The sequence below is a fragment of the Muntiacus reevesi genome, chromosome 12 (genome assembly GCF_963930625.1).
Source record: "Muntiacus reevesi chromosome 12, mMunRee1.1, whole genome shotgun sequence".
NCBI lineage: Eukaryota > Metazoa > Chordata > Mammalia > Artiodactyla > Cervidae > Muntiacus > Muntiacus reevesi.
In genome coordinates, this window is record NC_089260.1 from 79,149,131 (window position 1) to 79,437,488 (window position 288,358).

The 288,358-nt window shown below is 39.6% G+C and overlaps 2 protein-coding genes, 3 long non-coding RNA genes, 1 other non-coding gene and 2 pseudogenes across 6 annotated transcripts; 7 read left to right on the forward strand and 1 right to left on the reverse strand.

Moving 5' to 3' along the window:
* The first annotated feature begins 29,973 nt into the window (after positions 1-29,973).
* On the forward strand, positions 29,974-66,593 carry LOC136145024 (uncharacterized). Its single transcript, XR_010658673.1, has 3 exons — positions 29,974-30,082; positions 38,125-38,230; positions 66,460-66,593. It is a non-coding gene; the product is annotated as an uncharacterized lncRNA (long non-coding RNA).
* A 4,164-nt stretch (positions 66,594-70,757) lies between these two features.
* LOC136145209 (uncharacterized) lies at positions 70,758-113,309 on the forward strand. Its single transcript, XR_010658717.1, has 3 exons — positions 70,758-70,893; positions 76,918-77,019; positions 113,182-113,309. It is a non-coding gene; the product is annotated as an uncharacterized lncRNA (long non-coding RNA).
* An 8,520-nt stretch (positions 113,310-121,829) lies between these two features.
* Positions 121,830-169,258, forward strand: LOC136144771 (exocyst complex component 1-like). Its single transcript, XM_065902622.1, is given in 18 exon segments — positions 121,830-121,913; positions 122,388-122,512; positions 125,510-125,529; positions 125,778-125,965; positions 127,770-127,997; positions 128,207-128,339; positions 128,922-129,032; positions 133,750-133,901; positions 140,416-140,521; positions 146,581-146,744; positions 153,958-154,065; positions 156,119-156,195; positions 156,713-156,941; positions 160,466-160,649; positions 162,849-162,964; positions 162,966-163,049; positions 165,460-165,654; positions 168,115-169,258. Coding segments are annotated over 18 exon segments (2,457 nt in total). The 3' UTR covers positions 168,268-169,258.
* TRNAG-CCC (transfer RNA glycine (anticodon CCC)) lies at positions 160,836-160,908 on the forward strand. Its single transcript has one exon. It is a non-coding gene; the product is annotated as a tRNA-Gly (tRNA).
* A 30,465-nt stretch (positions 169,259-199,723) lies between the features above and the next one.
* LOC136144773 (centrosomal protein of 135 kDa-like) lies at positions 199,724-236,756 on the forward strand (annotated as a pseudogene).
* Positions 236,757-247,614: 10,858 nt separating this feature from the next.
* On the forward strand, positions 247,615-252,198 carry LOC136145077 (uncharacterized). Its single transcript, XR_010658677.1, has 3 exons — positions 247,615-248,456; positions 249,288-249,413; positions 251,604-252,198. It is a non-coding gene; the product is annotated as an uncharacterized lncRNA (long non-coding RNA).
* A 3,468-nt stretch (positions 252,199-255,666) lies between these two features.
* Positions 255,667-277,714, forward strand: LOC136144774 (cyclin-Y-like protein 1). Its single transcript, XM_065902623.1, has 8 exons — positions 255,667-255,672; positions 260,707-260,807; positions 263,936-263,971; positions 266,112-266,163; positions 267,003-267,122; positions 270,975-271,141; positions 274,359-274,521; positions 275,646-277,714. The coding sequence occupies exons 1-8, from the start codon at positions 255,667-255,669 to the stop codon at positions 275,751-275,753; spliced, it is 753 nt and encodes a 250-aa protein (XP_065758695.1). The 3' UTR covers positions 275,754-277,714.
* A 9,283-nt stretch (positions 277,715-286,997) lies between these two features.
* Positions 286,998-288,358, reverse strand: part of LOC136145236 (frizzled-5-like) — a 3,098-nt pseudogene continuing 1,737 nt past the window's right edge.

Consider the following 288,358-nt stretch of genomic DNA (forward strand, 5'->3'; position numbering starts at 1 on the left):
AGAAACACAGGCCCTCGTCTATCAGATCTAGTCCGTTAAATCTATTTCTCACTTCCACTGTATAATCATTAGGGATTTGATTTAGGTCATACTTGAATGGTCTAGTCGTTTTCTGTACTTTATTCAATTTCAGCCTGAATTTGGCAATAAGGAGTTCATCATCTGAGCCACAGTCAGCTCCCGGTCTTGTTCTTGCTGACTGTATAGAGCTTCTCTATCTTTGGCTGCAAAGAATATAATCAGTCTGATTTCAATGTTGACCACCTGGTGATGTCCATTTGTAAAGTCTTCTCTTATGTTTTTGGAAGAGGGTGTTTTCTATGACCAGTGCATTCTCTTGGCAGAACTCTATTAGCCTTTGCCCTGCTTCATTCTGTACTCCAAGGCCAAGTTTGTCTGTTATTCCAGGTGTTTCTTGACTTGCTGCTTTTGCATTCCAGTCCCCTATAATGAAAAGGACATCCTTCTGGGTGTTAGTCCTGGAAGGTCTTGTAGGTCTTCATAGAAGCGTTCAAGTTTCTTCTGTTCTTCTGCTGAAGAAACTCTTCAAGTTCAGTTTCTTCAGCATTACGGTTTGGGGCATAGACTTGGATTACCGTGATATTGAATGGTTTGCCTTGGAAACCAACAGAGGTCATTCTGTTGTTTTTGAGATTGCATCCAAGTACTGCATTTCAGACTCTTTTGTTGACTATGATGGCTACTACATTTCTTCTAAGGGATCCTTGCTCACAGTAGCAGTTATAATGATCATCTGAGTGACATTCACCCATTCCAGTCCATTTTAATTTGCTGATTCCTCAAATGTCGACGTTCACTCTTGCCATCTCCTGCTTGGCCACTTCCAATTTTTCTTGATTCATGGACCTAACATTCCAGGTTCCTATGCAATATTGCTCTTACAGCACCAGACCTTTCTTTCATCACCAGTCACATCCACAACTGGCTATTGTTTTTGCTTTGGCTCTGTCTCTTCATTCTGTCTGGAGTTATTTCTCCACTGATCTCCAGTAGCATATCGGACACCTACCGAATGGGGAGTTCGTCTTTCAGCGCCATATTTTTTGCCTTTTCATTCTGTTCATGGGGTTCTCAAGACAAGAATACTGAAGTGGTTTGCCATTCTCTTCTCCAGTGGACCACATTCTGTCAGACCTCTTCACCATGACTCGTCCATCTTGGGTGATCCTACTTGGCACGGTCTATAGTTTCATTAAGTTAGACAAGAGTGTGGTCCACGTGGTTAGAGGAACCATGTGATTAGACCTGGTTCATGTGGTTAGATGCACCAGTCTTACTGGGGTAGGCTTATAATCCATGTTTATAATTCTAAATAAGGTGAAGGATACTGGTTGTTGTTTTTTTTTCCTCACAACTTTGGTTATACCTATCATATAATTGTTACTATTCCTAGGTGAAGGAGGCCATAATTTTTCCTCATGATGTTGATCATACCTATCATTTTTCCTCATGACATTGATTATACCTATCATTCCTCATGACATTGATTATACCTGTTATAGACTTCTTATATCTATGCCTACCTAAATTAATTGTTACCATTTGTTTAATACCTGTTTCTCTTACTTGTTAAAGATATGGTCATGTCCATTTCATCTTTACATTTTCTAAAACATTTCCAGACATTATATTAATGTCTATCAATGGGGAAATCAATACATATTTCTTGACTATTACATTGATATATCTTGTTTGTCAAACATTTTAGGCAAAATTCATAGTACCAAGAGTAAATTTTTCTTCCTTAAAATTATTTTACAAAGATCATTTACTTATGTAGATCAAATTCACATTTCCCAACCGTGTACCCTGCCTACATAATCTTAACATGCTATTAAAATGTGTACTATCCACGAGATTTTTCTAGTGTTCCTTGGTCCTTTTAAGATGGTGCTCTTGATGTGCAGGGGAAAGTATGTAAGTGACTCATTTGAAATGGAGCCCTTTTCAATGAGCCAGGATTCATTGGATATATCTTATAAAAGCTCCACCCTTACTGGGGTCTAACAGCTTTTGTAAGCCTGTTTCTGATGCTCCTGCTTAAACATTTTCAGCATTCAAAATGCTTTAAACTGTCATCATTTTTTTTACACATTGATACTTATTTTACTGTGCGACTTTTAACTTCTTGGCTTTTACCTCCCTTCTATCAACTTTGTTTGAACTGTCCACTGACATGGCATAGAGGGACTCCTCATAGAATTGAACTTAACCCTGACCTAACCTCACTCCAAAAGTTGTTTCAAGTGACATCATCCACCTTTAATTAAGTCCCTTCATTCTTCTCCCATGAATTGGCTCCTGTGACACTGCAGGCAGGCATGGTTAGCATCCCTCCATTCTGCCTGGGCATTGGATTGGCCGCATGCGATGTTAGCTTTAGTTCAGACGCCTTTTAAACTTCATTTTGCAACATGGGGAGTCGCTTTAATTTTTTTACACCCCTTAATGTATGTTCCCAGTGTAGTTCAGTGAGAATGATTTCTTGATTTCTCCCCCTTTTTCAAAAAGAGAGTGCAGGGAGGGGGGATCGGGATGGGGAATACGTGTAACTATATGGCTGATTCATGTCAATGTATGACAAAACCCACTGAAATGTTATAAAGTGATTGGCCTCCAACTAATAAAATAATATTAAAAAAAAAAAAAAAAGAGAGAGTGCAATTCCACCTTAAATGTAAAACATGTTAAAGTATAATAAGTATAATAAATATAGAAATGTTCACAAGTGGGGCTTGATCAAGACAGGGAATTTTTCTTTTCCTGTGGTTTTTCCACAATTATAAGAACAATGTTGTTTTATGAGCTCAAATTCTTGAGAACATAAAGACCGAGGATGAAGTAGTAATTGCCAACTAGGAAGTGCCGGATTAAAAGCATCTGAGAGGTTCCAAAGTGCCTCAGTGTATAAAATAACAATGAACTCTGGGATTAGAGGAAAAGAGGAAGCTGCTGAAATTATGTTCCTTTAATTCTGCCTTCGAAACAGCTAACATGTTGAATCAGTAATATTATGTTTCTTTTTCAGTCTTTAGAGGAATATGACATTTTTTTCCCTAATACCCTTCAGATGGTATACCAGAGAGGTTCATCCAACAGAAATGATCGATGAGCTTTTAATCTGAAAAAAAAAAAAAAAAAAAAAAAACCAACAAAAAAAGTCATGATCCTTGGTGGTGAAGAAATTCATCAAAAGCTCCACAGTTCTGTAAAAGTACAAGTCTTTCTACAAAGAGTGAAGCCAGAAGGGAGCCCCGCAGAGGGTGGGAAAATCATATTGATAAGTGTGTTCATGTTTATTTCTTCCTTACTGAACTTCTAGACCAATTTTGGAAGGTCCTAGATCTATTTTAGCTAAGGAATTCCTTTTGAATGTCAGGGCAAGCCTAAAGTTGGGCTTCTGGCAATTCTGCCAACAGTGACCACTAGTTCCTTGTACTAAAGTTTATATCAGAGCTATAATTTAAAATAACTGCTATTTCACCCATAGCCTATTCTTATGACAATCAATAATGTCTCCAAGATTATCAGATGTCCTCTGGGGAACAAAATTGCCTCATGAAAATGTGTAATGTCAACCTTTTTTCTTGCCGATATCCTTATGTCTGTTTACCCATTGTCCATCTGTCACAGACACACTGAGACACACCAATCCTGAACACTCAACATTTTATCTTCTTTATTCCCATTGCTGGGTTTCTGAGTGATGCTTAAAAAAACAATCACACAATGGTTTCAAAATTTATCGCTGCCTAGCCAAGTGTCCTTGTATCTTTACTCTTCACTCTTCAATTCTCTATAGCATCTGCTGAAGTAGTTACCCACTCTTATTATGATTCCATTTTGTCCCTCATCACCCACCTTCTAATTCATGGAGAAAATCAAAGCATCTGAAGATAAGTCTCTCAAATTTCTGTCCTGGAACCTAAGAACATATCTGCCTGACATTTCCTCTTTTTATATTATTAAAGAAGGACTCTTCTGCCTGTCCATTGATAGCTTCTGCCTATGCCATCTCCAGCCCTTCTCAGGACCCTTACTCTATGAATTATATAGTTAACAACATTTATGAAGTTTCAAACATGTCAGCATAACACAGTTTCTTTTTCCAGTTATTTATTTACTCTTTCCTGTCTCTTAATAACTTTCCAAAATTAAATTTGTATCACCCCATCAGTGCCATCCAATCATTCCGCAAAGAGCTTGAACACATTTTGTGTTCCTACGAACATCTCTAGCCAATATCTTCTTATCTATTATACTTCGTAGCAATATTTTGCCTCTGTTAAATTGCTTAAAAGAATATTTGACAGTCCTGCTCATCTTAAAATTTTCTACTTTTTGTAACACTACAGATTCCTTTGATTTTATTCTAGTCCTATGGATATTCTCTCTTGGGATCCTTGCAATGGTCTTCTTCTCATACAAGTTCATGTTCCTCGGGGCTCTCTTCACAGTGCCTCAGCTCATTACTTACATCTTTTGTATTATTTTAGCTGCCTTCTCATATTTAATCCCACAGGTCTACCTTGATTCACGCAGTTTTGAATGAGTACTATAGGTTGTCTTGCTCAGACTAACATTTATGTTAGTTCCTAGAATTTGATTACTTGTTGTAACCCCCCCCCTTTTTATTGTATTCTGCCATCTTTTTACCTCAGTTTTTTCTTTCTCTTTCTTTGCCAACAAGTAAATATTTTCATGTTTCTGCAAGGTTAGGGCCCTCTAAGCAAGGAATTAATGGAACAAGAGTTAATAAGCAAGCCATGGAAGTTAAAGATGTGTGACAATATGTAGTTTTGATCACCACCTCCTATATAGTCTTATAAACCTGTCCATACATACTTCTTTCAGGCATTCTAGTGAGAAATCTAGAAAGCTTTTGTTGTTCATCAATGAGTTGTGTCCGATGCTTTGTGACCTCTCAGACAGTAACAAGTCAGCCTTCCCTGTTCTTCACCATCTCCCAGAACTTGCTCAAACTCAGGTCCATTGAGTCAATGATGTCATCCAGCCCTCTCATCCTCTGTTGTCACCTGCTCCTCCTGCCTTCAGCTTTCCCAGCATCAGGGTCTTTTCCAGTGAGTCAGCTCTTCACATCAGGTGGCCAAAGTACTATAGCTTCAGCTTCAGTACCAGACCTTCCAATGAATATTCAGGACTGATTTCCTTTAGGACTGATTGGTTGGATATCTTTGCTGTCCAAATGACTCTCAAGAGTCTTCTCGAACACCAAAGTTCAAAAGCATCACATCTTTGACACTCAGCCTTCTTTATTGTCCAACTCTCACATCCAAACATGACTACTGGAAAAATCACAGCTTTGACGAGACAGACTTTCGTCCGCAAAGTAGTGCTTCTGCTTTTTAATAGACCATCTAGGTTGGTCATGGCTTTTCTTCCAAGGAGCAAGCGTCTTTTAATTTCATGGCTGCAGTACCATCTGCAGTGATTTTGGGGCCCAAGAAAAGAAAGTCTGTCACTGTTTCCATTGTTTACCCATCTACTTGCATGAAGTGCTAGGACTGGATGCTATGATCTTCATTTTTTTGAATGTTGAGGTTTTTTTTTTTTAAATCCATTTATTTTGAATGTTGAGTTTTAAGCCAGTTTTTTTCACTTTCCTCTTTCACCTTCGTCAAGAGGCTCTTTAGCTCCTCTTTGCTTTCTGCCATAATGGTAGTGTCATCAGCATATCTGAGGTTATTGATATTTCTCCTGGCAATCTTGATTCCAGCTTGTACTTCATCCAACCGCCTGACATTTCACATGATGTACTGTGCATATAAGTTAAATAACCAGAGTGACAATCTACAGTCTTGATGTACTCGTTTCTAAATTTGCAACCAGTCCATTGTTCCATGTCTGGTTGTATCTTGCTTCTTGACCTACATACAGATTTCTCAGGAGGCAGGTAAGGTGGTTTGGTATTCCTGTCTCTTAAAACATGGTCCAGGTTGTTGTGATCCACAACTGAAAGCATGTGCATAGTCAATAAAGCAGAAGTAGATGGTTATCTGGAATTCTCTTGCTTTGTCTATGATTCAGTGGATGTTGGCATTTTGATGTCTGGTTCCTCTGCCTTTTCTAAATACAGCTAAAATATCTGGAAGTTTTGGATTCATGTATTGTTGAAGCCTAGCTTGGAGAATTTTGAACATCATTTTGCTGGCATGTGAATTAAGTGCAATTGTGTGGTAGTTTGAACATCTTGGGGATTGCTTTCTTTGGGATGGAATGAAAATTGACCTTTTCCAGTCCTGTGGCCACTGCTGAGTTTTCCAAATTTGCTGGCATATTGAGTTGAGCACTTGAACAGCCTCATCTTTTAGGATTTGAAATAGATCAGCTGGAATTCCATCACCTCCAGTAGCCTGGTTTGTAGTGATTCTTCCTCAGGCCCACTTGACTTCACACTCCAGGATGTCTGGCTCTAGGTGAGTGATCACACCATTGTGATTATCTGGGTCATTAAGATCTCTTTTGTGTAGTTCTTCTGTATATTCTTGCCATCTACTCTTAATATCTTCTGCTTCTGTTAGATCCATACCGTTTCTGTCCTTTATTGTTCTCCTCTTTGCATGAAATATTCCCTTGGTATCTTTAATTTTCATGAAGAGATCCATAGTCTTTCCCATTCAATTGTTTTCCTCTATTTCTTTGCACTGAACACTGAGGAAGGCTTTCTTATCTCTCCTCGCTGTTCTGAGGAAATCTGCATTCACCTGGGGATATCTTTCATTTTCTCCTTTGCCTTTCACTTCTCTTCTTTTCTCAGCTATTTGTAAGGCCACCCCAGACAACCATTTTGTCTTTTTGCATTTCTTTTCTTGGATATAGTTCCACCTCCTATATAGTCTTACGAACTTCTGTTCATAGTTCTTCAGGCACTCTCTCTCTCAGATCTAATCCCTTAAATTTATTTGTCACTTTTACTGTATAATTATAAGGGATTTGATTTAGGTCATACCTGAATGCTCTAGTGGTTTTCCTACTTTCTTCAATTTCAGTCTGAATTTGGCAATAAGGAGTTCATGGTCTGAGCCATAGTCAGCTCCTGGTCTTATTTTTGCTGACTGTATAGAGCTTCTCCATCTTTGGATGGAAAGAATATAATCAATTGGATTTCGGTATTGACCATCTGGTGACCTCCACATATAGATTCATCTCTTGTGTGGTTGGAAGAGGGTGTTTGTTATGACCAGTACATTCTCTTGACAAAACTTTGTTAGCCTGGTTCATTTTGTACTCTAAGCCAAACTTGCCTGTTACTCCAGGTATCTCTTGACTTCCTACTTTTGTATTTCAGTTCCCTGTGATGAAAAGGATATTTTTTTTTTTTTTTTTTTTGGTGTTAGTTCTAGAAAGTCTTGTAGGTCTTCATAGAACTGTTCAACTTCAGCTTCTTTGGCATGAGTGGTTGGGGCACAGACTTGGATTACTGTGATATTGAATGGTTTGCATTGGAAACAAACAAAGGTCATTCTGTCATTTTTTAGATCACCTCCAAGTCCTGCATTTTGGACTCTTTTGTTGACTGTGAGGGCTACTCCATTTCTACTAAGGGAGTCTTGCCCACAGTACTAGATACAATGGTCATCTGAGTTAATTTCACCCATTCCGGCCCATTTTCGTTTACTGAATCCTAAAATTTCAATGTTCACTCTTGCCATCTCCTGTTTGACCACTTCCAATTTACCTGAATGTGTGGACCTAACATTCCAGGTTTCTATTGCAATATTGTTCTTTACAGCATCAGAATTTACTTTCACCACCAGACACATCCACACCTGGCTGTTTCCACTTTGGCTCATCCTCTTTATTCCTGCTGGGGCTATTACTCCGCTCTTCTCCAGTAGCATATTGAGTGCCGAGCAAAATGGGGAGTTCATCTTTCAGTGTCATAGTTTTGGCTTTTCATATTGCTCATGGGGTTCTCAATGCAACAATCCTCAAGTGGCTTTCCGTTCCTTCAGTGGACCACGTTTTGTCAGAATTCTTCACCATGACCCGTCCATCTTGGGTGCCCTACACTGCATGGCTAATAGTTTCATTGATTTAGACAAGACTGTGATTCATGTAATCAGTTTGGTAAGTTTTCTGTGATTGTGCTTTCCATAAAGAGAACTTTACCTCCCCAAACTATATATTTACATTCCAAAAGGGAAGGAAACCTGGAACCTTGGGTGTATACCAGGATATATAAACCTGGAGACACTTGACTTACAGTTCGTCTAGAGACCACTACTTACTTCCCACAAGGGAACTTCCCTTTCTCTACCCTGGGAGAATTTGTTTGCATAAGGGAGAATCATTTCTCTTCTCAGGAAGGAAGGATGTTAACTGGACAGCATGTGTATTGAATCCCTGATTCTTAATTTCATGGCTTCTCTCCTGTTATGTGACACCCAAACACACCAGCTTGTCCATATAGCATCACCCCAGAAGAAGGTAGAAATTGTTGTGTAGTGAACTGACACAAGTATTACTGTCAGTAATAACAATCTGTCTTGATCCAGAAACCTCATGTTTGAATTGATGGTAACATAAACAAATATAGACATTAAAAACTTAATCGTCTTTTCCTTCTTTTTCATGAAAATCATGCCATTTTATTTGCTACAGGGATAGTGAATAATTTTATTATCATTTCTTTTGTTTTTTTCTGGTATCGTTCTTCAAACACATAGAAAAGGGACATTTGAATCAGGGCAAACTTGAGTGCTCATGGGTTCCAGCTATATGTCAGGTTCCCCCTGGTTACTCTGAGAGCTGAAAAGAATAAATTTCTGCCACTTGTAGTCTGCGTGCCACATCTAGATGAGTGCCAGCACACTGGCTGTAATCTTGGCTATAGAAACTCATCTCGAATCGTATTTATTTTCCCTTGTCGTATGGAAATTTCATAGCTCACGTCTTTGTTGTTATTGTCATTTTTCTTTGTGACACCAGATTCTTGAAGCAATCCATCCAGACCAAATGCTTTCCCATGGACACAGTTATGTGTGTTCTCAGTCTGCTGTCTCCTGCCACAACTACAGTGCAGCCCTTGTTGATACATCCCTCAAAATGTATTGCACCAGTAGTGGCCACCGCTTTCCCCTTGAGTTTCTTCCTTTCTCCCTTCAGTCATTTCTACTTTGTTTCTTGTGTGTGTGTCCATGTCCATCTGTCTCTCTTTTTTGGGCAGAAAGTCAGAGCATCAAAGATCAGAGGAGAAGCATTAAACTTTAAGACAGGCATAGACAGCATTCTTCCCCCCTCAAGAAACTGACCATCACATGAAAGGATGACTTTCCTGTATTTTAGGAGAAATAGACTGAATGGTTCTAAACGAGGAAGAGAAAGTGAAGAGGAACATGGTAATTTTCCTGCTTTGATTAGTTTTTAAGCATTAGTAGACAAAAAACACAGAGAAGGGATGGGGATGTAGCTCTTCAAACATTCTTTTATTCCAGTAAAATTATTCTATGAGTAGTTCCCTTATTTATTCTCTTCAAAACTACTTGACTGGAAGAATTCATATGGACCACCATCCCACCAATGTGGAGCTCCAGGTTCTTAACATCTCAGTGTTTCAAATAATCTAAATGTGGGATATATTTTGGCATGTTGTTTTTCCAACTACTTTGAAGCATAAATATTTCTAGTTGACATTCTACTATGCCTAAAATTAAATGTAAACTGATTTTATGCTCTGTAGGAAGGGTCTTGGAGGGTCTTAAAGAATTTTAATTTGTCACAATTTGTTTTGAAAGAATCCAAAATTGTACTTGAGTTATATCCCAATTTTCCAAGTATTGAATGAAGTATTTTAAAATCAAAATGCAGTCTTATTATTTTAAAATGTGTCCTCATCAAATTAAGAATAGATAATTTAATGATTCTGCTTACTGTTGTAACTCTATGGCTGATTCATATCAATGTATGACAAAACCCACTGAAATGTTCTGAAGTAATTAGCCTCCAACTAATAAAAAAAAAAAAACATTTAATTTTTTTGAATTACTTCAATATTAGAATTGGGGAGGACAATCTGTTAACAAAGAAAAAGAAGTTGTAATTATTTTATAGTGAGCATTTTTTCAGGTATATTTATTAAATTACTACTCTGAGAAAGGCAGTATGCTAGCTCTTCTGGTATATCAAAATGAATATATAAGTCAAAAGGGAAATATGGGCTTCTCAGATGACTGAGTGGTAAAAAATCTGCCTGCCAATGCAGGAGATTCAGGAGATGCAGATTCGATGCTTGGGTCAGGAATATCCCCTGGAGAAAGGAATGATTATTCCCCTGAGTATTCTTGTCTGGAAAATCCCGTTGACAGAGGAGACTGGTGAGATACAGTCCATGGGGTCACAAAGAGTTGGACTAGACTGAGCACACATGTATGCAAAAGAGAAATATAATCTCAAATTATTTGTTGAAAAACTACTTTGTGTGTGTTGTTACTTAATCTTAAGTTTATTTGAAGAAACTAAATATACACAAAGAATTCATATCCATTTAAATTCACATAGGGGATTCCATGGCAGGATTTTGGCTGCTTTAAAATCAGGTCATGGTGGAGAATTCTGACAAAATGTGGCCCACTGGAGAAGAGAATAGCAAACCACTTCAGTATTCTTGCCTTGAGAACCCCATGAACAGTATGAAAAGGCAAAAAGATAGGACACTGAAAGATGAACTCCCCAAGTTGGTAGACGCCCAGTATGCTACTAGAGATCAGTGGAGAAATAACTCCAGAAGAATGAAGAGATGGAGCCACAACAAAAACAACACCCAGTTGCGAATGTGACTCATGATGGAAGTCAAGTCCGATGCTGTGAAGGGTAATGCTGCATAGGAACCTGGAATGTTAGGTCCACGAATCAAGGCAAATTGGAAGTGGTCAAACAGGAGATGGCAAGAGTGAACACTGACATTTTAGGAATCAGTGAACTAAAACAGACTGGAATGGGGTAATTTAACTCAGATGACAATTATACCTACTACTGTGGGCAAGAATCCCTTAGAAGAAATGGAGTAGCCATCACAGTCAACAAGAAAGTCCAAAATGCAGGACTTGGATGTAATCTCAAAAACAACAAAATGATTTTGTTCCTTTCCAAGGCAAACCATTCAGTATCATGGTAATCCAAGTCTACGCCCCAACCAGTAATGCTGAAGAAGCTGAAGTTAAACAATTCTATGAAAACCTACAAGACTTTCAGGAACTAATACCCAAAAAAGATGTCCTTTTAATTATAGGGGACTGGAGTGCAAAAGTAGGAAGTCAAGAGATATCTAGAGTAACAGACAAGTTCGGCTTGGGTGTACAAAATGAAGCAGGCTAGTGGAGTTTTGTCAAGCGAACACACTGGTCATAACAAACACCCTCTTCCAACAAGACAAGAGGAGAGTCTACACATGGACATCACCAGGTGGTCAAAACTGAAATCAGATTGATTACATTCTTTGCAGCCAGAGATGGAGAAGCTCTCGTTAGCAAAAACAAGACCCGCAGCTTACTGTGGCTCAGATCATGAACTACTTAATTCCAAATTCAGACTTAAATTAAAGAAAGTAGGGAAAACCTCTAGAACATTCAGGTATGACCTAAATCAAATCCCTTAAAATTATACATTGGAAGTGAGAAATAGATGCAAGGAATTAGATCTGATAGACAAGAGTACCTGAAGAACTATGGATGGAGGTTCTTGACATTGTACAGGAGGCAGGGATCAAGAACTTCCCCAAGGAAAAGAAATGCAAAAAGGCAAAATGGTTGTCTGAGGAGGCCTTACAAATAGCTGTGAAAAGAAGAGATGCAAAAGGCAAAGGAGAAAAGGAAAAATATCCCCATTTGAATGCAGAGTTCCAAAGAATAGCAAGGAGAGGTAAGAAAGCCTTCTTCAGTGATCAGTGCAAAGAAATAGAGGAAAACAATTGAATGGGAAAGACTATAGATCTCTTCAAGAAAATGAGAGCTACCAAGGGAATGTTTTGTGCAGAGATGGACACAAGAAAGGACAAAAATTCCATGGACCTACAGACACAGAAGATATTAATAAGAGGTGGCAACAATACACAGAAGAGCTATACAAAAACATCTTCATGACCCAGATAATCAGAATGGTGTGATCACTCACCTAGGGCCAGACATCCCGGGGTGTGATGTGAAGTGGGCCTTAGGAAGCATCATTATGAACAAAGCTAGTGGAGGTGATGGAATTCCAGTTGAGCTATTTCAAATCCTAAAAGATGATGCTGTGAAAGTGTTGCACTCAGTATGCCAGCAAGTTTGGAAAACTCAGCAGTGGCCACAGGACTGGAAAAGGTTAGTTTTCATTCCAATCCCACAAAATGCTGACAACCACACAATTGCACTCAGCTCATATGCTAGCAAAGAAATTCTCAAAATTCTCCAAGCCAGGCTTTAACACTACATGAACCTTGAACTTCCAGATGTTCCATCTGGATTTATAAAAGGAACAGGAACCAGGGACCAAATTGCCAACATCCGCTGAATCATCGAAAAAACAAGAGTTCCAGAAAAACATCTATTTCTGCTTTACTGACTGCACCAAAGCCTTTGACTATTTGGATCACAACAAACTGTGGAAAACTCTTAAAGAGATGGGAATACCAGACCACCTGACCTGCCTCCTGAGACGTCTCTATGCAGCTCAGGAAGCAACAGTTAGACCTGGACATGGAAAAAAAGACTGGCTCCAAATTGGTAAAGGAGTACATCGAGGCTATATATAGTCACTCTATTTATTGAACTTATATGCAGAGTACATCATGAGAAACACTGGGCTGGATGAAGCACAAGCTGGAATCAAGATTGCTGGGAGAAATATCAATAACCTCAGATATGCAGACGACACCACACTTATTGCAGAAATTGAAGAAGAACTAAAGAGCCTCTTGATGAAAGTGTAGAGGAGAGTGAAAATGTTGGTGTAAAACTCAACATTCAGAAAACTAAGATCATGGCATCTGGTCCCATCACTTCATGGCAAATAGTTGGGGAAACAATGGAAACAGTGAGAGACTTTATTTTGGGGGGCTCCAAATTCACTGCAGATGGTGATTGCAGCCATGAAATTAAATGATGCTTACTCCTTGGAAGAAAAGCTATGACCAACCTAATAAGCATATTAAAAAGCAGAGACATTACTTTGCCAACAAAGGTTCGTCTATCCAAAGCTATGGTTTTTCCCATCAGTTCAGTTTAGTTTAATCAGTCGGTTATGTCTGACCTACTCTTTGTGACCCCATGAACTTCAGCGCGCCAGGCCTCCCTGTCCATCACCAACTCCCGGAGTCCACTCAAACCCATGTCCATCGAGTCAGTGATGTCATCCAACCATCTCATCCTCTGTCGTTCCCTTCTCCTGCTCTCAATCTTTCCCAGCATCAGGGTCTTTTCCAATGAGTCAGCTCTTCGCAGACATGTATGGATGTGAAAGTTGAACTATAAAGAAAGCTGAGCACTGAAGAATTGCTGCTTTTGAACTATGGTGTTGGATAAGACTCTTGAGAGTCCCTTGGACTGCAAGGAGATCCAACCAGTCCATCCTGAAGGTAATCAGCCCTGAATAGTCATTGGAAAGACTGATGCTGAAGCTGAAACTCCAATACTTTGGCCACCTGATGCGAAGAACTGACTCATTGGAAAAGACCCTGATGCTGGGAAAGATTGAAGGCGGGAGGAGAGGAGGATGACAGAAGGTGAGATGGTTGGATGGCATCACTGATTCAATGGACATGAGTTTGAGGGAACTCAGGTGGTTGGTGGTGGACAGGGAGGTCTGGTTGCTGCAGTCCGTTGGTTCGCCAAGAGTCAGACATGACTGAGCGACTGCACTGAACTGAACTGACAATTCCTAATGAGGTAATTGTTATGGGAGTAGGAGACCACAGGGACCACAGGCGCCAGTGAAGCCTTTGTATGGAGGAAATAAAATGAATTAGACTTGAATAGGCTGAAAGGGCGGAGACAATCCAAAGAGGGCTGAGACTGATGTGAGAACAGAATTTTAAAAGCTCATTTGGAAACTTGCTGTGAGTAGAGGAATGAAAGTGGGAAATGGGGGACAGATTGACCATGAATGAATGAAAGAGTCTTGCTGGAGTGACTAATGGATAGAGTTTGCTTCCTGATATTGACTGTTTTTAGAAAGGATGAGCCAAAATTCCAAAGAAAGAAAAATGTGGGCTTGATGCATCTATCTTTTAGGGATCATGGCTGCTGGAAATAATTAATTAAAAGTAAATTTTTATTCAAGCAATTTTGCATTTCAGCTTTTCTTCTATTTTCTACTTTAATATGATGCTAATAAATCCCACCTTCATTTAATTCTTTCTGTAGCATCTCCCTCTTTCGTGTATTCTTTTAATATTGATTCCGTGAGCCACTCCTAATACCAGTTGAAAGATTTGAAAAGGAATAATTGGCTAAAGGCAGAATTAATGAAAGAGTATATTAAATAATCCCAGAAAGTAGTGATTACAGAGGTTGGAATATCTGGACAGCTTGAAATCCACAAAGATGATTTCAACATTTCAATTTTTACTGTGTGCCAGTTTAAAAAGTCTTCTATAGGTATTTACCTCTAATTTTCGTTAAACATTAAACCTTTTTTTTGTTCTAGATATTCCTTCCTAATCCTTTTTTATATTTCATTCCATTTTCTCCTCAATGCTTTAGTTTCTACTCCATACCTTTTCTAAATTTTCTAAATTGGAAATATTTAGTATTAGCCACTTCTGTAATTTCCTCCTGTTTCCCCTTTGACTTCCTTGTGTATGAAGTTTTTAATTAAGTTTCTTTTTCTCTCATCATTTTCTTTTGTTTGCAATTTTTAAATGTCTGTTCCTGGTTATTTTTTCTGAGACAGTAAATTAAGTGAAAGTCTTTCTCTTAAAGGGAAGGCTCTTTATAATCTAAAATACACAAATACATTAGAAAATTATTAATACTGTATACATTCTCTTGATACTAAGAGCATGAGTATTATAGTGAGAAAAATTATACACAGTCATATATTATACTATTATTCTAGCAGATGTATATAGTTTTCATTAGACTGTTCCACCCATATCTTAAGCATTTGGTTCCATGATCCTCAACTGGGGGCAAGACTTGTTGCAAACAAATATCCGCTTTTTAATAAATTAATGCTAAGCCCTCTTTGCTCTTTGGGAATGTAGTTTTGTTCAGAAAGGAAATTGACCTTGTTTATTGCTTTCTTTCTTTTGCTGCCCCGAGTGGATTTTCATGCTTGTGAAAATGAGATACTGGCAGGGACCAGATTAAAAGGAGGAGGATATTGGGCCCATTTCCTCCTCTGACTCTGCCAAACCAACTGCACTCTTATAAGTAACCGTCCTGCTCTTCCAGGCTTGAACCTCTCCTGTGCAGAAAATTAAGACAGCATCTGAGGAGGTCTAGGACAAGGACAACCGTCCACCAGGGACCAAGCTAAGATTGGCAGACCAATTTTCACTTGTGAACAATGCCAGAATTCAACCCATACGTCTCCCATGGTGAAGCACTGTAGCATGTCATTAACCCACTGAGCCACTTAGCAGCTTCTCTCTGCTTGCTGTCTTGTGAATTAACATCTCAGCTGCCACCACACAAGACCCCGGGTTGATTTCTTTTAGGAGTGTGGCTGAATGAATAGCAGTTCTCTGTAACAAGTGATCAGGGCATAGCACTTTCAAATTTTCAACTGAAAGCAATAGCAATTTGCCATTCAGTCCTATCTTGTCATCATCATTAGGTTGGGAAATCGCAATCCTAAGGCTCCTTGCAATGTGCTGTCAACCTGATATCTTGTAATTTTAATATGTCTCTGGTTAATAATTAATTACTTTAACTCAGTAGGTGGGATCTGAATTTGGCTTCGAAAAAGAAATCCCTCTGAGCTGAAATATTCTTTGAGACTCCAACATCTTATGAAGTTCCCCCTCAATCAGCCTCCTTGCCTTCTTATTTAAATGATCTGCCATATAATAAAATCTGCATCAAAAGCTCCAAGCTTAAAATATACAACAAAAAGCTGCTTCTGGGTGAAGAGTTTGGATCTAAATCAAAACGTTTCTGTGTGCTGGCCATTATCACATGCAGTTAACTGCTGGGAAATACTGATGTTCAAAAGATATGGGGGGAAAAGGCATCTGCTTTCTCACGCTGGTGTATATTTGTCGTCTTGATAAAAACGCAAGGCAGCATATGCAGAACTTGTGCGGAAACGCCATTCACAGGTCATTCCTTTGTATTTGAATAATTTCTTTCCAGGTGCTGGAATGAATAGCAGACTCGGGGAGGGTTTGAGCACCTCCCTGTCTTAAGTTCTTCCATGACCATATTTTAGTGTCTCATTCATTTTTTGATCAAAGTAAACCACTTTGTCAGGTCTTCAGAATGAAGGTACTGTCCCTTGACTTTCCTGGATCATAAGTTATAATGTAGAAAGGTTTCTCACATTTTTGTCTGATGAATTACTGAAAATATAGCCAAGGTAAGAACTTACTAACTCTTTCTCTCAGCCCAGATATTTGGTCTACTACATTTAACAAGTGGAAGGATATGTGGGTAAATTAAATGATGCCTACCATAAATCAAGCCTGTGATAAATCTGAGTGATATTTCCACTTGCAGGTTCCAACTGTGCTCTGCATTCCCATAATATTAGGTGCACTGGCTGCTTGCTCTCATATATACCTGCCCAATGTTGAAATTCAGGAACTCTGAGCATTATTTTATTTCTATCAAGAAAAGCTTAAGACTTTTCAAAAGTTATTCTGGAACGATACAAAATCCTTAAAAAGTCTACAGCATATTGAAAACAGAAAAAAAGTCTATATGTAAATGTCTATGTGATATTATACCCAGAGATGGTCCCAAGGCTTAATCTCATATTCAGTTACAATTAAGTACTAGTGATGTGCTTGAGGATCCACGTTGAGGCGGACAGGCTATGACCAGCCTCTGAAAGTGCAAGTTCATTGGTAAACCAATGGTGTTTGTTATTTAGTAGAAGGTGGAACTATAGCTCATACCCCACAGCCTTCACTCGGACCCTAGGAAACTGCTTGTGATAGACCTGTGGTGAAGTGCATATGTTAACCAGCTGGCAAAAAGAGAATTTCAAAGTCTCAATACATATTTTTTTTCTTAAATTCGTCAATACCTCCCCTCAACCAAGTCTTCTCAAATCTCAAAGACCCTTCAGAGGTAGCCAAATTGTTCTTTTTCTGCAAGAGGCACTTTTATGACTACGTATATTCTTTTTTTTTTTATTTTAATAAAGATATATTAAACATTAAAATATCTACATTAAACATTACATTAAAGTATCTTATGAACTCTGGTAAGAAACATGATTCATCATCATCCTAAAAATGCTGACATAAATATGACAGTAGTGATGATAAAAAAGATTAAGATGAAATTTCTTCTATAGAATTCCTTTACATATTTGATCTGTTGAGAAAAGATTAGAGATCAATTAGAATTACTCTGAGATTTAATTTATGACAATTTAACATTTTAATATCTTTGAACTTTAATTTTGTGAACAAAGTTTTAATTATACTGTTTGATCAATTTGCATTTATTGAACATCTACTATATAGCAAGTACTATACCAGGCTCCCACAAAAAGCTTAAAAGAAATGACCCCTGAAATCTTAACTCACATTAAAACATCCCACAAAGTAATTGACAAAGGCATAATATGGGGGGAAAAGTTTTCTACAATGGAATATTACTCAGCCATAAAAATAATGAAATAATGCCATTTTCAGTAACATGGACGGACTAGAATTTGTCACACGAAGTGAGGTAAGCCAGACAGACAAAGACAAAAAGTCATGTGATATTGCTTATATGTGGGGTCTAAAAAGAAGTGATACAAATGAACTAACTTACAAAACGGAAGTAGAACCACAGGCATAGACAACAAACTTTTGGTTACCACAGGAGAAAGTCGGGGGATAACTTAGGAGTTTGGGATTAACATATACACACTACTATTTAAAAAAAAATACTGCTAAGCATCTTTTGCAGCACAAATACTGCCAAGATAATAACAAGAGGATATAACACAAGAAAATTAAATGCCTTTTTAAGTGGAAAAATTCAGAGAACTCACAGTAGCATATAAACTCTACACAGGGCTATTATGTTTTCTCCTGCAACGTATAATTTTTACAATGTGTACAAACCCACAAGTGATAGTTTAAGGCAGAGAAGCTGCTTCCAAAATGAGAATAGTAAACTGAACTGAGATTTACTACTTTGGTAGTCATAATGCTGAGGTTAATGCTGCCTGGGATGAAAGGAGTGTGCTCAGTGAACCTTCCAGGATACCCAGGATGCAACGCGGCTTTTTACAAGAATGTGCACAGTGCCTCTGATGCTAGGAAAAGACAGACTCACACCACGTGCTTTACCTATTGGCGCTGACACATTTACTGTTTTCCCAAGCACTCCATATTTATAAATACAAATGGTTTACAAGAAGACTCTCAATTAAATAAAACATTTCCTATCTGGAAGAGTAAATACTACAAACAATCTGAAGCCTTAACTCAAATGGGGACAAGCAGAGGTTACTTGCTGCAGTAGCAGCTAGAATTCTGGGGAGAGGCTCCAGAGCAAAACAGGAATACATGAAGAAGGCAGGAAATAATAGGAAGGCAAAGAAAGGGATGTGGAGAGGTACTGAAATTCCATGGATGAGGCTGTACTGTTAGCTCTTCCTACTTCCCTGTTCTCTGACAAAGCCCTGCATGTGATGCAAGGCCCAGCAGAGATTTGGTGCTGCCAGGCTGCTCCAGCCACTGTGGCCTCATCTTTTCTCTGCCATCACTGTGGCCCTCACCCAGATTCCTTTCTTTGTCAAACTTGTATCCAATCACCCAAGCCCTGTGAGTCTATGACCTCTTGGTCAAACTGTCTGTTACCCAGGACACAAATAGATTGAGGGTGTCAGATAACATGGTAATTTGGTGAGGGAGGAGACAGTTGGAGCACAGTAATGCCCCTTTCCCCCACCATATGCATCCTTTAAAGTATCAATAAATGTCCTTTATCCATCTATGTTTCTCTGTATCTCCAAGTCACCAGAGGGCAATTGAGTGTGATTCCTATCTTTTAAAAAATTCATTTCCTTTGATCTGTTCATTCTCTCTGGGAAGCTAATGGCTAGAACATTTGAGTCAATTCTCTTTGTCTTGGGGGAAGAGGAGTAACACAAAGCTGGGTGATGATAAAGTGGGCTGTATTGCTCGATGGGCATCACAAAGAATGTCGTGTGCGCTGAAGTTAGAGCTGTGACACTGCATGAAGCAATGGACATCCTGCAACCACATCTTAAATTCAAAACCATTTCTTCTGGAACTGATTAGTACCCAACTAATACATACACATAATAATACTCCCACATGCTTGATGCCTGCTGACTCTCTGAAAAACCTTGTTCACCCGTGTCTCAGCTGCCACCCTCCCCCACCCCTGGAAACTCTCGGGATCACTATGAACACACTGAAGGAGAAGCAGTGGCCTTTCACGAAGCTAGGACACGACCGTGAGAGTAATGGAATGATGCAGGGTTCACCCCAGACACCCAAACCACCACAGCCACTTTATCACACACCCAGACACAAAGATTTGGGTGAATGCTCTCAGTAAAAATTATGAGCTCATACGGTGGAGGTGGGGAGGGGAGGGAAGTTTACCTGTTCAAAAAATATTTTCTGAGAGGTTATTATGGGTCAGGCACTCTATTTTGAGTAAAGCAGCTATTTTACATAGAAATAAACCAATCTTCTTAAGAGGTTCAAGAACTGTTGTGCACGTTGGTTGGCGATTCCTGAAAGCTTTTGTAACATCACATCTTTCTCCTGCTTGTACCCACTTTATCTCTTTCCTTGAATCGGGGAGAGAGAAAGGAGTCAGAGAGGCAGAGACAGACATACAGAAAGGGAATCACCTTTGCATTCAGGGATTTGCTAACGTTTTCAGGTGAGGGCACAAGAACTCAGGAGGTGCACCGCTTCTCCAGCTCTTGTTATCTTCTTGCAAGTTCTGTACATTGGACTGGGCACGTGGATCTAACACGCAAGTCAGTACCCTTGTAACTTTCTATCATGTATGTTTAAAGAAACAAGAGGTCTGAGTAGGAAAACGGCAGGACCGGGCGAGTGCGGCTTGCGGTGGGACCTGAACTTGGGATTTCAGCCCGAAACCTCTGGCCAGGGCTTGCGCGGTTTCAAGACTCGGGACCGGACACCCGCCCCTTGCGCCGCCCACTGCACGCCTCCACTCGGGCCCAGCTCCCGCTCAGCTCCCTGCACACCCAGCCCTGCCTCCGGGGTCCACCTGGAGGCGCCGGAGCTGGGGCTTGATCTCCGGAATCAACCGCTCAGCCTGGGCGGTCCAGATCCCCTGGGCTGCGGCTCCTCCTGGAACCGTAGCTGCTCCCACTAACCTTTGGAAGAGAGAAAAAACTGTTCCAGACCTTTCTGTGTACCTCAAGTGTGGGAGGAAAGGACGTGAGCTTGTGTTAGAAGGTGTAGACATTGGGCTCCTCAAGGAGAGAGACTGATCCGGGAACTCTGAGCCCTGCAGCCCCCACTAGACCCCGGCCGCCGGCAGCCGTCCTTGGGGAAGTGGCCGCCAGGAGGGTCGGTGCGTCGGACCGGTAACATGGCCGAGGCAGCACTGGACGCCGAGCTCGCTATAGGTGCTCTTTCCCAGGATCTGATAGATGATTCATTTTTATACGTAATGTTTTACCCCACTCTATAGCTCCGACTGGTTAATGTTCAACCCCGGGGCTTCGAGGGGCAGCTTGGAGGGAGGCAGCCAGGGAAGACCCATTCAAGGAATTGGCCGCTTGGGAGGAAGGTGAAGAAGCCCCAGAGAGGGTGAGGGGGATGCGGTGTGGCGGGGTCGGGGGGCTCTCCTCCGGCCAGGGCCTCGCTAAGCCGCCTCCCAGAGGGCAGACAAGCAGGCGGATCCGCGGTCAGAGCCCAGCGCGCGTCCCTGGAAGCGCAGCCGGGAGGCCGCGCCCTGGCCGGCCCGACCGCCCACGACGCCGCCGCCCAGGCCCTGAGCGGCGCGTGCAGGGGCGGCGGGCGCTTCGGCCCAGCGGGACTCTGAGGGCAAAGCTGCGGCTCCCGGGCCGCCTGGGTCCGACGCTCGCCCCGGGCGGCAGGCAGGCTAGGCACGCCGCGGGAGGCGGGGTGGGGGTGGGGGGCGGCGGCAGCTGCGGATTAGATTCCGGTTTTGTTGTCGGGAGGGAGCCGAGAAGAGTCCCCGGAGGTGCGTAGGTTGCCCTCTGGGCCGCCGCTTCTCCGGGTGCCTCTGAAAATACCGTCAGGGTCGTGCGAGGCGGCACGTCTGGCCACCGCCCTTCTCCCACGTCGCCGGCCAAAAAAGTGGAACATCAAGATAAAGCAGCTGTTGTGGTCAATAGCAAGTGGTGCCGGAGCCACAGTTCGGGCGGCAGGGAGGCCCAGGGTGATGCCGCCCCCCGGCGCGCGTTCGGGTGGAGCGGCGGCTCCGCGGGTCCCCCGCAGGGCTGGGCCGCGTGGCCCTGCAGAATCCAGGGGTCCAGAAGGCCCGGGCCAGCTGTCCAGGCTGGCACTCCGGGCGCGGGGCGCTTGAGGCAAGCAGGCTCCGGGCTGGGGAGGGGAGCTTCGCGCCGGGAGCTGCAGCCCTGAATTTGCAGACCGGAGTTTTTCGCCCCTGTCGGAGAATCTGACAACCAAGATCCTGCCTCATCAGATAAGAGTGGCTCCTGTGATTTCACGGGTTTTAGGGTGGGGTGGAGGCATTGAGGTTAGGAGAGCCCTGTGAATGAACATCCCCCGGAGGCCCAGCGCCCGCCTAAGAAGGGTTTTATTTTACTTTCTTTTGTTGGATATTATCTTATTTCCTAACAAAGTGACCTGTCCTCTGTCGCCCTGGGCTCTGGCAGTTGGCAAATCCCTTTCTGTGGCGCTGGGGACAGCCGGCAGGGTCTCCACCTCTGCCGTGCCCACATGCAGGGGTGTATCAGTCAGACTCACGGTCCATCCAACACGGGCGGCCGCGTGAAGTGACATTGGAGAAGGCTGTGCCAGTTCATCCGGGAGGACCGAGAAAGACGCCATCAAGTTGCATCTGGGTGCAGTAACCCCACCCAGATATCCGCCCAGAGAAGCAGGGTTGAGTGGGCTGGGTTGTTGATACTAACCAGAACGGAGAAAGGGCCCCCAAACCAGGTTACCATTAGTCGTGGTTCCAAGTCACGTTCCATATGCTGTTCCACCGACTTTTCAGGGACAGCACAAATGACTCCAGGTCTCATCTCCCCAAAGGAACGAAGATAAAGCTTCCTGCCCAGGACTGCCTGCAGGGGGGACTGCGGTAATAAATGTTGACCTGCAGCAAAAATCGATTGAGTGGGACCGAGGTGGTGGCAGTAACGATGGTTGGGGGAGTGGGGGGAGACCCGCGTGGAAGCGGGAGGGGCGAGGGAACCGACTCCGGCAGCTTGGGAACTAGACTTTTCTCACTTGAAGGGAAAAGGAGGTGCAGAAAGGGGCTGAAAGGCGAGCCAGGGTGGGTTGGGAAAGCGAGGTGAGGAGGGTCATTCTCCCTTCTGGGAGTCCTGGGAAAGGCCGACTACGTATATTCTTAAACTGTAATCAGACTGAAGTATTTGGGTTGTTTAATTTTTCTGTGTAAGGTTTAATGTTTGAGGCTATTAATTCATAGCTAGATTTCCAGACAATAAAATATACTATCAATAGGGCAGTGGTGTGTCTCCACTAGGGGCTCAAAATCAAAGCTCAAAGACTTCAGCTAAAAATATGGTTAGGGTGGAGAGGGAGGTGGGAGGGGGGATCGGGATGGGGAATACATGTAACTCCATGGCTGATTCATGTCAATGTATGACAAAACCCACTGCAATGTTGTGAAGTAATTAGCCTCCAACTAATAAAAAAAAAAAAAAAAAAAAAAAGATACTCCTCATACATCATAAAAAAAAAAAAAGATGGTTGGGGGATGAGAGAAGTGATGAACTGGAGCTACCTTATATCAGTCTTTGAAAGCAGATTGTTAAATTCTCAGTACTCTCGTGAGCAAGTTGTTGCACAAAGCCATTACTAAAATTGTATAAACTTACAGTTAAATAATCTTAAAAGCAAAAGAAATGCATTCTTAAAATTCATCAATTCCTGATTTAACTACAATTTGCTATTATCTGTGCTGCGAAGTTACTTATAGGATTTATAACTATATAGTAAAAATAGAAACAGCAATGTGTGAATTTGCAGGTCTTTCCTGCTCTGACTTCAGTGATTATCACATTGGTGTCTTGTAGTTTGCATGATGTAGGCATTTACATCACAATAGTTGTCAAATGCTAAAATAAGAGCATGATCTATGAGGTTAGCTGCCTAGATCATGGAGCAACAAACTTTTCTGTAAAAGGCCAGATAGTATATATTAACAGCATGTAGAACTTTAAATATATACTTTATAGTTTATATGCAACTAGAGAATAATGACTGACCTTTAGGTTGATAATTATTGAAACACTTTTCTATGTGTATGTGTTTAAATATTCTATAATCAAACAGAAATAAAAGGAATGCAGACTCTAATGCTATAGTACAGTTAGGCTTCTTAAAATTCTCTCATCTTGAGAAAGGATTTTCTTTAACTAGAGGCAACTTTTTAAATAATGTTCAAACCAATTTGTTAGGCAGCCATAAAATATATGTCTAGTTCGTTAATTCTACTTTCTTCCAAAAATTTTTATACCTTATCCTCTTTCCTCCTTTCCCATGCTTACTCTCGGGTTAAAACATTTAGAGCAATCAGAACAGATTTTCATTGGCATCTGTCCTCATATTCCCCACCTACTCTTCCTTCCATGTTTCTAAATACAGTTCCTCAACTTGTAGCCTAGATAATCAAACTCCTTATGTCTACTCAGAGACATTTTCCCATCAGTTTTCTCCTTTCTTTCTTATATTATCGTCTTCCCTCTCTTCTTGATTACTCTTGTGCTATTATTTCTCTCATCTTAAACAAGAACTTCTCTTTTTTATATTTTTTAAATCGAAATATAGTTAATTTACAATATTGTGCTAGTTTTAGGTATAGCAAAGTGATTCAATTCTGTATATCCTTCAGATTATTTTGCATTACAGGTCATTACAAGATACTGAATATAGTATCCCCTACTAAGCAAAGTAAGTCAGGACAAAGACAAATATTATATGATAGCACTTTTATGTGGAATCTAAAAAGATAATGCAAATGAATCCGTGTATGAAACAGAAACAGATTCACAGACGTAGAAAACAAATTTATGGTTTGTTTTATGTTTATCAAAGGGGAAAGGGATGGGGGAGTGATCAACCAGGAGTTTGAGAATAACAGATAACAGACTACTGTGCATAAACAAGAACTTCTCTTAACCACACTTCCCCTGCCAGCTGCCATCACATTTCTTTGCTCCCCTTTATACTAAGACTCTTAAAAAGAGATGACTGTATGGGTTTCTCCAACTTCTATTAATATTTTACCAGTCTCCACTACTCCACCAAAAAAAAATGATATTATGGAGCTTACACATAACCTTCATTACAGCTAGATGAGTGGCTGGTTTGGGGTTCTCATGCCATTTAGTCTCACTGTATGACTTGACAGTGTTGATCACACCATCTTCCATGATTAGATGGTCTCATTTAGCTTATAAGTCACCACACAGCTTGCTTTCTCCTGCCACCTCACTCATTATTCTTTTCCCCGTCTCCTTTGCTGGCTTCTCCTTATCTCTTTGATTCTCATTGCTGTGGTCCTGAGTTCAAAATTTGATGTTCTGATTCTTTACTTACATTCACTCCCTTTAAGATCTCATCCAAATACTGGCTTAAATATCACCTACATGCTGACAGTATCCAAATTTATGTCTTTAATAGTCACCCAAATAAGAAAATGATTTAAAAAATAAATCTACATTTCATTGAAAATTTTATTATGTCTTTTCCCAGCAAAATTAAGTTTCTCAGGTAAGAATTTAGTCATTCATTAAAGATTTGGGTGTATTTTCTGTGTACCTAGTGGCTGGAAGTCAGAGAAGGGAGATCAGGAAAAATTTAAATTATTGGGGAAGACATGATTACAGAAAAATTATATGTCTTAGGTATTTGACAAGCAACAGTCTATGTAGGAGAGCCTTACGGTGCCCTTAAAAATAGGAGTGTTAGAGCCTGAATTAGAGAAACAAGGACAAAATGAATCTCTAAAGTCATTTCATCTGTCATCTCTCAATTCCTCTGGAGAAACTTCTGATTGCAATAGTTTTCAATGACTCAAGGGTTAGAAGTTCAAATACTTTTCTTGTAATGTTATGTCACAGTTATAAGTGACATAATCATTCATTTAATTTTAAAGCTCTCTTCAAAGTCTTTACATTACATTTTGCTAGAGAGTCTTATTTATCCCATAGTCAACTACTGCAAAAAAATAAAATAATAATAAGATCTCACTGGGAAACATTTTTTCAATCTTAAATAGGTTAGGACTAAATCTGAATACAGGAGTTATTTGATAGTCTAAATGAAGAGTGGAGTTGATTGTTTCAAGGTACTATCTATAATTGAAAATGGAGGCTGATACTAATACTGAAACAATTTTAATAAAAGTTCTTCTACTTGTAAATTCTTCAGTGGGATATTTTCCCCTTACCATACATTTGTTATCTCTTTGGGATACTGGTCAGACAAGTTCTAAACAGGATACCCACATTTAACCACATATCATTAGATCTTATACACTGTAAGAGATTTGTTGGATACCAAGCCACTTAGCAAGCGTGTGGTTAGCCAAGCTGAATCACTGAAGATACTGTTGGTAAGCACCAGGCCATTGTGGTCTGGGGACGGTTATTTAGGCTTTGGCTCTCCATTCCTAATCTCTTGGAGAAGTGTTTACCTTCTCTGTTTACACTTCTAGTTCTACACCAAGTTGTGGCTTGCATTTTAGATTTTAGTGTCTTCTGGAAATCGGTTGGTTTATCTTTTTCAAGGTTTGCCTTGAGAGTCTGTGTTTCATTGCCAATAGATAGGTTTCTTAAACTATAGTCTAAAGGGGAGAAAAAATTTCTAAAAACATTAACCATAATAAATAGGTTTTATAAAAGTTTTAAATTCCACTATAGTTAATCAGTTTGAACAAGACATTTAAGCTCTAAATAGCATTTTAAAGTAAACAGAGCTTCATACAAAGTGACAGTTAGAATTATATTTTCCGCTTCTGAGTGTGAGAAAATTAATGTACCAAAATAGTGCCTACTGTTTAAAGATGTCTTGCTCCAGACATATTTAACAACTGAGATTCGCAGTGGGTAGACCACTGAAGTGTCTCGTCATTAAATTATGCACTGTACATTAGAAACAGATGTACTCCTGGAAGTCTTGCATGACAACATTGTTTTGCAATTTCCCGATTAAGACATTGCTAAAAGTGAAAATGGAACCGAACTAACAGGTCAGCTATCTTACTTTAATCATGGAGGAGAGCGGTTGGCTTTGAGAAGGCCTGGTGCCTTTCCTTGGCAGTTTGATATAAACTCTAAATGCTATTTCTTTACCTTGTTTTCCTCTAAAAGCTAAGGAATTAATGAAATTACTTATTTTAAATATTGCTTGACCTTAAAGTATTTAGATTTTAATAGGCCAATGTCACAACTACTTAATATATTGAGTCACAAAACAAATCTTACAAATCAAGTGGAAAAAAAAAACTGGGAAAAATGTTATAGTCATTCTTTCTAATCCATGGAAAAATAGCTATGTATCTCTCTGGAAATAAATTGTATTGAACAATATATAAAAGAAAGTGAAATTTCACTGAAGCATAGTTATGTGGATGGACTTGGACAAAGTCAAAAGATAAGAATGGAGGGTCGTACTTCTCTGGTGGGTCAGTGGTAAAGAATCCACATGCCAATTCAGGAAACACAGGTTCAGGGTCTGGTCTGGGAAGATCCCACCTGCCAGAGATCAGTTAAGTCCATGAGCCACAACCACTGAGCCTTTGCCCGAGGGCCCTGATGCTGCAACTACTGCATCCTGAGTGTCCAGGGCCCATGTTCTGCAACAAGAGGAGCTACCACAATGAGAACCCTGAACACCGCAATGAGAGAAAAGCCCGTCCAGCAGCGAAGACCCAGCACAGCCATATGTAAATCAATAGTAAGGTGTTCCCAAAATTTAAAAAAAAGAAGGGTTATTATCTGGCACTAAGAGGTAAAACTGAAAATCACTGACTGGTTCTAGTCTAGGAAGTATTTTTGAAAAGAATAGATGTTAACTATAAAAATCTATCAATTTATATTCCAATGTGTGATATATTTTCCATGGAAATTAATTTAGGAAAAAACTTCAAATTCAGGTCATATATGTGGAAATTCTTTCTTTTAAACTTAACCGTCCTCGAAAGTGTTAGTAATTACAACTTATAAAAGAGTCAGAGTTTGCTGGACAAATAAATTGAGATCAGTTTTGGAAATTTTATTTTATGAAATGTTATACAATGGAGGCTTCTGTTTGAAGTGTCGTAAAATTAACAAACCAAATATTTGACAGAACTGGGGGAATAAAGGCTTCAAATTGTCTTTATCTGTGGTTGCCATTCTCGAATATGAAACAAGAACAGTAATTTTTCCCTATTTTTTTAAACTGTAGGCCACATATTTTTGACCACCATCTATTTATTCGCATATGTATTTCTTCACTAAAAACGTTTTGTTTCAAAAAGTAAATCTACAGTTGTTCTATATCCACAGTTAATTTTCTTGTGTCCAGATACACACATTTTTATTCCAACAAGATAAACATTCCAATGAGATAAACATTTTCACTAAAAGGTTGCGACACTTCAAAGTGGCCACAGATGACTGATTCTTTCTTAGTTACTGCCTCATTGTAAATCTTTGAGCAAGAAAGAATTTCTTTGTACATTTCTCATTCCTTACAAATACAGGTTAGAATAGTGTGACTCTAGGGAAAATAGCCCCAATTCATATTTTTCTAACCTTAATTTTTAAATAATGTCCAATGAAAAAATTACCCATTCAGTTAGTTTTTAGTAAGTTTGTAGTTGTCTCAATTTGTTTGGATGACTGCAATTTCATTAGTTAAAGATACTGTTATATATGTAGTGAGGTTTTACGGGGATGGGAAAAATGCATAATGTTATGAAAGACAGACACATGTTCAAAATGTTGCCATTTGTTTTACATGAATTAGAAAATGATGACACGGCTCTGTTTTGAAATCATCAGTCTTCATGAATTATTTTATAAATAATATAGTTGAAATAAAACCTCAAACTTATTTTTTGACCACATTTCCCCCTGTGATCTTTAAATCCAGGCATATATTTAGGAAAGTTAAATCCTTAAGTTTTAAAGTTATGTATACTTCATGCACCAAAAAGAAATTCGAAGGCTTTTTTTCCCCTCTTTTTTGGCTCCCTAAATCTTTTGAGTAGTTTATGTTTCTTTGTTATAGAGAGGGCTGTAAGTCCTTTTTTTTTTCCTGGTAGAAACTGGGAATTGTGCTTTGCTAAATGTAAACAATATCAAAAACTAAAGTATCTTCTGGATTTGGATTGGATCCCTAAGTCAATGCGATTCAGTAGCTTCTTATATTGGCAAACTATGCTCCCATCTACCAAAGATGAAAAATGGGTCAACAAGTAGCTTAAGGATTTTTGCCAGATATTTACATATGAATCAAAGGTGATGTCTCCTTAAATTGTACTTAATATAGGAAACAGTCTGTTTGATTTCAAACTTAAGTGGTATTTGATGTAGTCATTGCCTGTTCATGATTAAAATCTTACAGAAAGCCCACCAATGATGAGCAATCTAACATTTGCAGTCTCAGTTGTCAACTGTGCCAATTTCATGAAAATCATATTATCATAGTTGGATCCAGGCTAACCACAGAGAGCTCTTTCTCTATCCATAATTACATAATTAGATTATTTTTATCTTAAAGCTTACTTTAAGTAACATTTTCTCTATGGTATATTATTAAAGAATCATGCCTTCTTGAAGTCTCTTTGTAAGCCAAGAAACCCACACGTTACACATTATAGGGGGGAAAAAATAGCTTTCATGAGATTTCTGCCCAGCTTTGAATCAAGGTTCAGGAACTGTATTACAGTCTGCCAGTGACATTTTGGGAATGAAGAGAATACAGTTGCAGAGCAAACTTTACTAAAATAATTGATGAGACAAGATATTGGATGTTAAAAAAATGCTATTACTCTTAGTGCCAAACCTATCTTTCTCAAGAGTTAGACTTGGACATTTGAGATAAGATTTTAAAACTATGTTCTCTATGTAGAAACTGCATCTGCTATCGTAGGCTGAGGGGAGGAGGCAGTCTTGATCTGCAATAAGTCTATTTTGTTTTAATGTTTGGTTATTAATATATACAATATCGTTCATCCTCATTCTCAGTTTTATATAAGCCAAAGAGAGTGTAAATTCATCAATACTACACAAACCAGGCATACAGAGTTTGGTAACTGACTGTGAATTCTGGTAAATTGCTTATATTTCTCTAGAAATGGTGGTTTGCAGATCTCATGCTTGATACGCTAGAAATGTGTGACAAAGATATTACTCAAGATAAGGACACAAAGCCTAGGGAAATAGAAATATGTGAGATGATAACCCCACTCAACCAAATAGACAATGTTAGTTAAGTAGTGAATGTTTTTATTTCATTTATTTTATTTTCTATAGATTTATAAATGAAAAAAAGATGAGCTTAAGAAAGAAGGCTGCTCTGAATCAAATATGGAAGAATGTCCATTTCAAGTCTTAGCTGAATCTGAGTCTGAAATTGCTTATCAACTTTTTTTTTAATTACAGAATGCTGCCTTATGCAGATGTGCAGTGAATCCTTGAACAGGAGAGTTATTTGTCCTCCCAGTCTTCCCTGTATCAAAACCCATTGACAACACAACTAAAAGTAAGTTATTAAACTTGTCCTTAATTCTGCCTATAGTGATACAGCTCTTTGAGATTTCTCACAAAGCTTTTCTCCAGGTTGGGATTCTACTCTGAGGAATTATAAACTGGAGTAAATTTCAGTTTCCTATATCTAAAGTTTAAGATCACTGTCGCATCTTTGTTGTATCCTGTGATGCACTGCATCACTGATACATCATTGGATATCTTCCCAACTGTATTAGAAACTTATGGTTTCCTTCTACCTTTAGTAAATTTTCTTTCACTGGCTTTGTTATTTTTCCATGATGGGGAAATTTGAGCATGGATATTTGAGTACACTATAAAGCATCCAGGGCAAACTGGATTTGGTTATGTCACAACCCACTCCAATGTTTTTGCCTGCAGAATTCTATGGACACAGGAGCCTGCCAGGCTACAGTCCATGGGAACGCAAAGAGTGGGACATGACTGAGCAACTAACACTTTCATTTTTCAACCCAAGAAGGTCTGTGGGTTCATGATGCAAATTCGCCTATCTCCATTCTAACAATATAGACCTATGTATCGATCATTAAAAAATAGTTCTCATCACTGAACTAAAATTATTAAAGACAATATGTATCCATTTTTAGATAGTTTACTACGCATTAGGGGGAAGTGTTGATTTAATGACACTTCTCCTCAGTTGTCTTGTATATTGTTGTTGTTGTCATTTAATCTCTCAGTTGTGTCCAACTCTTAGCGACCCAATGGACGTTAGCCCACCAGGCTCCTCTATACATGAGATTTCCCAGACAAGAATACTGGAGTGGGTTGCCATTTCCTTCTCCATGGAACCTTCCTGACCCAGGGATCAAATCTCCATCGCCTGCATTGGCAGGTGGATTCTTTACCACTGAGCCACGAGGAAGCCCTGTTTTGTATATGATAACTGAAAAGGCAGAAAGACAGGACACTGAAAGATGAACTCCCCAGGTTGGTAGGTGCCCAGTATGCTACTGCTGATCGGTGGAGCTATATCTCCAAAAAGAATGAAGGGATGCAGCCAAAGCAAAAACAACACCCAGTTGTGGATGGGACTGGTGATGAAAGAAAGGTCTGAGGCTGTAAGAGCAATATTGTATAGGAACCTGGAATGTTAGGTCCATGAATCAAGGCAAGTTGGAAGTGGTGAAACAGGAGATGGCAAGAGTGAACATCAATACTTCAGGAATCAGTGAGCTAAAATGGACTGGAATGGGTGAATTTAACTCAGGTGACCATTAAATCTACTCCTGTGGGCCAGAATCCCTTAGAAGAGTGATAATCTCTAAGAGCAGAGGCACATGATGTGGTTGTACCAACATTACAGCTTAATGATTGGAAGGACAGCACAGGGATGGGGATCCCAAGTGGAGCCAGGTAATCAGGGTAAAGGAAGCAGAGATAAAAGCTCTGGAAGGCTGAAGTGGAATGAACAGTGAATGTGGGGCAGAATATGAGAGTGGAGGGGGCTGCATAATGAGAAAGTTCTGGAAAATTGCAGAAGGGTCACCTTGAGTCTTTGGTTAAGTACTGATCTACACAAACATTAGGGGAAACTCTGAAATTAGAGAAAGAACCTGGGAAAGGCCAGGAGTGACAAGTTTTTTGAGTTCACATAAGATGGAAGTAATTTCTGTTCTTGAAGTCAAAGTGGAAAGACCTCATGATACATCAGGTCTTAGCAGTGAAAGCAAGTGAAAGTAAGTTAGCCTTAAAATTCTCTGTGTGTGCCTGCTTCATCGCTTCAGTCGTGTCCAACTCTTTGCAACCCTATGGACTGTAGCCTACCAGTCCATGGGATTCTGCAGACAAGAATACTGGAGTGGGTTGCCATGCCCTCCTCCAGGGGATGATCTTCCCAACCCAGGGATCAATCTTAGGTCTCCCCCATTGCAAGCAGTTCTTTACTGCCTGAGCTACCAGGGAAGCCACTTTCCTTTTTAACCTTTTTTAACATGTTTAAAAAGTTAAAAAGAAAGTTTTGAAAAATTAATATGACCCACATGTAACCTAACTGTCTGCCTGGTGAAAATACAGTGCTCTTTAAAGGTATATATATAAAAAAAAAAAGTCCTTTATTGTACAATATGAAATACACAGTGTCCAGCATCTAGTCAAAAATTACTAGGCAATCAAAGGAACAGAAAAATACAGATTTTAATCAGGAGAAATATAATTTGATAGAAATAAATGCAGAAATAGCACATAAAGGAATTAACAAATGAAGAGTTTAGAAAGCTGGGACAACTTCCAGTTTATGGTCTACAGTATAGAAATCTTAGACATTTCACTTCATTTTCAGAAAAAGAAAAAGATGAACAAAGTAAAAATCAGCAATCATTTTTAGATATATGATATACATCAGAGAATTGAAGGTCACAGGGCAAACTACTGCCCCAACTGGAGACAGATTCATATACTGCAAGTCAAAGTGTTTTCTTCACTAGGAGCAAAAGTCTAAGAGCAGAAGTCTGTTAGAAATACTTAAACAGCAACTGCTGAATTGTTGGAAGTTCTGTTTGGATAAGCTTGAATGTTAAGAGACTCCAGGCAGGCCAGTCATACAAGTTGTCTCATGCTTATGAGAGTTTTACCCCCAATAGTCCCACTAGCTTTTGAGGATGAACATTAGAGAGAGATGTCCTCATGATTCCCACAGTGTGAGAAGAATGCAGCATTCTGAAATATTCCAAAAGCATCCTATTATCCTTAACAAAGAATACCCTCTAAAGTTACTATTTTACCAAAATCTGACTGACTTGTATTTTAATAAAGCCTATCTGACTTAGGAGAAGGGAAATATCAAACTCCAGCCCCATTTTACCTTTGATGTGGGGAAAGGGAAATAACCAACTTCAGAAACACCTCTTCATTTCTGTGTCACCCAAGGTGAGAAAACTAGAAAAATAGCAAATTAAATCCAAAGTAAGAACAAACGAATAATAAAAAATTAGGGTAGAAATCAGTGAAATTTAAAACAGAAATCAATAAAGGTGGCAAAACCAAAAGCTAGCTCTTGGAAAGTATCAACGAAGTTGATGAACCTCTAGTCAAATTAACTAAGAAAAATAGTGACCAGTGGTTGCCAGGGATTAGGGTGCTGGGAGTGAGGGATGAGCAGGTGGCACAAAGGCCTGGGAAGCTATCTGTATGTTACACTGTAATGGTGGAGACCTGACATTATGCACTTGTCAAAACCCATAGAAATATACACACAAAGAATGAAGGCTACTGAATGAAGGCTACTGTAATCTGTACACTTTAGCTAATGATAATGTGTATGTATAGGCTTATCAATTGCAAAAAATTTGCCACACTACTCTGAGATACTAAACATGGGGAAAACTGTCTAGTTTAGGGGAAATTGAGTATACATTGGAATTTTTGTACTTTCTGCTCACTTTTTTCTAGAAACTTACTGACTCTATATAGTGTGCTAATTTAAAAGGTAGCTGAGATAAACATTAGAACTTCTCTATAAAGGATATAAAAGAAAACCTGAACATGATGAGATCTTAGACACAATAATCATAATGAAGTTGTAAACAAAATTCAGATAGATTTTCTAGAGATTAAAAGTACAACATATACTTAAAAAAATACACTGAATGTTATTATAAGTATATAAGTCACAGGCAACCTCATTACATTTAAAGGCATGCTAATGAAAAGTATGTTAAAAAGTCATAGAAAAAGATGAAAATAAATTTCACTATTAGAGGGATATTATCAAGTATTATAACACATTAGTAACTGGAGTCCTAGAAGAAGAAAAAATAATGAGGCAGGAAAGAAATGTGATGAAATAGTCATGAAAAGTTTATAAATTTGATGACTGACAGACACATAAATTCAATAATTTAAATAATAACAAAAGCACAATGGTGGTAATGAAACCAACACTAAGGTTTATAATAAAATCACTGAAAACCAGAGACACTAAGAAAATCTTAAAAGAAGGTAGAGAAAAAAGACACATGACAAAGAGAAAAATATACATCAAAATGAAAGCAGACTTCAGAAACTATAAAACCAGAAGACAGTGGCATAAGATCTTTAAGATGCTAAATGAAAAATATTTCTTGACCTAGAATTATTGCATGTATCACAATATTCTTCAAACTTACAGGCAAAAATATGTTTCAGACCAAAAAAAAACTTGTGAGAATTAAGAAGATTCATACTAAAAGTAATACTTAAGGAAAATATTCAAACAGAAGTTAATTGGTACCAAACGTATATTTGAATCTGCAAAAAGAGTGAGAGTGCTGGAAATGGTAAATATTTGAATGCTGTTCAGTTGCTAAGTCATGTCTGACTCTGCAACCCCATGGTCTGCAGCCTGGCAGGCTCCTCTGTCGATGGAGATTCTCCAGGCAAGAATACTGGAGAGGGTTACCATTTCCTTCTCCAAAATATTTAAATAAACATTCAAATATTTAAAGAAGATATATGTTCTCACTTTAAAAAATTTCTGTAGCAGATCATTTCCTTGTCATTATTAACAAATATACTTGACATTTATTATTAAGAAGTAATAATGCATGGTTTCGTTTATAGAATTAGCAGAAATAAAACATATGACAACAATACAACCAAAGAGGAAAAGTGAATATGGAGTTACACTCTTATAAGATTTTTATACTGTATTTGAAGTGATAATAACATAATCTTAATTTAGACTGTGATAAGTTAAAGATGAATATGGTAAACTCTAAAGCGATTACTAATAAGAAAAAGGAACAAGGTGAGCTAACTAAGAGTAAAGATACAATAGAATCATATAATTAATCTCATAACATCATTAATATAAAAATGCAGAAATATTTGATAAGAGAAAGATGAGATGGAACAAATAGAAAATAGCTTTAACTTCAGTCTTATTGATAGCCACACTGAATATATTGTGTCATCCAATGCCAAAGTCACATTTAGGTATTAGGGACATATATGTTTAGGCCAAATTGAAATGTGGTATGAGTATAAAACATGCATTGGCTATCAAAAACTTAGTATGAGTTAATCTAATGTAAAATACTCAGTAATATATTTTTACATTGATTGTTTAAATGAGAATATTTTTGGATATATTTGAATAAATAAAGCAAAGTATTGAAAGAGTATTTTAACCCTTTTTGGTGTGTCTACTAAATTTTTTAAAAATTACATAAATGTGACTAATATTTGTGGCTCACATTTTATTTTCATTGGATAGCACTGGCCCAAATACCCCAATTAAAAGTCAATATTGTCAGATTGGATGAAAACCAAAACCTATATATACATGTTGTCTACAGGAAACCCACTTTAAGTATTAAAATATAAATGTTAAAGAATGGAAAAAGTTATAATATGAAAACACCACTTAGATGAAAGCTGGAGTGCTCATATTGTATCAAACCAAGTTGACCTCAGAACAAGGAAAAATGCCAGGACCAAGAGAGACGTTATATGTTAATAAAGAGGCCAATTTATCAAGAAGCTATAATAATTCTAAATTCAGTAAGAGAAGTTTGAAATATGTGAATAAAAAATAACAGCAGACTGACATCTTAAGAAATGCTAAATCAAGCTAAAATGATTCATTCAGGCTGAAGAAATGATACCAAATTCAAATTGGATCCTCAGAAAGAAATGGTAAAAATAAGGGTAAATGGAAAACTGTATTTCTCTTTATATACTTTTACAGTAAAAAATGGAGTTCATTGAATTTATCATCTGTTTAGGCTCATTTATATATGTAGTTGTACTGTGTCTACAATTTACATGAAGTGGTCCAATTTTAACTCTATGTTGGTTAGGAAAAAACTAAATATGTGCACTGTAATCCATCAAGTTAAGAAAAAAAGAAAGGGAAAAAACTATAGTTATTAAGATAGTAGGTGAAATAAAATTTTTTACGTATTCAAAAGTCAGAAACAAATGAGAAAAGGGGGAACAGAGTAACAAAAAAAGGGGGATAAATGAAAAAACTGCATGGCAGATCTAAATTGAATCATATCAATAATTATATTAAACACTAAGAAACTAAACACCCAAATTAAAAACTGTCCAAATGGATAAAAGACCCAACAATAAGTCATATAACAGATACAGTTTAAGTAATAATACATAGAAAAGTGCTGCAATTCTAAGATAAGCACAGCCCTGTTAATAAGAGATTTACTTAGTAAATGGCTAATGAGGAGAAATATATTTAGCACGCCAAGAGTAAGAAAAGAAGGCTGTAGTGGCAGTGTTAATAATAGATAAAACTGACCTTAACACAAATTGTATTCCTAAAAATAGAGATTTCACAATGATAACTCATTTCATTAGGAAGACAAAATTATCATAACTATGTGCTTAAGAATAAAGTTTAAAAATATGAAGCAAAAATGAACAGGATTAAAGAAACAGATAATTGGAAAAATAAAGATTTTGATAGAGACTTTCTCCTCTTTAAGAAATTGATAGAGAAACTAGACTTTAAGCAATCAAAATCAATTCACCTTCAAAGAAGATAAAGTATCAAATAATTCAATATATATACATGGAGATATGTATATAAAAGCGAAAATAAAAATTTAATCCTTAAAAAGTTTTGGCTCTCTACATTTTATGCTTCATATCAGAAGATAAAACAATGTCTTTTATATAAAACAATGAGAACTAGGTTTACTTTCTTTTATTCTGATGTCTTTGTAAAAAGTTATTTTCTATTTTGATTAACCTTGAAAACAAACATTCAGCTATCAGGGCAAACAATGGCAAATATATGACATTTTATTAAGCCCTGTTCTAAACTAAGTCAACACCACCTTTGCTTCACCTTCTTACTTAGAAGTTAATGGCAAAAAAGTCAATGGCTAAAACTGACAGTAGTTTTTGAAAATGAAAATTATCAGAAAGCATCTCAAATTCAAAATCTTTCGGGGATGGGAAATATAATTTTGCTTTATGTCTCATAGTCTATGAGAATGTTTGCTTTTTACTGTTAAGTCTAGGATGTATCTAGTGGTTGCAATGCACCATAACCTTTTTATATGGAAAACGTGCTTCTTATACAGTGGTCAATATGGTATGACATTTGAGTAGGCACAAAGTGAAAAAAAGATTTTTCTGAAAAACATCATCAGCCCCTCACAAGACCAAAGATTGGCATAGTGGTGGAAGCAACCTGTGTTGTTCATTAGGTCTGACACCAATTTTGTATTAATTTGATTTCTTTTTCTCTTAGCCATGTGAGTGATATGCATGTGCCCCCTCCCTCACCTGATAGCTCAGTTGGCAAAGAATCTGCCTGCAATGCAGGAGACCTGGGTTCAATCCCTGGGTTGGGAAGATAAGATCCCCTGGGGAAGGGAAAGGCTACCCACTCCAGCAGTCCATGGTGGGCCACAGAGAATCGAACAGGGCTGAGCGACTTTCACTTTCTCCCTTACAACAATTTCCCCCTCCTTTTACAACTGGCACTTTTGGTTGGTGATATGTGTAGAGTTTTCCTGTTGCTGGTCCCAAATCTGGCATTATTTCTGACAGTCATTTTCTTTGGATAAAATCCAAATATTTTAGAAGATTGAAGTAAATTAATTGTGTTATCTATTTCAATAAAAGAGCCACCACAGCCAAGCCAACATAAACAGGCTATAACAGTGATGGCCAATTTAAAGGTTCATTAACAAATACCAGTAGTAGCACTATAATTTCTAACCTTTTATCACTCAAATATGAAACTACAGGCATTGAAGACACCAGAGAGGAAACTATGTCACACCACAGACTGTCGATCAGTTTTTTACTTATCATTATAAACTTCCAAAATGTAAGTTAAGTTCTAGCTGTCTTGCTAATTTTCAGATTTAATTGTGCCCCCAAAATGATGACAGTGTTTTAGTTGTTCTTTTTTGTGCTTCCTTTCCCATTTGTCTCCTCTGGCAAACACTTACTTTCTGATCATTTACCCTCCTTAACAAATCTCCTTGTTTAATTGTTTAAAATGATCTATATAGTTTTAAGTGAGTTTGGAGCCTCAATGTTTACTTCACTTGTTCACAGTGTGATGGCAGAAAGATGTAGAGGAAACAAAAATGACAGTGGTACCCTAGAATTGAGGTATGGTTTCTGCTCTCTCTTCTGGGCAGAAAAGAAGTCACAGTCACAGGTAAGTTGAACTCCACCTTACAAAAACACCTGGTTGTAACTTGTGTACAAGAAAAAGCTAAAAGTTAAAGTGACAAATTGGGAAAAGCTATTCACAAAACCCTGTAGATTAATAATATTTATTATTCATCTGCTATAAATTTGTGAATGTTTTGCCTAGTTTTAATAACATTAATCATTTCTCTGCAAAAGACTTTTAACCTTTCAAGTGGCAATTTTAAAACTCTTAAGAAATGAAAATTGATTAAAATTTATAAAAAATTATACAGGAAGAAATCTAAACATAAAGATAGGAATGACTTTTCACTCTTATCTGTGCCTTCATTTGTAATAATAGTACAATAAAAGAGCACACAGTTTTCACTCATCCTCTTAGTAATGAAAATTGAGGAATAGTGTTGGGTACTGTTGAGGGTGGAATGAGACAGGAAAAGTAAGTGCGGATGGTGCTCAGGGCCGATGGGACATTTATGCACTCTCTCTTTTGACATTCAGCTGCAGGGAACTAGACATTGTAAAATTCAGTGAGATAGTCACGTTTATGAACTAATTGTTTGAAGTACAAATAAGTATAATATTTTTGATATGTATTTGGTATGTGCTGTGATAATTTTAAAAGTGAATCAACTCTGATATTCTAGTGTGAGGAAACAATCACATGTTTAGACAAAAACTTAACTACTAAGTTGATTCATAACATAATACCATATAGTAATGGAAAGTCAGATATAATCTAGATAGCCAAAAGCATGGCTTAAAAGAACCTGACAATCTTTATGATGACATGTCATGCAAACAGTGAAAGAGAATATCAGGCAATATTTATTAACACGAGAAAACATCTATATTGTGTTGGTTGTTAAAATCAGAGGCAAAATTGTTTATAATATAAGCACGATCTTGTCAAAAGATATGTATAATGTCATTACATACATATTCATGTAATTATATAAAATTATATAAAAATTTAGTTTTATATATTCATATTTAAGGTCAAAAGGAAATGATGGTCTCTATCACCACTTATATTCGTCCACTCAAACTGTTAAAACACCATAGACTGGGTGGATTAAACAACAGAAATATATTTCTCACAGTTCTGGAGGCTGGAAGTCTGAGCTGAGGGTACTGGAAGGGTAGGTGTCTGGTGAGAAGTCTCTCTGGACTGCAGATGGCTACTTTCTCACTGTGTCTTCACATGGAGGAAAGAGAGAGCTCTTCTTATAAGGACACTAATTCCACCATGAGGGTCTTACCCCATCCCCCATGATCTCATCCTAACCTAATTCCCTGCCTATGTCCATACATTCAGATATCATCACCATGGGATTTAGGACTTTAATGTATAAATTTAGGGGATACACATACAGTGTAACTGAACACTTCACAGATGACTTATAATTTCTTCTTAAACAAAGCAATTAATCATATTCCATAGATTCTAAATAGGTTAATTTTTATATTAAACAGTATTAAAAACAGTTGAAACATTAAAATTCTAAATGGCAGGATGATGAATCTGGTTTCATTGTATGCTTCTGAGCATTTCACAAAGCTTCCCTTGATCACTTCTCTCATATTCAGTAACTTTTTGAGATCAGAATGACAATCATTAGGCATCCTATTTCTTAGTTATGCACATTAGTATTTCAAATAAGAGTCATAATTTAATCAGGGTGCATAGTTGCTACTAGGGCAAAATTGGGAAAGGAATAGTTTTAGATTCCTAATGTTTTACACACTATAGCAGTCCTGCTATGTTTCCAGTAAAATACCTTGGAACATAGTCCATGACAAAAACAGATCAGGCTTTTCCTTCAAACATTAATTACTCAAGTACGAAAGTGCCAGTGAGGAAATAGTGCCAACTACAGGGATCACATGGGGGCAAGAATGAGCCTGCCAGGAACCACTTCTTAAAACTTTACAGCCCAGTTCTATTTTTCCTAATGTATGGCAAACAAAACCATGAAGAAAAAGAGTAAGGAAGAAAGAGGAGGAGAGGAAGGACGCAAAGAAGGAAGAAGATGAGAAAGGAAGACAGGGAAGGGAAGAAGGAAAGACAGCAGGAAGGAGAGAAAAGAGGAAACAAGTGATACGAGGTTTGGCCCGCAATCCAAAAGTTAATCCTGTTAGGGGAAGAACTATATAAGCCAAATTTCACTGGTTGAAATTTTCACTTAATTCGTTACAAAATTGTATGAGAAGATGCTTTGGACTTACTTAGCTTTCTGGTTTGTTTTTGTTGGCTTAATAAACATACTTTGGAAAGAGAATGTACATTTGGAGCCCTAATATACCTCTACCCTCCCCAGGATACTCTACCCACTCCTGCCTCTAAGGAGGCAGAAGCCTTTGGTGCTGAAGCGCTGGCAGCACACTCGGGCCAGACAGTATCCTTAAAGACCACAGCCTGCTGGAAAGCAGAGTTGCTGCAAAAAGCAAGCTCCTAGTAGCTATCTCAAAACACTTTTCTTCTTTTTCTCCCTATTTTGGTCACCCTGGGAAACACTTTAAAAAAAAAATCAACTCTATTGAAATGTAATTTACATAAAATAAATATTACTCTTTTAAGTGTATAGCTTGGTGAATTTTGACAGATGTAATTATCCAGGTAGCTCCTGGAACAAACAAGATGTTATTTCCTTCACTCCAAAACTTTCCCTTATACCCCTTCCCAGTTATCTTTCCTATCTCCAACACCATTCTGTTACTCTGAATTAGATTTGTCTCTTAGGAACTTTCATATAAATAGACTGGACTGTTTTGTGCTTAGCGTTTTGTAGTTAGAAAGTTTTTGAGATTCATTCATACTGTTGGACATATCACTAGTTTATTCCTCTATATTGTAGTAGATATAGTTTTACCGCTCTTTCCTGTATAGTCGATACATTTTCTATTTTTTGTCTAGTCTTACTGCTCAAGGCCTTTAGTCAAATAAGTGATAAGAACATCCTTGCCTTATCTCCAATTTCAGGGGGAAATCATTAATTCTTTCAGCACTAAATGCTTGGCACAGGGTTTCTAGACATGCTCTTTATTAGGCTGAGGAACTTACTTTCTATTTTTAGCTAGATAATTTTAACATATTGAGTGTTTAAGTGTTTTAATTTTTTCTTACATCTGTTGAACTGATCATATAATTTTTCTGTTCAAATAATGAATAAGGTGAACAAAATTGATTTTTATGAGCTATTATTCAACCTTGCAATTCTATTAGAAACTCCAGTTGCTCATTTTACATATTCTCAAGCTCAATTTGTTATTATGTTTTAAGGGAGTTTTGATCTATGTTTATAAAGAATATTAGTCTGCAGTTTGATTGCTTATAAATGTCTTTGTCTTGGTTTAACAGAGTAATACTGGCCCTGTAACATCAGTTAGGAAGTGTTTCTTTCACTTCTATTTTCCAAAACATTTTGTTTGGGATTATTGCTCTACTTCCTTAAAGTTGAGCAGAACTCATCAGAGAAATTATGTAGTCTAGAATTTTATTTGTAGGGAACTTTTAAAGTAAAATTCAAATATTCTTAGTAGTTAAAAACTAGGGTTTTACAAAGAATTTGGCATGTCATCTAGTCTGCCAAATGTACTTGCCTAAAGATTTCATAACATCCCTATTATCAGATTAATGTCTGTAGGTTCTGTAGTTATATTCTTTCTGTTTCATTCCTGATAGCTAAAATCTGTGACTTTTCCATTTTCTTCTTGATAAATCTAGCCAGACATTTTTCAGATTCATTTTTTTCCTTCAAATTACCGATTTATGTTTCTGTTAATTTTCTCTATGATCTGAGCCACCAAGGATGCTCTTATCTTTTAAAATGTTCTTCCTTATACTTAATTTGGGTTTACTTTATGCTTCATTTTTTAGCTTCTTAAGGTAGAACCTTAATCTATTATCTTAAGATAATAGATTCTATATGTTCAATATAAGAATATTAAATCTATACATTTTCCCGTAAGAAATATTTTAGCTGCACCACACAATTTTTATTATATTTTCATTTTCTAAAACTATTTTCCAATTTCCCTTGTGCTTTTCTTTTTCCTTTGACTCATGGGTTATTCTGCAACACTTTGCATCCTGCCAAATGATAGAGTATTCTTCTATATATCCTACTAATGTCCTTTTTCTGGTCCATAATATAAATTAGGTTCTCTCATTTCATTTAGTTGTCATGTCACCATGTCTTCTGACAGTTCCTTAGTCTTATTCAGACATTTGAAAAATGAAAAAAAAAAAAAAAAAAAGAGTACCAAAATTGGGCAGGTCATTTATTTTTGTAGAATATCTCTCAACTTTAATTCTTCTGGCGTTTTCTCACAATTACATTAAAATTAAATATTTTTTTGGTAAAAAAACACCACAGAATGGATGTTATGACCTGCTCAGCGCATCATATAAGAAACTCCATGTCTTTGATGTATCTTGTGACGAGTAGCATTCAATGTGATCACGTGGCTAAGGCGGCACCTCCACTGTAAGTGTGCCATTTCATAATGACGCGTATTGTGGGAGATGCTTCACACTGTGCAGACAGCTTCTCAATGTGCCTGTGTCACACTGATTTTAATATTTCTCAAAGGTTCTGCCTTGTGATGATTATTACTGAAAATGAATGATTTTCTGTTTTCTTTACTCCTTCTATATTCAGTGATGAAAATTTTACTGTAAGAAAGAGCTGGCCCTTGTGATTCTTCCCCTTTTTTGTTGACATATTCAATTATTTATATTAGTATGGACTCGTGGATATCTTATCTTCTTCTCGAGGTTATAAATCTAACTATCTTTATTATTTTACAGCTCAAAATTTCCCAGATTTGGCTATGAGAGCTCCTTCGGGTTGGGTTTTGTGTCTTCTTCAAAAATCTCCATCATCATTCTGGGAGCACTTTCTTACTTTCTGGCATCAAAATATCCCCGACTCATCTTACATTTTCCTTGCCCGATCCTGATGCCAAATGTTTCTCCAAGGATCTTGACTCCTCTAATTAGGAACAATATTCTCATTGTTACTTCAGTGGTATTGCTTCTAGGCCCTTTTGCTGGAGGAGGTAGGAAATATATATATATATATCAACTCATACACTCATATACATCTATGTTTCTACATTTATCTACTTGTCTGAGTACTAAAAACATACCATATGCTTTTCCCCCTAGTCTAACACTACAGCATTCATGCTGGCCTTCCCTTTTCCCTCATTTGTATCAATAACTATTTTCTGAGAGTAGACGCCCAGGCTTTCATTATCCACCATATATTTACTTTTTGCTCAATCCTAGCACACACACAAAGTAATTTCATATCTACAAACTCATAACCTTGTGAAAAGCACATTTACAAACTGGAGTCTAATATTGTTCACACAGTTCTTTTTTGTCTTTAGCCTTACAGATACAGTCAATTTGTGTGTGTGTTTAAGACTTCTTTGGCTGGTTTTTTCTGCCCCAGTCTAATCAATGTGATTATATTTATCATTTTGTAATAGAGTCAAGTTTGTTACCTTTTGAATTTTATTTTGTATATACCGTATTCTGACAGGTTTTAATCGCTTGAGACTATGGGAAACATTATCACCATTCTAAGAGTCATAGCTCAAAATATACTCAACAAAGTGTCATTTCTTCCTCTTCTGTCATGTTTCATTTCCAGCTGGGCTCTGAGGGTGAACTGTCTCAAAGGTTTCAAAATTACATTTCCTGCGTATTAATATCTTTTGCACAGAAGATCATGCATACATATTTCTTAAATCCTATTTTTTCTTATTGTATACTAAGGAGAGTCTTTTGCACTTTGTTTTTTATTGCTTGCTAGTTTATTATGTTCAATATCAAAATAGTTAAATATTGGTATAAGAGCTCCAATAACATCCTTTTTCCTGAGTTCCCAGAGAAAACCCTTCTCGTTTCTGAATTTGTTTCAGTTGTCTGATTTACTCCTGATTGTGGCTCATGTTGTCTTGCTTCTTGCCATGCTCAGTACTTTTATGTTGGAGTCATGTCTGCACTGTTGTTTTCCTTGAAAGAGTCTGTCCTTTCATCTGGCAGCAGTTTAAGCTACTAGCAGATCTGCTTGATCTCTTTAAGGCCTCTTGTTAAGCTTTGTTATGGTTGGCCTAGAGTAGGCTTCACTCCAGATAGAGTTTAGCTCTAGTAGTAATGCATGACCCAGTGGATTATCACCAGGGACCCTCAGTGGCCTGATCAAATGTCTTTCTACTTTCTCTGATCTCTGGGATTGTTCAGCTTACAAGTTACGGACTATCCTTTGTTCAGCCTCACGAACTTGAACTCTATACATAGACTGATTAGTTCTCAGCAAAAATGCAAGAGTACCCCGAGCACGTTTCTGAAGCTTTTTCCCCTTGTACTTCTTTGTCTGCAACTTTGCTGTGCAATCTCAGCATGCTCCTCCATGGTTTCTGTATCCTCAACTCAGCAAGACCTGGAGGATTTGCTTGGACTCCCTCTTCCAGTGCCCATGATTCAATAACGCAGCCAAGCAGAACATGGGTCCTCATGTGCTAATCTTGTTTCCTTTCTCTCAAGGTTCCCTGTTTCTTCTGTCCATTGTACAATGACTGAAAACAATCGATGCCTATATCTTGTTCAGCTAAGTTTTTACCTCACTAAAGCAACTTTGGTTTCTGTTTTTACATCAGGCTTGAAGGCTGAAGTTTGCCCTTTCTGAGTCAGTGATAATCAGATTATAAGCAGCACCCACTAGCCAGCATGCCACCTTTGTGCATCGTGGGATTAGTTGTCCATTCTTTAAGATGCTTAGTCACCATTCACTAATTGTGACAATAAATAGTATGCCAGTCTCTGAGGACTGTGATATGAACAGTGCTTCTGTGGCCGTGAGATGTATAACCTAAACCTGCACAAGTAATGAATTTTGACTCTGAAAGGATTCTAGAAAGAGAGAAGAATTACTGATACCACATCCTGAGAATGTATTATGGAATTCTACTTGCAGAATAAAATGGGCACTGTGATCTTATGTTTTTGTTAGAGGCTATGATGACTTGAAAGAATTCTTAAAACAGATTAGAAATATTTTGACTACTAAAAGAAATAGGTATATAGGTCAAGAAATAAGACAAGCTAATAAGTATAAACTTTGAGAGGAACGTTGTGAAAAACCAGTCAAATGGTTGGATGCTGGAAACTAAACTGCAGGGTGTGATGCAATGAAGACATTAGGGATTCCCAGGATGTATATAATTATACACACACACACAAACACACACACACACATTATAGGTGTATATATGTGTGTGTGTGTGTGTGTATACACCTGTATACACACAAAGATTATGTATATTATGTGTGTGCCTACAGAATCACACATAATAGTTAGTCCTTGAGTCATTTTTATTTATGAGAAATGAGTTTAAGTAAGCAACAGAAAGACTGCCTTAACTGGGAACAAAAGGCAAAAATTAGATCTGAAACTGTGGACAACCTGTCTCTCTTGATGCTCACTTGTTGACAAGTGAACTATGGGATTGAGACCTTTTTTAAAACCACTAGCAGATTAAATAATTCTCTGTCCTTAGCATCTTCTTGATTTACTGCCTAGGCATTTATATTATGGAAGTTCTCTAACTTCATCCACTAGTTTATTGACCCATCTAATAGCCATTATGATATATAGTGCCATGACAAATAAGACAAATAAAATGTGACCTTTGTCTTTGAGCATTTTATAATATTGCAGGAGGGATAGACAAAAGAAAAGTCATTTCAATGGAAGTGATAGCTTTCCAAAATGAACCGCATATGGAAGATGAAATTTTAAGGCGTATTAGTTGTGTAGAAGCATCCTCCCAAATCATTATAATCTACAGACCTCTCTCACTGCATATATGTCTCCATGCGACTACATGTATATATTTATATGCTCATTTAGAGCACAGTGTTTGTGAATCCTTGTAAATAATTAACATAAGGTGTATTAAAGTTTTTGCTTCAAATCATATATTCTCTAGCATCAAAGGTAGATATTTATTGCTCTGACAAATATAATTTCAGTAATTAATGTGTTTCATGTAACACTGTCATATCCATCAGGCTGTATTTGGTGAGAATAATGCAGTTGCAATTGCATGAGAGCTTATATCATCTACTGCTATCTTTTGGGCTTCCCTGGTGGTTCAGAAAGTAAAGAATCTACCTGCAGTGTGGGAGATCCAGATTGGATCTCTGGGTCAGAAAGATCCCAAAGAAAGGAATGGCTACCCACTTGCTAGTAGTAAAGAAACTGCCTGCCAATGCAGATGTTTAAGAGACACAGGTTCGATCCGTGTGTCAGGTAGATCCCCTGAAGAAGGGAATGGCAATCCACTCCAGTATTCTTGCCTAGAGAATCCCATGGACAGAGGAGCCTGGTGGGCTACAGTATGGGGGATCACAAAGAGTCAGACATGACTGAAGCAGCTTACCAAGCATGCATACTACTGGTTTTTGCCATGGAACTCAGTGAGCTTGCTACATTTCCAGTGAAATTTAGCAGACAGGTTGCTAAGCTGAATGAGGAGCATTAACATCTAGTGCATTTGTATGGAAATACAAAAAACCTCGAATAGCCAAAGTAATCTTGAGAAAGAAGAATGGAACTGGAGGAATCAACCTGCCTGACTTCAGACTCTACTACAAAGCCACAGTCATCAAGACAGTATGGTACTGGCACAAAGACAGAAATATAGATCAATGGAACAGAATAGAAAGCCCAGAGATAAATCCACGATCCTATGGACACCTTATCTTTGACAAAGAAGGCAAGGATATACAATGGAAAAAAGACAACCTCTTTAACAAGTGGTGCTGGGAAAACTGGTCAACCACTTGTAAAAGAATGAAACTAAAACACTTTCTAACACCATACACAAAAATAAACTCAAAATGGATTAAAGATCTAAATATAAGACCAGAAACTATAAAACTCCTAGAGGAGAACATAGGCAAAACCCTCTCCAACATAAATCTCAGCAAGATCCTCTATGACCCACCTCCCCGAATATTGGAAATAAAAGCAAAACTAAACAAATGGCACCTAATGAAACTTAAAACCTTCTGCACTACAAAGGAAACTATAAGTAAGGTGAAAAGACAGCCCTCAGATTGGGAGAAAATAATAGCAAATGAAGAAACAGATAAAGGATTAATCTCAAAAATATACAAGCAACTCCTGAAGCTCAATTCCAGAAAAATAAATGACCCAATCATAAAATGGGCCAAAGAACTAAACAGACATTTTTCCAAAGAAGACATACAGATGGCTAACAAACACATGAAAAGATGCTCAACATCACTCATTATTAGAGAAATGCAAATCAAAACCACAATGAGGTACCATTAGACGCCAGTCAGGATGGCTGCTATCCAAAAGTCTACAAGCAATAAATGCTGGAGAGGGTGTGGAGAAAAGGGAACCCTCTTACACTGTTGGTGGGAATGCAAACTAGTACAGCCACTATGGAAAACAGTGTGGGGATTTCTTAAAAAACTGGAAATAGAACTGTCATATGACCCAGCAATCCCACTTCTGGGCTTACACACTGAAGAAACCAGATCTGAAAGAGACACGTGCACCCCAATGTTCATCACAGCACTGTTTATAATAGCCAGGACATGGAAGCAACTTAGATGCCCATCAGCAGATGAATGGATAAGGAAGCTGTGGTACATATACACCATGGAATATTACTCAGCCATTAAAAAGAATTCATTTGAATCAGTTCTAATGAGATGGATGAAACTGGAGCCCATTATACAGAGTGAAGTAAGCCAGGAAGATAAAGAACATTACAGTATACTAACACATATATACGGAATTTAGAAAGATGGTAACGATGGCCCTATATGCAAAACAGAAAAAGAGACACAGAAGTACAAAACAGACTTTTGAACTCTGTGGGAGAAGGTGAGGGTGGGATGTTTTGAAAGAACAGCATGTATATTATCTATGGTGAAACAGATCACCAGCCCAGGTGGGATGCATGAGTCAAGTGCTCGGGCCTGGTGCACTGGGAGGACCCAGAGGAGTCGGGTGGAGAGGGAGGTGGGAGGGGGGATCGGGATGGGGAATACGTGTAACTCTATGGCTGATTCGTGTCAACGTATGACAAAACCCACTGAAATGTTGTGAAGTAATTAGCCTCCAACTAATAAAAAAAATAGATTAAAAAAAAAAAGATCCAGTGCAATACCTGATCCTAAGGATTTCCAAATGGATCACACCCATGGTCCCAGTGAGCAGCCAAACTGATGTCCTACTAGAAAAGATGAGACAGTACTTAACACTGAGAAATAGAAAGATAGATCTTGTGGCATATAATCAGTGGGGAAATCTTAGAGCTGTGTTAAAATATAATTTACTAAAAGGATAGTTTGCCCATTGTATTAGCTCTATTGTTGCTGGAACAAATTACTACAATCTTAGTGTCTTAAAACAACCACTGTATTACCTTACAGTTCTAAAGTTCAGACATCTGAAATAGTCTTGTGTGGTTAAAACCAAAGTCTCTACAGGCCTTTCTGAAGACTCTAGGGAAGTGTTTAGTTCCTTGCCTTTTCCAGTTTTCAGAGGCTTCCTCGGCTCAAGGTCTCTTTCTAATTTCAAAGTCAGCAATCTCATCATTCTGACCTTGGCTTTGGTTGTCATATTTTCTTCTCCTCCTGTTCTCTTCCCCTTATGCCTGTTTCACTTATAAGGACCTTTGGAATTACACCAGAGGCCACCTGGATAATCTTCCCATCTCAGTGACATCTGCAAAGTTTCTCCTGCCATGAAGGTATCATAGTCTCAGGGCCAGGACTTAGTCCATATACTTCTTTAGGGGGCCATGATTATGCCTACCACACCCAGACTGTCATTTTTTTTTTTTTTTAATTTCACCATGTTATTAATTTTGGTAGGTTATATTAGTTAGCTGATAATATTAAAAAAGTAATTCTGAGTTGCTGACTTAAATCAGGCATAGGAAACAATTTGATATTCAAGGTAAATTTAACTAAGTGTAGAAAATCTCTTTGAGATGATACAATACCTTTTCGTGTTGAATCTGTTACTAGAAATGCCTGGAAGCAAGGAGGCCTTGCATATTTAAAATATTTGATTTATATTTCTGTAAAAGAAGATGTCCAGTGTCTGCAAACCAGCTTGCTCTCTCTGTACTCCTGGTGCTTGTCTATCCGTTGGTTATTGCTGAGCATGGATACCACAGAGTACTTGGTCAAAACCTCCTTGTTGCTCTATTAGAGAACTTAATTGATTCTGCGTTATACTGGTGGCTGAGCAGAGAATCAAGTTTTCTGAGGACACATATTTTGGCTCTGAGAGTAGATTTTGGGGAAAAACAAGCAAACAAAAAGCCTAAGCTACATCCTATCTACTAAATACCTCCCAGGCATCAGAAAATGTACTTGTCAGTAGCCATTATACCTAACTGCAAGGGGGAATACTTAAGGCAAATAGTCTAGGGACCTGGTTTTTGTTGCGAATATTTTTTGCAAAATTCCTATTTACCCTGGACCCTCCCTTACCTCTTACAAGCAGTCCCTCAGAGCTGAGAGGCTGTCTTCTGGGTTTACATCCTCAGAAATTCCTTCAAATAAAACATAATTCTAAAACAAACAAACAAAGAAACAAAACAGTCTGTGTGTTTTTTCCTTTGATGAAGCATTCCTGCCAGGGCAGTGTCCTCTTCTGACTTTGAACAGAAACCGAGTCCCTTGAATCTCTGTTACCAGGGGTCTTATTTCTCTTCCTCTGCATCCCTCAGCACTGACTTGGAAGTTAGAGAAGGAAATGTGTGTTGTGTGCTGTGCAGAGATCCTCACATCGTTGGATGGGATGAGACTTAGTGGTAGTGGGTGTTAGCTATATTGGGCACATGTTACTGACAACTGACTCTTATTTCCTGTTAATTATTATCTTATGGTGTCGTCTCATTAAGTAGCAGGATGATCGGATTTTGAATAAAGGAGATAACCATGCTTTAATTTTCGTTTTCGGGGGGGAATCCTAAAATTTGATTATATTATTATAAAATTTTATTATATTAAATAATTTACATGGATACATTTATTTAAATCTTCACCAGTTATTGAAAATCTGCTTACTCCAGGAGTCCCTGTGCTTATTAATATGTGATTAATATATGATTCAACCATTTAATAAATACTGCTTATTTATATTTTTATAGGGTCTAGAAGAGGCATCTTGTGAATGAAGAGAATAAAAATACATTTTGAAAATGATAAATACCCTAGATAATTTTTAAATTTTGTCTTCTGCTTCATATCAGCAGAGATAATAAAGTAGTTTGGTAGCAGTGAGTTAAGTGGTTATATATTTACTCCTTGGAAGGAAAGTTATAACCAACCTAGACAGCATATTAAAAAGCAGAGACATTACTTTGTCAACAAAGGTCCGTCTAGTCAAGGCTATGGTTTTCCCAGTAGTCATATATGGATGTGAGAGTTGGACTACAAAGAAAGCTGAGTACAGAAGAATTGATGTTTTTGAACTATGGTGTTGGAGAAGACTCTTGAGAGTCCCTTGGACTGCAAGGAGATCCAACCAGTCCATCCTGAAGGAGATCAGTTCTGGGTGTTCATTGCAAGGACTGATGTTGAAGCTGAAACTCCAATACTTTGGCCACCTGATGCGAAGAACTGACTCATTGGAAAAGACCCTGGTCCTGGGAAAGATTGAGGGCAGGAGGAGAAGGGGACGACAGAGGATGAGATGGTTGGATGGCATCACTGACTCAATGGACATGAGTTTGGGTAATCTCCGGGAGATGGTGATGGACAGGGCGGCCTGGTGTGCTGTGGTTCATGGGGTCACACAGAGTCAGACACAACTGAGAGACTGAAATGAAAGATAACTTCATGTAAAAAATTGGAAATTTCTGAAAATTAATTATCTTGTTAACTTTATTGTTGGTTTCAAAGGTAGCTTTAAAGATGTTAAGAATATAATGAAATGTTCAAGTGTCCTGTCTGTATGATGTGCACCCATCAGATGTTGAATTTGATGAGCATCTCCCAAGAAATATCTCCAATGAGTGGAGCCCAGATTATAATCCCTGGAACCTCTGATTATGTTTACATGCATGGAAACGGGATTTTGCAGATTCAGTTAGGTCAAGGACATTTAGATGAGGAGATTATCATAGATTATCCAGGGAGAGTCAGTATACTCACAAGTGTCCTTACAAATGGAAGGAATCAGAAGAGAGTCAGAGGGAAGGATGACTGTGGAGGAAAGCTTGAAGTGATGTGGTGTAGTCAGTCAATCAGTTCAGTCGCTCAGTCGTGTCCGACTCTGCGACCGCATGAATCGCAGCACACCGAGCCTCCCTGTCCATCATCAACTCCTGGAGTTTACACAAACTCATGTCCATCGAGTCGATGACTCCATCCAGCCATTTCATCTTCTGTCGTCCCCTTCTCCCCCTGCCCCCAATCCCTCCCAGCATCAGGGTCTTTGCCAGTGAGTCAACTCTTCGCATGAGGTGGCCAAAGTATTGGACTTTCAGCTTCAGCATCAATCCTTCCAATGAGCACCCAGGACTGCTCTCCTTTAGGATGGACTGGTTGGATTTCCTTGCAGTCCAAGGGACTCTCAAGAGTCTTCTCCAACACCACAGCTCAAAAGCAGCAATTCTTCTGCTCTCAGCTTTCTTATAGTCCAACTCTCACCTCCATACATGACTACTGGAAAAAACATAGCCTTGACTAGACGGACCTTTGTTGGCAAAGTAATATCTCTGCTTTTTAATATGCTGTCTAGGTTGGTCATAACTTTCCTTCCAAGGAGTAAGTGTCTTTCAATTTCATGGCTGCAATCACCATCTGCAGTGAATTTGGAGCCCCCCAAAATAAAGTCTGTCACTGTTTCCACTGTTTCCCCATCTATTTCCCACGAAGTGCTGCGACCAGATGCCATGATCTCAGTTTTCTGAATGTTGAGCTTTAAGCCAACTTTTTCACTCTCCTCTTTCACTTTCATCAAGAGGCTCTTTAGTTCTTCACTTTCTGCCATAATGGTGGTGTTATCTGCATATCTGACGTTATTGGTATTTCTCCCGGCAACGTTGATTCCAGCTTGTGCTTCTTCCAGCCCAGCGTTTCTCATAATGTACTCTGCATATAAGTTAAATAAGCAGGGTGACAATATACAGCCTTGAGATACTCCTTTTCCTATTTGGAACCAGTCTGTTGTTCCATGTCCAGTTCTAACTGTTGCTTCCTGACATGCATATAGGTTTCTCAAGAGGCAGGTCAGGTGGTCTGGTATTTCCATCTCTTTCAGAATTTTCCACAGTTTATTGTGATCCACACAGTCAAAGGCTTTGGCATAGTCAATAAAGCAGAAATAGATGTTTTTCTGGAACTCTCTTGCTTTTTCAGTGATCCAGCAGATGTTGGCAATTTGATCTCTGGTTCCTCTGCCTTTTCTAAAATCAGCTTGAACATCTGGAAGTTCACGGTTCATGTACTGCTGAAGCCTGGCTTGGAGAATTTTGAGCATAATGATGTGGTTTAAGAAGGGCTCAATTTTCTTTTGCTCATTTAAAGATGTAGAAAGGGGCCATGTGCCAAGGAATGTGGGCAGTCTCTAAAATCTGGAAAAGGCAAGGGAATGGATTACCCTCTATAGAGTCCAGAAAAAAAATGTAGTCTTTTGGACACTTCTGTTTAATCTCATAAGGGACTTTTGACTCCTGACCTTAAGAATTATAAGATATTAATTTTGCATTAGGCCACTAAGTTTGTAGGGATTTGTTATAGCAGCAATAGAAAACTATGCACATGAACCAGAGAATATTAGAATTATTACTATTGGTTTACATGCTACAAGCAGGTAAAATCATCTGTAGTTTAAAGTGAATTACAGAACTTTCAGATTGTTCCAAGAGAGAAAAAATGAAGAACTCTAAAAATTATTAGCTTTAATTAAAAAAAAAAAAGATATTCATGCAAGCCAAGTTTTGAAGCCAACTTAAATTTAGAAAGTTATGATTTTTTAAAAAATATTGAATAGTTGATTTATTATGTTATGTTAATTTCTCTTCTATATAGGAAAGTGGCTCAATTATCCAATATATTCTTTTTCATATTTTTTCCATTATAGCTTATTACAGGGTATTGGATATAGTTCCATGTGCTATATAGTAGGACACTGTTTATCCATCCTATATATACTAGCTTGCACCCACTAATTCCAATTAACTCTCAGTCTTTGGGAGTTTGACCCTCCCTTGGCCAACAGTTTGTTCTCTATATCTGTGTGTCTTTTCCATTTTGTAGGTAAGTTCATTTGTGTCGTAGTTCAGATTCCACATCTAAGTGTTGTCATATGTATTTGTCTTTCTCTTTCTGACTTATTTTACTTAGTGTGATGATCTCTGGGCTCATCCATGTTGCTACAAATGGCATTATTTCATTTTGGATGGCTAAGTAAATACTCCATTGTATGTATTTGCCATACTTTCTTTATCCATTCATCTGTTGATAGACATTTAGGTTCTTTCCATGATTTGGCTATTGTAAACAGTGCCGCTATGGACATAGGGGAACATGGATCTTTTCAAATTACTGTTTTGTCTGGGTAAATGCCCAGAAGTGGGATTGCTGGATCATATGGTAATTTTATTTTTACTACTATTTTTATTTTTACTACTTTCTACAGTGTCTGCACCAATGTACATTCCCATCAACAGTATAGGAGGGCTCCCTTTTCTCCACTCTTTCTCGAGGGGTCTTCCTTGGTGGCTCAGATGGTAAAGAATCTGCCTGCAATGCGCGAGACCAGGGTTCAATCCCTGGGTCAGAAAGATCTCCTTGAGAAGGAAATGGCAACCCACTCCAGTATTTTGCCTTGAGAATTCCATGGACAGAGGAGCCTGGGGAGTTACAGTCCATGGGGTCACAAAGAGTTGGACAGGACTGAAGAACTCCTTATTGCCCAATTCAGACTTAAATTGAAGAAAGTAGGGAAAACCACTAGACCATTCAGGTAGGACCTAAATCAAATCCCTTACAATTATACAGTGGAAGTGAGAAATATATTTAAGGGGCTAGATCTGATAGACAGAGTGCCTGATGAACTATGGACAGAGGTTCATGACATTATACAGGAGACAGAGATCAAGACCATCACCAAGAAAAAGAAATGCAAAAAAGCAAAATGGGTGTCTGAGGAAGCCTTGCAAATAGCTGTGAAAAGAAGAGAAGTGAAAAGCGAAGGAGAAAAGGAAAGATATCCCCATGTGAATGCAGAGTTCCAAGAAAAGCAAGGAGAGATAAGAAAGCGTTCTTCAGTGATCAGTGCAAAGAAATAGAGGAAAACAAGAGAATGGGAAAGACTAGAGATCTCTTCAAGAAAATTAGAGATACCAAGGGAAATTTTCATGCAAAGATGGGTACAGTAAAGGACAGAAATGGTATATGTCTAACAGAAGCAGAAGATATTAAGAAGAGGTTGCAAGAATACACAGAAAAACTATACGAAAAAGATCTTCATGATGGAGATAATCATGATGGTGTGATCACTCACCTAGAGCCAGACATCCTGGAATGAGAAGTCAAGTGGGCCTTAGGAAGCATCTCTAAGAAAAAAGCTAGTGGATGTGATGGAATTCCAGTTGAGCTATTTCAAATCCTGAAAGATGATGCTGTGAAAGTGCTGCACTCGATATGCCAGCAGATTTGGAAAACTCAGCAGTGGCCACAGGACTGGAAATGTCAGTTTTCATTCCAATCCCTAAAAAAGGCAATCCCAAAGAATGCTCAGACTACCACACAATTGCACTCATCTCAAATGCTAGTAAAGTAATGTTTAAAATTCTCCAAGCCAGGCTTCAGCAATACATGAACTGTGAACTTCCAGATATTCAAGCTGGTTTTAGAAAAGGCAGAGGAACCAGAGATCAAATTGCCAATATCCACTGGCAAGAGAGTTCCAGAAAAACACCTATTTCTGATTTATTGACTATGCCAAACATTTGACTGTGTAGATCACAATAAACTGGAAAATTCTGAAGGAGTTGGGCATACCAGACCACCTGACCTGCCTCTTGAGAAACCTGTATGCAGGTCAAGAAGCAACAGCTAGAACTGGACATGGAACAACAGACTGGTTCCAAATAGGAAAAAGAGTACGTCAAGGCTGTATATTGTCACTCTGCTCATTCAGCTTATATGCAGAGTACATCATGAGAAACTTTAGGCTGGATGATGCACAAGCTGGAATCAAGATTGCCGGGAGAAATATCAATAACGTCAGATATGCAGATAACACCACCCTTATGGCAGAAAGTGAAGAAGAACTAAAGAGCCTCTTGATGAAAGTGAAAGAGGAGAGTGAAAAAGTTGGCTTAAAGCTCAACATTCAGAAAATGAAGATCATGGCATCTGGTTTCATCACTTCATGGGAAATAGATGGGGAAACAGTGGAAACAGTGTCAGACTTTATTTTTGGGGCTTCAAAATCACTGCAGATAGTGACTGCAGCCATGAAATTAAAAGACGCTTACTCCTTGGAAAGAAAGTTATGACCAAACTAGAAAGCATTTAAAAAGCAGAGACATTACATTGCCAACAAAGGTCTGTCTCGTCAAGGCTATGGTTTTTCCAGTAGTCATGTATGGATGTGAGAGTTGGACTATAAAGAAAGCTGAGAGCAGAAGAATTGCTGCTTTTGAGCTGTGGTGTTAGAGAAAGCTCTTGAGAGTCCCTTGGACTGAAAGGAGATCCAATAGGTCCATCCTAAAGGAAATCAGTCCTGAGTCTTCATTGGAAGGACTGATGTTGAAGCTGAAACTCCAGTACTTTGGCCACCTGATGTGAAGAGCTGACTCATTTGAAGACCCCGAAGTTGGGAAAGATGGAGGGCAGGAGGTGAAGGGCACGACAGAGTATGAGCTGGCTGAATGGCATCATCGACTCAATGGACTTGAGTTTGGGTGGACCTTGGGAGTTGGTGATGGACAGGGAGGCCTGGCGTGCTGCGGTTCGTGGGGTCACAGAGTCGGTCAGACATAACCGAGTGATTAAACTGAACTGAACTGTTGGGAAAAACCATACATTTGACTAGACGAACCTTTGTTGGCAAAGTAATGTCTCTGCTTTTTAATATGCTTATTAGGTTGGTCATAGCTTTTCTTCCAAGGAGTAAGCATCTTTTAATTTCATGGCTGCAGTCACCATCTGCAGTGAATTTGGAGCCCCCCAAAATAAAGTCTCTCACTGTTTCCATTGTTTCCCCAACTATTTGCCATGAAGTGATGGGACCAGATGCCATGATCTTAGTTTTCTGAATGTTGAGTTTTACACCAACATTTTCACTCTCCTCTTACACTTTCATCAAGAGGCTCTTTAGTTCTTCTTCAATTTCTGCAATAAGTGTGGTGTCGTCTGTATATCTGAGGTTATTGATATTCCTCCCAGCAATCTTGATTCCAGCTTGTGCTTCATCCAGCTCAGTGTTTCTCATGATGTACTCTGCATATAAGTTCAATAAATAGAGTGACTATATACAGCCTCGATGTACTCCTTTCCCAATTTGGAGCCAGTCTTTTGTTCCATGTCCAGGTCTAACTGTTGCTCCCTGAGCTGCATAGAGACATCTCAGGAGGCAGGTCAGGTGGTCTGGTATTCCCATCTCTTTAAGAGTTTTCCACAGTTTGTTGTGATCCAAATAGTCAAAGGCTTTGGTGCAGTCAGTAAAGCAGAAATAGATGTTTTTCTGGAACTCTTGTTTTTTCAATGATTCAGCAGATATTGGCAATTTGATCCCTGGTTCCTGTTCCTTTTATAAATCCAGATGGAACATCTGGAAGTTCAAGGTTCATGTAGTGTTAAAGCCTGGCTTGGAGAATTTTGAACATTTCTTTGCTAGCATAGGAGCTGAGTGCAGTTGTGTGGTTGTCAGCATTTTGTGGGATTGGAATGAAAACTAACCTTTTCCAGTCCTGTGGCCACTGCTGAGTTTTCCAAATTTGTTGGCATACTGAGTGCAGCACTTTCACAGCATCATCTTTTAGGATTTGAAATAGCTCAACTGGAATTCCATCACCTCCACTAGCTTTGTTCATAATGATGCTTCCTAAGGCCCACTTCACATCACACCCAGGATGTCTGGCCCTAGGTGAGTGATCACACCATTCTGATTATCTGGGTCATGGAGCTGTTTTTGTATAGCCCTTCTGGCTATTGTTGACACCTCTTATTAATATCTTCTGTGTCTGCAGGTCCATGGAATTTTTGTCCTTTATTTTGTCCATCTTTGCACAAAACACTCCCTTGGTAGCTCTCATTTTCTTGAAGAGACCTATAGTCTTTCCCATTCAATTGTTTTCCTCTATTTCTTTGCACTGATCACTGAAGAAGGCTTTCTTATCTCTCCTTGCTATTCTTTGGAACTCTGCATTCAAATGGGGATATCTTTTCTTTTCTCCTTTGCCTTTTGCATCTCTTCTTTTCACAGCTATTTGTAAGGCCTCCTCAGACAACCATTTTGCTTTTTGCATTTCTTTTCCTTGGGGAAGTACTTGATCCCTGCCTCCTGTACAATGTCAAGAACCTCCATCCATAGTTCTTCAGGTACTCTTGTCTATCAGATCTAATTCCTTGCATCTATTTCTCACTTCCAATGTATAATTTTAAGGGATTTGATTTAGGTCATACCTGAATGTTCTAGAGGTTTTCCCTACTTTCTTTAATTTAAGTCTGAATTTGGAAATAAGTAGTTCATGATCTGAGCCACAGTAAGCTCCGGGTCTTGTTTTTGCTAACAAGAGCTTCTCCATCTCTGGCTGCAAAGAATGTAATCAATCTGATTTCAGTTTTGACCACCTGGTGATGTCCATGTGTAGACTCTCCTCTTGTCTTGTTGGAAGAGGGTGTTTGTTATGACCAGTGTGTTCGCTTGACAAAACTCCACTAGCCTGCTTCATTTTGTACACCCAAGCCGAACTTGTCTGTTACTCTAGATATCTCTTGACTTCCTACTTTTGCACTCCAGTCCCCTATAATTAAAAGGACATCTTTTTTGGGTATTAGTTCCTGAAAGTCTTGTAGGTTTTCATAGAATTGTTTAACTTCAGCTTCTTCAGCATTACTGGTCAGGGCGTAGACTTGGATTACCATGATACTGAATGGTTTGCCTTGGAAAGGAACAAAATCATTTTGTTGTTTTTGAGATTACATCCAAGTCCTGCATTTTGGACTTTCTTGTTGACTTTGATGGCTACTCCGTTTCTTCTAAGGGATTCTTGCCCACAGTAGTAGGTAGAATTGTCATCTGAGTTAAATTACCCCATTCCAGTCTGTTTTAGTTCACTGATTCCTAAAATGTCAGTGTTCACTCTTGCCATCTCCTGTTTGACCACTTCCAATTTGCCTTGATTCGTGGACCTAACATTCCAGGTTCCTATGCACTATTACCCTTCACAGCATCGGACTTGACTTCCATCATGAGTCACATTCGCAACTGGGTGTTGTTTTTGCTGTGGCTCCATCTCTTCATTCTTCTGGAGTTACTTCTCCACTGATCTCCAGTAGCATACTGGGCGTCTACCAACTTGGGGAGTTCATCTTTCAGTGTCCTATCTTTTTGCCTTTTCATACTGTTCATGGGGTTCTCAAGGCAAGAATACTGAAGTGGTTTGCTATTCTCTTCTCCAGTGGACCACGTTTTGTCAGAATTCTCCACCATGACCTGATTTTAAAGCAGCCAAAATCCTGCCATGGAATCCCCTATGTGACTTTAAATGGATATGAATTGTTTGTGTATATTTAGTTTCTTCAAATAAACTTAAGATTAAGTAACACACACACAAAGTATTTTTTCAATAAACATTTTGAGATTATATTTCTCTTTTGCATACATGTGTGCCTAGTGTAGTCCGACTCTTTGTGACCCCGTGGACTGTATCTCACCAGTCTCCACTGTCTACGGAATTATCCAGATAAGAATACTCAAGGGAATAGTCATTCCCTTCTCCAGGGGATATTCCTGACCCAAGCATCGAACCTGCATCTCCTGAATCTCCTGCATTGGCAGGCAGATTTTTTACCACTGAGTCATCTGAGAAGCCCATATTTCTCTTTTGACTTAGATATTCACTTTGATATACCAGAAGAGCTAGCATACTGCCTTTCTCAGAGTAGTAATTTAATAAATATACCTGAAAAAATGCTCACTATAAAATAATTACAACTTCTTTTTCTTTGTTAACAGATTGTCCTCCCCAATTCTAATATTTGAGACATTCAAAAAAATTAAATGTTTTTTTGTATTAGTTGGAGGCTAATTACTTCACAACATTTCAGTGGGTTTTGTCATACATTGATATGAATCAGCCATAGAGTTACATGTATTCCCCATCAACACTAAGCAGAATCATTAAATTCTCTATTATTAATTTGATGATGACATTTAAAAATAATAAGACTGCATTTTGATTTTAAAACACTTCATTCAATACATGGAATATTAGGATATAACTCAAGTGCAATTTTGGATTCATTCAAAACAAATTGTGACAAATTAAAATTCTTTAAGACCCTCCAAGACCCTTCCTACAGAGCATAAAATCAGTTTACATTTAATTTTAGGCATAGTAGAATGTCAACTAGAAATATTTATGCTTCAAAGTAGTTGGAAAGACAACATGCCAAAATATATCCCACATTTAGATTATTTGAAACACTGAGATGTTAAGAACCTGGAGGTCCACATTGGTGGGACGGTGGTCCATGTGAATTCTTCCAGTCAAGTAGTTTTGAAGAGAATAAATAAGGGAACTACTCATTGAATAATTTTAATGGGATAAAAGAATGTTTGAAGAGCTACATCCCCATCCCTTCTCTGTGTTTTTTGTCTACTAATGCTTAAAAACTAATCAAAGCAGGAAAGTTACCATGTTCCTCTTCACTTTCTCTTCCTCGTTTAGAACCATTCAGTCTATTTCTCCTAAAATACAGGAAAGTCATCCTTTCATGTGATGGTCAGTTTCTTGAGGGGGGAAGAATGCTGTCTATGCCTGTCTTAAAGTTTAATGCTTCTCCTCTGATCTTTGATGCTCTGACTTTCTGCACAAGAAAGAGAGACAGATGGACATGGACACACACACAAGAAACAAAGTAGAAATGACTGAAGGGAGAAAGGAAGAAACTCAAGGGGAAAGCGGTGGCCACTACTGGTGCAATACATTTTGAGGGATGTATCAACAAGGGCTGCACTGTAGTTGTGGCAGGAGACAACAGACTGAGAACACACATAACTGTGTCCATGGGAAAGCATTTGGTCTGGATGGATTGCTTCAAGAATCTGGTGTCACAAAGAAAAATGACAATAACAACAAAGACGTGAGCTATGAAATTTCCATAAGACAAGGGAAAATAAATACGATTCGAGATGAGTTTCTATAGCCAAGATTACAGCCAGTGTGCTGGCACTCATCTAGATGTGGCACGCAGACTACAAGTGGCAGAAATTTATTCTTTTCAGCTCTCAGAGTAACCAGGGGGAACCTGACATATAGCTGGAACCCATGAGCACTCAAGTTTGCCCTGATTCAAATGTCCCTTTTCTATGTGTTTGAAGAACGATACCAGAAAAAAACAAAAGAAATGATAATAAAATTATTCACTATCCCTGTAGTAAATAAAATGGCATGATTTTCATGAAAAAGAAGGAAAAGACGATTAAGTTTTTAATGTCTATATTTGTTTATGTTACCATCAATTCAAACATGAGGTTTCTGGATCAAGACAGATTGTTATTACTGACAGTAATACTTGTATCAGTTCACTACACAACAGTTTCTACCTTCTTCTGGGGTGATGCTATATGGACAAGCTGGCATGTTTGGGTGTCATATAACAGGAGAAAAGTCATTGAATTAAGAATCAGGGATTCAATACACATGCTGTCCAGTTAACATCCTTCCTTCCTGAGAAGAGAAATGATTCTCCCTTATGCAAACAAATTCTCCTAGGGTAGAGAAAGGGAAGTTCCCTTGTGGGAAGTAAGTAGTGGTCTCTAGATGAACTGTAAGTCAAGTGTCTCCAGGTTTATATATCCTGGTATACACCCAAGGTTCCAGGTTTCCTTCCCTTTTGGAATGTAAATATATAGTTTGGGGAGGTAAAGTTCTCTTTATGGAAAGCACAATCACAGAAAACTAACCAAACTGATTACATGAATCACAGCCTTGTCTAAATCAATGAAACTATTAGCCATGCCGTGTAGGGCACCCAAGATGGACGGGTCATGGTGAAGAGTTCTGACAAAACGTGGTCCACTGAAGGAACGGAAAGCCACTGAAGATTGTAGCGTTGAGAACCGCATGAACAACATGAAAAGCCAAAACTATGACACTGAAAGATGAACTCCCCATTTTGCTCGGCGCCCAATATGCTACTGGAGAAGAGCGGAGTAATAGCCCCAGAAGGAATAAAGAGGATGAGCCAAAGTGGAAACAGCCAGGTGTGGATGTGTCTGGTGGTGAAAGTAAATTCTGATGCTGTAAAGAACAATATTGCAACAGAAACCTGGAATGTTAGGTCCACACATCCAGGTAAATTGGAAGTGGTCAAACAGGAGATGGCAAGAGAGAACAGTGAAATTTTAGGATTCAGTAAACGAAAATGGCCTGGAATGGGTGAAATTAACTCAGATGACCATTGTATCTAGTACTGTGGGCAAGACTCCCTTAGTAGAAACGGAGTAGCCCTCACAGTCAACAAAAGAGTCCAAAATGCAGGTCTTGGAGGTGATCTAAAAAATGACAGAATGACCCCTCTTTGTTTCCAATGCAAACCATTCAATATCACAGTAATCCAAGTCTGTGCCCCAACCACTAATGCCAAAGAAGCTGAAGTTGAACAGTTCTATGAAGACCTACAAGACTTTCTAGAACTAACACCAAAAAAAAAAAAAAAAAAAAAGATATCCTTTTCATCACAGGGAACTGAAATACAAAAGTGGGAAGTCAAGAGATACCTGGAGTAACAGGCAAGTTTGGCTTAGAGTACAAAATGAACCAGGCTAACAAAGTTTTGTCAAGAGAATGTACTGGTCATAACAAACACCCTCTTCCAACCACACAAGAGATGAATCTATATGTGGAGGTCACCAGATGGTCAATACCGAAATCCAATTGATTATATTCTTTCCATCCAAAGATAGAGAAGCTCTATACAGTCAGCAAAAATAAGACCAGGAGCTGACTGTGGCTCAGACCATGAACTCCTTATTGCCAAATTCAGACTGAAATTGAAGAAAGTAGGAAAACCACTAGAGCATTCAGGTATGACCTAAGTCAAATCCCTTACGATTATACAGTAGAAGCGACAAATAAATTTAAGGGATTAGATCTGAGAGAGAGAGAGTGCCTGAAGAACTATGAACAGAAGTTTGTAAGACTATATAGGAGATGGAACCATACCCAAGAAAACAAATGCAAAAAGACAAAATGGTTGTCTGGGGTGGCCTTACAAATAGCTGAGAAAAGAAGAGAAGTGAAAGGCAAAGGAGAAAAGGAAAGATATCCCCAGGTGAATGCAGATTTCCACAGAGTAGCAAGGAGAAATAAGAAAGCCTTCCTCAGTGTTCAGTGCAAAGAAATAGAGGAAAACAATTGAATGGGAAAGACTATGGATCTCTTCATGAAAATTAGAGATACCAAGGGAATATTTCATGCAAAGAGGAGAACAAAAAAGGATAGAAATGGTATGGATCTAACAGAAGCAGAAGATATTAAGAGTAGATGGCAAGAATATACAGAAGAACTACACAAAAGAGATCTTAATGACCCAGATAATCACAATTGTGTGATCACTCACCTAGAGCCAGACATCCTGGAGTGTGAAGTCAAGTGGGCCTGAGGAAGAATCACTACAAACCAGGCTACTGGAGGTGATTGAATTCCAGCTGATCTATTTCAAATCCTAAAAGATGAGGCTGTTCAAGTGCTCAACTCAATATGCCAGCAAATTTGGAAAACTCAGCAGTGGCCACAGGACTGGAAAATGTCAATTTTCATTCCATCCCAAAGAAAAGCAATCCCCAAGGTGTTCAAACTACCACACAATTGCACTTATTTTACATGCCAGCAAGATAATGTTCAAAATTCTCCAAGCTAGGCTTCAACAATACATGAATCCAAAACTTCCAGATATTTTAGCTGTATTTAGAAAAGGCAGAGGAACCAGACATCAAAATGCCAACATCCACTTAATCTTAGACAAAGCAAGAGAATTCCAGATAACCATCTACTTCTGCTTCAGTGACTATGCAAATCCTTTCAGTTGTGGATCACAACAAACTGGAAAATGTTTTAAGAGATAGGAATACCAAACCACCTTACCTGCCTCCTGAGAAATCTGTATGCAGGTCAAGAAGCAAGATACAACCAGACATGGAACAATGGACTGGTTCCAAATTTAGAAAGGAGTACATCAAGACTGTATATTGTCATCCTGCTTATTTAACTTATATGCACAGTACATCATGTGAAATGTCAGGCGGCTGGATGAAGTACAAGCTGGAATCAAGATTGCCAGGAGAAATATCAATAACCTCAGATATGCTGATGACACTACCATTATGGCAGAAAGCAAAGAGGAGCTAAAGAGCCTCTTGACGAAGGTGAAAGAGGAAAGTGAAAAAACTGGCTTAAAACTCAACATTTAAAATAAATGGATTAAAAAAAAAAAAACCTCAACATTCAAAAAAATGAAGATCATAACATCCAGTCCTATCACTTCATGGCAAGTAGATGGGGAAACAATGGAAACAGTGACAGACTTTCTTTTCTTGGGCCCCAAAATCACTGCAGATGGTACTGCAGCCATGAAATTAAAAGACGCTTGCTCCTTGGAAGAAAAGCCATGACCAACCTAGATGGTCTATTAAAATGCAGAAACATTACTTTGCCAACGAAAGTCTGTCTCGTCAAAGCTGTGATTTTTCCAGTAGTCATGTTTGGATGTGAGAGTTGGACAATAAAGAAGGCTGAGTGTCAAAGATGTGATGCTTTTGAACTTTGGTGTTCGAGAAGACTCTTGAGAGTCATTTGGACAGCAAGGATATCCAACCAATCAGTCCTAAAGGAAATCAGTCCTGAATATTCATTGGAAGATCTGATACTGTAGCTGAAGCTACAGTACTTTGGCCACCTGATGTGAAGAGCTGACTCACTGGAAAAGACCCTGATGCTGGGAAAGCTGAAGGCAGGAGGAGCAGGTGACAACAGAGGATGAGACGGTTGGATGACATCACTGACTCAATGGACATGAGTTTGAGCAAGTTCTGGGAGATGGTGAAGGACAGGGAAGGCTGACTTGTTACTGTCTGAGAGGTCACAAAGCATCGGACACAACTCATTGATGAACAACAAAAGCTTTCTAGATTTCTCACTAGAATGCCTGAAAGAACTATGGACAGGTTTATAAGACTATATAGGAGGTGGTAGTCAAAACTATGTATTTTCACACATCTTTAACTTCCATGGCTTGTTTATTAACTTTTGTTCCATTTATTCCTTGCGTAGAGGGCCCTAACCTTGCAGAAAGATGAAAATATTTACTTGTTGGCAAAGAAAGAGAAAGAAAAAGCTGAGGTAAAAAGATGGCAGAATACAATAAAAAGGGTGGGGGAGGGTTACAACAAGTAATCAAATTCTAGGAACTAACAAAAATGTTAGTCTGAGCTAGACAACCTACAGAACTCATTCAAAACTGCGTGAATCAAGGTAGACCTGTGGGATTAAAAATGAGAAGGCAGCTAAAATAATACAAAAGATGAAAGTAATGAGCTGAGGCACTGTGAAGACAGTCCTGAGGAACATGAACTTGTACGAGACGAAGACCATTGCAAGGATCCCAAGAGAGAATATCCATAGGACTAGAATCTAATCAAAGGAATCTGTAGTGTTACAAAAAGGAGAAAACTTTAAGATGAGCAGGAATGTCAAATATTATTTTAAGCAATTTAACAGAGGAAAAATATTGTTACGAAGTATAATAAATAAGAAGATATTGGCTAAAGATGTTCGTAGGAACACAAAATGTGTTCAGACTCTGTGAGGAATGATTGGATGGCACTGAAGGGGTGATACAAATTTAATTTTTGAAAGTATATAAGCTATTAAGAGACAGGAAAGAGTAAATAAATAACTGGAAAAAGAAACTGTGTTATGCTGACATGTTTGAAACTTCATAAATGTTGTTAACTATATAATTCATAGAGTAAGGGTCCTGAGAAGGGCTGGAGATGGCATAGACAGAAGCTATCAATGGACAGGCAGAAGAGTCCTTCTTTAATAATATAAAAAGAGGAAATGTCAGGCAGATATGTTCTTAGGTTCCAGGACAGAAATTTGAGAGACTTATCTTCTGATGCTTTGATTTTCTCCGTGAATTAGAAGGTGGGTGATGAGGGACGAAATGGAATCATAATAAGAGTGGGTAACTATTTCAACAGATGCTATAGAGAATTGAAGAGTGAAGAGTAAAGAAACAAGGACACTTGGCTAGGCAGCGATAAATGTTGAAACCATTGTGTGATTGTTTTTTTAAGCATCACTCAGAAATCCAGCAATGGGAATAAAGAAGATAAAATGTTGAGTGTTCAGGATTGGTGTGTCTCAGGGTGTCTGTGACAGATGGACAAACAGACATAAGGATAAACAGACATATGGATAAACAGACATAAGGATATCGGCAAGAAAAAAGGTTGACATTACACATTTTCATGAGGCAATTTTGTTCCCCAAAGGACATCTGATAATCTTGGAGACATTATTGATTGTCATAAGAATAGGCTATGGGTGAAATAGCAGTTATTTTAAATTATAGCTCTGATATAAACTTTAGTACAAAGAACTAGTGGTCACTGTTGGCAGAATTGCCAGAAGCCCAACTTTAGGCTTGCCCTGACATTCAAAAGGAATTCCTTAGCTAAAGTAGATCTAGGACCTTCCAAAATTGGTCTAGAAGTTCAGTAAGGAAGAAATAAACATGAACACACTTATCAATATGATTTTCCCACCCTCTGCGGGGCTCCCTTCTGGCTTCACTCTTTGTAGAAAGACTTGTACTTTTACAGAACTGTGGAGCTTTTGATGAATTTCTTCACCACCAAGGATCATGACTTTTTTTGTTGGTTTTTTTTTTTTTTTTTTTTTTTTCAGATTAAAAGCTCATCGATCATTTCTGTTGGATGAACCTCTCTGGTATACCATCTGAAGGGTATTAGGGAAAAAAATGTCATATTCCTCTAAAGACTGAAAAAGAAACATAATATTACTGATTCAACATGATAGCTGTTTCGAAGGCAGAATTAAAGGAACATAATTTCAGCAGCTTCCTCTTTTCCTCTAATCCCAGAGTTCATTGTTATTTTATACACTGAGGCACTTTGGAACCTCTCAGATGCTTTTAATCTGGCACTTCCTAGTTGGCAATTACTACTTCATCCTCGGTCTTTATGTTCTCAAGAATTTGAGCTCATAAAACAACATTGTTCTTATAATTGTGGAAAAACCACAGGAAAAGAAAAATTCCCTGTCTTGATCAAGCCCCACTTGTGAACATTTTTATATTTATTATACTTATTATACTTTAACATGTTTTACATTTAAGGTGGAATTGCACTCTCTTTTTTTTTTTTTTTTTTTTTTTAATATTATTTTATTAGTTGGAGGCCAATCACTTTATAACATTTCAGTGGGTTTTGTCATACATTGACATGAATCAGCCATATAGTTACACGTATTCCCCATCCCGATCCCCCCTCCCTGCACTCTCTTTTTGAAAAAGGGGGAGAAATCAAGAAATCATTCTCACTGAACTACACTGGGAACATACATTAAGGGGTGTAAAAAAATTAAAGCGACTCCCCATGTTGCAAAATGAAGTTTAAAAGGCGTCTGAACTAAAGCTAACATCGCATGCGGCCAATCCAATGCCCAGGCAGAATGGAGGGATGCTAACCATGCCTGCCTGCAGTGTCACAGGAGCCAATTCATGGGAGAAGAATGAAGGGACTTAATTAAAGGTGGATGATGTCACTTGAAACAACTTTTGGAGTGAGGTTAGGTCAGGGTTAAGTTCAATTCTATGAGGAGTCCCTCTATGCCATGTCAGTGGACAGTTCAAACAAAGTTGATAGAAGGGAGGTAAAAGCCAAGAAGTTAAAAGTCGCACAGTAAAATAAGTATCAATGTGTAAAAAAAATGATGACAGTTTAAAGCATTTTGAATGCTGAAAATGTTTAAGCAGGAGCATCAGAAACAGGCTTACAAAAGCTGTTAGACCCCAGTAAGGGTGGAGCTTTTATAAGATATATCCAATGAATCCTGGCTCATTGAAAAGGGCTCCATTTCAAATGAGTCACTTACATACTTTCCCCTGCACATCAAGAGCACCATCTTAAAAGGACCAAGGAACACTAGAAAAATCTCGTGGATAGTACACATTTTAATAGCATGTTAAGATTATGTAGGCAGGGTACACGGTTGAGAAATGTGAATTTGATCTACATAAGTAAATGATCTTTGTAAAATAATTTTAAGGAAGAAAAATTTACTCTTGGTACTATGAATTTTGCCTAAAATGTTTGACAAACAAGATATATCAATGTAATAGTCAAGAAATATGTATTGATTTCCCCATTGATAGACATTAATATAATGTCTGGAAATGTTTTAGAAAATGTAAAGATGAAATGGACATGACCATATCTTTAACAAGTAAGAGAAACAGGTATTAAACAAATGGTAACAATTAATTTAGGTAGGCATAGATATAAGAAGTCTATAACAGGTATAATCAATGTCATGAGGAATGATAGGTATAATCAATGTCATGAGGAAAAATGATAGGTATGATCAACATCATGAGGAAAAATTATGGCCTCCTTCACCTAGGAATAGTAACAATTATATGATAGGTATAACCAAAGTTGTGAGGAAAAAAAAACAACAACCAGTATCCTTCACCTTATTTAGAATTATAAACATGGATTATAAGCCTACCCCAGTAAGACTGGTGCATCTAACCACATGAACCAGGTCTAATCACATGGTTCCTCTAACCACGTGGACCACACTCTTGTCTAACTTAATGAAACTATAGACCGTGCCAAGTAGGATCACCCAAGATGGACGAGTCATGGTGAAGAGGTCTGACAGAATGTGGTCCACTGGAGAAGAGAATGGCAAACCACTTCAGTATTCTTGTCTTGAGAACCCCATGAACAGAATGAAAAGGCAAAAAATATGGCGCTGAAAGACGAACTCCCCATTCGGTAGGTGTCCGATATGCTACTGGAGATCAGTGGAGAAATAACTCCAGACAGAATGAAGAGACAGAGCCAAAGCAAAAACAATAGCCAGTTGTGGATGTGACTGGTGATGAAAGAAAGGTCTGGTGCTGTAAGAGCAATATTGCATAGGAACCTGGAATGTTAGGTCCATGAATCAAGAAAAATTGGAAGTGGCCAAGCAGGAGATGGCAAGAGTGAACGTCGACATTTGAGGAATCAGCAAATTAAAATGGACTGGAATGGGTGAATGTCACTCAGATGATCATTATAACTGCTACTGTGAGCAAGGATCCCTTAGAAGAAATGTAGTAGCCATCATAGTCAACAAAAGAGTCTGAAATGCAGTACTTGGATGCAATCTCAAAAACAACAGAATGACCTCTGTTGGTTTCCAAGGCAAACCATTCAATATCACGGTAATCCAAGTCTATGCCCCAAACCGTAATGCTGAAGAAACTGAACTTGAAGAGTTTCTTCAGCAGAAGAACAGAAGAAACTTGAACGCTTCTATGAAGACCTACAAGACCTTCCAGGACTAACACCCAGAAGGATGTCCTTTTCATTATAGGGGACTGGAATGCAAAAGCAGCAAGTCAAGAAACACCTGGAATAACAGACAAACTTGGCCTTGGAGTACAGAATGAAGCAGGGCAAAGGCTAATAGAGTTCTGCCAAGAGAATGCACTGGTCATAGAAAACACCCTCTTCCAAAAACATAAGAGAAGACTTTACAAATGGACATCACCAGGTGGTCAACATTGAAATCAGACTGATTATATTCTTTGCAGCCAAAGATAGAGAAGCTCTATACAGTCAGCAAGAACAAGACCGGGAGCTGACTGTGGCTCAGATGATGAACTCCTTATTGCCAAATTCAGGCTGAAATTGAATAAAGTACAGAAAACGACTAGACCATTCAAGTATGACCTAAATCAAATCCCTAATGATTATACAGTGGAAGTGAGAAATAGATTTAACGGACTAGATCTGATAGACGAGGGCCTGTGTTTCTCCACTTCCCCCTCCAGCCTGTGACCCTGGTGCTTCTTTTCATCACAGCCCCCACTGAATGCTCAGGGCACAGCTGGTAAGTGAATAGATCAGAGGCTCCATTCCTCCACTGAGAAGCTCGGATGCTAGTAGGAGGAGGTATAGGCCAGGTCAGGGGCAGGGGAATGTGTAGGAGTGCAAGGGCCACTCTCCTCGCCCCCGCACTGGACACATGACCCCTTTGATGGGAACCTCTCATACTGCACACCCAGCAGGGAAAGCACAGCACAGACCCTACCTCTGAGAGACTTCAGGACACCAGCATTCCGTGGGCCCCAGGAGGGAATGTGAGAGGATCCACAGGAAGCAGGGGCTTTGAGAGGGACCTTGAAGAGGACCCTCAGCCTCCTCTTGTCCACTTCAGCCGGGGGGTGTCTCATTCGCTTCTCAGGACTCCTCACCACAGCCAGTGCAGATGTCCTGACCTTGATTCCATACGAGGTCCAACAAGGTGGTCTTTGCCTCAGTCCAAGGAGAAATGACGCATGTTTCTGTCACCGTTGCCACCCCAAGGTCCACCCCTCCCCTGACCCCACTGCCTATGCTCCCTTCCTCTGACGTATGTCAGTGTGTACTTGTGTGCACACGCAGAGAATCTGCTCCACATTGCCAAAATATCCTGGGGTCTCAGGACCTCTAGTTCCCACGGCAAACTACGTGGCAGGGAGACAGCGCTAGCCTAGGAGATCCTAACTCTCCCTTCATCTCAAGACTCTGCCCCTGCCGAGGCTGATTAGTAGTAACACACACACACACACACACACACACACACACACACACTAAATAAAACTTCACAGGCTAAAACGTATTGACTGAAAATTTATAGAAGCAATAGATAAGTTTGGTACCTATTATCTGACTCAGGTGACCAAGTAGAAATTATTATTCTTAAATCTTACAAAGACAGAATCTATAGTCATGAAATGATGATTAGGATAAGAAAACTTGACATTTATTTTTTTAAACAACTGATATCAAGTCCAACACTCTAAGGAAATGTAAAGTCAGGATTTTCCAGCCAGGAGTCCTGGGGCTGACAAACGCCCCTCCCCGCCCCCACTGGGCCTGGAGCGAGTGCGCAGGCGCGAGAGGCTGCAGGTGCGAGTGCGCAGGCGCGAGCGGCCACAGGCGAGTGGGCGGAGGCACAGGGACGCCAGAGCTCCCGGACCGCTCCTGAGGGGAGGGAAGGTGGAGACTGGGTCGGTCCCCACTGCGAAAGGCCCCTGACCGGGGAGCAGGACAGACACGAGTAAGTGCAGCTCCATCCGCAGCCCCTCACCGCGCGCCCCCGCCTGCCCAACGGCCAGCCGCCCCGACTCCTCCAGCCTCGGGGAGCGCGAGCCTCGCTGGGTCCTCGGGTCCGGGGTCGCCGCCACCGGCCGCAGGGTGAGGACCCCGGGCCGGGGCCCAAGACGGTCGTGGAACTGTGGGCGCCCCGCGCGCTCGCAGCCCTCCCTGCTCGGCGCCCCTCGACCGCGGGGGGCGGCCTCTGGGTCTGTGGGCGCCGCCTGGACCCGGTCGCCGCGGGCTCGCGGGTTCGGGAAGGGGAGGTGCCTCCGAGGAGCCCGAAGTCGGGGCCGCGGGGTGCGCGTCGGGCGCGTTGGGTCCGCGGGTGTGAAGAGGTCTCTGCTCCCGGATGCGCGCCGGTGATGGGGGCGCCCAGCTCGGGATCCTGTTCGCTGGCCGCCAACAGCGGGTGTTCAGATGGGACTCCGTGCTCTTTGCTAAAGCCTTCTGGAGGATAGGCTACAAAAGGTTATTAACGTTCACTTTCAGCGTTTTCAGGCTTTATTGACGTCACTGACTCTAAGAGCGCGTCTTGGAGGGCAGTTTGTGACATACTAACATCTAAGCAAAGTTTGAAATAAAACTATTCCCGCCTTTGTATGTTTTGGGGTATGGTGAAGAGTTTTTCTTGATTCCGTTAGGCTTTTCAAGCCTAACGACTTTTGGCGACTTTTGGCGGAGCTGCACTGCTCTTAAATGGTGACAGTATTGTCGCTAAGTCATGTCCCAACTCTTGGGACACCGTGGACTGACTGTAGCCCTTCAGGCTCCTCTGTCCGTGGAATTCTCCAGGCAGGAATACTTGAGTGCGTTGCCATTTGCTTCTCCAGGAGATCTTCCCAACCCAGGAATCGAAGCCGAGTCTCTGGCATTGTAGGCAGATTCTTTAGCAACTGAGCTACTAGGGAAGCTCCTAAGTTAAATGAGCATTTAAAAAATACTTCTTTGAGCAGTTACCATAGACGCTCAAATATTTGAGAATTTTAGTTATAGTAATGGGCGTGGTTTCTTTGGTTTTTTGTTTGGTTTTGGGTCTTTGGTTATTTTTTGTTGTTGGTTGGCTGGTTTTGGGATTTTTGGATTTCTTTGGGTCGGGGTAGAGTTTGCATCAGGAGGAGATGGTATCCAAATCAGGAGAAATGTTTATTTCATGGTGTTCTGGTATGCAGTGTTGCAGTTTAAAGTATCTAATCCTGGTTAAATCTCAGATTGGCTCCAGCAAATGGATATTTTTATTGAGAATAGTTTGGGTTTTGTTCTGTGGGTTTTTTATGTGCTTTTCTTTTTTAGTACAATCTGCTTATTTAGCATGCTTCAAATCATAATAGATTGTAGTTAACACTGGTGGTTGATGCAAGGAACAATGCTTTGTAACACAGAGATGGGTTGTCTTTTTCTACAGAAATTTGTTCTTGAGTCAGTAAATTTCCACGTAAAACTCTCAGGAGTGACTTTTGCTATAGCACTTTGGTCTCTGTAATGAGGAATAAAGCATATCATTTCACTGTTGAAGATAATGGCATATACTATAAAGATAGGCATCGGGTACATAAAAGGAATTCGAGCCTTGAGTTTGGTGAATTAGTGTCCTCAATGAAACGGCTTGTCTCTTCGAAGAGAAGGAGAGCGATAACCACATGGTGATGACCAGGGTTCTTTCCCTACCTTGAACACCAAGAGGAACGGGAGGAGACAGAGTGATTTTCAGAAGAACTGACGTTCATTTATCAACCACGTACCCTCGTTCCTTGCTGTTTCTTAATTCCCAGAGAAATTAAAAAACGTGGTTCCTAACCAGGATATTTGAATGGGAAAGGTCCTTTCAGTTCCCAGGCAGGTAACTGAATCCGTTGTATAAGCGTTCATCTGCCTGTACCTTGGAAGTAACACTGAGAAAATCGTCTTCTCTAATGGATGAAGTGGGCAGAATAGGAGGGTGGTGGAGCTTTTTGGGGCAAGTTTTCCAAAAGTTGGAGCAAAAGTAAATCAGTCTCTTCAAAGGAACAGACTCATTAGATACCAGCATTTGGGCCTTAAGGTCTTTTGCAACATCATGTAGCTTGTTAGTAAAAATACTCCAGACCAGAGAAAAATCCACGTGGTCAAATGCTTATTGGATGAAAAGTAATGAAAGAAAAAGAACATGCTGAAGATTTTTAATATCTGGTATTTGACCCAGATCAGTTGACTGAGTACAAATAAAGGTCAGTCAAGAAATCTTCCAGAGAGAGAATTTAGTCATTCAGCTGTGATGTGGACAAGAAACCTGCTATTTATTTGTTAAAAATTAATCCCAACTAAAATACTTTGTTAATTAGCAATAAATATGGATAAACTGCAAGTAGTTTACTATGCTGTGTTTTCAAAGCAGGATCAAGGAATTAAAAGTTACTGAAGTTTTCTCTGGAAAGTACTTTCTCAACATTATTTTTCAAATATTGTAATTCTGATTGCAGTGTGTATGAATCTCAGAGTAAAATCTGTTGAGGAATTGATATTCTCTGAGGTCAAATGACTGATTCAGAAGAGCAGGGTTAAATTGGAGGATAAAAGTGTCAATAACACAAATTGATATCTGTCATTTTAAATGTACTAGATTGAGGGCCATTTAAGTGGATCGTATAATTAGCATAATTGTGCGTATAATGGTTTATGCTAAATTACCACACAACTCCCCAAATTTCAGCAGCACAGCACTATGGTTCCCACATCACAGCCCTGGGTGGGTATTCACTTTGGGGAGACTGCACTCCTTCAGATGGTCATTCAGGAACCCAGACTCCTCCCATCCTATACCGTCTCCCTTCCCTTAGACCTCATCCCCATCTGCATCCATCAGCAGAAGGGGTCAAGAATATGGAGAAATGCATATGGAAGTTTCTGATGAGCCAGCTCTGGAAGGATCCAGGTCAGTTTCTCTGCTGCTGTTTTGGCCACAGTCCATTTCTGTGGCCACAAGAGAGACTGGGGATTCTTCCAACTGTTCTCCCCAGGAAGGGAGAACAATTAAAGTTGTCAGCAACTTTATGAATGTCAGTCATTCATTTCGATTTAATTCGTTTTCAAATCTTTATTGGCTGTTTGCCATACACCAAGCGCTGTGCAGAGTGTGACCTGAGAATTGGTTGAGCAGCATCTTGATCTTGGAGGAGTTGTGAATCCTCAGGAGAGAAGACAGAGTATGAAGTGCCTGCCATCCTAGGAGAAAGGGATTAAGAGAACCTGCTTTGAAAGTTCAGGGAATGATTCTAGATTTGAAAGCTGCCTGGAAATGATTGATTTGGATTCCACTTTCAGAGATGAACAAGATATGATTGTGAAAGAAGCTGGCATCAGGAGCCGTAGAAACAGGTCCTGCGATACAGGGTATCATAAAGAATATCATGTCGTCATTGTTCAGTTGCTAAGTTGTGTCGGTCTCTTTGCGACTCCATGGAACTAAGAACAGATATATCATTTTACAGCTAAAGCAGCTGAAGCCTAGAGTAGGAAGGTGACCATCCAGGTCAGGTAAAGGGGTTGAAGATCAGGTTTCAAGCTGAGAAAGAGTCCACGGGGACTCAGTCTGAGCAGTTCCAACACTGAAAGGAGACCACTAATGTTCTGGGAAGGCTGGCATCTGGCCTCAGTGTGGGATTTGAGACAGAGAGTGGGCCCAGGGGGAACTGAGCCTCCGCAGTGGGCAGAGGAGGCCACCCCATCTCCGAAAAGTGCCACTGACCTCAGAGTGGGTGGAATGAGCAGTGAATTCTAGTCCACCTGAGAAAGCAGTCCAATCTGAATAACTCTGAGTTTAGGTTTATCTTACAAACTTCTTAAGAAAGAACTTGGACAAGGCCAAGTCAAGTGCAGCCTCTTGAATTCCACACCCAGTATTCATTGGTGGAAGTGCTTAAACCCTCCAAGTGATTCCAGTATTTTAATTTTACTCTGTATTTAATTCCAACAGTCCTATGATTACTTAATGAGCAAATAACTGGAATCAAAAAGAGTGTGAATGTATTTTTAATGTGAGGACAGGTGAAGTGAAGCAGTCTGGAAGAGGGAACCAATAAAAAGGGATCTTGGTAAATAAATAAAGACATCGTTTAGAAATGGAGAGGTATTTGGAAGGAAATTAGTGCCTGACACCATACTCTGCTCTTTGCATGTTTAGGAGCTAGTTTCTGATGTTATTTTCACCACAGATCTCCCTGTGGTGAATTGTATTTGACCTCCACACTGTTTATCTCCTGGACACATTGTGAAATTTTGAGAAGAAGCAGGTATTAGAATTTGTCTTGAGAGCAGCTATAAACATTTCCTGGAACCCCTCTAGGGTAGAAGAAAAAGGAAAGGAAAATGGAAACAAGGGATAAAGACAGCTAATAATGTTGGAGATACCACTGGGATTTGTGGTCTCTTTTTTTTTTTTTTTTTTTTTTTTTTTTTTTTTAATATTATTTTATTAGTTGGAGGCCAATCACTTTACAACATTTCAGTGGGTTTTGTCATACATTGACATGAATCAGCCATATAGTTACATGTATTCCCCATCCCGATCCCCCCTCCCACCTCCCTCCCCACCCGACTCCTCAGGGTCCTCCCAGTGCACCAGGCCCGAGCACCTGACTCATGTATCCCACCTGGGCTGGTGGTCCGTTTCACCATAGATAATATACATGCTGTTCTTTCAAAACATCCCACCCTCACGTTCTCCCCCAGAGTTCAAAAGTCTGTTCTGTACTTCTGTGTCTCTTTTTCTGTTTTGCATATAGGGTTATCGCCACCATCTATCTAAATTCCGTATATATGTGTTAGTATACTGTAATGTTCTTTATCTTTCTGACTTACTTCACTCTGTATAATGGGCTCCAGTTTCATCCATCTCATTAGAACTGATTCAAATGAATTCTTTTTAACGGCTGAGTAATATTCCATGGTGTATATGTACCACAGCTTCCTTATCCATTCATCTGCTGATGGGCATCTAGGTTGCTTCCATGTCCTGGCTATTATAAACAGTGCTGCGATGAACATTGGGGTGCACGTGTCTCTTTCAGATCTGGTTTCCTCAGTGTGTATGCCCAGAAGTGGTATTGCTGGGTCATATGGCAGTTCTATTTCCAGTTTTTTAAGAAATCTCCACACTGTTTTCCATAGTGGCTGTACTAGTTTGCATTCCCACCAACAGTGTAAGAGGGTTCCCTTTTCTCCACACCCTCTCCAGCATTTATTGCTTGTAGACTTTTGGATAGCAGCCATCCTGACTGGCGTGTAATGGTACCTCATTGTGGTTTTGATTTGCATTTCTCTGATGATGAGTGATGTTGAGCATCTTTTCATGTGTTTGTTAGCCATCTGTATGTCTTCTTTGGAGAAATGTCTGTTGTGGTCTCTTTTTGAAATGGCTTCCCTGGTGGTTGAGACAGGAAAGAATCCACCTGCAATGCAGAAGTCCTGGGTTCGATCCCTGGGTTGGAAAGATCCCCTGGAGAAGGGAACGACTACCCATTCCAATATTCTGGCCTGGAGAATTCCATGGACAGAGGAGCCTGGTGGGCTACAGTCCATGGGGTCACAAAGAGTCGGACACAACGGAGCACTTTCAATTCACTTTTTGAAACTAAATAGAAGAAGTCAGAACGTGACTGTTTCTTGATCATGGTTTGTTTTCATTTTTGTCTTTTTTTTCTTACTCCTTCATCAGTTATTCCAGTTGATAGAACATTATGTCATCTTCAGTTTCAGTGTGAGTGCTTGTCTTGCTTCCATTTGTATTATTCATGCAAACGTTGATTGAACTGATGACCCCAAGTCATCAAGGAAACATTAAATACACTGATGAATACATTTCTTAATTTTAGAAAAAATTAATGAGTGAAGGTTAAAATACTCTTCTTAAATTTGTCATTTAAAAAATTCTCATATGCATACCTCATTGCCCAATACTGCCAGAAAAATGAAGAATTCCTATGTGTTAATGAGCCTGTATATTTTTTTACAGGTATGACTATTACCGAGTGTAAGAGCCCAGTTTGCTGGCCATGTCCTGTCTCCAGGAAAGTTGTAGCTGCTGTTGTTTCAGGTAGTCCCTTGGGTACCAGAGGTGAGTTTATGAAGCTATACGACCTTTTACACTTATTTAAAAAAATTGAAGTGTCGTTGATTTACAGTGTTGTATGTCAGCTGTACAGGTAAGTAATTCAGTTGTGTGTGTGTGTGTGTGTGTGTGTGTATTCTTTTCCATTACCGTTTATTACAAGGTATTGAGTAAGTTCTCTGTGCGATACAGTGGGTTCTTATTGTTTATTTTATATATAATATGCCTTGCGTGATTCACGCTGGTCAGACAACATGATTATGTTCACTTCTGATATAATCTTTTTAGGTACAGCCTTAAAGTCTTTGATAAGATATTTTAAAATAATTTTAGCATGTGTGTGTTCTAATTCCAGTGGTAGTTATTAGAGATATGATTTTGCATGAAGTATTTCTCTTTTTGTTCTTGACCAATTAAAAAAATTGTTTTTATTTTCTGATTGGTTTGCTAGATATTTGTGACTACATTAAAAATGTTAACTTTTGTCTCATCTTAAAATACGATCTGAATTAGCAATGAATATTGTGCTATACATAAGGGCTGTGACATAAATCTAGTTTCTAACTTCATAAACACATAATCTAGAAGGGAACACAGACACATATGTAACAACTGCATTTGTTTACTGAGTGAAATAGTGAGATGGATAAAGTTCTAGTAAGCCTTGAACAGCCAAATCAGCTTCAGAAATAGATGTGCAGTTATTTTAAAATGTTTTAAACATTTTCCAGCTACATGCAGAAAATAGTGTGAAAAAGGTATGGTTTTTACTATAAACAATTTAGCATTTTGACATTCTGAGCATCCTCATCATGAAATTAAGTCCAGAAGGAGTTTTTCCCATGTCTCTTGAAATGGTCCTTGTTCGTCCACAACATTTCCCATAATAACAGAGGTGCTTCCAAGGGCAGGAAACGTCAACATTATTAAAGTTTCACAAAGCAAAGTCAATTTTAAGAATATGATGTCCCCAAACTGACAGAGGTCTTGAAAAATAATTTCAAGGGAGGCATAAATTATTTTCTGCTTGTCAAAGGGCAAAAATATTTAGGTTGAGCTAATGAATGGTTGAGTTTTAGAGTGGAGAATATCCTTAAAATATTACATAGATTTATACTGTCAGTAGATGCTACCTACATGAGGTTATTTGTATTTAAACAAATTTTAAAATTAAAACTGCAGTTTCTCAGTTGGATTTGCCATATTTTAAAGATGTTTATTAGCTACATGTGGCTAGTGAATACTGCACTGGATAGTACAGATACAAAACATTTTCATTATCATAAAAAATTCTATTGAGCAATACTAAATATATACCCAGATATTCATAGAGGAGGCAACCAAGTCTCAAGGAAGTAATAAAACTTCCAGAGGTCACACAGCTGTGTTTTTAAAGAAACGCAGAATGATGCAAAGCAAGTAATAACAGAGGCATTAAAGAAACCCAGGAGGTTTCTGGAACAGATAAAGTAGAGTTTAACAGTGCAGGCTTAGTTGTTAGCAGGGTTGAAGCTCATGATCATTAGGACGACCTACCTGATTGAATGTGGACAGATAAAATTTTATGCAGTGAATTAAAAGCAGAAAAATATTTCAATTTCAATCAAAAGCTGCCAGCTCCATATTTTTAGCCTGTGCTGTGCTTCCAGATTATGTTTATCACTTTAGTATACAGGGCACCACTCAAACCAAACCCGAAGTTTGGTTTGCCTGGCCCCAAGAAATGAAACAATCTTGAGGGGTTATGGCTATATTTGAAAAGGTTGATTTTTCAATGCATCATGCAGACTGGCCCTGTTTTAAAAGGGACTCCTGCCACCACATAGTCGAAATGTGAACTCTTTTCTCACTTGGCAAAAGTCAAAGATAGGCCCTGCATTTTTATTATTTCATTAAAATCCAAATATTATTTTTCCATTTTCTACCTTGTTTTCATCACAGTGTGATCAACTGTAGTCAAGAAAGGAAAGGTTAGATTTATCAATCGAAGTGTGATAAAGGCCCTCTAAATAATTGAACCCTCAGGAGAAACAATCCTCATGTATTCTTTTTCTGTTGCTTCAATATCTTCATAAAAAGTCATTTCAGTATGTTTGGTCCTGTAGCAGAGATTCTGTGAAGTGCTTATCTTCCTCGGAGGTCCAGAAAGCCTGTGAGTGTGTGGATAAAGGTGGGTCTTAGAGAGAGAGAGGGAGGATGGAGAGAGACTTGATGCTGAGAGAGGACAGTGTTCTAAAACCTCCTTGGGTTGAATGTAGGGGAGCAGAAATACCCATGAGTAATCTAGAGTAAAAGTTAAATAATCAAGGAGATGAATACTCTGAAGGAATATGGTAACTTCCCTCCTAGAAATAAAAGTTACCCTTATTAATTCTCTTCCTTTTGCCCCAGAAAAGCATTAGTTAGGTCTAGAGAGGGGTATTATTGCCAGAAATGGAAAAGGCAGTTTGAAGAGACTAGCCTGGAGCAGAGAGAGCAAGAAAGCTGAGCCAGTAGATGGAAAGCAGACTTCATGGAAGTCTCCAGCTCAAGTTCTGGGAACACCAAGTTCAAGTCCAAAAGGGCCCACATGGGAACTGAGGAAGACTGGCAGAGAGGGCAAAGTTACACTGAAGGTACAGTATTTATTATGGGATTGAACTCCTGAAAGGCCTTCCAGTAGCTTCCGATCTGTTCAAGAATCCTTCATGTCCTGCTGCTTCCCAGTGAGTGGCTCACAGCTTCAAGACCTCTTCTCCAGGCTAAAGAACTATTTGTAATATACCCTGCCTGTATTTTTTTTTTTTTTTTTTTTTTTTTTTTTTTAAAGGTTATTTGCTTTACTTTAATGTCAATGGATTGGAAATATCAATCACATCTAGAAATATCTTTCCAGCAACATCTATACAGGAGTCTGAGCAAGTTATTGGGCACTGTGGCCTGGCCAAAGTGACACATAAACTATCACCATCCCTATACAGTGCAATACAGGGTTGAAAGTGTTTTTCTGCTCCAGGTGGCGGCGGCTGCTGCTGCTGCTGCTGCTAAGTCGCTTCAGTCATGTCCGACTCTGTGCGACCCTATAGACAGCAGCCCACCAGGCTCCCCCATCCCTGGGATAATCAAGGCAAGAACACTGGAGTGGGTTGCCATTTCCTTCTCCACCCTGCCTGTATTTTTTACTTTGGCAACCCAGACAAGGAAAGTTGAACAATTTTCAGATTCTAGAGCTTTTGCCCCAGCCCTGGAAATGCTGCAGACAGCCAATCTCAGCTAAAGGGAGCCACTTAGCCCAGGGTCACATCACCCCTTCGTACAATGCCCTTCATCCAATGACAGGTGTAAGAATATAAAAGTTAAGACATCCTCCTGAATTGGGACATCCCCCTGAAGGGGTCATCTCATTTTAAGAACTCTCCCCCAAAGGGTCACCTGAGGTTTCCTGAGGCTGCAACACAACTTTACTTCTACCTTTGCCCAATCTGATGTCCTTTTCTTCCATACGTTGTTGATGCCAAGAGTTGTCCCTAATTAATCTCTTAGACACTAATCACTGTCTCAGGGTTAGCTCTGAACATGGTGGCATTTGTTTATGATTTGGAGTGCATACCTAGACTTTAAAGTGCAGCAGTGCCCAATTGCACAAATATGTCTTTCTATTTCTCTCTCTCATCTCTGTTTTCATTTTCTCGCTGCTAGATTAGTCAGGGGACTCCCAAGTTCTTCATTGTGTCATCCTGGTACCAAGATTCTCCTGGAAATTATAAAGTTATTCACCTTCTACATCAAGTACTTCTTATTTTTTCCCTAGAAACATAAATCATCCTTAAAAGGAATTAGAGTGTCAAATCTTAAATATATTTTAGTTTCTCCACCACTTTATACATTAAATGCTTTTTCCTGGAGACTGCTTCTGACATTGGCGTTCACTGTGCTCTCAAACTGCCTAATTTGGAAGCTACTCCTGTTTCCAAATGCTGCCTTCTGCTGGTCTCCTGAAGTTCTGAAGTCTGCCCTGCCTCCACTATTAGGTATAGTTCAGTAGTTGTCTACCTCAAGGTAATAGGGTATCTTTTGGAAGCTTTATTCTTTTTCCATTTACACAACACACACACACGTATATGATTACATATATTATATAATTCTAATACTTAAGCGTCTATGTGACCACAGCTTTATCTGCAGCCCACAGGTTTTGCTACAGTATATTTTCATTCAGTTCAGTTCAGATGCTCAGTCATATCTGACTCTTTGCGACCCCATGAACTGCAGCATGCAAGGCCTCCCTGTCCATCACCAAGTCCCAGAGTCCACCCCAACCCATATCTGTTGTGTTGGTGATGCCATCCAACTGTCTCATCCTCCATCGTCCCCTTCTCCTCCTGCCCTCAATCTTTCCCAGCATCAGGGTCTTTTCAAATGAGTCAATTCTTCACATCAGGTGGCCAAAGTATTGGAGTTTCAGCTTCAACATCAGTCCTTCCAATGAACACCCAGGACTGGTGTCGTTTAGGATGGACTGGTTGGAGCTCCTTGCAGTCCAAGGGACTCTCAAGAGTCCTCTCCAACACCACAGTTCAAAAGCATCAATTCTTTGGTGCTCAACTTTATAGTCCAACTCTCACTTCCATACATGACCACTGGAAAAACCATAACCTTGACTAGACGGACCTTTGTGGCCAAAGTAATGTCTCTACTTTTTAATACGCTGCCTGGGTTGGCCATAACTTTCCTTCCAAGGAGTAAGTGTCTTTTAATTTCATGGCTGCAGTCACCACCTGCAGTGATTTTGGAGCCCAGAAAAATAAAGTCAGCCACTGTTTCCACTGTTTCCCCATCTATTTGCCATGAAGTGATGGGACCAGATGCCATGATCTTCGTTTTCTGAATGTTGAGCTTTAAGCCAACTTTTTCACTCTCCTCTTTCACTTTTATCCAGAGGCTCTTTAGTTCTTCTTCACTTTCTGCCATAAGGGTGGTGTCATCTGCATATCTGAGGTTATTGATATTTCTCCAGGCCGTCTTGATTCCAGCTTGTGCTTTCTCCAGCCCAGCGTTTCTCATGATGTACACCGCATGTAAGTTAAATGAGCAGGGTGACAATAGACAACCTTGACGTACTCCTTTTCCTAATTCTGGAACCAGTCTGTTGTTCCATGTTCAATTCTAACTGTTGCTTCCTGACCTGCATACAGGTTTCTCAAGAGGCAGGTCAGGTAGTCTGGTATTCCTATCTCCTTCAGAATTTTCCACAGTTTATTGTGATCCACACAGTCAAAGGCTTTGGCATAGTCAATAAAGCAGAAATAGATGCTTTTCTGGACCTCTCTTGCTTTTTCGATGATCCAGCGGATGTTGGCAATTTGATCTCTGGCTCCTCTGCCTTTTCTCAAACCAGCTTGAGCATCTGGAAGTTCACGGATCAGGTATTGCTGAAGCCTGGTTTGGAGAACTTTGAGCAATACTTTACTAGTGTGTGAGATGAGTGCAATTGTGCGGTAGTTTGAGCATTCTTTGGGATTGGAATGAAAACTGACCTTTTCCAGTCCTGTGGCCACTGCTGAGTTTTCCAAATTTGCTGACATATTGAGTGCAGCACTTTTACAGCATCATCTTTCAGGATTTGAAATAGCTCAACTTGAATTCCATCACCTCCACTAGCCTTGTTCGTAGTGATGCTTACTAAGGCCCACCTGATTTCATATTCCAGGATGTCTGGCTCTAGGTCAGTGTTTCATTATCATTCAATTAATAAAATTCTAATTCCTATTATGACTTTATCTTTGACATCCATATTTATCAGAAGTATGTTTTGGTTTTTTTTTTTTTAATTTAATTTGTTTATTCAGCTGCACCTGGTCTTAGTTGTGGCTTTCAGGATCTTCAGTCTTCATTGTAGCATGCAAGGTCGTTTAGTTGTGGCATGAAAACTCTTTGTTTGTGGGAACCAGTTCCCTGACTCGAGATGGGATTCAGGGTCCCTGCATTGGGAGTATGGAGTCTTAGTCACTGGACCACCATGGAAATCCAGAAGTGTGTTTTTAATGTCCAAATATTTGATAAAATATTGGTTATACATTTTTAAATTTCTTGATTATTCTGAGTCTTGTTTTATACCCAGCATTCAGTCAACTTAAAAATGTGCCATGTACACCTCAAAATTTGTATGTAAATGTGCATTTCATTCTTGTTAATGCAGTGTTTTATGCAAATGTAGGCCAAAGATTTTTTCAATTTATTTATTTTAATTGGATATAGTTACATTAAGGATATTGTGATGGTTTTTGCCATAGGTCAACATGAAATGGCCACAGGTATACATGTGTCCCCCCCAATTCTGAACCTCCTCTCCCATTTCCCACCCCACTGTATTCCTCTGGGTTTTCTCAGAGCACCGACTTTAGGTGCCCTGGTTCATGCATCAAATTTGCACAGGTCATCTATTTTACATATGGTAATGTACATGTTTCAATGCTCTTCTCTCAAATCATCCCACTCTCATCTTTTCCCCCTGAGTCCAAAAGTCTGTTCTTTACATCTGTGTCATCTTTGCTGCCATGCATGTAGGATTGTTGGTACCATCTTTCTAAGTTCTCTCTATATGCGTTAATATAGAGTATTTGTCTTTCTATTTCTGGCTTACTTCACTCTGTATAATAGGCTCCAGGTTCATCCACCTCATTAGAACTGACTCAGATGCATTCCTTTTTATAGCTGAGTAATATTTCATTGTGTGCATATAGCACAACTTTCCTATCCATTCATCTGCTGGTGGACATCTAGGTTGCTTCCTTGTCTAGCTTTGTAAATAGTGCTGCAGTGAATGTTGGGGTACATATGTCTCTTTCAATTCTGGTTTCCTTGGGGTGTATAGGCCAAAGACTTTAACAATGGTATTCAGATCTTCTGTAGTTTACTGATTTGTTGTTGTTCTGAATTATTGATCTAGGTAATTTAGATTTTATTTCTAGTTAGTTTTCAGAATTTCCCTTCATATATTGCCTCGAAGTTTAGTTTTATGACATGTTCCTTGTAAAGTAATGGTTGGTGTTATTATCCTGTCTTATCTCCAGTGATACTTTTTGCTTTCAAATCTCCCATTATTTTTTTTTTCAGTTTTGCTTATTGTTTTTATGACATAAGTTTTGCATCCTTTAACTTGCAGTCTGACTATGGTGTCTTGTAAGGGGCATAGAATTAAGATTTTTGTTTGTTTCAAAAAATCTCTGCCCTTTAATGTGACTATTTACAGTTAACGTATCTTATTATAGACCTTTTACTCCTTGTTTTCTGCTTGTCCTTCCTTTTTATGCTCCTCTGGCTCTTCCTTTTAAATTCATCAAACTCCATTTTCCCTTTATTAGCTCACAATGCTTATATAGGTAGCAGTTACACATGCACCGTGACTTATTAGCTCTTTTACTGCTTCTCAAGCAGTGCTGAGACCTTAAATTTATTTTATTACTTTTTCCTCTTCCTCTTGTTTTAATGCATTCTAATTTTTATATATTTCATTATTACTCTTATGTGCAGTTAGATTTTATTCAGATTTATTCACTTACGCTTCCTTTCTGTTCTATTTAATTCCTTTGTCAAGTCCTTATTTTCCTCTATGATAATTTTCCTTCTGCCTGCGGGTCTCCCTTTCAGTTGGTTCTGATGAGAACATATTCTCTAAATTTTGTTTGTTTGCAGATTTCCTTATTTCGTCTTCCAAACAACATTTTCTCTGCCTCTAGAATTCTCAGTGAGCAGTTATTTTCTTTAGCACTTTCCATTATTTTCTAGTATTAATCATTTTTGCTGAGAAGTAAGCAGTAATCTTAATCTCATGCATTGTTGAAAGGTCAACTGTTGTTTTTCCTCTGGTTACTTCTAAGGTGTTCTGTTTTTCTTTGCTATTTGTAAATTGTACTCTGGTGGTGTTAGATATGGTTTCTTTATATTTACTCTTGTTGCGTTTTTTAGTGCTTGTTGAATTTATGGCTTGATATATTCTTTTTAGTTTTTGAGAACTCTCAGCTATTATTTCTAAATATTGTTCTCGCCCGAATCTCTCTCTTCTTTTCCCTTTGGACTCCAATGTAAACATATGATGAAAATGTTTACTGTGGCCCATATGTTTCAAATGCTCTTTTCTGTACTTTTTTATCCTTTTTGTTTTCCACGTTTAGTCTTCCTATTTTTACTGCTACTCTGTCTTCCAGTTCATTTATCTTTCTTCACCTGTGTTCGGCCCACTACTGAGTTTAATTTTGAATTCTGTCAGTTCAACTTTAATCAGTTTCTAGTTGTCTAGTTAAATTCTCTACCTTGTCATCTATTTTCCTGAACTTGGTAATATTTATCAAAATATATTTGAACTTTAATATCTAGGTCATCCATGATTCTGATTCTGTTTTTTATTCTAATTCTCCTTTTCTTGGGAGTCTTGGTGGTTCTTTGATGAACACCAGACTTGGGATATGACAAGTTGTAGAGAATCATAATGACATTCCAGTTGACCTTTGAATAACCTGGATTTAGATTGCACAGATCCACTTATATATGGATTTTTTCCCAACAACTGCAGCACTGCATGATCCGTGGTTGGTTGAATCCTCAGATGCAGAACCATAGATAGGAAGGGCCGCCTATCAAGTGACATGTGAATTTTTGACTGCATAGGGAGTCGGTGTCTCTAAGTCTTGTATTGTTGAACGGTCAACTGTCCTTTTTTCAAGAGAGAATTTCCTATTCCCAGGTAAGGAGCAGAAGGAAAGATCAGCTTATTGATCTTCAGTCATTGCACAAGCTTCATACTCATTTTCCTTCTTTATAGATGTTTCCATCAAGGTAGCTGTTTCATCAGCCTTCCTAACACACATTCACGTGGACACAGATACATATAGAAACCTCCAGTGTCCTAATTCATATCATTAGCCTTCCACCGGGCCACTATTCTTTGGTGGGTTCTGAACCTCAGTTTTATCTCCTCAGCATTACAAGACTCCTGAGTCTTTGCTTTGACTTCAGTTAGCTTTTGTTTGACTTCTTAACATCTTGCCTTGTCTACCTACGTGGAAAATGTGATAACGTCAAGGGACCACTGTTGCTGAATTGAGCTCGAGTCTCTGAATCTTTCCCATCTCTGGGATTTTGATCCTTAAAATTCTAGCTGCCTTGTTATTTCTAAAAGTCCAACCCTGCTCTCTCCTCAGTCCTCCAATATTGTCCTAAGATCTACTGGCTTTTCTGCCTCTTAGGAGCCATATTTGGTTTCTCATGCTTTTGATTTTCATCAATAGTTTCTAAATGACTGGATTAGATAAAGCATGTGCAGAATACTGTTCTTACTTCTATGAGTTTCTTTTCTATTTTATTTTTCTATGTCATGGCTACCTCATTAGCTTTATAATGCTCACAGTCAAATGTTGCTTATGATTTATCTGACCTTTCTAGTATGGTTTCCTAAGGTAAACTGATATAGTTGGAAGCAGAAGTCCTTACCTACTATTGAAAAATTCTGTTTTAGCTTTCTATGAATTCTTTGATTTATTTTATTTTGTCCCATCTTCCATCACTTTTTCCTACCAGAAATTCCGATTCTCACAGTTAATTTTAAAATTAAAAATTATAATTAAGCTAATATGTTAATAGTCAAGGGATTAATTTTGCTTTGAAGAAGAACACAGATTGATGAATGGAATATGGAGAATTTCTTAAGACCTTTGTCATTTCTAAGCATGGGAATCAGCCATCTGCACCATGATAAATTAGTCAGATATGTAAGGAAGCACTCATTATAAAATCAGCATTACTCAGTAACAATGTCAAAAGTTGCTTCACTTTCCTACTCATGTTACCAATTCCCAAATGTTCAATAGGAGCTTAGAATCATGAGATAGGCCATTTTCCATGTCCTATCTTAGTAACTATAATTGTTGGGAAAACAAAACTATAAATAAGGATTTGCTATGAATATATTCAAACCTTTTGTTCCTAAACATCTTCTAGAAGAAGACTGAAAAGTTTGACATAGAAACACCTCTTGATAAGTAAGAAACAGTAAAATTTCTCATAATAGTTCTTTTCTGATCCCATTATGTGATTCTCAGGTTCACACAAAATTAGTTTTATATGAACTTCACAAATCTTATTTTTACTATTAAATCAGTGGCCCCACTCTTTTGAAACATGGGGCAAAATAGTTGAAATTGGAACAATTTTCCAAAACCCAGGGCATATGACATATGTACCTATAGAACGCAATATTTCTGTCTGGTTCTGCGGTAGAATTTTTCATACCTGCCAGTCTAAGTTGACTATTGTTTTTACAGTGCGTTAGTAGAAATCAAATGGTAAATTCAGTCAAACAGTCATTTCATACATCAAAAAGAAAAATCAGTCAACACAACTGTCTGACTGAAATAAAGGAAGAAAACAATTCAAGGCAAACAGTTGTCCTAGGAGACTTGTATAAATGCAGTAGTGGTGTCATGTGCAGAATTAACCTTTCCCCACCTTTAACTGGAGAACATTCTGCCAGCCAATTCAGTCAGCTCAGATAAGCCTGAATTTTAATATTCCAGTCTCATCACTCTCAGTTGATGGTGACTGCGCTTCCTTCTCCTTCCCCTGTCACTCAGTGGAGAACGTCAGAGCAGGAGGACAGTGATATCGGCATACTGTAATGGCCTGCCCTGGACTCTACAGCTTCAAAGTTCTTAAGCTGACTCAGTGATCTTACAGAGTCTGGTGCAGAAGGAATATGTGAATTAAATTACAGACCGTTGACTGCCTTCTAGCACTAACATCCCTTATTTCTGGTTCTAATATATCACTAAATACTCAAGAAGAAATTTTTGAGTGTTTAGCAGAAATATGGCTCCAAAGCAGACACATTGAAAAGAAACATTGTCATCTATGATTGGTTTTAAAGTTGCCTTGTCTTTTACTCATAAACAGATTTAGTGTGAATTCAGTTTTGCTAAACCGTTAGAGAATCTTTTGGAGGGACGTGCCAACTCTTTTGAGTTTTTTTGCACTCTGACTTTTAAAGCAAGGTTATTTTTCAAAAAGTTTAAGGGTTACTTGAATACTATAAAGATTATTTGTATTTTTGAGTTGCCAGTTCTCTAGAACAAATTTGTGTGCTTGAAGTTCTTAACTGTAGTACCTAGATGGCACGTGGAAAGCAAGCAAAAGAGATGACTTTTCTGCTTTGAGAGACCTCTGCCTATCTTTGTAAGTAACAGGACTCATTCCTCATGAAACAATGTTCAGAAAGGAAGGAAAGGTAGTTTTCTTAGTTGAAGCTTATGATACTGAAGAGGACTCTAAGAATAGCTTCATAAAGAGGATCTGCGTAAAACAGAAGTAACCCTAGGAAACATGTATTTTCTGATGGACTCTTATCTTTGTGATGGTGAAAAGAGGATATGGCAAGGAAGTGACACTAATACTGGCGTGTTACATCAAGCTGTCTCCTGGGATGCAGGGGTAAGCACGTGGGACAATAAAAGCACTTGAGAAAGAGTCAGCTGTCAGCCATCCATCACCTAGTTTGTGAGCATACTTGTGCCTCTCCTCCTCCTTTCCTTTTGACCATTTTACTTTTCTCAGCATATTTAAAAGAAGGCAAGGTGAAAAGAGTGGGTTAACTGTCAGATCAGTCTCATTTTCTGTTTTATAGTACCTCTCACAGTTTGAGAACAGATAGAGAGCTTTGGAATAATGGGAAAAAAAGAGTCTCTTGGATCAGTAATAGACTCTCATGATATTTGGCCAATCTTGTGCTCATTTAGGACGCTAAATAGCAGGTGAATGTACCAACTTCTAATTCAGTAACTAATTAAGTGCTCCTTTAGATAATATACCTGGGTAAGGGGAAAAAAAACCTATTTTTCTTTACCTTGTCATAACATTAATGGATGTTGGGGGGAGTCTGTGTTTATCTGTCTATCCATCTAGATATAGATACATATTTTGGATTTGCTAGATTTATTATTCCTGTACCTGTTTCCCCTCAGATGTATTCCCTCTCCCTTTCCTGCTCTGCTGACCCCTAGAAGCTACATACTGTTCACATGATTAGATTTAATGAGAATCCTTGATATGTAGTTGAGGAGCAGGAGGAAGGGAGAAACCAGAGTCTTTTTCTCTATCTTGATCTTGCTGGCATCTCTGGCAGGAATGTCTTCAACTCTTTGACTCCAGGTCCTAAAAAGCCTGTCAGCCAGGTGACCATAGATGCTGTCTTGACTCTTGGTGATATCACCTGTTTCCTTTGACCTCCAGCCTAAGAGAATAGTAGTCTTCTGTTGGTGATAATCTGTGGATTGCACACATCCCTTATTTGGTCTCATGGCTCTTCCATGACTGGTATAACCAATTCTCTGTACTTAATTCCCTTTATTCTTGCTTGGAAAATGGTTTTCTTTCCTTGGCTAGCCCCTGGGATACAATGGATAGGGCAGTTTTTCTCATGACTAACTCACTAATCAGTGAGGATCAACCAATTCCCAGTAACATTAATATCCTAATTTTACTAACTCATTAGCTGCATTTGACTAACTGTAATATCTGAGCCATCCTTAGAGTATCTTTAAGGTAGCATGATTTGGGGGGTCTTGAGAAAGGTTGTAGGACCTTTCTACCAACTTCATAAATTCTCCTTCCAATGTCACATGGATAATCATTTCTTAGTCTCACAAAATCTGAGAGATAGAGGGGGAATTATAACTCTGCAACATAGTTTCTGGAATCAGATGCAAACATTTAAAACATTAATCACACCTGTTTTTTCTAAGACAATATGAATATTTCAAATATTTGGCCTATATGAAACTTAGTAATAAATGCAGTTTATAATCAATGTCCCTATGAGATATGCCTACTGCCACATTTAATTTTTACTAACAAGGCATTTCCCCATGCAATAACAAACATGAATCATTACACAATCCTAGGGGTACAAGTAATATCAGATTTTTCATATAAATACCATTTATTTTGGATCCAGACACAAACCACCTAGTTGGGCAAATGTACAGTGTCATCTAATAGTGGGAAACCCTTCCATTATTTTGTAGACGAGATCGGAGGCTTTTTCTATACCAGAAAAAGTGAAGAGAGACTTGGTCCTCATTTGCAAAGGTCATGCCTGCCAATACTTTTTGATCAGACCAGGAATGATCCCTTTGAAGGTGGAGGGGATTCCAGAATATCATGATTTAGAATCCACTCCATAGACACAGCACGTTTAGAAATCCTTCCATACATGGGTGCCATGTTCAATTTGTAACCACTGTCCTCTGCTTCATCCTCAGTGAGCTCACAATAGCTAGGGTCAGATCATCCTTGTTAGACCTTGGCACTCACTCTGTCAGCCAAGTGATATGCCAGCTTCGTAATGGACTCACTGTGAAACTGAAGCCACAGTGTAGTGTTTGCCAATTTCTGTAGTGGGACTGCTCCCATGGTGGTCAGTTTCATGTTACCAACATGATGTCAGTGAAGGCAGAGTTGGGAACAGATTTTTTTTATTATTTCCACCATACAAATTTAAGACATGTAAATAACCTCAAGAAAGAGCACAGATTATAATAAAATGCAGTATAATAATTAGGAAGTGATGAGTTTTGAATATCCGTTAGTATTGTTGTTAATAAAATTAGTTTCACAGTAAGTTTATATCATTTAAATTTTAATGATGACTGTATTTGACAACACAAAATTCCTGAAAAAGATAAGCAAGAGAATATGAGCTCTCTGTAGTACACTACCATTTGTCTTTCTCTCCTTAGATTCTCTTGGAGCCTGCCAGGCTCCTCCCGCCATGGAATTCTCCAGGCAGTAGCACTGGAGTGGGTTGCCGTTCCCTTCTCCAGGGGGTCTTCCGGACCCAGGGATGGAGCGCAGTCTCTTGCACTGCAGGCAGATGCTTTACCCTCTGAGCTACCAGGGAAGACCTGGAGTGTCCCCAGTCTCCACACAGAAAGAGCCGTTGTAAGAACTGACAGCATCGTGGTCCATGGTCCTGGGTCTGATTTCTTTAAAGAGGTGTGAAGAGGATCCTGTCTACTATGCACCTTGTCACATGGAGAGTTAAGAACTAGAACTGTGGGGCTGACTGTGCTTCTGGAGAGAAGGGAGTTAGGGTTGGAGACTGTAGGGAAGCTCATTTTTATATGTTTTTGTGAGTACAGAGCAGTAAAACACAAAATGAAAATGGATTTATCAGTAGACTATTTCACTACGTAAAATTTTGACTCAGTCACCCTACTATGAACAATGTTCCTGCTGCCCCCACTGTTTTAGGATGTCACAGAGGGCTCCCTTAGAGTGCTCCCTGACTAATGTAGATGCCAGGCACCGTAGGGGGCTCCCCAGCTGGCACTAGTGGTAAAGAACCCGCCTGTCAGAGCAGGAGACATAAGATGGACAGGTTTGATCCCTGGGTCAGGAAGATCCCCTAAGGAGGAAATGGCAACCCACAAGAATGATAGTATCAAGAGTTAAGGGTGTAAGGAAGTGACTTAAGAGTCAAGAGTTGAACCCTTATGAATGAGATGAGTTTTCTTATAAAAGAGGCCCCACAGAGATCCCTTGTTTTTCCTGCTATGTGAGGATGCAATAAGAAGTCTACAACCCAGAAAAAGTCAGCAGCCAACCATGTTATTACTCTGATCTTTTGATGTACAACTTTCAGAACTCTGAGAAAGTTCTGTTATTTATAAATTGTCCAATTTATAGTATTTTGTTACAGCAGCCCAAGTGGATTAAGACACCAAGTATTTGCTAAGAGTGTTTTTGGATGAGATTAAAATTTAAATCGGCATATCGAGTAAACCAGATGCCCCCCCCAATGTGAGTGGGCCTCATTTAATCATCTGAATGCCTAAATAGAACAGAAAAGCTGACCTTCCCCTGTGAAGAGGGAATTCTGCCAACTTGTGTCCTTTGAACTGGGACACTGAATTTGCTCCTGCCTTTAGACTCGAACTAAAACATTAGCTCTTCCTGATCTCAAGCCTGCTAGTTTTTAGAATGGAACATCATCATTGGCTTTCCTGATTCTCAGAATTGTGGACTTAGGCTTGAGTCTTCAGCTCTGACTTACCACCCTGCAAATACTGAGACTTCTGCATCTCTCTAATCATGGGAGCTAATTCCCTGTAATGAATGTGTTTGTGTATAAATATATACATATATTGTTATAAACACACATATATACATATTTATGCCCTATTGGTCCCATTTCTCTCGAGAACTCTAATGCATTGCCTGATATTCTTAATTTTGACTCTGTTGACCTCAGCACTCTATTATGGAACATGGTATAATTTTTATTTAGCAGTAATTACCTTATTGAATACATTTTTGAAGTAGGAGGAAAGATATTTTCTTTTTTGCAGCAATACAGATTTTTCTTTTTTGCTATAGATGTAGATCCCAATGATTATTTCAATTAGCTGATTTAGTATTGATGAAAATGATGGAGAATATTTTTAAACCAAATTCCAATTACACAATCATAAACCTTCACACTTAATTAATCATAGTTTACATGTTTGGAAAATCGAATCACTCTTAAGGAGCCTAAGTAGTTATTTATGTATACTATAGAAAATTACAGAGGCAGGAAATTTGTTGATACTCCTTTTAAGGTTCTTTTGAATTTCCAAAATATTTTATAAGGTTTAGGTTACTTTGAAGTAGGATTCGCATTTATAAAGAAGTAATCAAAGTTGAAAGAAGGAGCACAAAACTAAAAGTCAAGTCTCTTAGAAACTAACCTTGACTCTGACAATGATTAGCTTTTAACTAGTTCACAGCAGTGGATCTCACTTTCATTATGTATGAGTACTGGTAATAATCAGATAATATGTATGCTCTTAGTATTATTTCATCTATAGGCAACAGTGTGAGATAAGTTTCTTTGTTGACTCATCTAAACTCATCTTACTGACTTGGGTTTTTCTCATCCTACTTCTATGACCACAGAATGACTCCCTCCTCTGGCCAGACTGCACTAGGGAAAAACAAATCTGATATTCATCTGTCATGAGTTTAAATAATTTAAAAGGGATTCAAGTGTGATTGACTCTGTGTTGCTGCATTTGTTTTGCATTTTAACAAGACCGACATTTTTAGCTAAATGAATGAAACTCAAAAGTGGAATTTCAGATGACAGTATAGTTTGGGACAGAAGTTTTCTTAGCCATTTGAGGAGCTTTCAGGGTGATTGTTTATTTGGCTTACCTATAATATTGAGAGAAGAATGTACAAGTAGGATTGGCCAAGAGATAGAGGAACTGCTGCCAACCATACTTCATTAATTTTTAATCAAGTATTATGTACTAGGCATTGTGCCGGTTCATAGGTATGTAGGGTTAGCGAAGATGGTGCATAGAACTTATTAACTACTTGTGCTTACTTGTGACCATGAAATCTACAAACTTAGAGAAATATTGAAGACCCCAGGCCCACAATGCCCTACATCGCGTAACAGTCATCTATTCTTACTTGATAGAGTTTGAAACACTGTTAAAAGCTGGAGGAAAGATTAGAACAATTCTTCATATCTTACTTCAGCCCTGAAATAACCTCCACATTTTCTCCTGTATCTATCTTTCTTTCTTTTTTTTTATTTTTGTCCTGTTTTGCTTTAAGGAAGAAAGGGCACTTAAAACAGTAAACAGGGTGATTGAGATAGAGACAAGTAAAAAAATAGTATCAATGCATTTTGATAATTGATCCCTCAAATTGTACAAATAGTATGAGATAATTGTATAATTAAATTGTAAAATTGTATAAACGTGTATGAGATTAAGTTTAATTGAAAAGAGTGTTACTGAAAATGATTAAATACCAGTTAGCAATATTTATCTGCTACTGTTCAAAGTCACAAGCTGGACACTAATAGTAATGTTCAAATTTATAATCAACAGTAAGTAATAAATAGACTAGCAAAAATTCTTTTATAGGACTTCTATAGCCTCTTAAATTAATTCACCAAAACTCAAATACTGTCCTTGATAGCATTGGAGATGAAAGCTTTACTTTTTAATGGGAAATCTGCATCTCATTGTAAAAATGGAACACTTCATTCCTGGTCTATACATATTTTCAGAAACAGTAGTTTTTGGATTGCCAAATACTTCACATAAAGACAGTCTTGAAAATTCATTTCAGGCATAAGACACCTATATATATAGAAAGAGGACTATTAAAATGAAATAACCACTTCCTGGGACCAAAAGGTTATAATGATGAAAACTCTTCAAAGTGATACCTTTTGCCTTATGTTTTGCAATCCTAAGCCTGCAAGTACAAAAAATGATTGAAGAGTGAGAAATAGATACAGTTTATGATGATTATTGATATAATTGCAGTTCCTGGTACTACTTGGGTCAACTATCAAGGAGCAGGGAGAATTTCGGCAGTAAAACAGTCTTATCAGATTTATCAAATTTTTTCTTAAACTTGATCATTAGTGTCTCCTACATGCAACCATTATTACATTTTTCCTTTTGACATTTTCCTGCTTTGCTAAGAAAGAAAATATATATTAGACTGGTAATATAGAGCCTCAAGTTTTGGTTCCAAGTTTGTGATTTGGAATAAGTCCTGTATCTTATATAAGCCTTCTATTGTAAAAGTAAAACTTCCATTTCCAAAGTTTTAGAGAACAATATTTACAGTGGGTTTAAGTTTATGAAGATTTTTTAAAAGTCCTATATAAGAATTCCCTCTAGTTTTGATTATATTGACATTTGATTATAAATTTAGAAGGTGGATCATGACCCCAGTTACCAGTGCTGGGTACTTTCTACAACACCAAGATATCTCTCACCTTGAAGATCAAAAAAGTAAAGTGTGTTCAATTTAGATTGATCTGATCTGACACCTTGGTGTTGAGACTCAGGCTAACTAACATTTGTTAATGAATGTAAGCTGTCTCTCAGAAATGTGAGTAGATCCATTGGTATTTAGATTGAGTTTAAAGTCAACCAGTTGGAATATATATTTCACAAAGTTACATGCGTTTGTAGATCAAATGATCCTGGGATTTCTATGACTTTGTTGTGAAATGCCTAACTGATAGAGCCTCAGAAATTACCTGTAGTTTGTGTAGGAGAACATAAGGACAATGTGGCAGATGTGGCTAATGGACTGATAATGAAAAGTCATACTTTCCTGAGCTTGTTTGCAGAGAGATGGGGCCCTGTGGCTGCTTCCCCCTAAAATGAATGTAAATGAGAGCAACACACACATCTTCAGGGCCAAAGCAGTTAAGGACAGATGCACCTTTCCTAAGGTCTCTTTTCTCCAAATACACAGTGAGAGGATCCCAAAGACTGAGCCGAGGACAGGATTTCTGAAGGCCGTTAAATGAGGAAACCCCACCTGGCCATTCAAGTGTCAGAAATAACATCTGTTGTGTGAAGGCACTAAACTGTGGAGAGTTGCTGGCCGTACTGAATTATTACCAGACCTTCCTAATACAGAATTTGATTTTTTTTCTTTTCTTTCTTTTTTTTTTTTTTTTTTTTTTGCTAGTGATAGCACTAACTCAAAGATATTTAAGGGTTGAGGAAGAATGATACCATCAGTTTGTTTGCAGTCTCTCAGTTTATATGGTTTACATTTATGTTTTTGTCCTGTTTATGCTGTTTGTCCCTACTGGGGAGTTGAGGGGCACAAATCCATAAAAACTTTACTGGAGAAACCGAGGGTTTAGGGGACTTCCCTTAGAACACATTGCCAGTGAGTGTCACAGTGCAGTGGAGATTTGTAACTCAGGCAAATGGATCCAAAGCCCACACTTTTCCAAAGTTCTTCAGCCTGAAAAAGCCTACAAGTTAGTTAATCCAAGAGATCCATGGTGGTACAGATGCAGTCTTAAGGTCCAACTATGTCCTTCCTTTGCAAGTTTTATTGAGGTGTATTCTATGTAGAGGAAAGTACAAATATCATGAATGTTTCATTTCAAAGACTGTGACAAATAAAGCACAACTGTGCACCCATCATGCAGATGAAGGCGGAGCCCTCCATACCCCCTGCACTAGTTCCTTTCAGCAGCTCCTCGCCTCCTTTAACCTAGAGACTAGTTTGACTGCATTGCATTTTATATAAATTTGGTAATATAGTGTGTATTCTTTGGTGTCTGGCTCTTTTTTTTTTTTTTTTTTTTTTTTTGTGGCTGATTAGCGTATTTAAGAAAGCCTCACTGTTGGGTGAAGTGAAGATGATTCTTTTTCATTGCTTGTGTTTTCTTCTTGTTTGTGTAAATCACAATCTGTTAATCCATCCTTCTACTCACGGGCACTTGGGTAGTCTTCACTTTGGGTTTATTGGAAATAATCATACTCAGTGAGTCCCACATTTTCCCAAGGGAGCACACAAGTGACAGGACCAGAGGGCGCAGTGTCTCCTGCTTGCCGCCTCCCCTGCGTCCCAGCCCTTCACGTTTCGCTGGTCGGACTCTTAAAGGAAAGGGAACCAGAGGACCCTTGGCATCCACCTTCTATCTGATTTTACACTGTGTGTTTTGGTATTTTTACTCCTTGGATACTCTGTATAGGTTTACCTTTTTGAGTATGCTGAATGTAGGAAGTCTAATTTTAATTTATTCTTTATATACAATATTAAAACAATTAATAAACATTTCAAAGTTGAAAATATCAATTTAGTATACAGAAAAGATCATTGGACTTTGAATTCTGGAAAAGTAGATTTAATTTCTATCTCAGGGACTTTGTTTCAAAAAAACCATCTTCAAGACTAAAATTTGCAATCTGCGTGATGGAGCTATATTCCTGCTGCAGAAACTTTTAATTGTGCAGATGTTACATTTGTGAATGCCTTTGGTAATCCTAAGGGCAGTACACAAATATTGGTCATTATTAGGGATAAACTTGCAAAGAAAGTGGGTGCTAAGTCTGAGTGTTCATAATAGCTGAAACAAATCTAAGGTCGAATTTGTTGAGATTTTCTTCATTTAATTTTCTTTTCTGTGTGTGTGTGTGTGTGTGTGTGTGTGTGTGTGTATGAATGTACTTTTAGGTCTACTTTTATTTAGTTAGACAAGAGAGTGAAAGAAAAAGAGAGAAGGGAACGCTATCCAGGAAAAATGAAGCTTAAAATTCTTGCCAAGAACTAGACAGGCTCCCCACAGAGTGAGGTGTTACGGTTATGGACATCCGTTGCCCCCTCTCTTGGGACTCATAAACTGGCTAGATGTCCTCCAATTTCTACCCCAGACATAAAACGGCTCGGGTGCATTGTCAGCAGTGATTACACCCTCCCCAAGGGACCTGAACTTTCAAGCACCCACTCCTAATCTCCCTGCTACAACAGAAGTCCCCTGCAATCAAAGACAAATTTGTAGGTCAATGAGTTGAAAATTGGTTGTCTTTAACTTTCTGATTTTTAAATACATTTTGTACAAATTGGTTCCAAGGAAAAATAGGATGGGATGGTGAAAAATAAGAGCTGCCACCTTGCATTAATATTCACAATATTGTCTACTTACTTTTGGTTTCTGGACTTGGCTCCTGTCTCTGTCAGTAATAAAAAGATAATAAAATGGGTAAATGGAAACCAGAGAATTTGCAAGCTGTATGATAAGTGTGGTTTTTCATGTTTAAAAAAAAATGTTCATCTGGGAACAAACTAACTTAAAGATTTTAAAAGCCAATTTCAGCTTAGCGGCTGGGGTTTGTTTGAAATCTTAACCACTGACTGAGGTGTGACACTTACATTTGATACAGTAAATCTTGTCGACTGTTATTTTAAAGGACTGAAATGTGCTTTTATTGCAAAATCGTCTCAGATAAAAAATACATTTTTACAATCTCACTCTGTCATAAACTTTCATGTCAGGTTTTGGCTCCGCAATGCATGCGGGGGAAGCATTATACAGAAATAAGAAGGAGACATGTATAATATTTTATTTTCCATTTTAAGAGAGGAACAGAGATGGTCTTATACCATTCTTGTTATCAAAATACTAAATATTACATACTTGATCGGAAATGATCTGTAAGCATATCTCAAGTCATAAGACTCTTGCTTATTGTTGCAGAATCGTTTTCTTAGTTTGATATACTATAATGTCATATATATAAGAAGTTCTGTGAAATGTGTTTATACTTTCTCTCATTATCATATTTCCTGAAATAATTATTAAAAACTCCAGGCCAAAATTCTACAGGAGAGGGGAGCTTGATTTATATGATTCTCACACTAACATTTCAAAAAATTGAGTTTCTCAAAAAAAGTTTTCAATGAATTGTGTTGTAATTAATTAAACTGTAGATTTCTCACTATTATAAGTCCTATGATTTCAAGTTTAAAAGTACTTGAAAAGATTCCATTTATATGAATAAAACGTCTACTCAAGTCTGTGTTTGAGAATGGAAGGATACAAATTTGAAATGACATTGATTAGCACAACCATTGGCATATTTGTCAATAGATATCAATGATAGAAAACAAACTGGCAAGCAGTTTTTGTCTCAGGGCCATTTCTTTTTAGAATATATTATTTGTTTATTGACCTTAGAAATCTGGGCACACATTAAAGCTTTTAAACATAAAATAATGATGGTGGGAAAATTAATTACAAGGCATTGCTCACATGTTTCAAAACACCAAAATGCTATAATTCTCAAAGAGAAGTCCTCTGCCCTTAGCCTTAGGATTTTAGGGCTTCAGTGTATTTATATATAGGCATACCTCAGAGATTCTGTAGGTTCAGTTCCAGACCACTGCAGTAAAGCAAATATGATAAAGTGAGTCACATGAATTTTTTTGGTCTCTTGAGTGCACAAAAAAGTTATGCTTACACTATACTGTAGTCTAGTGTGCAACAGCATTATGTCTAAAAAAGTACATACCTCAGTTGAAAATACTTTATTGCTAAAAAATGCTAACCATCATTTGACAACGCAGTCTTGCCACAAACCTTCAATATGTGAAAACCACAATGTATGTGAAGCTTGATAAACTAAGCACAGTCAAATGAGGTATGCTTGTATGTGTATATTCACAAATAAAGAGGGTTGTTCATATTGTTCCTTCCCTTACACTGGCACTAGAAAATGCTCTTAGGGTAATTCAAACAGGATAACGAATGTTAAAGTGCTTTGCAAGCTAAAAAAAAAAAAAAAAAGCTTTGACTCCTGTGCCACCCCCCTGAGTTTGGTATACTCTTCACATCTGTTGACTTTTAGAATGACTTTTGTGATTATTTTTGCTTGACATGAGAGTCTCAAGTGAGCTGTGATTTCCACTTGATATGTGGGTGTTGAGCGCTTCCTTGGTGGCCCAGCAGTGAAGAACCCACTGATAATGCAGGAGACACGGCAGGAGCTGAAGGTTCAGTCCCTGGGTCGGGAAGATCTCCTGAAGAAGGAAATGACAGCACAATCCAGTGTACTTGCCTGAAAAATCCCATGGGCAGAGGAACCTGGTGGTATCTCTAAACAGTTCAACATGACTTAGCGACTAAATAGCAACAACAGCAGCAGAGGCCAACTCGTTCATAAGATTTCTGACACCAGATGTCTGGGATTTTTCCCACGCTGAATCTCCAACACCAGCTTGATATCCTTTATTCAGTTCTGACACTAACCAGCGGTAGCATAGAGGCTGCTGGTTAAGGGTTGTGAGACTGCCCCTCCCCCAACCCCTAACTTCAGATACTAATCACTAGTATAATCCTCGGGTTGCCTAAAATTTCTGACCAACTTGGCTGCAAATTGGAGGTTCCCACAGTACCCTCCCTGGATTCAGTAATTTGATCGAGCAGCTCATAGAGCTCAGGAAAACAGTTCACTGATTTTATATTTTATAAAGGTTACAAATGAAAAGCTGGATGAAGACATACGTAGGATGAGGTCTGGAAAGGTCTTGAGTGCAAGAGTCTACCTTTTATAATTGAAATGCGCTGTCCTCCACGCACGTAGGTGTGTTCACTAACGGGGAAATACTCTGAACCCAGTACTTTTAGGGTTTTTATGGAGGATTCCTAATGTTAGCATGATCACAAACTGCACTTCCAACCTTTTCCCCTCCTGGAGAATAGGAGATGGGACCAAAAGTCCCAAAGTTCTGCTCCCAGCTTGCTCTTTCTGGTGACCATCCTCCATCCAAGAGAACAGAAAGATATTCCTATCACCTAGGAAATCACAGAGGACTTAGGAGCTCTGTGTCAGATGGTCCCATCACTCAGTAAATTAACGAAAGTCTCAAGAGCTTTGTGTCAGGAACTTGGGTCAAAGAGTAATGATAGTATCTCTCTCTACAAGTCCAAGAGATCTGTGTCAGACACTGGGGCCCTGACCAATATATATGCATATATATAATGTTTGTTTCTTATTTTACAGAGGGTCTACACTGCTGAAGAATGAGACAGCTAGGCTTTTAATCTAGGCTTCCATGATAAACTCAGGGCACTGAGTTTTCTATCACATTAATAATTCTAAGGAGATACTAGCATCATTAAAATGTTATTTAATTATACTTTTTATTAAGACGTGTTAATGTGGTTACCGAGTGCTGCTGGATTGTTAATAAATAATCTTTCCAACAAGAATTTTATGATCATGATATACTAAATAGAAAAGCTCTTTAGATTTATCCATGTTATGATTTTGAAAAGTAGTCAAGTTAGGTATTTCTGATGTCAGAAACCCAGTAAGAGTAAGCTGCTGAATTCAAGTTAGTAAAGATATTGAGACATTTCTTATCTGTATGAACAGCAAGAATCTGAAAGCATAATTCCAGCAAATACACTCTTTGAGAATCAGCCCATATGTCACTAGAAGTCTTAATATTTAAGGTGAACTAGAAAATAAGACCAGAAAGATTTCATTTACTTCCAATCTAATTCAACAAACACTTATTGAACTCTTATTAAAGGAAGGTTCTGTTTCAGAGACTGTGCATATATAGATGAATAAAACGAAAACAAACAGAAAAAGCCGACTCTTGCCGACCTCATCCGCAGCGTTTATGGTGGTTGAGCTTGCGCTACGTAAAGCCTGTTTCCTCTGGTCTGCCCTACTTAGACCAGGACAGAGACTCTGGGCATCTGCATTTTCCCAGTGAAGATTAAGACCTCTGCAGGAAGAATCGACAATGATTTGCGGACCTGCTCAATCATTTCCTGCTGATTGCTATTGAAATTCCTTGGAGACTGACACTGGCTTATACATAGCTATCGCTATAGTCCCTACACACTTGTTGCTCAAAGTATGGCCTGTGGGCTAACAGTGTTTGAGTCTACTTGAAAAGTATAGATGACAACTTTTCTCTGTTTGGTAGAATTCACCTGTAAAAGCTATCTAGTCTTGGCATTTTGTTTTGGGTGCAGTTTTTAAATTATCTGTTCTGTTTCATTACTGGCAATTGGCCTGTTCCTATTTTGTATTTCTTCCTGACTCAGACTTGGGAAAATGTGCATTTCTAAGAATTAGTTCAGCACAGAGGGCCTTGAGACAACTCAAACTCTTTATTTAGTACTGAATTATGATTGGGTAAGTGTGTATGTTTCATGCTTAAGTGATTTTTATCCCACTTGTGTGTTCTTTTGGAGTTTAGATACCTAAATGTATTAATGCAGACCAGGTTATGTCCTGTACATTCTAGGTAAGCATTGTGATGTGTGTTTACTGAAAATGCCCAGTGCAGTCAGTGAGTTAGAATGCTGTCTCCTGCAGTAGCTGGTCTCTGTTAGGGTTCCATAACCAGTCCCAGCTGCAGCTTCTCTCAGAGTCACTCTGTCTGACGCTTCTGGAGACGCCGTGTGGAAACAGAGCTTCGGGCGCTGAGCTGTGTCTCCTGTGCGTCGTGGGCTCAGTTTTGTCCAGCTCTCTGTGGCCCCGTGGAGCGCTGAGTTTCACATGGTCTCAGTCCTTCCTCCTCAGATCGAGTGTGTTGTTTTATTTAAGATCGATGAAACATATCTCATTCCTGTCATCTATTATTTCCATTATCTAAGATACTTGAAATTTCACTTTTGTATTTCCTCCCGCAAGTGGTTAATTCTATATTTATGTATGCATTAACTTCTGAAAGATTTGCCTTCTTACAACTAGAATACAAGTCCCATGTATTTAGAGAACATTCGCTTTGTTAACCATTATGCACCAGTTCCAAAAACTTGACTCAACCTATAGTAGTTATTAAAACATATTTATTAAAAAAAAATTTTTTTAAACATATTTATTGAATAAATAAGTACATTCCCATACTGTCAAATACCTTTAAACCTCTTTTAGGAGTAGATTACTTATCATATTATGAATGATTTAGTTCAAAGCCCTTCTACATGTTCCTCTGTTTTTCTCTTTAAAATGCTGTCTTTATAAAATGTGGCAAATTTTACTGCTTCTCTAGGCTGATATGATCCTCTGAGTTTCATTTTTCCATTTTAGATAATTTCTACACTAATTAGAAAGCAATGAAAAACATACTATTATTTTTAGTCTCTAAAGCATGAGACTGTAGTGCATTTGTTCTTCCACTATAGTTATTTTTAAAATAAAAGGCAGTGTTTCAGTTTCATAGGTTTCTCTTAACTGCCTGGTGAATGCAGTCATTCTTTTGGGAGGTACTTTCTGACATATACTTGGAGAGTAGAGTATAAGAGCCTGTCTTTAAAAACTCACTGTCCAATAGAATATAAAAATCTTAAGGGGTGTGCCAACAAACAGCCCCTAAAGATCAACAGAAAATCCTGAATCCAGTAAAGCTAAATTTATTTGACATATTGCAATAAGGGAAAATACACTATAGCTGTCACACTCTTGGTAACATCTCTGAAGGGGAAAACCGGGGAGGTGGGGAATAGTTGCATGGTTTTAGAATTTTAGAGAGTAATTTTCAGGTGAATCTTGCAAGAGAGGGAACCAGCTGGGACCGGGCAGAGTTTATGCTGTAACTGCTTTGGGTTGGCACGTACAGGGAAGTGAGGGTTTTGAAGTGCGGTGTGACAAGTAAGTCTCGTCTCCACAAGTCAACTGCTCTTATTTGCTCAGCCTTCTCTTCTAGGAGGGAGTATTCCCTGGAGCAAAAACCTAATTTTACTTTGCTTATTCTCAGTATTGTTTAACATAGTCAGAGGAAGTTTGCTCAGTCTCTGTATTGTTTAACACAGGAAGAGAAAATTATTTTGGCATCAGGTTTCAGTGCTTCGTTTTTGTGATTTATCAGCTTTGGCTGAAGAAGACTATTATCATCTGATCACATGATAAATTATATATGTATCACTGTTTGAGCTATCCAGCTCTTTGGGAAAGACCCTGATGCTGAGAAGGACTGAGTACCGGAGGAGTAGGAGACCAGAGAGGATGAGACAGTTGAACGGCGTCACCAGTTCAAGGAGTCTGAGCAGACTCTGGGCGATAGTGAAGAGCAGGGAAGCATTCTGCGGTCCTTCAGGGCACAAAGAGTAGGACATGATTGAACGACTAAACACCAGCAGCCCTGTTTGATGTTATGGCTGTATATAAAGTTTCTGATAATAATCACTGCAGCTGTTTAAGATTTTCTTCTCTATTGGGGGGCAGGTAATTTATTATATACATATTGTTTGATGGAATTGCAGCCATGAAACAATATTTAAGACTGAAGATTAAACAATTGAGCACTACAACACAGACACATACTAATATGAATTATTATCATCAGAACTGTGGTTCACTTCTAAGCCAGAAATAGTCCTCATTCTTGAGAATAGATCAAATCCCACACCCACATTATCTCAAATTATGTATGGGTATTTCTTGTGTTTGTCCAGTTTTGGCATCAGGGTAAATTGAAATAATAGAATGAGTTGAGAAGTATTCTGTCCTCTTCTGTTTTTTAGAAGACTGTGTAAGGAATTGGTCGTGTTTTCATTAACTGTTTGACCATAAAATTCTTTGGAATTCAGCCTCAAAGCAATCTGTACACTGCATTTTTAAAAAATTGTTCATCAACTCACAAATCTACAAGTTATCTGAAAAGTTTATCTGTAAAACTCTACCTTTCCGTAGCTTCATCACATACTATGGATATTACCTTAGCACTTTATGGAGCAGTGTCACATACAAAACAAATCCCCTCTTCTTTTTCCTGAACGTAAAGTATTGTTGATTTGTTACATTGAACTCATAGTGAGCAGCACTATAAGTCATGCTTGAATGAAGCTTATCTAACACACATTTTTTCCTAAGAAGCACATCACAGCCGTCTTGTGCTTGTAGACAGCACTTCACTACACTTGAGGCCATTTAAAATAGCAAAATCACAAAAAAAAGCACGAGAACATGAAAAACTTGACACTAAGTATACGTCAGAAAAGAAACTTGTTCCGTGTGAGAGCTGAAATGACAGGGCAGTGTGTTGCCTGATTTGACCTCAGTTAGAACATGTTTTGGGTGACTCAGATGATTCATTACTTTTTATATAAGTTTGTAAATGACTGTGAACTTGCGCTGAGTGTCCGTTTGGGGGGTTACAAACACATTTTGCAAGTCGTCAAATTTGCAAATGCAGAATCCATGAAGAATGGATCCGTACGTTAGTATGCTCAATAGTGTCCTACATTTCTCCAAGGCTCTCTTCATTGTTCCTCATTCTTATTTTTTTTCTGCTCTCAGATTCTGTGATCTCTATCAGCCTGTCTTCGTGTTTACTGGTTTATTCTTCTCCTAACTCCCATTTCCTGTTGACCCCTGAAGCAGAATTTTTGTTTGGTTATTGGGCTTTTTGAACTCCAGAATTTCCTTTTGGTTCAACTTATCATTTCTATTTTTCATTGATCTTTTCTAATAGATGAGACATTATCATCATATCTTCCTTTAATTCTGTAAGTGTGACTTTCTTTAGTTCTTTGAAGGTATTTGTAATAGCTACTTTAGAGTTTCTCTCCTCAAAGTACATTTGGGCTCTCTAAAATGCAGTTTCCTTTGCCTGTTCTTTTAAATCCTGAAACTATGCTTTCTTGTTTATTTGCCTTTCTCATAGTTGGTACTTTTTTAGTTCCAAACTGGATATTTGATAATACATTGTAGCAGTTCTGATACTAACTCCCTATTTCTAGGGCTATCATTGTTAACTAGTCTACTTGTTTGTTGGCATTTATTTTCTAGTTAGTTGCTTGTTTTAGCTGAGTGAAATTAGTTTTTCCCCAAATGTGCAACCCTTAATGTTGAGCTTAGAGAGTGCAGGCTTGAGTATGACTCCTCCTACCCCACTGGGTTAAAATGGTTTTATCTCTGTCCTCTTTGATTATCTCTTTCAGTGAACTCCCTTTGAGGATACTGCTTTAGTTGCAGATGGCATATCTGCATTGGTATCAGATGCCACAGTTAGCCTATGCTAATTTCTAGCTGATTGCTCTATTGTTTTGACAACACCCTGGTAAATAAATTACTCTGAAGTCTGATCTGATTCTGCTTGAACAGAAACAATCTGATTCCAGTGCTTCTACAACTTCTGTAGGAGTTGTCTTTGAGGTCACATTTTAAGGCTTCCGCCACCCCCAGGAGGACCCTGCTACTTCTTTCCTCAGTTATTTCTACTAACCTTCTAGCTGTTCTGCCTTTTCTCGTATTGCTGTTACAGAGCTATAAGCCCCAACTAATTTACTTATCACCAAAATCACCACTGGTGATTCCAGTGTCCTTAGGCTTGAACTTCTCCACACTCCATTCAATATAAGATGAGTCCTCTTAAGGAGAAGTATGGAGTGCTCTGTGCTTTTAGGCTTCCTCTTCTTCCCGGGCAGAATGTACCTGCTACTGCTTCAGAGTTTAAGGTGAGGACAGCACCCTGTTTCTCTTGCAGAGACACCCATGTTCTATGAGCAGAGTTCTAGGCAAAGATACTGTATGGTCATCTTGGCTTTCTCCTCCTAACATGGAACCTCAGCTATACTCGTGTACTAAGACGAGGATGCTTAAGGTCTAGTATTCTCAGCCTGTCATGGCTGCTGTGGAACTTTTGTCCTACAACAAGGCCCAGGTAGAGGAAGAGAGCCTCTACCTTCTCAGTCATTTTTGCCTGAAATAGAGCTTTAGCCACATGAAGCTGGGAGAGGAAGGGATGAGAAATAGGTGGTCTGCTCCTCTTGGCAGATACCATAACCCTAGGCTTGGACTGTCATGAAAGACTTACTCCATCTTCTTAACTTCCCAAGCCTAGATTAGACCTCCTGTCACTATACCTGGGAAAGGAAGGGGGCAAGGCATGGTTCAGATGGCACTGACTCTGTTCTTCTAAAAGTTAGCAGATTTTCTTGAATAAGTATTTCTCCATTTGTTATATGACCTTAGGATGGCTTCCAGACATATTTAAATTGTTTTCCATACTTTGATCATTTGTTTTTTATTGGGAAGAGGATCCACAGAGTTCCTCACATCACTATTCTAGAAGTGCTTCTGACTTGACTTTTCTGGGATGTGTCACTGTTTATAACATCTTTGCATGAAAAGTTCCCTTGATATCTCTAATTTTCTTGAAGAGATCTCTAGTCTTTCCCATTCTATTGTTTTCCTCTATTTATTTGCATTGATCACTGAGGAAGGTTTTCTTATCTCTCCTTGCTATTCTTTGGAATTCTGTATTCAAATGGGGATATCTTTCCTTTTCTCCTTTGTCTTTCACTTCTTTTCATAGCTGTTTGTAAGGCCTTCCTAGACAGCCATTTTGCCTTTTGCGTTTTTCTCTTGTTGATGTTCTTGATCACTGCCTTCCCTGCAATGTCACAGACCTCTATCCATAGTTCTACAGCCACTATCAGATCGAATCCCTTGAATCTATTTGTCACTTCCACTATATAATTCTAAGGGATTTTATTTAGGTCACACCTGGATGGTCTAGTGGTTTTTCCTACTTTGTCCAATTTCAGTCTGAACTTGGCAATAAGGAGTTCATGATCTGTGCCAGAGTCAGCTGCTGGTCTTGTTTTTGCTGACTGTATAGAGCTTCTCCATCTTTGGCTGTGAAGAATATAATCAGTCTGATTTTGGTATTGACCATCTGGTGAAGTCCATGGGTAGAGGGTTCTCTTGTGTTGTTTGAAGAGGGTGTTTGCTCTGACCAGTGTGTTCTCTTGGCAAAGCTCTGTTAGCCTTTGCCCTGTTTCATTCTGTACTCCAAGGCCAAATTAGCCCAGAGACTTTGAAAGATGGGGCCTGACTGTTCTCTAATTGTGATATACATCTATCATCACCGTGGTGGTTTGTGAACTTGATAACAGCTGTGAAGTTTGGCACTTCCTCACAGTTAATACATGCCGGTATCTGAAATTTGTTTGTTCTGTTGTGGGATAGGCATTATTTAATTAAATAACTGTAATGTATGGATGTGAGAGTTGGACTGTAAAGAAAGTTGAGTGCAGAAGAACTGATGCTTTTGAACTGTGGTGTTGGAGAAGACTCTTGAGAGTCCCTTGGACTGCAAGGAGATCCAACCAGTCCATCCTAAAGGAGATCAGTCCTGGGTGTCCTTTGGAAGGACTGATGTTGAAGCTGAAACGCCAATACTTTGGCCACCTCATGCGAAGAGCTGACTCATTTGAAAAGACCCTGATGCTGGGAAAGACTGAGGGCAGGAGGAGAAGGGGACGACAGAGGATGAGATGGTTGGATGGCATCACCAACTCGATGGACATGGGTTGGGGTGGACTCTGGGAGTTGGTGATGGACAGGGAGGCCTGGCGTGCTGCAGTCCATGGGATTGCAAAGAATCGGACATGACTGAGCGACTGAACTGAACTGAACTGAACTGAAATTCATGCATGAGCAAACTGTTCAGAGTGAGAACTGCCTGTATAGCATATGTTGAGTAATGTCCCATGGTAAGAAACAAATACCTAGAGGCCTGTAGGATGAGAATTTGTATCTTGTTATGAGGAAGTCTTTCTCTAAGCGGAGTGTGAAATTGAGATATAAAGAAAAAAGAGAGTTGCTTTGACTTCAGAAAAATGAAAGAATTCTGCATAGCAAAAGGCAACCCAAATAGAGTTAAAGATAACTGGCAAACTTGGAAACATAAACATTTGATGATGTCTTTGGCCAGCAATTCCCTTTTTTCACCGTAGAATGAGGGGGAAATCTCAGTGAGCCAAACCTCATGAATCAATAGATAAGAGGTTAGACTAAATTTCTCATATGGTGTGGATTTAATTTTATGGAATGCAAAGTATCTTCCTGTAGGAAACACGGAGTATTAGCAGTCTTATCCAAATCCTTAGCAGTGCACGCAGGTAAACCTTGCGTAACTGTGTGATGGGTGAGTCTCTTTTCTGTTCTATAAGAGAGAGAGAACAATGAGCAGAATGTGTGTTTCTCCAGGGCCGAATTCTAGTATTGTCTCTGGACCACTGAGCTTTTCAAAAAATCGAAACGCACAGTCTCTCGCCAATCACTCTGAAACAATCAAGAGGGAAAGAAATGGAAAGGTTGATGAACTTGCCAGTCACCGTTGTGGTCCTGACTCCTGAAAATAGTGATGATGGGGAGGATGAGATGTCACATATCTGAAACTTACAGGGCATGAAGATTCAGATGTCCAGGGTGTAGATTCACATGGAGTAGGGAAGAATGCCTCTCATAACCTACCTCAGCTGAATTACTTATTGGGAATTGTTGATTAAGAAATGAGAGGATACAGGCAGGAGCAACTCCTGAAATAGTGCCTAAATAACTCAAATATTCCTAAGGAATCCTGCGGGCAACTGTGTCAGAGAGGAACTGACAAATGGAATATAATAAGCACAGAGATCATGCCCTTGTCAGCTAGCATACGGAGAGCATTACTGATCCTCAGCAAATTGCCGGGAGCCAACACACGAGACCCTACCCCTAAAGAGGCCATAGGGGAGAAAACCTGACGGGCAAGGCGAATCAGGTTTTCAGGGGTTTTGGAAAGCTGCCCCCGGCTCTCACCTTAAAGATGATATCTGTCTTTCTGATGCCTGCCTCAATGGACTACTCCCTAATTTCTCTGACACAGGCAGGAGGGCCTTCCCCGATCTCTTCCCAAATAAGAATCAATTTAGAATTTTAATCAATAAGTTTCCCAGGTGGTGGTATTTTATGAGATTATTTAGGGTGAAAGGAGTGTTTTAATTTAAACTCCTTTGCTGGTATTTTAGTTTGTTTGGCAAATGCGTTTAGGTCCTTGGTACTAATATGCATGATTGCTTATAATATCCTAATCATAAAACAGCATAAAGAACCTGATCACCTAAAGTCTTTAGTAGGCACAGAGCCCTTCGGGGGTGAGGAAGCCCTATGAGAGAACATAAAAATATTATTCTAAAAGTGGTTATAGTTAAAGATTTAGAAAAATAAGAGTTTAAATTTGTTAATTTTAACCAGGAATGCTAAACAGGGGCTGCCTCACTGGAGCTGCAGAGTCTTTGTGTGGTAAACCTTTTAGATAAATTTAACTGATAACTTCTGCAAAAGGATTGACCTTTGTGTTCATTAAAGAATAGATTACGGAAAACAGCTTTGCATTCACCTAGGTCATAAAATGTCAATAGGCCCCAAGGCCAGAAGATAATGTACAAGACCCTCATAAACAAAGAAGTATGCAGAAAACACCCTGGTTTCGTGAAGGACAAGCTGACGTAATGTTAAACTATCTTCCCCTTAGAAATGTACAAACTTAGGGTATAAAAGCTATGGTAAAAAATAAAGCATTGCCAGACTCTTCCAGACTCTCTGCACCCGCGTCTGGTCATTCTCTCTCTCTCTCTCTCTCTCTCTCTCTCTCTCTCCCTCGCAGACTTGGCCCTATCAATGCTAGTCTCACGTCTCTCTCTCTCTCTCTCTCTCTCTCTCTCTCTCTCTCTCTCTCTCTCTCTCTTTCTCTCTCTCTCTCTCTCTCTCTCTCGCCGACGCCGTTCATCCTGAGGGTATCCCCTGGATCCTGCCGAGGCTGGACCCCGGCAGCAAATCATTACTGATCCTCAGAAAAATGTAATGTGACTGGGCCTAAAACCTGGTTGGAATTTTCCATAGATGTGAGATATTGGAGATGTGTTTGCAGCTGCACTTGCCAAATCTCCTTTTCAAAGCACAGTAGGTCATGGCCAGAGGAGCAAGGGCAGCTCTGCTCGCTCTCAGGCAGAAAAGGATTTTAGAAATGTCAGGTTCTCTCCCACAAAGGAAGGGGTTAGCAGATTATGAATTGGTGATTAGTACAATCACCAATTGTACTAATTGTACTAATTGTCTGTCATCCCTCAACTAATTTCCATCTTGAAGCTGGGATATAAAGACTCAGGTGCTGGGTGGTGAGTCACAATCTCTGAATAGGTGCTTAGTCAGGACGGATGGGCTGAATCCGGGTCTCGGCATCTGGTACCCAGCTCTTTTTCCAGCAGGATGCCTTTAGACATGACCCTGACACCTTTGCATCCATAGCTTTTTGTTGTTGTTTGGTTGTTTGAGTATATAAAATGGTGATAACACTACTTGGTGGCATATTCAATTAAAAAAAAAAATAGCAACCTTTGATTACTCAGTGGAAATCAAACAGGAACTGCTTTCTCTTAGTAACCCTGCTTAACAATTTTCTGGACTCTTCTGCGCTGGGCCAGATTCAGAAATACACAAGTGAAAGATGAGACAGTACATCATGTTTTATTCAATTGGGTCTTGATACCTGTGTGTGACTCTTAACCAAGTAGTATGCAGTAGTTAAGGACACAGATTGAAATTGTTTAGAGTGTGTCCTAAACTCTGACTGCCAGGATTTAAACCTCAACTCTGGAGATTGTAAAACCTGGGAAAAATTGCTCTCCTAAACTTCATTTCCTGCAACCGAGAAACATAACTGTATCTTCCTTGTTGTGTACTGAATAATACCCTTGTCCCTAAATATCCATATTCTAATGCCCAGAACCTGTGAATGTCACATTAAATGACAGAAGGGATTTTGCCAATGGGATTAAATTAAGGTTATTGATAGGAAGATTCTCCTGGGTTACCTGGATGGGTACTCAGTCATCACTGGTGTCCTCACGAGAGAGAGGTAGAGGGAGATTTGACTCCAAAGAGAAAGTGATGATGAAGCTAGGTTTGGATTGATGCAGCCAGAAACCAAGGAATGCTGACAAGAAAACAGATTCTGTCTTAGAGCCTCTAGAGGGGGCATGAATGGTCCTACCAACTCCTGATTTCAGTCCAGTGAAACTGGTTTTGGACCTCTGTCTTCCAGAACCGTAAGAAAATGTGTTTCATTTTAAGCCACCAAGTTTGTAGTAATATTACAGCAACCGTACCGAACAAATGTGCACCTCTTAGGAACTATTACCCCAGTTAAGATGTGTGCCTGGAAGCACACTTAGTGGAATAGCGGCATGCAGCAGGTTTGCCATCATAAGCCATTCTTAAAAACCTGAATCCTTGGCTTTGCGGGATCATCAGATCCAGTACAGTGGTTGCCGTTTTTCTCCTTGTTCATCCTGGTAACATGTCTGGACAGCTAGTAGAGAGAGCTCTGTCCTTCTCCACAGGTCCTCTCACCTCTATTAATTAGAAGGAAAGTAAAAGTTGCTCGGTCATGTCCAACTCTTTGGAGACCCCATAGCCCCCCAGGCTCCTCTGTCCATGGGGAGCCTCCAGGCAAGAGTACTGGAGTGGGTTGCCATACCTTGCTCCAGGGGATCTTCCCAACCAAGGGATCGAACCCAGGTCTCCTGCATTGCAGGCGGATTATTTGCCAACTGAGCCACGAGGGAAGCCCAAGAGTACTGGAGTGGGCAGTTTCCCTTCTTCAGGGGATCTTCCTGACCCGGGAATCGAACTGGGGTCTCCTGCATTGCAGGCAGACTGTTTCCCAACTGAGCTACCCAGGAAGTCCTAACGAGAGGGAAGAGGTTACTTAAGTAATTTGTTACTTAAGCCACCATCTTCTTTTCCTCTCCTTTATGACTCTTCATCCAACTGGTCTTTATAAATTTTAAAGAAAACAAAGTCATTTCTCAATGGATTCAGATACTACCCCAAATTAATATTCCCCAAAAGTTCTTATTCTTATTTCCAGACCTCATCACCAGAAATTCCTGAGCCTAAACCCTGCCTAGCTTCTAGGATCAGTCATTTTCTCATTTCTCCCTTTTCCTTTTAGTTGAGTCTTGTCATTTTTGTCCCTTCCCTAAACATAACTTGTAATAAGGTGACATAGCAAAGTGATGAAAGTATAGATGGTTTGTTTTAATCCTGGGTTTTTGCCATCTACTTACTGTGCGACATTGGACAGGCTCTTTAACCTCTCTGGGCCTCAGTTTCAAAAAAATAAGTCAGTATTATAAATAATACCTACCTAAGATTGTAATTGTGAGGATTAAATGGGCTTAAGCACTTGCTAAGCACTTAAAATAGTACTTGTTGTAGTGTAAGCACTGTAATTGTGCTTGCTAATAATCATAAGTGCAATTCCCAGCACATAACTTACTCAACTTTCTGTCATCACTTTGAGGTATGTATTTGATGAAATCAGTAAAATCATTCTGTTTCAAGGGGAACAGAAAAGTATTTTTGAGCAATTGTCCATGTGGCTATTTCACCACATTTAGTGTTTTCAGATTTCTGTACAACAGCCTGGGCTAGTCCAGCAGCAAATTAAAAATGGACAGAGCTTATGTTTTGCACCCTTTATCTCACTGTCCCCCCGCCTCCCCCACACACATCCCCATCTCTTTGGACATAAGCTTTCATTTTTCCTCCATGTTCTGAAAACCTACTTCTAAGAAAGTGTCTCGGTTCATCCGTGTCGCCACAAAGTAGCATTGGCATATAGACACTATCACGTGTGAAATAGCTACTAGTGGGAAGCTGCCGGATAACCCGGAGAGCCCAGCCTGGTACTCTGTGATGGCCTGGAGGGGAGTGAGGGGAGGGCTGAGGTAGGCTCAAGAGGAAGGGGAGATACAGATATAGATAATTATATGTTTATATTATATATAATGTATATATTATATATGTATATATAATTATGACTGATTTGCTTTGTTGTATGGCATAAACCAACACAACATTGTAAAACAAGTATCTGCCAGTTTAAAAACCAAAGGTGTGTGATCTCCAACTTAGCGTGAATTTAAGACAAAAGTGCCACTTGTCTCAGAGAGAGAACTTTTCAAGCCTGGTTCTGTTTCTCAAGGTTGTTTTGTTTTTCTGTCTCTCCTAGCCTTTCCACCTTGGGCAAATACGGGAGGTCCACATTGTGGCTCCAACACTTAGCACCCGCGGCGTTCTCCAGGCCCGAGAGGAGCGTCTGAGGGCGACACCCCTGTCCCGGGGCTGCTGAGGGACCGCGCCCGGCTCCGTCTCACGTGAGGCGTCAGCTGCTGCTGAGGCAGCCCCTCGCCTCTCGTCACCCTGGGTGACGGTAGCGCCCGGTCCAGGGAGGGCCTGGGTGGGCTCAGCATAGGCAAGGGTGTTTCTGGATCTCTGAGAAGAAAATATCGGCGACAAGAAAGACATGCATTCATGAGTCTGGGATTCTCAAATCTTCCACAAGCCGCCTGCTAATTCTTGAGAGGTATATGTGGGGAAAATGCCCTGCTTGATAATAACGAGAGTTTTAGCCTGAAGTTCCACACAAAATTTCTAATCTTAAGAAATGTAAGAGGCCCTAGGTGAGATCTCACTCGTGGCCTAGACCAGTATTGGGCACAGTATGGAATAAGGACTACCTGGCTCATAATGACCTGAAGTACTGGTTGAAATCCAGATTGTTAACTCTCCCACAAGGCAAGGAAATTAGGAGTGATGGGGCCAGAATTATGCCGTTTTCATGATCAGTAACTAGTGGTTATTTCCAGTCTAACCTGAAAGCAATTTGGTCTCTTTTCTTTCAGGGTCTTATGCTTCCTTTGGTCTTAGAGCTTCAAACTGAGGAGGGGGAGGGGCAAGGGTTCTGAAAGAGGAGGGGATCCAGGCAAGGAAACAGTGTTGCCTTTGAACATTTTAAAAATAGTTTATTCTGGGGAAATGGTTCAAGAGAACAAAAGAAGGTGGGTCAGATTTTAGGAGAAGTGATGACATTTTGTGAGAAAATAGCAGTTGAAGGAAAAAGCAAACTGAAATACAGCATGAGTTTAAACAGTTGATGATAGAGACAGAAGTAGGAGCATCATGCCTACAGAGAGGGAAATACAGTTCTACCATTCTGTTGTCCCCAGGACCGAGCAGAACTTAGTTAATTTAACTTACTGGTTTTCAACCCATAGCATCAACCTGTAAATAAAACACAGGACACTTTGTTGTGTTTGCATAACAAATTATAAATATTATCATCACAGGTAAAGCAAACATGCTATTGCCCAAAGGTGAGCTGTACAAGGGGAAAGACAGAACTGGGGGCAGAAGCAGTCTCAGGCATAAAGAAAATGATGAGATTAGAGTGAAAGTGAGTACTGTAGCTATGTCCTATAGCTAATATTTCTTGAGAGCTTCCGTGTGTTGGACATTGAAGGCTGCAGATGTGTTATTATTTGCATCATCACGAGCAACTCCACGCAGTGGTGGTTATCATCCAGTTCCTCATCATACAGGTGAGGAAACAGAGGCCCAGGAAGGTTGAGTAAATTGCTCAGGATTGCAGAGCTAATATACTGAAGAACAAAGCTTCCAAGCCAAGTGGTCCATCTCCAGAACCAAGGCTTTTAGCCACTAGGCTACTACTTCTCCCTTCAATAAAAGCCAGCAAAAATTGCATGGCATTACAGAAGAGAGGCAGCAGAAGTGATGAAATGAATATGATGTATTGGAGGGAAGAGGGATGAGAAGTAGTGGGGGTAGGAGTTTATCTTCCTGCCTCATGCTAGGGTGCTAAAATGGATCTACAATGGATACAGCAGATAAACATAATGTCTAGAATTATGGGGGCAACATTCCTGTGGCCAAAAACTGTCTCTGGAGAGGGGAACTGGGGTTAGAAAAGTTGAATTTCTGTATTTGAGATGCTATCATGTCCACATAGTATTTTCATAACAATATTTCCATTTATTTAGATGTAGCTTCAACTGTGTAAATGCATTAAAACATGAAATTCAAAATCATCTTTATATCTCATACATTTGCTAAGTGCTTGCCTTATCAGAATTGTTGTTTTCAGCTTTGAAGGATTTTTGTTTTTTAATGAAAAGCATTATAAATTTTAAAAGTTAAAAATTGTCCCTGGTGATGTTGTCCTGCATGGCCGAGAGAAGGTGTGGAACTATTAGAAGCAAACTGTATTTCAGCCCTGCTTCTGGTAGGGAAGGAGAGTGTCTGAAGTCAGGCAACAGGAGCTTTGATCCTCTGGAGTCGGGAGGAACAACTTGGAGTAAATGAATCAGGCGGCAGGGTGCCGGGAGGAGGCTGTCGGCCTCTCTGTGATGGTGTTCTTTGTTTTGCAGGACTAATCTCAGAAATGTTGCATTAGGCTCAGTGCTGTGCATTTTTAGGCTGCAGTATTTTTCCATCTGTATACTTCATGAAAGCAAGCACTTTTATGCTCCCTTTAAAATGGGAATCTCCTATTTGAATTGCCTGGTGAGGACATTTGAAGTAATTCATTAAGCATACATACGCATGCTCTATCTCCATCTATGTAGCTATCAGTTATCCTTTCCCTACTCACCTGCCTGTATTAGTCTGCTCAGGCTGCTATAACAGAATAGCATAGACTAAGTGGCTTAAACAAGAGACATTTCACACTTCTGGGAAGTCTTAAGAGCAAGGCAGAAACACTTCCAGGTGAGTCCTCCATTTTTGGCTTGTAGATGGCCATCTCCTTGCTGTGTCCTCCTCACATGGTGGAGAGAGAAAGCTTTCGTGTTTTTTCTGTTTCTTAAAAGAGCTAATCCTATCATGACAGCTCTACCCTCATGGCCTCTTCTAAACCTAGTTACCTCCTAAAAACTCCATCTCCTAATTCCATCACACATAAGGGGATAGGGCTTCAATATATGAATCTGTGGAGGGGGACAAAAAAATTGTCTTAACTCTCTATATCTGTCTGTCTATCTGTCTTTATGTGTAGAATAATAACAGTGGCTTATAATTCATTTCCCTGTGTTATTTTATCCTTCCAAAACTCGTGTGAGGTAAATTGGCCATAGGAAAATCACTGATTTCACTGAAACGTTTGAAGGTTGAATTAACTTTGTGATCACACAATCAATAAATGATGATGCCACAATTCAATCCACATCTTCTCCATCCTCCTTTCCTCTTCTCTTCTCCCTTCCCACTTTCTGACTTTCTTCCAGCCGCATTATTTACTAGCTTTTCCCTTAGGGCATTGGTGTCCTTCTTCTGGGCCTTGGAGAGGTTATTCCCATTATCTGGAATGCTTTTTCCTCAGGTATCTGACTCAGTTCCCTCCCGCTACACTGTTCAAACTCCACCTTCCCAGTAAGACTTATCCTGTTCTACTGTTTAACTGGAACACCTTGTTTCTCTGCCCATACACTGCTCAATCTCTGTTGCGTTTGTTACTAGGCTTCCCTGGAGGCTCAGTCAGTAAAGAATCCACCTGTAATGCAGGAGACCTGGCCCGATCTCTGGGTCAGGAAGACCCCCTGGAGAAGGAAATGGCAACCCACTCCAGTATCCTTGCCTGGAAAATCCTGTGGACAGAGGAGCCTACAGGTGGGCTACAGTCCCTGGGGTTGCAAAGAGTCTGACACAACTTAGCAACTAAACCACGCCACCAGCTTGTCAGATAATTTACACTGATTTCTGTTCTCCCCTCTGACTACAGGATAGGCTACAGAGAGTCAGGAGTTTTGCCTTTATTGAACCTCCTGGAGGCCCAGCAAAACTCTAGGGTCTGCAAGAACTGGACACAGTTATACCTCTTATGTTTGGTATTTTAGCAGCGTATCTCAGAGCCAAGCCAGTTATTGAAGAGAATCTTTTCTGATACTTTAAGCAGTATGATCAACTTGAAGTAAACTTAAATTTTCAACAATTACAGAGCAGGCATGGACTCTTCCTTTGTTTCTCCAGACACATGAACCTGGATACAAAGTCCATCCTCTCTGGGTGAAGTGGGAACATACAAAGATGACTGGCCTAAGTTTCAATTGGATCAGAAGATGCACAAAAGAGACATTTAAACGTTTTCAAAAACGAAAACCATGAAGTGTGTTTCCTCTTCACACATCAGGGATTGTCTGGCCTCTGGTGTGGTTCGAGTGGTGCAGGGGCAGAGAGAGAGACATAGAGAAGTAAGGATGAGCTGCCCTGTCTCTGCCTCCTCTGGACCTTAGTTCTTCCTGGACTGTCACTCCTTACACTCAAAGCAGATTTCAGAAGTCAGCACACATGGTCATAATGTATGCCTAGCTCCACAACCCAGCCACTGGGACCCAGAAAATTTTGCAACCTTAAGTCTGCCTCAACACATCATGACTCATATATATCAATGGGTAAAGACACACAAACAGTAGTAGATTAACAGGAATAAGTTTTTACTTATATATAAATTACCTATATACATATTTGTCCATAAAGCTGGGAAAGATAAGTGTCCATTGAGGCAAATGGGTAGGGGGAGAGGAAGCAGCTAAAGACAGCTGTAGAACTTGCCAGTTCCAAGTGTAGGGAAATTATCCAGAAGTTTGGGTCGGCCAAGTTTACAGTCAAACCAGGGATGGCATAGTGGATGATACATGCAGATTACTTTCCATCCTCCACATGGAACTTCTCAATTCTGGTATGTAGTTCTGAACTGGGCTCAGATGCTTCTCAGCCTGCACGACACACACACACCCACCTTCCTCACCCATGCACATACAACACACACCTACCCGTGCATATCGCTGAGCGTGTGGTCCTTTGGCTCATTGCTGCTAAAGGCAACATCGTGCTCCTCCAAAGTCAGAGGGGTGCCCTGAGTTGGGGTCCCAGGAGTTCTGAGTGCAGACGTTCCTCTCTAAATATATATGGTGCTATCCCCCATCGTACTACGTGGGTTTGGGCTGGGGAGGCCTGGGTGCTTTGTGTGAATGGGACAGCAGAAGTGTACCCAGTCACAGCGGGTGAGGTGCTGGCCCCCGTCACCCGCTCTGTGCTTTGCATATATGAGTTCCGAGCCCAGTGGCAGGTGCTGACACTGGGGCCTCCCATCCGAGATGAGATGTGGCTCCTTCCATGTGTTCACCCATGGTGTATTGGCCAGGTGGGTCCCAGTTGTACTGATGGGAAGTGTGGATACCAGGTCCTCCATTCCTGGGAATGATGACGTTCCCTCCTATACCACCACCACTTGGATCTTGGACAGGTGGACCCGTTGTGTTTGGAAGTCAGGTGGAACTTCTAGTGGGTTTCAAGCCAGGGGTGGGTCTCACAGTTGCAAATCCAATGGATGCAGTGTTGTTCTAGTGAAAAGTTGAAATTGACTTGTCCCTTGACACAAATTTCTTCTTCATGGTGATGGGATTTGTAACTGTAGATTGTCTACACTCATGTGGGTCCTGGGTGCAGTGATGGGAAGTGGTAACACCCCGACCTCTAACCATAAGGATGGTGGTTTCCCCTGCCGTGACTCTACCACCTGGACTTGGCTGAAGGAGACCCCAGGCGTTTGGATTCAAGTTGGAACCAGATACGTGCCCGGATGCTGGGATGGGGGCTTGCTGTTCCTACTGCAGCAGCCAGCTGCAATGAGATGAGCCCAAGGTGATCTGGCCACAGTAGGAACACAGGTGGTGCTGGGTGTCCCACACAGTTCTGTGCAAAAGTGAGGTGGGCCAGATGCTTCTGAATAAGTGAGGCCTAGGGCATTCACACCAACCCAAAACTCCCACCAGCCATAGAGGCTGCAGCCCCATCAACAGTGGGCCTCATGTGGTACTAGCAAGACAGCAAGCTACTGTCTCCAGGACTGGGCACTGTGGTATCCATTCCAAAACCAGAAGTAGCAGATACATCCCTGGGGAAAATACCTGAGCTGTAGACAGAGGGCGGCTGCATGTTGATGGTGGTGGTGGAAGACGGGATCTGGTAAACCCGAATCCATTATCCTTCCTCTGGGTGGCTGGACTGCAGAAGAGGTTAGCTTTTCATCTTGTGCTAGGGCTAATGGGTTTCCCAGTGGAATAGACTTGTTAGGCTTCTTCCTATTGTTGGCCCCAGATGTGGGTTCAATGGTGAGTTCTGGGTTTCAAGCTTCACTTGAAACATGGGTACCTCTGTTGACCACGTCCACAGGTAAATAAGTCGAGGCTCGGGTCCAGGCATCGCTGCCACTGGGTGCTGTGTTCTCAGAACCAGGAAGAGCCATGTGGTATGAGTAGTGGTTGTCCTTGGAGTCAGAGGTAGACTAGAAAGTAAAGTCTGAGGAGGAGGTGCATCCATAGCTTTGATGTCAAAGACTGGTTTGACATCTGTAGAGATGCTGACTGCTGAAGCATAGATAACTGCCGAAGCCATAGGTGGGGGGCTGGGGGAGGCAGGAGCCGAAGCCATAGATGGGGGTTTGGGGAAAACAGGAGCTGAAGCAATAGATGGGGGGCTGGGGGAGGCAGGACCTAAAGCCATAATTTGGGGACTGAGGGAAAGAGCCAAAGCCCTAGAGAGGGGGCCAGGGAAGACAGGACCAAAAGCTGTAGATGGGGGGCTAGGGGAGAGAGTGGGCAGAACCCTAGATGGAGGGATGGGGAAGACACTGGCTGGAGTCCTACACAGTGGGGCCGGGGAAGACAGGACCCAAGGCCGTAGATGGGGTTCCAAGGGAGACATTAACCAGAGTCCCAGGTGGGGGCCCGGGAAAGGCGGCAGCCGGAGCCCCAGATGAGGGCCCGGGAAAGGTAGCAGCCTGACCCCCAGGTGGGGGCCCGGGAAAGGCGGCAGCCTGATAACCATGTGGGGGCCCAGGGAAGGCGGCAGCCGGAGCCCCAGATTGGGGCCCGGGAAAGGCGGCAGCCTGACCTCCGGGTGGGGGCCCGCGGAAGACGACAGCCTGACCCCCAGGTGGGGGCCCGGGGAAGATGGCAGCCGGAGCCCCAGATGGGGGCTTGGGAGAAACAGAGGCTCTCTGCTGCCCATCAGTGGCTGCAGATGTAGGGTGAGGGTTGGTTTGGGAGTGAAAGGCATAGTTAAAGATTGAAGCAGGGCAGGAGACCGTCGGCACAAATGGCGCTGGTGGTGTCTGGTCTCCCTGCAGTGCGTGTCTGCTCCACCCCAGTACCTGGGGGAGACTGAAAGGTTACAGCATGAGCCGGGGGAGTAGTGTCCATGTCAGTGACGTCCTGATCTGAAGGAGACAGGAAGGTTACACTTGGAGATGCTGTGACTGTGGTGGTAAAAGGGACTCCAGTAGAAGTTGTAGCAGGGGGAGCGATGGGGCGGTCTGGAAGAGGGGTGAGTAAGTATGAGGGAGGGGGAGAATCTATACACATGGGTGTTGGGGATTCATTTTTGTCGGAGGGTGGCTGGAAGGGGAGGGTTGGGGTGCTCAGGGGTGTGGAGAGGTCAGAAATAGAAGGTGGTGTTGCTCTGACTGCACACGCAGTGCCCGCATCCTCCTTGAGGGTAGTTCCCACAGTGGGATTGGAAACTGGAGGCAGAGCATCTGCAGGACTAGCAGAATGAGAGTCCACGGGGGCTGTGTGTCTTGCCACCCGATCCACATAAGGTGTCAGGCAAGGTGGAAGGCCAGCCAGATTGGGGAATCTGGAGGACAGGTCGGCCAAGTTGGTGGTGGTAGGAGGGACCTGCAACGTGTGACTGACCGGAGGCAGGGAGCCTGTGGTCCCTGGGGCAGGCGGGGCGGCGCTGCGGCATCGCATGGCCTTCCTTGCATCCCTCAGGATTCTGTTCCTCTGACGGTCCCTGTTTTGTTTCAGGGTGCCCCGGGTTTTGGCGCGAGTCATGGCTGGAAGCTTCGGAGGCGGGGGAAGGTCACTGCGACCCCAGAGCAGCGGCAGCGGGGGCGGCAGTGGCAGAAAAAGCGGCGGGGGCGCCCACTGCCGGCGGCTCCTAGGGGAGAAGAGCTTCTCCGCGGGGTGTCTGAAGGTGGCTCACGCTGCAGCGCCTTCCCGGACATCGGTGACTCTGGGCAGCCGGGTTGGTGGTCTTCACCCAGCACCACTTCTCCTGGCCTCTCGGGCAGCAGGCTGCAGCGCGGACTTGGGGCAGAGAGCACTGTGGCCAGGGGGCCAGGCTGCGAGGGAGGCCGGCCGTCTCCAGCAGTGCCGTCTGAGCAGATGGCGGGGCTTTGGGAGGAAGGCTTCGTCCGAGACACCTGGGCTTTCTCACTGAAGTTGCCTCCTGGGTGCCCCGGAAGGAGGTTTGGAGGCTCGGGAGGGCAGTGGAGGGGCGGGAGGAGCCCGCCGGTCTCCTGGGGCCTAGGTGTCATTGTCATAGCCCCGCTGCGGTCCGGACTCATCTTTCCGTTGTCCTCTCCTTCGGCCTCTGTGTGACCTTCCTCCTCTGTCACGCCTTCCCTTTGATCTTCCTGGACCATAGCCTTACTCTCCTTTGCGCGAGGAAGTGGGCGGTGACTGGTTGGTACCGGCTTCCCAGCCTTGGCTACCTGAACAGGTAGCTCAGGGAGTGAACGCAGGAGAGTAATTTTGCGCCCCGGTGGAGGAATTCTGACGGTTCTCGAAGGTCCGAACATCATGGAATTACGAGTGGACAGGATGGGCTGCTGCTTCGGCCGCTCCCTCAAGTTCGCCAGGGGTAGCCCGCCCACACGGGAGTACCCAGCCTGCTGGATTGGGTACCACCTTTTCGGCATGCTGTAAAACCCGGACGATGAGGGCACTGGATCCTGGTTGAGCAGCCTGCGACCAGGTTGTAAAGCAGGAGCTGGGGCGGCGGGGTGACCCCGGCCAGATGTGGTGGCACCCCGAGGGCGCAAAACCAGCGAGCGCCGGCCCAGCGGGCGCCGGCGGCGGAGCACAGAAAGAAGTTTACACAGTAAATTGCCCGTATTGTGCGCCAAATAACCCGAGAATAGAATGTGAAACTGCGAGAGCGTCTCCCTAGCTTCTTACTCCTCTCGCGGTTAAACACGCCCTGGAGAGAGGAGGACTCAGCCTGGCAATTGTGACTCGTCCATGGTATACGTGTCACAGAGAAACTGCAAATTCCGGGGCAAAGGGCGGGCCCCAGTGCACGACCCCTCCCGGGCTCTCTAGCCGCTGAGACCTCCCACTGTGGGTGGCAGGTGTTTGGCACCAGATGGGCCACCGTGCAGAGACTCTTCAGGACCGTGGGGGCCTCCTTCTCCAGAGCTCATCCCATCTAGCTCCTCATCATGCAGCCCCCTTGGTGCCTGCGTGTGTATCTGCCGGCCCTTCCCTGCCTGGGTCTCAGAGACCTGTGCAAAGCTGACTGCAGGAGCCACCCACCCTCCCGGGGGTGGTCCAGCACCTGTGGGGACCTCTCCAGCTTCTCTGCGAGGCCAGGAGCCAGGAGCAGCTTCTCCGCCGCGGCTCCTCTGCCATCATCACCAGCCGGAATGCAGAGCCCTCACCTGGCCAGGTGCTGCACCCCACCACGTCCTTTTCTGGCGGGTAAGCCTCTTTCTTCACTTCTTTTTAGAAATTTGGTACAACAGTTAAATCTTAGACTGTTCTTCAGGGTGTGCAGATGGTAATGGCTTAGCCAGGATGTGACCCAAACCTGCTCTGGGCTGTGGTGCCTCCCCGCCATACATGCTTCACGTGTTACTGTTCTTTTCTTGTCCTCCTTATGGCACTTAGCCCTAAGTGTCATACCTATAATGAGTCTATATCCTACCCTGTAGGTTTTCTTTTGCTCAATTCATGAATTGATCACCTGCTGCGTTGGGTTCTGATCTCAGAAGAGGCAGGTTAAGGACCACCAGTTGTCAGCATAGCACCAGCGGAGGTTTTCCCTTTGGTATAGTTTGAAGGATCCAGATATGTAAAGATGATAGTCTAGATAAATCATGGGCTTTCCCGAAAGAAATTTACCAGTGCATTATTCTGTATGGATTAGAAGCCTGTTTCTGTGGCCTTCCTGGAGTGTGTTCAGTAAGGCAGCTCATTCATGTTGAGAAAGCAAACACATCACTTATTGCAGGTTCATAGTGGAGCTCTGTGTCAGCTTCAGTCAGTCAGTACAGTTTGGTCACTGTGAGCATGTCAGCTGGGTCCACTCTTTACTACCATATATAATTCTAAAGATTCTTATGCCCAGGAGAGAAGTCACACTCTTGGGTGTCTAGGACAAGGGAGACATGTTATTATTCACAAGGTAGAAGCTTCAAAAGAATAGGATAGGACTGAAAACTCCTAGTCTAACATGGCTTTATCGAGTTTGAATCTTGTTTCTTTGGCTTACTTCATTGGAGTGTTTTCTTTCTCCTGGGCTGACATTGTGTGTTACACAGCAGGCATGTGACATGTAGAGGTTTCAGAACCCAGAATTGTATTGATCAGTGAAACTTTATTTATATATTTTAGTTTAAAATCTATTTAAAATAACACTGGACATAATTCATATATTATAAATTAGTTTGCCCTCTGCTCTTGAGATTCTTTTTATAGTATGTCAGAGTAAATTTGGACTTCCATCCCCAAGAAGATTTGAGATTGGAGGACACAAAAGGTTTTTCTCAGACCTAAATTATGTCTGAAAAAAGCGAGAAATATCATAAGCCCTATCTGACCTCTCTAGGAGCAGAAATGATTTACAGCTGTGGCATTTAACCATAATTCCTTGATCTCATTTGAGAAGAGTTCAGTAAGGAACAATCTCTTCATTTTTGTTTCTTCCTTATTTTCTTGTCTTGCTTACCAACAATCCATTGTAATCCATGGATTGATATGGCAGCAGGCTGAGTGGTCTCTGGAGCTCATACAAGTAACTTTTTTCCCTAAAATAACTTTAATTTCCTTGTTTTTCAGCTCCTCTTCTTTCCTTGCCCTTTGCTATAACCAGAACTCACCGAAAGCTAACTGGCTTTGTGCAGACCCTCCTTAGGACAGTCTTTCCTTAGTTATTTTATTCATCACTCTGTTTCATTTTTTGCCTTCTCGAAATATGTTGAAATCTTTCTGTAGTTGATGACTTCCACAACCTCTTGGCTTTTACTGGCTTATTAATTTTGGTATTTCTACACTTTTATTTAAGTATGGTTTCAGAAGGAACAGAAAGTAAATGTGTCCTAGTCTGCCATCTTGAGCTGAAAATCCCTGTCAGTTTTAGCATCCAGCATTCCCATGGGGTGGGGCGGGGACCTTGGCATTAATAGGTGTAACACTCAAGATTTCAGCTTTTCTTGGGCAGTCACTAAGGACATAGTATGTGGTAATTTCTAATGGGAAAATAATAACTATTTCATGGAATTTATTTGAGGATTACATTAGATAATGAACATACAAATGCTTTCTAAAGTTTCAAAGTCCATAAAAATGTTTCTTGTTATTGATTTGGTGCTACTTCAGTTTTACTTGACAGTGATTTATGACCTTGCTTATGTGAGAAGATGCCTTCTGAAACAATTATGATCATTTAAAATATTTGTTTATTTTAAATGTTTACTTGTGTAAGGAGCTGTGCAGAATGAACTGGGCATCCCCTGCCCCCTAGTGGCTAAAAAGCTGCACACAAAACACTTTTAACATTTCCAGAGTGACTTGGAAAGGGCTGAGAGCTGGGAGACGCCGCTCTAGGGGACTTGCGTTTGTGTACTGCAGTCTGTAATTGCCTGTGCCGAAAGTTTTAGCCCCTCTTTTTTTTCTGGCATGTTATCTAAAGCTGGCTAATTAGCATTCTTAAGAGTAAATCATTTGTTACTTTGAATTAGGTGTGTTTTGTTCAAGGACAAGTTAACATATGTCAAGTCATGCTGAATGTAGATTCTCATTTTCATACAAAATAATGAATATCTAAAACACTTGGAATTTATGTCTTAAAGCGTGTCCTGTGAATTGTTGAAAATCAGTAACTTTGTTTCGAGGTTTATTTAAGGGTAAAATTATTTTTTTCATTTTATCTCTCGATCTCAAGATTTATGTAAAATCCCATATGCTGAGTCTGTTCTTTCCAGAAAGTGAACTGAAACATTTATCTAGAAAGCATCTCAGTTCTGACCTCCTGGTCTTTTGTTTTGAAGCAGGAAGACAGCTGAAATTTTTGTAGTTTTACACAGCCATGATGTTGTTCTTACTATACAGATATTGAGAAAGTTTCTATTAGCTGATCCTTAGAAATTTTATAAACACATGTGAAAAATTTTTACAGAGAGAAATGGAAAGTTCAGTTAATATTTTCATTGCCCAAAATAAATTATGAATTGTAGATGCATTTTTAAAATTTCAATTGAAAGTTATTTGGAGGAAAACACAAAACATAACAAAGATAGAAAGAACAAAAATAACAGAAGAAGGTGTTACCTGGAAAAAAAAGGAAAGCAAATTGTTCCTCATGTGTCCTGAATTATAAGCATTATTGTATTAGAGCAACAGTTATCTCAGGTAGAGAAAAAAAAAAGGTTAGGCTTGTACACGTGTTTCGTTTCCGGTTTTATATTTGTTTTATAGTTTAATTATGTTTTGGGAAAGTGTGACTAAGGCCTGTTTTAACACAAGTCAATAAATTAGACTGCATGCTTTTGTTATAATAGACATGTTAACATACGCGGTTCTTCATAAAAATAAGTTTTTTTTTCATATATTTTGAATCATTTTTTTCCTATTTTTCAGCCTCTAAATGTGACCTGTGCTTATAACTGACCTTACCTGTAAGTACAATGCTGTTGTCCTTCCTAGTTTTTTACTACTTTATTTTTAATTTTTACCCTCTTTTAAGAATCTGTTCCAAGTGGAGAAAATCAGAGTGTGACAGGAGGTGAGGAAGAGGCAGTGGATGAATGCCAAGAGTTAAATGCAAGAGAAGAGCGGGATATTGAGATAATGATGGAAGGCTGTGAATATGCAATTTCTAGCGCCGAGGCCTTTGCAGAAAGGTTGTCCAGAGAGCTGCAGGTGTTAGATGGGGTCAGCCTTTCTTGTAACGTGTGGCTAGTGATGTGTGGTAAGCTGAGGAGACTGGTGATGTTCATATTCTGCTGCCGCTGCCTTTGAGCCTAGACGGTGGGATCGTTGCTGTCTTTCCCTAGAAGCGCATCACCAGCTGCCTCCCTCTGTCTTTCACTGTTCTTGGTCCAGAGACAGAACCATTCCTATTAGGCCAGTGAAGGCAGTTGGCTGAGGTTCTGGATTTGGGGAGGTTCTTGATATGAAGTGATGGAAGTAGAAAGTAGCCAACCTGAAACCACCCTGGGGGTTGATTCCCCCAGCCTCTGGAACACTTCAGAATAGTTCAAGGCTAGAGAATATAATTTTTGTGGTTTGGGGGGAAAAAAATAGGTACAAGTTAGAAGGAGAGAGAGTGAGCTGAAAGAAGCGAATCCTTTACCCAAAGAGAACAAAATAGTGTAGTGAAAACAGGAGAGCCAGGGCAAAAGGATGTTTGACGACTCCTCTGAACTGCTGTGGAATAGATGCTGTTTATTTGTATGCACATATCTGAGCTTGTACCTACATGTACATCTTTAGGAAGTAAAAAGCTACAAGTAGCACCTGTCTTATGAGAAAAATCTAAAATGAGAGTGTTTTGTGAGGGGGGTGTCGTTTTGTTAGGCAAAGTATGAATTTAAGAAAAACTCTGAGAATAAGGAATGTTTTTAAGACTTAAAAGAGTGTTGGCATTTTATACATGAAAGGTACAGAAGTTGTAAGGTTGAACTGAGGTCCAGAGATTACACCAATAGCCCAAGCTTACAAATTTGTAGAACTCTCTGGAAGTAAAGCCTAGAAGAGACTTCAAGATGTTGAAGTGAAAATTGTCCTGGATCAGTTCAAGTCACAGCTCTGCTGCTTAAGATTCAGTGGGTCAGAGCTCTGCTGCTTTACAGTTGGGCTGCATCTCCATGGGAGTTATTATGAATAGTATATAAAATAACATGTGAAATTTTAGCATCACCCATACAATGATACTATTTTATTTCTTTATCCAAATTTTTTCCTCATATCATGTTATCTGCCTTCTTAATGTGGCTTTGTGGTTTGTATTTTCTAGTTAATGTTGCATCTGTGTTTCAAGTCATCATATTACTTTGCAGTTTAATTTTGGGTTTGAAAGCTTCCATATTTCAGGGAATTGAGAATCAATAGAGTCTTTAGAAAATATTAATAAGGGGTCGGTGGTTTGTTGCTACTTTGTCTGGGGAAAAAAAAAAGTAGTTGCAAATGAAAGAGAAAAGAAAGAATATTGTAGAAGGAGCTATCTTATGGCAATAGACTCTTCCACATCCTATTAGTACAAATCATGCTACAGTTATAAATTAGTTCCATGTATCTGTTAAAGACTGGCATGCTACTGCTACCCTCTTAACTAAGGCATTAGCATAGGTGATTATTATGCTTTTGTTTAGGATTTTACATAAATGTTGCAGATTATAGAAAATGTCTATAGTTGATAGAGCTGGAAGCAGCGTCAGAGATGGTATAACCTAACGGCACTAATGAGAGTCCACCATTGCTGATGATACATCATGGCGCATGCCCTAAATATGCGGTATTGAGATCTGGTCCCTAACCTCCACATAAGGGGACGTGTGCTTCCCTGAAATACTGTGTGAAAAAGTGGAGTGTAAACACAAAGCAGCCAATTAAAGTAGACGTGTAGATGTGTGTGTCAGCCTTTGTTGCCGCTGCTGCTGAGTCACGCTGCTGTCAAAGATTTATGGATATTTCATTTGAAGAATATGAAGTATTACTTCTCTTTTTAACTGTGTAGGCCAACATCCAGTCTATCATGGCCTCTGAAAAGCAAGTCAACATCCTAATGAAGTTACTGGATGAGGCTCTCAAGGAGGTGGATCAGATTGAATTGAAACTGAGCAGTTATGAGGAAATGCTCCAAAGTGTAAAAGAACAGATGGATCAGATCTCCGAAAGCAACCACCTCATTCATCTCAGTAACACTAATAACGTAAAACTCCTGTCTGAGATAGAGTTTCTTGTGGTAAGCATGGTTATAAACTACTAACAACAATTAAAAAAAAACAAACTATTGATCTCTAAAGCCCATTTGCAAGTATTTTCTAGTTTCCTTAGGAGAGCAAGATTTAAAAATACTGAAGTTTCAAACACCCAGTAATAGGATTGCGTAGCATCTTACCTGTAAACTTCCTAAGAGTACACAGACAAATGGTGTGTTTATTTACTTTCCAGAGCCACATGGACCTGGCCAAAGGTCATATAAAGGCACTTCAGGAAGGAGATCTTTCTTCTTCCAGGGGCATTGAGGCCTGCACCAATGCTGCAGATGCCCTGCTGCAGTGCGTGAATGTAGCTCTTCGACCAGGTATGACCATAAAATCTGCCCAAGAACCTGGGACTAAGCTTCTGACTTAGTGTAAAGCTTTTGACAAGAAGTCCATGAGGCAGGTGGTTTAGGGTTAGATTATTAGCTATTGAAACAAGTTTCACTTACTCTCAAACATAATTTATATTGGCACGAAGAACTTGTTCATTTCAGTACCTTCTGATTGACCATCAGTGACTCTGCGTTAACACCAGCATTTTTCTTCAGCGCTGTTCACAGGACCTAGCACAAAGTAGATGTCGTAAGGCTTTGCTAGACCAGCGGTTCCTAAACTTGAGCTTGCATCGGGATCACGGCTAGGGGCCAGCGCAGAAGCAGTAGGTCTGCTCTGAGGCCTTAGAATCCATGTTTCTGACCGTTCCCAGGTGAGGCTGAGGCAAGACCGCAGCGTGAGGATCGCTGAGTTACACTGTTTTTCCCCCTTACCTTTCTTTTATAAACACACGCATAAACCAGCAAAAGGTTGAGTTCTTCAGAACTGAAATACGGCTTCTGTTATAAATGCACTCGTTAGACATCCGGGAGCTCTTTAACCCGTTGAATAAGCTGTCACGATTTCAGGCCATGACGTGCTTCTGGCAGTTCAGCAGCAGCAGCAGCAGCGTTTCAGTGATTTGCGAGAGAATTTTGCCCGGAGACTGGCCAGTCACCTCAACAATGTTTTTGTTCGACAGCTAATTTTATCTTATTATAGTACTGACATGTTCCTGTAGCTTGAAATGAAATGGTCACAGAAAAAAAATTTTAATGTATTTAATTGGGAGCACAATATGTTCCTTTCTATATTTATTTGATTTTAATATTTTTAGATATGTATGTATTTGCTCATAGATGTTTTGGGGGCCTCAGTGGTCTCCTATGAAGACAGTTCCTTTTAGCCAAAATTCCCTAAGTTTTAAATAATTGTGCTTGCATGTTACATATACCCCATTTAGACAATCTTGTTTCTAAAAATAAGTCCAAACTTGTTACGTTTTTAATGTTTGGCCTGTTTTATTTTTCAGTATTTTCAAGTGAGAACAGGGACTTGATTCCATGTTTTCAGTATTTCATTGGCTCCATATACTTATAAATATGAGAAAAATGACTAACTCAATTGTAAATTCTAGTTGATTTAATCTTATAGAAAACCTTTATCTCTATTTCTATGTGGAAAGGGTGTTATAATTAAGGTTGTGGCAATGATATAAATGTTGCTGTTAAGTATACCTTAGAGGGATTTGACTAGAAGGTGCTTTTTTTAATAAATAATAGATTAGACTTAATATTTCTTGAATAAATTAGGTGTCATAAATTAGATTTTGTGTATTTATGATCTCTTTAATAGGGATTTGGGGCCAAAAAAAAGTTGAGTGAAATTTTGTTCATCAAGAAATGCTGACTGATATTCCAGGTTCTTATTTTGTTTTCACTTTGTAGTATTCTGAAACAATTGTATTTACTCTATTTAATTTCTGATTAGTTTACTCAGGCCCTCCTTCAACTCTATAACAGGTCCTACTTTCTTTCCGTGCCTGTGAGTACATCAACTTTGGCTCCAGCTTCTCCGATTCTTTTTTTTCCCCTGTAAGGTTTACTAAGCTTAATAGCAGCAGAATCTTTATAGTTATAATTTACTGATTTGAGCTACCTGTTAACCATATTTGTGGCAGTTTTTTTAATGTCCCATAACAGAAAGTTTATTTAGATCCAAAGGCATTTAATCTCATTCTGCTTGCTTTTCTTTCTGTCATTCTTTCATTCACTCACTCACTCCTTTATTTGGAAGTCATTTGCCAAGTGATTAAAGATGCATTCCAGACATTTCATTGGAATAGATGAGAGGCTGATTCTTTGCTCTAGTTGCTCACGATCTAGAGAAGGGCGACAAACAGACTGAGGGAGGGTGTATGTTATGGTGGTACCATGGGAGTAAAGGAAGACCAGCTAACTAACCGCGCAAGGGGGAAACAGGGGAAGACTCTCTTAACATTCCACTTGACTTGAAAAGCTTCAGGAAATAAGTAAACCTAGGAATCACATAGGAAATACTAATGCACATTTTTCTTACACTATTATTTCAATAATATCTATTTTTACACAATTCCCTAGTTTTTTTAAATTATCCTGTTGACAGGCTATGGTCCACATTTGTAAATGGTATGGAAAATACCAGTCAGTAAATGATAATCCTTTCTCCACCCTTAATTGTTTGTTATAACATGCTATTATTTGTGATTTTTGCTTCCTTGCCTTATAAACTAATGGCTTTGTTTAAAATGAATGCATCCCAGTTCTGAAAATCTAATATGCATTGTTACATGTGAGTAATGCATGTTAAAAACCAGAATGTTGCAACAACCTGGAATGTGCTGAAGAAGATGAAAGACAGTGTCCCAAGTGCAGAAAAGAGATTTTCTGTGTGTTAAATTGAATACTTCGTGTCACCTAGCAAAGAGTTGGGAAACAAGGGGATTTCTGTTCCTGGTTGTGGGACACACGGGGAAGATTCGATTACCGCACTGGGTTACATGTCTTTGTTCACCATCAAATTTTGATTGTGTGTCTGATTTGTGTGTTACATTGTATGACAGGACTCACTGTCCTCCATATGTAAGAGTAAGAAATGGCTGCTACCCTCAAGATGCTTGTGAGGATGTGGTAAAGGTAATGTACTTAAAACTCTACAGCAGTGTATAGGGGCTACCTTAGGGACACCACAATGAAGTGAATGTGTCAGTAAAGCAAGTCACACAAATTTTTTGGTTTCCCAGTGCATAAAAAAGCTATGTTTACACAGTATTTTAGCCTATTGTGTGCAATAGCATTATGTCTAACAGAAGAATGTACACATTTATTTTAAAAATACTTCATTGCTAAAAATTGCTAAGCACCCTCTGAGCCTACCATCTGAGTCATCATCTTTTTGCTGGTGGAGGGTCTTTCCTCAATGTTGAAGGTGCTGGAGGACCAAGGCAGTGATTGCTGAAGATTGGGGTAGCTATGGCAATTTTTAAAAATAAGACAAGAGTGAAGTTTGCTGTAATGATCAACTTTTCCTTTCTCAGACAATTTCTCTGTGGCATGCAATGCTGTTTGATAGCATTTTACCCACAGTAGAACTTCTTCCAAAATTGGAGTCAGTCTTCTCAAATCCTGCCACTTGTTTTATCAACTTAGTTTATGTATTAATTATAGTCTAAATCCTTTGTTGTCATTTCAGTAGCCTTCACAGCATCTTCATCAGGAGTAGATTCTCTTTCAAGAGACCAGTTTCTTTGTTCATCCGTAAGAAGCAACTTCTCATCCATTAAATATCTGTTAAATGAGATTATAACAGTTCAGTCACATCTTTAGACTCCACTTCTAATTCTAGTTCTGCTTTCTACCACATCTATAGTTACTTCCTGTACTGAAGTCATACCCCTCAAAGTCATTCATGAGGGTTGGAATCAGCTTCTTCCAAAACTCCTGTTAATGTTGATATTTTGACCTCTTCTCATGAATCATGGTGTTCTTAAAGGCATCTAGAATGGCCAGTCCTTTTCAAAAGGTTTTCAGTCATCATTACTAATTTATTTATCTCTAATAAGAAACTTTAAACAATGTCTTAATTTTTAAAGTATATAAAGAGTAAAATTCTTAGCACGATTGAATTCTAGATATGATAGTTATCTATATTATTGATTGAATTAAGCAATTTAAGTATTTTTTCTCCTTCCTATATATTTTGAAACCAGTTTCTCTTAAAATCTTTCTGTTAACACTAACAATATTTAATATATCCTAATAGTCTGAAGGTAATAATGTTTTTATATCAGTGAATTTTCACATGATGATGATCTGGAAATGCTACTTACAGTAGAAAGTTTTGAATAGTAATATATGTAGAAGAGCTTTGTAAACCGTAAAATTCTCTATAAATGTTGGTTCTTCCATTTTGCAGGAGAGATGAAGGTTTTTAATTGAAGAGTTTTCCTGACATTAAATTAAATAGTACAACTTAACATGCAGTGACCTGAGTAAACAGCTATAGAAGAACATAAACCATGATTTTGAGTCTTGAATTATTGAAAAAATTAATGAGGAAGGATAATGGAAATATATCTAATGTTATTATTAATAAGGGTAAAATATTTGGAAAACATTTATCAGCAATAACAAGTTTGTCAAATACTCCTTCCTTTTAGTTAGTGTAACTTAATTAAGGCACAATTTGGAGACATTAGGAGACTTAAAACTAATCTCTCTCTGTGTACAGTATCTAATATCTGTGAGTCAGTGGAATCTCAGTCATCCTTCTGATGTGGTAAACATTTCTGAAATGTAATGTTTGTAATGACCTTCAGCAGTTTTTGAGTCTGGTTAGAATGGTTTTGTTTGGCATGTTTTTAAAAGAAAACAGAAGTGAGACTCACATGGCTGAGGTTCAGATTCTAGCCTTCCACCTGTGTGGCCTGTGTGGATCACTTAGCCCTTTGAATTTCAGTTTGTTCCGTTGGGTCAGCTGATCTACTGGATCCATATACTCTAGAACAAAAGTCAGGATGCATCGTCTGCCTCAGGCTGATTGAAAACGTGCTCATTTATATAAGTCATGTCAAGGATTAAAAACAAAATTATATAGTTGCTTCTGTAGAAAATTAATGGAAAAATTAAAATTACATTATTATTAGGGGTTATCCTGGAAAGGGCTTCCCAGGTGGCTCAGTGGTAAAGAATCCGCCTGCAGTGCAGAAGACATAGGTTCAGTCCCTGGGTGGGGAAGATCCCCTGGAGGAGGAAATGGCAACCTACACCAGTACGCTTGCTGGGAACTCCCATGGACAGAGGAGCCCGGCAGGCTACAGACAATCTATTGGGTTGGCCAAGAATAGGATATGATCCAGCAACTGAGCACTGAGCGCTGTCCTGGAAAGCCCAGGAAGCAGTCATCTGCAGTCCTTCCTAGTTCTGACATTCTGTGTCCTGTGCATTTTCACCTGCTGTTTAAATATCGTAGACTCTAATGGAGATATCATAGATGGAGACAATTTGTTTTGAATGACTTCCCCTGTTCGGTGTGTGTTTCTTAGTAACAGTTTATATCATGATATTTATTTGCTTAGTCAATTGTAAAATGTTATGGGAGAGGTAAAGTTGATTAAACTATTCATTCTCAACTACTCTAAAAGATAAAATGAGTCGACTTATCAGAGAGTCATTCTTGTGTGTTTATGACTATTTTATGGTGGTGGTGTTCAGTTTGTATACACAGGATGATTAAAAAAAGACAAGTAAGTACTCGGTTCTTATATTTCTATGTTCTGTTGTTTTTGCTTGGCCATGCTTGATCATTATTAAGGATATTTAGTTACAACAATGTTTCTTTATACTGTCAGTGATAGTTATGTCCTTATTTATTCACTCTAGGGTCATGATCAGAGTTCAACTCTTGCTCAGCGCTCTATTGAACTGACTTTACCTAATCATCATGCATTTCATAGAGACTTACTCCGATATGCCAAGCTGATGGAGTGGCTAGAGAGTACGGATTATCGAAAATATGAGGGACTAACAAAGGTATGGATTTGACGTCAGCTACTCACTGAGTATAGAGCATTATCTTTTAGAATCGAGAGGTCGTGTGTTCAGTTCCGCAAGTGACATTTGAAGCACTGTTGTATGTTCTTAAAAAAGCAGCAAGTAGTTGAATTTCTTAGTGCTCATTAGCTATGGAAAACATTTTTTTTCTTTTTCATTTATTTTTATTCGTTGGAGGCTAATTACTTTACAATATTGTAGTGGTTTTTGCCGTACACTGACATGAATCAGCCATGGATTTACATGTGTTCCCCATCCTGATCCCCCCCTCCCGCCTCCCTCTCCATCCCATCCCTCTGGGTCTTCCCAGTGCACCAGCCCTGAGCACCCGTCTCATGCATCCAGCCTGGGCTGGTGATCTCTTTCACCCTTGATAGTATACTTGTTTCAATGCTGTTCTCTCTGAACATCCCACCCTCGCCTTCTCCCACAGAGTCTAAAATTCTGGAGAACATTTATTTTATGTACTTAGATGGAGAATAGCTAAATTTTGAACTTCAATATAGTATTAGGCCATACTGTAGCTTGAAGCATCATTTAGTTTAGTTAGTTAAATAATTATTTCCTGAGTTGCTTTATGTGCAATATAAAAACTAGAGAGTACGAAGTTATATTTTCAATGAGGCATTTGCTTTATAAGAACCTGTAATCTGTTCTTTTAAGCACATGCAGTGTGCCTTTTTATTAAGCAGACATTCCACTGTTCCAGGCACAGAGGAACATGGGTATTTCTGTTCCTGATTGTGGGACACACTAGCTGGAAAAATTGGATTATCATATTATGGTACATTTCTTTGTCACTCACCAGATTTTCACTGTGTGCCTCTTTTGTACTCACTAATCCATATGTAAGAATAAGAAGTGGCTCCCACACATGCTCCTACTTCCAGAGAGCGTCAGGTCTGCCTGGGAAGAGCAACTATCCTTAGCAGCCGGCCAGAGGTAAGTGCTGAACTGGATATGAGTTTAAATGTATAGCATGTTAGAGAAAGGAAATTCATGACCTGTAGCCACAGGAGAAAACTTCATAGAAAACATTGGACTTGACTCTTTTCCCGGGACTTTAAGAAGACCAGCCTGACTGAAGCTGAAATTCCATATTCTAGAAGAGTGAGAAGTTAGGTTGAAAAATCTGAGTCGTGAGTCCTAGCAGCATTCTTCAGACACAGGAAGAGACTTGATAGGGGAAACTAAGAACCTAATACAATAATGAGCTGAAGTGAAATCTTGGACGAAGAGGATGATAGTAGGAATAGAGATTATAAGTCACAAGAGAGAATCCCAAAACAAGGGACAGGATGGTGCCAGACTTGTGAGACGCAGAGATTAAAACAGTGATAAATACCACTTGGGCTTCCCAGGTGGCGCAATGATAAAAAAAAAATCCACCTGTCAATGTAGAAAATGCAGGCTTGATCCCTGGGTTGGAAAGATCCCCTGGAGAAGGAAATGGCAACCGACTGCAGTACCATTGCCTGGAGAATCCCGTGGAGAGAGGAGCCTGGTGGCCACAGTCCGTGGGGTCGCAGAGTGGGACACGACTGAGTGGCTGAGCACACACACACACGGATGGCCACAGCTGGACAAGAAAGAGCCATTCACACGTTCCCTTAGCAAACGCGCTGAGCATCTGCTGTGTGCTGACACTGTTGTATGCACGAAAGAGAACGGCGCTGAAGGAGACAGGCGAACACTTGCCTGTTCAGAGTACATATTCCAGTGGAGAAGGACCAACATAAAAGTCAACTTCATAGTCTGCTGGAAGGTACTGCTGAGAGCTCTAGAGAAAATAAAGCAGGGAATGCTAGGACATCAGAAAGGTTGCGGTTTCAAAAAGGGTGGTCCGAGAAGGCAACATTTGAGCACAAATTTTAAAGATAAGCAGGGGTGCGCAGTGGGAATTTCCGAGGAAAGCTTTCCCAGCACAGCACAAGTGCCCCAAGGCAAGAGCAACCTGGAGCACTGGAGGAGCAACCAGGCCGTGGTGGTGGGAGCACGGCGAGTCAGGTTCAGGATGGGAGGGCGGGCGTGAGAGGTGCGGTGGGGGGCGGGGGGCGGGGCAGGGCAGATCTGGAAGGGACTGGGCACCGGTGTTGGAATTTGGTTTTTACTTGCAGAGAGATGAGGGAGGGGTGTTGATGGGCTTTGAGTAGCAGAATGACATGCTCTCATTTAGTAAACGGCCATTGTAGCAGGAACCCTTGGGCTCAGGACTCTACTGTTGTGTTGTATTCTGATTAGTTTTGAGTCAGCAGAATTCTGATTTGGAGATAGTTTACAGAAGAATATTTGCATGACTGGAATCTTTGCCTTCTGAAGTTTTAAGAGGATTAATACTGTATTTTGAATGATTAAATATCGTTACATCTTAAGAGTTTTGTGCCAACAAGTGCTTTGTCCCCTAGTGAATATTCAAATGAGTAAAATAATCAATAAGCTTTTTGCCTGATTGTGTTCTCAGTGAGTATTATTGCCGTATCTTTATATATATGTAGCTTCATGAATGTAATTTAAAGTGAAGAAGCAAGCCAGTAGCCAGTCTAGTGCTGAAGTATGGAATCATTCTCTGCTCATGGTATATTTTCAATTGACAGTATTGATGTGCTTTTTTAAATGAAATTATCTTATTTCCAAAGAATCTTGCTTTGTCTTGTGTTTGAACTTGTGACAGACCATGCAGTTTTATGCCTGATAATCTAATTTGGTTGCTCAAGTGTTTTCAAAAATAGGAATCTTATTAATATGACCAAGAAAGGAATGAAAGGAAATGGAAGGAAAGGAATGAAAAAAGGAACCTGACAAATCAGTGTTTCTTTGGTAAGAAATAATAATTAAATCCAGATGCTATTTGTACTTGATCCTTTCCATGTAGTGTGTGCTAGTGGTAAAGAACCCGCCTGCCAATGCAGGAGACATAGGAGATTCAGCTTCAGTGTCTGGCTCAGGAAGGTCCCCTGGAGAAGGAAATGGCAACCCACTCCAGTATTCTTGCCTGGAGAATTCCATGGACAGAGGAGCCTGGTGAGCTCTAGTCCATAGGGCTGCAAAGAGTTGAACCTGATTGAAGTGACGTAGCACTCACCTTTGTACTTGGTTATTTGTACCCAGCTCACACTTTTTGGCAGGACCAGGAAAAGCTTGTCTTCATTTCTTTAGGGAAAAGAATAACTAGGCCCTGCCCCAACTCTACTTACGGCTGAATCTAAGCAAACCCCTGATTTGGGGTGTATGTAATTTAGAGCCTAAGGAAAATAGAGGTGCGTTGGGCATGTAATAAGCTCGGCTGCCCAGAATCCCTTCTGCCTAGCTGGGGCAGTAGAGCATGTAGAGCAGTTGAGCAGGGAGATGGTTTATCCTTGTTTAGGTAGGAACAATCTTTCCTCTCCCAATAGCCCCTTGAGGCCGACAGTCTTTAAGACTGCTCACACATTGTCTCAGCCTCAGTCCTATATTTGTAAATATAGAAAATAAAACATGGTGTTATCTGTAAGACTCTAAAGTGAGCACAAGAAAAAGTTGGAAATACTGCCTGAGATAACAGTATTTAAGCTCAAGATAGTTGGATTTTAAGTTAGGTGCTGTATACAGGATGCTAAGAGAAATAAATACTCCCAGTGAGAAGCTTCTCTCTGAATTCAGTAAGTGAATGAGCTGGGAGTCACGCCTGTCTGTGGGCTTCCCCACCTGTGGGTTCTGTTGAGAACCTGGGGGAAGGTGTTCAGTCATTTCAATTGTATTGAAAAAGAAGGTGATTTTCAGTAGTCTGCTCAAATCACTGTTTTAAAAATAGCGACTGTTTAAATTGCTTGGGTAGTAGTGTGCACTTAGTTTGGGTATTGGAATGCAGTCTGTTATATTGAGTGAGTTGAGTAGAAATCTAATGAAGATTTTATGAATTATAAGTTGGTCAGCCATTTACATTGATTTCCAGTGATCAGTGTTTTTGTGATAATTTAAAATTCAACGAATGAGATGCTGAAAAGTGAAATAGCTGAATGAAATAGGAATAATTTTAGTGTCTTTTTAGCTTTAGATTTGCTTTTAAAGTTACACACAAAGATCACAGGAAAAAATTTCCTATTTAACTTTCCTTACGGAGAATCTGTGGGAAATGTATGTGGCATGCAAATTGGAAAAAAGAAGGCTCTATATTATGTTTCATCCAAAAATTTTTTATAAGGACATATCTATCAATAAAATATCTAAATATATATAAATATATCTAATATATTTTTATATACTTATAAAATAACTTAAAAAAATCAATAATGAACTATGAGTCAGTATACAAATAATTTAAGTGATATACCTTTGAAAGTTACATCTGATGTTTAAAGCAAAGTAAACTGTTCTAAAACTGGATGTGTTTGAAACTGAAGTGTAGATTTCATGATAAATTTAAAAGAATAACTAGGCATAGGAGTTTTTCTGCTGCGGATTTATTTAAATTTAGTGAAACTCTACATAAGGCATTTAACATAGGATTTGGAAAAATACATGGCCTCCCACTGTTGACTCTTTCGTCAGGGTATAAAATATTTTTGTATGATAATAAGCATAGATGATGAGGGAATGAGTTTGCATGTTAAATAATAGATGTTTTCATTTGAACTAGAATAAATTTTGTTTTTTAAAAAGAAATCATTTGATTATGAAAACTGTAAGATGTGGTAATTAAATTCTTATGAGAGTAACCTATTTGGGGCTAATTTACTACCCCATGCTGGCAAGGTATGGTAAAACTCAGTGTCCTGCTTCAGTGTCATTGATCCTGTCTGTTGGTATAATAATTTTTGAAACAGCATGGCATTATGGAAGAAGAGTTAAAAGATTCCCTTATTCTTTAGCACTGTAATTTTACCCTTAGGAAATTATTCCAAGAAAGCAGTTCATTAGAGATGAAAAGCTTGTTGTAACATTGTCTATCACAGCAAAACATCAAAACCAATTATGTAGTCTGTGTTAGGAGGTTGGTTTACTAAACTGAACATCAGCAGAGCATAATACTGTGCAGTCATTAGCATATGACCTGGAAAAGCGTGATTGTGCTGCCCCAAACACCCAGTATCGTATGAATGCAGCTACGTTTAAAATACATGAAAGGTAATGTGTAAATTACCATCGGATCATTGAAAAAGCAAGAGAGTTCCAGAAAAACATCTACTGCTGCTTTACTGACTACGCCAAAGCCTTTGACTGTGTGGATTACCAAACTGTGAAAAATTCTTCAAAAGATAGGAGTAGCAGACCACGTTATTTGCCTCTCAAGAAATCCGTATGCAGGTCAGATAGCAACGGTTAGAACTGAACATGGAACAACAGACTGGTTCCAAATCAGGAAAGGAGTATATCAAGGTTGTATACTGTCACCCTGCTTATTTAACTTATATGCAGAGTACATCGTTTGAAATGCTGGGCTTCGTGAAGCACAAACTGGCATCAGGATTGCCAGGAGAAATATCAAAATCCTCAGATAAGCAGATGACACCAGCCTTATGGCAGAAAGTGAAGAACTAAAGAGCCTCTTGATGAAAGTGAAAGAGGAGAGTGAAAAAGTTGGCTTAAAACTCAACATTCAGAAAACTAAGATCATGGCATCTGGTCCCATCACTTCATGGCAAATAAATGGGGAGACAATGGAAGCAGTGAGAGACTTTATTTTCGGGGGCTCCAAAATCACTGCAGGTGGTGATTACAGCCATGAAATTAAAAGAGGCTTGCTCCTTGGGAGAAAAGCTATGACCAACCTAGACAGCATATTAAAAAACTGAGACATTACTTTGCCAACAAAGGTCCATTTAGTCAAGGCTATGACTTTTCCAGTAGTTATGTATGGGTGTGAGAGTTGGACTGTAAAGAAAGCTGAGCACCGAAGAATTGATGCCTTTGAACTGTGGTGTTGGAGAGGATTCTTGAGAGTCCCTCGTACAGCAAGGAGATACAACCAGTCAGTCCTAAAGGAAATCAGTCCTGAATATTCATTGAAACAACTGATATTGAAGCTGAAACTCCAATACTTTGGCCACCTGATGCGTAGAAGTGACTCATTTGAAAAGACCCTGATGCTGGGAAAGATTGAAGACTGGAGGAGAAGGGGACAACAGAAGATGAGATGGCTGGATGGCATCACCGACTCAATGGACATGAGTTTGAGCAGGCTTCGGGAGTTGGTGATGGACAGGGAGGCCTGGCATGCTGCAGTCCATGGGGTTGCAAAGAGTCGTACATGACTGAGCAACTGAACTGAACTGAAAGTATAAAAGTGAAAATGTGAGTGTGATTATTCAACTTCATATTTTTACAAACTGTTAATATTATGATGCCAGTTCAGTTTTTTTAAAAGATGGAAAATAGCCTTCTTGTGTCCTATGAAATGCATCAAATATTTTCAGACCACAAAATTGAAAACAAGCACAAAGGATATGGGGGGATTGAGAAATGGAAATTGTTATACTTGTTTTATTAATGAGTATGTGTTGTTTTCACTTTTAAGAATTGCATGGATTATTTGTCATGACTCTGTGAGAGAGAAATTAAAGATGTCTTTGAAGTTGCAAAGATCAAGATGACTGGCACAACTAAAGAAAGCAAGAAGCTTGGTAAGCTTAGGCACCTCAGTCCCCTTGTTTTCTCTTCTACTAAAAATTATTTATCTGTGACACATAATTTTAAGACTTTTTAGGCAAGGTGGAAGGAGATACAATAGAATTAGTAAAAGAATAAATCTAATGCATTGGTTTGATTTATAGGTTTTTCATGGAACAAGTATGTCTCTAAAGCCTTATTTTTACTAATTAAAATTCTGCAGTATGTGAACTTGACAGCAATTGTATATACATGCCGTGTCTAATAAAAGTACAGCGCAGACGCGGAACCCGTGAATACGGAGGACCAACCATGGGACTTGAGCATCCATGGATTTTGGTGTCCACCACTGGTGCTGGAACCAACCCTGCACAGATACCAGGGACAGCTGTGTATAGTCACAGCAGCAGCAGTTGGCCAGAGAATGAAGTGCAGTCTGGAGAGAAAGTACTAGATTAAGAGACAGATGTTGGAAGTTCAGTTTCTGATTTCCTAAAAGACCTTTTGTACCAGTTGGAGGCAAGTCTGTGATCTCTTAAGTCATTGCACTCCACAGGGAAGTGAAGTGATGCCTGGCTTCTTACTTGTCACTGGCTATTTTGAATCAAAAAGAAAGTTGCTAAGTGTTTTCTCCCCTGTGAAGGGGCTGTAAAAATGTCACCAAAATTTCTCCTGTAATTATACTTTATTTTTCCAAAGAGTTATTTTTGAAACAAGAGGGGTTTTTGTTGCTTCTAAATATGTTAAATAAACAAAAAACTTGATTTAAAAGGATAACCAGTGAAAGTATCAAGTTGCAAGGAAATGATTTGCCGAGGCCACGTTCTGCTCTTGCATGTACCCATCTCTGGACTTTCTGGATGGAGTTCTGTGCCTGTCGGAGTCAGAACCTGGCCTTAAATGGCTACAGTGTGTCCTCTGTGTCTGCATAGCTCCCCTTTAGAACCATGAGTGTAGCATTTGCTTGTTGAAAGGAGCCTGTGCCCTGATTGAAATTGATAGCTCGTCTTTCCATTCTTTTCTTTAGGACAAAGAAGACTATCTTTAGTAGTGGGTAATTATTTTGTGATTCACTGGTTTGTGGTTTGTTTTTGTTTTTAATACAACACTAATATATTGGTGATACTAGTTCCGATTTTTTAAATGGTTTGAATCTGTGTATTACACTTTGGTAAAGATACTGATAAAAATATTGGGACAATAGGCTTTTGGAAACAGAAATGCTAACTCATCCTAAAGGTTACTTGTTCTTAAACGGTGTGTTTATATCCTTGTTAATGTTTCACCATGGATATGTTAAATTGAAGAAGGAATTCATAGGGCCTGGACTCCATCTCAGGCCTGTCCGTGCTGATCGTGCTCGGCTGCCTCTCCAGTGGACTCTGAACTCTCTGCTTAGTGCCTGTGGGAACGACAATGGAAGGATAAGACCCCCTCCAGACAGGGGAATCTTGAAGATCACATCCAGGTTGCTCATTGCCTAAGAGGAAGCATACCGTAATCACCCCTGTCTCCGGACAGGTCATAAACTTTTCCTGTATCTATCAGGATGTAATCACAGGCTTATCGATTATTAACTGGTTGGAATGTAACTCCGGGCTTATTGACTATTGACTGTTTGAACACACAACACTTGAATGATGGGGTTATTGTAGTTGTATTTACCCTACCTTTGTTTATGTAAGTCTCAACGGAATTGAGGTGGTGGGTTTGGACACGTACACATGGGGTAGGTGGTGGATTTGGACACGTACACATGGGGTATAAAAGATTTTCACAAATGCTGGACGGGGTCCTTGGCTAAGAGGAGACTCTGCCTTGGGCCCGCCGGTGTAATAAACTGCACTCCACTATCTGCATTGTCCTTCTGAGTGAGTCTGTTTCCCGGAAAGCGTGGCTATAACAAAATCAGTTTTTCTTTTTAGTAAACAACATATTAATACAGTTACATGTTTAATGTTTTCATTTAGTATATTTGTCATCACTTGCTACTGCAGTAAAAGGGAAATCTTTCTAAAACTACCTCCTTGGGAGGTTATTAATGCCCCTGTCATAATATTAATTTATCAAGCTTAAGATTCTCATTGAGATAAATGACATAATTGGAATATAATTTAAATCAAATACAATACTATCTTAATGGTATCATTGCATTAACCTAAAACCTTAATTTTTTTTCTTATTTTTTGAAGTTCTTAAATTACCTTGTTAAAAATTTTTTAATTAACCTAAGACAAGTTTAGAAGATACTTTTAAAACAGGGTTAAAATTACATCTCTCGTATGTATCCATTAAGTAGTAAGAAATAGGAGAGTAACCAAAAAATTATAGTTTCTATTACTTTGATGTTATCAGTTACAAGAAAGGAAAAACTAAATAATAAACAGAATTCAGAGGATAAAAACTATTTTGTTCATCTTTGAAAATGTAGCTTGTTGGTCAACATTTAAAAATAAATTTCAAGTTAAATACAAATGACTTCAGAAGTTCTAAATAGATAGAATGTAAACTTTTTAAAGATACCTTTTCAAGGATTCGAATTATGTTTAAATCAGTTCTTAATAGTAATTACAGTTAAAAGAGAAACCTAAAATTTGGGGAAGGTAAATTTTCAATGGATCAAAATTAAGGAATTATGAATAAAATTTTAAATTTGTTTTGTTTTTTCCTTGCTCTGAAAATGCTGCATCCGAGATAGTAATAAAAATAGAAAGTCAGCGGCGGTGGTTAAAAAAAAAAAGAATAGAAAGTCAGATTGAATGTATTTTACAAAAGGAAATTGTGTATAGTCATAGAGATTCAGGGGAATTCTCTCTTTTTGAACCATTCTTTACTCAAGTCTTTAACATCTACTTAGTTTAGATAATTTAAAACAACGTTAAAATGCCAGTAAAGCACTTTTTCTTTGTGGTAAGGTTTTTATAAAACCTTTGCCTTTCTAAGGTCAGAAGGTTACCCTGATACTCTCAGAGGTGTGGGATTGTCCTCCCGAGATTGATACTTTGGTGTTTTGTTTTTCTTCTGTATTCCTCAGATGTACTGAATGAAAAGACAGGCAAAGGATATCTAGTAATAATTTTTTAAATTGCCCATTTTTTTTCTTTTTACTACTAAGATAAGACACACAAGTATTAGTTGAGTCCATTTACATAATAACTTCCTTATCTTTAGTAATCCAAAACTTAAAAAATGATATGCCAAGCACATTTTTTCCAGTGTTTGTCCACTGAAATTAAGAAATCTTGTTGACTCCAAAGGGAGTCTTGAACACAAGACTACATTCAGTCCTGAGTGGATGATTCATTCAGTAAATGTTTATTAATTACCTATTACATGATAATCGCTGCTCGATACTGAGAATGCAGCAATGAGCAAAGACCCTACCCTCTTGGTGCTTGTACTCTAGCAGAAATTGTTTAAGGATATTTAAAATTTACCAGAATATTGTTACTTCTTGCTGATAAATAATATAGACTTTTTTATGAGCCCAAATAGGGCACTAGTAGTATTTATTAACTACTTTAAAAAAAGAAAACTATATGCAGAATTAGGCTTTGCTCTGAAACTGGTGAACTTAGTAGAGTGACACCTTAAGATCGCCAGCAGGTACTGTTCAGATTGACAAGCTAGTGGCTCCAGTGCATCCCCCGCTCCTGGTTGCTGTGTGTCCAGCCTTATCATTTCATATTCCTTTAAACTTCAGGCAGACAAGGCTAGGAAGATTGACATGTTTTTGGTGTGGCAAATTAGTAGTTTATACTCGAGCTTTTGCCTAGCAATAGCAACTATCACTATCCCTGTTTGGCAGGAGTTGACACCTTGTTTTCCGTTTCTTAAATATTTCTAGAGTTATATTCATTAATTTTCTGTTTTATTCTATAATTTCTTTCTTTGCCATTCAAGTTAGATTCTCATTTGGGTTTAGAATGTTTCACAAAACGATCTCTACAATTGATCTAACAAATACTAAAGAGAGGTTTTAGATAAAGGAAATGCCAAATGACCCTGAAAGAACTCCAATTCCCACATTAGACCTGTCTCTCAGCTTTACCCTTCTACCTACCCATCTCCCAATAATTAGTGTTTTGATACATGTGTTTTATTCTCAGTGTTCACAGAGCCAGCTAAGTTACTAAACAGTTTAGCTTATTATTTCTAAAATGGTTTTAAAACTCCACTCATAATTTTTTTTATCAGAGGGAGTATAAAATTATTTAGTACAGTGGAGATTCCTTCCAAGAGCTTTCAGTGAATACAGGATTGTTAATGCATTTAATGTATAAATGTGCAAGTTCATTCTATTAAATTTTCACTGTATTAAATTATTTACTTGAACTCTGTTTTCTTCAGAAATCAGAACTTGGAAGTGTAGTCTTTAAATTTAAGTACATCAGCTTAGGAGACTTAAAAGTGTGGGGGAGGTTTACAAATGTAGATATTTTTACCTGAATATTTGCATTAAATAGTACATTAAAAGACTAGTAAAGGTTTTTCTGTCATGTAATTTCTCAAGCAGTAGCTGACCAACTAAACATATGTTGCCTCTCTCGTTGCTTGGTGCTCCTGGTTCTTTGCATGTGTCTTTTCAACTAGAGCTTTAACTTCCTCTTGTGCGCGGTTTGTGCAGATTGCAGCTTGCTAACTTGTCTTTGTCTGTGACGCTTGCAGCCTAACCCGTGGCAGCCACACTGCCTGGAAAGGCAGTGCTGTCAGACGGGAAGCCGAGAGTGGGCGTGCTCGGCGTGTCAGCAGGTGCTCTCAGTGCGTGTGTGTGTCTAGGAGCCAGTCGTTCATCCTGGAGAAGCTGCGCCAGAAACACTGCTTGCTCTGGGTTGCCAGGGCTTGGCCAGAAAGAAAACCAACAGAAAGGAAGTGGGATGACTGCATCCAAGAAATGTGTGGCATGGTTAAACATGTATGGTGGGTAGTCAGAAACTTATAAAAAGTCTTAACCGTTATACTTTTGTTTTCAGGCTGTGTTTAGAAACTATAAAATTTCTTGTACGTATGGTCAGATTTTGCATAATGAAACCAAAGTTTGTCTCTAACTAACTGTATATCATATTTGTTGTTGTTATTTTTTATTTTACATATACAAATATGATTTGTATATCATATTTTTTATCACTTATTTTATTATTTGTCCCTTCTGACCATCAGTGAATAATACAGGTTTAGCTGAGAAATAGTCAAGAAGAATAAAAATGTTTTACTGTTTAAATTTAATTCTGAATAGAAACATCACATTTTCTTGTAAAAATAGAATCCTTTAATAGTTTGGTGTATGTAGGATATTGTGCAGACATATTGTTCTCATTTTTCCTCATAGCTATGATAGATACCTATGTTTATACCTAAACTCAGATGTCCCATATTAATATAGTTAACTATGTATGTGTTATGTTAGTTGTATTTTAAATACAACAAATATTCAGGGTTTTGTTTTTGTTGTTTTTTTTTTTCTCTCTTCATTTTGTTTAGTTTTTAAAAGAACTTTAATCAATTCACTTGCTGAAAAAACAGGAGTGTCTGAGTTCAGGAATGTATTAAGTTGAGTCATGTGTAATTGACGTTTTTAGTAGGACAAGATTAAGTGAGTGTTGGTAGTTTCATGTGGTTCAGCCTAATATGTTGATTCAATGTAGAGGCAAATAATATTGGAATATGGCAGTTTTTTTTCTAGAAATACAATCATTATGTTAGCTAGTATTCTAGGGGGTCAGTGACTTTCATCCATAGTCATGTCTTCTGAGTGGAAAAGAACTCCTCATCTACTTTTGAAAAATCATCAGACAACTGTGATGAGACTGGGCAGGGCACAGTGTGATCTCTAAGATCCCTTTCAGTCTTATTCTGTGATTCTGTATGATTTCACCTATCTTTACATAGGCTCAGAAGTAGAACACAAATGTTAATGAAAGAGGAAGACACTCTACATTCTCTTCATGTGGCAGAGTTATGCCCTAACCCATATGAGCCCCAGAAGAGCAGGACAGCAGAAGGGAGCCCTGATGGATGCCATGAACCTTTCATTCGTGAAGGTCACAGCTTTTAAAGGTTTATCATTTCCCAGGTCTTCATGGGAGTTCCGGGAAATTAACCGGGTCTACTTCCAGTCTAAATAAGCTCAGTGTTCAGAGCTCCGGGAACCACCGGTCTCAGTCATCTTCCTTGCTGGACATGGGAAACATGTCGGCCTCTGATCTCGATGTCGCTGACAGAGCCAGGTTTGATAAGGTAAGATAAAATGACGCATGTTTCTTAAACATTACTGTCAGTTTTCTAGCACCAGTTTGTTACTGCTTTAATTGTGTTCAAAGATTTGGGCTCTGTTGACTCTTTTAATTAACCGTGTCTTACTTTCCATTTCTGAATCTAAAAAAAAAAAATAAATAACTGGTCAAATGGCAACTGAAATGTGATTCATCAATTAAATGACATAACAGCTTTATTAAAATTTGTTATAAATCATAAAGAGCTTGCATTGTCAATCCAGTTATTTGAGTGACTACAAAGAGGAAACAACTTTTATGAAGCTAAATTGTTTAAATAAAGTTTTATCACTCTGTTCCTCTTTCCAGATTCCAAGTGAGTAATTGTTGTCAGTTTTGTTTTAGGTATGTTCTGACCCTGTTATGCCTCATCAATACTGCATTGTCTTGTCAATCTTGGAAGTATTTGTTTGGGGATTCTATTAAGATTATAGATAAAGCTTCCCTGGTTGCTGCAGAAAAGTGATTAAATGTGGAATGTTATTTTAAGCGTTTTGTTCAGTTCTTTGTAGAATTGTTGCAGGAAGGGGGACCCCTTCCAGGGCCCGAAACTGGGCTCTTGTCTAACACTCGGAAATGAATTGTCCGAGGAGACACATGTTGACAAAGCAAGAGATTTTATTGGGAAAGGGCACCCGGGTGGAGAGCAGGAGGGTAAGGGAACCCAGGAGAACTGCTCTGCCGCGTGGCTCGCAGTCTTGGGTTTTATGGTGATGGGATTCGTTTCCGGGTAGTCTTTGGCCAATCATTTTAGTTCAGAGTCTTTCCTGGTGGCGCACGCATCGCTCAGCCAAGGTGGATGCTAGCAAGAGGGATTCTGGGAAGTGGACGGACAGGTAGTGTCTCCTTTCAATCTTTCCTGAACTCTTCCGGCTGGTGGTGGCTTATTAGTTCCGTATTCCTTATCAGGATCTCCTGTCATAAAACAACTCATGCAAATGGTTACTATGGTGCCTGGCCAGGGTGGGCGGTTTCAGTCAGTGTGCTTCCCCTAACAACTCCCCCCTGAGAGACTTCACACTCAAGATGCTTCTTGGGAATTGGGGCGAAGGTCTCTTTCTTCTGTAACTTCTTCCTGCTGTGCCTGGGCGTAGGCCTGCCTAGTAGAGTAGAAGTCTCTCTCTACCTGATCTAAGTTGGGGTGTTTTATATCTGAAACCAGCTTTCACTCTTGTAATAACAGTGACTGAGTTTGAAACTGTCAGCGCCTCTCAGAGGTAAAATAGACAGGGGCCAAACAGGAGACCTAACAGGATGGTCATCACTGGTCCCCAGAAACAGGAGGCACCGCTGGGATGATTGGCGGGTGGTCAAGCAACAGAGCTGTGTTCTAAGAATCTTATGTTTAGTCTGAAGTTACCATCTTTCACCTGGGTGGGGGCTCTAGTTCTGTAGAAGAACTCAAAAGACATTGTTATGCATATATTTTTTTTGAGTCGGAACCAGGACCCGTCTCAAGGCTGTACCACCGTTTGATTGTTTCCCCTCTGTTTCTGTATTTTTTTTTCTTCTCTGATTGGTAATTGTTTGAATCTACCCTTTGGAACTCAGGGAAGGTCAAGGAGGCTGAATAAAGCCTATATTTTACAGTTCAGTAGATCTGTACTCCAGAGTCGCCACCCCGCGGAGTCCTGTTTAGTTTTATTTAGGGAACAGGGCAACTATGACTGTGATAACTTTTTGTCAAAATGGGGCACAGGACCGCCTCAGCTTGGAGAAGAGACACTGAATTGGAAGTATTCCTGAGTTCCAAGTCCTAGATTTGAGCCTTGTATGATTAAAATCTCAATCCCTTGGTCTGCCATTTTGTTGTAACATACCCAGTTAGTAGTAGCTGGAGAAGGGATAACTGGAGTTTTAATAGACAAAGTAAATTTCTTTCTTTTAGGAGAATAGGCCTGAAATCCAGTCTGGACCTGGCACTTCAGGGAGACTTGTAGCCAGGTGGCCAGTTGCCTAGTTTTATAAAAAGTAAGGTAGAAGTTACTAGCTTCCAGCAGACACTTTTGAGAATGGTAGCATCTAAGCCTGACACGACTCAGAAAACTCCAGTGTTTAGCAATACAATGTCTAATCTGAAATTACACCCATAGTAACACCTGGTTATTTTTCAGGATGTCTGAACCATAGCTGAGTACTCTATTTTGACTTTTAATTTAAAAATTTTTTCTTTAATAGCCAAAGCAGATGGCACCATTAATGATGTCAGTGTTTCTCTAGGTATGAGAAGATGCAAGAATTGGGACTCATAAAATCTCTTGAAAAGATCTAACTATCTGAAGGCCTGTTCTGCCAGTTTTTCCCAGAGCACGGAGCGCCTCATTCCTGATCTTCACCCTGAACTCCTTTCAGGGCCGTTGAAAGTCAGCAGTTGCAGTGGCCATGATATAATCACTGTAGATGTAGATGGCAAGTGTCAATCTTCAGTTGGCAAAGCCCCTTTTTGCTCACAAACTTGACAATGACTTTGAGGGGGGCATTTCATGACCATTTTATCCCATGGTGCTCAGAATGTCCATTCTCAGGTTTGGCAAAGATTTTGTCGACCAGCCTCTCAATGTGCTGTTACTGGATTAGGCCATAAAACAGTATCTAAAATTCTCTGGACCACCTGTCTTACTAGCCTCTGGTCCAGGAAAACATTCCCTCTTGTTGCTTTTTCTCATATCTAGAGTTACACTGTCATCATCATCGATTTCATAAGGAACTATATATTATTTTATCAGAGGCCTCAGTCACACATTTGGCAGTGTAAGAAACAGCAATTTTGTAAAACAGGTGAAATACAAAGAACATAGCCAGCAGTATTAGTAAAGTCACGAGTAAGACTTAAGAGCTTCTATTAGATGTAGCCCAGTATATCCCAGGTCGTCTGACTTAGTCTACTCTGTACGAATCTTTATCTTTCAGGGAAATTATACATTGGTGCCAATAGACAGGGGCCATCCTGTGTGCCATCTATAAGGCACACAGCCCAGTTTTCTAGTGTTACTAGACTGGTTATCTTTAGTATGATTTAATTGTTTTTAACACAGAGACTTTAAACCTAAATTACCATAGCTTAGTGTTATCTACATAAATCTATCTCATAATTGTGGGAGACTTTTTTCTTTTGCTGAAACTTCTTGTGTTGCTCTGATTGAGCTTGAGGAATAGAAAAAGGCTCAAATTTATGGCCAGAGTCAGAGTAGGCATTATTAATTGGCCCAGTGAAGGGATCCCGTCTGGTAGTATCATAGTAACCTGAATATGACTATAATTTTTTTAAGTAAATTTCCTCAGGGCCAATCAGTTAGAGTCTTGTAGTAGAGAAATTTATCAAGGTAACCCGGAGCTAGACACAGATAATTGGTCACAAACCCAACAATCGGATTGATTTTTAAAACTAGCATAGTATCAGGCCTGTGATAGAAAAGCATTTGATTTATATGCAAAAGTCTAAGAAGTCAAGAAAACATTATAAATGATCATATGAATCAGGTCCAGCATCTTGGACAAGCTGTCTACCTCTGATGTTGTTGTCTTCTCATCCTGGTGTACTGTAGTTTCTCTTGTTTGAACATCATTTTAAGGTGAGATCAGGTCAGCTGTCTTCTCTATAGATTAATCCAGTGTAGGGGCCTTTGGAAGTGGGAATTAATCTAAGAGTTAATTTTCTTCAGTTTCATTGTGCAAGAGTTAGTTAAGAGTACCTGATAAAAAGTCCTTCCATCCACGTTGGAGACAGTCCCTTAAATTATGTCTTTTTCCAGTCCTGGTTGCAGGTCATGAGGCATCCAATTTTCATCCAAAGATAGATTATTGAGGTAAGCTTCAGAAACAAACTTAGGGTGTTCTTTAAGAATTTAATTAAATTTTGCATTAATATCACATAACAGCAAAGAACTATCTAAGAAATGAGTCTTACTACATGCAGACCTCCATGAACAAACTGGGATTTAACATTTTTTGAAATATTTTTTTTTTCCAAAGTTACCCTCATTTTTATCAAATATAACCAAATTAAGGCTATTTTGTTTGCAAAATAGGTCTGTTCTCACTAATTTTGGTCTGATGATTTATATAACCATAATTGATTATAGACTTTTTATTTTGCTGAAACACCTATAGAATCTCAGACTGAACTTTTACTATAAAACAGGGCTGGGAAACTCACACCAAAGGCTTATCACAGATTTTGAATAACAAATCTAGGTGAACTCTTCTCTTTTTAAGGTCTCAAAAATTCCTTGAGATTTTTGTACCTGTTAGTGAGATAACCTTTTTAGCTCATTTGATAAACTTACTGGAAACTTAAGAGTTTCAAATTTCTGGAGGAGTCAGATAGAGAGAAAATATAATTGTTTTGTTTATAACGTAATTTTACCAAATTATTTTTATAATTAGTTTGAGAGGAATGTTTTCCTTACTCCCGGAAAACACAAGATTTAAACCTGTAATTTTTCAGATAGAAACCATAAAAATTATAAGCATATTCGCTGGTTCATTCAGTCCTTTGTTAACTTTTGTGAAGTCATCAGGTTTCTCATTAGAACACCAAGACATATCAAAATGTTAAGAACTCCATATAATTTTTAGGATATCTGTATTAGTAATTTTACCATACATTATAACATGAGCAGATTTTTTTGCTCATTTGATAATCTTTTTCATGTAATTTAACCAACCAAATAAACACAGTTTAATATCTCTCTTTGGGATGTTTCAGGGGCCCTCTGAAGCACCCCAAAGTTAGCTAGAGGTCAAAGGAACTTTAAAAGAATTCGATTTAGGAATTTTTATCGAAAAGATCAATTAAAAGCGTTTAGAACATTTGGTCAGATTTAGTCAATGTTGATGGCTGTATCATTTAACTTGTTGATATGTCACAATGGGCTTAAATACCAAGGCTCAAGGTCTAGTGAAAGTCAGCTCCGCCATCTTGGACCTAATTGGCTCTAAGCAGTTTTCTTACACCCATGTCATTCCTAACAAAATCTACTTATCTAACTAATTGTAATCCAATTTTAGAAAATCCTGATTATGCATAACTCTTTTTAGTATTTTTTTCATACTTTTTTACTGAAATCACTCTTCCTGCTTTCCTTTAGCAACCAAGAGCTAACTTTTATATTAGCATTTTATAGATTGATGAACATAAATACCAGTGATAAATTCTAAAACCCTTGCTTTCTTAAAACATTTTAGGATGGCATCAAACATTATTCATTTATGGTTCCAAATCTCTTTAGTTTTTCTGTAAAAGGAAGTCAGTGTTTAGTAGTAAATGTTTTAAAATCTTATTTCATTTGGAAATGACCTAATTATTTAATAGACTTCTAATACTTAGTTTAGCACAACCCTTAGAAATTTCAGTTACGCCAATCTGGGGAGACTATTGTAGACAGATATTCTTAAAGAATACAAACTCATATCTCATTTACATTTTTTAGAAGTTTCTTCACTCGAGGTAATTTCCTTGTTGACAAACTTGTAACAGATATAATATTTAACTTATATTAAACCTAGGTTTAATCTTTTTCTTGATGTTAATTACTCTAAGACATGTCTATATTAGATAGGTCAACAAACAAACATTAATATCAGATATTTAATACTGAATATTTCCCAGTTCACCTGAACCTGGAATTTATTGTTTAATTTAGAATTATTTGATTTGTAAGCGCTTACCTTTTTTTTTTTAAGCCAATTAAATAGAGCTCATTTACAAATTAACCTAAAAAATATTACCCAGAGACAAAAACATACCAAGACATATTTAGACAGACACACTGCAAGATCTAGCTTCATTTTCTAAGTTTGGTCATGAATTAGATATTACAATATAAAATTTAAATAACATTTTAAAAGGCTTTTTCTTTTTTCTCTCAGTCTCAGGAGTTAGAGATGGTCTAGATAAGTGTTCCTGAGAGCCCTGGTCTCAAGGCACAGGGAAAGAAAATCAAGTTTTAACAAAATGGCGGCAGGTCTAAATGGTGGCTAGACAAAGCAAAACGGCCGTCACAAATCACGACACAGAACAGAGTTAAAACGCACACATATAAACCTGGCAGTCCTCATCAGACACTCCCTTAAATACAAGAATGCAGTCTCTCAGAAAACCTTCTATAGAGACACAGAACTTGAGATGTCTTTAAAGATTTCAAAAGGAGGAAAGGAAGCCAGGTTGAAAGAAGGAGGAGGAGGAGGCGGGAAAGGGGGGCAAAAGGGGTGGCCTTACAGACGTCTCCTGCCACCTGCAGACACCCAGGCGTTACGGGACTTTTCCCTGGGCTTCCAGAGAAGGGAGGACTGGAACTCGGCCCTACCAGAAACAAGACCAGAATTCGAGTTCTCTGCCAAGAGGAGGTGATCAGTCTCCAATCCACAGCTCAGGCTGAGGCCCTTCGACCAGATTCCTGCGTCCAGGACCGGGGGACTAGAAAAACGGGAAGGATAGGAAGGGCTAAGGAGAGGAAAGAGAGAGGGAAGGGGAGGGAGGTCAATAAAATCTCTTGTTCCTTACCGGTCGGGGCACTCTGGCCAGTTGTCCGCGTCAGGAGGAGACCAGGGACAAAAGGGTCCCAGTCGCGGCCGCTGGGTCTGGTCCATTGGCAGGCAAGCTGGCCCCTGAGTACCCCGAGTGGTCAGGATGTCAGTCTCAGCGAAGAAGATGTCCCTTCGTGGTCGCCATTTGTTGCAGGAAGGGGGACCCCTTCCAGGGCCCGAAACTGGGCTCTTGTCTAACACTCGGAAATGAATTGTCCGAGGAGACACATGTTGACAAAGCAAGAGATTTTATTGGGAAAGGGCACCCGGGTGGAGAGCAGGAGGGTAAGGGAACCCAGGAGAACTGCTCTGCCGCGTGGCTCGCAGTCTTGGGTTTTATGGTGATGGGATTCGTTTCCGGGTAGTCTTTGGCCAATCATTTTAGTTCAGAGTCTTTCCTGGTGGCGCACGCATCGCTCAGCCAAGGTGGATGCTAGCAAGAGGGATTCTGGGAAGTGGACGGACAGGTAGTGTCTCCTTTCAATCTTTCCTGAACTCTTCCGGCTGGTGGTGGCTTATTAGTTCCGTATTCCTTATCAGGATCTCCTGTCATAAAACAACTCATGCAAATGGTTACTATGGTGCCTGGCCAGGGTGGGCGGTTTCAGTCAGTGTGCTTCCCCTAACAGAATCATTTTGGTTTTCTTCAGATCTTTGAACAGGTACTGAGTGAACTGGAGCCCCTGTGTCTGGCAGAACAAGACTTCATAAGTAAATTTTTCAAACTACAGCGACATCAGAGTATGCCTGAAACTGTGGTATGGGTGACATTTATTTACTAGCTCATATTTGTGATCTATATCATAATTAGCCTAATCATTATGTTGTCATAATTTCAATATCAGAACAGAAAGAATTTACATTGTAAGGATTTTTAAAGTAATTTTTATCATATAAGATAATAAAAAAAAGGATAGTGTTTGAGCATCTAATCTAATATTCTAGACTATCTTAGGCCTAAACATTCTCCAAATTGATGAGTGGGGGACATGTCTGAGTTTACTTGGCAAAAAATATTTTTAAAAAGCAAATTTATTGTTTTAGTGATCAAGAAAAAGTAAATAGAATTAAAAAATTAAAATGATGTTTTAATGTATATTTGTTGTTATTTAGTCACTAAGTCGTGTCTGACTCTTTGCAACCCCGTGGACTGTAGCCCACCAGGTTTCTCTCTCCATGGGATTTCCCAGGCAAGAATACTGGAGTGGATTGCCAGTTCCTTCACCAGGGGATCTTCCCAACCCAGGAATTGAACCCGTGGCTCCTGCATTGGCAGGCAGATTTCTTTCCTGCTGAGCCACCAGGGAAGCCCCCATGGTCTTAAAAAATAAATGAAAGCAAGCAAGAGAAAAATGGTGAGCCTCAAATCAGAATCTTTCTTATGGCTTTCTTACTATGAGACTGAGAGAGTAACAGGCGGGAAGGCCAGGGGTCTCCAAATGGAGGAATGAGGCTGTAAGTGCCAGACATTTTTCTCTCTCCTAACCGGCAGAAAAGAACAAACCAGCGATCTGTTTTTCCTTCTCTATGCAAAATTAAAAGGAGGTTTCTCCTAACATTCTGTGTGGCCATGACACCTGGTCTCACCTAAAGCTAACTACTCCCAAACCTTGAGTTAACCAATACATTTCTTTTTCGTATGGAAATGTTGTCTTAAGCTATGTTAATGAACCCCAGACTCCATCTTCAAGTTGGTTCCCCCAAACGGCCTAACTTACTTGTTCAGGTATTGTTCCCCTAATCTATGTAAACGAAACTATTTGTTGGTACAAGATGCAAGTCAATAGTTTTATGGCCTGGGATGAATTATCTGGTGCCATTCTAGATTTTATGACATTCCTTTCTTTTCTTTAACAGACTGTGAGTGACTATATACCATACAGCTAAAGACTAGGAGGGGGGTACTCTTTTGTCCCCTTCTGATGCCTATGTCAGAAGCTTTCTCTATCTCCTTTATACTTTAATAAAACTTTATTACACAAAAGCTCTGAGCGATCCAGCCTCGACTCTGGCCCCGGATTGAATTCGTCTCCTCCGGAGGCCAAGAATCCCGCGTCTTATCGTTCAGCAACAACCTTTCAAGACCATAAACTAATTATTTAATCCCTACTTTTCCTCATCTATGTAATGGGTATAATAATGCCTATTGAACATGGCTCTCTGGTGGCATAAAAAAATGAGCCATTTGCTAGAGTATTTTAAAGAACTTAAAAACACAGTGCAAATCGAGTGATTTTTTTAAAATTAAGATGATCTTTAAAAGAACTAACATATAAAAACAGTGCTCAAAATGACTGAGAAATTAAGTCTTTCAGATGGTTAGGGGGTTTGTTCTTGTAGATGGTAATTGCTAGTAAATTTGTTAGTTTCTGTAAGAACTTCTGACAGCATTTTTTATGCTCAAGTTTTATTAGGATGATTAATTTTATTAGAATGATTTTAATTTTCAAAATTCTCCCTTGAACATGTCCCTAGATATTTTCAGCTTTTTATTAAATTGTCCCCTCGTTCCTGCACTCCCTCTGAGTCTCCTCTACCTTTCTCTCCCGCCCCACCCCCCCCAAATGTGCTCACAAGCAAACACAGCTTCTCATTCTCAGATAAAATCTGAAAACAAAGCTTCTCCTGAACATTCTGAAGCAACATGTTAAATTATATAATTTCATTGATAATACTACCTTTTAAAATCATTATTTCTCATCATACATTCTCTCCTAAGAATTTGGAGACTGAGCAGGCTATTGCTATATAAACTAAACTCTTCAATTTGTTAGCCTTTTATTATGTAAAGTATCTGAATAATTTTTGCAGACTGAAGCAGAGGACACAGATGGAGGAACTTTGTCACGGCAACATAATGCTGGCCCACCGCTGCCTGTTTCATCTGAGTATGTGTTTGTTACTATCTGTTGTTTATTGTGAAAAAAAAGTAAACTTTCAATTGAGCAGGAAGGAATGCTGCCCAGTGAGGAGTCCAGATTACTGTCCATAGCTGACAACACTCAGAGCACCGATCTGTGTGCCCAGTGTGTTACAGAGCTTCTCAATGAAGTAAACTTGGTCCCCTTTATGGCTCTTTGGCTTTTCTTTGCTCTTGTAATCACACAAATGCAGTCAATTTTGATGTTTGCTGGTAGGAAGTTGCATTTGAATTGTAGTGTATTTCTCAGAAATCACAAAGCACATTTCAGGACCCAGTTCTACAAAGGACGTTATTTTGAGTGATAAAAATGCAACCTCAAAAAAATATGTTTATGTTGGAAACCACTCTAGAATAATTAACTATTTGGACAGTGTTAGTTGATATATCAAATTTTAGTCATTTGTGTATACCGAGTGGATTAAAGTTAAAGGTAAATGCACCTGAAGCTTGTACTAACTATTCTGTTTTGTATTTCTGAACAGGAAAGATATGATCCGCCAGATGATGATTAAAATATTTCGCTGCATTGAGCCAGAACTGAACAACTTGATTGCATTAGGAGACAAAATCGATAGCTTTAACTCCCTTGACATGCTAGTCAAAATGAGTCGCCATGTGTGGACTGCACAGAACGTGGACCCCGCTTCTTTTCTGAGCACTACACTGGGAAATGTTTTGGTGACTGTCAAAAGGAACTTTGACAAATGTATTGTAAGTTGGGTATTTTTTTTTTTCAGTAACTTAGAACTCTTAACCATTGCAGAGTATCTGTGTGTGTGTGTGTGTGTGTGTGTGTGTTTCAAAGACTTCTGGCTTCCCACCAGGGGACCTACTGTTCCTATCCCCACGCCTTGCAGCAGGGTATTGGCTGCAGTGTCCAGGAGCAGGCTAGTGCCAAGTTGTGTCCCGTCTACACTGTGAACCATGGCCAGTCCTGGAGTGGCTGACACAGAGGCAGCAGCGATTACACCCGAGATCCACTAAGTAACTGAAATCCCAGGTGACCAATTAGTGACCATAGATTTAATGAAGCAACTGAAACTTGAATTTATTGTTTTTCTTCTTTTAATATATCACAATAGGATAATTAATATTTGGGTTATTTTAATTGATTAAAGTATTTTCTTTCAGTTTAATAGCTTTAATCATATTGCTTTAAGAATACATTGTTCTTATGACAACTTTTGGTAGTTATCATTTTTCTCCTAATAGGGAAAAAAATCATTAACTTTATTTTTTCTGTTAGGTTTTGGTAAGCTGATAGATATGAAGAGGATTGGGCCAGGTTCTAAAAAGAGTTTCATTTTATGAATATATTTAGTATTAATATGTAAAAATAGGTATTTATCATCTGAATTATTCTACTATGTAACCTCTAAGTTAAATCCAGTGCTTGAATAGCCATAGAATAATGAGTGAGTGAAAGTCACTCAGTCGTGTTTGAGTCTTTGTGACCCCATGGTCTGTAGTTTGCCAGACTCCTCTGTCCATGGAATTATCCAGGCAAGAATACTGGAGTGGGTAGCCATTCCCTCCAGGGGATCTTCCCAACCCAGGGATTGAACCCAGGTCTCTCGCTTTGCAGGCAGATTCTTTACCGGCTGAGCCACCAGGGAAGCCCATAGAATAATGAGAGAATAATAAAAATATTAAGGGTGATTAAAATCCACTTCATCTTTTATACTTTTTAAAAATAATGCTTACTGATTTCTGAAAGTTTAAAAGCCATCCGTAGAAACGTAAATGTCACCTCAACAGACTTGTTAACCCTCCTTCCCCACCAAATGATTGCACTGGCATTTGAAATATTATGAAATTTGGCCACTTATCCTCTTCCCTGCCCAGCTTTCTTCAGAAGTGATGATAAACCTGTAAGGTCTGATTGTAAGCTGATTGCCAAAAAGAAAATAAAGAATTACTAAAGTCTAAGATAATGAGTCCCATGTGACATAGAATAAGAATAGCTAGAACATAAACCATGAGAACACTGTACATTTTTAGAATATGAAGATTTTCTTGCTCTTATCAGTGAATAAAGCTAGTATATAAAACTTTAATATAATACCTCTCAATCCAGTTGAATGTAATTGTTAGAAGTGTAAGATATAATAGTGTCAGGGAGATGTAGACATGGGTTCAAATGAAGTGCTTAGCACATTGCCTGGTACAGAATAAGAGCTTGTAACTAATTGCTTGTAATGGTGATGATGATGATGATGATGACAGTAATGAAAGTGAAAGTAAAGTCGCTTAGTCGTGACCGACTCTCTGCGACCCCATGGACTGTAGCCTAGCATGCTCCTCCGTCCATGGGATTTTCCAGGCAAGAGTACTGGACTGGGTTGCCATTTCCTTCTCCAGGGGATCATCCCGACCCAGGGATCGAAACCAGGTTTCCTACATTGTAGGCAGATGCTTTACCATCTGAGTCACCAGGGAACAATAGTGGTAATTAATAATAGTTTGCTGAAGAATGTTCGTGTTCCTCTCAAAACTGGGAAGTGAAGAAATTTAGTTAAATTAACCTAGACAAAGGTATAAAGTCGTGTTTCTTCCCTAAATTGCATGTATTTCTAAAAGATGGACCTTGTCACTAAAGGGAAGAGGATGGTTCCTTCTGTTGGTTATCATCAATCTGTTTCTTAATTTAAATCAAGTCTTTTCACAGTGTCGTCAGTTGTATGTGCTCAGTAAGTGTTACATGTTTTTGGTACTTGGGACAAGATCTGGACCTAAAGCATACCTTGAAAAAGTAGTGAATGGTTCTCTGTGTATTGAGCCAAAGAATGAATGTCAGACAACTGCAGAAAGTGGAATAGATGGTATCTGAGTTTAGTACTTTCATCTGGTGGCCAAGCCCAAAGTGTTCTTCAAGGAACAGGGCTAAAAAGATTAGCCTGCCAAGAACTAGGGATAAAATTAGAAACATATCAAGTACTACCAAGCTGGACACTGCACTCCAGTACATTTCTTACCTGCATTTACTTTGCTTTTCAGGATTCCTCACACTACAGTGATGTGGTTTTGTACCCTTTAACCTTTGAAAATGGTATGATCTGGGTGTCTCTGCCTCATTGTATAGTCTTGCCTTCTTTGTCATAGATTAATTAACCGTATAAGGATGGGTTTATTCCTGGGTGCTCTGTTCTGTTAATGTACATGTCTGTTTTTGTACCAGTACCATATTGTTTGATGACTGTAACTTTGTAGTATAGTTTGAAATCAGGGAGCATAATACCTCTGATTTTGTTCTTCTTTCTTGAGCTTGCTTTGGCATTACGATCTTTTGTGTTTCCATACAGGTTTTAGAATGATTTGTCCAATTTGGATTCCTTTTATTTATTTTTCCTGTCTGATTGCTATGTCTAGGACTTCCATTACCATATTGAACAAAAGAACGGTTACTTTTCTAATCTCTACATGTCATATGGTTTTCAGGTTATACCCCCAGAATCTCAGCACAATGAAATTTTAGGTAGGAGTTGAAAATGATTCAACACTTGGGCAGTGTACTTCTTACTGGGAATAGAACTAGATCCCCTGGAAGTACACAGAATCATAATTGGTTATTTTGAACCAAAGTGTCTATGTTCTGTCTATATGTCTATTTGTTACTTTGTATCCATCTTACACAAGTACTTTGCTATACTGATTTAGAGTGAATGACTAATAGGTACATGGAAAGCTATATAATGCAAATCCACAGTAGAAGTACCTGTTCTCCTCTGTGCTCATACCCCCAAAACATAGAACTTCTCGATCCAAACAAATTTTAGGCTGATGAGATTTGGAAATGGTTGTGGTTCTCAACTTGACTATATAGACACCAACCAGAAATAATCTTGAGAGATCCTGTGTGTGCTCTGGTATCTGCTCTGCCCCAAAGTGGGCAATCATTATATACTTACCTTTTATAAATGATAGAAGTGTTCATTGGTTGTTTTTACTTGAAACAAAGACCTGAGGTTCACAAGCTTTGAGTGCATTTTGTTTTGAATAATTTGGACTTTTTCCCTTGATTTTAGTTCCTTCAATGATATCTATGTACTTTTTTAATCTCTAGAAATAGTTTTTCATAGTTATCCATATTGTGCTAATCTTTGATTAGTAAATGTCCGAAATGTTCTAGGTATTAAATTACATCATGCCTTTGTGGTATATATATTTACTTTTAATTGTACGTTGTTTCTAAGTTGCTTAGCTATTTTTCTCCCTTGCTTTCTGCCTAACTTTAGAGTAACCAAATAAGGCAAATGGAAGAAGTAAAGATCTCAAAGAAGAGTAAAGTAGGAATTCTCCCGTTTGTTGCTGAATTTGAAGAATTTGCTGGACTCACAGAATCAATCTTTAAAAATGCTGAGTGTCGTGGAGATCTAGATAAAGCATATACTAAACTTATCAGAGGAGTATTTGTTAATGGTAAACTTTTGTTACATTATGAAGAAGTTTTTGGTGGTGGTTTTCCTTATTTCTGGTGTTTTTGGTCAGTTGTTTTCATTATTTCTGATTAAGTTAGAAGTTGGGAGACAGATGTGTTCATTATTTTCCATAGTCTCTAGTCTTTTTTAAGTTTTCTGAAATTAAAGATTTCTTAAATTTGGGACTTCTCTGGTGGTCCAGTGGCTAAGACTCCACACTCCCAATGTGGAGAACCTGGGTTCAATCCCTGGTCAGGGAACCAGATCCCACATGCAGCGATGAAGTCCTGGCACAAGTAAATAAAAATATATATATATTAAAAATAATAATAATAATAAAGATTTCTTAAATTTGAAAAACAGTGTGTAAAACCCTTTTGTATTTACCAGGAACTACTTATATTTTAGGGTTCATATGGGCTATCAGTATGCAAAGTTGAAATTCATTTTTTAAACACAAAAATGACCTTGTGGATTACATTCGCATTTTAGCAAGAGTCTTCTTGAGCTGATCAACAGTGATGTCTGTATGTGTGTGTGCTTAGTCAGTCAGTCATGTCCGACTCTTTGCAACACCATGGACTGTAGCCCGCCAGGCTCCTCTGTCCATGGGATTCTCCAGGCAAGAATACTGGCACGGGTTGCCATGCAATCAGCCAGGGGATCTTCCCAACCCCGGGATCAAACCCAGGCCTCCCACATTGCAGGAGGTTTCTTTACCATCTGAGCCACCGGGGAAGGTCAAGAATACTGCAGTGGGTAGCCTATCCCTTCTCCAGGGGATCTTCCCGAGCCAGTTACTGAATCTGGGTCTCCTGCATTGCAGGCCGATTCTTTACCAGCTGAGCTACCAGGGAAGCCCAAATTAATGCTAAAATAGTGTAATTCATCATCTAGCTATGTCAGATCACACAGTTAAGTTACAGAAACAGTGTGGATGTGTTTAATTTGAAATAAATGATCTGACTGCATCAATTCAGGAATTTTTAAAACTAAAAAAAATGACCAAAGTAGAATTATCTCAACAGTTAGAGATAATACATTTTTGGTGGAAACAGGTTTAGGGGAAAGATGATAAATTACATGATTGAATGTTTATATGGTTGATATTTCTTTTAAAATTCAAAGTAGCTTTGCTTTGTCTGATTGTAAAGTAGTATATGCTCATTACATACCCCCCAAAATCAGCAAACTGACTTTAAAAATCAAGAAGAAACTAAAGGTAATTTGTAATCTCATCATACAAAGGTTAACATTTAATTTTTACCTGTGTGAACTTTTCAGTATATCTCTCTCCCTGACAGACATGCACATATTGTGTGTTCTGTAATTTGAAATGTTTCTCACACCTTACAGCCTGTTTGGAACCTGCTAGACTCTGTGATTCTAGTGTCTGTCCTTGTCTCCTGATACAGATAACCGTAGTCACTTCTGATGATTACATAGAGTTCCATCTGTCATTGTTTCCTTAGCAGATCTTCTGTTAACAGGCATTTGGTTTGTTTCCAGTTTTCTGTATATTTCTGTATATTGTCCAATAATTTCCCTAGGATCAGTTATTAGAAATAATTCCTGGGTCAGAAGTTTTGTGTCTGTTGAGTTTCTGCCAAATAACCACACAGAAAGATTATACCTGTTTGGTCCTTTGAGTGTTTGGTGAAAGTTTCTGTCACATCTGCCTCGAGACCCAGTATTTCTCGGTATTATCAGTCTTGTTATCCTTTGTTAACCTAGAAGGATATAAATCAGTTTTGCTTATGGTATGTTTTACTGTGTAAGAGCTTCCAAATTATATGTTAAGTTTATTCATCTTTCTCTTTATGACTTCTCAGTTTTGGGCCATTCTTAGAAAGTTCGTACTACCACAGAATTATTTCTTTAATTAGGTTTATTTTTCTTAGTACTTACAATTGCATTCATTTATTTGCCTTTGACATTTTAAGCACTTGAACAATTTAGAATTTGGTTGGCTAAAAGATGTGAAATAGGAATCCAAATTTAGCCACATATAACTGTTTTAGAATGATTTTTTATTTAGGTTTAGGTCGATCCTTCAATACAGTATGTTTTATTTGATTAAGTCCAGAAATGTGCTTACTTCTTAAAGTTATAAATGAAAAAAATCATGTAATTTTTCCATAGCTAAATGTGGTCATAGTCATACCAGGTCATCGTTACATTTTTTCCATTTTTGTTTTAGTGGAGAAAGTAGCGAACGAAAGCCAGAAGACCCCCAGGGATGTCCTCATGATGGAAAACTTCCACCATATTTTTGCAACACTTTCTCGTTTGAAAATCTCATGTCTAGAAGCTGAAAAAAAAAGAAGCCAAACAAAAAAACACAGATCACCTTCAGTCTTATGTCATATACTCTTTAGGACAACCTCTTGAAAAGCTAAATGTAAGCATATTTTCATTCAGTATATTTTTCTTGGTTTTGAACCTGTGTTTAGATGTGAGTAACACAACAGACATTTAAATTTGCTCATTCATTGGTGGGTGCAGGAGGATAAGGAAGGATGGACTGAGATATTGAAGCTGCTCAGACACTGCTAGATGTTTTATATACATTATTTCTTTTAATTCTTGTAAACGATGATGTGGGGTAAGATAGCATTATCCTTGTTTTACAAATGAAGAAACTGGAAGTAAATAAAAAGTTATAGTAATTGACAGGTAGCAAAGCAGGGGGATTAACCATAGATTTAGCCTTTTCCATTATACCAGTCTTCCATTTCTTACCTCGTAAATGGCTAACCTTTATCCCTAGCTCAGATGAAGATTTTGAAAATTCTATCAAGATAAAAAGAAAATAAAAAATTGTTTTGTTTATTGCCTTTTCTTTATCCTTCCTTTCTTGACTTGTCATTCCCCAGAGCAAATCTGATCTTTAAACATGAGAAATGGTAGTTTTAGAGAACTTTGCAACATAGTAGAAGCTTAAATGGACCCTTCTAACAAATTAGGTCCACAGTGTGATTCGTCATCTTTGTTTTGAAGTAAGAGTCAAATAAAAATTGTCTATCTGTTGTCAGCAATTCAAATGCAGAACCAGTGCCTTGTAAACTGAAGAACAGGCAGATATTCCTTTAGGGTAAAGGGTCTTTCTCAGGCCTAAAGCCTGCATGATGCGTAACTGCAACATAAAGGAACTTCCTTTCAAATCAAATTTAGAGCAGACACATTGATAAATTCTTTATTATGTAACATTGTTAGAGAAGCTCTAGCCAATGCAGTAAGACCGAAACATAAAGATATATGGAAAGAGAATCATACTGGAATGGACTGCCATTTCCTTCTCCAGGGAATCCTACCACCCAGGGGTCAGATCCGGGCCTCTTGTGTCTCCTGCTGGCAGGCGGAGTCTGTGACTGCGCCACCTGGGAGACCCTCGGGCTTACAATCACCTGTGTGTGACCTGTGGGAGTTATTTCATCTGGTAAAGTAAAGTAGGTTTTTTAACCTAGTCAAGGTATATATATATATCAAAAAACAATTTGTTTCCTATATGTTATAATAACCAATTAAAAATCTGTGTAGAAAAATAAATACATTAATTAAAATCTGTGTAGAAAAAAAATTTAAATATCTGGAACAGATTTGTCTAGAAAATTATTATTAAAAATGTAATAATTTAATGAAGAATAAATAAATAATTGCTAAGAAAATTTTAGAGAATAGTAGAGAGGGGATTTGACTTGTCAGTATTAAATCATGTTGTGCTCAAGTAAAGACTTGCCAATATACATGTTAAAAAACCACTTACACTTAAAAGGCAGCCTGAGAAGAATATTTATAACAGTACAAGAGTCAGTATGCTAAATATAAAAGATCTTTTTAAAATCAATCAGGAAAGCACTAGGATCCCAATATATAAATGGGTATGGGTTCTGAATGTACTTACTGAGCATATGAAAAGCAGATAAACTTCATTGCTAGCTGAAGAATATTGAAATAAAATGACAAATAAACCTTTCTTACTTTTTTTTTTGGCTACACCACTTGGCATGTGGGATCTTAGTTCCCCATCCCCGTCCGTCCACCGGGGATCCAATCCATGCCGTCTGCATTGGAAGGGCAGAGTCTTAACCACTGGACTGCCAGGAAAGTCCCCCTTTTTCACTTTTCAAAATGACAAAGATTTTTCTTTAATTATGATAATGCTTATGATAGTATGATAAGATAAAATAGTGTCATATACTGCTGACAGAAATATAAAGTAACTGAACTTTTCTGGGAAGCAATTTGTGTATATGAAGAGTCTTCAGAATGCTTAACAATTACACTCCTCAACTGAAGAATTATAGTCCTAGAAATTTATGCTGGACAGTCATCAAAAATGTGGGTAAATACCTATGTATGAAAGTTATTTATAGCTGTATTTATAATAGATTTTGTTTTTGATGAGTAGATTTTGCCAACTTCAAGAGAAAAAGTAAAAAATATTAAATACTTAATACTGAAGGAATGAATAAACATAGTATAGTCATTGGACGGAACATGATGCAGCCATTAAAATTTATACTTTGGGAAAAACATATCAAATATTAAATGAAAAATATAGCATACAAAATTAATCTCATTTTCATACTCACACATCAAAAGACTAGAGGGAATTCTAGTCTTTTGACAGTGCTTATCTCTGAGTAGTGTGATAATAGCTGATTATTATTTTATCCTTTATATTTTCACACACTGTCTGATTTTTACACAGTGGATATATACTAGTTTATAATCAGATTTTTTTTTTTTTAAATTTAAGTGGTAGTGAGAGCCGTTCTTAGCCGTTGTTTCTTTTCATTTCCTTGAAGCATTTCTTTGAAGGTGTGGAAGCTCGGGTGGCACAGGGTATAAGAGAGGAGGAAGTGAGCTATCAACTTGCGTTTAACAAGCAAGAACTCCGAAAAGTTATTAAAGAGTCTCCTGGAAAAGAAGTGAAAAAAGGTCTCGATAACCTCTACAAGAAGGTTGATAAACATTTATGTGAAGAGGAGAACTTACTTCAGGTATGCTTTAGTTCTCTTAACCTACCTAGATTGCACATCCTTTTATATATCTATTTTCCCCTAAATATTCCTCTAGAAATGCTATACATTTTCTAATTTTAGTGCAGGAGGAAAGCGCCGTATAAAATGCAGACAAGATTAGTAAATTGTGAGGAAAAAAGGAATATTTATACAAGTTTATATGGCTATCTCTGTGTATTTTATATTTCTGTGGTATCATTTTGAGACATTAAGTTGTTTTGCTTTTGTTTGGGGACGGGTTTTTCATGACTTTCTGTGTTTTGTTTTAGTTTGGAAGGTAGTAAGGGAATGGAATGTGGAGTGATTGTGAGCATGGGAGCCTGGATATGGGTTCATAATCTGCCTCCAGGTAAAACTGCCTGGTTTGGAGCAAGTTAGTTCACCTCTCTGAGCCTCAGTTTCCTTATTTGAAAAGCAGAAATAATACCTGTACTCTGTAGGTGGGCACTAATATTATTGCCATTGCCATTTTATACATGTGAAAATCAGAGCTTGGAGAGGTAGAGTAATGTGACCACGATCCCATAGCTAATGTATGATAGAGTCAGGTTTAAACCTCAGTTAGAGATGAGTAAGAATCACTCTTGATTTTAGCATCATGGAAGGCTTCATGAAGGAAAGCATTTATGTTAGTCTCTGGAAGTCAGATACTAACTTAACAGATAAAATAGAAGTGGCATTCCCAGTGGAAGAAATACTGTGAGCTAAAAGATGAGAAGCAAAAAGTGTAAGTAAAGCTGTTTAGTAAAATAGTCTTAAGCTGACTATTAGGAATTTAAGGTTTGTGACATTTAGGATTTACAAGGAAAAATCCTCGAAGAAGGCACTCTTTGAACTGGCAGATAGAAATGGTGTTCGTTCATAGTACCCGCCCTCACCAGGTTGTCATGAGACTTAAATAGAATAATACGTGCATAAAGCCCTTTGCACTGTGCTGATGTGAAACAAGTCGAGTAAGTGTAGCCTATTGACAGCGCTGCCGTGTCAGTGTGTGTGTGTCAGGTTCTGCCTTGATAGTTGTCTAAGGTTTATTTTCTGATGGGACTGTTCATTTGTTTACTTTTTCTTGACTGAAGTACAGTTGATTTACAGTGTCGTATTGATTTCTGCTTATATCTGTCAGCAATTTAGTTTCCACTTCTAGACTATAGATCCCTTTGACTGCTCATGATTAGTCTGACTCATCTTGGTGTTCTCCATGTCATCAAGAAGTGTTTTGCATCCTTAATTTTAGATAAATTAAACTTTCATCTGCTGTGAAGTTTCATTTAATCCTTAGTCTTATTTCATACATAGTAGTGCATAGCCACATCTGTGTTGGCTATTGGAACAGATACAATAACAGCTGAAATATAATAAACATTACTGTGTTGTCAAACACTGTTCTGAGCACTTTACATACATTCACTCATTTAATCTCATTTGAACCTGTGGGGAAGGTATTATTATCACGACCCAGTTTACAGATAAGGAGGGCCTTGAGGCACAGAAGAGTGGTGTAACATACTCAAGGTCACTCGAGGAGTTACGAATGTTCCTTCAGGATGTACATTCTTAACTGTTGTTGTTCAGTCGTTCAGACGTGACTCTGTGACCCTGTGGACTGCAGCACGCCAGGCTTCCCTGTCCTTCACTCTCTCCCAGTTCAGCTCCGTCGCTCAGTCGTGTCCCACTCTTTGCGACCCCATGGACTGCCCAGAGTTTGCTCAAATTCATGTCCATTGAGTCGATGATGTTACCTAACCATCTCATCCTCTGCCACCTTCTCCTCTTCCCACCTTCAATCTTTCCCAGCATCAGGGTCTTTTCCAGTGAGTCGGCTCTTCACATCAGGTGTCCAAAATATTGGAGCTTTAACTTCAGCATCAATCCTTCCAATGAATATTCAGGGTTGATTTCCTTTAGGACTGACTGGTTGGATCTCCTTGCAGTCCAAGGGACTCAAGAATCTTCCCCAGCACAGTTCGAAAGCATCAGTTTTTTGGCACTCAGCCCTCTTTATGGTCCAAGTCTCACATCTCTACATGACTACTGGAAAAACCATAGTTTTGACTCTACAGACCTTTGTCAGCAAAGTGAAGTTTTTGCTATTTAATATGTTGTCTAGGTTTGTCATAGCTTTTCTTCCAAGGAGCAAGCATCTTTTAATTTCATGGCTGCAGTCACCATCCACAGTGATTAACTATTATGCTATCCTGCTGCTAAGTCACTTCAGTCCTGTCCGATCCTGTGCGACCCCATAGACGGCGGCCCACCAGGCTCCCCGGTCCCTGGGATCTCAAGGCAAGAACACTGGAGTGGGTTGCCATTGCCTTCTCCAATGTGTGAAAGTGAATTATGCTATCCTAAATGCTTAGAATATGTCTTGACAGTATTTCTACATTCTTGTTATGTATTGTTTCCTCTTGCAGTTTAGTGACTCTCATTTTCATTTTGTAGGTGGTGTAGCACTCCATGCAGGATGAATTCATTCGCCAGTACAAGCATTTTGAAGGTTTGATAGCTCGCTGTTATCCTGGATCTGGTGTTACAATGGAATTCACTATTCAGGACATTCTGGACTATTGCTCCAGCATTGCACAGTCCCACTAAACCTTATAAAAGAAGAAAAGATAAATGAAAAGAAACACTCTGAGTACACCAGACACTATTCAAAAATACCAAGCAACCGTTTTGAGAACTCCGACTTGAAATTTTACGTATTACTTAATGTCAGATAATTGGGTAATGTGTGCATGCTCAGTTGTGTCTGACTCTTTGCAACCCCATGGACTGTAGCCCACCAGGTTCCTCTGTCCATGGAATTTTCCACGCAAGAATACTGGAGTGGGTTGCCGTTTTCTTCTCCAAAATGGATGATGCCATACCACATATATTCAAGAGGAAAACTACCAACCAGTGTGGCAGTTTTATTCACCCAGTAGGTTGTGTACTAACTTAAAGCATTTATCTCTTCATAAATGCCTTTATCATTTTCTTACGACTGAACAGAAAATTTTCCTTTATTGTCTCGCTTCTTGTATTTGAGAATGGTTATCCTATATGTAATTCATTGAGAGTTCTTCAGCTTTCAGTAATTCAGTATTGGTTACAAATCATGTAACTACTAAAATACTGTATCGAATTTTTCCTTCTGAATAACTATTGTGTATATGGATAAGGGTCTTGTGAAGATCAGTTGTAAACTTGAATTTTGAGGATCATGTGATTCTGTGTAACAGTCTGAAATACATTTTCCAAAAAGTTGAAATGTGGTAATATTATTCTTAAATTTATCATGTGCTGTCATTTGTATGAAAGCAAGTCCTTATACAATCAATATAGAAGAATTATTACATGTCATTTATCATAAAACATAGTCAGTCAGTGGTACTCAGTGAGGACTGAATCACTGCCATAAAGAGACTCGTGTCCTTAATGCATAAACACAAAGACCCTGTCAGTGCAGCGGGTTCACTTTTTTGACATTTATTTTACTTTTGGTTACGTCAGGATCCTCACTGCAGCCTGTGGGCTTCTCTCTAGTTGTGGCGCTCAGGCTCAGGTCCCATGGCCTATGGGATCCCAGTTCCTGGGCTAGGGATCAGCCCACATTCCCTGAATTGGAAGGCGGATTCTTAGCCACTACGCTGCTAGGAAAGTCCCTCTACAGTTTTAATAGCAAAAAATTGCAAATAATCCAACTTTCCATTAGTAGTAGATGGATAGATTAAGGTGTATTCAGTATTTGCCAATAGAGTAGTGAGAATTAGTGAATTTTATCTACAAAAAATACTGCAGATGAATACCAGGAAAATAATGTCAGGTTTAAAAAAAAAAAGTCACAGAATATATATCATATGATTCTATTAATATAAAATTTCAAAATAAACAGTATTTAGAGTTACAAGTGTTGTATAACTGAGAAAAAGCAAGGAAATGATCATAAAATTCTAGAGTGATTAGGGAGCAGGAAGGGAAGATTATGGTATCTAGCAGGGGCAGGATTTGAAAGGTATGTTATGTTACTTAAACTGGGCAGTGGCTACATGGATTTCATTGTACTATGATACTTGATACCTTACACATACCTTATAAATCTTATTTTAATTTAAAATTAAATTTAATTTAATTAAATTTAATTAAATTTAAATTAAATTTAATTTAAATTTTAAAAAAATTTGTTTAATTTAAAACAAAATCAAACTCATATGTGTGTGTATATTCTTTATTGACATAGGAAAAAACCTTAACATTTGTAGATGATCTGGAGACAAAGAAGATCCAAGGTTGGTTGGATTGCTCGAGGTTCAAGCCAAGTATTTTCAGAGCTGATATTCCACACAACAGTGACCTCCCTCTCCAGAATGTTACAGATTTAAATATATTTAAACATCTAAAGATCAAACACTGTCTAATGTTTGTGTTAACAGACCAAGTTAATTTTACCTGAGGTGGTATGACTCTTATTTAAAGAAAAGGCAGATAGCAAAATACTTCTTAGAAAAGAATCTAGAAAAGTAAGCACGTCACATAACAAAATTATCTAAATAACTGGATAGAAATTTTGAGAAAGTAAGATGTACATGATTCCTATTAAAGATAAACATTGGTTAGTTAATATGTCTCAGTTTATATTTGTGTTAGTATCTGTTTATTCTAAGGAATTAGAAACTAAGTTTAATACAGCTTTTCAAAATTAAATAAGATATTTTGAATGAAGACAGAAAAGGCAGTGGATGACTGATCAGCTACAATTTTCTAGATCTTAGAGATATGTAATATTTTGTGCTACAGATGGAATGAGAAGAGCAACATATGATAACTTAGAGAATATAAAGAAATGAAAAAGTGCTGAGAAAGCAAAAATGGCTATGCCAGGAAGGTTAAATATACAATGGTGTCTAGGAAGTAAGATTATTAATTCTCATAACTCTATGTTCTAGGATCCTCTGCATCTGCAAGTCCCCAATTTTAATGTACATATGAAACAACCAGGAATCTTGTTGAAATGCAGGTTTTGTATGATCTAAGACTGCATTTCTAGCAAGATCCCAGGTAATATCAGTGCTTCAGGCCTATAACCCACAGCTGAAATTGCAAAGTTTTACAGTGGTATCAGTTCAATTCAGTCGCTCAGTCATGTCTGACTCTGCGACCCCATGGACTGCAGCACACCAGGCCTCCCTGTCCATCTCTTTTGTTTCTTTAGGTAGATATACTCCTAAGTATTTTATTCTTTTTGTTGCAATGGTGAATGGTATTGTTTCCTTAATTTCTCTTTCTATTTTTTCACTGTTAGTATATAGGAATGCAAGAGATTTCTGTTGTTAATTTTATATCCTGCAACTTTACTATATTCATTGATTAGCTCTAGTACTTTTCTGGAAGAGTCTTCAGGGTTTTCTGTGTAGAGGATCATGTCATCTGCAAACAGTGAGAGTTTCACTTCTTCTTTTCCAATCTGGATTCCTTTTACTTCCTTTTCTGCTCTGATTGCTGTGGCCAAAACTTCCAACACTATGTTGAATAGTAGTGGTGAGAGTGGGCACCCTTGTCTTGTTCCTGATTTTAGGGGAAATGCTTTCACTTTTTCACCATTGAGGGTGATGCTTGCTATGGGTTTGTCATATATAGCTTTTCTTATGTTGAGGTATGTTCCTTCTATTCCTGCTTTCTGGAGAGTTTTGATCATAAATGAGTGTTGAATTTTGTCAAAGGCTTTCTCTGCATCTATTGAGATAATCATATGGTTTTTATCTTTCAATTTGTTAATGTGGTGTATTACATTGATTGATTTGTGGATATTAAAGAATCCTTGCATTCCTGGGATAAAACCCACTTGGTCATGATGTATGACTTTTTAAATATGTTGTTGGATTCTGTTTGCTAGAATTTTGTTAAGGATTTTTGCATCTATCGTCATCAGTGATATTGGCCTGTAGTTTTCTTTTTTTGTGGCATCTTTGTCTGGTTTTGGAATTAGGGTGATGGTGGCCTCATAGAATGAGTTTGGAAGTTTACCTTCTTCTGCAATTTTCTGGAAGAGTTTGAGTAAGATGGGTGTTAGCTCTTCTCTAAATTTTTGGTAGAATTCAGCTGTGAAGCCATCTGGTCCTGGGCTTTTGTTTGCTGGAAGATTTCTGATTACAGTTTCGATTTCCGTGCTTGTGATGGGTCTGTTAAGATCTTCTATTTCTTCCTGGTTCAGTTTTGGAAAGTTATACTTTTCTAAGAATTTGTCCATTTCTTCCAAGTTGTCCATTTTATTGGCATAGAGCTGCTGGTACTAGTCTCTTATGATCCTTTGTATTTCAGTGTTGTCTGTTGTGATCTCTCCATTTTCTTTCTTTTTTTTTTTTTATCTCTCCATTTTCATTTCTAATTTTGTTGATTTGGTTCTTCTCCCTTTGTTTCTTGATGAGTCTGGCTAACGGTTTGTCAGTTTTGTTTACCTTTTTAAAAAACCAGCTTTTAGCTTTGTTGATTTTTTCTATGGTCTCTTTTGTTTCTTTTGCATTTATTTCTGCCCTAAGTTTTAAGATTTCTTTCCTTCTACTAACCCTGGGGTTCTTCATTTCTTCCTTCTCTAGTTGCTTTAGGTGTAGAGTTAGGTTAGTTATTTGACTTTTTTCTTGTTTCTTGAGGTAAGCTTGTAATGCTATGAACCTTCCCCTTAGCACTGCTTTTACAGTGTCCCATAAGTTTTGGGTTGTTGTGTTTTCATTTTCATTCGTTTCTATATCAAGAGGCCTTTTAGTTCCTCCCTGCTTTCTGCCATAAGGGTGGTGTCATCTGCATATCTGAGGTTATTGATATTTCTCCCAGCAATCTTGATTCCAGCTTGTGCTTCATCCACCTCAGCAATTCTCATGATGTACTCTGCATATAAGTTAATAAGCACAGTGACAAAATACAGCCTTGACGTAGTCCTTTCCCTATTTGGAACCAGTCTGTTGTTCCATGTGCAGTTCTAACTGTTGCTTCCTGATCTGCATACAGATTTTTCAAGAGGCAGGTCAGGTGGTCTGGTATTCCCATCTCTTTCAGAATTTTCCACAGTTTATTGTTATCCACACAGTCAAAGGCTTTGGCATAGTCAATTACAATGGTGTATGCTACATCATTCATACCTCTGAACAAATTAACATAATTTGGGGGTTTTGTTGTTGTTGTTTTGTCTTTTGGAAGACAGCTCACGTGTGTGCTTGTGGCTTTAAGAGTTCTCAGCTTTTAATATTTGGCAGCACCATGATATGGTATGCTGGTATGCATAGGTCCTGAGTTGTGTCCAACTCTTTGCAACCCCATGGGCTGTAGCCTACCAGGCTTCTCTGTCCAAGGGATTTTCCAGGCAAGAATACTGGAGTGGGTTGCCATTTCCTTCTCCGGTGCGTGAAAGTGAAAAGTGAAAGTGAAGTTGCTCAGTTGTGTCCGGCTCAGCGACCCCATGGACTGCAGCCTACCAGGCTCCTCTGTCCATGGGATTTTCCAGGCAAGAGTACTGGAGTGGGGTGCCATTGCCTTCTCTGAGTACTAAGTGCATTTAGGAGCAATTCATATTTTGAAAAGAGGAAGAAAAAAGACAGTGGGGCGGATGAAAGGGGGGAGAGGAATATATGAAAAAAAGGGAAATCAGGTGATAAGAAACAATGGAGAATATAGCAAGCAAGACAAACATGAGTCTGAGCACATGTCTTGCTCAAAAAATCTTGAGAAAGCAGCTTCTCTGAGATAACATCTCGATCAATTTCACTGGCAAGATGGTGAGTCTTTCAAGAAGTTCCAGGTAGTCAGCTAGAAGAGAAGGTAGTAAAAAAGAAATTAAGAAATGGAAGGAATGTGCTTTAATCTGAATTTAAATTTGTCTCCATCTCACTTTAAACAGTTAGCCTTTCTGGATCTCCTTTCATTTCAATTATGTTGCCCTGTAACTCTCTCATAAGAGCCTATTCTTTTCCTTCATGGCACTTAACTATAATATACTACTTCTTTAGTATATCTCCCCTATATCTAAGCCTGCAGTCTTTGTGACTAGGATTATTTTGTGTAACAGTATCTGTCTAGAACATGTACATACTTAAATATTGAGTTTAAACAGTAGAAAGTGAACAGGCAGCCTTGAATTGTTAACTCATGGAAGGAGGAAACCATTGCATGAATTTCTTTACAATTCTCTTCAGTGTTTAGAGCACAACTGTATTCTTGAAAGTAAGTTGCATTAGGGCAGAATCTCTGTTCTCTGCTTGAACCTAGCACCTAATGTAACTAGATGTGGATCTCATTCTAGGTGCTGAGTGAAGGTTGTTACAAGGAAATTGGACTTACAAGATAAAGTATACTCTACTCCCAGTTTTTACCTTATACATATACAGGGTCTCCACAGTGGTATACATTCTATAAAGATTGACGAATTAAATTCATGAAGGGCCTAAATGAACAATGTCTTCTGTAGATTTCAGATATGCTCTCTTGGGGAGGCCGTGTACCTGATCTACTGTCAGCTCCTCTGGTAGACACTGTGAGCTGTGGGGTCTGCCTGCTCCTCCTGCTAACAGAGCTCTGCTTTTTACAGAGTAGGAACAGGCCAGACAAAAGTGAAACACCAAAGCTGGCATAGACTCTTGGATCCCGACCTGCTGCATATTAGAGTTGTGGAAATGTTTAAAACTCCTGATATCTGCACCCTACTCTAGCCAAAGAAATATGAATCTCTGAAGATGGGGCCCAGGTTCTTACAAGCCTCCCAAACCATAATGGGCAGCATGCTTGGCCTGGTCTCAGCAGGCCATGACAGTCCAGCTCTCCTTTGCCTATGTTTGATTGAGGAGTACATATTTGTGTAAACCCAGCTCTAGTCAGTGAGATCTAGGAGGAAGTCTGCTAAGAGATCTCGAGAGAGATTGTCCATCCTGAAAAAAAAAAGAAAGTTCATAAGACATACAGGGTCTTTAGCCTCTATATCTTCTTCCTTCTTGGTATGTTGTGATAGGAGATGAGAGCCATGGCTGCTGTGATCATGAAGTAGGATTACCAGAGCCATCAAAGAAAAAGGTAAAGCATGCAATGATATATGTGTATTAAAACATGCAAGCATGTCAAAAAAGTATGTATATAAACAGAGTAGGTGCAATTGTTTGAAAATTTAGGGTATTGAATGTAATTTCTTTAATGATTATCCATATGTTACTATTAATCTTTAGAGGTTTCTATTGAATTTTCATCACACAACCATGATCCTTATGGTTTTGCAGATGATTTTAAAATACGTGTAGAGAGATCTGAGAGTTGTTTGGAAGAAATTTTGTATTGTTTTGTTAGAATATATGCATTTGCTATAGTTTAAAAGAACGCTTTATCGTGGGTTGTTTTTCTGGACCAACAGCTCTTATCTTACCTCCCAGTCTTTGCCAAGCTGTAGCTAAGCCAACATTGATCCTCTGCAACTACTTTGAGGTCAGGTTGACCAGTCAATACTGTAGCACTTAGGGAAAGAGAACTTTCTAAAAGGATTTCTACGTAGTGGAATAATACAAAATTTAATCCAAAACATCACCTGCTTTCCTAAGGCAGTTTGTAGGCCCAACCTAAATTTAAATTTGAAAAAAAAAAAAAAATCTTGAAGTGGTTTGTATTAAAATTCACTCATTATAATTTTACTTAGCTTTTTTAAAGCCAAGTTTATTTAGCTACAGCTATAAATGAAATGAACTACATCTAACTTGTGTTCATAAAAATTCATTTCCATATTTGTTTATTCAGGAGGAATAATCTCCTGTAAGATTGCTCAAACCATAAAATTTATCACAGGGAACAGTTCTGAAAGTAGAAGAGAGCAGAGGAACAGCTAAGAGTATAATAGATGAATACTTTAACTTTTACTGATGGAGGCTGAAATTATGTGCCTCTTCCTAGGGCATCATCATTCTAAGAATTGTGATTTCTCTTCTTATTCTCTGGGTCCTTTGTCTTAATAATTTCCTGCCTCTTAGCCTTGTCTTTGTACCATAGATTGTCTTTTCTGCCTGAAAAATTATAGTATTGCATCAGGGGATATAAAATTAATCACAATAATCTAGACATGGATTATGTCTCTTCCCATATCACAGTAGGATCATTTGGATCCTGAAAGATTATCCATCACAGTCCCCATGCTCTGCAAGGATTAGGCAGATGATTGGTCTAACTGGGCCAATCAGACTCTCCATCTCTGCGGGGAGTGTGAATCTTGGGCAGGCGACACTGCTTGAATGAAGGTACTTAGAGTTAAATCCTCCCCGTTTCACACCAAAAGAGAACACCCATAAATGTCTTCTATAAAGATCTCCAAAGTTGCCCTTGTTTGTGATCTTCCCAAGATGAAGTGGTTCTTTTTTCTTCTGATTTTGTGAATCACCCGATATTCTTCCCATATTGCAGTCGGGGAGTAGTAGGGAGCCCTTAAGTTAGTTGAAGTTAGTTTCTGTAGCTTGCAACCGAAGATCCCCAATTAATGCAAACTAAAATATGTTTATACACAGAATCAAATAAACTGTATAAGACAATAAATGGTATTTGCCAAATGAATGATACAGACAGTGTTGTAATAGCTCAGAGGAGTTAGATGTATCTGTAGTCTGATAAAGTCAAGGAATTGAGACATGCATCATTGAGTTGCTGCCACCCACCCACTGGGCAGCACCCGTGAAGATCAGTTAACAGTGTAACCTGAGCTGAGAGTTCAGACTCTGAAGTTAGCACAGGCCTCACACCCTGCCTCTCTCGGGCTGTCTGATCTTGTGCAGGTAAGTTAGTTCTGGGCCTCAGGATCCTAATTTGTAAAAGGGAAAGAGTAGTGCTTCTCTCATAGGTTCATTGTAAGGATTAAATCAGATGGTGTTTGTAAAATGTTTAGCACGGTGCTAATAAGCATTCAATTTTAAGAAGAAATGGATCAACGACGCATTTCTGAGCAACAGTTGAGCAATCAGACTCTGCTCTCCAGGGTGAGTGGATGAAATGGAGCAACATCCTTGGGCCGAAAGATGACAACACCTCACTGGGGTCCGTTCCTCACCCTGACCCAGTCACCCACCGGGCAGGCGCACCTGCGTCTTCCCAGGACAGAGGAAGTCTCTCCAGGCCTTTGTGTGCGAAGCCATTACCCACAAAGTCCTTAGAAACTTGCTAATGTTGTTTCATTCGCCTTTCCAAATCCTGTGAGGCAAAGCAGAGAAGAAGGCTTCAAGCCTCAACCAGCCTTCTGAGAAATGTTAATATGGTTAATATCTTAGACATCTTCAACAAATTCTGCTAAATGACCTGGGAAAGAACCTCATTCACTGAACCTGAAAACTAGATATGAACTGGGTCTTACTCATAACACCAGTAATCTATTCACTAGGTTGGTTTGTCTCGTCCTTCATTTTAATCAGACTGCCAACGTTATGTCTTTTTTAATTTAGAATTATGTTACTAATTTTTAAAACATTGACAAATCCAAATGATCAATCAGCGCAGTTCATTTCACTTGAGCACATTAGATAGCAGAGTATGTATTGACTATGCTTTATAACATATCGAAAGTAAAGTAAGCCGTGAAAATTCTGGGCGTTACTGCTACGAGATCAGATAATCACGTAAAAACACAAAAGCCTTGATGAATTGCCTTGTCATCATCCAAACTTCTCATTCTGTTACTCAGTAGAAGGTTCCTGAAGCATCATGGGAAGCATTTAAAAGAAAACTGTAGACAAAGCATCATAATTAAATCGCTATTATATTTGAATCACATGTAATCCTATGAAGAAAGTCCGAAAAGTAACTAAGGTAGCCTCTTAACAAGTTTACATAACAATATATTTTAAAGATATTTCATTTACTTATATCATTTGGTAATTCATTATTCAATCATTTATTCATTCATCAAATGCTAATCACCTGTGGGGCTACAAAGACAAGATCAAAAACTTATTGTGTAATGGTAGAGATGGGCAAGTAAAAATATCCAGCCAAAACGCTTACAGTCATTGTTTTTAGAGAAAAGTATAAAATAGCAGAACAGAACAAATGAAATTTTAAAATTTTTATTGGGACTTTTCTATTTGTAATCTCCTATACATTTTGAATTCCTCTACAAGCAAATACTAGTTGATAACTTTGAAAAATGATAAAATGAAATGTTAATAAGGTTAATATCTTAGACATTATCAGCATAATTTTTCTCTTTTGCTTTTCCTAGCACATATTCTTCTATGTGTTGGCCAAAGACATCAACCAGTCTCAGGATAATAAAAGATCTATTACAGAATGAGAATATTGATTGTTTACAGGGCACCAGGCACTGCTCTAGGCAATTTACATGGAATGCAAAGAGAAAGACATAATTAACACTCAGTTTCTGACCTTAAGGGGAGTCCCAGGTGGCACTGGTGATGAAGAACCCACCAGCCATTGCAGGAGACGTAAGAGACGCCTGTTCGATCCCTGCATCGGGAAGATCCCCTGAAGAAGGAAATGGCAACCCACTCCAATATTCTTGCCTGGAGAATCCCACGGACGGAAGAGCACAGGGTCACAAAGAGTCAGACACAACTGAAGTGACTTAGCGTGCGTGCACAACCTTCAAAATAAGATTGTGTAGCTAAACAATAGTTTAAAAGCCAGGCTATTATATTGGGAGGAGATTTTCTAAATTATTTTATCTGCTTTCATCCTCCATTCATTCGATACTAAGCCTAGATGACATGGCTCAGTCATTTCTCTCCTGGAGTGGAAGTGAGGTGTGTTACAGAAGAACAGAGAGGAAAGCCATTAATCTTCAGCCCCAGGACTGTGGGAAGGAAAGAGCAACAGAGGAACAGAGCTGCCAGACACAGCCTGGGCACGTGATATGAAATTGGGGAAGACATCAAAGGTGGAAGGAAGTTCTTATCTCCACTCCCCATTTGAGACTCTGAGAAGAGGCTTCATTCTAGGCTGCTTCATATCAACCCTAGAGGGTCCAGCATGACCAGACAGAGGGAGGTCATAAGGTTTAACTTTAGAATCGCCTATACTCTCTTCACTGGGTCCAGTGACCGAGACTCTGAGAATCTGGTGGGGATCCCCTGTGCCAGTGAGGTGGGTGAGGGCCTGTAGGAAGGGCTGGGATGAGGTGGGAGTCACAGCCAGAAGTCAGAGGAACAGGTTGTTTTGGGAGAAGCCCTGAGGAGGCAGAGAGAGTCAGAGGGCCAACTAGGAACAGAAAGAGACCCAGACATCACACCAGACCCAGGCGTCAGCTGCAGTGCCAGAGACACCAGGAACAGCCAGGCAGGCCTAGAAGAGGCTCCCGTGGAGCACAGTCTTCCCTCAGCTACGAGGCCAGGCGGCCTTCCACCCCCACATGCACACATCCTGTTCCCATCGCAGAGCCCCGGGTGAGAAGTCTGACAGACTGTGCTCTTATCTTCCGAGACATTCTAACACCCCTCAGGAAATGTATTTCAATCACTCGGTTAGACTTAGTTATTTGTTTTTACTTCTTACCAGCAGGTAGGGATGGGGGAAGAAGGCTGGACTAGTTAACAATGGACCACACTTGCTCCAAACTTCTGAGGTATGATGTGAGTTAAACTCGCAGTCCTGCTAAGTAAGTCTAAAAATCAATTATAATTCAGCTCCCTATGGGAGCTCTGTGCACAGAAATAATTAATGTATCAGATCAGACCCACAGAGTAGCCCCCCAGGACTTGGTCCTCCCAGTGAAATCAACGCATGTGTGCTGAGGGGCTGAGAGAGAGAGCATGGTTGATTTTGACTGGGCATTTCATCAACTGGAGACTTAAGGGTATTCCTTAAAATATCACTGGTTTGGCTTCCATTGATTTATAAGACTCTCCTTGAGCAGTTTTTCCCTTGACCATTTTTATGCATCAAAAGAAATCTGAGCACTGAAGAATTGATGCTTTCAATCTGTGGTGCTAAAGAAGACTCTTGCGAGTCCCTTGGACAGCAAAGAGATTCAGTCAGTCAATCCTAAAGGAAATCAACCCTGAATGTTCATTGGAAAGACTGATGCTGAAGCTGAAACTCCAATACTTTGGCCACTTAATGCGAAGAACCAACTCATTGGAAAAGACTTTGATACTGGAAAGAATGAGGATAGGAGGAAAAGGAGAAGGGGACAGAGGAGAAGGGGGCGAAGAGGGTGAGATGGTTGGATGGCATCATTAACTCAATGGACGTAAACGTGAAAGTTGCTCAGTGGTGTTTGACTCTTTGCAACCCCATGGACTATATATAGAGAACCCCATGGGGTTCTCCAGGTCAGAATACTGGAGTGGGTAGCCATTCCCCTCTCCTGGGGATTTTCCCAACCCAGGGATCAAACCCAGATCTCCAGCATTGCAGGTGGATTCTTTTCCATCTGAGCCACCAGGGAAGCCCAGGAATACTGGAGTGGGTACCTTATCCCTCTCCAGAGGATCTTCCCCACCCAAGAATTGAACTGCAGTCTCCTGCATTGCAAGTGGATTCTTTATCATCTGAGCTACCAGGGAAGCCATGAGTTTGAGTAAACTCCAAGAGACAGTGAAGGACAGGAAAGCCTGGCATGCTGCAGTCTATGGGGCCGCGAAGAGTTGGACAGGACTTAGCAACTGAACAACAACAGTAACGCTTCTTTGAGGCCCTAAATCTCTGTAGAGGATATTCCTGAAAGTTCTGTTCACTATCACCCAATTTTGGTGAGTTAGGAAGAGTGAGGTAAGGCAGGTTCTCTGTGAATGAGAAACTTCCTCTTCACATGATTTTTCCTGGCTTTGAGGGGAAAAAAGCCAAAAGAAGTCGCCATGCTTATTTATATCAGAGGTTTAGATAAGAAGTATATAGTTTGCTCCAAGGGGTCAAAATATGTGTTATTTCCTCACATTCAGTTCTTCTTCTTGCCCCTGGATAATAACTGAGGCAGAACCCATGGCTTTTTTGCTGTCTGTGAAGTGGAATAAGTCCTTGGGCAGCCACTGAAATGCCTCTGGCCGTTCCCTGTCATAAGCAGAGCCCGGAACATGGCTCAGAAGTCAGTGTTCTCACTCTTTCCAGCGTGGGCTCAATGTGGGCAGAGAAAGAAGGAGAAGTGACCCTTGCTTTCTCTTTTTCCAGGCCCACTTCAACTCCTCCTCTTCCCAAACTGCCAAGGAGGGAGAGGAGGGAAGAGGCTGGGACGTTCTTATCTGATCAGCCTTTCTGGGCGCCAGCATCTGCTCTCAGGTATTTAGACCTGACTCTTTGTTGGAGACACTCCTCCCTTCCCTGAGTGTCTGTTACCTGCAGCTCGCCTGCCAGGAGTCAATGCATCTCACTGGTCTGAGCCACCAGGGAAGCCCTGTGTGGAAAAGTTTCCACAATGTCTGAGAGGGAACCCTTAACTGAGGGTTCTCTCCTTTGTTCAGAGGACACAAATTTATGTCTTTGCTCTCTTGATTTGAGATGGAGAGAGTTCTCCAAAAATTCATGGATCACTTCTAACACCTGTTCATAGAACCCTAGCTTGGTGTGAGACCACGTCACAACCGACTCACGCTTCTTTGCCAGAGACTGCTCTAGGTTGGGCCTGGAGCCCGGTTCTGGGCCATAAAGGAAACCCCACCAGTCGCTGCTGGGAGACATTTCTCTTTGATGAGAAAGAGGCCTGTGAGGAAAAAACCTTGTCATGAAATCCCTGTTGCCAGCCCTCACTTCTGGTTTTGGGCGCTGATACATGCAGACCCGTTTCTTAGACTTGCGGCAGCCATCTTGTGACCAGGGGGCAAAAGGTCCCAGGATGAAAGTCACCTCCGGGGAAGCAAGAATGGGAGCATGACAGCCGTCGGGTCCTGGATGGCTCCATGGAACTGCAAACCACACCAGGACTGGCTGCTCTGTTAAACTATCCTCGCTACTGTACAAAATGCTGTAGGTGTTTTTTTAAGTGGGCTTCCCTGGTGTCTCAGACGGTAAAGCGTCTGTCTGCAACGTGGGAGACCTGGGCTCAATCCCTAGGTCTGGAAGATCCCCTGGAGAAGGAAATGGCAACCCACTCCAGTATTCTTGCCTGGAGAATTCCATGGACAGAGGAGCCTTGTAGGCTACAGTCCATGTAGCAAAGAGTCAGACACGACTGAGCGACTTCACTTCACTTCACTTCATTTTGTCAAGCAAGACCACGAAATGCTTTTATTACCTAACCACTTCTTAGTCAGGCATTCTGACCCTTAGTCAAATGCATGTTGACTGGTGAAAAGTGAAAGTGTTAGTCACTCAGTCATGTTTGACTCTTTGTGACCCCACAAACTAATAGCCCACCAGTCTCCCCTGTCCATGGAATTTCCCAGGCAAGAATCCTAGAGTGGGTTGCCGTTCCATTCTCCAGGAGATCTTCCTAACCCAGGGGCCAAACCCTGGTCCCCTGGACTGAAGGCAGATTCTTTACTTTCTGAGCCTCCAGGGAAGCCCCTATTGATTGGTACTCAGGCTGAATCCCTGGAAGCGATGAGAGGTGACAGAGTGACAAAGAGACAGAGAGAAAGAGAGACAGATTTGGAGTCCAAGTCAGCAAGTGAGTATTTCACGTTTCTGCACAGTCAGGACTTTCCAAGCAAGTTTTACCAGAACCTGGGCTTAACAAGCATTGGAAGTTAAGTTATGACTATGACAGAATAGTTAGTGAGACGACTCTAGAAAGATTTACCTCCCTGGAGATAAGTGTTTACATTTCAAATGGGGGAAAAATCTGGAGTCAGGACCTGTAGACCAGAGAGGCTTCACTTGTCTTCCTTCCCCCAGAGACATCTATTTATATTCCAGAAGGTAAAAGCACCGGACCTTTCCCTTATCTTCCCAAGAAAATTAGTGTTAATTAGGCAGAAGAGCTTTCCCTCCCTTTCTCGTGAGATGAAGAAGGGAGCTCTTCCTCTCATGTATAAATTCTGAGGTGCTTATTGGGATAGAGACTCTGTACTCTCCTGCAGTACAGAGTCGGGAACATACAGGGGAGCATCTGACTCCATTCAGCTTACCCTGGGCAAAGAGAGCAACTGATGTAATAAAAACTGATCTCTGCTCCAGAAACCCCATATTTGCATTCAGGATAATATAAATAAATATAGATATTAAAAACCAACCAGCTGTAGAAAGAGGCTCATGCATGGTTCTTCACTGGAGACTGTGACTCAGTGATACTAGGACACATTGTAATAGGTTGAAAGTACTGTGCAGATATAGCAAAGGAGACAGATATATCTCTGGCCTCAGTCCTAATCTGATTCAATCATTTCTGGGTACATTTCAATAAGAAAACTGAGAAATTAGAGTATTTCTAATCTCAAGGAGATAGCTGGAGAAGTGATGGACTTGGAAACCATATCATGTGAGCAAAGGTGGAAGAATCTGAGTACGCTGGTAGGTCATCCCACAGATAACCGGAGATTCACTTCCTTTTGACTGCTCACATACAAGAAGAGGCATATTTTAGCATCATATAAAGAAGACTTTTTCTAACAGAGATTTCAGCAACACAATGAGCTGCTTTGAAAAGTCGTGAGTCCTCTTGTCATCGGAAATAGTCAGGTGGCAGCTGCGATGGCCATCTGTTGAAGGATTTGCAGAAGAAATTTGCATTTGATTTAGAAAGTTGGTCTGTTTGAGATTTTAGGACCCTGACAATTTTATATATCCACCAAGTTTAACTGATCATCATCTGAATATTCTTTTTCTAGCCATTATCCTGTAGAGTTCTCTTCCTTGATAGTCTGCCAAATTCAGAGTTGTTTTAACTTCTGGAGTTGAAGTCAAGACTTTATCACTTACATTGTGATTTCTAGTAAATTATTTAATCTTGTCTGTAAAAGGTGGATATCAATACCTCCTATTTTATTGGGTCATTATGGTGATTAAATTAAACAATGCCTGTAAAGCATGCATAGCACTTGGAACAGAACCTAGCAAGCACTCAATACCCAATGGTTACTAGTTTATTAGCCTCTTCACTTGTCTTACTCCATCTTTCATTTAGCTACCTACTCATCCTTCACATGTCTATTGGTTTAATTTATATCTCTTACTTTCAGTGAGTCTCTCTTGTCACATGATTAAAGAACCACTTGAGCAATTGAATTTTCATACCTTTCCCATTTAAAAATTGTTTTGCTGATATAGTCTATCATGTTAGTCATTTTGCTATCAATTTATGGGAGTTTTTTATATATTAGATCTATGGAAATAGTTGTAACATTTCCCCCAGCTTATCCTTTGTCTTTTGGCCATAGAACTATTGAAGATTCTTTTGAAAGTTAGAGCATGTAGAATATTTTCAAAATATATAATGTTTATCAATCTTTTTGTTCATGCAGAGCCCCCACTTTTATCTTTACTCTTACTCCAAAAGAGAATTTGTAAGTATATATATATATTTTATATTGTAGTTGACTTACAATGCTTCAGGTTCACAGCAAGGTGATTCAGTTATACAAATACACATTTACTATTTTTTAAATTATTTTCCATCATAGGTTATTACAAGATATTGACTATAGTTCCCTATGCTATACAATAAACCTTTGTTGCTTGATGCATATCTACAAAAGGGGATTAAAAGAAGTAGCTCCTTGCATTAACATTATGAAATGAGCATTCTGATGTCTTTGTAGATACATAAAATAAAGTATTCCATCATCAAGATGCTTCGGCATCATGCTTTTAAAAGGGACTCACACTTCTTGACAGTAATTTTCCCAGTGTCTCTGCTGCTAAAGAATAGCTTTTCTTAACATTCTGTAGCTAAGTCACTACAGAGGCTCACTGCAAGTCTCCAGACAGACTGGAACTATCGTAACCATTATCCTTCAGTTCAGATCAGTTGCTCAGTCGTGTCGAACTCTTTGTGATCCCATGGACTGCAGAACCCAAGGCCTCCCTGTCCATTACCAACTCCTGGAGTTTACTCAAACTCATATGCATTGAGTCAGTGATGCCATCCAACCATCTCACCCTCTGTTGCCCACTTCTCCTCCTCGCTTCAGTCTTTCCCAGCATCAGGGTCTTTTCTAATGAGTCCATTCTTTGCATCAGGTGGCCAAAGTATTGGAGTTTCAGCATCAGTTCTTCCAATGAATATTCAGGACTGATTTCCTTTAGGATTGACTGGTTTAATCTCCTTGCAGTCCAAGGAACTCTCAAGAGTCTTCTCCAACACCACAGTTCAAAAGCATCAATTCTTTGGCACTCAGCTTTCTTTGTGGTCCAACATTCACATTCATACATGTCTACTGGAAAAACCATAGCTTTGACTATATGGACCTTTGTCAACAAAGTAATATCTCTGCTTTTTAATATGCTGTCTAGGTTGGTCATAATTTTTCTTCCAAGGAGCAAGCGTCTTTTAATTTTATGGCTGCAGTCACCATGTGCAGTGATTTTGCAGACCAGAAAATTAAAGTCTCTCACTGTTTCCATTGTTCTTCCATCTATGTGCCATGAAGTGATGGGACTGGATGCCATAATCTTCATTTTTTGAATGCTGAGTTTTAAGCCAGCTTTTTCACTCTCCTCTTTCACCTTCATCAAGAGGCTCTTTAGTTCCTCTTTGCTTTTTGCCATAAGGGTGGTATCGTGTGCATATCTGAGGTTATTGACATTTCTTGTTAAATACCATTATCCTTAACTGCCAGGAAATGATCAGATTGCCAGCCAAACCTACACTTGTGGCAACAGGAAAATTAAGTCCCTGCTGTTTAAACAAAAGGACCTGAATTAGTTGGCAGCAATGCTGATATTTTTAGCCCCATCTTCAGGCCAGTCCCTGAAAGGAGGCAGCCATGCTAAATGCTGGACTTGTATCGAGGCCAGGTTCACCCAGTTCCATTCAGTTCTGTTCAATTCAATTCATAATTCCTGATCTCTCATTAGGTGCCAGACACTCTGCCTGAGTTACGGACGCAAAGAAGAACCCGTTAGTCTTCTGTATACTGTCAGGAGCCCACAGTCTAAAAGGGGAAACAGAATAATCCGTGACAACATTAGAGTCAGCAACATCCAGATATATAGAACATGTTTCGAACATATAGAGCAGAAACCTGAAAGAGAAGCCTCAGTTTACTTCTAGATTTCTCCTTAATGTTACCTGCATACAGCCAACTCTTTCCTGGTGAGTTATCTTTACTCACAACATTTTAAACACCAAATGCAACTTTGTTTTTTGGGTTTTTTTTTCTCCTCCTAACATCCAAATACATGGTATCTTTTCCAAAACCACATCTCCAACTCTCTGGACACCAACTGGTCCAAAATTCAATGTCAATTTTGACATTAACTACTTGGAGTTAGTACAGACTCCACAGGTTAAGGGCTCAGTCCTACATGACAGTCCTACTTCAGATGCCTGTCACAAGTTTTGGGGCCCACATACCTCTTACTGACTAGCTATAAATTGGGGGTTCCCATAACCCCCTCAGGTTAGACAATTTATTAGAACAGAACTCAGGAAGACACATTCCTTACTATACCAGTTCATTAGCAAGGATACACTTCAGGAACAGCCAAAATGGGAAAGATGGCAAGGAAGGAGGGAAGGGGCAGGGAGAGCCCAAGGCCTCTCCAGCTCCACCCTTCCTGTTCCTGGTGTGTTCACCAACCTAGAGGCCTTCTGATTCCCGAAGTGTTGAGTTGCTACAGATTTCCAGCAGACAGGCATGATTGCTTAAATCGCTGGCTCTTGGTGGTTAAGTCACTCTCCAGCCCCTCTCCCACTTTTAGAGACTAGGGGTGGTGTTGAAAATTCCAAGCGTCTAATCAAGTCTTGGCCGTTCTGGTGGTCAGCCCCATCCTGCAGCTATGGAGGGTCCTGCTGGAGTCATCTCATTCAAACAAAGTTGCTCCTGTTACCCTGTCACTCAAGAAGTTCTAAGAATTTTAGATGTCCTGTTCCAGGACTGAGGACAAAGACCAAGCATCTTCCTTATTGTGCCATGCCAGGACATTTTTTGCAATACATTGAGCCTCTTACATCCGAGACCACACTTACTATCCACCTCTTACCTCTTTCCTGCCCCAACACATTTCTTTTTCTTTTTCTAAAAGATTTATTGATTTTATTTTATTTATTTTTCTTGGCTGTGGTATGTCCTTGCTGCATGAGGACTTTCTCTAGATGAGGCGAGTCAAGGCTACTCCTCATTGCAGTGGCTTCTGCTGTTGCAGCTCACGGGCTCAGAGGTTGTGGCGCACCGGCCTTGTTTGTTGCCCCACAACATTTGGGATCTTCCCAGACCAGGGAATCTAAACTGTGTGCCTTGCATTGCAAGGCAGATTCTTAACCACTAAACCACCAAGGAAGCCCCCCATCACATTTCAAGGTGGCCTCCTGACTCTGCACCCAGGGGGCTGCACAACAGCACATTCTTCAGGCTCTGAAACTCAAAACCTTAACATTTGCCTGGATTCTTTCCACTACTTCTCTTCGAGACGCTGACCCCTCACTGTGCCCTGAACGCTCTTTCTTTGTAGTATTTCTCACTTTTCCCTCAGGCCTTAATCTCATCATTAAAATAACCTCTTGTCATATTGGAAATAAAAGCAAAAATAAACAAATGGGACCTAATGAAAATTAAAAGCTTTTGCACAACAAAGGAAACTATAAGTAAGGTGAAAAGACAGCCCTCAGATTGGGAGAAAATAATAGCAAATGAAGAAACAGATAAAGGATTAATCTCAAAAATATACAAGCAACTCCTGAAGCTCAATTCCAGAAAAATAAACGACCCAATCAAAAAATGGGCCAAAGAACTAAACAGACATTTCTCCAAAGAAGACATACAGATGGCTAACAAACACATGAAAAGATGCTCAGCATCACTCATTATCAGAGAAATGCAAATCAAAACCACAATGAGGTACCATTACACACCAGTCAGGATGGCTGCTATCCAAAAGTCTACAAGCAATAAATGCTGGAGAGGGTGTGGAGAAAAGGGAACCCTCTTACACTGTTGGTGGGAATGCAAACTAGTACAGCCACTATGGAAAACAGTGTGGAGATTTCTTTAAAAGCTGGAAATAGAACTGCCATATGACCCAGCAATACCAGTTCTGGGCATACACACTGAGGAATCCAGATCTGAAAGACACACGTGCACCCCAATATTCATCGCAGCACGGTTTATAATAGCCAGGACATGGAAGCAACCTAGATGCCCATCAGCAGATGAAGGGATAAGGAAGCTGTGGTACATATACACCATGGAATATTACTCAGCCGTTAAAAAGAATTCATTTGAATCAGTTCTAATGAGATGGATGAAACTGGAGCCCATTATACAGAGTGAAGTAAGCCTGAAAGATAAAGAACATTACAGCATACTAACACATATATATGGAATTTAGAAAGATGGTAACGATAACCCTATATGCAAAAAAGAAAAAGAGACACAGAAGTACAGAACAGACTTTTGAACTCTGTGGGAGAAGGTGAGGGTGGGATGTTTCGAAAGAACAGCATGTATATTATCTATAGTGAAACAGATCACCAGCCCAGGTGGGATGCATGAGTCAAGTGCTCGGGCCTGGTGGGCTGGGAAGACCCAGAGGAATCGGGTGGAGAGGGAGGTGGGAGGGGGTATCGGGATGGGGAATACGTGTAACTCTATGGCTGATTCATATCAATGTATGACAAAACCCACTGAAAAAAAATAATAAAAAATAATAATAATAAAAATAAATAAATAAATAAATAAAATAACCTCTTGTCCTCGATAATATTGTTCTCTGCACCATTCACCCTTCAATTTTTCTACTACTCAGATTCACTTTCCCCAGACTAATTTCATCTTGCAATTTTCAGTTTAAAACATGTTATATAATTCTCCACTGTATTCTGGATAAAATTCAAGCTCTGAAATCCATCCACAACAGTGAAATGGACAGGAAAGGTAGGAGGAATTCCATATGGATGGAGAGGAAGGGAAGCCTAAGGAAAGTACTGGCAGTCTCTGCTTTTCCATTCAGAATGGATGGAGCTGGGCCACTCGTGGCACTAAGACAGGAAGGGTGTTTAAAATATGTGTAATAGTGAAAAGATGCTTATAATGGACACCTGAACATGTATGTCCTCTAGGCTCTGTAGGACATCCTCATGGTTGATCCCAAGTGGAGCAGAGGACGGCCTCACCCAGATGGGAAGAGATGGGCTCCACCTTCAGGTAAAGGGCCCTGAGCCCCAATCCTGAGTGACCTGGTCACAGGCGGCTCACCGCACAGCTCGCCCCTTATTCTCTACAGCATCCCACCACTCTCCTGGTCCCACATGAAAATCACCTTTGGTCTGGGCTTCAGATTTTTGCTTTGCTTTGTTTTTTTTTTTTTTTTTTAACATTAAGATAGAGAGTATTTGGGGGTACACTGGAGCAAGAATGGATATTCTGTGCTAAATTCACCGGATTCTCTAATTTTGCAGTGTACAGGGATTTTGGTTTTAAGCACTGGCAAGCACTCTCTTTGGAATTTTCATTCTGGCCAAATGACTATCCAGCATTACAGCACCTCTCTGCCAGTCTCCCACTCAGAAAGGTGACAGGGTGAGAGCTTTGGCTTTGTTTTGTTTTAATGAAAATATAGTTGATTTACAATATTTTGTTAGCTTCAGGTATACACCAAAGTTATCTGTTTTTATATATATATGAATCCACATTTCCCTAATTCTTTTGCACTATAGTTTGTTACAAGATATTGAATATAGTTCCCTGTGTTACACAATAAACCCTGCTGTTTATTTTATATATGGTAGTTAGCATCTACCAATCCTATGCTCCCAATTTATCCCCCCCCCCCACCTTTCCTCTTTGGTAACCGGAAGTTTCCTTTCTATGTCTGTGAGTCTGTTTCTGCTATGTAAATAAATTCATTTTTACTATTGTTTAGATCCTGCATGTAAGTGATATTAGGGAGTGTTTGTCTCTGACTTACTTCACTTAGTATGATCATCTCTAGGTCCATCCATGTTGCTGAAAATGGAATGATTGCATTCTTTTTCATGGCTGAGTCAGGATGAGAGTTTAAATACCCCCAGGAAATGTGTTTCCGCTTAGTAACACTTTCCACGGGGCATTCATATGGAATAATTTGTCAGGGCCGCACCCCAGACTGTCTGAATCGAGCCTCAAAAGACTCCTAAATCCAATCTGTGTCAGAAGAGATCCATCTCCAGAACCAGCCGAGAGGGAGGAATTTAAACTCCAGAGTTTGGGGAAGTGACATGAATGATTACTTGAAAAACCAAGAATGTGTCAGTCATCCTCAGAATCTTCAGTAAGAAGCGTCTGTGAGAGGGACTGCTTCAAGCAACTCCAATACTAGATGGAGAAGCCGGAACTAGAACCAGAAATGCCCCCAGGGTAGAAGCATTCTGAAGAACCATGACCCAACAGCTTCAAGATCTGATTTTGTCTTTTATTAAAAAGTGAGAGGAAAAATAAATAAATAAATAAAAAGTGAAAGGCAAGGGATGGGGGCGTATAATCACACTCTCTTCAAAATCCAGATAGAAATTACCCTCTTAAAGAAACAATGCTTCTTTAAAAAAAAAAAAAATATTTCTTTATTTGGCCGTGCCAGGTCTTCATTGCAGCATGTGGCATGTGAACCCTTAGTTTCAGCATGAAGCCACATGTGAAATCTCGTTCTCTGACCAGGAATCGAACCCTGGGCCCCTGTATTGGGAGTGCAAAGTCTTAGCCAATGGACCACCAGGGAAGTCCCTTAAATTTTGTGTTTTTCAATTTTTTGGCCTCACTGTGCAGCATATGGGATCTTTAGTTCCCTGACCAGGAATCCAACCCTTACCCTCTGCGTTGGAAGGACAGAGTCTTAAGCACTCAATGCTTCTTTTTTATACTTCATTTATTATCAAAGTATCGTTGAACCACAATGTATTAATTACTGTTGTACAGAAAAGTAACTCAGTCACACACACATATTCTTTCTCATATTCTTTTCCATTATGGTTTATCACAGGATATTGAATACAGTTCCCTGTGCTATACAGTAGGACTGTATTGTCCATTCATTCTATGTTTACCAGTCCTCATCTTCTAATCCCAAACTCCTACTTCTCCCCTCTCTCACCCACTTCCTCCTTGGAAACCACCAGTCTATTCTCTATGTTCTTGACTCTACTTCTCTTTCACAGACAGATTCATTTGGATCATAGTTTAGAGTTCTCATGTATGTGACATCCTAGGGTATTTGTCTTTCTCTTTCTGACTTACTTCAAAACAATGCTTCTTTAAAACAAACGCTAGCCTCTCCCAGATGTCACAGTGGGTAAGTGATTAGGTTTCACAGATTAATAAGTAGCTATGCATATGCATGCAGTCCAGAAATGCACCAGGAAGGGGAAGTTCCAAACCAGATAGAGAAAGGCAGTGGACCTTTTCTCTAAAAGGGAATGCAAACAGCCAAGACTCTTGATACCCCATGAAGCATCAGAGATGGGGAGAATGGAAAAAGATTTTCTTTCTGGGATTTGCTGCCAACACAATGAGCCCCTGACACCAGCTGCTTTGATTCAAAGCAGACATTCATTCTGCACTAGATAAACTTTGGACTTTGGGGGGAAGCCGCCAGAGCTAGCAGCCTGCTTTCTAATGGAAATGTTTGAACTGGGACAGTAAATTCTGAGAGTCCCCAAAAGCTGGTAACCCAAACAGCAAAAATAGAAAGACTATCTATTCATTTGAAAGTGCTTTAAAGATGAATTCCTGACTTGTGGAAGTTACTTTTCTTTCTTTTTTTCTTATTTTAATAAGCTGCTTCAGCAGCAGTGTTTCTTTCTTTCTTTTTTTTTAGTAGCTCAGTCATGTCCGACTCTTTGTGACCCCATGGATTGGCTCCTCCGTCCACGGGATTTTCCAGGCAAGAGTACTGGAGTGGGTTGCCATTTCCTTCTCCAAGCAGTGTTTCTTATTCAAGTATTTTCTAAAGCAAGCAAGGCTATAGATAAGGCTACTATGGTAGAAGAAGCAGAGCGTCAATCCAAACAGAAGTGTCCATCTTTAGGATGTCTGAAGTCTCTAAAAACTTGGTTGGTCATGGGAGCCAGAAATACAGGAGACATACACTAAGAATGTGTTGAAACGACAGGCCTCATCTAAGTTTCTCTTGAGAATGAAGAACATATTTTCCCCAGGAAGTCCAAGGCAAGGAGGACCCACAGCGTTAACCTGCATACTGGATTTAAAGAAGCAATCAAGCACAGACAGTCATTTCTAATTCCCAGATGTTCCCTACTTTTTTGAGAAGTGGTTTCTCAGATGGGAGCACCGGCTCAAGATTGTTTAAGCTAGTGTGGCTGGAGGGACGACGTACCCAGCATTGATTCTGGTGGGGATCTGAATTCCAGATACTCTCATCTATTTTACCTGATTCTGAACTGTGAACTCTTCTTCAGCCCAGTAACCTAATAGCTAATTCGCATTTTCTCCCTCTGCATGACAATCCTGACCCCAGTTAAATCAGCGTTAGTGCTTCAGGTGTGGTGGTGCTCGGTCACTCATTGTGTCCCACCCTGTGTAAGCCCATGGACTGCAGCCCACCAGGCTCCTCTGTCCATGGGGCTTCCCAGGCAAGCATACTGGAGCGGTTGGCCGTGCTCTTCTCCCGGGGATCTCCCTGACACAGGGATCAAGCCCACGCCTCCAGTGTTTCCTGCACTGGCAGGTGGATTCTCCACCCCTGAACCACCAGGAAAGCCTGCTTCTTGTGCCTTCATATTGTCTTTTCTCTGCATGTGTCTGTTTCTCTTCACATAGTGTATTTTTTTTTCATCAGTACACCAGGCATACTGAATTAGGGGTCCATCCTATACCAAGGTGGCTTCATCTTAATCAGTGACACCTGCAATGACTCTATTTCCAAATAAGATCACACTCTGAGGGGCTTGGACTTCAACAGATGAATTTCGGGGAGGACCTAATTCAACCCATAACACTACATAGAGTTCTATCACAAAGCACTCATTTAAATTCATTGAAATGCTCTCAGCAAAGAACTATAAAAATAAGAAGAAAGGAAAAACACAATTTGAATAATCTGGGCGGTTTTGCCCACTATTTTACAATACATTATGCTACTCAGGGGAGACTGAGATGGAAGATGAGATTCTGCTGTTCACTCAGTCAGATGCAATTTCCTTTAACCTCTTGGGAACTCAGCATGAAGTCACTCAGAATATGATCTAGTGTTTAAAAATACGTATTTGATAATATGTGATATTTTTCCTAGAGGCTGGCTTTATTATTTCACTTTGGATGAGAGGCTATTTCGTATTTTGCTGGGCTGCTCTAGTTTGCTCTACAGGGATGGTAGGAAAATGCTTTTAAACTTCATTGGATTCTTTCACTTTTACCTAGACTGCCCCCTCCATCCCTCTCTCACTGCAGCCATAACTAAACAAACAAGCAAAGGTGGAAAGCTCTCAGCTTTTCAGTGAGACAAAGAGGGAGTGAAGATGGAAAAAAAGGATACAAAAAATGAAAAACCTTAATGCAAGTGTAAGGCTCTATAGGCTATATGACACAGTCTTTTGTCTTCCTGCTTACCCAGACTAAATAAAAATGTCAAAAACTAGGGGAATGTGGTGGGGTGAATGGTCGCCCCCCCCACCCCCGCCAAGAGATAGGTCCACATCCTAATCCCCAGAACAAGTAAATGTTACCTTATTTGGAAAAAGGATCTTAGTAGATGTAATTAAATTAAAGACCTTGAGGTGAAGAGAGTACCTGGATTATCTGGGTGGGTCCTAAATCCAGTGATAAGTGTCTTTATAAATACCACCATTATGGCAGAAAGCAAAGAAGAACTAAAGAGCCTCTTGATGAAAGCGAAAGGTGAAAAAACTGGTTTAAAACTCAACATTCAGAAAACTAAGATCATGGCATCCGGTCCCATCAACTTCATGACAAATACATGGGGAAACAACGGAAACAGTGATAGACTTTATTTTTCTGGGCTCCAAAATCACTGCCCATGGTGACTACAGCCATGAAATTAAAAGATGCTTTCTCCTTGGAAGAAAAGCTATGACCAACCTAGACAGCATATTGAAAAGGACAGACATTACTTTGCCGATGAAGTTCTGTCTAGTCAAAGCTATGGTTTTTTCCAGTAGTCATGTATGGATGTGAGAGTTGGACCATAAAGAATTGATGCTGAAGAACTGATGCTTTTGAATTGTGGCGTTGGAGAAGACTCTTGAGAGTCCCTTGGACTGCAAGGAGTTTCAACCAGTCCATCCTAAAGGAAATCAGTCCTGAATATTCATTGGAAGGACTGATGATGAAGCTGAAACTCCAAAGCTGAAACTTCAGTCACCTGATGTGAAGAACTGACTCATTGGAAAAGACCCTGATGCTGGGAAAGACTGAAGGTATGAAGAGAAGGGGATGGCAGAGGATGAGATGGTTGGATGGCATCACCAACTTGATGGACATGAGTTTGAGCAATCTCATGGGAGTTGGTGATGGACAGGGAAGCCTGGCAAGCTGCAGTCCATGGGGTGGCAAAGAGTCAGACACGACTGAGCGACAAAACTAACAGAGGATTTCCCTGATGGTCCAGTGGTTAAAACTGAGCCTTCCGATGCAAGGAGTGCAGGTTCGAGCCCTGGCTGGGGAACTAAGATCCCACATGCCTCAGGGCCAAAAAACCAAAACAGAAAACAGAAACAATATTGTAACAAATTCGATAAAGACTTTAAAAATTGTCCACATCAAAAAAATTTTTTTAATCTTCTTAAAAAAAAAAAAGACACGCGGGAGATTGGAAGATACAGAGAAGAAAAGGTGGAGGCAGAAATGCGAGTGAGGTTGTCACAAACCAAGGAAGCCAGAGAATGCCAACAGCCACCATGAACTGGACGAGGGAGGGAAGGACTCCCCTCCAGAACCTCTAGAGGGAGCACACACAGCCCTGACAACATGCTGATTTCAGACATCTGCTCTCCAGACCCCTGAGAGGCTGCATTTCTGTTGTGGTAAGTCAGCTAGTTTGTGATCGTGTATGAGGGCAGCCATGGGCTTCCCAGGTGGTGCTGATGGTAAAGAAACCGCCTGCCGATGCAGGAGACACAGGAGACGTGGGTTCGATCCCTGGGTAGGGAAGATCCCCTGGAGGAGAGCGTGGCAACTCATCCAGTATTCTTGTCTGGAGAATCTCACGGGCAGAGGAGCCCGGTGAGCTACAATCCATAGAGTTGCAAAAAGTCAGACACGACTGAAGTGACTTAGCACGCTCGCATGCACATAACGGCAGCTGAGGAAGCTAATACAGGGAGTAAAAGTATGGAAGGGACAAAATGGACTTAATAGAATCAGTGTCAAAGCCCAGAGTCTAGGAAATCCCTATCTTCCACACCCCACACACCAAGCCAGCAAGAGCCATACACACCAAGCGTGTGCATCCCGTGTCTAGAAGTTTTCTCAGCCATCTTTCTCCTTACTACTTGGAGAGGCTCACAGTCAGTAAATAACTTGCTGATGTCCAGTATGAATAACGCCTGTTTGTTTTACACACAGAGTTTGCTTAGCCTGCAATTGATCCGTCCTGCTGGCAGAACGGTAATGAAGTAAGAAAGGTCAGGACGCAAAGCGTCTGCTCCAGGAGGAGGTGAAACCACACAAAAGCAGCTCCGGACGGTCTAGGGAGCAAGACAGCTGGAAGCATTCTACCAAAAACAGCTGTGCTGCTGTTAGCTCCAGCAGGGTACCCGGTGCCACCAGGCCCTGGGCCTTTGAGGTTTCTGCAGAATAGTTAGGTGGCTTCTTCACTTTCCCCACTGCTGGTTGGGATTCAAGATTTTCAAGGCTGAGAAGTCAGTTTCCTGCTGCCCATCTGCTTGCCAGCCCTGAAACTTTATTGATCTCGTCTCTACTGCTGTTCTGTTTGTTCTAAAGCCTTTTAAAAAAGTATCTCTAAAATTCCTTTATCATCATTCTAGAAGGATGAAGGAGGGAGGGATAGAGAGAAGGAAGCAATGAGGGAGGGAGGAAGGGAGAGAGGTTAAAGTTAATGTATACGTTTAATCTTCCATCTTTAACTAGAATGATGCAAATTTTTCATCTGAAGATGTGTACCTTGATTCAGTTCTGGAAGATTCTTAGCTATTATCTCTTCAAATCTTGCTTCTCTGCTGAGTTGTTTTTTCTCTTCCTACAGTAACAAGTCACATAAACATAGCAGCTTAAGACAATGCAAATTTATTATCTCATAGTTCTGTAGGTCGGAAGTCCAAGCGGGCTCTGCTGTCAAAAGCAAGGTGTCAGCAGTCTGAGTTTTTACCTGGAGGGAAGAAAACAGAGGAAGAGATCTGCTTCCTCGTCCATCCCAGTTGTCGGCAGGCACTCAGCTCCCCGTTCCTGGGGCTGAGGCTCACGGGTCCCTGCGGGCTGTTAGCCTCCTTCAGCTCTCCTGGGACCCCCGCACTCATCGCATGCACCCACCAGCCTCAGACCCCCAGCAGCTGTCAAGCCCTGTTCACATCTGTTTGCTTTTAAGGGTTTGTGCAAATACATTGGGCCCACCTGAAAAATTCAGGACAATCTGCCTATTCTTAGGCTTTTAACGACCTTAATTACATCTGTAAATTCCCCCCTGCCAAGTAATATAACATATTCATTGGTACCAGAAATTTGGGTGTGGACATCTTTGGAGAAGAGGTCTGCCTGCCATAGCTGCTATTCCCTTCTGTGCCTCTTTAGAGTCTCTCAAGCTACTATTTGTATTTCTTAATTGTGTTCTAAATGTACTTGTCTGCAAAGAAATGGGTTCTAGGTAAATTCTCTGATTCTTTTAACTATAATCTACATTTCATTCCACTTAATAATGTAAAGTTTTTGATGACTATAATTTTAATTTCCAGATTAAAACTAATTAAATCCAAATCCAGACTGGTTCCCTCTCATATGCATCTGTTCTTGTTTCATTTAACAATTCTTGTTCTTTCTAATGGAAGTTACTTCTTCCGTCTATCTAGACCAGTGGCTCTCAACCGGGAGTGGTTTTGCCTACCAGGGGACAGTCGGCAGTATTAGGAGAGATCTTTGATTGTCACAACTTGGTGGGTGGTACTGGCATCTCGTGGACGGAAGCCAGGAATGCTACTCGACATTTCTACAGCACCTAGGACAGGCCCTCTGAAACAAAGAATTTTTCAGCCCTAAACATCCAAAAGGCCAACGTTGCAAAACTTTGATCCAGATCACCTTACACATATGCATTTTTAAAGCTTCATCAGCCTCTTCCGTCTAGAGAGAATTCATGGGTTTTTGAATTTTTATTTGTTTATTGTTGGCTATGCTGGGTCTTTGCTGCCGCGCAGACTTTTCTCTAGTTGCGGCGAGTGAGGGCTGCTCTCTAGCTGCTGTTTGCGCTTCTCGCTCAGGTGGCTTCTCCTGCTGGGGAGCACGGGCTCCAGGACACGCAGGCTTCAACAGCCAGGCACACGGGCTCAGCGGTTGCATCTCCCAGGCTCCCGAGCACAGGCTCAGCAGTTGTTGCGCGTGGGCTTAGCTGCTCTGGGGTGTGTGGAATCTCCCTGGATCGGGGACTGAACCACGTCTCCTGCCCTGGCAGGCAGATTCTTCACCACTGAGCTACCAGGGAAACCCAAGAATTCATGTTCTGATGTTTTATTGTGTTGGCTTTGTTAGCATCAGATTTCTTGATTGTTTTTGGTTTGCAAGCTCATTTTCAGTGAAAGGTTCTTTTTCTCTGGGGCTTCCCTGGTAGCTCAGCTGGTAAAGAATCCACCTGCAATGCAGGAGACTGACTCCCTCTGGATTCCTGGGTCAGGAAGTTTCCCCAGAGAAGGGATAGGCTGCCCACTCCAGTATTCATGGGCTTCCCTGGTGGCTCAGATGGCAAAGAATCTGCCTGCAATTCAGGTCCCATCTAGCTCTACCTCCTCCTAATTATCAATTTTGAGGGTAGGCCTACCAGGATTGACCCCCAATTCAGGACTCCCGTCCCCTGGTGATTTGGGGAGAGCCCAGAGCAAGCTCAGTTTCTACTTTCTTCTGCTTCCCTAGCCCTGCTGCTCCCCTAAAGCCTAGGACCTGGGTGGCAAACAGCAACAACTTTGGGTGTGCACCGGGGACCCTGACCTCAGTCCAACAGTGAACTTGCTCTGGTCTTCCATGTTACCTGGAGCAAAACTGGCCTATAACTTCAGTATCCCACTTACCTTTTAAAATTTCTTTGACTTTGATTCTTACATTTTCTAACTGCTGTGCATTTGGGACAGAGTTATCTGGACTGGATGGCCACTGCATAGTCAATTTGGTGTGATTTAAAAAAAAATATTTGTTGTTCAGGAAAAAAAAATGTATTTAAAGGTACATCTTCAAGACTACAAAAGCCATCTACAGAACCTAACTCACTTCCTCTTAGAAATGCCACAAAACAACTTTTAAAGCAGCCGGAAGGCAGACAAGACACAACGGAAACGGCTAAAACAATACATGAATGGGTACAAAGTATTCACAACCCACAAAGCAGTCAGGTAACATGCAAAGACAATACCTTTTCAGAATGAAAGTCCTACTTGCCAGAGCAGTAATCAGAAAGGAGAAAATGAGCTCGTCTCTGATCATCTAGAAGTTTTCACGCAAGAAATAGAATTCTACAATTTGACCATGTGTTTTCGGTTTATGAACAAACTCTCTAAACCGAGTTGATTTGGATTTAATTCCATTCACAAATGTTTATTGCGGTTAGTGCCAGAGAAACATAACTGAGTAAAATAATCTCTGACTTCAAGAATTCACAACTGGGGACGGCAGGGAGAGACATACAAACAAATAATTACGTTTTGACGGGATGAGTTGTAACTCACGGGATCAAAACATCATGATGTTATATCATCATAGTGGACTGAGTATTTTATAAGGGTCTACACATCTGGGCATGGGTGTGGGAGCAACAGTTAACTGTGTTAGGGGGCTGACACGGAAAGTTGCAATTGCGCCTGTCGTTGGAGATCAGGCGAAGGCGTCCCCCGAACGGGTGAAGGCAGGCTAATCCGCGGCAGGGACCAGGGCTGGGCGGGATTTTGACCCCGCGCCGAGAAGGTCAAGCAAGGCGCGCGATCGACTTGGAGGACTCCTACCGCCGGCAGCCGCTGAGGTTAGGGGCTCGCCGGCCGCCAGGGGGCGCCGCGGCCTCGCGCCGTGCGGGCCGTTGCGTTTCCGGGCACCGGGGCCCAGCGCCGCCATCCCGGTCGGGCGCGTCCCCGCTGCGCGCGGCGAAACGTCGGCCGCTCCCGTTACCGAGGCAACCGCGGCACCTCCTCCGCGCCGGCCCTGATCGTCTCTCCGCGCCATTTTCAAACTGTCCCAGCGCTGGAGCCGGTGTCTGGGCGGAAGGAGCCAGCGAGGGAGGCGAGGCGCGAGGGGAGATGCGACCGCAGGCGGAGGGAGCGGCGGCCGGGGCTGCGGCTGAGCGCGGCGCGGGGCGGGAGGGCTGGGCAGGGCGGCGCCTCCGCCTCCAGGGCCGTCCCCGCGGGCCGGGCCCGGCAGCTGCCGGGAGGGAGGCCGCGCGGCCTCGGGAGGAAGCGGGCCCCGGGCGGCCGGGGCGCGGAGCCCTGTCGCCTCGCCGCGGACACCCCCTTCCCTTCAGCGCCCGACCGCGGAACTGCGGCCCGGAGGTCGGCCTGGGGTTGCCAGGGCTCCCGGTTCCTCCGGCCCCGCTCGCCGCGCGTCTGTGCGGTTCCAGCAGATCCGCCTCCTACCGACTGATGGGTTGATTTGAAAGTTAAAACACCCTTTCGTATAAGAATCATACAGGCTCTTTGTAAAACAAAAGTGCCCCAAAGCCTAGGACGAGTCATTTATTAACCTTTGTCCGGCACCTTAGTAAACATCCCCTCTTCCACTCTCTACTGTTTTTAGTTCAGTGAGGGAGGATTCGCGAGATAACCTAGTTAATGATGGTTTGGGGTGTTTTGTTTGTCTAGCCCTTGTGCATATTTATTATATACACAGGAGATTATACACACACATGCACAGGATACTTTTGTAAAAATAAGATGCACCGGCTTTCAGACGTGAGCTCCCTAAAGTTAAGGAAGTGGGTGGTTCCAAACACGTACGCGTGGAGGACCTCCAAACCTTCCCTTTTGTGTTGTTCTGCTGGAAAACTTTCAGTATGGCCGCAGTGTTCGGATGATGTAGACGGGCGCGTTGTGGTGGTGGTGAAGGACAGCAGCCCATGCTTGGGTGGGGGAAGCCTAATGTGTTTTTGTCCTTCCTGAGAGGATTTTAATCTTTTTCATCTGTCGTATGTGTTGATGATTTTTCTTTTTTAGTACTTACTCATACTGTCTCTCAGAAGGATGTGAGGATGTATTCTTTCCGGGTAACCAAAGTTGATACCAGACGAAAAGGAGGCATGTATGAATTGTGAGGCCCTGCTGGTTCTTGTTCTGACAGGTGCACTTCTGACTTCTTCAGGACTTTTTCTAGAACACCTGCATCAGTCAGGTCCCTCTTGTGGAAGGAACCTAGAAAGAACCTAGCATAGAATGGGGACGTCATTCAGAGAAAAGGCTAACGAGAATGTGGAGAGGGAGAGATTTGTAGGAAGGAGTTATCAAGGAGTAGTCCTCACTTAGGAGTCATCTTGTAAGTTATCAAGGAGTAGTACTCACTTAGGAGTCACCTAGTAAGTTATCAAGGAGTAGTCCTCACTTAGGAGTCACCTAGTAAGTTATCAAGGAGTAGTACTCACTTAGGAGTCATCTAGTAAGTTATCAAGCAGTAGTACTCACTTAGGAGTCACCTAGTAAGTTATCAAGTAGTAGTACTCACTTAGGAGTCATCTAGTAAGTTATCAAGGAGTAGTACTCACTTAGGAGTCACCTAGTAAGTTATCAAGGAGTAGTACTCACTTAGGAGTCACCTAGTAAGTTATCAAGGAGTAGTCCTCACTTAGGAGTCACCTAGTAAGTTATCAAGGAGTAGTACTCACTTAGGAGTCACCTAGTAAGTTATCAAGGAGTAGTACTCACTTAGGAGTCATCTAGTAAGTTATCAAGGAGTAGTACTCACTTAGGAGTCATCTAGTAAGTTATCAAGGAGTAGTACTCACTTAGGAGTCACCTAGTAAGTTATCAAGTAGTAGTACTCACTTAGGAGTCATCTAGTAAGTTATCAAGGAGTAGTACTCACTTAGGAGTCACCTAGTAAGTTATCAAGGAGTAGTACTCACTTAGGAGTCACCTAGTAAGTTATCAAGGAGTAGTCCTCACTTAGGAGTCACCTAGTAAGTTATCAAGCAGTAGTACTCACTTAGGAGTCACCTAGTAAGTTATCAAGGAGTAGTACTCACTTAGGAGTCATCTAGTAAGTTATCAAGGAGTAGTACTCACTTAGGAGTCACCTAGTAAGTTATCAAGTAGTAGTACTCACTTAGGAGTCATCTAGTAAGTTATCAAGGAGTAGTACTCACTTAAGAGTCACCTAGTAAGTTATCAAGGAGTAGTACTCACTTAGGAGTCATCTAGTAAGTTATCAAGGAGTAGTACTCACTTAGGAGTCACCTAGTAAGTTATCAAGGAGTAGTACTCACTTAGGAGTCACCTAGTAAGTTATCAAGGAGTAGTCCTCACTTAGGAGTCACCTAGTAAGTTATCAAGTAGTAGTACTCACTTAGGAGTCATCTAGTAAGTTATCAAGGAGTAGTACTCACTTAAGAGTCACCTAGTAAGTTATCAAGGAGTAGTACTCACTTAGGAGTCATCTAGTAAGTTATCAAGGAGTAGTACTCACTTAGGAGTCACCTAGTAAATTATCAAGGAGTAGTACTCACTTAGGAGTCACCTAGTAAGTTATCAAGGAGTAGTACTCACTTAGGAGTCACCTAGTAAGTTATCAAGGAGTAGTACTCACTTAGGAGTCACCTAGTAAGTTATCAAGGAGTAGTACTCACTTAGGAGTCATCTAGTACGTTGAGGCGGCATAATGCAGAAACCTGAGCGCTGGGTCAGGACTCAGGAGACCTGACTGCCCACCTGCTTGGTGACCTTGTGATTTAGAAAAAGTTCCTGTCTCTAGGCAGCCTTTCCTCATCTTTGAATGTGGAGGGTGTCCTTGACCCTTTTTCCCTCATAGTAGTTGTGAGGATCCAATTTTGCATATATCCATATCCATGCATGTTTTATATAAATTGTGAAAAGCAATACAGATGTAAAACAAAAATATTGAGTACTAGGACCACATTTACCTGGCAAAGGTTAGAAAAGAGAGCATGTTTTTTTTAAAGAAGTGATCTTTGGATAACTCCATTTTAGGGCAGTTTGATAGATGATATATTCATAGATATTTAAAAAGACAAGGATAAAAAGATGTCCAGAGTTACTTACATGTTGGGGTCTTTCTTTTTTAATCTCAGTAAACTTTACATATGCTATTTGAAAAGCTTTGATAAATGTATACATTGGTGTGATGTCTGTCCCCATTGCCACAATATTTTCATTACCTGAGAAAACTCCCTCATGCCCTTCCAGTCAGGCTCCAACTACCCCCATCACCCTAGGTGACAGCTGTTATGATTTCTATGTACATGGTTTAATTTTGCCTGTTTTGAACTTCATATAATCATGGCTTCTATTGCTCAGATGTTTTTAAATTCATCCATACTGTTGACAGGTACCAGTTCTGTTTTATTCTTGAGTGATATTACATTGTTTAAGTATAGTGTCCTTATCCTTCTTCTGTATAGGTTGTTTCCAGTTTGAAGCTATCATGAATAAAGATGCTTCAAATATTCTTGTAGAGTCTCTTTATAGATGTTTATTTTCATGTTCTTGAGTAAGTACCTTGGAGTAGAATTACACAGTCATAGGCTAGAAGTATGTTTAAATTTATGAGAAACTGCCACACTTTTTAATTTATTTTTAATTGGGGGATAATTGCTTTACGAGTTGTGTTGGCTTTGCTGTACTACAGCGTGACTCAGTTATGAGGACTTATATATCCTGTCCCTCTTGAGCCTCCCTCCCACAAACTTTTTCCACAGTGATTTCACACTCCGGTAGCAATATGAAAATTCCTGTTACTCCAAGTCCTTGAAGACATTTAGTATTGTACCTTCAATTTTAGCCATTCTAGTATGAACAAAATTATATTTCATTGTGGTTTTAATTTGTATTTCTCTGATGTCTAGTGGTGTTAAGCATCTTTTCATATGATTATTCTCATTTAAATATCTTTTGCAAATCTTAGCCTTGCATTTCTTATTGGGTTATCTTTATTATTGAATTGTAAGGGTTCTTTCTGTATTTTGTATACAAATCCTTTGTTAGATATTATGCATATGTTTCTCCTACTCTTCTAAGTTTTTGTTTTGTCAAATAAAAGGATATATTTTGATAAGCAGACATTTTTAATTTGAAGAAATCCAATTTATCAAGTTTCTCTTTTATATTTAAAAGAAAAACTTAAAAGAGGCTTCTCTAAGTATTCTCTGCCTGTCTCAGGTTTGAAAAAATATTCTTCTTTCTTTTGTCTAGAGGTTTTATTGTTTTAACTTCTGTGTATTAAGTTTATGAGGGGATATTTATTTTAATGCAGCAACATGGATTTCTTTAGCATTGGATTTAAATAAATCTAAATATTCTAGAGAGCTGTCTGCCTGAAAAGAAATAAAAAAAAATAATTGCTTCATAATAAAAGAATCCTTTTTTAAAACATTAAACAATAATAATAACTGATAATAGAATGATGTTTCACTCTTTTCTTATAGGATTTTAATTTTTGGAAGTGAATAAACCTAGTTTGGAACACAAGATGACTACAGCTGCAGAAAGAAAGTATCTTAATATTAGGAAAAGATTGGATCCGTTGGGATACCGCCAGACTTTGACAGTGGACTGTTTACCTTTGGTGGAGAAACTTTTCAGGTAAAGATGGGAACACTACTGCAAACTTGTGTGACCCTGAATCCCCTTTATCTAGTTTCTTGTTGAGCTTTGTGCTTTAGTACAGAAATGGGTAGACTTTTAAAGTCCTTAAATCGTCTGAAGCTTCTCTCTTCTCCACGTCGCAAAACTCCAGGGTCACCGTGCAGTCTATACTGTTTAGAGTAAATGTTTCTGAGGGTTTTGTCTGTGAGTAAAATACAGTTTTTAATGTGATTTTCTGATCTAGTTAGGAGTTCTGTAGCTGCTTTATTCACTGGTTTTTATTTTATTGAAATGCAGTTGACATGATATTATGTTAGTCACTGGTCTCTAATTGCTACGCATTTATAATGCCGATCTAAGGTGGTTGATCATGACTTTAGCTGTGAACATGTTAATTTAGCTGAAAGATTCTTTGTGATTTTTATTCTTTTCCACATGAATCTTATTACTGTGATTTGAGACTAATTAGAGCAGAGAAATGGTCTAGGAAGTTTTTGCAGTAGGACTATAAGTGATAATGATGAAAAGAAGAGAGTGGATGAAAGATACTTTGTGGTCTCTAGTATGGCCTCCAGAATCCTTCATGATCTAGTTCTAGGTCAGCAATTCAGAATTATAGGGTGGGAGTATGTTTAACTTTCCAAGAAACTGACACACATTTTCCCCAGTGATTTTACATTCCCTTCATCTTCCCTGCACCAACCACCTAAGCTCCTGAAAACATGTTCGCTCTCGCCCTTGGTCTCTCCATGTGCTGTTCTGTCTGCCTGTAAAGTCTCTTTCTCCTCTCCTTCCTGCTTTGTCTTTACGCTCAGTTAGCTATATGGCCTGCAGCTCTCTGTCACATATACTGCACGTTACCTTAGCTGTTATTGTTGTTGGAAATTTGTTTTACCTTCCCATTAGAATGCAGACTTCCAAGAAACTAGAGACTGACTGTTTCACCGCCATACCTAGGACAGGCTGAACACAAGGTCGGCACTGAAATATTTATTGAGTTTATCACATAGTACCGTAACTTTTGACAAATTGTTAGTAGGATATAAGCTCCATGTCAGTGGGTTCCTTACCATGTTCCCTGCCCAGTAAATGTTGATGTAGTGAATATTCTGTTCATCTGTGTTCTTAGAGGTAGGTAACTGATCCGTGTTTGTTGCATCCCTGACACTTAACATGTAGCAGGCATTCAGTAAATGTTAAATGACCAAGTAAGATTCACAGATTCCACAGGATCAGGTGACTAATTAGACATGGGGGGTGAGTGAGATCAGGTTTAAAGATGGTTCTGCCTATATGTATATGTTTTATAACTTAATTACGACAGGAAAGTTTTGAGACCTTCTTAGTACCTTGAAAGACCTCTAGTGTTTGTTTTTGTATGTTTGATTTTCGATTTGATAGCATGTTAGTATTAACATTTAAGTCCTTTTAGAAGTCTGCTTTTAGTTATTAAAAGTTAATAGAATGTTTCCTTGTATTTGCATTTTCCATTCTTTAATATTGGTGATCTAGTTCATACAACAGAAAGTCTTCGGAAATCAAAATTATCTGCTGTGAAAGCTGAAAAAGAGAGTGCCAATTTTGATTTTGTATTGGAACCTTATAAACTTGAAAATGCAAGGTTGAGTAAAGAAAATAATGAATTATACCTGGAATTAATGAAACTGAGAGAACAATCAGGTCAACATATTAAAGGTAAATTTTTGTGACTTTTGAAATTTTTGCCCTTTTCATTTTATATGTGGGAAATCCTACTCTACCTTTGAAACTATTGATTAGAAAATGTGATAGTCTTCCTACTGATAGTTCCTGAAATATTGTAGGGTGTGTTGAAGAATTTCCACAAGAAAAATAAATTTGCATTCCACAACTATATTCATCTTCACTGAATGTGGATTACATTTTTAGAATTAAAATTGCTGTAATGGTTGTGGTGTGCGCTCAGTTGTGTTTGACTCTTTGTGAACCTGTGAACTGTAACCCACCAATCTCCTCTGTCCATGGAATTTTCCAGGCAAGAATACTGGAGTGGGTTGCCTTTTACTTCACCAGGGGATCTTCCCAACCCAGGGATTGAACCCGCATCTCTTGTGTCTCCTGCATTGGCAGGCAGATTCTTTACCAACTGTGGCATCTGGGAAGCCCAGAAGTTGCTGTAGAAAATATTAAATGCTGGTACTGAAGAAAAATTTCCTTGTAACAACTTCTGTGTTTCTGAGAAAAAGTTGTGTGTCTATTGTTCTGATTCTTTTATACCCTGTTTTTGACCTGGAAGATAGAATGATTTCAGAGGTACTAGGCAAAGGGTAAATTATGTGGCTAACTTATTATAAAATCTTCTTGTATTTAGTAGAAAGCCCTGGCTAATGCTTGGCATGAATTGATAATCCCTTAGCTTCATATCCAATTTACTGGATCAAAAGCTCATATTAGTCTCATCACAGAAGAAAAATATAATTCCTTTTTGTGCTTAGTGACTTGTTTGCAGTTTTGTTAATCGTGGTAGAAAAGTTACAACCTTCTAACAAAGCATATAAGAATCAGGTGGAGCCTTTCAAATTATTGTGATTATTTTGTTTTATGAAATGGGAGAACTTCTTGATGTATAAAATGCTCTTTAAATCTTTTTAAGAGTTGAAAACCACATTGAAAAAGTGCGCACATGAAACAGCTGATCTGAAATTTCTAAATAATCAATATATTCATAAACTCAAACTTATGGAGAAAGAAAGTAAAGCTAAGAATGGAAAAATTCAACAGCTTCAAGAAAAGAGTTTGCAAGCTGTAGTTCAAACTCCAGGTGAATCTGTTCCCTCTCAAAACAAATTATATACATCTAATCTTTTAAAGATGTTAAAACTGTTGACTGAAATGGGACTTTGGGTATTCATGCTTTAGACTTTAGTATTTGAAAAAATGTATTTGGATAGTCACAGAACCTTTAAAATTGATTTCTGGAGACCCAGCTTATATTCTATACATGTGCTTAGAAACTTATATAACAGTAAACTTCTTAGGTGTAAGTAGTCTATCCTCAGTGCCTAGGGTTTTCTTTCATTATTAATTTGAATTCTTTTTTCTATTATTATTATCATCATTATTAATTATAAAAATAATTCATACTCTAAAGACTTTGAAAATGATATACTTTGTTATTTCTTAGTTTATTTTAGTCTTCTTAGCCTAATGCTCAGTAGTTATCAGAGAAGGAAAAAGAAATGATGGGGCATATGCAGCGTTAGTGGTTGTCCAGGCTCAAAGTTGATGGAAGAACCCCCAGTAGTAGTAACCAGACCATGGAGGTGTCTGAACCATGAGATTAAGGTCACGGAAGTAAATGAGGGGAAGGGAGGTGCTGAATTATGAGACTTGGTAGAGACTGAGGGATTAAAGAACACGGCGAGGACCAGCAGTAATTTGGTCAGAATGAAGGCTGCCTCAGAAGAGAGCTGAAGATCTGGAAGCTGGCTCAGTTCTGTCTGGTAACACAGTCCAGGCTTAATCATGTTACTCTGTGCCTGGAGCTGAGTGAAGAGGAGACTCTAAGAACTGAAGAATTGCAAACTGGGAGGCCAGGATCAGGGAGGAATCCGTGGCAGAAAATAAGCTGGGAGAGCGAGGACCATGAGCCAAGGGCAGAAGAGATGCCGAAATGTGGGGGAACATCTCAGAAGAAACTAAAAGATTAAGAAAACTAAAAAGGAGGATAATTAGATTTTCTGAGAAAAGAGTGGGCCTAAATCAAGGGTGATTTAGAGGTGTAATCTCTAAAATTTAGGGATGGATAAATTTAGTAAACTTGGGATGTAGAGGAATTTCCAAATTTCTGTTTGAAGTGAATGAGTGGATGAATGAGGATATTAATACTATTTCTTTCTCTTTTTTTTTTTTGGCTGCACCATGGGGCATGTGGGATGTTAGTTCCTTAACCAGGGATCAAACCTGCGCCCCTAGTGTTAACCACAAGACCACCAAGGATGTCCTGGTACTATTTCTTAAGATAGGGAATATGGAAAACAGAACAGAAGTCCACCGTCTACAAAGGGTTCGTTGAATATGTTGTATCCACAGGACATTCACATTGAAACTCCTAGTATGCAGTGGAATATGTAGATCTGTCCTCAGAAATATGGTCCTAGATGGAGAGTCACATTTGGAAATCATTGGAATATCCTGAGAACTGAAGCTTTGACTGTGGTAGGAGTTACTAGTGAGATTATGTAGATTGGAAAGAGAGGAGAACCAAAGACAGACCCTAGGAAATTGTCTTTTAAGGCACAGATGGAAGAAGAGGGTCTCTGAGAGAAACTGAGAAGGACCAGCCGAGGAGGAAAACCAGGAGATGAGGGAAGAAGAAAGTGGTTTGCATGTTCAGGTGTGTAACTACAAGCAGGTCACCTAAATACTCTTGACCTGATTTCTTCATCCTCAAAACAAGAGGGTAGGAGTATAGAAAACTTGTTAGGATTCTGAGGAAGACAGAGTTATGGGTTGTGTTTGTTCTTTGTGAGGTTCAGTTAGTTTTTCAAGTACGTGTCTAATCTTGACCAGGTACTGGAAAAGCTGAATTATCCTTGTGGTTTGGACCAACATGGGATATATCTAGCCATTAAAAGAAATTACTCCTGCTGGTTTTAAGGATAATTAAGAAAATTCCCCATTAATTCAGGATACATATTCTGCTATATACTGATTTTGATTCTTAAAGTTTCAGTTATCTTCTCCTTTGGCCTTGCTTAATAAACATGTTTATTTTAGTTATCATTGCCTTGAAGCTTCTCATTTGACAGTTTTCTGCTGGCGATGACTTCTTGGGCTCTGTTATGTACCACAAGGCACACTCAACTTTTAATCTTGCCAGAGTTTGGTCCCCATCTCATGAAGGGACAGATTAAATCTGGGCATATATACCAAGCATGCAGAAAATAAAGGTTGCTTTCTAACCATGTGTTGTTGAGGTTTGCAGAAATGAGTTGTTCAGTTAAAGATCAGGTAGGTATTTATATGTAAGGGAGAAAACATTTGACCTGGCTCTTATGTAATAAGACCCAGAGACATAGTTTATAACAAAAAGGCTAGCCTTCTGAACTATTTAATTCTAAGACAGTGTTTTGTTTTCAGTTTTTTGAAATACACATTTGCTTTTTTTTTTAGGTGGCAAGAAAAGAAATATTGCTTTCAGGCGCCAGCGCATGCAGATTGATGAACCAGTCCCTCCCTCTGAAATCAGTTCATATCCGGTTCCTCAGCCGGATGGCCCTTACATCGCAGACCTCCTGCACGTGGCTGATGACAGGTGCATTAAAGAATCCTCTGTTGGCTTTAGTTACCTCATCACTTGGTTAGCCCTAAATTTCTTGATAGTACGGTTTTGTCTTCTTAACTAGCCTATCTCTGGTGTGTAGCATAGAACTTTGCATAAGCATCCAGTAAATGCTTTCTGAATATATTCTGAATATTGAAGGTTTTCACTTGTTTTGAAATTTGATTTCAAGTAAATCATATATCTGAGGTTTCTGTCCATATTTGCTTTGAAACAGTTTAGTGCCACCTAGAGCCTATTTCAGTAGAGTTGCTTTGACATTCAGCTTTATCACCCAAGTAAATCTTCCACAGATTCTCTGTTAGTTGAGATTTTTCTCAAATGCCAGTAGCATGAGTAGACTTGTAACTGGCTGTGAAAGTCTTGCTTCATGATTCTCTAGCTCTGTATGTTGGTGTTTCCTTAACTTGGAATCAGGTGTAAATTCTATTTTAATTATAATTTCAATAAACTCTTTGGAAAAGGCTATGTAAGTGTTCTCGGGCTGTAAAGATGCAACTTTTGAGAAACTTACAACCCGGTAAGAAGGTGAGACAAGGGGAAATACACAGAATGCCATTAAGAACATGTTAGAAGGTGCAGAGGAGCAGGAGAGCGCGAGTGACAGCCTCTCAGGTCTCGGCTGCAGACGCGGTTTAGGTGCAGAACACACTAGTGGGAATGGCTAGTGCAGCCGGCTTTTTACTTGTAGATCATGTAGACAATATGAGAGAGTTTTCTACTTTATTATTAATGTCTGTAGCAATTTAAAAAAAGGACATTGGTTGGGGGACTAATTAGGGTCTTCAGCTCAGTTATTCTCACACAATATTATGTACCTGTATTTATACACTTACTTGACTTTACCCATGAAATATTTTGTGTTTTTCTGGTACTTATAAATTAGGACTTAGACAATATGTTAGTATTATTTACCGAGTTTTAGACGGCTCCATATGTATTCGATTCAATGGACATGAACTTGGGCAAATTCTGGGAGATGGTGAGGAACAGTGAGGCCTGGGATGCTGCAGTCCATGGGGTCGCAGAGTTGGACACAGCTTAGTAACTGAACAACAACATGTGTATCTTTTCTGTCTCTTTCTTTGCCTTAGCATTCTTCTTTTCTGTCAAGCCATCGTAGGTAGCATCAGTCTCTTGATTATCTTACTTGTTTTACTTTGCACATGCACTGTGTTCAGTCACTCATGCGTGTGTGAGTGCGGTTGCGTGCGTGCTGCGCTCCTGCTCCTAGGTCAGTGGGCGGTGTTGGCTCTGGTAGTACTAGCAGCAGGTACACGCAGTGTTCAGTGGTGCTGTGCCGACCCTATGGAAAATCTCTCTCAAAATTAAACCTGGCTTCAGGCTTTATTTTTCTAGTATGAAAATGATTATGTCCTGTTTTGTTAATGCTTGGCAAAGTTTGATGTAGTACAGTACATTTAGGCATTCATACAATTCAGATGATTTAGACAAATCTTGATTCTCTTGGAATTAACAAGTTCCAGGAAAGAGTAGGTTTTTTTTTGCTGTAGGTACCTGGAAAATTTGTATTTCTTAGTATTTTTCTTCTCTCTAAGATTGCAAGATAATTTGTTACAAAATACAGGGTCATGTGGGGTCAGAAAACATTTAGTCCCTTATTTCACTTAATAGTATTGTGAGTTTTAGATTTGATGCTTAGTTCCCTGAACCTAAGAATTGGCAACAGTACCCAGAAGAATTTGTCTTAAGACTCAAAATGCAGTAGGAGACATAATGATTCTGAGTTTCAGATTATTTACCACTCAGTTTTGTATCTGTTCTTATAAAATTAAATCTCTAAGATAATGTACTCTGTGCTGTGGCCTGGGAACCCTTTGGCCCAGCACCTCCTACCTCACTGAGAAACAAAAAGTTCAGGGTTTTTAAAAGAAGGCATCTAATTTCACTTTTGTAATTTTGTATTTCTTATCAAAAATATATTGAAATTACTTATAAATATGTTTCAGAATTCAAGAACTTCAACAGGAAGTGTGCCAGTTACAAGAGAAGTTAGCAGTGATGGAAAGTGGACTGAGATTATAACAAGCAGGTAGGATTTTTTATTTATCTAGTTGGGATTGAGGTGAGTGCGCTGTGACTGTAAATAGAATTGGGTTATGTTTAATATTTCTGATACCTGAGTTTTTAATACAGCTTTTCTTTTTAGTAAATTCATTAATAGAATTAATAGATGGAATGGCTTAGATGGCTTCAGAGCCTTCAGTTCATTCCCTGCACTATGCATTGAGGTGAGTAGTAGTTTGTTTTTTTTTTAAGGTGAGTCATATATCTCCCCAAATATTATGACCATATTAACTGTTTCCATCTCAAGAGATATTTTATTGAAGTGTATTATGCTTTATGATAGTCTTTTTAAAAACTTGTTTTACCCTTTCTGTAGATTTTATCATTTTGAGTATGTCTTTGAAAGTTACTCTTCCGAGTGGCCATGCTTGTTGAATGTTTTCTCTAAAAGCACTGGTGCTCTGTAAAGAAACAAGGGAGTGAACAGATTTGGGGTTACGTGAAAACTTTCTCTATAAGCACTGGTGCCCCATAAGATGGTTTTCTAAAGAAGCAAGGGAGTAAATAGACTCGGGGTTACATGAAAACTTTGAACAACCTTTGTTCTTTTATACTTTCTTTTTGTGTCTTGGATAAATTCTGATTTGGGTAATTATAGGCTTTCTTTCTTAATATGCTTACTGAAGTTTAAATCAGGTAGCACGTTTTTCATATTCTGCACATAACTACGTTTTTTTGGAGTAAAGAAATCTGCACATACCAGTATAGATATAACCTGTGTATTGGTATAAGTGTTAAGTTTATAAAGTACTTTGAAGATCACTTGTATAGATGGAGTTAAAAGGAATTGTAGTAATGTCATCCAAAAAACTTACTTTATGGAGAGATGTTGAACATATCAAATATGCATATGAGATGAATATTAATTGATATTTTTCAATTTATATTCAGTCATTCTTTCATCACATTTTTTTTCTAAGTACTTTATGAACATAAACTGATCAGTCTTTATTGTCTCCATGAGGTGGCTGAGGCGTTTGAAGAAAATAGCCTGACCGTTCTGATTGAAATCACCAATTTCATGTGGTTATCAGTCTTGATTGAGTCTGCTCTATCAGTTTTTTTTTTTTTTGGTGGGAGTTTGTTCTGTTCTCAGCATATATTCCAGATTTTACTGTTCTCTTCAAGCTCTTTCCATGGCCTGTAACACCCTCCTTCTTAGGACATCATCTTCTTTTTCATTTTCCTATCTCTCCCTTTAAAATGAGCAATATTCACAGGTTCTCCTTAAGACTTAATGGGTAGGATGGTATTCTTCCTGTTTCGTGTGCTTGGCCCCATTCCCTCTCTTCTCCTTAGGATATTGCTTTAATCAGTTATTCTTTAGCAAACTTATATGGCCATTTTAATGAGTATACATTTTTTCAGTACTGTGAGGAGATGCTTTTATCATCATCACTAATACCCCTTAAAAAATCTTTTAATTACCTTTCCCCTCTTGCTAACTAAGGCCTTCTTCTCCCTCATGCCTACTTCTCTGAAAGTGAAAGTGAAGTTGCTCAGTCATGTCCGACTCTTTGTGACCCCATCGTGTCTGACTCTTTGCGACCCCACGGATGGTAGCCTACCAGGCTCCGCGGTCCTTGGGATTTTCCAGGCAAGAATACTGGAGTGGGCTGCCATTTCCTTCTCCAGGGGATCTTCCCAACCCAGGGATCGAACCCGGGTCTCCTGCATTGCAGACAGATGCTTTACCGTCTGAGCCAGTCTAAAGGGTGTCTTATTCTTCTTTCTCTACTTCTTCACTTCCTGTTCACTTCTTAACCTTCTGTTGGCCTCTGTCCCCCACTGTATAAGTTGGTCTAGTTACTGTTACCATTGACATTAGTTGCCGCATCCGGAAGGATACTTTAAGTCTTCATTTTCCTGACTCACTCTGCAGTATTTGACATTATTGATCATTTCTCTTTGAAACTCTTCTGTGGCTTCATTTTCTTTTTGTTTTCCTTTTCTTGCCTTTTTTTTTTTAGCCTCTTATAATATCGTCTTTGCTCTTTTGTCTGCCTCCTCCCTAAAATATCACCAAACCCCAGGATTCTTTGACTTCTCCTCTCCATGTTTTCTCAGATAGTCTCATCTACTCTCTTAGTTTATTACCTGAATATTGGTGACTCCCCAGCCTCTCAGGCTGACACTTCTCTGCTGAGTTCTGTTCTGATATGCCCAGCTTGACACTGGCATTTCCATTTGGATGAAGGCTGTGTGTTCACATATGCCTAGTGCTGAACTTTCAGCTTCTGTCTCACATTCGTTTCTCCTTCTATATGCTCAACTTTGGTTGGAAGCTTCAGCATCGACCCAAGCCAGCATTCTGGAGTCTTTATACGTCTCATTCTCTGCCTGTCACATACCACTTGCCGAGTTCTATCAGTTCTTAAACTTACATATTCTGTTCTGTCCTGTCCCACTGTTTCTTAGGCTCTAATCATCTCTCATATGTTCCTACAGTAGGTCTCCTTGCTTCTGGCCCTATTCTTATCACATTCACCCTTTAGTCCTGAGTAATATTTCTCCCTAGTGAAGTATACAGAGCTTATCATAATTAGTTCCTGCCTAATTCTTTGGCCTCATCTCCAACTGTTAATTCCCCTTGCGTGTTGTAATTCAGTCACACTGAGTCACTTCTGCTCCTTTAAACATAGCGTGTTGCCTGTGCTTCTTTGTCACTGCCTAGAATATCCCTCCTTTCTTCTCTGCCTGGCATATTTTATAACTTTTTTGGACTTATTTGTTCCCTTGACTATTTTGGTACTATATACCTATTTCTATTATTGTATCATTGAACAACATATTAAAGCAATTATTGGTTTACTTTATTGCTTTTCCTGTAAAGCTGTGTGTTCCTGAAAGTAAGGGATCATGTTTTATTCATATTTGTATATTTAGAACTATGCTCAATAATTGTTTGTTAAATTGAATACTTGGTTTTTGTTTTCAATTTTTTTTTTGAAAAGAAAACCAAAGTTTGAAAGTGTGTGTGTTTTTGTAGATTCTTGCATGTGAATTCATGGTTGGTAGGGATGTTTTTGATTGTATGTCTGTTTTTTTCTACATAATAGATAGTAAAGCAAATTCATTCCGGCCTTATATCCTTTTTAATAATGAGTTTCAATAGCAAATCACTTTCCTTTTTGTTTTATATTCATTTGTTTATCTCCCATTTATTTCACCAGGCACTGAAGTAGTTCAAACTCAGTTCCGGGACTTAGTTTCTTTTTGTATAAACATTGCCTAATCTTAGAGGAGGGAAAAAACAAAACATAAAATTAGAAAGAATCTCTTCAATAAAAATACTTATGAAACCTGTGTTGACAATTCTTAGGTTGAGATTTTCTGTGTATATTTTTGCTCTGCTTAAATGGATCTCATAATACCATTTATGTGTCAGTAACATATATGAATGCTAATCTTTTGTGTACATTGTGGGACATAAGAAAAATGGAAGTATATTCAAATAAACATTTGTGCAGTGTTAATCATTTCAGTTCAAAACCATATCTTTAAAAATGATAGCACAACTTTATGTTTTCAGATTGAACTTAGAGAACGAGAGATAGAACGACTGTCGATTGCATTGGATGGGGGTCGCTCCTCTGATATCCTTTCTCTGGAGACTAGAAATAAAGCCAATGAAAAGCTTATTGCTCATTTTAATATTCAGGTCACGACTTTTATGATTATTTCACTGAGCGTATAAAATTGTAAGTGTTTTTAACAGTCTTTGGGTTTGTAAAGGTGGAAGGGTTTTTTATTTGGGTATTATCTACAGCAGAAAAAATTACATAGAGTCAGAGTATCCAAAATTGGGTACAGCTGTTGAAAAATCCTGTTTTTATATTTAATGAGGTGTAGGAATTGATAATACCACAGTATTAGGTGTTTAAAAGAAGAGAATAAACTACAGGTAAAAAGTAATCCTCAATTTGCTTTAAAAATTGTATATGTACTTTCAGAGAGAGAAAACACTAGAACTACGCCAAAATACACTAATAAAGGTTTATCTTTGTGTGGTGAGATAGTCTTCTTTATGATTTTCTCCATTTTCAAAATTTTTATTTCTTTTATAATATTACAAATATTATTTTTAAAAATAAATATAAAAAGTAAACATAGTTTTTATTTAACTATGTAGTAGTTTGCCTTGCCATGCGTTTGACCTAAGAGTGAAAGAACAAGAGATTTCTTGAAACATGACAAATGGCCTTTAGAAATTTTTTTTAACTGAAGCACAGCTGAGTCACTGTGTGTTACTCTCTGGCGTGCAGCAAGTGACTCAGTTATCCGTATTGTATCAGTGTTGTTTTTCATATTCTTTTCCGTTGTGGCTCTTCGTTTTTAACTGCACTGGGGCTCCTGTGCTGCACGTGGGCTTTGGTTCCCACGGCCGGGGCGACTGTAGGCAGCGCACAGGCGTCTTGCGGAGGCGGCTTCTCTTCTTGCCAAGCTTGAGCTCCAGGGCCCAGTCTTTAGCAGTTGCAGCGGGCGGGCTCGGGAGTTGCATTTTTCAGGCTTAGTTGCCCCGTGGCCTGCGGGATCCTAGTTTCTGGATGAGGGTTGCGCTAGTGTCCCCTGCTTTGGCAGCTGGGATTCCTAACTACTGGACCACTAGGGAAGTCCTTCCATTATGTTTTATTACATGTTATTGAATATAGTTCCCTGTGCTATATGGTAGGACCTTGTGTATTTTATATACAACAGTTTGTATCTGCTGATCCCAGACTCCTAATTTATCCCTCCCCAATCCCCTCTCCCCTTTGGTACCCATAAATTTGTTTTCTGTGTCTTCGAGTCTGTTTCTGCTTTGTAAGTAAGTTCATTTGTATTTTTTTATTCCACACATAAGGGATATCACCTGGTATTTGTCTTCTTTCTGACTTCATTTAGTGTGATAATCTCTAGGTTTGCCCATGTGTCTGTAAATGGCTTTATTCCCTTCTTTTTATGGCTGAATAATACTCTTGTGCGCGCGCGCACACACACACACACACACACACACACACACACACACACACACACACACACACACACACACACACACACACACACACACACACACACACTACATCATCTTTATCCATTCACCTGTCAAGGACATTAGGTTGTTTCCATAGGATCTTTAGAAATATAGATATCACTGCTGCCTGGACTGCAGCCAGAGTAGATTAAGTCCCAAATATTAGCATAGCTCTTGAGCAGTGCTGTTCAGTAGAAATAGGGTATGAGCCACATATGTCATTTAAAATTTCCTAGTAGTCTGATTAAAAAAAGTAAAAACAAGTGAAATTAATTTTAATAGTGTATCTACTTACATATATCCAAAATGTTATCATTTCAACATGTAGTTGGTGTTGTCAGATATCTTTGGCATATTGTACTATTTTTTTGTACTGAGTCTTTGGACTCCTCTTTGTATTTATAGCACACCTCTGGACTAGCCACATTTTAAGTGCTCAGCAGCCATATGCAGATGCTAGTGGCTACTGTATGGGACTGCACTCCAGACTAATATCATCATAGTGGTAATCTTGTCATATATTTAGAACTCTATATTGGGAAAAGGCTCACACAAATTTCTTACTTATCCTTTCCTTCCATGCTTGAAAACTGAAGACATATATATATTTTTACAAAACCACTCATCAGCAGTTTTACAAATCAAAACTATAAATTTGAAAATGTAGAATAGCTGGAGTTTTAAGTTTCAGTATTTTAAAAAACACAGTGTTTTGAAGTATTTTGAAAGTTCAGTATTTGATAATTTTCCGATTTATTGATTTATGAATTAGAAATTCCATTTAGGTTGACTTTCTTCAGCAAGCTAATAAAGACCTGGAAAAGCATATACAAGAGCTTATGGAAACCAAGGAAACAGTAACATCTGAAGTTGTTAATTTAAGTAACAAAAATGAAAAACTCTGCCAGGAATTAACTGAAATAGACCAGTTAGCACAGCAGTTGGAAAGACATAAAGAAGAAGTGCTCAAGACTGCCGACAAAGAACTTGAGGAAGCAAAGGTACGTCTCAGCTGTGGGGGCGCTCGTTAATTCTCCTGGAGTGGAGTGAGCTTGAGTTCTTTTGATATCCCATCCAGGTCTTTTGGTTTGTTTTGTAATTCAAGCTTTTTTAAAGTGTTATTTACATGCTCTAAATGTTGGCACTTTCTCCAGTTGTTCACGCGTCTTTCTGAAGCACATCTATTCTTATGGCAATTCTCCAGATTCCTTCCTCTTTTCACTCAAGATTTTCATCTGTCCTTTCTCTGCATTATGAGCAGGCTTCTGAAGTTTGTCCTCTAGGTCATTATGTGCTCATGAACCCTTTAAAGGTATTTTTTGAAACTGTATATGTCCTTGTACATTTTTAAGTTGGTAGCTAACATTTTTCATCTTTAAATAGATGCAAAGGATGTAATTTCTAATCAGTTGTAAACATTGATCTCTTAAAGTTGTCATATTGTTCTTATAAATATAGCCAGTAGAATCCAAATGACCCTTCTTGAAATCCCCACAAAATTGTATCTTATTGTAACATATTTTATGCTTGAATATCTTTTTATGATAACTATCAAATGTCTGTGCAATTAAAAACACACATGAATTGAAATTTTTTTAATTTAAAAATGTCCTGTGACTGTAAGGTTCAGAATGTTAGCATTTTCCTGTAAAAAGTGTTATCATTATAATTATTAGTAGTCAATGGATCAAAGTGACAGATGTAGCACAAATGTTGGTACTTATCAGCTAAAAAAGTAAAATTGTACTGAAAAGACATCTTTTAGTAAGATATAATGGGAGAAAATAGCATCTTAATAAAAGGCTTTGACCAGCCCCAACATTTCAGGTGTTGTCTGGTACTTCAGAAGTTTTTTATATGTAGAGATATTATAGTATGAAATTAGAAGCTTGCTTTTCTTTTGAAAAGTGGGCAAAAGGCAATTGTGGGAGGGTAGATGGGAAAGAAGAATTCACATGATACCTAGACCACAGGTTTTCAGGTAGATAATTTTTAAGAAGGATATTTGCAAATTAGGAATCCAGATATTGATTTTGTAAAACTGTATGTATATGATAGTTTTGCATAATACTTGGATAATCTTTATATTATCCCAAGTATGAGTATAACCTATTGATAGTTTTAAGGTCACTACTTTACATCAAACTAAAATGAATTAATCTTATACAGTGTCATCTCCATTAATTAGTAGAATAGAAAGAAACTGCGTCAATAAAGGCCATATGTGAAAAGCCCACAGCTAACATCATACCCAGTGGTGAAATACTGAAACCTTTCCCTCTAAGATGAGAAACAAGACTAGGATGTCCATTCTCTCTACTTCTGTTCAACATAGTACTGGAAGTCTTGACCAGAGGAATTAGGCAAGAAAAAGAAGTAAAAGGCATTCAAATTGGAAATAAAGAAGTAAAATTTTGTTTCCAGATGAGATGATATTATGTACAGAAAACCCTAAAGATGCCAATAAAAAAAAAAGAACTAATAAATTCAGCAAACTTGCAGGATACAAAATCATTGCATAGGAATCTGGATGCATTTCTATATTAAAATCCAAAAAGAAAATTAAGAAAATAATCCTGTTTATAGTAGCGTCAAAAAGAATGAAGATCTTAGGGATAAACTTAACCAAGGAGGCAAAAGACTTATATACTGAAAACTATAGAACACTGCTGAAAGAATTTAGAGACAGAAATAAATGGAAAGATATCCTATGTTCATGGATTGGAAGACTTTATTGTTTGAATGTCCCCACTACCCAAAATAATCTGCAGATTCAGTGTGATCCCTCTCCAAATCCCAGGGATAGTTTTTTTTACAAAAATAGGAAAAAATCCAAAAATTCATATGGATCTCAAGGGACCCAGAATAGCCAAAACAACCTTGAAAATGAAGAAAACATAATTAGTGCAATTTTTAAAAATTGTTTATTTTACCAGTCTTAGTTGGCACGTGGGATCAAGTTCCCTGACCAGGGATCAAACCTGGGCCCCCTGTGTTGGGAGCATGGAGTCTTAGCCATTGAACCACCAGGGAAGTCTCGATTAGTACAGTTTTAATTTTGCTTTTGTGACTTTGGTTTCTTTGCAGTATTTCTGTTATCTCATTGCTCTCCTTTTCTACTTTCTTTGCATATTCTCTCATGTGTGCACAACATACTGAACAGTTTCACATGTCACATGGGCAGTAGTTGAGAATGACAACTTGGCTGAGTAAAAGATTCCTGTTAGGTCATAATATTTTAACCTTGGCATTCAGCACTCTTAGTTGCCATTTAGAGGATCCAGGTTGATCGTCTCCTGGATGAGGGCATGGCAGCCCTCTTCAGTATTCTTGCCTGGAGAATTCAATGGACAGAGGAGCATGGTGGGCTGCAGTCCTCGGGGTAGCCAAGAGTTGGACACAGCTGAGCACTGAGCACAAGCCCAGGTTGATAGTAGTGGGTGGTGGAAAAGCAAATAGGGTAGGAAAGTCAGGAAATGACAGGGCCGTAAGAGGAATTCTAAACATCAAGGCTTGAGGAAAGTCCTACAAGTACACAGACAGAAGATTTTCAAGTGGCTCTCTTGTTGCACGTGTTACAAATAGGTCCCTATAAGCATTCAGGATACCAGAAATTAAAGAGAAAGCTAAACTTTGCGTCCTCTTCATGGAAACTGAGGCCTAGAGCTGGCTGAAGCTTTGGCTCTCACTGATGGCAGGGAACATGAATTACTCAAAAATGACTTGGCCTCATCTTCACTGTCACCTAGCATTAAGTATTCTTGACTTTTAGGTATGTACCTAATAAGCTTTTCATTCCTAGAAAGAGATTAAAAAAAACCTTTCTGAAATGTGGAATCTTGAAGAAACAATGGGAAAACTTCAACTGGTGAGTAGGTTTTGTATTGAATTGCTAGAATTTTCATTAAAAATTTTATGTTTTATTTTACATTTTTTTGCTAAATATAATTTACCTATCATATTTACTGTTTTAAGTGTACAGCGGTTTTGGTATAGATACAAAGTAGTACAGCCATCACTACTAATTCCAGGACATTTTAATCACTCCAGAAAGAAACCTCGTACCCATTAGCAGTCAATCCTCGTTTTCCTCTGCTCAACCTCTGACAGTTGCTAATCTGCTTTCTGTCTCTGTAATCTATAATTTGCCTATTCTAGATATTCTATGTAAATGAAATTATACAATATGTAAACCTTTTATGTGTGATTTACACTTAACCCATTGTTTTCAATGTTCATGCATATCATAGCATGTATCATTACTTCTTTTTTATGGCCAGTAATATCCCATTGTATTATATATTTGGTTTTTTATATTATTTTTATTTATTTTTATATTATTATTTTATATTTATATTATTTATATTTCTAGAAATTAAAAAAAGTTTATTGGAATAGAGTTGATTTACAATGTTGTGTTAGTTTTAGATACACAGCAAAGTGAGTCAGTTATAATATACATATATTCACTCTTTTTTACAGATTCTTTTATGTATAGAGGCCATTACAAGAGTATTCAGTAGAGTTCCTTGAGCTATACAGGGGGTCCTTGTTAATTTCCTATTTTACATATAGCAGTGTGTATATACAGGGGGTCCTTGTTAACTTCCTGTTTTACATACAGCAGTGTGTACATACAGGGGTCCTCACTAACTTCCTGGTTTACATACAGCAGTGTGTACATACAGGGGTCCTCATTAACTTCCTGGTTTACATACAGCAGTGTGCACATACAGGGGGTCCTCATTAACTTCCTGGTTTATATACAGCAGTGTGCACATACAGGGGGTCCTCATTAACTTCCTGGTTTACATACAGCAGTGTGCACATACAGGGGTCCTCATTAACTTCCTGGTTTACATACAGCAGTGTGCACATACAGGGGGTCCTCATTAACTTCCTGGTTTATATACAGCAGTGTGCACATACAGGGGGTCCTCATTAACTCCCTGGTTTACATACAGCAGTGTGCACATACAGGGGGTCCTCACTAACTTCCTGGTTTACATACAGCAGTGTGCACATACAGGGGTCCTCACTAACTTCCTGGTTTACATACAGCAGTGTGTACATACAGGGGGTCCTCATTAACTTCCTGGTTTATATACAGCAGTGTGCACATACAGGGGGTCCTCACTCACTTCCTGGTTTATATACAGCAGTGTGCACATACAGGGGGTCCTCATTAACTTCCTGGTTTACATACAGCAGTGTGCACATACAGGGATCCTCACTAACTTCCTGGTTTACATACAGCAGTGTGTACATACAGGGGGTCCTCACTCACTTCCTGGTTTACGTACAGCAGTGTGTATATACAGGGGTCCTCACTAGCTTCCTGGTTTATATACAGCAGTGTGCACATACAGGGGGTCCTCATTAACTTCCTGGTTTATATACAGCAGTGTGTACATACAGGGGTCCTCACTAACTTCCTGGTTTACATACAGCAGTGTGCACATACAGGGGTCCTCACTAACTTCCTGGTTTACATACAGCAGTGTGCACATACAGGGGTCCTCACTAACTTCCTGGTTTACATACAGCAGTGTGCACATACAGGGGTCCTCATTAACTTCCTGGTTTACATACAGCAGTGTGTACATACAGGGGGTCCTCATTAACTTCCTGGTTTACATACAGCAGTGTGCACATACAGGGGTCCTCACTCACTTCCTGGTTTACGTACAGCAGTGTGTATATACAGGGGTCCTCACTAGCTTCCTGGTTTACACACATCAGTGTGCATGTGTCGTGCCCAGTCCCACTTTACGCCCTCTCCCTGCTTACCTCCGGCTCACCGTGGGTTTGTTTGCTGCATCTGTAACTGTACATCTGTTTTGTAGATAAATTCATTTGTACCCATTTTTTAGATTCCATATATAAGTGATACCATATGATACTTGTCTTTCTCTGACTTATTTCAGTCAGAATGTATATTTGTATACTTCTTTAATCTCATATATAATAAGTAGCAAGTTACACTCAAATTTGGAAAGCCTGTTAGGAATTTTATATTACTTAAATGACTTCATGACTCGTCATTTTACTAATATTAAATGTAAAAACTGATAATTACTTGATAAAATTGTTGACCTTTATTAAAAAGAACTCAGTTTTCTTTTAATTATTTTGCTTGGAAGTACAAACCATCTTACTAGTCATATTGTTCATTCTGGTGGTCTTCAAATGAGACAACTAGTAATCATCCCAGCATAAACCTGGATGTAACCTAACTTAGATATAATCTTATAGCCTAGAACCGGCAGAAAGAATGTCTTGTGTACAAGTAGAAATTCCTAGGTGGTCACCTGATAGATAATTGAGACTTTTTTAATAGCCTGCTAAATTGGATGAGTCTCCATTAATGTTGGAAACAAAGACTAATACTACCTTCCAAGTTCTCTCATTACTACACTCTTTTTACAGTCTAGTAGTAATACTCTGTGGCAGTCATGAGGCAAATTAAAAAGTGAAGCCTTTTGTGATACACTGGCTCATAGTAGGTGTTCAGATACTTAACTGGTTTTTCACTATGTTATGTTCATTATGAACAGTGTATCACAATGCCTTTCTGTTTTATCCAACTACTTTATCAGGTAGTCAGTTCAGCTGAACACTGAATAATTAGCTAAACCTGCTAGTTGTTGTCCACTTTTGAGTTTCATAGATACGTAAAAGTGTCCCATGAAGTCAGGAAATGTAAAGTAGATGTTTTGATGATGTTTTCACTATAGTGTAAGCTCCATGAGGACAGGGAATTTTGCTGTTTGTTCACTGCTGTTTGTAATGCACACTGTTTGCAGTTGTATGTGATTTATAATATTGTCTCAGAACTGTGACCAAGTTTCAATATTGTTGCCTGACAGCAAGATGTAGCTACTTTCTGACCTTTCTTATTTTTTCCATTGGTATTACATTTTATGTATTTTTAAGATAAAGGCTAACAGTATTATTAGCTAACATGTATTAAGTACTTGCCATGTGTTAGACACTGTACAGAGTGTTTCACACTCATAGAATCACCCATAGGTGGACCTGTAGATGAGTCATTCATAGATGACTCCTCGGTGTCCAGGTGCTGGTCTTACCCCCATTGTGTAGGTGAAACTGAGAATAACCCCGTGCTTATGTATACCCGTGGTGGTCTCAGAGCACCGTCTTCACTTACATATACCCGTGGTGGTCTCAGAGCACCATCTGCACTTAACGTATACCTGTGGTGGTCTCAGAGCACCGTCTTCGCTTATGTAAACCCGTGGTGATCTCGGAGCACCGTCTGCGCTTACGTATACCCGTGGTGGTCTTAGAGCACTGTCTATTTTCACTTTTCTTTAAACACAAAAACGCCTTAAAATTTTTTATTGAGCAAGTCATATTCACTTTTTTGAAAGACAATATGCTAAACAAATTAAAAGAAAATAAAATCCAATAATTCTACTACTTTAGAAGGGAGCACTGTTGAGTTTGGGTTTTATGATGCTTTTAGCCTCAATTGAGAATTAACTTTAATTGAAATGGTATATATTTGACTGACTAAAAGTGTGTGTATGTGAATTACTCTTAAATAAGTGTGCTTTCATGTTTTGTACAGTTTCTAGAAATCTTAATTTTTTTTTAAAATTTTTTAATTTTTTTAATTTTTCAGTGAGTTTTGTCATACATTGATATGAATCAGCCATAGAGTTACACATATTAGAAATCTTAATTTTAGTGTTAAAATTTTCAGGAATTAAGCTTATGTCATAAAGAACAGGAGAGGCTGAATGATGAACTCCTTAAAAAATCAGACCTGGAAACTGTTGTTCATCAGCTTGAACAAGAAAAGCAAAGACTTAACAAAAAAATTGAAAGTTTTGCAGTTACAGGTAAAATATAAAATGTTAATAACTTAAAAAGTGTGATTTCCTCTTAATGTTTTATTTTTAGTAGTAGATGGTGTTTCTTTTTCATTCATTCATTCAATAAATATTTGTTGCATGTTTGCGATGTATCAGAAACCAGACTAGGCACTGAGATACAGTAGAAAATCTCTCTCCCTCAAGGACCTTACAGGAACCTTTTATATTCTGACTAGTTGGTACAGGGAACCCCAGCTGAATATTTTCCAATGAAAATTTATCTTTCTTTGAGACACAGGATAATAGAATTAAGACTATGGGGAAGACCATTATGAAATAGTGGGAAGTTGAAGTACAGAATCTTTTTAAGTAAATGCAGTTTTATCACCTTCAGGCACACACACACACACATGCACACACTTAACATACTTGAAATAGGCTAACTTTCTACCAGGTACCTTATCCTAAATGAATTGGTTTAAGGAACTTGTAAGAATTCATTCATTCATTCATTTGACAAATGGTTATGAGCCTGTAGTGCTGGGATGTATAAAGGTAAACAAGATACACAGGCCCACTGCTCTTGTGGAGGCTTTAATATAGTTAGGGAGAAAAACTGGTAGCACATAAGTGAAGGAATTAATCTCAGATGATCAGGGTATTAGATAAAATGGGAGGGTATGCTAGAGATCATCTGATCAAAGGGCTTAGTGCTGGACACCAAGCCTTATGACAATCTGGGGCAATCTTCCAGGCAGGGGGGATGACAAGTGCAGAATCCTGGTGCCATCAAACTCCATGTGTCTGAGGAAGTGAAGGAAAGCCAGTGTGCTATTTTAAGAAGCTGCTGTATCCTAGGCTCTTCAGCATCCGTGGGGCTAATCTATCTGACCCCTTGTCTGCTTAACCAGCTGTTTGACTTGAGCATGTTCTTTAATGTTACTTCAGTTTCCCTGTCTCTGTGGTTAAGATGGCACCTAACCCAAAAGGTTGTCATGAGGATTAAATGAGTTCATATATTATTAAAGTGCTTAGGCCTACATATGAAAGTTAGCAATTTTACTTCCTTTCATGCTATGTCTATCTTGCCATTTCAGCATAATCTCTCAGATACCTGAAACTCCCTTGTTTCTTTGTGTTTTGAATGCATCCTCCTACCCAAAATCCAGCCGTGGATCAGCTAAAACATTCACACGTGAGCAGCTAAGCGCTGCTTGCCTGTGCCCCAGTTGAGTTCAGTTCAGTCACTCAGTCGTAGCCGACTCTTTGCGACCCCATGGACTGCAGCACACCAGGCCTCCCTATCCACTCCAGCTCCCAGAGTTTACTCAGACTCATGTCCATTGAGTCAGTGGTGCCATCCAGCCATCTCATCCTCTGTCGTCCCCTTCTTCTCCCGCCTTCAATCTTTCCCAGCATCAGGGGCTTTTCCAATTAGTCAGCTCTTCACATCAGGTGGCCAAAGTACTGGAGTTTCAGCTTCAGCATCAGTCCTTCCAATGAACACCCAGGACTGATCTCCTTTAGGATGGACTGGTTGGATCTCCTTGCAGTCCAAGGGACTCTCAAGGGTCTTCTCCAACACCACAGCTCAAAAGCATCAATTCTCTGGCACTCAGCTTTCTTTTTAGTCCAACTCTCACACCCATACATAACTACTGGAAAAGCCATAGTTTTGACTAAATGGACCTCTGTTGTCAAAGTAATGTCTCTGCTTTTAATATGCTGTCTAGGTTGGTCATAACTTTTCTTCCTAGGAGCAAGCGTGTGCCCCGGACGGTAGCTATAGCACTGGAAGTTACATGGCCCCGAACCACAGCGCCCCCTTCAGTGAGGTATGGAGATCTTACTCTATATTCCTTACTGCTTGATCTCCCATCCTGCGGGAACATACTCAAGTGTTTTTCATTCTCAGTAAACCCATTCTGAGTAGATGATCTTACCTCCAGTTTTCCTAAAAGAACAGAAGCCATCAGGGAGGCATTCCATGTTTCCTGTCCCCAGATCTTGAACCTGTCCATCCTTATCTTCCCTGTTAGAGTGGAGCCATTTGGCTTTTATGATGGGCCACTGCCTCCATCTGTTCTCTAGGTCCCATTCTCTCTCACTTTAAAATGCTACATATTATCTCTTTTTGATAACATTAGCTTTTGTACTGTTTTTTCCCCATTGGTATTCAAACATGCTTTTCCCTTTTCCCATTCTAAAGCAAAAACTGTGACCCATCCCTATCCAGCTACTCTTTCCTCCTCATTATAGCTTTTACATCTTGAAAAGTCATTCATCCCTGCTTTTCTGCTTGATCACCTTCTATCCTTTAGCACCTCTGCTGCTGCTGCTGCTAAGTTGCTTCAGTAGTGTCTGACTCTGTGTGACCCCATAGACGGCAGCCCACCAGGCTCCTCTGTCCACAGAGTTCTCCAGGCAAGAATACTGGGGTGGTTTGCCATTTCCTTCTTCATTTAGCACCTCAGTCCACTCCAGTTTGCTTCTGTCCTCTACTTCACCAGTACAACTGCTCTCGTTAAGGTCACCAGTCACCTCCATTGTGCCAAATACAGTGGACACTTTTCATTCATCAGTTTGACTTACCATTTAAGGCATTTGCCCATTCCTTCAGCTCTCTTACTTTCTTAACCTCTCTGGTCACTCAGAATAAATTCTGCTGTTCATCCTCTGGATTGTATTGCACACTGTTCTTTTGTGACTCTTGTCCTGCTACAGTTAGAATAATTATTTGACCTTGGACATGTTTTTCATACTGTATTCTTAGCTCATGCTGGACCTACAGTAAATTCTCAATAATTATCTGTCAAATGAATGAAAGAAGATGGTAAGTGACTTGGAATATGTCTTGAAAATCACTTCATGACTTTGAATTGTAAAGAACATCAGTTAAATTAGATTGAACTATACAAAATTGCCAATATTAGGCAACTTTTGGCTTCCCAGGTGGTCCTAGAGGTGAAGTACCTGCCTGCCAGTGCAGGAGACATGAATGATGGGGGTTCCATCCCTGGGTTGGTAAGATCCCCTGGAGGAGGGCATGGCTACCCACTCCAGGATTCTTGCCGTGGACAGAGGAGCCTGGTGGGCTACATACAGTCCATGGGGTCGCCTAGAGTCAGACACAACTGAAGTGACTTAGCATGCATGCATGCACAGGCTACTTTTGACTCCTGAAAATGTCATTTCTATGGTAAAAGTTAATAATTGTGCTTGTGTGAGGAAAGACTAGTTATTCTGTGTATACTATGTTAAATTTAAGCTTCATGTTAAAGTCACGCATATTATAACCAGTTTGAACAGGTAAATTTTCTTTTAGTGCATTTTCAGGTCATCAGAGAGTAAGTACCATGTGAGAGTTTATTGTTCACTGTGTAGTACTGAATAGTACCCAGACTTGTATATGACAAAAGCAGGACTTGACTTATTGGATTTTATTTAAACTTTTAATATAATTTTTTTTAAATCTTTTCCTTTCAGCATTTACCTCTTTGATATTTGGCAGTTGTAGGTGATATGCAAAACAGCTAATGATTTTTAGTAGCTTTCATTGTAAAAATTATAGTTTATTTGGCTGATTATACATTTTATATGCAACATTGTTTTAAGATTTTATGACTTTAATTTGCAGAAAGAGAACTTACTGTGGAAATTGAGAGGATGAGACTAGAACATGGAATAAAATGACGAGACAAGTCACCTTCTCGTTTAGATACGTTTCTGAAAGGTATAGAAGATGAATGAGATTTTTATAAGAAAGAACTAAAAAAACTCCAACATATAATACAGCGAAGATCTTGCTCTAGAAGTCATTCTACATGTGAAAAAATTCCAGTATTTAAAACACTAGAAAAGGTAATATCTCTTTGTGAGAGTGTTTGATAAGGCAAAAAAGAGCTTTATGAGCAAACTTTTGGTTTATTATTGTAATAATGTAATGTTATTCATACTTATTTTTAGGAAGTTTTTCTTAATTTTCATTTTTGTAGTCTTCGGTGACCATTTTGTAGTCTGTGACTTTAGGAACACTGCATTAATTAGGAAAACTACTTAAGAACAAAGTGTAAGGTACTGATTCCTGGAAATTAAGGGAGATTGAATAGCTCATTATATATCTGGGAAGAGTGCAGGGGCATCTGAGCTTCCAGAAACTGGATCCAGGAACTCATGCTGCTGGACACTTCCTCTCTTTCTAATCTTTACTTTTGGTATCATCTGCATTTTCTCTCTTTAAGTAGAATGGCTTTGTCTCCATGGCAGGCTCCGTGGCTTCAGGCCATTCCCATTCTTGGACCAGTCAGAAAGGCAGGCCACATTATACAGACCAGACATCTTCTATGATAACTGTGCAAAAGGAAGGGGTAAAAAATGGCAGTGAGCACTGGACAGATCATCCCCTTTGTCCACTACAATCATGTTTGCAACTTGATGGTCTGAAGATGTATAAGGTTAACGATGATGAATAAAAACATGAGAATAAAAACATGTCCTCATTTTAGGTCTTAATTATTTTCAAAATTTTATGACTATCATTTGGGTTCTTTAGATTTTTCTTTCTTTCTTTTTTCATTTATTTTTATTAGTTGGAGGCTAATTACTTTACAATATTGTAGTGGTTTTTGCCATACATTGACATGAATCAGCCATGGATTTACATGTGTTCCCCATCCTGATCCCACCTCCCACCTCCCTCCCCATCCCATCCCTCTGGGTCATCCCAGTATACCAGCCCTGAGCACTTGTCTCATGCATCCAACCTGGACTGCTGATCTGTTTCACACTTGATAATATACATGTTTCAATGCTATTCTCTCAGATCATCCTACCCTCGCCTTCTCCTACAGAGTCCAAAAGTCTGTTCTGTACATCTGTCTCTCTCTCTCTGTTTTGCATATAGGGTTATCATTACCATCTTTCTAAATTCCATATATATGTGTTAGTATACTGTAATGGTCTTTATCTTTCTGGCTTGCTTCACTCTGTATAACGGGCTCCAGTTTCATCCATCTCATTAGAACTGATTCAGATGAATTCTTTTTAACGGCTGGGTAATATTCCATGGTGTATATGTACCACAACTCCCTTATCCATTCGTCTGCTGATGGGCATCTAGGTTGCTTCCATGTCCTGGCTATTATAAACAGTGCTGTGATGAACATTGGGGTGCACGTGTCTCTTTCAGATCTGGTTTCCTCAGTGTGTATGCCCATAAGTGGGATTGCTGGGTCATATGGCAGTTCTATTTCCAGTTTTTTAAGAAATCTCCACACTGTTCTCCATAGTGGCTGTACTAGTTTGCATTCCCACCAACAGTGTAAGAGGGTTCCCTTTTCTCCACACCCTCTCCAGCATTTATTGCTTGTAGACTTTTGGATAGCAGCCATTCTGACTGGCGTGTACCCCTTTTGGATAGCAGCCATTCTGACTGGCGTGTACCTCATTGTGGTTTTGATTTGCATTTCTCTGATGATGAGTGATGTTGAGCCTCTTTTCATATGTTTGTTAGCCATCTGTATGTCTTCTTTGGAGAAATGTCTGTTTAGATCTTTGGCCCATTTTTTGATTGGGTCATTTATTTTTCTGGAATTGAGTTGCAGGAGTTGCTTGTATATTTTTGAGATTAATCCTTTGTCTGTTTCTTCATTTGCTGTTATTTTCTCCCATTCTGAAGTGTGTCTTTTCACTTTGCTTATAGTTTCCTTTGTTGTGCAAAAGCTTTTAAGTTTCATTAGGTCCCATTTGTTTATTTTTGCTTTTATTTCCAATATTCTGGGAGGTGGGTCATAGAGGATCTTGCTGTGATTTGTATCAGAGAGTGTTTTGCCTATGTTCTCCTCTAGGAGTTTTATAGTTTCTGGTCTTACATTTAGATCTTTAATCCATTTTCAGTTTATTTTTGTGTATGGTGTTAGAAAGTGTTCTAGTTTTATTCTTTTACAGGTGGTTGACCAGTTTTCCCAGCACCACTTGTTAAAGAGGTTGTCTTTTTTTCCATTGTATACCCTTACCTCCTTTGTCGAAGATAAGGTGTCCATAGGTACGTGGATTTATCTCTGGGCTTTCTATTCTGTTCCATTGATCTGTATTTCTGTCTTTGTGCCAGTACCATACTGTCTTGATGACTGTGGCTTTGTAGTAGAGCCTGAAGTCAGGCAGATTGATTCCTCCAGTTCCATTCTTCTTTCTCAAGATTGCTTTGGCTATTCGAGGTTTCTTGAATTTCCATACAAATTGTGAAATTATTTGTTCTAGTTCTGTGAAAAATACCATTGGTAGCTTGATAGGGATTGCATTGAATCTATAGATTGCTTTGGGTAGTATACTCATTTTCACAATACTGATTCTTCCAATTTATGAACATGGTCTATTTCTCCATCTGTTTGTGTCCTCTTTGATTTCTTTCATCAGTGTTTTATAGTTTTCTATATATAGGTCTTTTGTTTCTTTAGGCAGATATACTCCTATGTATTTAATTCCTTTTGTTGCAATGGTGAGTGGTATTGTTTTCTTAATTTCTCTTTCTCTTTTCTCATTGGTAGTGTATAGAAATGCAAGGCATTTCTTTGTGTTAATTTTATATCCTGCTACATTACTGTATTTATTGATTAGCTCTAATAATTTTCTGGTAAAATCTTTAGGGTTTTCTATGTAGAAGATCATGTCATCTGCAAACAGTGAGAGTTTTACCTCTTCTTTTCCTATCTGGATTGCTTTTATTTCTTTTTCTGCTCTGATTGCTGTGGCCAACACTTCCAAAACTATGTTGAATAGTAATGGTGAGAGTGGGCACCCTTGACTTGTTCCTGACTTTAAGGGAAATGCTTTCAATTTTCACCATTGAGGACAATGTTTGCTGTGGGTTTGTCATATATAGCTTGTGTTATTATGTTGAGGTATGTTCCTTCTATTCCTGCTTTTTGGAGAATTTTTATCATAAATGGATGTTGAATTTTGTCAAAGGCTTTCTCTGCATCTATTGAGATAATCATGTGGTTTTTATCTTTCAATTTGTTAATGTGGTGTATTACATTGATTGATTTGCAGATATTAAAGAATCCTTGCATTCCTGGGATAAAGCCCACTTGGTCATGATGTATGATCTTTTTAATATGCTGTTGGATTCTGTTTGCTAGAATTTTGTTAAGGATTTTTGCATCTATGTTCATCAGTGATATTGGCCTGTAGTTTTCTTTTTTTGTGGCATCTTTGTCTGGTTTTGGAATTAGGGTGATGGTGGCCTCATAGAATGAGTTTGGAAGTTTGCCTTCTTCTGCAATTTTCTGGAAGAGTTTGAGTAAGATAGGTGTTAGCTCTTCTCTAAATTTTTGGTAGAATTCAGCTGTGAAGCCATCTGGTCCTGGGCTTTTGTTTGCTGGAAGATTTCTGATTACAGTTTCGATTTCCGTGCTTGTGATGGGTCTGTTAAGACTTTCTATTTCTTCCTGGTTCAATTTTGGAAAGTTATACTTCTCTAAGAATTTGTCCATTTCTTCCAAGTTGTCCATTTTATTGGCATAGAGCTGGTGGTAGTAGTCTCTTATGATCCTTCATATTTCAGTGTTGTCTGTTGTGATCTCTCCATTTTCATTTCTAATTTTGTTGATTTGGTTCTCCCTTTGTTTCTTGATGAGTCTGGCTAACGGTTTGTCAGTTTTGTTTACCTTTTCAAAAAACCAGCTTTTAGCTTTGTTGATTTTTTCTATGGTCTCTTTTGTTTCTTTTGCATTTATTTCTGCCCTAATTTTTAAGATTTCTTTCCTTCTGCTAACCCTGGGGTTCATTTCTTCCTTCTCTAGTTGCTTTATGTGTAGAGTTGGGTTGTTTATTTGACTTGTTTCTTGAGGTAAGCCTGTAATGCTATGAACCTTCCCCTTAGCACTGCTTTTACAGTGTCCAGATTCTTCTTTCTTTTAAACGTTGGAGTTAGAGGATTCCTGGAGGCTTCTATGACCCTCACATTATCTACATACTGGATAAAATTAGAGAAGTTGGAAGTACAGTCATTAAAACTCAGGACATTTGATTTTAGACTTGGCTGCATTTACCAACTCTGTCATCTTTTTCTTGAAGATCTGCCTACTGCCAAATGGTTTTGAGACATTTTCTGATTAGACTGTTTTGTAACTTCATTGGCTCCTGACTGAATTTGATTTGGAGTGTTAGTTTAAACACTGTGCTTTGTTATCTGTTAAGAGCACAATGAATGGGTGGGGACATACAGTTAAGTTAATTTATGTGTGCTGAGTTGTTTTTTAAGCTCCAAATATACTTAGGAATCAAGAAAAAGAAATCACTGAATTGATCACCTTCATTGTGTGGGACAGTCTTCTTCAAAAATGTTGATTAGTTTAATCAACTTATTAAGTAGAACTGAGTGGGTAAGTGTCTCAGTACTTTTAAATGTTGGATTTGTTTGCTTGGTGTGAATTCATGGTTGAAAGGCAAGTTGAGATATGGGTAAGTTACTGGTAAAATTAGGAGGGGCCTTCCCCCCTTCATCTTATTTAGTTTCTTGAAATGTTCTAATGACACCTGACATGATTCATTTTGTAAAGTTTAGAAAGTTGGGACCTTGGTAGCATTTTAGAGTCCAGTAGTAAATTTCAGGCGTGGTAGGGAATAATGGGTGATGTACGTGAGTGAAATGGGTGGAGTGTAAGACAGTTGTGAGTGCTGTGAACTAAGGAGTAAATTCTAGTCTAAAACTGGGTGTTTTAAGCTTGTTTAGAAACAGTTGTTGGCAGACAGCATAGACCTGTCTCAAGCTCGATTTGGTACAGGCTGTGTTTTCAACCCCTGCTTTTTATAGCAAATTGTTGGGCAGAGTTTCCTGGGATTGCTGCAACTCAGAAAATATATTGACATTTTTTTGTATCGGTAATTTTTTTTTTCATTTATTTTTATTAGTTGGAGACTAATTACTTTACATTATTGTAGTGGTTTTTGCCATACATTGACGTGAATCAGCCATGAATTTACATGTGTTTCCCATCCCAATCCCCCCTCCCGCCTCCCTCTCCACCCCATCTCTCTGGGTCTTCCCAGTGCACCAGCCCTGAGCACTTGTCCCATGCATCCAACCTTGGCTGGTGATCTGTTTCACCCTTGATAGTATACTTGTTTCAATGCTCTTCTCTCAGGACATCCCACCCTCGCCTTCTCCCACAGAGTCTAAAAGTCTGTTCTGTACATCTGTGTCTCTTTTTCTGTTTTGCATATAGGGTTTTCGTTCTCTGTTGTCTATGTAGGGACAGCGCTGGTCTCTTTGACCTTGTACTCACCAGATTTCCAAATGTGAGTTTTGGGTATAGTGTAATGGGAAATGCTTTGGAGTTGGAAACCTTATTAGAAGCTTCAACTCCAGACACTGGCTTTATGACCTTAGACAAGTTACCTAACTCATGGCTTCCTGATTTGCAAAGTGAGGAATGTATCTACAACCTCTTATGAAGATTACATGACATAATTGTATAAGGGTCTAACATAACATCTAATTCGTAGTAAATGTTTTATTTCTTTATTATTTGCTGGTTTAAAGCACATCTGCTACTGCTGCTAAGTTGCTTCAGTCATGTCCAACTCTGTGCGACCCCATAGACAGCAGCCCACCAGGCTTCTCCGTCCCTGGGATTCTCCAGGCAGGAATACTGGAGTGGGTTGCCGTTTCCTTCTCCCAAGCACATCAGGTGTAGATAGAAAGTTAGGTTTAATTCAGTAGATGTGTACTGAGAGCATACTATGAATGTGGCATGCAGGATACAAGATAAAGAAGACCTGTTTCCTATCCTCAGTCTAGCATTGTGGGTATGTGTACATGAGTTTGTGTATGTGTGCATGTGTGTTTAGGAAAAATGGAGTGATAAAAGGGAATTATTAGCACTCATACATACATACAAGACACATTTAGCGAAGTGGGGAATTCATTCATTTTAGAATTACATGCTAAGTACTGAAGGTGTGGTGGGAAGGACCTCCTGTGTCTCTGAGGGCACTTGCGTTTTAGTGTTGGTGGTGGTTCAGTCTGTAAGTCACGTCTGACTCTCTGCAACCCCATGGACTGCAGCACACCAGGCTTCCCTGTCCTTCACCATCTTCTTGAGCTTTCTCAAACTCATGTCTGTTGAGTCAGTGATGCCATCCAGCCATCTCATCTTCTGTCATCCCCTTCTCCTCCTGCCTCCTGTCTTTCCCGGCATCAGGGTCTTTTCCAATGAGTTTGCTTTTCACACCAGGTGGCCAAAGTATTGGAGCTTCAGCTTCAGTATCAGTCCTTCCAGTGATTATTCAGGGTTGATTTCCTTTAGAATTGAGTGGTTGGATCTCCTTGCTGTCCAGGGGATTCTCAAGAGTCTTCTCCAGCATCACAGTCTGAAAGCATCGATTCCTGGGCTCTCAGCCCTCTTTTTGGTCCAACTCTCACATCTGTAAATGACTACTGGAAAACTGTAGCTTTGACTATACAGACCTTTGTCAGAGAAGTAATATCTCTCTTTGTAGTACTCTGTCTAGGTCTGTCATAGCTTTTCTTCCAAGGAGCAAACATCTTTTAATTTCATGGCTGCAGTCACCATCCACAGTGATTTTGGAGCCCAAGAAAATAAAATCTGTCACTCTTTCCACTTTCTCTGCATCTATTTGCTATAAAGTGATGGGACCAGATGCCATGATCTTAGTTTATTGAATGTTGAGTTTTAAGCCAGCTTTTTCACTTTCCTCTTTCACCATCATAAAGAGGCTCTTTAGTTCCTCTTCACTTTCTGCCATTAGGATGGTAACATCTGCATATCTGAGGTTGTTGATATTTCTCCTGGCAGTCTTGATTCCAGCTTGTGAGTCACCTATCCAGGTATTTTGCATGATGTACTCTGCATATAAGTTAAATAAGCAGGGTGACAATATACAAAACTTGATGTACTCCTTTCCCAATTTTGAACCAATCCGTTGTTCCATGTCCAGTTCTAACTATTGCTTCCTGACCTGCATACAGGTTTCTCAGTAGACAGGTAAGGTGTCTGGTACTCCTATCTCTTTAAGAATTTTCCACAGTTTGTTGTGATCCATATGATCCATACAGTCAAAGGCTTTAGCACAGTCAGTGAAGCAGATTCTTTTTTTTTTTTTTTTATTTCTCTTGCTCTTCCTATGACCCAGTGGATGTTGGCAATTTGATCTCTGATTTTAGTGATAAAGACACACTAAACACCCAGTTGTGTAAATAACTTTATAATCTCATTTATAGTAAGTATTAATGAGGAAAGAATACAGGAAATTTTCAGAATGCTATGAGAGTATATAGAGGGAGATCTAAATTAGATTGGAGAATCTGGAAGGACTCCTTACAGAGAGTGGCGTTTAAGCTGAGACCTAGATAATAATGAAAAACAGACTGTCAAATCCTTATTCGTTGAGCTCTCCTTTTCTAAAATCTAGGCATACCACCTCCTTTCTGTAAAAATATTTTTATTTAAATATGGTTACGTCATAGGTTCTCTTTTATCGTTATTTAAATGTTAATTAAGTCCTCACCCTAATTGCTTTTATCCTGTAATACAGATGCATTTTGTCCTTCAAGGTGTCCAGATAGCTAATCTCATTCATTTTCCCTTGACTTTTCTTGCTTAACCAAGAGGATAACTTATTTCCAAGTGGCAGGTGAAGGATACTTCATGGATATTTACCATTTACCAAGTGTACTTTGGACATGGTATGTACATAGTAGATATTGAATACCATAGATCAGAATGCTTTCCAATGTAGCAAAATACCAGATTGTCACTATCTCTGGAGCTTCTGCATATAGTACTTGAACATTAATATGCCATAGACCCCAAGTGTACATTTGCCATATTTATTTTCTACAATAACTATGAAGTTAATGGGTTTTTTTTTAAGTTGTACTGAAGTAATAGGTATAATTTTGTTTTAGGAATGTTGGAAGTACTTGCTTATTCAGTGAATATCCTAATGTGCACCGTCTGGTAGAAATATTTATATTTATCTGATTGCAGAAAAAATAGAGCTCACATAGGTTTGGTGCTGGGACAGTTGGGGGCTGGTATGCCTGGGAAATTGATCTTGGATTTAGTCTCAGGAAACACTGAGGAATGTGCTAGGCTGTTAAGTTACTTGTGCTGGGTGAGCAGGTGAGCAGGTATTCACATACCCGCTTGATTCCTCCCATGGAGAGGGCTATGAACTAGTGATTCCCAGCTCCAAATGAATCAGAATCACTTGGAGGGCTTGATAAACCAGTTACTGGGCCCTGCCCCCATAGTTTCTGATTGAGTAGGTCTGGGATATACCTCAAAATTTGCATGCCTTGCATGTTCGCACATACTGTATGCTTCCAGTCTGGGGATTATACTTTAGTTACAACAGCAGTATACACAACTGGGGTAGAGTGACACTTGAAGCATCTGATGGGGTCTCATCAAGTAGGATCAGTGGCAGCTGGGTCTCTTGCTGGGAACTCGAAGGTCTGGAAATTTGCCCCAGTATTGCCAGCATTCTCTCTCCTGCTCTCCTTATAGATTAATAATTGTGTTCCTTAATTACATTAAAGGAAGTTGTGTTCTTTTTGTCTGTTAGCATCTTTCAGTCAGTCTCATCTTCAGCATCCTTGTGCCAACCATGTGGTGATAATTCTGTCTTGAATTATCTTGAAACAATATTGTCTTGAAATGATAACTGCTGTCTTGAATTATGTTTCAGGGTGATTGCGACTCAGATATCCATCTCGTCACAAGAGAAAGAGACGAACTTCAGCGTATGCTAGAAAGATTTGAAAAGCACATGGTGGATATACAGTCCAATGTTAAATTATTGACAGCAGAAAGAGATAAACCAAGTATCTTATATAAGATATTGATTATGTAACACCAGTTAACTATAATGGAACCAGTATATATCCTTTATATTACTGTAGTATATGGATTTTAGGGATATCCCTTCATAGTTAGTAGTTTCTACTATCATCCTGTGCCCAAAGCAGAATTTTCTATTGTTTTTTCATATTTATTTTTCCTCTTTTCTAGCCTATCTATGGGTCAGGTCAGTTTGGGATAATTCCCTATTTCTCAAACTACTGAATGGGTCTTAGCCTGACTCTGAGTCAAGTGTTTGCTTGGGATTCAATCACGTTGGGTTATGTGTATCTTCCAGTGGGTAGCACTAACTAATGCTTGGATGTTAGTTGAATGTTAAGGACTTAGCTTTGAGGGATAGGGAGGGGAGATTCACTAGGTTGGACCAGTTACAAGCCTCAGTTGTCAGAAGGCAAAGTGAGTCTGAGCAAAGCATCATGTTTATCACCACAATTTGTTCTCATACCAATCTCCCATGAAATCCTATTGCTGTTTTGAAAGGAAGAGAAAGATATAGAGTTAAAAGGCCAAGTTGAAGGAGCTTTTCTTTCTTTTGAAGTTTTTTTGGGATTCTGCAGTACATATTGATCTACTTTCTGGGTTTTTCCTGCAGGTGGCTTAGATTTCAGCTTTCTTGGGTCTGCTTACTTAATTAGTAGTTGTCCATCTGCTATTTGGCTTTCAAAATTTTGTGGTTGGCACTTCTCTCCATCTTCTTGTCTTTTTGTTTTAATTATTACTATTATTGCTTGAATCCTCTTACTCTCAGTCTTTAGTATGTCATTTTATTTATAAGTTAGAATTTTTTTTATATTTCCTTAATTTTTTTCCCCATTTATTTTTATTAGATGGAGGCTAATTACTTTACAGTATTGTAGTGGGTTTGGTCATACATTGACATAAATCAGCCATGGATTTACATGTGTTCCCCATCCTGATCCCCCCTCCCGCCTCCCTCTCCACCCCATCCCTCTGGGTCTTCCCAGTGCACCAGCCCTGAGCACTTGTCTCCTGCATCCAGCCTGGGCTGGTGATCTGTTTCACCCTTGATAGTATACTTGTTTCAAAGTTATTCTCTCAGAACATCCCACCCTCGCCTTCTCCCACAGAGTCTAAAAGTCTGTTCTGTACATCTGTGTGTCTTTTTCTGTTTTGCATATAGGGTTATCGTTACCATCTTTCAAAATTCCATATATATGCGTTAGTATACTGTATTGGTCTTTATCTTTCTGGCTTACTTCACTCTGTATAATGGGCTCCAGTTTCATCCATCTCATTAGAACTGATTCAAATGAATTCTTTTTAACGGCTGAGTAATATTCCATGGTGTTATGTACCACAGCTTTCTTATCCATTCGTCTGCTGATGGGCATCTAGGTTGCTTCCATGTCCTGGCTATTATAAGCAGTGCTGCAATGAACATTGGGGTGCACGTGTCTCTTTCAGATCTGGTTTCCTCAGTGTGTATGCCCAGGAGTGGGATTGCTGGGTCATATGGCAGTTCTATTTCCAGTTTTTTAAGAAATCTCCACACTGTTCTCCATAGTGGCTGTACTAGTTTGCATTCCCACCAACAGTGTAAGAGGGTTCCCTTTTCTCCACACCCTCTCCAGCATTTATTGCTTGTAGACTTTTGGATAGCAGCCATTCTGACTGGCATGTAATGGGACCTCATTGAGATTTTGATTTGCATTTCTCTGATGATGAGTGATGTTGAGCATCATGTAATGGGACCTCACTGAGGTTTTGATTTGCATTTCTCTGATGATGAGTGATGTTGAGCATCTTTTCATGTGTTTGTTAGCCATCTGTATGTCTTCTTTGGAGAAATGTCTATTTAGATCTTTGGCCCACTTTTTGATTGGGTCATTTATTTTTCTGGAATTGAGCTGCAGGAGTTGCTTGTATATTTTTGAGATTAATCCTTTGTCTGTTTCTTCATTTGCTATTATTTTCTCCCATTCTGAAGGCTGTCTTTTCACCTTGCTTATAGTTTCCTTTGTTGTGCAAAAGCTTTTAAGTTTCATTAGGTCCCATTTGTTTCTTTTTGCTTTTATTTCCAATGTTCTGGGAGGTGGGTCATAGAGGATCTTGCTGTGATTTATGTCGAGAGTGTCTTGCCTATGTTCTCCTCTAGGAGTTTTATAGTTTCTGGTCTTACATTTAGATCTTTAATCCATTTTCAGTTTATTTTTGTGTGTGGTGTTAGAAAGTGTTCTAGTTTCATTCTTTTACAAGTGGTTGACCAGTTTTCCCAGCACCACTTGTTAAAGAGGCTGTCTTTTTTCCATTGTATATTCTTGCCTCCTTTGTTGAAGATAAGGTGTCCATAGGTATGTGGATTTATCTCTGGGCTTTCTATTCTGTTCCATTGATCTATATTTCTGTCTTTTAGAATTTTTTAAAAATTAATTTATTTTTAAAGGTTACACCCCATTTATTGTTATTATAAAATATTGGTTATTTTCTCTCTGCTGTACAATATATCCCTGTAGCTTATTTTCTACATGACAGTTTGTACCTCTTACTCTCCTACCCCTATATTGTCCCTCCCCCTTCCTTCTCCTCACTGGTAACCACTAGTTTATTCTCTATATTTATTTCTGCTTTCTTTTTGTTGTATTCACAAGTTTGTTGTATTTTTAGATTTCACACAAAAATGCAGTATCATACAGTATTTGTCTTACCCTTTTGAAGTATCTCACTTAGCATAATACCCTCCAAATCCATCCATATTACTACAAATGACAAAATTTCATTCTTTTTAATGGCCGAGGATTATTCCTGTGTGTGTGTGTGTGTGTGTGTGTGTGTGTGTATGTATCACATCTTCTTTATCCATTCACCTGTTGGTAGACACTTATGTTGCTTCCATATCTTGACAATTGTAAATAATTTTGGTATAAACATTGGGGTGTGTTATCCTTTCAAACTGGTGTTTTTGTCTTTTTCAGATATATACGCAGGAGTATAATTGCTGGTTCTATTTTTAATTTTTTTTAAAACTTCCATTCTGTTTCCCCAGTGGTTGCATCAATTACATTCCCACAAACAATGTACAAAATTCCCTTTTCTACACATCCTTGCCAATAATTTATTATCTGTGTTCATTTTATGATAGCCATTCTGACTGGTGTGAGGTGATATCTCACTGTAGTTTCGATTTGCATTTCCTTAACATTTAGTGATGTTGAGCATCTTTTCATGTGCCTGTTGTCTACTATCTTCATGTCCCTTTGGAAAAATGTATATTCATATTTTCTGCTCACTTTTTAATTGTTTTTTTTATGTTGAGTTGTATTAATATGAGCTTTTTAATGTATGTTGGATATTAACTCCTTGTCAGTGATATCATTTGTAAATATTTTCTTCCATTGAGTAGGTTTTTTTTTTAGTCAATGGTTTCCTTTACTGTGCAAAATATTTTGGGTTTAATTAGGTCGCTTTTTATTTTTGCTTTTATTTACTTTGCTTTAGAAGACAGATCCAAAAAATATTGCTACAATTTATGTCAGAGTGTTCTGCCTACGTTTTCCTCTAGGAGTTTTATGGTTTTTGGTCTTAAATTTAGGTCTTTAATAAGCTGTTGTTGTTGTTTTTACTGAAGTCTTTAATTCATTTTGAGTTTATTGTGATATATGGTGTTAGAGAATGTTCTGATTTCATTCTCTTATGTGTAGCTGTCCAGTTTTACCAGCACCATTTATTGAGAAGACTGTCTTTTCTCCGTTATATACCCTTGCCTCCTTTGCTATAGATTAATAGACCATAAGGGCATGGGTTTATTTCTGGGCTCTCTAATCTGTTCATTGATCCGTGTGTCTGTTTCTGTGTCAATACCAGGCTGTTTTGATTACTGTAGCTTTGTGGTGTGGCCTGAAATCAGGTAGGGTGATTCTTCCAGCTGTGTTCTTTCTCGAGACTGTTTTTGCTCTGCAGGGTTAAAGCTGGAAATGTTGATGATATTATAAGTGTGCAACAATGAAATTTCATGTAACTGAATATCTTAGAATATAGAGTTGATATGTTTTATTAGGAATTTAAAGAACTGATATGAGAGTTTTGAAAATTGCTAACTATAAAGGAGGGAGTTTGCAATAACAAATATTTATATAAAATCTAACAGCTATTTTATTGTACTTGTAATGTTTCTTATTACATATTTACTTGAGGAATACATCTGCTGATAGGCCAGCATAGCCTAAAAGTATTTTGAATTTTTAGAAACTTAAAATTCAGTGTCTGATTCACATCTTCTAAAATATATGTTCTTCTGCAAATCTTCCTTTGAATGATAAGAATATAATTACAGGAAAATTTCAGATTCTTTAGGTCCTGATAGAGGATTCTGAAAAAGTATGAGGATGACTTAGTAAACTCCTAGGTATAACAATAGCCCAGATATGTATATTGTTGATATTTCCAGAAGAAGGCCAATAAGTATTGATTATTATGATCTAAAAGAAATCATAATAGTCAATTATAATTAACACTAAAGAAAGGACACTGAAGGAAACAAAATACAGGTCTAAACTAAATATATTCTCTCAGGAGGCACAAGGATAAAACAGAATTTGAGGTTGCTACTACAGGGAACTGGGGAATGAATATTCTATTTATGCATCTAAGATTCTGAATGATTCTACATCCTCAACTCATTGGTGTTTTTACCTAGAAGGACAGGAGTTTTAAGAACCAGTCCATTTTCTGTTAGTTTTGGTCTGTCTTTAGCTAGTGCTTTAAGAGAATATTATGTACCAGAGTCACCTGGAGAAGTGTTAAATGCAGAGTCCTGGGCCATATCTGGCCTGCTGACTCAGGACACAGGCAGTCTAACAAGCTCCCCAGGTGAAACTCACTGAAACTTAAGAACGTCTCAACAAATGTACTTTTCTCACTAGATAGAGGTTTAGCTAGAGGTTCAGTCCTATTAATGCCGCCAGTTTTATAGAAGTGTTACCAACAAAAACTCTAGCATTTCTTTGAGATCTTCAATTTGGACTTGATTTAGACACAGTAAGTCTAAGTTAATATGCCAATTAGTTGCAACCTCATTACAAATAGGAAGTCCTCAGACTTTTCAGGAAAGAGACTGTCAAGAAATCACTTAATTTGTTGATGATTCCACTTTGAGCATACATCTGTCCCTGTCAAATTCACAAGTGTGGGGTCACTGAGGAGCCGAGACTGCACCTCTGCTCTCAGCCAGGACATGTGGAACGCTTGTGTATTCTTAAACACCCACAACCATCTCTCCAAGGGAGATGTTGAATTAAATAGCAGTTTAAGACTAATAAAGTAGTGCCCAGATCAAGCAAAAGGTTGCCTTCTAACATTATGAGGACATTCTCCTTGTGAATTTTCAAGGATAAAATAAGAGATTGGGCATTTGATTCCTTTTCCTCCTCCTCTTCCTCCTCATAGGGAATGTCTAATTGTTTTATCTGAGTCTTATTCCCTTTGTTCTCATATTCTTTTAAAAATGCTCAGTGAAGTGCTGAATGTCTGGCAATGAGTCTATTATTCCATTCTAGTTTTTCTAGAATGTTTTAAATTATAGATGTTTAAATTCTAAATGTTTCTAGTGTATTAAACTTTCTGTTTCAGGCTTAAAGGTATTGGCAAAAAGTTAGTAGAAAGCTCATTACATTTGCAGCAGGAGTTACTTATGAAAACTGTCTAAAGGTATTAAAGAACTTGTCTCTGAATTCTCCAATGGATGGTTCCTTTCTTTGCTTATAAGACGGGATCAGCATTCAATCTGTGCTCACAGGAGGGGAGAGTTTCCAAAAGACCTTGTCTAATATACACAACTTTTCTAAATTCTTCTGATTTCTTATGCAAATTGGGGTCTTTGAATCCTATCTTTCCATTCGACTCTTTCATAACAGAACACATATGTACTATTTGATATACACTTGGGGTTACTGGATTATTGATTCCTAAAACTATTTCTAATTCCTCTGCAAATTTTATCACTTGGCTTTTTGGCTCAGTATGAGACCAGACCTTAAAACAATGCAATTTTCCCTGTTTCTGATGGTGAGGGGAGGGGTGGTTAATTTTATGAAGTAATTGCACTTTGGAGATTTTTCTAGACAGTTAGGAGGTAAAAGGAAGAAGTCAAAGGAAGTAGAGAAACTTAAGTTGGGGGAAGATAAATAATAAAAGAGCTATTTGATTTGTACTAAGACTTGGAAGACTCTAAAAGAGACCATTTTTAGTTTTTCACTTTTTGTTTGCCTTGGCGAAGACATTTTAAGGGAACAATTTTGGAATCTAAATGCCTTAGATATTCCCTCAGAAACATAAAAAAAAAAAGCAGAACATTGGATATTTGGGATGCTGTGCTAGTGCTAAATCACTTCAGTTGTATCCAACCCTTTGTGGACCAATGGGCTGTAAGCCTGCCAGGCTCCTCTGTCTATGGAATTCTCCAGACAAGAACACTGGAGTGGGTAGCCATTCCCTTCTCAAGAGGATATTCCTGACTCAGGGATCAAACCCAGGTCTCCTGCACTGCAGGCAGATTTTTTACCATCTTAGTCAGGGAAACAAGTGAGCTGAGGCAAAACATCCACAGGATTTTCCAAAATTCAAAAGACACTTTCTGAACTTTTCAGTCCTCAGGGTCAGTTTGAGTAATGGATTTATCTACCTTACCCACATCCCCTCGCTGTGAACTCTTCCTTTGTAAATATACAACAAAAGATGACAGCGATAGAGACAAATTGTGTTGTAAGTAATAGCACTGACTTCCACCAAAGATAAAAGTTATTTAACTGAACATATAATCAAAGGATTCCTAAAATGAGTTTCTTATTTAAAGAAGACAAAATAAACTCAGCATTTGGGGACCTTTAAAGAAAAGAAATCAGAGTTGGGACTCAATGCAAGACTTACCTCATCATCCCACTCACAGAGGCCAACAGCTTCCTGTACCAGCAAGAGGCTCAAAGGGCCAAAGAGGCAACCATGGTTCCAACTTGAGGTCCTGGACCATGGCCAAGAGAAGTTCTTGATTAGATTTTTACAGATCCCCAGTATTGTTGAACATTGGTTTCCCCCAGATGGCATCCAAACAGTCCATCAATAAGACAAATCTGAGTTTAGGTTAGAGAAGCATGGGAGAACACTATCTTGATAGTCCCTTAGAGGCAGTGGTGTGCTGAACCTAACTCCTGTTAGCCTGAGAAGGATCACCTTGGTAACTTGAAGTCAGCCATGATAGGAATACTTATACCACAGAAATCACCAAATTCCACAAATCAGGAATCCCCGCCCCCCCCCCCCCCCAGCCCCAGTGAGCTACTTACCTCAATAACATCTTAGGGTGTAGAAGCAAAGTTGGAATATTTAGGAGATGTTGAAGTTTGTTTTTGGGGGTTTCCCTGGTGGTTCAGATAGTAAAGAATCTGCCTGCAATGCAGGAGATGTGTGTTTGATCCTTGGGTGGGAAAGATCCCCTGGAGATGGAAATGGCAACCCATTCCAGAATGCTTGCCTCAAGAATCCCATGGATAGAAGAGCCTGGTGGGCTACAGTCCATGGGGTTGCAAGAGATTAAACATGAAGTTTGTTTAAGGCAAGTCTCTTAATCAGAAATTTTCGGTAGGATTAGGTAAAGATCGTAATATAAAAGTTTAGGATTGAAGATACAACAAGGAGAGGATTTAAAGCAAGGATTTCCAAGAGTCTTGAAAATTTTGATACTATCTGTTGAGATGTCAAACAGTTTGATGTTAATTAAAATAAGTCTTTTGATGTGTTCTTGAGACAGTAAAATTGCTTAAAACTTTTATCTTTCTGAGCAAGAGTTCCCTAGAGCAATAAAGTTGTATTGATAAAAACAATGAAATAATAAAGTTATGTTAATGTATAGAGTAAGTTATGTGGATGTGGATGGTTTTGGTTCTCACATATAATGCTTGAGTCTTCAAATTATATAAGAATTAAGGATAGGTTTCTATGGAACTATCACATCAAAAAGAAAAAGCTCATAGGAAATGTTCACTTGAAACTACTGTTCATTTTCAGCTTTAACAAAAAAACAAATAAAAAATTTTTCTGACTTCACATTCTACTAGTATCTAAAGTCTTTTTTTTTAGACTAACATCTAAAATCAGTCCATGGGGTCGTAAAGAGTCAGACATGACTGAGTGACTGAACTGAACTAAACTGAAAGTCTTTTCCAAATGTTTAGTTTTTAATATGTCACTTTATCAAATGATAATAATTTAATTTAAATATATTGCATTTGTTTATTTGGGGAACCCAATTAAGAAATTTCTTTTCAGTGTCTTTTAAGGTACAATTAATGAACAACTTCACTTCCAGTCATTTGTTTCTACAAGACAACAATGTCAGTGGACAGCTCATTTAACATATCTGAAGTAGGTATCATATATGCCTATTTGTTATCATTTCAACTGTTAAGTACAATTTGTATTATTTCTTTCTTTTGTTTAGCAGAATGACAGGGTCAGAAGTCTGCAAGGGTTCAGAAATGAATTACTTGAGAGAAGAAAGAAAAAAAATTATTTTAATTAGACAAAAGAGAATCTTTAAATCATAAAATTTGAAAGCATCATTAACTTCCCCAATTCAATCTCATCTTTGCCCTATTGTGAACATTTCTAATGGGGAATAAGGACAGTATTTCTCTTTGTGGCTTATTATTCTTAAAATATTCTCTGTATTGAGCTAAAATCTATTCCCTTCCTTGTCCCTTCATTCTTCCTTCTGGAAATATATAAAGTAAATCAACTCCCTATACAGTTTAACACACTGAAGACACAATTATTGGGTTTTGATTATTTTTAGTTTTTTAGGTGTTTTTTTTCCCCCCTAAGAAAGGCAACTTGAGTTTATTCAACCATTCCTCTGTTTCAGAGATATTCAATGTATGGACCAATACTAACCCATGGCTGTTCCTTACCCTTTGGAAACTGTAAGTTATAGATCCACATCAACATAAAGAACTGTGGCAGAATATAAATCAGCATGCTGGGACTTCCCTCATGGTCCAGTGGTTAAGAATCTGCCTGCCAATACAGAGGACAAGAGTTCAATCCCTGGTCAGGGAACTAAGATCCTACATGTCACGGGACAACTAGTTGCAGCATATGCTGCAACACATAGCCCACGTGGTACAACACAGTGTCTGCACACTGCAAGAAGACCCAGCACTGCCAAAATTTAAAAAAAGAAATCAACATATTTGCTATCATCATTGAAAAATTGTTTCTATGAAAAACTAAAGCTAGCTGAATTTAAAAGCATGTTTACTGATATAGTTGATTTACATTGTGGCATAAACTTTTTCTTCTTGTCACAACCTGATGGTTAAACAGTTGAACCAACTAGTTTGATTGCACTTGTTCCATATGACATGATTTCCAGATCCATTCTCATCATTCTTCTCGAGATCAGCCTCCAGAATACAACCAACATTTTCAGAGAAACTCTGCTGAAAATATAGTGGAAAGCATTACATCCCTGAATCTGGACATTATTTGTCTTGGAACAACCTAAGAGTTTTTAGTGAATTTTTAATCAAGTACACCCAGCTGATCAGATAAACAGAACCTCTTTCAAATTCTATGGCTATTGATAGTCCACTATTCCAAAGTAGCTACCTACTAGCTATTCTGTCCAATTTTGTGTCATTTGCTAATATGTATTATGCAACTTTTGCTGTATTAAAAAACAACCAAACACCCCCAAACTCAGTCAATTTAAACAACCACCCTTTAAAATAAATTTCTCATGAGCATGGTTCAGCTAGTCAATTATGGTGACCTTAGCTCAGATATTCTGACCATGACTTGGCTTGTTCAAACATCTGCCTTCAGCTGGTGGTTGGCTAGATGACTGGTCTAGGATGGCTTCCCTGAAACAACTCAGCTCTCTTCCACAGGATTTGGATCTGCCAGCAGGGAGGCTTGTGTTTGTTCTCATGGCTGTGACAGGGTTCCAAGAGAGAGAGGAAACACACAAGACCTCTATAAGAATCAGTCCCATCCCTGCCATAAAGTAGAGCAGAGAAGGGTGGAAAAGACCTGGAGGAGGACAAAGGTAAAATAACTATTGTGATGCCAATGTGTTCTTCCAAGTTCTCACAAAATTTGAAAATGGCACTGAAAGATACTTTTCATGGAAGACCTTCTTAATGATAAGCTGTTTCAGAATGTATTATTTAACCAGTCATGACTACCATTGAGAGCTTTTATTCAACCCATGTTTTTCCATCATGTTTCACTGAATCCCATCATAAGGGTTCAGTGAAAAACTGTCAAACTTGCTGCTGCAGATAAGAAATCATCATAGTTTCCTGAGCACAAATGATCATCACTGCATTATTTATGATAGCAAAGTATTGAAAAGACTGCAGGAATGAATAACTTACTATGGTAATTTACATAATAACTTATTTCGTGTGGTTTTTAAATTTTAAATAACTGATGAAATAGGAAAATGCTTACAGTTTAATTTTAATTCAAAGATAAACAATGAGGCACAATACAAACAAAATTATATATCCTTTTATAGGCTTTATGCCTAATGAAGAAGCATTTCGAAATCCTAGAAACAAATACAATAAAAATACATTTATTATCTTTGGATGGCAAGATTATAGTGATTTTTGTTTTCAGCTTAAACTTTTAGATACTTTTGACATTTTCTGCAATGGACATATGTAACATCATCATCATCAAAAAAAAAAAAAAAAAAGCATGCATTCAGTGGTTTTCCATTTTGTAATTTTCCTGAGAATTAAAATCAAGCTCACATTTCCCTCGCTTTGGAAAACTGTGTATTTGACCACTGCCAATTGATATTCATTGAGATAGTGAATTGAATGGTCCTAATTGAGGGAGATCTGGATCTTTCCCAAAATCATAGTAGCTGGATTTTAATAACTACTTCATTGTCATTTTAATTTTAAAAATATTTCTTGCTGTCATATCACTTATGGTTTCTTTTTCTAATGACTGCCAAGAATATACAGGATTTTATGACTTTATTTGGAGCATTACTTGATATCTATGCTAGAACTGATAAAAAGGGAGAAGTTCTCTGGGACAGGATAGGAAAGCAAGAGAAAAAATATCTCTCAAGCATTGATAACCATCTTTGTTGTATCGTTGGTGTGGCTGAGGAACCTTGTCAGCTAGCTGCATCTATCTTGGCACTGTCTTTTTAGCCTTTTAATTCTTACTACCACTAAAAATCATATGTCACAAGATGACATTTAAAGCATCTGGATATTCAGATGATAGAAGAAAGCCTCTGATGATGCAAAACAGATTACCCTATTCTGGTTAAGGGATGTAGTGTGAAAATGAGTAAATCACATTCCAGACACAGTGTCATCCAGAGGCATTCTGATGGAATAAAGATGGACACAAATTCTTTGATTCTCCTCCCATTGGGAAGTTGCATCTCTACCCCTCCTTTTCAGTCTAAGTGGATTCTGTCACTGGCTGACCAATAGAATATGACAGAAACAACACTGTGCTAGTTTCCAGGTTCCATCCTCAAGCTACGGGTACCTTCTATTTCCTGCCGCTTGGAACACGCACTCCTGGAAGCCAGCTGCGGGGCTGTGAGAAGTCCGAGCTGCGTGGAGAGGCCACATCTATGTGCTCCAATCAGCATCCCCAGACGAGCTCAACTGCAGGCCTGTGAATGCACCTCGGACAACCAGCAATGTCACAGGTTGAGATGCCTCCAACTGCAGCTGCTAACTGACTCCATTTATGTGAAAGACCCCCAGGAAGATCCATCCAGCTGAGCTCAGTCAACTCACACAACTGTGGAAAATAAAAATAAGTTGTTGGTTTAAGACACTGAGTTTAGGGATGATTTGTTAACTCATAGCAAAAAAAAAAGGGAGCACTAGCCGTTGTTAGCTGGCACTGTTGCATCTGAAATAAAATTTGAAAAGTGTTACAAAAAATAGATGGTGACATCACATTTCTGTAGAGCTATCTTTCAAATTCAAATGGAGAAACACTAAGTAGAATGTACTGTTTCTTACCATTCCAAGTTATATACAGATGTGATGATCAAAGAAACCAAGAAAAAATCAACGCAGGATAGTCTTTCATGTTTGGAAATGATAAGATACTACTTTGTGCACATCACTTTACAGTTTACCACAACCCTGAGAAATATGAATAGTACCATTTCACTTTTTGTCTTTTTTATCCTCCTTCCCTCCCTCACTTCCTTGTCTCTGCCTCCATTTTCCAAGTTGTTTTCACTCCACTGCACTCACCCTCAACAGAAGCCTGTTTTATCTCCATAATCTCCCCCATTATATTTATAGTACATGAGATACAAAGGAGGCTGCTCAAGCTGGGTCCATTTGAAGTCTGTAAGCAGTCTCTAAGGTGAAAGGGTAAACCTGAGCAGAATTTCACCCAGCAATACCCTCATGTGCTACCTTTCCATGACAACAAAAATACCAGATGTATAAATCCTTGTTATTCTCAAGGACAGAGTTTAAGTATTTTCCAGTGTTTTACAACTCTGTTTTCCTTCTAGGTATCCCAAAGTTGATCACATCTGATATGGTTAAGGAAGGTGCCACTGTAATCGACGTTAGTATCAACTATATCCATGACCCAATCACAGGAAAGACAAAACTTGTTGGAGATGTGGACTTTAAAGGTAATAAACTGCATCTTTTTTGACGAGTGAAGAAAAACAGAGGTTCAACTTTGCATGTTTTGATAGTTGAAAGAGAGATTTTCTATTTGATTGGGGCATTACTTTTTATAATTTTTTTTAAGATTATTTATTTTGGCTGTGGTGGATCTTTGTTGCTTCACAGACTTTTCTCTAGTTGCCGTGAGCAGGGGCTACTCTTCATTGTGTTGCACAGGCTTCTCATTGCAGTGGTTTCTCTTGTGGAGCACGGATTCTAGGCTTGCAGGCTTCAGTAGTTGCAGCTCATGGGTTCAGCAGTTGCAGCTCACAGGCTGTAGAGCCCTAGCTCAGTAGTTGTGGCACATGGGCCTAGTTGCTTCACGGCACGTGGGATCTTCCTAGACCAGGGTTTGAACCCGTGTCCCCTGCATTGGCAGGCAGATTCTTAACCACTAGAGCATCAGGGAAGCCCTGATGATTATTATTAATCATTACATTAATCTTTCCTCTGATGGAAAAGAGTTTAATGACACTCACATATTTCCTTCCTTCTGCCTGACTCCTTTCCTTCCTACCTTCCTTCTTTCTTTCCTTCTGTCCTTCTTTTCCTCCTCTTCCTTCTTGGGAGAAAAATATAATAACATCACTAATATTTAGTTTTAAGATTAAATTCCTTGTAGTGCAGTTTTCTTAGTGAGCATTGTTTTGACTGTTGGGAGCATATCTCTGTCCTTCATCATCCATGCTTTATACTCAGCCATTCATTCTCAGAGCCAGAAGGCGTCTTGGGATGTGTTTGCTAGCCTTCACTATATTTCAGATCTAAATAGTTCCCTGGATAATTCAAGTCGTTATCCCTCACTTGTGTTTTAAAGAGGATGAGAAAGAGGAATTAGGTTAACATTACTATGGCCAATGAAGGAGATAAAGCAGCGAATGTCTAGAAACAAAAGAAATTCTAACCCAATGTCTTTGCTGTATAGATGAAGAAACTTAACCCTGAGATAGATATATTTTTAGATGTCTGACCCCTAATCCAATTTTACTTCCAGTATCTTTGTCAAATACTTACCTGCACTGGCCTTTTCAGTATAATCTAGGAATCTTAGCTAATAATACATGCATATAATAAAATAGAGATATTTTCATATTAGAAATATTTTATATATTGGATTACTCCTTGGAAGGAAAGTTATGACCAACCTAGATAGCATATTTAAAAGGAGAGACATTACTTTGCCAACAAAGGTCTGTCTAGTCAAGGCTATGGTTTTTCCAGTAGTCATGTATGGATGTGAGAGTTGGACTGTGAAGAAAGCTGAGCGCCAAAGAATTGATGCTTTTGAACTGTGGTGTTGGAGAACACTGTTGAGAGTCCCCTGGACTGCAAGAAGCTCCAACCAGTCCATCCTAAAGGAGATCAGTCCTGGGTGTTCATTGGAAGGACTGATGCTGAAGCTGAAACTCCAATACTTTGGCCACCTCAGGTGAAGTGTTGACTCATTGGAAAAGACCTAATGCTGAGAAGGACTGGGGGCAGAAGGAGAAGGGGACGACAGGATGAGATGGCTGGATGGCATCACTGACTCAATGGACATGGGTTTGGGTAGACTCCAGGAGTTGGTGATGGACAGGGAGGCCTGGCGTGCTGCAATTCATGGGGTCACAAAGAGTCGGACACGACTGAGCGAATGAACTGATATATTGGATTGGTCATTCTGGCCAAAAAAGCAGGGTCATGCAAGAACTTCCTTAAGTTAAAAGTGTGTCTTTACAGACAAATTGAAAGGAAAAATCATGCTCTTTCTAAAAATAATTCAAACTTCACATGTTCTGTTGGAATTTGGTCATTAGCTGATGGTTTGCCTAAAAAGAAAAGGGAAACCTGAAGACAAAAACTCTGGAGACAGGATGATGAAGAGAGCAAAGTACAGATGAACCTTATCATCTGCTGCCCTCACAGGCTGTCATTCATGGAGCCCTGCCAACCTAGCAAGGTGGCTCTCCAAGTGAACATGGGTGTCTGTATGCATGTGTGTGTCCATACTGACCTCTTTAGGAAATGACCTCTTTTCTTTATTTAATTTTTCATGTTCAATCACTAATGTCAGGTATCAATAATATATTTGAATTTCTCAACTTGAAATTTCAAGTAAGGATAGATTTCATTTTAAAAAAGTTGACCTTATTTATTTTTTTTTTTTTTTACAGTCATTCTGCTTCTGGGTTACATTATAGTTACTGTGTGTTTATTGCAAAATCACCACACACTTATGATGCATCCAGATGGCATCGACAGCACATGACAACCAGCTCAACGCAAGAAAGCAGGGTGTTAAACACAGCTCACAACCTTGACTGTGCTTGTGGGGCAAGCTTACCTAGCTGGCAATTGGCAGTGTTTTATAAGACCCTTCTCCTATATGATATTTCATTTAATTCAGATTTTATGAAAAACGGTTTTAAAAAATGAGCATTTTGGGGTGGGTACATACACTGTCACATATAGATATACAATCTCTTGGTAGTATCTATTAAATTACAGTTATGCGTATCTAACTATATAATGAAACAAAAAAGGACATGACCATGAGAGACTAAGATATAAGGAAGAGCACTGGGCTGAGAGACTGAAGAGGTGCTCTAAGACCGAGTATTGCAACCCGTTAACTTAGCAACCTCTCTGGCCCTTGGACTGCAAGGAGATCCAACCAGTCCATCCTAAAGCAGATCAGTCCTGGGTGTTCACTGGAAGGACTGATGCTGAAGCTGAAACTCCAATACTTTGGCCACCTCATGCGAAGAGTTGACTCATTGGAAAAGATCCTGATGCTGGGAGGGATTGGGGGCAGGAGAAGGGGACGACAGAGGATGAGATGGCTGGATGGCATCACTGACTCGATGGACATGTGTCTGGGTAAACTCCAGGAGTTGGTGATGAACAGGGAGGCCTGGCGTGCTGCAGTTCATGGGGTCACAAAGAGTCGGACACGACTGAGCAACTGAACTGAACTGAACTGACTGGCAATGTTGTTATCAGTTGCAGCAATGATGGCAGTCCTTCCAGCTCTAACACTTGGTGCATCCTGGACATTCAGCTGAGTGTTGCCATGAGACTGTGTAAAAGCACAGAAACTTTCAGAAAGTCAGGTTTTTCTGATCCTAACATAAAACACGCCTATGTGATTTGTAATATTACTCTTGTCGCCCTGCTGGTTCATGGAGTCAGAGCCCTAAGACCTGGACCTAGGGTGCTGCTCTCAGCATAAAGGTGATGAACAGACTGCAAATTTATGAGCTATGACTTAAATTCGTTTATTTCCAAATTCAATTGACTACAGTATATGTGGGCCAATAATATATGAATGGGGGCTTCACTGGGGGCTCAGCGGTAAAGAATCCACCTGCCAATACAAGAGACATGGATTTGATCCCTGGGTGGGGAAGATCCCCTGGAGAAGGAAATGGTAGCTCACTCCAGTATTCTTGCCTGGGAAATCCCCTGGACAGAGGAGCCTGGTGGGCTACAGTCCACGCGGCCACAGAGTCAAACACAACTTAGCAACTAAACTACAACAACAACAAATGTATACATGACAGAAAGAACTCAACAAAGGCTCTTCGTAGATTTTGAGAGCCATCCTCTTACCAAGTAAGTCTGAACTATACTGAATTTGGCCATCTACTGGTCTGTGCTGCTTTATTCACTAAAAATTACATGTTGTAGTGAATAATACACCTCACACAGTAGCTGAAATACTCAGGAAAAATGTAAGCATTTGAAAATTTGGGGACTAGGACTAGAAACTTGCAATTACAGACCTGTTCTCTCATGTGCTTCTTAAACTTTTAACTCAGATCATCATTTCTGAACAATTCTGTCTTAATTAAATTTGTTTAAAAGACAGGTATGTGGACATATAAAAGGTGTGATGTAAAGAACACATGAAAACTGATTTTTAGTGTGGTTATTATTTAATCTAAAGGGAAAAGCCTATGTGAGTAGATTAAAAAATGTTAAGATCATAAAAATCAAAATGAAAAAAATCCATGGAGTTTTATGTAAGTCTACATGATCTCAGCAGTAAATTAAATCTCACCTACACCCTTTACCAGGTAAGATGTAACTTTTATTATGTAATCTACAGTATATGAAAATAATATGAGTTAATATATCTCATATTCAAACAATGCTTTCTAATGTTCATGTTGCCATTATACAGATTTCCTCTTTGGTCTTCATACTTACCAGGAATGAAGGTAGAAAAGATATTATCCTCATTTTAAAGATGAAGCTCAAAATTTTGAGACTTAGCCACTCTCAAACTACTACTGAGAGGAAAGTCCAGAAATCAAATCCCCATCTCTTCGCACTAAAACAAGCTTTTCTTTCTGTGTTAGATACAAATCATAAATATAAATCATCTTAAATAACGGTCATAAATTAATAGGAGAAAGGGTCCCTATCCCTTCTAATCAAGACATTTGATAATTCTAAAATATCCCAAGGAAGGCAGCGTTTCTTCTTCTTGTTGTTCAGTCATTCAGTCAGGAGACTGTGACTCCATGGACTCCAGCACATTAGGCTTCCCTGTCCATCACCAACTCCTGGAGCCTGCTCAAACCTATGTCCATTGAGTTGGTGATGCCATCCAACCATCTCATCCTCTGTTGTCCTCTTCTCCTCCTGCCCTCAATCTTCCCAGCATCGGATATTTTCTAAGTCGGCTCTTTGAATCAGGGGGCCAAAGTACTGGAGTTTCGGTTTCTGCATCAGTCCTTCCAATGAATATTTAGGACTGACTTCCTTTAGGATTAACTGGTATAATATCCTTGCAGTCCAAGGGACTCTCAAGAGTCTTCTCCAACACCACAGTTTAAAAGCATCAATTTTTCAGCGCTCAGCCTTCTTTATGGTCCAGCTCTCACAACCATATGTGACTATTGAAAGAACCATAGCTTTTACTATATGGACCTTTGTTGGCAAAGTAGTGTCTCTGCTTTTTAATGTGCTGTCTAGGTTTTCCATTGCTTTTCTTCCAAGGAGCAAGCATCTTTTAATTTCAAGGCTACAGTCACCATCTGCAGTGATTTTGGAGCCCAAGAAAATAAAGTCTGTCAGTGTTTCCATTGTTTCCCCATCTTATTTCCCATGAAGTAATGGGACCAGGTGCCATGATCTTAGTTTTCTGAATGCTGAATTTTATGCCAGCTTTTTCACTCTCCTCTTTCACCTTCATCAACAGGCTCTTTAGTTCCTCTTTGCTTTGTTTCTTCTAGACCTCCACAGACAACAGTACTCTTGAATTAACTAACATATTCCTGGAGGCTCAGACAGTAAAGAATCTGCCTGCAACACAGGAGATCCAGGTTCAATCCCTGGGTCAGGAAGATGCCCTGGAGAAGGAAATGGCAAGTCACTCCAATCTTCCTGCCCAGAGAATCCCAGGGACAGAGGATTCTGGTGGGTTATAGTCCATGGGGTTGCAGAGTCAGACATGACTGAGCAACTAACATGTTTCTTAACATACTCACAAAAGCATCAAACAGTTTACAGCAAATACTACCTTTTGTTAAATGAGTAATAGAAATAAATATATTTCATGATTTTGAATGGCTGCTACTGAAAGTCCCCTGATGTCTCATCCCTGTGGCCCGTGACTTGAAAAGAAACAATCACAAGTTTCAGTTGCACTAATTTTTTTCCTAATTGTTATAAAACATTTTTGATTCATAGAATACACTGGCAAACAACCAACCAGTGAATATCCTATACAAATGAATGGGAAAACTGGCACTATTCACTTTGTATGTGTTTTTCCCATCTATTTAATAATATGAAAAATCATTAAATCATGCCAGGAGAAAAGTTTTTAATTAAATTCATAATAGCACAATAGAACAGCTCAAGGAATGTCCTTGTAGACCATGCTTTAGAACTACAACACTGAATATATATTTCTGTGATTTATTTATAATATGTTTAACTGCCTATGGACAAAAAACAACAACAAAAAGAAAACAAACAAATTACTGGCTTATTTTCCATCCAAGGATTTTCACCTTACTGTTTAAAAGTACTTTTTTTCCACTTTCGCAATGCCTGTTGGATAAGGATAAGCTCATTAGTACAGTAAATATATTCTTTAGCTCGATTAGGTCTTTTGTCCTATGTTTTCCTCCCTCCGTATACTCCATCCCTTTTCCTACCATCATTATCACACATCTTTACCTCAGGTCATACCAATCTGTGTCCCATTGCCAAGCCCTCAGCATGAAGGTTTGCATATCTGTATTCCTGGGCAGGATTATTCTTCCATTAGTAATTTATTACTCTCTATTCTTTCACATCCTATGTATTCTTCAACATACTGATCTGTTACTACCTACCTCCTCATCACAAAATGAAATGAGACTTTTTTCTCCTCTGGTCTCCAAAGAAATATAATATCAAAAGCACTTACCTCATTAGTTTAGTTAGACGATCACGTTAGTTATTTAAATATCTCTCTTAGTTAGGACTTTGTCTAACTTAGTTAGGACTTAGTCACTCAGTCGTGTCTGACTCTTTGTGACCCTATGGACTGCAGCACACCAGGCCTCCCTGTCCATCACCAACTCCAGGAGTTTACGGAAACTCATATCCATGAGCTGGTGATGCCATCCAACCATCTCATCCTCTGTTGTCCCCTTCTCCTGCTTTCAATCTTTCTCAGCATCAGGGTCTTTTCCAATGAGTCAGTTCTTCGCATCAGGTGGCCACATATTGGAGTTTCAGCTTCAGCATCAGTCCTTCCAATGAATATTCAGGATTGACTTCCTTTCAGATGGACTGGTTGGATCTCCTTGCAATCCAAGGGACTCTCAAGAGTCTTCTCCAACACCACGGCTCAAAAGCATCAATTCTTGAGCGCTCAACTTTCTTTATAGACCAACTCTCACATCCATACATGACTACTGGAAAAACCATAGCTTGGACTAGATGGACTTCTGTTGGCAAAGTAATGTCTCTGTTTTTTAATATGCTGTGCAGTTTGGTCATAACTTTTCTTCCAAGGAGCAAGCATCTTTTAATTTCATGGCTACAGCCACCATCTGCAGTGATTTTGGAACCCAAGAAAATAAAGTCTGTCACTGTTTCCATTGTTTCCCCATCTTATTTCCCATGAAGTGATGGAACCAGATGCCATGATCTTAGCTTTCTGAAGGTTGAATTTTAAGCCAACTTTTTCACTCTCCTCTTTCACTTTCATCTTAGGCTCTTTAGTTCTTTGCTTTCTGCCATAAGAGTAGTGTCATCTGCATATCTGAGGTTATTGATATTTCTCCCGGCAATCTTAATTCCAGCTTGTGCTTCATCCAACCCGGCATTTTACAAGATGTACTCTGCATATAAGTTAAATAAGCAGGGTGACAAAATACAGCCTTGATGTACTCCTTTCCCGATTTGCAACCTGTCTCTTGTTCCGTGTCCAATTCTAACTGTTGCTTCTTGACCTGTATACAGATTTCTCAGGAGGCAGGTCAGGTGGTCTGGTATTCCCGTCTCTTTTAGAATTTTCCACAGTTTGTTGTGATCCACACAGTCAAAGGCTTTGGCATAGTTAATAAAGTCAAAGTAGATGCTTTTCTGGAATTCTCTTGCTTTTTCAATGATCCAACGAATGTTGGCCATTTGATCTCTGGTTCCACTGCCTTTTCTAAATCCAGCTTGAACATCTGGAAGTTCAAGGTTCATGGACTGTTGAAGCCTGGCTTGGAGAATTCTGAGCATTATTTTGGTAGCCTGTGAGGTGAGTGGAATTGTGTGGTAGTTTGAACATTCTTTGGCATTGCCTATCTTTGGGATTGGAATGAAAGCTGACCTTCTTCAGTCCTGTGGCCACTGCTGAGTTTTCCAAATTTGCTGGCATATGGAGTGCAGCACTTTCACAGCATCATCTTTCAGGATTTGAAATAGCTCAACTGGAATTCCATCACCTCCACTAGCTTTGTTCATAGTGATGCTTCCTAAGGCTCACTTGACTTAGCATTCCAGGATGTCTGGCTCTAGGTGAGTGATCACACCACCTGATTATCTGGGTCATTAAGATCTCTTTTGTATAGTTCTTCTGTGTATTCTTGCCACCTCTTCTTAATATCTTCTGCTTCTGTTAGTTCCATACAATTTCTATCCTTTATGGTGCCCATCTTTGCATGAAATATTCCCTTGGTATCTCTAATTTCTTCAAGAGATCTCTAGTCATTTCCATTCTATTGTTTTCCTCTATTTCTTTGCACTGATCACTGAGGAAGACTTTCTTATCTCTTCTTGCTATTCTTTAGAACTCTGCATTCAAATGGGTATATCTTTCCTTTTCTCCTTTGCTTTTCGCTTCTCTTCTTTCACAGCTATTTGTAAGGCCTCCTCAGACAACCATCTTGCCTTTTTGCATTTCTTTTTCTTGGGGATGGTCTTGATCCCTGTCTCCTATACAATGTCAGAAACCTCCGTCCATAGTTCTTCAGGCACAGTGTATCGAATCTGATCCCTTTAATCTATTTCTCACTTCCACTGTATAATCATAAGGGATTTGATTTAGGTCATACCTGAATGGTATCAAACTGATTTACTCATAGCTTTCTCAGTTGATGGCAATTCCAAAGACCAGAAACTATAAAACTACTAGAGGAGAACATAGGCAAAACACTCTCCGACATAAATCACAGCAAGATCTTCTATGACCCACCTCCCAGAATATTGGAAATAAAAGCAAAAATAAACAAATGGGACTTAATGAAAATTAAAAGCTTTTGCACAACAAAGGAAACTATAAGTAAGGTGAAAAGACAGCCCTCAGATTGGGAGAAAATAATAACAAATGAGGAAACAGACAAAGGATTAATCTCAAAAATATACAAGCAACTCCTGAAGCTCAATTCCAGAAAAATAAACGACCCAATCAAAAAATGGGCCAAAGAACTAAACAGACATTTCTCCAAAGAAGACATACAGATGGCTAACAAACACATGAAAAGATGCTCAACATCACTCATCATCAGAGAAATGCAAATCAAAACCACAATGAGGTACCATTACACGCCAGTCAGGATGGCTGCTATCCAAAAGTCTACAAGCAATAAATGCTGGAGAGGGTGTGGAGAAAAGGGAACCCTCTTACACTGTTGGTGGGAATGCAAACTAGTACAGCCACTATGGAAAACAGTGTGGAGATTTCTTAAAAAACTGGAAATAGAACTGCCATATGACCCAGCAATACCACTTCTGGGCATACACACTGAGGAATCCAGATCTGAAAGAGACACGTGCACCCCAATGTTCATCGCAGCACTGTTTATAATAGCCAGGACATGGAAGCAACCTAGATGCCCATCAGCAGATGAATGGATAAGGAAGCTGTGGTACATATACACCATGGAATATTACTCAGCCGTTAAAAAGAATTCATTTGAATCAGTTCTAATGAGATGGATGAAACTGGAGCCCATTATACAGAGTGAAGTAAGTCAGAAAGATAAAGAACATTACAGTATACTAACACATATATACGGAATTTAGATAGATGGTGGCGATAACCCTATATGCAAAACAGAAAAAGAGACACAGAAATACAGAACAGACTTTTGAACTCTGGGGGAGAACGTGAGGGTGGGATGTTTTGAAAGAACAGCATGTATATTATCTATGGTGAAACGGACCACCAGCCCAGGTGGGATACATGAGTCAGGTGCTCGGGCCTGGTGCACTGGGAGGACCCTGAGGAGTTGGGTGGGGAGGGAGGTGGGAGGGGGGATCGGGATGGGGAATACATGTAACTATATGGCTGATTCATGTCAATGTATGACAAAACCCACTGAAATGTTGTGAAGTGATTGGCCTCCAACTAATAAAATAATATTAAAAAAAAAAAAAAAAAAAAAAAAAAAAAAAAAAAAGAAATTTTAACAAATTATTTATAATAGCTCAGATCAGAAAATACTTAGGAATAAATTTTAAAATTTAGGGTATGATTTTTATAATGAAAACTACACAATTTTGCTGACAGATGACCTAAATAAATGGAAGGTGTACTGTTCTTGGGAGTCCTGGTGGCTCAGATGGTAAAGAATCTGCCTGCAATGAAGGAGACTCAGGTTCCATTCCTGGGTCGGCAAGATCCCCTGGAGAGGGAATGGCTAGCCACTTATAGGTTGGAAGACTCAATAATATTAAGATGTTAATTCTTCCAATTTGATCTATTGATTCAACGTAATCTCAAACACAATCCTGTGAGGTTTTTTTGTAGAAGTTGACAAACTGATTCTAAAATTTATATGGCTATGCAAAGGACTTAGAACATCCAAAGAAATCTTAAAAATGAACAAAAAGGACTTAGGATACCTGACTTTAAGACTTGCTACAAAGCTACAATAATAAGCACACAGTGGGGCTGGTATGAAAGTGGAAGTGTTAGTTGCTCAGTCGTGTCCAGCTCTCTTTGACCTCATGAACTGTAGCCCACCAGGCTCCTCTGTCCATGGGATTTTCCAGGCAAGAATACTGGAGTGGGTAGCTGGTGCAGGGATAGACAAATAAATCAATGGAATAGAATAGAGAGCCCAACTTTAGACGAACACTTACACAGTCATTTGACCATTTACAAAGTTGCCAAAAGCAATTTAATGGGAGAAGGAAAGCATTTTCAACAAATAACACTTGAATAATTTGACAGTCATATAGGAAAAAAAAAAGAGGACTTCCCAACTGGTTCAGACATTAAAGCATCTGCCTACAATGTGGGAGACCCGGGTTCAATCCCTGGGTTGGGAAGATCCCCTGGAGAACAGGCAGTGGCAACCCACTCCAGTATTCTTGCCTGGAAAATCCCATAGATGGAGAATCCTGGTAGGCTACAGTCCATGGGGTTGCAAAGAGTTGGACACGACTGAGTGACTTCACTTTCTTAGGGAAAAAAACCACCACCACCACCACCAACAAAGAGACACAATCTGTGTCTTCATTCTGTGGAGGAGAAAATTTGCAATATCAAAATGTGTCTCTTTGCCATGAGGCAATTTGTAATAGGTGCTTGCCAGGTTCATATGTGGGTCCTTTTTCAAGAGCAGCAGTTTATACCACATTTCTCAGATCTTGCCTGTGGAAGTTAGAGTACAGAGGTTTCCCATGGAGCTGCACGTGATGCAACACTCAGCAGTTCATGGAGTATAAGGAAAATCTTAATGCTTTATCGTTTGACATTTTAACCAAGGAAAAAACACACTTTTATAGGTTTAACTTACTGTGACATTTTCTTCTACCTCCCTTCCCCTTCAGGTATCTCCAGGGCAGCTTACTAAAAAGTATAGCTCATGCCCAACCATATTTCTAGATGACAGGACAGTCAGCCAGCCTAATCTTAGAACCACAATAAAATGGTGAATACAACTAGGTTGCCAAGGCTGAGTGGCAGACCCCCTTCATGCTGAAAGCATCCTCGCCATACATAATTTCATTTGTTTGGTTTGTCCTTTTCAGTGATCAGGTTAAGAAATTGGTGTCCACTCTATGTTGGTTTCAAGGACCTCTCAATATGAGTCTTCAGTTTCCATGTTAATCATAGAGTATATGATAGAGGGGAAAGTCAGCAAGTGAGAAATCCCAGGAAAAATGTAAACCTCATTTGATTCATTTCTATTGTTATTAAGACAATGTTGAACATAATGAGAAACAGAGGTACCTGTTTATTGTGTGTTTCTAGAAAAAAATTATTTCTTTATGAGTTGGGAGAGTCCTACAACTATGTATACTAGTTTGGAAGCTACCATTAGAAGAAGGAACAGCTTGTCCCCTACTGGCACCGAAGTGAATCTGCAGTTAAATTTAACTGGACTTGGTCAGATTTATCCCACCGTGCATTTTTTTCCTGCAATATTTCTGTAGGAAATTTTACTTCTCCTTCCTCTCCCCCAAAGAGGGGGAAAATATATCAAAACCGTTTTAAAGGGCATACTCTCAAGCTTAATTTCTCCATAGATGAAATTTGTTCAACTGAGATTTTAACTTAATAGACACATTTAATTTTGTTTTTGTTTTTTTAAAATTTTTGTTTATATATGTGTATCTCTAACACGCTGTATCAATCAAAGCAGAGAACAAAAAAAGAGATGAAATTTCAGAAACAAGGCTGTGGCCAGGCTTATACTTAAGAAGACACGAACAGTGTTACGATGACGAAAACTATTCCTCAACTTCTGGAAGCCCCTCATAGTCCACAATTGGAGATGCACAGTTCAAAACACCCTAATCATGGGAATGTTCGTTTATTTAAGAGAGAGAATTAAAAACCAAACAGGATGCAGACCTTCCTACCTCCCTTGGGGTTGTCCATGGAACATTAACTAATGTCTTCTTAGAATATGAATGTTGACTTTCCAGAACAGTTTGGGAAATGCTACTTGAAAATATTAGTATCCTTATCATTAATTTTACTTTTCTGTCTTAAAAATATAATTAGCTTATAAATTTAATTTAATTTTTAATGTGCAAGGCTTTTTATTTTTTAGCTATTCAAATGATCAGTAACTTCTAACTTTAATTAAAAACAACCAGTTCACAATCATAGTAATGTAACTTTCTTATAATATTAGTTTCGGTCAAATCGTATTTCAACAAAAACTGAGCCCCATTGCTCTTTAAAGTCCTGAGTTTTGGCACTTCTCTCGTAATCACTGAATGTTTTTATTCAGCCAAGACTCTAAATCTGTGGGTTAAAAACTACTCTCACTGTGGCTAGACTCACAGCTTCTTTTGAATTCAAAAGAGCCTGATGTTCCAGTATATAATTCAGAAGTAGTTTTAAAGATTAACCTTGCTCAGACAAGTAGGTTTCATGCTTTTTATTCTCAACCTAGTCTTAGTGTTTGGAAATACAGTAAATTTTTTTCTCATTAAGTTTTAAAAATGACCATTCACATTCATTATTGATGAAATAAAGGTTTACTGAGAAATTAATAGGGCAAATTGGCTTTTAGGAATGATTTTGAAAAATACGATAGGATTAGTTTTCATTTGGGGTAGGTGAGCCTTATTAGAATCACTTATGCAACTTTTTCAAGATGTATGTCTCTGAACACATACATGAATTCCACCTTTCCTCCCTGCCCTCAAGACACAGTCTGTGGGTCTGTCTGCCTCTCTGTCCCTGTGTCTCTTTCTCTCACACACACACCCCTTTTGACAAGCTGAGGAATGATGTGTGAGGCGTGATTTCATAGACAAAAGCATCCTGAGAGATTCTGATCTCATTCATTCCTAGACTTGGCTGCACGTTGCAGTCACCTGGGGAGCTTTAAATACAGTCCTGTTGCCCAGGTTGTACCTAATGCAGTTAAATCAGAACATTTTGAAGCAGAAGCCAGGCAGTGTTTAAAGCGTCCCGGGTAATCCAGTGTGCAGCTGACCTTGGGAACCACTCTCTGCTTTGAGGGTAGGAGAAAGAGAACTACTTCTGATAATTGGTAGAACCTTGAGTAAGTCAATTTTAAGCCTTGATTCTCTTATTTGTAAAATGGGTTAAGTATCATATTAGGTTCAGTTGCCCTTTTTATCATGTAACTTTTAATTCTGTGACTTTAAAATCAATTTGAAGAAACTTTGAAGCAGTATAGAAGTATCCATCTTTGATGCTAACAGTGTTACAGGCCTTTCTGCAAATGCTAAGATTCTATAGACCAGTTACAAAGTTCAGATTTGCCTTCTCTCTATTGAGTTTCATTTTAGATACTGAGAACAAAGGGAAGCAAATACCTTAACCAGGGAACTCCTTAATGGCCTAATACACAGCATCTGTGAGTAGCTTAGGGCTGCAGTCATGTAAGAACTACCTGAGGTCTGGCACCTGTTGGCTGGTTAGACTTTATGTAAAATAGTGTGGAGATGCCTGTCGTCAGCAGTGCCCTGTGCTGCCTTGTGCCGCCTCACAGCAGTGCTCATTTCAGGGTAACTAGGCCTATCCTCAGTTTTGTGACTGTAAAATGTTGCTATTAAATTTCCTAATAATTATGTGTGAAAGTGATTTTAAATCCATTTTATTTGATATGGAGCACTTGTATTACTTACTTTTAGAGAAATAATGGAAAATAGATGTGTTAGGGGGAATACCGAACTGAATCAACTGAAATGCAGTGCCTAACAAAAAGCCACACACACAAAATCTGTATGGCTTAAATTTAACCATGTGGATAGATGATGTAACTTGTATGGGATGAGAGATTCTGTGCAGAGAAGGACAAATGACCGGGGAAATATATAATAATTTATATATTACAATAATCAACCCAAACATGTCTTCTAAGAGCACATCTATATTTTGGGTCTCCTAATTTTGCTAAAAGCCAAAGAACCTAAAACATGGGGGATACCACCTATGGGTACTGCTTTGAATTAGGGGGTGTGGGGCCCACTGGGCATCTGGTTGGTCTTACCTCTCTGCCAACCCTTTAAAATGTCTTCAGGCCTAATGTGATAAAAACCAATTATTACAATATTTTTTTTTCCTCCACAGTGTGATCTCAGCAATATATTACCACCTAAAGAACAGGTGAACTCTTTTAAAACCTGTCTTGTTATTCCAGCTAATTAATTTACACAGTATCAAGTTTAGTGTTAATAACAATAGACAGTATTAGAGTAAGCTTTTACTGTTAGAGTGCTTTCATTACAGTATTAAAGTGAATCATTTATTTTTATTTTGGGACTCTTAATTCTTTAAGTTTTATGTGGTTTATATGGATATTTACTGTATTAGAAACAAATTTAAAATTTAAAAAAGTAAATCCACTGTATGTTAAAACAGGCTTTCCTTAGCACTGCTGAAGTTTTGAGCTGGATGAGGCTTTGGTGTGGGGGTGCCACCCTGTGTGTCACAGAGTATTTAGCAGCACCCCGGCCTCTGCTCTGTAGGTGCAAGTAAGGTGATCTGCTTCTCTCCACATTAGGACAGGAAAACTGTCTCCTGAGGGATGAGATCACCATCTGACTGGGGACCCCAGTGTTTAACATAAGTCATTTTTTAAATGAAAAATAACCATTTTCCACAACAAAATAGTGGAGAGAATAGTATCTCATTAATAGGAGACAGTTGATTCTCATGTCAACATTGTCTTCAGTCATTTGCTTTGAAGAAGCAATATGAAGATCCAGCTACATGCAGACATATAGTTGGGAAAAGGTGAATTTTTAAAGCCTTGAGATAATTGGACATATTCTTTGATACTGTCCCCAAAATCCACATGTGCCAGTTTATTAAATTAGTTAAGATGGAGCTCCAAGTCATTATCAGTGAACTTGAGATAGATACTATGTTAAATTAATGCCCATTGATCTGTCATGTATACTGAGTGGATCTTTTTATCTGTACATGATTTTATAATATTATACATTGTCATTTGCAAAGTATTGGTTCACATGTCTTCAGACAGTGTCAAAAACTCACTCTTGTTAGTATCACTACCAGTCTTATCGGAAAAATCTTTAAGTATTTGTAAATCAAGCTCACCATAAATAAAGCTCACACTGAAAGGTACAAATTTTCCAAAAATCCTAATATTTTTAGCTTAATGGTTTGAATTTTATCATTGGCAACAAATAGTTTAGAGTTTTCTTTGAAGTGACAGGCTCACTTTGTTCATTTTTGAAAAAATGACTGTCAATTGGTGTTTCATGAAAAAAGTGGTTTAAATGTGATGTTCTAGTGGGGAAAAAGTGACTTGGTTACCAGTAAGTTACAAGTGCTCTTCCTTAGCACAGCCATATTTCAGTACATACAAGTGCTTAATGCATACTTTCCACTTACTCAGAATATGAAGAAGAAGAGTAAAGGTTTAAGAACACTTAATTTTTACTCTTTCATCATGGATGTTCTTAAGTGAAGCAGATTTTTTACATTCATTTGGCCAGGAATAAGTGAATGACTTCTAATTTAGTTTCATACCACTGCCTTGATTCACACTCAGAAATGAGCAATTTTACCCACTTTTGCTTTTATACAATCATAGTTAAGTGTCAAACAGTGTAGAGGCAGGTGATGTCTTGGTATTCTTATAAAAAAACTTTTGACCTCTTGGACTTACAGGATTTCTGAAGAGGGGCCAAGGGAGATTCCCAGAGGCTTATAGACCACATTTGCAGAACTGCTGTTTAAATGGGCACAGTGCAGAAAAGTGTGGTGGAATTTAAAAGAAAAAGCCTGGTCTCTCTTAAAAGACAATTAAAATTTTTAACTCAAACTATTTAAAAGAGACAAGAAGAAATAAACAATAAGAATATAATATGAAGAACAAAAGGGGGTGGAGACAAGAAAAAATCATGAATCTCATATTTACATTCATTGAAGTTAGACTTTATTGCCCACTACTACCACTTGATAAAATGTTCTTATATATTCCATTGTGACGTTAGTGAAGTGGAAATGTATTGGTCTACGAACATTGCCTGTTAGAAGGGGTCTGTGTGGGTAAAGGCAGCTCTGGCTGGTTGTAGAAGAGATTTCATGCAACTTGGTGTGCTGAGTATAAAATAGGTCAGAAAACCTTTCTAAGGGCAGAATCCAGGAGAATATGTAAAACTGTTTGCTTTATTAAGGTTAAGCTTCCTCTACTCCTCTCTCTACTTTTAGCAGATATTTTACTAAGCTAGTAACTCCTGAATTAATTTTTAAAATACACATTCTTATTTTATAGAGATGCCAACAGGTCCTTGGACATTTTTGATGAGAGATCACATCCACTCACAGTAAGTGTCACTTTTATTGAAGGTGTATTTTTTTCTTGTTACAGTTGTGTTTATTTCATGCTGATTTGCTTTGAAATTAATTACTAGAAGAAAATTATTGCCTCCAGCTCAAAGCCAAGATTGTCTTCCTTTAAGTCTTCCCCCACCCCATATTATGTCAAGTAATTTTACCAAAAGCATATTGTGTCAGGGGTGTGACTGATAAGAACCAAGTTACGCTTTGTATGACGAATGAGCAGGTAAGTAAACATATCCAAGTAACAGAAAATGTAGCTTTTTAAAGGATGATTTTCCATAGCATCACACAATATAAACATTTCCTAACACATATGTAAGGCCTCTAAGGAGAAAATTTAAAAACTGTTTAAATTTTAAACTAATTAAAATGACAGGGTTTAAAAACTCACTTCTTCAGGTGCTCAGTAGACACACATGACTGGTGACCGCTGTGTAAGAGCACACTCTTAGAGCCTCTGGTTACAGGACAGTGGAAAGGTGTTTCCATGGTTGACTGCAGAAAAGTATGATGACGTTCAGTGATCAGCAGGACTTTGAGCCTAAAAATAGTTTGCATTTGGTTAGAATTCTTTGGGGAAGAAGGTGAAAATACATTTTCTGAGGTTGTGCTTGCATTTTTCTTTAATGAATGGTAGTGAGTATTGAATCACTATGGTACTTTAGGATCCAATTGTTTATATTTAAAAGACTACAAGATATGTCACCTAGTCAAAATTATTTTAAGTAGCATGTGGGCCCACGTGTGAAGATTGCTATCTTGAGGGTACTTTTAAGTATTTTTCTTCAGTGGATACTTAACATTGTGTTTTTTCTTCTTTCAGCGAGAAAGGGTTCTGGAGGAGTACTTTAAGCATGATCCTGAACACAAATTCATTTACAGATTTGTTCATACTCTTTTCAGTGCCGCCCGGCTGACTGCTGAATGTGCAATAGTGACTTTGGTAATATATTTTTCTCTTAATAGAAGCATCTCTAGAAAATTTTTTCTTGTACAGAAGATATGGGCCTGTTTTTCAAATGAAAGTAGGTTCCTGAAATGATCATCAGAACTTTATTAAAGAGAAATGTATCAAAAAGAATTAAAACATACAGATTTGAGCTTTAGTAATCATCATGATTTAAAATGTTGCCATTGCTTTTCTCATCACAAAGCAGTTGATGTTAAAGGCAGCAGGAGAGACGTCTGGTTTCTCCTTCCACACCTCAGGACGCATGGGCACACAGTGCACACAGGTGCACACCGGCAAAGTGCGCTGGGTGGTGGGATGGAGGCAGTCACTGCACTTCCTGGCCCACGGCAGGTGCAGATTCAGTGTGTTTCTGAGTCTCAGGCTGTGTTGCCTAGGCAGTTGTGATGTGTGTCTTGATTGAGACCGACTGCCTTCACCTGCCTGGCCTTGGACGGCAGTGTTAACCATCTCTACTGTCCTCTGGTCCTGCGTGTGAAGGTGCCCAGGCCTGGGGTGTCAGCAGTGCTCGGAAAGGCTTACTCAGGTTAGCCTGCCAAGCTCCAACTATGTGAGGACCTTTCTGTCATCCGTACCGAGTTCCTCTGGTAAGATTTTATCATTTCAGTAACACATCATGCTCAGCTGAGAGCTAGTGGGGATTGCCCAGCTCCTCCCTGTAGCAGATCTATAGGGGAAAGTCAGCTGCATGGTCTGAAGGGAGGGCCTGCGTCCACCGCTGCCCGCGCCTCTGCAGGCAGAGTGTGGGAGAGGAGGCTCCCCTCAGTGGGCCCCGGGTCAGACGCAGGCCTTTTCTTGGAGCTGCAAGCCAGCTACGGTGCTTAGTTAGCATGTGCTTGAGAGAGGCAGGAGTGGCGCTGGCACGTGCAGAGCTGGGAAATGCAGGCAGGAGAGAGTGTGTGGGTTGGAAGAGGGGCCTTTCTTTGTAGACAAGTTAAGCCCGATGGACCTGTGAGACAGCAGAGTGACAGTGTCTAGCAGTCATTTGACTGTATGGGATTGGAGCCTAAAGCTGAGCAAGAGGCAGGGAATTACGTGTAGCTGTTCAAATGCAGAGAAAGTACGTTAAATACAAGTTGAGGAGAAGATAGATCTGTGGGGACCATCAGCACTTAGAGGACACGTCCCCAGAGGAGTGGCTGGAGTGGGAGGAAACCCAGCAGAGACTCAGAAGAGCTGCCAGGAGAGCTTGAGGAAGGAGAGCACGGCGCACGTGCCGAGTGCTGCCAAGGAGCTCCTTAGGGCATAGACAGGCACCAGATGCCTGCCTGTGTCACGGTTCTAAGTGCTGGGCACAGAGGAGAGTCCTTGCCTTTCTGAGGTGAGCATAGCAGACATAAGGGTTTTGTTTTTCTCTAGTTTTTATGGAGTATGGCTCATTTACAGTGTGTGTAAGTATCGGGTGTACCACAGAGTGTAAGACTTTTTAAAATGAGTATTTTAAAAAGGTGACTGTTTGAAGTAGTAGTGAAAGCTAGAAAGAGAAAGCAAGGTAAAGGCATGGAGAGATTAGAGGGGCTTCCCTGGTGGCTCAGACAGGAAGCAGTCTGCCTGCAGTGCAGGAGACTTGGGTTCCATCCCTGGTTTGGGAAGATCCCCTGGAGAAGGGAGTGGCAACCCACTGCAGTATTCTTGCCTGGAGAATTCCCCATGGACAGAGGAGCCAGACGGGTCCATGGGGTCACAGAGTCAGACACGACTGAGCGACTTAACGCATGCACGCTAGAAAGACCAGGAAGAGCCTCCTTACAGAGGTGAGATCTGAACCAGGACCTGGCTGGACTGAGGAAGATGAGGGGCCTGGTAGCGCAGGCAGGGGGCAGAGCACAAGGCGCAGACAGGAACGGGTTCTGTGCTGAGGGATCAGCAAGGTGCCCCTGTGATCAGCGTAGGGAATGAGGGAAGGCACAGGCGATGAGGTCACAGAAGGACGATGGCCTCTCACACGGGGCCTCGTAACTAGCAGGCCACAGAAGTGACCTGTTTGATGGGAGAGCCCTGGCAGATGTTGAGCAGGCCCGTGAAGTGCACTTAATCTGAGAGGCTCTCCTGGCTGCTCTGGGGAGAACAGACGGTGGTTGGCGGTCAGTGGAAGCAGAGAAGTTAGGAGGCAATGGCAGTGATGGAAGCCAGAAGTGACGGACAGAAGAGCAGAGCCGGCAGGTGACCAGTGAAAGTAGAGATAAGAATTCCCAGCAGACGGCAGTGCGATAACTCAAGCGGAGGTCTTTGGTCCTGGCAGCCAGGCGTGTGGCAGTCTCTCTCAGCTCTGAGGGCAGGCCTGGGGAGTGGGGCGCCGTGATGAAGAGTGCTGACTGTTTGTCATGAAGGCAGCAGTGACCACGCCTCAGTAATTTCAGCGGGGCAGTGGCGGCCAGGGGCAGACTAAATGGGCTAAGGAGAGGATGGGTCATGAGGAGCCAGTGTTGGAACATTTCCTGAAGGAAGTGTTCTAAGGGGTGGTGACAGATGGGCTGAGAACATGTAAGAGAACATTGGAGAAAATCTCTGACAGAGAAGGGGGGTTGTTCAAGAAGAGATAAATTGTGGGAACAGTGTTGTGCAGAAATGAGAGGTGGGACTGACTTCATTCATAGAAGAGTTAGCTTCAGGGAAAAGAAAGAGATGTCCCTTCCACTGAGACAGGAGGGCAAGTGGTGTAAATGAGACCAGGTTTGCCTTTAGTGAAGCTGAGAGGAAGCTGAGGGACTGCCCCTAAGGTTGAACTGCCTCTATCAGTGCCATAATACAGTAGAGGGGCGGACCCTGTGGGAGACTCGTTCTTAGAGACTACTGGCGCACGCGGAGTTCTCTGGGGAGTGGGGGGCAGAAGTTCACTAAGGGTATATAATCTCAGTAACCGTGTTTGAAACACAGTTGAGTTTGGAGAGTTTTGGCAGATCGGAGCTGTCAGTCTGATAACGGGACATTTTTCTTTTTGTCAAATGGCATATATTTTCTTCTGCAGAGGTAGCACCATCACAACTTATGTCTTTAATCTTTACTCAGCTGTTAACTTGGTCTGGTTCGTTATAGAATAGCCATTTGACACATATAAAAGAAGCCATGAAGTCATCCCACAGACTACCTGGCAGATTTAGAGGAGCCCCAGGGATTCAGACACCGGCAGCTCTTAACCACCTTAGAACCAAACAAATTGACTAAGTTGCAGAATATGTAAGACAAATGAGTTATGAAATAACGGAGATGTGAACAAAAAGCTCTTTCTGTGCACGAATCTTCCCTAAGAAGGCTGACCAAGTGTAAAGCACAGCTGCTTTGTGCTGCCTGTCCTGCTCTGCCACGCAGCAGCCACTGGGAGGCTCTCTTGACCACCAGTTATTATCTTCAGGTTCACCCTCTGAAGAGAAGATAAAGAACTGCTCAGTCTTACCAGAGTTTTACATACTCAAGCTTTATGTAAAATTGCCACGTACCCACCACCAGTATGGTAGGTACATTGCACACGGTAGGCACTCAAACATTTACTGAACATTTGAATCGATGCTGGGCTATACGTGCTGCCTTTTACAAGTGGAAAGGTAATAACACAATGCCTGTCTTTAGAATGCTGAGATGTCCTTTCATTCCTGCGACCAAAATTGGGTTGGAAATTCACATGGGCAGAGTAGAAATACCAGACTGACAGAAATATTTGCCTTACAACTGTGACCTGGCCTTTGGCCTTGGCTGGCCGAGCAGAAGTCTCTGTAGAACCAAAGAATAAAAGACATGTTAAAAACAGATGAAACCTATCATTCCTAACAATTCTATCACAGCCCTTAAACTGAACTAAAACCAAAGGTCAGTCCTCTACTTTTGCAGGTTTACTTAGAAAGGCTTTTAACTTATGCTGAGATCGACATTTGCCCCACTAACTGGAAAAGAATTGTTTTGGGAGCCATTCTTCTTGCCTCCAAGGTTTGGGACGATCAGGCTGTTTGGAATGTGGACTACTGCCAGATCCTAAAGGACATTACAGTTGAGGACATGTGAGTTTGTAAGGTTACGGTGAACTGTCTAACCATTTTCCAATACCTTATTTGCTCCCATAAAGTTTACAGCTTAAGAAATGTTACATTTTAAGAAAGGTTACATTGCGCAGAGAGCTGAATTAGGTATAAATATAAAATTAGACTTCTTTCTGTCTAGCTGTAGTATAACCATTTGTATTTCCCATCATTCATTAGTTAAATCTTGGTGTGTTACTGTTGTAATATTCTGCTTGATAAATTGAAATTACTTTTCTGGTGGTTTTTACCATTTTACAAGCTCACTACCAGAACAGCATGGTGCAGTAAATAACTTCACGTCTTTCTTAAAGCTGTCTACCAGGTCCAGTCTGTTTTTAAGAGACACATGTCTGGCCTTGGAAGTTAAGTGGTCACTGCTGAGGTCTTAGCACCTCCAGACTACTGAGGTTATAACTTCAACTTGAGTCACACATTGTATGTTTGTTTTTGCAGGTCTTTTCTTCTTTTGTAATCTGAGGTTGTCTCTAAGGTTCTGTTGTTACAGAAACCATGATGTACAGATGACCAAATAGAAAGGTTTTAGATCTCTGTGTTCTGTCTCCTCCACTGTCAGGAGTGTTCCCCCTGTTTAGAAGTAGGTCTGCCGAGTTAGGAAACTCCTTTGTCTCAGGTAGCCCGGGAAGTGTCAGTGGGGCCTCACCCGGGGCACTCAGCAACCACAGCGGTACTTGGTGGGGCCTCGAGTTAACTTGGGGGGTTCCTCACAGATGGCATGCTCCCATGGGCATGAAACATCAGGCTTGCTGTCTGGCTGCAGGGAAGGGCCCCGAGGGTGGGAGGCAGCAGGAACCAGAGAGGTATTTGCAGCAGACTCTAGAAGTGTTCACTTGACAGCAAAAATGTCCTTGTGGGTGGCATTTAGGAAAACGTAAAGGGGTACCTCTTTATTATAGTGAACAGCAGAGGTCATGGCAGGCAGTGGCAAGAGTTTGTTTTTGTTACCTTTGCCCCTGACTCTTAATTCAGATTTACCAAAGTGCATATTTACAACTGAAGCAAAGAAGCTTGTGACTAAGAGAAGGGACCAGTGATTGTTGGTAGCTGTCAAAGTGGCTTTTGGTGAAAATGTCCACTTTGATGATAAAAAGTGTCATGGTGATATTGCTGGTAGCCACCTTAGTGTTACGGCAGATAATTCGAGATAAGTAGAAGTACTTTTAGAATTTGTAGAAACTAAGGTGACATTGAGCACCACTAGCATCCATCTTTAAACTGGTTCCTTGAAGGAAGGAAAATGTGTAATCATAAACACCAGGTCTGCCATGATGGCAGCTGAAATTTTCTCAGAACCTGCAACTAAGCTGACGGGGGCTCTGGGTCCAGTTACAGCATCAGAGAACATGCAGGGGAAGGTGTGTGGATGTTCATAGATGTGAGCCCAATAGCACTGATGGCAGTGTCTAGCTACAGGAAGAAGCTAATTGTAAACAGCGCTTTTCTGTGTACAACAGAATCACCAGGAGCTATGTTCGTAATAGGTTGCTTTTGCTTATGATCTTTGGAAACTGGAAAGCATTACAGCCAAGTGTTCAAGTCACATTTGTCTCATCCCCCTGCTGTTGGCAGCTATTTGTAATGGTCTCATTTTGAGTCTACATTGAAAAATTGGCATCTATCAGCTTTTCCTTAAAAGTTTTCTAACATCCATGTATCTTGTTTGAATATATTGAGCAGCTGCTGTTCAGAAAATTTGCTGCCCCTATAAATGGCATGCTCTTCAGTCATCTAGTCATTTAAAAAAAAAAAAAAAAAAACAACGCAGAAGCATATTCTGTAGTCCTAATGCTTTTTTCTTCAGTAAGTAAAGCTCTGTTAATAGACATGTTAATCCTATGAAGTACTGTATTTCCACACAATTAAAATATATTAGTGGAAGAGAATATAAAAGGGATAGTGAAGTGCATTTATTCCTGTAGTAAATTAAGTCCTGATTAGCTGATTATCAAAACATTTTCTGATTTATATTTCTATAGACTTATGGCCATATGAACAGGAAATTAATTTTGGAGGTAGGTTCAGTTAGGTTTAACGTTCAACAAATGAGAAACCTCATTTCTGCTCACACTCTGCTCTCCACGCAGGAGAACATCAAACATTTGATGACTTACCAATGGATAAAAGATTAACAGTTTAAAACCAGGAAGCAAATATTTTGAAAAATAAGTCACTTTCATTTGTCTGGGTATTTATCATTTGTATATAATTAACTCTTTAAAATGATTGCTGTGAAAGTGGTAAGACTTACTCTGATTTTATTTACTTAAACATTAGACAAGCAAATGACTGTGTATGGTCCCACAGGAAAGATCTGCCCCCAGGACCCTACTTTCCCACTTCATTGAATTCGCCCCCTGCGTGCCTGTGCGCCTTCTGTCCTAGTCAGGGCCGGCGGACAGAGCACAGGGGGAACTGCTCCATCGGGATCATTGCTCAGGTGCATTTAGTCTAGCCAAGACGTCTCCCCTTAATCCTACTGCCTCCCATATCTTAAAAAGTGTATCCCATCCTGTCCCAGGAACACCTTCTGGTCCTACTGGGGTTAAGAGGAACAGAAACTTGCATTCTGCCCTTTGCCACAGTCCCCTGCACTGGAGCGGGGGGAGGGGATTCCCTTTCACATCGAGTGTAGCTTATTTATTTATTTATCTGAGATGAATCCTTGTTGCCTCAAGAGTCTTCTCCCCTCAGAGATAATAGCAGTGGCTCTCCATGACCCCATTTGTGCCGCGGTGATGTGCCTACTCCTTTTCTTGGTGTGTCTCTACTTCAATAAGCCCCTTCCTGTTATCGGTGAAAATGTCTGCAAGTTCTCCAGAGCTAATAAACAGCATACATCATTCCTTTCATCTGATGACTATAGCGGGGCCTTGTGAGTGAGCGTGGAGCATGAATGCCAGCTGCACTAATGGAACTCTGAAGAATGAGCTCCCGAGTCAGCAGCATGGGTGCATAAGAGGGCCGTAACCGCCCCACCTTGTCCCAAACTCCAAATGCCAGGACGCAGGAAGAACCACAAAGAGCTGTACCTTGTTTGAACATTAGTGTGTTAATCCAGCTGGGGAGCCATTGTTTGTTTCCAAACTGTGTTTAGAGCTGTTGTGGCACAGAATGGGCTTCTGAAGGTAGCCCAGCTGACTAAAATTGTCCTGTGTTGGTTTGTCTTCTCCTCCCCCAGGAATGAGATGCACAGGCACTTTCTGGAGCTCCTTCAGTTTAATATTCATGTTCCCGCCAGTGTTTATGCCAAATACTACTTTGACCTTTGCTTCTTAGCAGATGACAAAAACCTGAGTTTTCTAATTGCTCCTCTTAGCAAAGAAAGAGCACAGAGCCTAGAGGTAAGACTGGGGATTCACTAACTGGGTTTTGTCAGCCACCAAAGCCAGCATCTGTGGCTGACTTACACTACGCAGTGACTAACAGTTTGAAGAGCTTATTAACCCATTGGCATCTTATTCCCTGTGTCTTTTATGGGTTAGACAGAGATCTCACATTATTTTTTTTAAAAAAATTACAGATATCTCTTATGTAACCATAATTCAGAATATTTTAAATCAGATTTAATTGTTTTTAATGGTTTTCCATTTGAATCTCCACACTTACATTTAACCATACAGGAATAATTTCTTATAATTGTATCCCTAATCATATGTACATTGATAATTACTTACCACTCTTAACTGCCTGAGCTTGTAGTGTGTGTTTGTGTGTATCACAGTTCAGCCCCATGAGTTTATTAGACCAGAAGCATCAGGGGCTAACCTGTGAGACCTATACTTGGAAATTATAATGTGGGTTCAGAAACTGGATGTAGAAAGTAGGTGGGTTTTTAATGGAAGTGGTAACATACATGGGATGAAGTAATTTGTAGTAGTGATTTGAAGAGTAATTTGAAGTAATTTGTGATTTCTGGTGGGTATACAGCAAAATTTACAACTGAAATGAATACATATAAAGTTGACACTTTTTCCAGTACCTTGGTACTTTAGAAATAAGACATTTTTCTACGATAGTTTACATGCATGTGAAATAGCACCTTGTAGTGCTTCATCACTAGGCCTTTCTTGCCTTCAGCACACACCTGCCTCATTAAAATGCTCTTAGTGTGAAGTAAATAATGAAGACTGAATAGAGGTTGAATAGCTGGGTAAACACTGATTTTGCTCAGGTGTGTTCATTATGCTTAAGGATCTAGTATGTAGTTAACATCATATTGCTGTTAGATGGGGCCTATTTTGGGAACCCAGTTTTTAAATATGTTCCTCCCTGCCCCAGCAATCTCATCATAGCCCTTGGAGAATATTATCTTCGGGAATCAGCAGTGTAGATATGAGCTATCCAAAGTAGCAGCAACTGTCAACCTAAATGAATGCAGATGTGTGGCTTATCAATGCTGCTTTCTTTACGGTTGGAACTTTTTTCCCCCAATTATACTTATGTTCTATCTGATTGACTTTTTTAGGCCATCTCCAGACTGTGTGAAGATGAATACAGCAGAGTTGCTGTGAGAAGGTCTTTCAGCGCTGATAATTTCATTGGTATTCAGCGCTCCAATGCCATCCTCTCATAAACAGAGAGAGGTGAGGGGTTGTAACATCATGAACCCCTCGTAACAAGGACTGGAGAAATACCACCTCTCCTGCTCAGAAACCAGCAAAGTTAGTATTTTCACCTAGAAGAAAGACACTAAATTCAAGAGACTTGCAGACAGCAAAGGTTATGGTCATAGGAAAAAACTGGACCTTGTCAAGGCAGCACACTCTTCTGTCCTTTTTAATGTAAACAGAGTTACAAAAACCACTCCAAAGCTAAAAGCTCCCAACCCACCCACAGATATTTGCTTACTGTGTGGGCCGATAACTGTCAACTATGTGAGGTTTTTTTTAATAGTTTAAATTTTTAGACTTTAAAGACACTATATAACTTTTACTTTTTCCTATTTTTCTCACCCATATTGCTGCATATTCCTTTAGAATCAATGCAGTATTACCATTCAAACATGGGACTCCTAACAACTCATAAAGCCACTTAGGAACAGCCTGTTGTAGCATTGTTAGGTTTTGAAGGATTCTTCCTCCCTATTTCATTGAAGCTGCTAGTCATTTTTGGCAATCAGTGTAAACCAAAAACCTGCTGAATAACACCTGTCATTCAGTCTTTTGCAAGCACTACTTACTAGCATGTTAGCATGTTTGGGATCATAAGCAGAGAAAGCATGCTGTTACCTACTTCTCTTGGGTCCGCGCTGCGTTTCTTGTTAACTCCAATGGTGCTTCTCATTTTCTGATGATTTTCCTCTTTGTTAAATACTTGTATTAAAGGATATTTTCGTAATTCCAGCCAACCTGTTAGTCCAGGAATAAGCAGATAGTGAAATAGAAGGTGTCCCAAAAGTCTTGGTGCAATTTTAAGGTTTAATACAGTGTGCTTGGACACTCCAGGACACTGCCGGAGAAGTATAAATGCTACAGACGCAAAATATCACTTGAAAGTCTACTTGAATTTCTTCTAAACTCATTTAGTTTTGTAAATCTTGGATGTTAAGCTTTTAATTTGAATTTTTTGTTTCAGTCCCTCTTGAAGATGGCAAACAATAGTCTGAAACAAAAGATTAAAATTAAGAGCTTAATGTTTAAAATTTACAAAACTAAATGAGTTTAGAAGAAATTCAAGTAAACTCTTAGGTGATTTTTTTTAAGTTTGTAGCATTTATATTTCTACAAGTATCACAGCTTCAAATTGCACAAAGACTTCAGGAGGATATCTTGGATCTTTATAGACCTGGCCTCCTCTTTTTAAAATAGTCCTTTGCCTGACTGGGCTGTTGATCTGCTTGAGCATGGAAGTTTCTTTTTTCTAGGTTTGGTAAAGGAATTACGAACAATAGCATTAGTTCTCAGTAATAAACTGAAAGGAACGGGACCCTAGTAGTGGTGACAGGAAAGTAAGCGACATGAAACAGCTTTTCTGTTCTGCGTGTTAACCTGGCTGTAGGTGTGTCACTTGAAGTTGTTACTTGAGGAAAGATAAATCTTAGGAACCCTTACCTCAGGCTTTTAAAACACAGGGTACCACTTAGCCACCAGGAAGCCCACTAAAAGACAGGAAGGTCCAGTAATCAGTCTCTTAGGAAATTGGTAATGATGTCACCTAAACTTGAAACATTTAAAAAAAAAAAAAAAAGTGTTCTCAACTATGTAAAATCTTTCTCCTACCTTCTCAAACATAATTCTAGGAACTTTGCCTGTAAACAAAGCATTTCTGGGCCAGAAATATTTCCTCTCTTTATAGCAAGGCTTCACATTATATTGAGTGCCACAGGTTCCATCATTTTTAAAGGACAGAGACATAAATGATAAATAATGGATATAAAATATTACAGTCTACCACCTCAAAAAATATTGTTTATGGAGCTTGGAGATTCAAGTATCGATTGCAGTTTTATTTTGAAAAGAATGCTCCAACTTGTGTGGTTTTTCTTCCTCATGTTTATATTAAAAGAAAAGCTAATAAACTCTATTTTAATTAAAATACGTGGCTGTTGTGCACCTTCTCACTGCTCACATAACATCACGGCTCTGCTTAGTGCAAATGTTCTCAATCCGCTCTGATAGGCAGGCCTGAAAACATTTTCCGACTACGCATTCAAAAGTTGCTTTGACCTTTGCCTTTAGTTAAGAGGCATTTATTTCTTTGGCTTATGTTATTTTCAACCAGAAGATAATTTAGTACACTTAAAATCACTGGCTGTGGCGCTCAGTGGCATAGTGCATTCGATGGCACTTTGGAATTGTGTGTTATTGTACCAACAGGGGAAAAAAGCACATTGGAAGATAAAAGGTAAAACACAGGAAAGAGTTACAGAAGTACTGGTGAATCAGAACGTGAGTTACTGAGGATTTCAAGCCACTGAACAGGAAAGAAAGTGGAAGAAGAGGAGGTAGAACTGCGGTTGTTATAAAGAGGGTGACTGCTAAGCAAGCCATGTAATATACCAGATCACCATAAGGTTTCTTTAAGACCCTAGTCACTGCACTCGCACAATATTCCATCACTCCTGATAGTATTGTTGTGTCTTCATCCACCTTAATTCACTACCTAAGTTCAGATCTTTTAACTTTGTTCTTGGTAAGTTGTTGATTAGGAGAAATAATCTGAATTAGTGCAGAAGGAGAGAAAAACTATGACAAATCACTAAGATAACTTGTACCATGTAATAATATGCCAGTTACTAAGCAGAAATGCTGTCACATCTTGAGTGGTCAAAGGTTAAAAAAAAGTGGGGGTAGGAACACTGCTTGGACACGACTGTAGCTTGAAGACAAGTTAGAATCACTAAAAATTGCTCTTTCAGTGTTAATTCTAGAGACAATTACAGCCATTTTGATAAATGGAAAACTTAAAGGTTCTCATAAGTACTATAGGGCATGAAAACTAGTTCCTAGTAGGGGCCATAGGGTAGTGTTGAGATTTTATACCTAGGAAGAGTTTATTCCCTAAAGTACTAAGACTATAAAAGAATACCTCAACTCAAATTTATTTTCATTTTTGGTTTTTGGAATATACTGACGGTGCAATTTTAACTGGAATACTGTGAACTGAACTTTATAAGGACAAGACAAAGGTTTCAAATCTATGTTTGAACCAAATGAAATTGTCATTTTTCTACATTAAATTCACGTGGTTCACCCTAAGACAACTTAGGGCCCAGTGTTTCTGAGAAGTTTTTTCCATTCTGTATCAGATTCTCCTGATCCTATTCTATCACATCTAAAGTACCCTGTATGCCCATTATTGAAATTCAACATTGCTAAATCCTGGTTTTATAACAACTCATGTTTCATTTGTTAGTTTTCCCATTTTATAAGATATACCATTACTTGATTTTTTAAAAGTGCTGATGAAGTCAGTATTTACTGGAAAATCATTCACTCTATATTTCAGGTTATGCAATGTTTTGGGAAGTGTTTCCATACAGCATGTAGGTTACCTGGACTCTTTGATCACACAAGCCTTCTAACCACGTGTAGAGTGACTAGGACTGTTCCTCGCGCAGAAGCTGTGGTCTGTGAGTTCAGAGCTACTAGGTAAAGCACCTGATGGCTGGCAGAGCCTCTCTCAGGCAAGCGCTAGTTTCTGTGCAGAATCTGTTGATTATCCCTAGCATCTACCAAGGATTAGATCACCTAAGATCTCAACCGTTGGCCACTTACCACCCTGGCTAGCCTGATACTGCCAGCAAAAATAAAATCCAGGAGCCCTTCAGCAAAGTCTGGTCCCTTGTACACAGGTGCAGTCTGGTTTCTGAGGCAATTTAGTCTATTTTAAATGGGTTTGGCAGATGAGAGAACAATTTACTTAATGTGAAACAAATTTTAAGAATACCATTTTGTGGTTTAGGGAACTCTAGGATGCAGAAAGAACTAGGAAAGTGAAATAGAAATTAAGAGGAATCCAGAGTCAAATGAAAGGTGGTTAACATTCTTTAAAAAAGGCCCAGGTAAATGTGAAGGGAGCTAGTAATTTGAATATTAGAAAAATTCAGTGACAGCCTCAGAACCTAAGGTACTCAAGAATGTGTCCATATCTACTCAGATTGTTCTCCTTACTTTTTCTTAAAACATCTATTCCTTCATCCTAGCATTCTCATTTCCAACCTTTACTTCTGGCTCCCCAGACGGTGGCCTTGTATTTCCTCCCTGTGAGAACTGACTCTTCCAAGGGCAAAGGTTCAGTGTTTGGTCACCTCCCACTGGCCTCTCTCAAGAGGATCATCTCAGCTTCACCCTCTAACTTTCTGCTAGTGCCAAATGTGGCAGTGCTTGATGCTGGTTACTACTGTGATCCACTTTCAAAGCCTTAGCAGGTTCCAGGAAGTACAGGATTTATATGGCTCACAGGCTAACTGGTCCCTGTGATCCCCTTTAATCAACTACTTGGGCCCTCCTCAAGGTGCTTGTTCCCCATCTGCTGCACTCAGTCCCCTGACCTGCCCACAATTCTAGACGTATCACCTCAGGCTAAGCAGCAACCCCACGTTCCAGACTCCACAACTTGTTTCACCTGGTATTAGGAACAGATGCCTCACTCTTAAGGTAACCCCTGTCATCCAACGGAGGCAATTCCATCCCAAGGCTTAAAATCAAACTGCTATATCCACCCCCATCCCCTCCAGAGCCTCACCGGTTTATTCCCTTCTGCTTCAAAATTGCATTCATCTTCCCAACATGAGGATAGGGCAGTTTGACCTTGTTTGGTCCTTTACGTGTCCCAGTATCTCACAAGATGTGGTCCCTAGACCATCTGCTTCTCATGGGCTGAAAACCTGTAAGAAATGAGTGGAATCCTGGAACAGATAAAGAAACATTAGTAGAAAATCTGGTGAGATCCAAATGAAGACTGGAGTTAATAGTAATATGATAATCTTGACTTCAGTTTAACAAAAGTGCTATGATAATATGTTAATATTAGGGCAAGATGTATACATTTTTGCAACTTCTGTGTAAACCTAAAGTAATTCTAAAAGTTTAAACAAGCAAACAAAACAAAAAGAACCACTTCCTGGACCCTAGACTAAACGAATCTCAGTTCCTGGAGTGAAGCCAGGAAATCTACATTTCTAATAGGAACCCCCAGTGATTCTTACACAGACACAAACTTGAAAACTAGTCTTTCAATTCTCTCCCATCCCATGCCTGAATGGCTGCTTCCTCCTCATTTTATTGATACTTACCTCAACCTGGTTTAATCCTTCAGATCCTCTCAACTCTAAAATATAAATACTATCATTATCGCCCTTTCATAGATGAGAAAGTACTAAGATGAGAGTACTAAAAGGTTAAACAATCTGTCGAGGATCAAGCAGCCCATGATTGATGGAGCTGGAATTTGAGTCCCTAGTCAGTCTAGCTCCCAAATCTATGCATAGAACAATTATACTGCCTCTCCTTCTGTTGGATGTGACCAACTAAAGAGCTGTGCAACTAAACCACTAACAATGCATTATGACCTATTTCTCTAGCCACCCAAGTCTAACAGGCCCCTTTCCTACTGGTGGGGAATAAGCAATGAGAAAGCATCAGGAAGATGTGTCAACTATGGAGACCTGTATGGGGAAGGCACAGTGGCTCTTCTACCAGGATCCAGCTCAACTGCTGTATTTTCTATTCTCTCAAATGCCCTAATGTGTACCAATCTAACAATGCTCATCTTACTTTGACACTACATTCTCTCAGGCTTGCTAAGCATCTGTCCATATTGTCAGGGAAGTGGCAACTTTAAATCAACTTACACTATGTCCTCTGTATCCACAGGTTCTGATCAGTGGATTCAATCACCATGGGTTGGAAGTACTTGGGGAAAAAATTTAAGAAAGTTCCGAAAAACAAAACTTTAATTTGCTGCATACCACCAACCATTTGCATTATACTTAAAACGACTCCTTACTGAGGATTTGTATTAGATATTAGAAGTAATCTAGGCATGATTTAAAGTATATGGGAGGATGCAGGGGGAAGACGGAAGGACTGTGTGTAGGTCATATGGAAATATTGCACCATTTTACATAAAGGACTTGAGCATCTGTGGATTTTGGTATTTGCAGGAGGGAAAGTTCCTGGAACCAGTTCTCCACAAATATAGAGGGAGAATATATATCTCCTTATCTGGGCTCCTTGACTGGTGTTTAGACCTTAATGAAAGTGAAGGTGTTAGTTGCTCAGTCATGTCCAACTCTTTGTGACCCCATGGACTATAGCCCGCCAGGCTCCTCTGTCCATGGAATTCTCCAGGCAAGAATACTGGAGTAGGTTGCCATTTCCTTCTCCAGGGGATCTTCCAGACCCAGGGATTGAACCCAGGTCTCCAGCATTGCAGGCACATAATTAACTGTCTGAGCCACCTGGGAGGCCTTAATACCAAGTTGTAAATTGAATGATCAAGTTTGGGGAGTTCATGACTGGGAAGCACACACACAGAACAGCACCGCTTTCATCCAAATTGCTTCAGCAGTCTAGACAGAGCTGACGAAACAACACAATGTCAGGCAGTGCCTCTGTTCTTGTGTATTTCCCTTCTTCAAGTGAATCATAAAACAATCACAGGATTGGCAGGAGAAACCTAAGAAGTATATTCAAGTAAAACATGTTTTCATTAGTTCTGCTTCTGTGATTGGAGTTTGCTTAATTTCATTATCAATAAAAAGGTTGCCACTCATATCTGAGAAATCTGATAATTAAGTTAGAATCCACATAGCGCCTTCAGCCAGCCCATGCTATTCATGTCCAACTCTGTGAGATGCTGTGGACTGTAGCCCACCAGGCTCCTCTGTCCTTGGAATTTTTCAGGCAAGAATACTGGAGTGGTTTGCCATTTCCTACTCCAGGGAATCACTTAGAAAGCAGTGTCTCTCTTTGTAAAAGCATGAAGAGAAAAATACTTGTGTAGCATCTTTTTACTTACTTTACCATTGCTTTAATGCACTTTAAAATTTATCTATATTAATTGGGAACAAAGAAACAAAAACAGACATTTCTTGGTTTTTCATAAATAACTACTCTCCATATTTGATAAAAACCTCAAACCATTATTTTAGCTTCCCACAAATATAATACATACAGATTTTTTATCTGAAATAGTGTCAGCAAATTAAGTACCTTGAAACTAACATAACCACATACAACTGCTGTTCTACTGACTTCCAGGAACAAAACAAAAAACTTCTTATCAAGACGATCTGGATTTCCTTTTGTTAGTATTAAGAGATTCAATATTATAATCATATGCCAGTAATAATTTATAGATTTGAGTTGATTGTCTACAAATAAAATACCACTGGCATTGCTTTATGAGTTCTGGATTTGACATGACATCGACAATACCTCATGGGACAGGCAATACACATATGTGGAAATCAGAAAAAGTAGTGAATGCCCTGGGCTCAAACTACTGACTCGGTATGTGCCTCATTTGGCTCAGTAATAAATTCACCTGCACCAAACCCGTATCAAAATCACTAAATCTCCCATATATATAAATTATTTATATACACCCACAACACATACATACTATACATACAGTTTTTAACAACATGAAGTAATATTGTCTTCAAATGATGTACCACAGACATTATCCTGGCTGAAATAAATCCTGTAGTTGTCATCAAGCTGCCAGAAGCTTTTCAGAGTTCTGAGTCGGGTTACTTAGTTACTTTCATCCTGCCTACCCTTCACCCTGCTTTCATGTCTTGGTAGCTTTTTCTTTCAGAACCACCCTCCTCAACCCAGGCAGATTTCGTTCCCAGGATCACTTGATTGGACTTTGGAGGCAAGAAAGGGCATGCAGAGGGAGCAGGCAATTCTCTGCCACTGTACCTCACACTTGCCAAGATTTGTGATGTTCTCTGTCCTGTTGGCCCCATTTGGTGTTAGAAAGCAGTGATTCAAAGCTTTGTCCCTCCTACCCCCCTTGGTCTTTCTGTAGAGCACAAAAGTGAAAGAAGCTTCCTTAGCAGGGGTGGCAGTTCATTAAAATATACAACTATGTCTCCTAGCTCTGGGGTTCCCATTCTGTACTTGAGACGGCAGGTCACGGATGCTGTTACTAATGTTCGGTGTGGGATCCATGAGGTTTTCTCCTGGCAGCCGGTGTCAGGATTAGTGCAGCCCTAGCCCAGGAGGAAAGGGCCTAATGAATACCAACTTGGAAACAGGGCTGCTGGCACATTATTTAAGCCTGTACATGCGCACAGTGGCACACAACACACACATGGGCCCATTGTTGGAAGCGACGGCAAGAAAGTATGACATAGGTTTGCAAGGATAAACCAATAAGGCACCAAGAGAACTTTCTTCCAGTCAATTTAGGCAGCTTCAGAATGTGAGGTTAATAATACATAGTAAAAAGACTTCCTAAGGTTCTTGTCAGCTGATTCACTGATAGGTCGCATGTTAGTTCCTTCTAAATCTTCACCCTCCTATCTATGCTGAGAGACATTGCTTAAAACTGAACCACGAAAGGGACAGCCCAAAGCTGTGCATGAGACTAAACGGGGCCTTAAATCCTCACTAAAATCAGAGCTGGCTGTAAAGAAGCTGGTAAGCTACCTCACAACCTTTCATTTTATCATTGCTTTCATGAGTATGGATGGTCTGCCTAATGAAAATAAAAATCAGGAGAGAACTGAGTATGAGATGGAAACAGGGGGTGAGCATAAATAGATGGGTTTCTCTGCCTGGGTAGGGGGAGGGGTGGTTGATGCAAGAATTCAGGAAGCAGGTGGGCTTAATCTTTGAGGGAAGGGAGAGCAGGGGTGAGAGAGAGAGAGACTGAAAACAGGCAACGCTAAGAACTGGGATGAACCTAAAAAACCTCCAGTGCATTACCTCTATTACTGCTGTTTGCCTTAGTATCCTTTCTCTTAACTGTCTTAAATTGTTTTTACAGTAAATTGGTTGTTCTTTTTAGGTTTGGTATGTTGCCGAAATAAAAAAATAATTGTTTTAAAAGTAAGAATTAAATCACTTCAACCACATCCTCTCACAACTTTTAGATAAATTCTGCATCATCTTTGCACTCTTCCACAAAAATAAAAGGAAAAGGAACAACCCAAATTAGACACAATGACTGAAGGCAGCAGAATAATCTCTGTACTTTCTGGGAAGAGGTCAAGGTGATCAGAAAAGGTCCTCATTTGAAAAACAGGAGAGGAACTGGCCCTCAGGCAGGGGATCTATTTCAAGGTTCTAAGCAGCTGCAAAAAAAGCAGATGAATTAGATGGGCAGAAAGTTCTGTAGCTCAGTGTATCATGTTTTGTCAAATATACTGAAATTTAATTTTGATTTAGATGAGTGTTTAAGAGCAGTGCATTTTTATAAACATGAACAGCCTTTGAAAGTTCATGAAAACTATTAACATCATGCTTCTTTCCATCAGCATAGTTATTAAATCCATTGTGGAAAATACACACTTGTTTACTTAATATCCATAAAGTAAAAGCTGACCTGGGCTTAAATCTTACTTTTCCAACTTTGGTATAAATGAAGTGCAAATCGTTATACTTGTCATTTTTCTAGAGAGGCCTTCCCAAATTTTAATTGCATTTGCCATTTTAGCTTCTTAAATTTAGTCCCCAGTATTTTACCGGAAAATGCACTGTCACTCCCTTCCCCAACTATAGCCTCACACTCTTCTTGAATGAATGGTTAAACAGATTAGAAAAGCAACAGCATTTTTAATAGTAAAGTGTGTGTGTGTAGTGTGTGTACGTGTGTATTCAACAATACGCAGGCTTTCATATATGAATGAGGGAATGGTTCAACAGATTAGAAAAGCAAACAGAATTCTCTAACAGTAAAGTGTGTGAGGGTGTGCTCACCAATATATAGGCTTTCTCAGAAGAGGAGGAAAAGAAAAATATATTGAGGTGGGGTGGGGAAAACGGCTTTCTTTTGCTACACTGATTCACGTTTCAAAAGCTTAAGCAAGTGTGTTATGGGTCTCATTTGTTGTCAGAGGCTGCAGAGAGCAGTGTCTCGCTGCTTTTGAAATATCTGGCTGTAATCTAGTCCAATGTCCAGGGACAGTCATTTTCCCTCATTGCTGCCAATATTTGTTCACAGGTAGCCAGCCTCCCTTTCAAGCACCTCATTCAAGGTTGGGTGTGGTTTCTAATCACAGCTCTCCAGGAGAGGAGGAATAAGAAAAGCAAAAGGACTGTTTAACATGATAAAGGAGGTGGGATGGGGGAGGAGCAGATAAGAGAAGTGTTGGAAATTTAGTTAATTACAGGAGGTATATCCAGTTTAGTACTTAAATGTAAAAAGGAGACCCCTTCAGCTCTATCACTAAGTACTTTCAGAAGAAGGAAGTGGGCTCATTTTTACCAAAATATAACACAAGTTTTTTTTTTTTTTTTTTTTAAGTAAGATCACTAGAGTCTATTAAGAACCACCCACTCCTCCAGCACAAAGCTGCCATCTTAACAGTCTGGAATTGAAGTTCAACCAATCGCCATCCCTTAGGTTAGCACTATTCCAAACATTTATTCTGGACACTTACAATGCTACCTCTAAGTCATTCAAGCAAAGCTTGCACCGTTAAGAATGAGAATGATTACAAGGACTACAGAAAAGAAACTCAAGCTTGCTAAACAAAGCTAGGACACACACAGAAACTCTCAACACTTCCTAACCTTGTCACTTTCCGGAGGCGTAAACCCATTATGCTCCCCCTCCTCAGTGTGACTTAGGGTGTCCCCAAAGTTAGGGAAAGGGCCAAGCAGCTCATCTTAAAGCATCTGGGACACTTTAAGCAGTGGAAGGAGAAGTAAGCTGGAGAAGCCCACGGGAAACTTCCTGCTCACAGCAACCTAAACTTTCACTGTTCACATTATTTTTAAAGACACAAGTATAGGAAATACATTTTCCAAATTGAGACCACACAGTTCACAGAACCCTGAACCAAGTGGGCCTTCATTATAATGCCAACCTCAGGATTGTAACCCCCCCAAAGCAAAGGTAAATTTTGTTGCCAAAATGCAACAAAGTTAAAAATTAAGAAAATGACATATAAATTAAAAACATGGTTCCCCTCAAAAAGGCAGGAAGATAGAGCAGACGTCAGCTGAGCCCCTCTGAGAAGTCCTGGGACAGGTGCCCCCTGGAAACAGCCCCTTCCCCTCCTCTCCAAGTTGCCCCAGGAGGGGGCGTCTGCACCACTAAGGTAAAACGGAAGTGACCTTGGCAAAGCTACCAAAGGAAAACAACCTAGCTCCCTCAACTCCCGCCCAGCTCCTGGTCCCTTGGCCGCCTCCTCCTACACGTGCGGCAGGGACACCTGCTTGTGGTAGGCGGCGGCGGCGGCGGCTGGGCTGGGGGCCCGGTCCTGCCCGTGAGCGCAGCGCTTGCCTCGGCGCAGTCCCCCGCGGCCGCGGCCGTGGCGCCGCCACTCTTGTGGCCCCGCCGCGGACGGCAGCAGCAGCGGCTGGTGAAGCGTCGCCACGACTCCAGTCTTGCCGGACCAAATCCAGATGCCCGATGTGATGCCCACCACGAGGCACATAAAATACTTGAGCATGAGCACCCAGCACTCGGGCTTGGCGCACTGCTGGCCGGAGTCCGGGCCGGGCACGCGCACGTGAGCTCGGCCTCCCAGCTCTCGCGATAGTGCTGTTCCTACAGGCAGCAGGCCACCACGACGCTGGCCGGCACCGTGTAGAGCAGCGTGAAGATCCCGATGCAGATCATGAGCTTCTCCAGCTTGTCCGTCTTGCCGCCGCCCTGCTTGATGACGCTGCGGATGCGGAAGAGCGACACGAAGCCCGCCAGGAGGAAGAGCGTCCCCACCAGCAGGTAGAGCACCAGCGGGCCCAGCACGAAGCCGCGCAGCAAGTTCAGGTTCTGGTTCCCCACGTAGCAGATGCCGGCCACCGGGTCCCCGTCCACGGAGCTCAGGGCCAGCGCGGTGATGGACTTAATGCTGGGGATGAGCCACGCGGCCAGGTGGAAGTACTGCGCGTAGCCCGCGATGGCCTTGTTGCCCCACTTCATGCCGGCCGCCAAGAACCAGGTGAGTGACAGGATGACCCACCAGATGGAGCTGGCCATGCCGAAGAAGTAGACCAGCAGGAAGACGACAGTGCACAGCGCAGGCCCCGTTGTCTCGTAGTGAATGTGGCTGTGCTCGCGGCTGCAGGAGAGGCTGGCATGGCCCACCACCAGGCGCACCAGGAAGCCCAGCGACACGGAAAGGTAGCAGGCTGACAGGAAAATGATGGGGCCCTCCGGGTAGCGGAAGCGTTCCATGTCTATGAGGAAGGTGGTCGCTGTGGTGGAGGTGGAGATGAAGCACAGCACAGACCACAGGCCGACCCAGAAGGTGGCGAACGTGCGCTCCTCGGCGCTGAAGGACGGCTGGTAGCAGAGCGCCGCGCAGTTGGGTACCTGGCCCGTCCGCACCTTATTGTAAAGAGGGTGTGACTCCTTCAGAATGGGCACGAAGGGCTCGCTGCACATGAACACCGACGGCCCCCGGCGGCGCAGTCGCTCCCTGAGGCCGGCGACCCCGGCAGGTTGGAGAGGGTGGGCTTGACCGGGAAGGGCCTGGGGGGAGCCGTGGTGGCCTCGCTGCGGTTGTAATCCATGCACAGGACCTCGGCGTCGCGACCCAGCACTGGG

Coding starts and splice junctions, on each gene's coding strand:
- LOC136144774 (XM_065902623.1), top strand. Junction 260,808..263,935: donor CTTAGAACCACAATAAAATG/GTGAATACAACT, acceptor TTTCCTCCACAG/TGTGATCTCAGCAATATATT. Junction 263,972..266,111: donor TATTACCACCTAAAGAACAG/GTGAACTCTTTT, acceptor CTTATTTTATAG/AGATGCCAACAGGTCCTTGG.